This window comes from Pyrus communis, chromosome 9 (assembly GCF_041283825.1).
Source record: "Pyrus communis isolate YQ-2024b chromosome 9, ASM4128382v1, whole genome shotgun sequence".
NCBI lineage: Eukaryota > Viridiplantae > Streptophyta > Magnoliopsida > Rosales > Rosaceae > Pyrus > Pyrus communis.
In genome coordinates this window covers 18,829,740-19,118,097 of record NC_142573.1, presented here as the reverse complement: position 1 = coordinate 19,118,097, position 288,358 = coordinate 18,829,740, and the positions used below count along the sequence as shown (strand labels likewise).

The 288,358-nt window shown below is 38.5% G+C and overlaps 1 protein-coding gene, 1 non-coding gene and 1 pseudogene across 2 annotated transcripts; 1 reads left to right on the top strand and 2 right to left on the bottom strand.

Annotated features, from left to right (window-relative positions):
- Nucleotides 1-72,320: 72,320 nt before the first annotated feature.
- Nucleotides 72,321-126,131, bottom strand: LOC148694369 (uncharacterized). Its single transcript, XM_088700689.1, has 4 exons — nucleotides 126,096-126,131; nucleotides 89,353-89,536; nucleotides 72,461-75,032; nucleotides 72,321-72,351 (listed from the first exon to the last, which is right to left on the bottom strand). Exons 1-4 carry the CDS (start codon nucleotides 126,129-126,131, stop codon nucleotides 72,321-72,323), a joined length of 2,823 nt encoding a protein of 940 aa, XP_088556815.1.
- A 127-nt stretch (nucleotides 126,132-126,258) lies between these two features.
- Nucleotides 126,259-236,884, top strand: LOC148694367 (uncharacterized; annotated as a pseudogene).
- Nucleotides 141,512-141,622, bottom strand: LOC148694368 (small nucleolar RNA R71). Its single transcript, XR_015967087.1, has one exon. It is a non-coding gene; the product is annotated as a small nucleolar RNA R71 (small nucleolar RNA).
- Nucleotides 236,885-288,358: the final 51,474 nt, after the last annotated feature.

Here is a 288,358-nt window from a genome sequence, read left to right as displayed (position 1 = left end):
CCCGGATTGTATGTGTTGGAATATGGATCATTCCTTGGTTGATTGTGGCTTGGAAATCCAATGGCATTTGCACTCTCCTATCCCCCATTCTCAATCAATTGAGGGCATCTTTCCGAAGGATGTCCTTGGATAGAACATACACCACATACAATCGGTTCTTGTATCTTCATTCCTTCGGCCATCTGAGACACAATAGAAGTAAGATTAGCTATCTGAGATTGAATATCGGATTGAGAACTTACCTCATTCAAGTGTTGCCGTGGGGGTCCCTTTGCCCAAGTCCTTCATATTGTTGTGCATTTAGAGCACGGTTTGCGATTAGGGTCTTGGCTGCCATAGGAGTTTTGTCTACCAATGCACCTCCCGCCGAAGCATCGAGCATTTGCCTTTCAATGGGAAGAAGGCCCTCATAGAAATATTGAAGGAGAAGCTCCTCCTTCATTTGATGTTGAGGACATGATGCAACAAGGGCTTTAAAACGCTCGTAGTATGCCGGAAAAGATTCTCCTTGACTTTGTTGGATTCCGCTAATTTTCTTCCTCAAGAGAATGACTCTTGAAGTAGGGAAGAACTTCTCCAAGAACGCTCTCTTCATGCTCTCCCAAGAAGTAACGGTCCCGGGTGCCAATTCATAAAGCCAATCCTTAGCCTTTTCCACAAGAGAGAATGGAAAAGCTTTCATCATTAGAATGTTCCCATCGACATTTATGGGTGTCATGCTCGAACAAACAACCTCGAACTCCTTGAGATGCTTGTTGGGATCTTCCATGGAAAGCCCATGGTATTTCGGAATGTGGTGCAACAAGCTTGACTTCAACTCGAATTCATCGGTCTTGCCTTGGGCAGCCGCGGGGTATTGAATGCATAATGGTGCGGCATTGGCCAACCCCGAGGCCGAAAGCTCTTTAATGGTCCGATTGTCCGCTGCCATTACTTCTTCTTCCACACTTTCAAACTCAGATTCGGCCTCTGAACTTGAACTAGGTTCACTAGGTTCGGGATGCCTCCTCTTTCTTCTCAAATCACGTTCAAAATCGTCGTTAAAGTCCAAGATATGTGCATGCACAGTTTGAGAACTCCGCGTCATGCACTAGTACCTAAACCAAGAAAACAAAACAAAATAAGAAAAATAGGTAAATTATACTAAAAACATACGGCAAAAACACAAGGGATTAGCAATTTTGCTAATCCCCGGCAACGGCGCCAAAATTTGATGCGAAAATAGTTAAGCACACAAATTAACCCTCTTGTTGTCAAATTGTAGTAAGGATGCAAGTAGGGATCGTTCTAGACCGGGGATTAGGAGGGCTTGCTAAAACCTCTAAATTGACTCAAAAACATAAAAACAAAGTTAAAAACGTTCACAAAGACTCAAAGGACTCAAAACAAGTTCAAAAGACTCAAAACTGCCTAAAAACACTAACTAGGCAGTTTCTGACCTTAAACCCAATGTTGGACGAATTTAAGATTATGGCTTGATTCAAAACACTTTAAAACATAAACTAAACAGATTTTAAGCACCAAGGAACAAGAAAGTAAAGGGGGGTTTTGATTTGACGAAAATTGAATTAACAAAACAAGTTAATAAACTAGGCAGGTTGTATAAACGGATTTGAGAAACAAGATGATGGATGGATTAGTTAGAGGTCCATTCTCCACACATGACACATTTATATATGAATCGATTCTCCAATTGTTTTTCATTAACTATGATGCTCAACACCCCAAGTTAACCGTGATGCACTAATTAACTCTCAGATTTTCCTTATGTTATTGAATTGGATGATGCATGCGACAATTCAAATCATTCTCCAATGGTTCTCAACATGAATGCATAGAAGAGATACAATGAGAGATCATTATGCTCTATGAAAATTATAAGTGTTGACGAGGCAATTGTAACTATGAATGCATGATACTTTTGCCAAGAATTCAATTAACGCGGTTGTGACTAGCAACCTTCACTACTCATGTTTATAAACTTGTGACGATTAGGTGAAACTCGTTTATAAACTAGCATCGAGTTTATGCATGAAGACTAAGTATGCATCCCTAATCAACATACAAAAACAAGTTTTTAATAAACATGATAATTGAATTGCAATCACAACTTAACAAATCACAATTGGAAGAAATCAATTCATATTTCAAACATGTTCATGGTTTCAAACTTTCCCCTAACTAATTAGGGGTTTAGCCACTCATGATTACAACAAACTTAGAGAGTAATAACAAAGTAAACATTGAAAACAAGAATCGAAGTACACCTAAAAATTCCAACAACTCAATCTTGAATTGTATGAACGTTTAGGCCTCTTCTCCTCTAGTTGCTGCGGCACAAGGGGTTTTGGTGAGTTTTGGGGGTTATTGATGATGTAGAATGATGTGTTTAGGGTAGGGATGGATGTAGGGGAAGGCAAGGAGTGTTTTTGGGCAGAAAATATGAAGAATGGTGGAGTATGGCTGTGTTAGAGAGAGGGAATGAATTTCTGGCGTGAATGAATGTGAATATGAGATGGTTTTCTGAATATGGCAGAGTGAATGTTTTGTGGCTGCAATGGATGCTTATTTATAGGTGAAAAAGAGGGAATATGACATCTAGGAACTTGGTGGAAAGCTAGAAATGCATGTGGAGTGTGCTGAAATGTGTTGATGTGCAATGATGAATTGGGATGGCTGAAAATCTGGAGTGGGAATTGCATGTGCACGGCAAAGAGGAAGGTTTTGATGTGTGAATGGGAATTTGAATGATTAAGTGGCTGAATTGGATTAAAGAATGGGAGAAGTGCATGTGCTGAAATGATTGGTGTGGAATGATGGAAAGCCACGGCAAGGGATGTATTTTCTGAATGAATGAAGGCAAGTTGTGTGGAAGGGTGATTAGGAATGCATGTGGGTGTTTTGGTGACTGAAATGATGAAGTGGGATGGATATGTGGCTGCAATGATGAAATGGATGGGAGTGCATGTGGCTTGGGTGGAATGAAGTGTGATGCAATCTGAAATGGGAGAGCATGTGGGTGGAAATGCATGTGGGTGAATGTGTGGCTGCATGGTTGAATGATTAAAGGGGCATGTGGGTTGGAAATGCATGTGGAGTGGCTGGAATGAAGTGTGTATAAAAGGCTAGAATCTGATTTACTTGAGAATGGCATTTGTTTTGAACTTTGTTTCCTTATTTTCCACTTCCAAATCAGGTTTTCATTACTTTAAAATATGGCTGAGAGGATGACAAACAAGGTAAGTGTTTAAGGTAAGTTAAATGGCTCAAATCTGATGTAAATGGTATTTCCACATATGGCATGTGTTTTGAGCGTTTTTTTCCTTGTTTTCACAACTTGCAAATCAGGTTTACACCTTCTTGCCTTGTGTAGAACCACCCAATATGGCCGAATTGCACCACTTCCCTTCCACATCTTTTCTTCATTTGCCTTCCAATTGATCCTATTACACACTTGGGTGATAAGTGAATGGTTTGGTCTTCAATTTCGTCCATCTACTTGGCTTTAAGCATATGATATCCATTCCCATCTCTAATTTGCTCCAAAATGCTCCAAAATGCATCTTTTTGCTTCCTTAGCCATATGAACCCAAAAACACACGAAAATGGCTTAAACGACTAAAACAACTATGAATTAACAATATAAATGCACGAAAACAAGCTAAGTAAGTCGCCTAAATATGCTCCTATCAATGACCTGCTAACCTTTCCAACATTTGATCTAGGAACGGCAATGGGAAGTGGTCCTTCCTTGTGGTGGCATTTATCTTCCTATAATCGATGCATACACGCCAGCCGGTTTGGATTCTCATAGGTACAAGCTCATTCTCGGCATTTTCCACAACCGTCACTCCGGATTTCTTAGGCACACATTGGATAGGTGAAACCCAACGACTATCGGAGATAGGATAAATGACTCCACAATCAAGAAGTTTGATTATCTCCTTTTTCACAACTTCCATCATTGGAGGGTTAAGACGGCGTTGAGCCTCTCTAGTTGGTTTGGTCCCCTCCTCAAGAAATATGTGATGCATACAAGTTGTGGGGCTTATACCTTTGATATCGGCCAATGTCCATCCTAGGGCAGATTTGTACTCCTTCAACACATGCATGAGTTTTTCCTCCTCTTGTGCCGTGAGGGATGATGATATGATGGCAGGCAGTGTCTCATTTTTTCCCAAGAAAATGTACTTCAAATGGCTTGGCAAAGGTTTGAGTTCAAGGATAGGTGCCTGAATTATGGATGGAAGCAACTTGTTAGTCGAAATGGGAATGGACTCTTTGTTAGGAAACTTACTATCATGTATTGGTGATGACTCAAGGGCAGCAACTACTTCAAGAAAATCCTCACTAGGAGGCACGGCATAGGATAGTGTATTTGTGTCGTGGGGTTGCATGGATGTTGCTCCCTTGGTTTTGACTTCTACACCACTTGTAATGACTTTTTCAAGCATATCATCATTCAAATCTTCAAGGTATTGATAGGAGCATATTCATGCGACTTAAATGGCTTGTTCTCGTGCATTTACGTTATTTTTCTTTAGTTATTTTAGTACTTTAAGCTATTTTCGTGTGTTTGTAGGTCCAAAGGGTTAAAGGAGCAAAAAGATGCATCTTGGAGACTTTTGGAGCACTTTTGGGCTAAGGATGGATAGCTTATGCTTGGAGCCAAAGTGTTGGACGAAATTGAAGACCTAATTGAAGACCAAAGTGTTGGAACCTTGTTCTCTTTAGTTTTAGGACATTTAAACCTTTCCTAATCCCAATCATTCCATGCATAACACACATCCATTCTAACACATTGTCATTGCACATGCATTTCCTTCATTAGTTAACCCACATGCTCCCATTACTTATCATCACCACCCATTACTTATCATTCACCACTTATACACTTATCATTCACTTATCATATCATACACTTAATTAATTAACCCACATTTACACTTTAATCATTCAACCACATTCACACATCACCCATTCACCTTTGTGCCGTGACTTCCCCTTCTTTCCAACATAATTCACATGCATTTCAGATTGCATTCCCATTCTTTAATTCAACACAACCATGCACTCCACATGCATTTCCAACCTAATCACTCACCCACACAATCTGCCATCACTCACCACAAACAAGTCACATGCATTCATCAACATATCTAGCTGTCATTCACATGCATTTCATTCATCATTTCCACCCCCACATGTCCCTTTAATCATTCAAACATACACTCCCTTTAATTAATTCATCCTAGCTGTCAAAGCACATGCACATTCACCCTAATCATTCACATAGCTTTAATTCACATGCAAACACATTGCATTACCATTCACCACCAGAAAATCACCATCATTGCCGTGAGTTTCATATACTTTCCAGCCATTCCACATGCCATTGTCATTCCACTTCATTTCACCTTGCATTTTCAGATTGTTCCTCCATCATTGCACCACAATGCAGCCACATGCACTTGTTCCTCCAACATTTCAGCCACATGCACTCCCATTCTCTCCCAAAACCGTGCACATGCATTCTCCTTGCATTTCCAGCCATTCCACATGCTATTTCAGCCACATGCACTCATAATCATTCAACCAACTTTGCACATGCATTCATCATCATAACCTAGCTGTCATGTTCCCCCCATTTCACCTATAAATAAGCATCCATTGCATTCATTCTCATTCACACCTCAATTTCAGTCACAAACACTTCCATTCCATTGTACATACCACCAACACTTCCCCCTTTGTGCCGTGAGTTTCCCTTACAATCCAAACACCATCCTTCCATTTACACCACTCCCCAAACCATTCACACCACCAAACCTCACCTTAGACCTTGTGCTACAACAACGAGGAAGAGAAGAGTGCCTAAACGTTCATACAATTCAAGTTTGAGTTGTTGGAATGTTTAGGTGTTTCTTTGATTTCAATGTTTAAATTCAATTCTCTTTGTTTTGTACGTATGAGGAATGGAAGAGAAGAGTGCCTAAACGTTTATACAATTCAAGTTTGAGTTGTTGGAATGTTTAGGTGTTTCTTTGATTTCAAAGTTATGAGGAACTAAACCCCCCTTTGTTAGGGGGTGATTCGAAATATATATTTATGCTTGCATTTTGATTTGATTACTTCTAATTGCGTTTCATAAGTTGTGGTTTCAATTTGTTTAACTGTTTGATTGATAACTTATTTATGTATGTTTAATTGAGAGTGCACGCTTAATTTTCATGCATGAATATGACGCTAGAATATAAGTGAGTTTCACCTAATAGTTACGAACTTATATTCACAAGTAGTGGAGGTTGCTTATAAACAATCGCGTTAAACGAATTCTTGGCATAAGTTTCATGCAATCCATAGTAACGAATGCCTCGTCAACACTTATAATTTTCATAGAGCTTAATGATTCTTGCTTGTATCTCTTCTATGCATTCATGTTGAGGACTTGTGGGGAATGTTTTGAATTGTCGCATGCATCATCCAATTCAATAACGTTAGGAAGATTTGAAGGTTAATTAGTGCATCACGGTTAACTTGGGGTGTTGAGAATTCATGGTTTATTGAAATGCAATTGGAAATCATTTTATTATGCAAGTGTAACATGTATGGAGATGAACCCCTTAGCTAGGTTCCCATCCATTCAATTCCATCAAATTCATCTTTACATTCTGTCTAGTTTATTAACTTGTTTCGTTATTTCAATTTTCGTCAATTTAAAACCCCCCTTTACTTTCTTGTTCTTTAGTGCTTAGAATTTGTCTTAGTTTGTGTTTAAAGTGTTTTGATTCAATTTATTTCCCAAAATTCGTCCAAATTCACCAAAGTGCTCAAAACTGCCCAGAAAGTGATTTTAAGGCACTTTTGAGTGTTTTGGGTGAAGTTTGAGTCTTTTAGTTTGTTTTAGTGTTTTAAAGTTTAGTTTTGCATTCTTTGAGTCTTAGTTTATGTTTCTAAGTGTTTTGAATCAATTTATTTCTTAATTTCGTCCAAATTTGTGTTTGTGCTCAAATCTGCCCAGAAAGTGGTTTTTAGGCAGATTTGAGTGTGTTTGTGATGTTTTGAGTCTTTTGGTTTGTCTTAGTGTTTTAAAAGTTTAGTTTTGCATTCTTTGAGTCTAGTATAGTGTTTTATATTGTGTTTTTACGTTTTTGAGTCAAATCCAAGTGATTAACAATCCCTCCTAATCCCCGGTCTAGAACGATCCCTACTTACATACTTACTACAATTTGACAAAAAGAGGGTTTAATTTATGCGCGTATAATTCTCGCATCAGGTATCCCTGCGCCAAAGAGTCAACAATATCAATAGAGAAACATGAATGATCTTCACTAGGATACTTAATAGAATCGGAAAGATTGAAATTAACAAATTCCCCATCAAATTCCATGGACAAAGTTCCATTAAACACGTCAATCTTAGTCCGGGCCGTTTTCATGAATGGCCTTCCAAGTAGAATGGGCAGCGAGGGTGCATGATCCGATTCATCCATCTCAAGGACATAGAAATCCGCCGGAAAGATCAAATGATTAACCTGCACCAAAACATCTTCCAAAACTCCCTTTGGATAGGCATTAGATCTATCGGCCAATTGTATGATAACACCATCCTTTTTCAATGCTCCTAGGTTCATCGATGCATATATGGAATATGGCATAACATTTATAGAGGCACCTAAGTCAAGCATGGCAGATTCAAATCTAGTGTTACCTATGACACAAGGAATGGTGAAACTACCCGGATCTTTGCATTTGGGAGGTAGTTTGCGTTGCAAGATGGCGGACACATTCTCACCTACTTTTACCACTTCCTTGGTCGACATCCTCTTCCTAGTGGTGCACAACTCCTTCAAAAACTTGGCGTATCTAGGGACTTGCTTGATTGCATCCAACAAGGGTATGTTCACTTGAACTTTCCTAAATGTCTCAAGGATGTCCTTTTCAGCTTCTTCCTTCCTTGTTTGCATAAACCTACTAGGAAAAGGAGCATTCGAAGGAAAAGCATTAGTAGAAACCGAATTTGACACATTCTTACCCTTTTTGGCCGAATTAGACAGTTTTGGGGCACTAGGAACTTGCGGCAAAGACTCTCCCACCTTTGCCGTGGGTTTGCTTGATTCTTCTTCTTCAATTTGCAAGTTTTCATCACCTTTGGGACCTGATTGTGATGGTGTAGGATCTGCCCCAATCTCTTTTCCACTTCTCAAGGTTATGGCCTTTGCACTTTCGAAGCTTCCCTTTGGATTTGGAATGGTGGAACTAGGGAGCTTTCCTTGTTCACGAAACTGCCCCATAAACTCGGCAATTTGCCCCATTTGTTTCTCCAATTGATCCACCCTTTTGTCTTGGTTTTGCATAGCCTTAGCTTGATCGTCCTGCCCATTAGACAACTTAGTTAGTATCTTAAGAAGTGCATCATTGTCAAGAGACGTACCTGAGGTACTTGGGCCGGATTGGGCTTGATTTTGGGGTGGGTCGTAGGTTTTGGGAAAGAACCCAGGGGGTTGTTGCCTAAAGCCTCCTTGGTTTTGAGATTGTTGGGGCTCCCTCCATTTGAAATTTGGGTGGTCTCTCCAACCGGGATTATATGTGTTGGAATAAGGATCGTTCCTTGGTTGGTTTTGGCCTTGAAACCCAATTGCATTGGCGCTTTCCCATCCACCATTTTCAATCAACTGTGGACATTTTTCAGAGGCATGTCCATGCATAGAACATACGCCACATACAATTGGTCCTTGCATCTTCATGCCCTCGGCTAACTGAGACACAATAGAAGTAAGATTAGCCAATTGTGAATTAATGTCGGAAGTAGAACTTACCTCATGAACATGTTGCCGTGGGGGTCCTCTTTGGCCTACTCCTTCGTATTGTTGATCGTTCAACGCTCGATTAGAAATCAAGGTCTTGGCAGCCATAGGTGTTTTGTCCACTAATGCTCCACCTGCCGAGGCATCGAGCATTTGACGTTCTAATGGTAGGAGGCCCTCGTAGAAGTATTGCAAAAGTAGCTCCTCCTTCATCTGATGCTGTGGACAAGAAGCAACAAGTGATTTAAAACGTTCATAGTATGCAGGAAAAGACTCACCTTCATCTTGTTGAATTCCACTTATTTTTTTACGAAGAAGAATGATGCGAGAAGTTGGGAAAAACTTCTCCAAAAATGCTCTTTTCATACTCTCCCATGAAGTGACAGTGCCAGGAGCCAACTCGTATAACCAATCCTTAGCTTTATCCATTAAAGAGAACGGAAAAGCTTTCATCTTCAAAATACTTCCGTCAACATTGACGGGAGTCATGCTTGAACAAACTACTTCAAACTCTTTAAGATGCTTGTTTGGATCTTCCATGGAAAGCCCATGGTATTTAGGAATGTGGTGCAACAAGCTTGACTTCAACTCGAATTCATCGGTCTTGCCTTGGGCAGCCGCGGGGTATTGAATGCATAATGGTGCGGCATTGGCCAACCCTGAGGCCGAAAGCTCTTTAATGGTCCGATTGTCCGCTGCCATAACTTCTTCTTCCACTTCTTCAAACTCAGATTCGGCCTCTGAACTTGAACTAGGTTCACTACGTTCGGGATGCCTCCTCTTTCTTCTCAAATCACGTTCAAAATCATCATTAAAGTCTAAGATATGTGCATGCACAGTTTGAGAACTCCGCGTCATGCACTAGTACCTAAAAAAACAAGAAACAAAAATAGGTCAGAAACTACAACAAAATCAGAAACAAAGTGAAATAAATGAAACAAAAACAATCCAAGGGATTTAGCAAAGTTGCTAATCCCCGGCAACGGCGCCAAAAATTTGATGCGAAATATATTAAGCACACAAATTAAACCCTCTTCTGACAATTGTAGCAAAGTATGTAAGTAGGGATCGTTCAAAACCGGGGATTAGGAGGGATTGCTAAACTCTTGAAAACTGACCTAAGAACTCCAAAACAAAGTTAAAAACACTAATTTGGACTCAAAGAATGAAAAACCAAAGTTAAAACAATAAAACAAAACAAAAACTCAAAACAGCAACTAGAAGACTCAAAACTGCCTAAAAACCACTTTCTGGGCAGTTTTGAGCACCTACACTAATTTGGACGAAATTGGTTGAAAACTTGACTCAAAACACTTAAAAACATGAACCAAAACAATTTCTAACTAAATTGAGACTTCAAAGTAAAGGGGGATTTGATTTGGACGAAATTAAAGTTGAGAAAACAGATTGCAAAGTAAAACTGATTTTGAAACGTTTTTGGGGTTTTTAATGGATGATGGACTAGTTAGGGGTTCTTTCTCCACGCATGACAAGTATGCAAATGACTCGATTTCCAGTTATTCCTTCATAGAATTATGAATGACAATGCCCCAAATTAACCGTGACATCACTAGTTAATTCTCAAGTTTTCCTTGTGTTATTGAATTGGATGACATCATACGACAACCCAAAGCATTCTTCAAAAGTTCCTTACATGACATCATAATAAAGATACAATCAAAGATCATTACGTTCAATGAAAACTATAAGCATTGACAAAGCACTTGTGACTATGACATCATGACACTTATGCTAGGATTTGAACTTAACGCGATTGTGACTAGCAACCTTCACTACTTGTGAATATAAGTGTGTGACAATTATGTGAAACAAACTTATATTCTAGCATCATATTCATGCAAGCCAATTAAGTGTCGACCCCTAATTAACAAACACAAATACGTTATTACTCGCACAGTTAAGCCAATTGCATTCACGATTCAAGAACTCATAACTGGAATTTATCAAATCAACTTGCACACATAGTTATGGCTTCGAAATCACCCCTAACCAATAGGGGTTTAGCCACTCATGTTCATAGCAAAATGAAAGGAAAATAAATTAAACATTGAAATCATAAAACGAATTACACCTAGAATGCACCAACGACGAAGCTTGAGCATCCAAGAGTCTTTCCTTCTTTCTCCTTGCTACGGCACAAAGGTGGATGGGATGGTTGGGATGTGTTTTAGGATCAGGGATTATGGAATTGGATGGAGGATAGGCACGGCAAGGTGTAGTGTTTGGCTGGAATTGTGTTTTTAGGATTTTAGGATGTGTAGAGTGGTGTGGCTAGATGAATGGACGAAAATTGGGTGAATGAGTGATCTCCCTTAGTGCCTTGCTGCAAATCCTTATTTATAGGGCTAGGAAAGGTTTAGAACTTAGTTGAAACCAAAAGGTTTTGTACCAGAAATTAGGCAGAAATTAGGCAGAAGTTAGGCAGAAATTAGGCACAAGTTAGGCACAAGTTAGGCACAAGTTAGGCAGAAATGTAGCCTTCTAGAAATCAGGTTTTTAGGCCCCCTTGCAGCTCCCTAACTGAATTCAAGCCTTTCAAATTCGTCCATCCTCATGCCTCCATGCTTGCACTATCCAATCTTAGCCCAAAAATGCTCTAGAATGCTCCAAATTGCTTCTTTTTGCATACTTTGACAATAAAACCTGAAATTGCACGAAAATAACTTTAAACACTATAATTAACATAGTTTAGCTAATTAAATGCAAGAAAACAAGCTAACTAAGTTGTATAAATATGCTCCTATCAGTGATCTTTGAATGGGAGGTGATACTTGAAATGATCCGGTAATGGTTTAAATTCAAGATTGGGTGCCTGAATCATCAACAACCTGTTAGTATAAAACAAAATTGAAATTGGAGGAGGTGGTGTACCTATGTCCTCCAACAAGAACTGAAGGATAAACACATCTTCTTTGAACGTTTCAGGAACTTTGCACTTGGACAAATTTGGTGTGAGGATTGTTCCTTGTCCTGTGTCATAAAATTCAACATCTTTGGGATTGTTTGTCTCAAGAACGTCCTCTTTGATGAATTCTTGATATTCCTTACTTTGCACCTTTGAAAGGGCTTCCAAGATGTATTTTTCACTTTCTTCTTCCTTAGAAATCATGAACCTGCAAGAAATAGGGACATTGGGTGGAATGGGGTTAGAAATAATTAAATTTGGAACAACCTTACCTATGGTGGACGAATTGGGGTCTTGAGGTGGCTGCGGCAAAGGTGTTTCCACCCTTGCCGTGGCTTTGTCCAACTCCTCTTCCTCAAATTGCAATCTTTCATCTTCCTTGTGATTTGATTTTGATGGTTGCGGGTCCGTTCCAACCTCCTTGCCACTTCTTAACGTGATAACATTGGTGGTTTCAAATCCTCCCTTCGGATTTACAATGGTTGAACTAGGGAGTTTGCCTTGGTCACGAAATTGTCCTACGAACTCCGTTATCTGCCCAATTTGCTTTTCCAAGTGGTCTAACCTTTTGTCTTGATTTTGCATTGCTTTTTCTTGATTTTGCATCACTTTGTTTTGATTCTCTTGCCTCTGAGACACATTGGTGAGTAACTTAATAAGCATATCATTATACAAAGACGTACCTGAATTTGTTTGGGCAGATTGTGGTGGCTGCATAGGTGTTGTATAGAACTCCTCATATGGTTGCCAAAATTCTCTTTGTTGAGCCTCCTTGACTTGATTTTGTGAGCCCTGCACCAACAAAATTAATTCATTAAGAATTTGATTATGATCTATTGACGAACCTGAGTTTGGTTGGGCATATTGAATATGAGGTTGTGGTGGCTGCATAGGTCTTGAATAGAACTCCTCATATGGCTGCCAATATCCTTCTTGTTGAATATGTTGAGGTTCCCACCACATAGAGTTTGAATAATCACTCCAATCTGAATTGTATGTATTGTAAAACACGTCGTTCCTTGATTGATTATGATCAAATGTACCAACTCTTTGCATTTGGGACCTTTCCATAAGCTGTGACAAAAGAGAAGCATTATCAAGTGCCATGTCGTGCTTCTCTAGTACCTGAAATCAAAGAAATAAAACTAAATCAAATATCAAAAGAAAAATAAACAAACAAACAGAGGGATTAGCAATTTACTAATCCCCGGCAACGGCGCCAAAAATTTGATGTGAAATATTCTAACACTCAAATTAAAACCCTCTTTTTGACAATTGTAGTATAGATATAAGTAGGGATCGTTCTAGGCCGGGGATTAGGAGGGATTGCTAATCTATTGAAAACTGACTCAAAGATACAAAAATATGCTTAAAAACACTTAAATAAACTCAAAGACTCTTAACTAAACTTATATGACTCAAAACAAACTCAAAAGACTCAAAACAACACAAAACAATCAAAAAGACTCAAACTAGACTCTAGGACTTACTTTGGACGAAAATTGAATTAGTTTTGACTCAAAACACTTAAAAACACACAATAGCTCAGATTCTAACCTAATTGACACTTAAAACAAAGGGGGGTTTTGGTTTTGACCAATTTGAATTAAAACAAAACAGAAACTAAACTAGACAAAGTTATGAACGAATTTGGGGAATATGGATGGGTGATTAGCTAGCTAGAGGGTTCTTCTCCACACATTACACACTTGCATACAAATTGATTTCCAGTTGCTTTTCGATAAACCATGAACCTCAACACCCCAGATTAACCGTGACATCACTAATTAACCCTCAGATTTTCCTTAAGTTATTGGATTGGATGACATCATACGACAACCCAAAGCATTCTTCAAAAGTCCCCGACATGACATCATAATAGAGATACAATCAAAGATCATTACGTTCTATGAAAATCATAAGTATTGACAAAGCACTTGTAACTATGACATCATGATACTCATGCTAGGAATTTACTTAACATGATTGTGAAAACAACCTTAACTACTTGTGAATATAAGTTTGTAACGATTATGTGAAACTCCCTTATATTCTAGCCCCAAATTCATGCATGCAAACTAAGTGTGCACCCTTAATCAACAAACAAGAATAAGTTATCCATCAAACGGTTAAGTAAATTGCATTCACAATTTATGAAATAACAACTGGAATTAATCAATTCATATTGCAAATATAATCATGGTTTCAAAGTCTCCCCTAGCTAAAACAAGTTTAGCTCCTCATGTTTACAACAAAACAAAGAGAATATAAATTAAACATTGAAAACAAAGATAGAATACACCTAGAAACACTCCAGGTGGCTCCTCCTTCCTTCCTTGCTGCCAACAATGGGGATTTGTGTGAATTTAGGCTCTTGAGGTGTGGTGGATGGTGTGGTGTGAATTTTTGGTAGAGGGTGGTGGTTTTTGAGTGTTGTGGCATCAAGTATTTATAGGGTGAAGGGGAGGCACGAATTTGGGCTGAAAATGAGAGGAATTAGGACTCCAAATCACCAAAGAACAAGGATACTTTCAATTAGATTCCAAGGAGGACAAGGAATGGTCTTTGTGGCAGATTCTAGAACTTCTAGAAGGGTTACATGTGGCATAAACTTAATGCACGAAAATAGGGCTTCTAGAACTTGATATTTAGGTGATTTAATGTGAAAAGGAGTCCTCCTTGAAGTTGGAATTAGGGTAGGAAAAGATTACGATAGGATAAGATAATGTTAGAGTTAGGAAAGGATAAGGTTGGTTAGGATAGGATAAGATAAGGTTGGATAAGGTTCCTTATTTCTTGCTATTTCCTTATCTTCTTTGCATTTGGACTTCTTTCTCCAGATTTGTAGCCTTTCCTAGCCCTTCTTGACTTCAATTTCGTCCATCCTCTTTGCTCCATTGTTAAGCTATCCAATCCATGCCCAAAACTGCTCCAAATAGCCTCAAAATGCACTTTCTTGCTCCTTTTGCCATTAGGACCTAAAAACATACGAAAATAGCTTAAAAGACTAAAATAGATAGTAATTAAGTAACTAAATGCAAGGAAACAATGTAACTAAGTAGCATAAATATGCTCCTATCAAATTCCCCCACACTTAGCTTTTGCTAGTCCTCGAGCAAAACGAAATAAACAAAACACAATCTAGACCTTCCAACATGTACCTCAGGGATTTCCAATGCAACATGACATATTAAAGAACACCACATACTTAGATTTTAATTATCCCTACCCTCGAGCATATACTTAATCATAGTTACCACTCACTAGCTCCCATTTAATCAATTAAAACATGATTTTGAAACTAGTAACATGCCTTAGAGAATTCCTCAATTCCTCACTGGATATACTCTCTATTTTCACACAGATTTTCTGACTACACTCCCTACACTAGGTATATGTGAGAAGATTGATGTAAACATGTAGACTAATACTCACATATATATAATCAAAGAAGGCACTTTCTGGAATTATTAACATGTATATGATCTCATGAATGGAATGCCACTACTTAGACGCGAGAACCAAGGATACCATATGCTCAAACCAATTTTAAACTCCACATATTGAAACACATAACAATCAAGATCGAAGTCTAAGGGTTGTAACGGGGCTAGGGTATTGGCTAACAAAGAAAGGTAAGGATAAACAAAAGTTCTTAAAGCAATAGTAAGCAAAGTAATGAAATAAACACTTAGAATTCACTTTTGAATGCAAAAATCAACTTTGAACACCAAGGGACGATTCACATAAAACTTAGGGTCAAATTCAAACTTTTGGACCCTTTCTTCAACAAGCAACACTTGTGAGTTCATTCTCACTTATTTTCAACTCCTTTTTCTTTCTTTTCCTTCTTTTTCACGTTTTTTTTTTTTTTTTTTTTTTTTTTTTTTTTTTTTTCATGCCCTATTCTTTTCTTTGGCACATAAATCATCCATCCCCCTAGATTCCTACGAAAATCCTTCCCCCACACTTGTTTTTCTGCAAATTGTAGAACAAAAGGAATTCCCTCTAAGTCATGCTTTACTATACTTTAAGAACAAGGGTATGGATAGTCCTATTCTAGGCTAGGTAAGGATAATATGGTTAACAAAGAAAATTAGGCTAACTAAGGCTCAAAGGGGTTAACATACAATACATATGCAAAGGGTAAGGCTTTTTGGCTCTCGTTTTAACTAAACAACTTCATCTTGTTTTATGTTATGCACTCAATTTTATGCTTTGAATGAAATGGGCATGAGTTCTAGTATTTGGAACTATAGTGATGAAACGCATTCTAAGTAGCAACCAAGCAAAGAATAATGAGATCATGCAACGACTTAGAAAACAAGAAATCAAGATTAATAACTCTCCAAAGAATGTTTAGGCTCAAGTCTCTCAGGGTTGTAGCATTAGTTTGAGTTTCTTCCTTCAAGCATGTTACAAAAACTGATTTTTCCTTTGTGAGTATATGTGAATTCGTAAATGTCAACTACAACTAAGCATAAACGAAAGAGTATATCAAACTTCCATCCATGTTTGTAACTTTCTTCAACAGTCATGCAATTAAAAACCAAATCCTCATCATTGTGTTGGAAGGTATCCTAAGACACAAACAAACACAAAAACAAAAACGACTCTAAAAACAACTCTTTTTGGGTTTTTAAAACACTCTTTTTCGATTTTTTCAAATTTGCGGATTTTTTGTTCAAGACACATAAAAACACTTCAAAATACACTAAAAACACTTAAAAACAGTGAAAAACAACTTTAGAAATGATGGGTGATAAAATCCCACGAATTTGCATGAAAAACACTTTGTTTACCCCCCCACACTTAAACCAAACATTGTCCTCAATGTTTTAAGCATAGACTCACAAACAAACAACCAAATAACACAACTAACAAACACGACAAACATGGCAAAATAAAAGCAATAAAGAGTAGGGTTTAGGAACGCAAATCTGGTTATGGAGCCGGAGATTCCTAGGTCTTCTTTATTTGAGTGCATGGGTTGCCTCCCAAGAAGCGCTTGCTTTAACGTCTTCCAGCCGGACGATACCTCCTTTTATGCTCCCCTAGTGCCCACGGCATGGAGGTGATTGATGCGAAATATATTAAGCACACAAATTAAACCCTCTTCTGACAATTGTAGCAAAGTATGTAAGTAGGGATCGTTCAAAACCGGGGATTATGAGGGATTGCTAAACTCTTGAAAACTGACCTAAGAACTCCAAAACAAAGTTAAAAACACTAATTTGGACTCAAAGAATGAAAAACCAAAGTTAAAACAATAAAACAAAACAAAAACTCAAAACAGCAACTAGAAGACTCAAAACTGCCTAAAAACCACTTTCTGGGCAGTTTTGAGCACCTACACTAATTTGGACGAAATTGGTTGAAAACTTGACTCAAAACACTTAAAAACATGAACCAAAACAATTTCTAACTAAATTGAGACTTCAAAGTAAAGGGGGATTTGATTTGGACGAAATTAAAGTTGAGAAAACAGATTGCAAAGTAAAACTGATTTTGAAACGTTTTTGGGGTTTTTAATGGATGATGGACTAGTTAGGGGTTCTTTCTCCACGCATGACAAGTATGCAAATGACTCGATTTCCAGTTATTCCTTCATAGAATTATGAATGACAATGCCCCAAATTAACCGTGACATCACTAGTTAATTCTCAAGTTTTCCTTGTGTTATTGAATTGGATGACATCATACGACAACCCAAAGCATTCTTCAAAAGTTCCTTACATGACATCATAATAAAGATACAATCAAAGATCATTACGTTCAATGAAAACTATAAGCATTGACAAAGCACTTGTGACTATGACATCATGACACTTATGCTAGGATTTGAACTTAACGCGATTGTGACTAGCAACCTTCACTACTTGTGAATATAAGTGTGTGACAATTATGTGAAACAAACTTATATTCTAGCATCATATTCATGCAAGCCAATTAAGTGTCGACCCCTAATTAACAAACACAAATACGTTATTACTCACACAGTTAAGCCAATTGCATTCACGATTCAAGAACTCATAACTGGAATTTATCAAATCAACTTGCACACATAGTTATGGCTTCGAAATCACCCCTAACCAATAGGGGTTTAGCCACTCATGTTCATAGCAAAATGAAAGGAAAATAAATTAAACATTGAAATCATAAAACGAATTACACCTAGAATGCACCAACGACGAAGCTTGAGCATCCAAGAGTCTTTCCTTCTTTCTCCTTGCTACGGCACAAAGGTGGATGGGATGGTTGGGATGTGTTTTAGGATCAGGGATTATGGAATTGAATGGAGGATAGGCACGGCAAGGTGTAGTGTTTGGCTGGAATTGTGTTTTTAGGATTTTAGGATGTGTAGAGTGGTGTGGCTAGATGAATGGACGAAAATTGGGTGAATGAGTGATCCCCCTTAATGCCTTGCTGCAAATCCTTATTTATAGGGCTAGGAAAGGTTTAGAACTTAGTTGAAACCAAAAGGTTTTGCACCAGAAATTAGGCAGAAGTTAGGCAGAAATTAGGCACAAGTTAGGCACAAGTTAGGCAGAAATGTAGCCTTCTAGAAATCAGGTTTTTAGGCCCCCTTGCAGCTCCCTAACTGAATTCAAGCCTTTCAAATTCGTCCATCCTCATGCCTCCATGCTTGCACTATCCAATCTTGGCCCAAAAATGCTCTAGAATGCTCCAAATTGCTTCTTTTTGCATACTTTGACAATAAAACCTGAAATTGCACGAAAATAACTTTAAACACTATAATTAACATAGTTTAGCTAATTAAATGCAAGAAAACAAGCTAACTAAGTTGTATAAATATGCTCCTATCAATTTCCCCCACACTTAGCTTTTGCTAGTCCTCGAGCAAAACAAAACAAACAAAACATAACCTAACCTTCCAACATTTGCTTCAGGGATTTCCAACGATACATAACATGCCAAAGATCATTATTCCCACAGATTTTAGTCATCCCTACTCTTGAGCATATACTTAATCATAGTTACCATTCACTAGCTCACATTTAATCGTTTAAAACAACATTATGGACGTAGTAACATGCCTTAGAGAATCCACTCAATTCCTTACTGGATACACTCTTATTTTCACACAGATTTTCTAACTACACTCCCTATACTAAGTATATGTGAGAAGATTGATGTAAACATGAAAACGAACACTCACACATGTTATAACAAAAGAAGCATTTTTCTGGAATGATTAAGCATTTATAGATATGATCTCATGAATGGAATGCTACTACTTAGATGCGAGAACCAGGGACACCATATGCTCAAACCAATCCCAAACTCCACATATTGAAATACATAACACTCAAGATAGAAGTTAAGGATTGTAACGGGGTTAAGGGGTATTGGTTAACAAAGAAAGGATAGGGAAAACAAATGTTACTTCAAGCATTAGTAAGCAAAGTAATGAAATTAAGACTTAGAATTCACTTAGTTTGCAGAAATTAACTTAAAAACACAAGGGTTAGACTTTAAACCACTTCTTGGGGCCGAATTCAACTTTTTGGACCCTTTCTTCAACAAACAACACCTTGGAACTCTTTTTCTCATGTTGTTCAACTCTTTTCATACTTTTTTTTTTTTTTTTTTTTTACGAATTTTTCTTTTCTTTTCTTTCTACTTCCCCCACACTTGGTTTCTGCCATAAAGGAATTCCATTTGAATCATGCTTACTATATTTTAAGAACGAGGGTATGGATAGTCCTAATCTAGGCTAGGTGAGGGTAATGTGGGTTAACAAAGAAAAGGCTAAACAAGGCTCAATGGGGTTAACACCTAAACATATAATGGAGTAGGGCACACGGCTTTTTGGCTAAAGTGGTGGTCACTACACAACTTCATCTTGAATATGTGTTATGCTAATCAATACCATGCTTTGAATGAAATGGGCATGACTTCTAGTGTTTGGAACTAAATGATGAAACGCCTTCTAAGTAGCAACCAAGCAAAGAATAATGAGATCATGCAACGATTTTAGAAAACAAAGAATGCACAGATTTTAACTCTCCAAATAAACGTTTAGGTTCAAGTCTCACAAGGTTGTAGCGTTAATTTGAGTTCCTTCCTTCAAGCATGTTACAAAAACTGATTTTTTTTTCTTTTTTTTATGATTGCATGTGAATTCATAAGTTATAACCACAACCAAGCATAAACATAGAGTAAATCAAACTTTCATCCATGTTAATCACTCTCTTTAACAGCCATGTATTTAAAAACCAAATCCTCATCATTGTGTTGGAAGGTACCCTAAGACACAAACAAACACACAAAAACAACTCTTTTTTGGGTTTTTTAAAACAAATTTTTTCAAATTTTTCTTTGATTTTCGGATTTTTACTTCAAAACATACTAAAACACACCAAAACTGCTTAAAAACACTTAAAAACAGCAAGGAACAAGTTTTGAAATAATGGGTGATAAAATCCCACGAATTTGCATGAAAAACACTTAGTTACCCCCCCACACTTAAATCAAACATTGTCCTCAATGTTTTAAGCATAGAATCACACAAAGAAACACACAAACAGCAAGTAAAACAACTAAATAGGCAGATTAGAAAGAATCAACAAAGAGAAGGGTTTAGGAACGCAAATCTGGAATTGGAGTGCTTTCTAGGTCTTCCTTTGTTGAATGGCATGGGTTGCCTCCCAAGTAGCGCTTTCTTTAACGTCTTGCAGCCGGACGAAGAACACGTTCAGGCACCATTGGTGCCCACGGCATGGAGTGAGATCTCCACCACAACCTGCCCCACGGCATTCTCATAGTATGGCTTCAATCTATGTCCGTTGACCTTGAATTCCACCCCATTCCTTAAGCTTTGGACTTGAACTGCACCATGTGGAAAAACATTAGTAACAACAAAAGGTCCAATCCATTTAGAACGTAACTTTCCGGGAAATAAACGTAAACGAGAATTAAAAAGTAAAACTTTCTGCCCAATTGTGAAGGTTTTGCCCCTAATCATCTTGTCATGAAACGCCTTCGTCTTTTCCTTGTAAATGCAGGCATTCTCGTAGGCTTCATTCCTTAGTTCCTCAAGCTCATTCAATTGGAGCTTCCGATGCATTCCAGCAGCATCTAAGTCCAAATTGAACGTTTTGATGGCCCAATGTGCCTTATGCTCTAGCTCCACGGGTAAGTGACAAGGTTTTCCATAAACTAGCCGAAATGGAGACATCCCTAGGGGTGTTTTGTAGGCAGTGCGATATGCCCATAGTGCATCGTCTAAACGCATGCTCCAATCCTTCCGGTTAGGCCCCACGGTCTTCTCCAAGATTTGCTTGACCTCTCTATTTGATACTTCGGCTTGGCCACTTGTTTGTGGGTGATAAGGTGTTGAAACCTTATGCTTGACATTGTACTTCTTGAAGAGTGCCTCAATGGTCCTATTGCAGAAATGTGAACCTCCATCACTTATAAATACCCGCGGCATCCCAAATCTAGAGAAAATGTTAGTCTTGATGAAATCTGAAACCACTCTAGAATCGTTAGTACGGGTAGCTTTTGCTTCTACCCATTTAGAAACATAATCAACCGCAAGCAAAATATAAGTGAAACCAAATGAAGAAGGAAAAGGACCCATGAAATCAATACCCCAAACATCAAAGATTTCAACATTGAAGATGGGTGTTTGCGGCATTTGGTCTTTTGCACCAATAGAACCTGTTCTTTGACATCTATCACATGTTAAGCAAAACATTCTAGCATCTTTGAACAATGTAGGCAAATAAAAACCAGATTTTAACACTTTACGAGTTGTCCTTTGGGTACCAAAATGGCCTCCACATGCATAAGAATGACAAAATGCTAGAATTGAGTTAAAATCAGAAGTTGGCACACATCTTCTAATAATCTGATCTGGGCAATATTTCCATAGATATGGATCATCCCACACATAAAATCTTGCATCATGTATCAATTTATCACGTTGGACCTTGCTTAGGGTGTTAGGAACTTGCTTAGTCACCAAGAAATTGACCAAATCGGCATACCAAGGGGTACTTACCTCAATGGACAGAAGTTGTTCATCCGGAAACGTCTCAGAAATGGGGAGGGATTCTTCTTCACGCACCAATCTACTCAAGTGGTCAGCCACCACGTTTTCACAACCTTTCTTGTCCCTAATTTCAATATCGAACTCTTGAAGTAGGAGCATCCAACGAATGAGCCTTGGGTTGGCCTCCTTTTTGGTGAAAAGATACTTCAAGGCTGCATGGTCAGTGAAAACAATTACTTTAGTGCCAATAAGATATGATCTAAACTTATCTAAAGCAAATACAACCGCCAAGAGTTCTTTTTCGGTTGTAGAATAATTCAATTGAGCATCATTTAAAGTGCGGGAAGCATAATAAATAACATGTGACTGTTTATTTTTCCTTTGACCCAAAACAGCCCCAAGTGCATAATCCGAGGCATCACACATCAATTCAAATGGAATGGACCAATCCGGGGGAGTTATGATGGGTGCCGTGGTTAGGAGCTCTTTGAGATGCTTGAATGACTTCTCGCATGCCTCGTTGAACTCAAAAGACACATCTTTTTGGAGGAGGCGGCATAGGGGCTGTGCAATCTTGGAAAAATCCTTGATAAATCGTCTATAGAATCCTGCATGACCAAGAAAAGAACGAACCTCTCTAACCGAAGTAGGAGAGGGTAAGTAGCGTACAAGATCTACTTTAGACTTATCAACTTCAATTCCTTTTTCAGAGATTATATGACCCAAAACAATACCTTGTTTAACCATAAAATGACATTTTTCCCAATTTAAAACAAGGTTTGTTTCAACACAACGTTTCAAGATTAAAGTGAGATTATCCAAGCATTTATCAAAAGAATCACCAAAAACACTAAAGTCATCCATGAATATCTCAATAATCCTTTCAACATAATCAGAAAATATGCTTACCATACACCTTTGAAACGTGGCAGGGGCATTGCACAAACCAAATGGCATGCGTCGATATGCAAATGTTCCAAAGGGACAAGTAAAAGTGGTCTTTTCTTGATCATCCGGGGCAATGACAATTTGATTATAACCTGAATATCCATCAAGAAAGCAATAAAAAGAATGACTGATGCGAAAATAGTTAAGCACACAAATTAACCCTCTTGTTGTCAAATTGTAGTAAGGATGCAAGTAGGGATCGTTCTAGACCGGGGATTAGGAGGGCTTGCTAAAACCTCTAAATTGACTCAAAAACATAAAAACAAAGTTAAAAACGTTCACAAAGACTCAAAGGACTCAAAACAAGTTCAAAAGACTCAAAACTGCCTAAAAACACTAACTAGGCAGTTTCTGACCTTAAACCCAATGTTGGACGAATTTAAGATTATGGCTTGATTCAAAACACTTTAAAACATAAACTAAACAGATTTTAAGCACCAAGGAACAAGAAAGTAAAGGGGGGTTTTGATTTGACGAAAATTGAATTAACAAAACAAGTTAATAAACTAGGCAGGTTGTATAAACGGATTTGAGAAACAAGATGATGGATGGATTAGTTAGAGGTCCATTCTCCACACATGACACATTTATATATGAATCGATTCTCCAATTGTTTTTCATTAACTATGATGCTCAACACCCCAAGTTAACCGTGATGCACTAATTAACTCTCAGATTTTCCTTATGTTATTGAATTGGATGATGCATGCGACAATTCAAATCATTCTCCAATGGTTCTCAACATGAATGCATAGAAGAGATACAATGAGAGATCATTATGCTCTATGAAAATTATAAGTGTTGACGAGGCAATTGTAACTATGAATGCATGATACTTTTGCCAAGAATTCAATTAACGCGGTTGTGACTAGCAACCTTCACTACTCATGTTTATAAACTTGTGACGATTAGGTGAAACTCGTTTATAAACTAGCATCGAGTTTATGCATGAAGACTAAGTATGCATCCCTAATCAACATACAAAAACAAGTTTTTAATAAACATGATAATTGAATTGCAATCACAACTTAACAAATCACAATTGGAAGAAATCAATTCATATTTCAAACATGTTCATGGTTTCAAACTTTCCCCTAACTAATTAGGGGTTTAGCCACTCATGATTACAACAAACTTAGAGAGTAATAACAAAGTAAACATTGAAAACAAGAATCGAAGTACACCTAAAAATTCCAACAACTCAATCTTGAATTGTATGAACGTTTAGGCCTCTTCTCCTCTAGTTGCTGCGGCACAAGGGGTTTTGGTGAGTTTTGGGGGTTATGGTTGATGTAGAATGATGTGTTTAGGGTAGGGATGGATGTAGGGTAAGGCAAGGAGTGTTTTTGGGCAGAAAATATGAAGAATGGTGGAGTATGGCTGTGTTAGAGAGAGGGAATGAATTTCTGGCGTGAATGAATGTGAGTATGAGATGGTTTTCTGAATATGGCAGAGTGAATGTTTTGTGGCTACAATGGATGCTTATTTATAGGTGAAAAAGAGGGAATATGACATCTAGGAACTTGGTGGAAAGCTAGAAATGCATGTGGAGTGTGCTGAAATGTGTTGATGTGCAATGATGAATTGGGATGGCTGAAAATCTGGAGTGGGAATTGCATGTGCACGGCAAAGAGGAAGGTTTTGATGTGTGAATGGGAATTTGAATGATTAAGTGGCTGAATTGGATTAAAGAATGGGAGAAGTGCATGTGCTGAAATGATTGGTGTGGAATGATGGAAAGCCACGGCAAGGGATGTATTTTCTGAATGAATGAAGGCAAGTTGTGTGGAAGGGTGATTAGGAATGCATGTGGGTGTTTTGGTGACTGAAATGATGAAGTGGGATGAATATGTGGCTACAATGATGAAATGGATGGGAGTGCATGTGGCTTGGGTGGAATGAAGTGTGATGCAATCTGAAATGGGAGAGCATGTGGGTGGAAATGCATGTGGGTGAATGTGTGGCTGCATGGTTGAATGATTAAAGGGGCATGTGGGTTGGAAATGCATGTGGAGTGGCTGGAATGAAGTGTGTATAAAAGGCTAGAATCTGATTTACTTGAGAATGGCATTTGTTTTGAACTTTGTTTCCTTATTTTCCACTTCCAAATCAGGTTTTCATTACTTTAAAATATGGCTGAGAGGATGACAAACAAGGTAAGTGTTTAAGGTAAGTTAAATGGCTCAAATCTGATGTAAATGGTATTTCCACATATGGCATGTGTTTTGAGCATTTTTTTCCTTGTTTTCACAACTTGCAAATCAGGTTTACACCTTCTTGCCTTGTGTAGAACCACCCAATATGGCCGAATTGCACCACTTCCCTTCTACATCTTTTCTTCATTTGCCTTCCAATTGATCCTATTACACACTTGGGTGATAAGTGAATGGTTTGGTCTTCAATTTCGTCCATCTACTTGGCTTTAAGCATATGATATCCATTCCCATCTCTAATTTGCTCCAAAATGCTCCAAAATGCATCTTTTTGCTTCCTTAGCCATATGAACCTAAAAACACACGAAAATGGCTTAAACGACTAAAACAACTATGAATTAACAATATAAATGCACGAAAACAAGCTAAGTAAGTCGCCTAAATATGCTCCTATCAAATTCCCCCACACTTAGCTTTTGCTAGTCCTCGAGCAAAACAAAACGAAAGAAACCGAAAACAAAACAAAACACAATCTAAACCTTCCAACATGTATCTCAGGGATTTCAAACGAACATGACATAATATAGAACATCATTCCCACAACATTTAGCTTTCTTTACACTTCAACAAACACTTAATCATAGTTACCATTCACTAGTTCGCATTTAATCAATTAAAACACATTTGGAATGTAGTAACATGCCTTAGAGAATTTCCTCAATTCCTCACTAGAATGCACTCTATTTTCACACAGATTTTCTAACTTCACACCCTACACTAGGTATATGTGAGAAGATTGATGTAAATATGAATTCTAACACTCACATATGTTATATCAAAGAAAGCATTTTCTGGGTTTACGATAATGACATGAATATGATCTCATGAATGGAATGCTACTACTTAGAAGGAGAACCAATGATTCCATATGCTCATACCAAATTCAAACTCCACATATTGAATATATAACATCAAGATAGAAGTTGAGGGTTGTAACGGGGCTAAGGGTAATGGCTAACAAGGAAAAGCAAAGGACAAACAAAGGTTCTTAAAGCAATAGGAAGCAAAGTAATGAAATTGACACTTAAACTCACTTTTAATGGCAGAAGTCAACTTTTAAACATAAGGGAAGATTCATGCACAATTAGGGTCAAATTCACTATTTTGGACCCTTCCTTCAATAACCAACACTTGTGAGAGCATTCTCACATATTTTTCAACTCTTTTTCTTTCTTTTCAACACTTTTCTACTTTCTTTTTATTATTATTATTATTATTATTTTTTTTTTATTTCATTCTTTGGCCGTGCCCTATTATCTTCCCCCACACTCATTTTCTGCAATATATTGATCAAAAGGAGTTCATTCTAAATCATGCTTCACTATCCTTTAAGAACAAGGGTATGGGAAGTCCTAATCTAGGCTAGGTAAGGATAATGTGGCTAACAAAGAAAATAAGCTTGAAAAGGCTCAAAAAGGGGTAATCCTACAATACATGTGAAAAGGGATAGGCTTTTTGGCTTTGGCTTGACTAACAACTTCATCTTATTGTATGTTATGCAATCAATATCATGCTTTGAATGAAATGGGCATGAGTTCTAGTATTTGGAACTATAATGAAATGCATTCCAAGTAGCAACCAAGCAAAGAATGATGAGATCATGCAACGACTTTAGAAAACAAGAAATCACAGATTTATACTCTCCAAAGAACGTTATAGGCTCAAGTCTCACAAGGATGTAGCTTTAGTTTGAGTTTCTTCCTTCAAGCATGTTACAAAAACTGATTTTCTCTTTTTGTGATTACATGTGAATTCATAAGCTATAACCATAACCAAGCATAAACCAAAGCACAAATCAACTTCTAGCCATGTTTACAACATTCTTTAATAGTCATGCAATTAAAACCAAATCCTCATCATTGTGTTGGAAGGTACCCTAAGACACAAAAACAACTCTTTTTGGGTTTTTTTGAAACAATTTTTCAAATTTTTATGGGATTTTCGAATTTTTAAGTCAAAACACACTAAAACAGTTTAAAAACACTTAAAAACAGCAAGAAACAACATTAGAAGTTATGGTGGATAAAACCCTACGAATTTGCATCACAACACTTTGGTTACCCCCCCACACTTAAATCAAACATTGTCCTCAATGTTTCAAGCATAGACTCACACAATTAACAAACAAACAAACAAAACAACAACTAAACAACCTAACATGGCAAAAACAAAATAGCAACAAAGAGAAGAGTTTAGGAATGCAAATCTGGAATTGGAGTGCTTTCTAGGTCTTCCTTTGTTGAATGCATGGGTTGCCTCCCAAGTAGCGCTTGCTTTAACGTCGTACAGCCGGACGAAGAACCCAATCACTCCAGATTGGAGCCCACGACACCCAAGGGAAGCTCTTCCACAACATGCTCCACAAAGTTCTCATAGTATGGCTTCAATCTATGTCCGTTCACCTTGAACTCGTGGCCACTTTTTAAGCTTTGGACTTGGACTGCACCATGAGGAAAAACATTAGTAACAACAAGAGGTCCAATCCATTTAGAACGTAACTTACCAGGGAATAACCGAAGTCTTGAATCAAAAAGCAACACTTTCTGCCCCTTGGAGAACGTTTTGGTACGAAGCATCTTATCATGATAAGCCTTCGTCTTGTCCTTGTAGATGCGAGCATTCTCGTAAGCCTCGTTCCTAATCTCCTCAAGTTCATCTAATTGGAGCTTTCTATGAACTCCAGCAGCGTCTATGTCCAAATTGAAGGTTTTCACAGCCCAATGTGCCTTGTGCTCTAACTCAACGGGCAAATGACATGGCTTACCATATATAAGCCGAAAAGGTGACATGCCAAGGGGAGTTTTGTAAGCCGTACGATAGGCCCACAATGCATCGTCCAAGCGCAAACTCCAATCTCTTCTTAAGGGTCCCACGGTTTTCTCTAGGACTTGTTTGATCTCCCTATTTGAAACCTCCGCTTGCCCATTAGTTTGAGGGTGATAAGGTGTGGAAACCTTATGAGTAACGTTGTACTTCTTGAGCAAAGCTTCAATGGTGCGGTTACGAAAGTGAGAACCCCCATCACTAATTAAAACTCGTGGCATCCCAAACCTAGCAAAAATATTAGAATTCACAAAATTTGCAACAACCTTAGAATCGTTAGTACGGGTGGCTTTGGCTTCCACCCATTTGGAAACATAATTGACAGCTAGCAAGATATAAGTGAAACCAAAAGATGGAGGGAAGGGGCCCATGAAATCAATACCCCAAACATCAAAAATTTCCACAAATGAGAGAGATTGTTGCGGCATTTGGTCCTTAGGCCCTATGTTACCTGTTCTTTGACACTTATCGCATGTTACACAAAACATTTTAGCATCTTTAAAGAGATTAGGCCAATAAAATCCAGATTGTAACACCTTTAGGGCTGTCCTTTGGGTGCCAAAATGTCCCCCACATGCATAAGTATGGCAGAATGTAAGAATGGAATTAAATTCAGATTCGGGCACACATCTACGCACAATCTGATCTGGGCAGAATTTCCATAAATATGGATCATCCCAAACATAAAAACGTGCATCATGAACAAGTTTATCACGTTGGAACTTGTTTAGGGTACTAGGAACTTGCTTAGACACCAAGAAATTGACCAAATCGGCATACCAAGGGGTTCTTACCTCAATGGACAAAAGTTGCTCATCCGGAAACGTTTCTAAAATGGGGGTGGACTCTTCCTCACGCACCATTCTACTTAGGTGGTCAGCCACCACGTTTTCACACCCTTTCTTGTCTCGGATTTCAAGATCGAACTCTTGAAGTAGGAGCATCCAACGAATGAGTCTTGGCTTAGCCTCCTTTTTGGTGAGAAGATACTTCAAGGCTGCATGGTCAGTGAAAACAATTACTTTAGTACCAAGAAGATATGATCTAAATTTATCTAATGCAAATACAATAGCCAAGAGTTCTTTTTCGGTTGTGGAATAATTAAGTTGAGCATCATTCAACGTCCGTGAGGCATAGTAGATGACATGCGGCCTCTTGTCCTTTCTTTGTCCCAAAACAGCCCCTAAAGCATAATCGAACGCATCACACATAAGCTCGAACGAGAGGCTCCAATCCGGGGGAACAATAATGGGTGCCATGGTCAACAACTCCTTGAGTTGGTTGAATGATGTCGTGCATTCCTTAGTGAATTCAAACGCCACTTCTTTTTGTAGGAGACGGCATAATGGTTGTGCAATCTTAGAAAAATCCTTGATAAATCGCCTATAGAATCCTGCATGGCCAAGAAAAGAACGGACCTCTCTAACCGAAGTAGGAGAGGGTAAGTGACGTACAAGATCTATTTTAGACTTATCAACTTCAATTCCTTTTTCAAAGATGATATGACCCAAAACTATACCTTGTTTAACCATAAAATGACATTTTTCCCAATTCAAAACAAGGTTAGTTTCCATGCATCTTTTCAAGATTAAAGTGAGATTATGCAAACAAGCATCAAATGAGTCTCCAAACACACTAAAATCGTCCATAAATACTTCAATTATCTTTTCAACATAATCAGAGAAGATACTTACCATGCATCGTTGGAAAGTGGCCGGTGCATTGCATAAACCAAATGGCATACGACGATATGCAAAAGTACCAAATGGACAAGTAAAGGTGGTCTTTTCTTGATCATCCGGCGTTATGACAATTTGATTATAACCCGAATAACCATCAAGAAAGCAATAAAAAGAATGACCGGCTAACCTTTCAAGCATTTGATCAATGAATGGCAAAGGGAAGTGATCTTTCCTTGTTGCGGCATTTAGCTTCCTATAGTCAATGCACACCCTCCAACCGGTTTGAATGCGTGTAGGCACAAGTTCATCTTCTTCATTCTTCACCACAGTCACTCCGGATTTCTTTGGCACAACTTGAACCGGTGAAACCCAACGGCTATCCGAGATAGGATAGATCACCCCACAATCTAGAAGCTTGATAATCTCCTTTTTCACAACTTCCATCATTGGAGGGTTGAGCCGGCGTTGAGCCTCTCTAGTTGGTTTAGCCCCCTCCTCTAAAAGTATGTGATGCATGCAAGTTGTAGGACTAATACCCTTTATGTCGGCCAAGGTCCATCCTATGGCCGTCTTGTGCTCTTTCAACACCCGAATCAATTTCTCCTCCTCCATTGCTGTGAGGGATAAGGAAACTATGACGGGCAACGTCTCATTGTCTCCCAAATAGACATACTTCAAATGATCCGGCAATGGTTTAAGCTCAAGAATGGGTGCCTGAATCACTGAAGGTAACAACTTGTTAGTCGAAACAGGAATTGGACTCGGGTTTGGAGGCTTACCAAAGTGTTGTGGCAATGACTCAAGTGCAGCAACCATCTCGGCCTCATCTTCACTTCTAGGCACGGCAAAACCAGATTTTTGCCCAATTCCTTGTGCAATTGTTGTTTCAAGTGTATCCCTCTCCAAAGAATCGAGAAATTCCTGCGCCAAATAATCAATTATATCAATAGAAAAGCAAGAATGATCGTCCTTAGGAAATTTAATACTTTCAGAAAGATTGAAATCAATGACTTCCCCATCAAATTCCATCGTTAAAGTTCCTTTAAACACATCTATCTTGGTGCGGGCTGTTTTCATGAAGGGCCTCCCTAATACAATCGGTAATGGGGTGGAATGGGCTGAATCCTCCATGTGAAGCACGTAGAAATCCGCTGGAAAAATCAAGTTATCAACCTGTACCAAAACATCTTCCAAAACACCCTTTGATTATGCATTAGAACGATCGGCTAATTGAATTATCACACCATCATTTTTAAGCTCACCTAAGTTCATAGATGCATAAATAGAGTATGGCATAACATTAATCGAAGCCCCTAAGTCTAACATGCATTGTTCAAACTTAGTATTACCAATAACGCACGGAATTGTAAAACTACCCGGATCTTTGCATTTAGGGGGTAATTTCCTTTGTAACACAGCAGAGACATTTTCACTTACCTGGACCACCTCCTTGTTTGAAATCCTCTTCCTCGTTGTGCAAAGCTCTTTTAAGAACTTGGCATACTTAGGGACTTGCTTGATTGCATCAAGGAGCGGAATGTTGACTTGAACTTTCCTAAAGGTTTCCAAAATGTCCTTTTCACTCTCCTCCTTCTTTGATTGCCTAAACCTGCTAGGAAAGGGCACGTTTAGTGGAATAGAACTTGACAAAGTCGAATTTGGACTTACCTTAGGCATGTTGGACGGTTTTGGAACAATAGGGGGCTGCGGCAAAGATTCTTTCACCCTTGCCGTGGCCTTTATTCCTTGTTCCTCCTCTTCTTGCAGCAACACGTCCTCTTCTTGACTTGTTTTGGACGTGCTTGGGGTGGTTCCGACCTCCTTACCACTTCTCAACATGATTGCCTTGGCAGATTCGAATCCTCCCTTTGGATTGACAATGGTTGAGCTAGGGAGCTTGCCTTTGTCTCGGAATTGTCCTACAAACTCCGCAATCTGCCCAATTTGTTTCTCCAAGTGATCCACCCTTTTGTCTTGGTTTTGCATGGCTTTAGTTTGATTCTCTTGCCCCTGAGACAAATTGGTAAGTAATTTAAGAAGTGTTTCATTGTCCAACGACGTACCTTGATTGTTTTGGGCAGGTTGTGCTTGGTTTGGATTGGGGCCGAATGGCTTGGTGTAGAACCCCGGGGGTTGTTGTCTAAAGCCAACTTGTTGTTGAGGTTGTTGAGGCTCCCTCCACTTGAAGTTTGGATGGTCTCTCCAACCCGGATTGTATGTGTTGGAATATGGATCATTCCTTGGTTGATTGTGGCTTGGAAATCCAATGGCATTTGCACTCTCCTATCCCCCATTCTCAATCAATTGAGGGCATCTTTCCGAAGGATGTCCTTGGATAGAACATACACCACATACAATCGGTTCTTGTATCTTCATTCCTTCGGCCATCTGAGACACAATAGAAGTAAGATTAGCTATCTGAGATTGAATATCGGATTGAGAACTTACCTCATTCAAGTGTTGCCGTGGGGGTCCCTTTGCCCAAGTCCTTCATATTGTTGTGCATTTAGAGCACGGTTTGCGATTAGGGTCTTGGCTGCCATAGGAGTTTTGTCTACCAATGCACCTCCCGCCGAAGCATCGAGCATTTGCCTTTCAATGGGAAGAAGGCCCTCATAGAAATATTGAAGGAGAAGCTCCTCCTTCATTTGATGTTGAGGACATGATGCAACAAGGGCTTTAAAACGCTCGTAGTATGCCGGAAAAGATTCTCCTTGACTTTGTTGGATTCCGCTAATTTTCTTCCTCAAGAGAATGACTCTTGAAGTAGGGAAGAACTTCTCCAAGAACGCTCTCTTCATGCTCTCCCAAGAAGTAACGGTCCCGGGTGCCAATTCATAAAGCCAATCCTTAGCCTTTTCCACAAGAGAGAATGGAAAAGCTTTCATCATTAGAATGTTCCCATCGACATTTATGGGTGTCATGCTCGAACAAACAACCTCGAACTCCTTGAGATGCTTGTTGGGATCTTCCATGGAAAGCCCATGGTATTTCGGAATGTGGTGCAACAAGCTTGACTTCAACTCGAATTCATCGGTCTTGCCTTGGGCAGCCGCGGGGTATTGAATGCATAATGGTGCGGCATTGGCCAACCCCGAGGCCGAAAGCTCTTTAATGGTCCGATTGTCCGCTGCCATTACTTCTTCTTCCACACTTTCAAACTCAGATTCGGCCTCTGAACTTGAACTAGGTTCACTAGGTTCGGGATGCCTCCTCTTTCTTCTCAAATCACGTTCAAAATCGTCGTTAAAGTCCAAGATATGTGCATGCACAGTTTGAGAACTCCGCGTCATGCACTAGTACCTAAACCAAGAAAACAAAACAAAATAAGAAAAATAGGTAAATTATACTAAAAACATACGGCAAAAACACAAGGGATTAGCAATTTTGCTAATCCCCGGCAACGGCGCCAAAATTTGATGCGAAAATAGTTAAGCACACAAATTAACCCTCTTGTTGTCAAATTGTAGTAAGGATGCAAGTAGGGATCGTTCTAGACCGGGGATTAGGAGGGCTTGCTAAAACCTCTAAATTGACTCAAAAACATAAAAACAAAGTTAAAAACGTTCACAAAGACTCAAAGGACTCAAAACAAGTTCAAAAGACTCAAAACTGCCTAAAAACACTAACTAGGCAGTTTCTGACCTTAAACCCAATGTTGGACGAATTTAAGATTATGGCTTGATTCAAAACACTTTAAAACATAAACTAAACAGATTTTAAGCACCAAGGAACAAGAAAGTAAAGGGGGGTTTTGATTTGACGAAAATTGAATTAACAAAACAAGTTAATAAACTAGGCAGGTTGTATAAACGGATTTGAGAAACAAGATGATGGATGGATTAGTTAGAGGTCCATTCTCCACACATGACACATTTATATATGAATCGATTCTCCAATTGTTTTTCATTAACTATGATGCTCAACACCCCAAGTTAACCGTGATGCACTAATTAACTCTCAGATTTTCCTTATGTTATTGAATTGGATGATGCATGCGACAATTCAAATCATTCTCCAATGGTTCTCAACATGAATGCATAGAAGAGATACAATGAGAGATCATTATGCTCTATGAAAATTATAAGTGTTGACGAGGCAATTGTAACTATGAATGCATGATACTTTTGCCAAGAATTCAATTAACGCGGTTGTGACTAGCAACCTTCACTACTCATGTTTATAAACTTGTGACGATTAGGTGAAACTCGTTTATAAACTAGCATCGAGTTTATGCATGAAGACTAAGTATGCATCCCTAATCAACATACAAAAACAAGTTTTTAATAAACATGATAATTGAATTGCAATCACAACTTAACAAATCACAATTGGAAGAAATCAATTCATATTTCAAACATGTTCATGGTTTCAAACTTTCCCCTAACTAATTAGGGGTTTAGCCACTCATGATTACAACAAACTTAGAGAGTAATAACAAAGTAAACATTGAAAACAAGAATCGAAGTACACCTAAAAATTCCAACAACTCAATCTTGAATTGTATGAACGTTTAGGCCTCTTCTCCTCTAGTTGCTGCGGCACAAGGGGTTTTGGTGAGTTTTGGGGGTTATTGATGATGTAGAATGATGTGTTTAGGGTAGGGATGGATGTAGGGGAAGGCAAGGAGTGTTTTTGGGCAGAAAATATGAAGAATGGTGGAGTATGGCTGTGTTAGAGAGAGGGAATGAATTTCTGGCGTGAATGAATGTGAATATGAGATGGTTTTCTGAATATGGCAGAGTGAATGTTTTGTGGCTGCAATGGATGCTTATTTATAGGTGAAAAAGAGGGAATATGACATCTAGGAACTTGGTGGAAAGCTAGAAATGCATGTGGAGTGTGCTGAAATGTGTTGATGTGCAATGATGAATTGGGATGGCTGAAAATCTGGAGTGGGAATTGCATGTGCACGGCAAAGAGGAAGGTTTTGATGTGTGAATGGGAATTTGAATGATTAAGTGGCTGAATTGGATTAAAGAATGGGAGAAGTGCATGTGCTGAAATGATTGGTGTGGAATGATGGAAAGCCACGGCAAGGGATGTATTTTCTGAATGAATGAAGGCAAGTTGTGTGGAAGGGTGATTAGGAATGCATGTGGGTGTTTTGGTGACTGAAATGATGAAGTGGGATGGATATGTGGCTGCAATGATGAAATGGATGGGAGTGCATGTGGCTTGGGTGGAATGAAGTGTGATGCAATCTGAAATGGGAGAGCATGTGGGTGGAAATGCATGTGGGTGAATGTGTGGCTGCATGGTTGAATGATTAAAGGGGCATGTGGGTTGGAAATGCATGTGGAGTGGCTGGAATGAAGTGTGTATAAAAGGCTAGAATCTGATTTACTTGAGAATGGCATTTGTTTTGAACTTTGTTTCCTTATTTTCCACTTCCAAATCAGGTTTTCATTACTTTAAAATATGGCTGAGAGGATGACAAACAAGGTAAGTGTTTAAGGTAAGTTAAATGGCTCAAATCTGATGTAAATGGTATTTCCACATATGGCATGTGTTTTGAGCGTTTTTTTCCTTGTTTTCACAACTTGCAAATCAGGTTTACACCTTCTTGCCTTGTGTAGAACCACCCAATATGGCCGAATTGCACCACTTCCCTTCCACATCTTTTCTTCATTTGCCTTCCAATTGATCCTATTACACACTTGGGTGATAAGTGAATGGTTTGGTCTTCAATTTCGTCCATCTACTTGGCTTTAAGCATATGATATCCATTCCCATCTCTAATTTGCTCCAAAATGCTCCAAAATGCATCTTTTTGCTTCCTTAGCCATATGAACCCAAAAACACACGAAAATGGCTTAAACGACTAAAACAACTATGAATTAACAATATAAATGCACGAAAACAAGCTAAGTAAGTCGCCTAAATATGCTCCTATCAATGACCTGCTAACCTTTCCAACATTTGATCTAGGAACGGCAATGGGAAGTGGTCCTTCCTTGTGGTGGCATTTATCTTCCTATAATCGATGCATACACGCCAGCCGGTTTGGATTCTCATAGGTACAAGCTCATTCTCGGCATTTTCCACAACCGTCACTCCGGATTTCTTAGGCACACATTGGATAGGTGAAACCCAACGACTATCGGAGATAGGATAAATGACTCCACAATCAAGAAGTTTGATTATCTCCTTTTTCACAACTTCCATCATTGGAGGGTTAAGACGGCGTTGAGCCTCTCTAGTTGGTTTGGTCCCCTCCTCAAGAAATATGTGATGCATACAAGTTGTGGGGCTTATACCTTTGATATCGGCCAATGTCCATCCTAGGGCAGATTTGTACTCCTTCAACACATGCATGAGTTTTTCCTCCTCTTGTGCCGTGAGGGATGATGATATGATGGCAGGCAGTGTCTCATTTTTTCCCAAGAAAATGTACTTCAAATGGCTTGGCAAAGGTTTGAGTTCAAGGATAGGTGCCTGAATTATGGATGGAAGCAACTTGTTAGTCGAAATGGGAATGGACTCTTTGTTAGGAAACTTACTATCATGTATTGGTGATGACTCAAGGGCAGCAACTACTTCAAGAAAATCCTCACTAGGAGGCACGGCATAGGATAGTGTATTTGTGTCGTGGGGTTGCATGGATGTTGCTCCCTTGGTTTTGACTTCTACACCACTTGTAATGACTTTTTCAAGCATATCATCATTCAAATCTTCAAGGTATTGATAGGAGCATATTCATGCGACTTAAATGGCTTGTTCTCGTGCATTTACGTTATTTTTCTTTAGTTATTTTAGTACTTTAAGCTATTTTCGTGTGTTTGTAGGTCCAAAGGGTTAAAGGAGCAAAAAGATGCATCTTGGAGACTTTTGGAGCACTTTTGGGCTAAGGATGGATAGCTTATGCTTGGAGCCAAAGTGTTGGACGAAATTGAAGACCTAATTGAAGACCAAAGTGTTGGAACCTTGTTCTCTTTAGTTTTAGGACATTTAAACCTTTCCTAATCCCAATCATTCCATGCATAACACACATCCATTCTAACACATTGTCATTGCACATGCATTTCCTTCATTAGTTAACCCACATGCTCCCATTACTTATCATCACCACCCATTACTTATCATTCACCACTTATACACTTATCATTCACTTATCATATCATACACTTAATTAATTAACCCACATTTACACTTTAATCATTCAACCACATTCACACATCACCCATTCACCTTTGTGCCGTGACTTCCCCTTCTTTCCAACATAATTCACATGCATTTCAGATTGCATTCCCATTCTTTAATTCAACACAACCATGCACTCCACATGCATTTCCAACCTAATCACTCACCCACACAATCTGCCATCACTCACCACAAACAAGTCACATGCATTCATCAACATATCTAGCTGTCATTCACATGCATTTCATTCATCATTTCCACCCCCACATGTCCCTTTAATCATTCAAACATACACTCCCTTTAATTAATTCATCCTAGCTGTCAAAGCACATGCACATTCACCCTAATCATTCACATAGCTTTAATTCACATGCAAACACATTGCATTACCATTCACCACCAGAAAATCACCATCATTGCCGTGAGTTTCATATACTTTCCAGCCATTCCACATGCCATTGTCATTCCACTTCATTTCACCTTGCATTTTCAGATTGTTCCTCCATCATTGCACCACAATGCAGCCACATGCACTTGTTCCTCCAACATTTCAGCCACATGCACTCCCATTCTCTCCCAAAACCGTGCACATGCATTCTCCTTGCATTTCCAGCCATTCCACATGCTATTTCAGCCACATGCACTCATAATCATTCAACCAACTTTGCACATGCATTCATCATCATAACCTAGCTGTCATGTTCCCCCCATTTCACCTATAAATAAGCATCCATTGCATTCATTCTCATTCACACCTCAATTTCAGTCACAAACACTTCCATTCCATTGTACATACCACCAACACTTCCCCCTTTGTGCCGTGAGTTTCCCTTACAATCCAAACACCATCCTTCCATTTACACCACTCCCCAAACCATTCACACCACCAAACCTCACCTTAGACCTTGTGCTACAACAACGAGGAAGAGAAGAGTGCCTAAACGTTCATACAATTCAAGTTTGAGTTGTTGGAATGTTTAGGTGTTTCTTTGATTTCAATGTTTAAATTCAATTCTCTTTGTTTTGTACGTATGAGGAATGGAAGAGAAGAGTGCCTAAACGTTTATACAATTCAAGTTTGAGTTGTTGGAATGTTTAGGTGTTTCTTTGATTTCAAAGTTATGAGGAACTAAACCCCCCTTTGTTAGGGGGTGATTCGAAATATATATTTATGCTTGCATTTTGATTTGATTACTTCTAATTGCGTTTCATAAGTTGTGGTTTCAATTTGTTTAACTGTTTGATTGATAACTTATTTATGTATGTTTAATTGAGAGTGCACGCTTAATTTTCATGCATGAATATGACGCTAGAATATAAGTGAGTTTCACCTAATAGTTACGAACTTATATTCACAAGTAGTGGAGGTTGCTTATAAACAATCGCGTTAAACGAATTCTTGGCATAAGTTTCATGCAATCCATAGTAACGAATGCCTCGTCAACACTTATAATTTTCATAGAGCTTAATGATTCTTGCTTGTATCTCTTCTATGCATTCATGTTGAGGACTTGTGGGGAATGTTTTGAATTGTCGCATGCATCATCCAATTCAATAACGTTAGGAAGATTTGAAGGTTAATTAGTGCATCACGGTTAACTTGGGGTGTTGAGAATTCATGGTTTATTGAAATGCAATTGGAAATCATTTTATTATGCAAGTGTAACATGTATGGAGATGAACCCCTTAGCTAGGTTCCCATCCATTCAATTCCATCAAATTCATCTTTACATTCTGTCTAGTTTATTAACTTATTTCGTTATTTCAATTTTCGTCAATTTAAAACCCCCCTTTACTTTCTTGTTCTTTAGTGCTTAGAATTTGTCTTAGTTTGTGTTTAAAGTGTTTTGATTCAATTTATTTCCCAAAATTCGTCCAAATTCACCAAAGTGCTCAAAACTGCCCAGAAAGTGATTTTAAGGCACTTTTGAGTGTTTTGGGTGAAGTTTGAGTCTTTTAGTTTGTTTTAGTGTTTTAAAGTTTAGTTTTGCATTCTTTGAGTCTTAGTTTATGTTTCTAAGTGTTTTGAATCAATTTATTTCTTAATTTCGTCCAAATTTGTGTTTGTGCTCAAATCTGCCCAGAAAGTGGTTTTTAGGCAGATTTGAGTGTGTTTGTGATGTTTTGAGTCTTTTGGTTTGTCTTAGTGTTTTAAAAGTTTAGTTTTGCATTCTTTGAGTCTAGTATAGTGTTTTATATTGTGTTTTTACGTTTTTGAGTCAAATCCAAGTGATTAACAATCCCTCCTAATCCCCGGTCTAGAACGATCCCTACTTACATACTTACTACAATTTGACAAAAAGAGGGTTTAATTTATGCGCGTATAATTCTCGCATCAGGTATCCCTGCGCCAAAGAGTCAACAATATCAATAGAGAAACATGAATGATCTTCACTAGGATACTTAATAGAATCGGAAAGATTGAAATTAACAAATTCCCCATCAAATTCCATGGACAAAGTTCCATTAAACACGTCAATCTTAGTCCGGGCCGTTTTCATGAATGGCCTTCCAAGTAGAATGGGCAGCGAGGGTGCATGATCCGATTCATCCATCTCAAGGACATAGAAATCCGCCGGAAAGATCAAATGATTAACCTGCACCAAAACATCTTCCAAAACTCCCTTTGGATAGGCATTAGATCTATCGGCCAATTGTATGATAACACCATCCTTTTTCAATGCTCCTAGGTTCATAGATGCATATATGGAATATGGCATAACATTTATAGAGGCACCTAAGTCAAGCATGGCAGATTCAAATCTAGTGTTACCTATGACACAAGGAATGGTGAAACTACCCGGATCTTTGCATTTGGGAGGTAGTTTGCGTTGCAAGATGGCGGACACATTCTCACCTACTTTTACCACTTCCTTGGTCGACATCCTCTTCCTAGTGGTGCACAACTCCTTCAAAAACTTGGCGTATCTAGGGACTTGCTTGATTGCATCCAACAAGGGTATGTTCACTTGAACTTTCCTAAATGTCTCAAGGATGTCCTTTTCAGCTTCTTCCTTCCTTGTTTGCATAAACCTACTAGGAAAAGGAGCATTCGAAGGAAAAGCATTAGTAGAAACCGAATTTGACACATTCTTACCCTTTTTGGCCGAATTAGACAGTTTTGGGGCACTAGGAACTTGCGGCAAAGACTCTCCCACCTTTGCTGTGGGTTTGCTTGATTCTTCTTCTTCAATTTGCAAGTTTTCATCACCTTTGGGACCTGATTGTGATGGTGTAGGATCTGCCCCAATCTCTTTTCCACTTCTCAAGGTTATGGCCTTTGCACTTTCGAAGCTTCCCTTTGGATTTGGAATGGTGGAACTAGGGAGCTTTCCTTGTTCACGAAACTGCCCCATAAACTCGGCAATTTGCCCCATTTGTTTCTCCAATTGATCCACCCTTTTGTCTTGGTTTTGCATAGCCTTAGCTTGATCGTCCTGCCCATTAGACAACTTAGTTAGTATCTTAAGAAGTGCATCATTGTCAAGAGACGTACCTGAGGTACTTGGGCCGGATTGGGCTTGATTTTGGGGTGGGTCGTAGGTTTTGGGAAAGAACCCAGGGGGTTGTTGCCTAAAGCCTCCTTGGTTTTGAGATTGTTGGGGCTCCCTCCATTTGAAATTTGGGTGGTCTCTCCAACCGGGATTATATGTGTTGGAATAAGGATCGTTCCTTGGTTGGTTTTGGCCTTGAAACCCAATTGCATTGGCGCTTTCCCATCCACCATTTTCAATCAACTGTGGACATTTTTCAGAGGCATGTCCATGCATAGAACATACGCCACATACAATTGGTCCTTGCATCTTCATGCCCTCGGCTAACTGAGACACAATAGAAGTAAGATTAGCCAATTGTGAATTAATGTCGGAAGTAGAACTTACCTCATGAACATGTTGCCGTGGGGGTCCTCTTTGGCCTACTCCTTCGTATTGTTGATCGTTCAACGCTCGATTAGAAATCAAGGTCTTGGCAGCCATAGGTGTTTTGTCCACTAATGCTCCACCTGCCGAGGCATCGAGCATTTGACGTTCTAATGGTAGGAGGCCCTCGTAGAAGTATTGCAAAAGTAGCTCCTCCTTCATCTGATGCTGTGGACAAGAAGCAACAAGTGATTTAAAACGTTCATAGTATGCAGGAAAAGACTCACCTTCATCTTGTTGAATTCCACTTATTTTTTTACGAAGAAGAATGATGCGAGAAGTTGGGAAAAACTTCTCCAAAAATGCTCTTTTCATACTCTCCCATGAAGTGACAGTGCCAGGAGCCAACTCGTATAACCAATCCTTAGCTTTATCCATTAAAGAGAACGGAAAAGCTTTCATCTTCAAAATACTTCCGTCAACATTGACGGGAGTCATGCTTGAACAAACTACTTCAAACTCTTTAAGATGCTTGTTTGGATCTTCCATGGAAAGCCCATGGTATTTAGGAATGTGGTGCAACAAGCTTGACTTCAACTCGAATTCATCGGTCTTGCCTTGGGCAGCCGCGGGGTATTGAATGCATAATGGTGCGGCATTGGCCAACCCTGAGGCCGAAAGCTCTTTAATGGTCCGATTGTCCGCTGCCATAACTTCTTCTTCCACTTCTTCAAACTCAGATTCGGCCTCTGAACTTGAACTAGGTTCACTACGTTCGGGATGCCTCCTCTTTCTTCTCAAATCACGTTCAAAATCATCATTAAAGTCTAAGATATGTGCATGCACAGTTTGAGAACTCCGCGTCATGCACTAGTACCTAAAAAAACAAGAAACAAAAATAGGTCAGAAACTACAACAAAATCAGAAACAAAGTGAAATAAATGAAACAAAAACAATCCAAGGGATTTAGCAAAGTTGCTAATCCCCGGCAACGGCGCCAAAAATTTGATGCGAAATATATTAAGCACACAAATTAAACCCTCTTCTGACAATTGTAGCAAAGTATGTAAGTAGGGATCGTTCAAAACCGGGGATTAGGAGGGATTGCTAAACTCTTGAAAACTGACCTAAGAACTCCAAAACAAAGTTAAAAACACTAATTTGGACTCAAAGAATGAAAAACCAAAGTTAAAACAATAAAACAAAACAAAAACTCAAAACAGCAACTAGAAGACTCAAAACTGCCTAAAAACCACTTTCTGGGCAGTTTTGAGCACCTACACTAATTTGGACGAAATTGGTTGAAAACTTGACTCAAAACACTTAAAAACATGAACCAAAACAATTTCTAACTAAATTGAGACTTCAAAGTAAAGGGGGATTTGATTTGGACGAAATTAAAGTTGAGAAAACAGATTGCAAAGTAAAACTGATTTTGAAACGTTTTTGGGGTTTTTAATGGATGATGGACTAGTTAGGGGTTCTTTCTCCACGCATGACAAGTATGCAAATGACTCGATTTCCAGTTATTCCTTCATAGAATTATGAATGACAATGCCCCAAATTAACCGTGACATCACTAGTTAATTCTCAAGTTTTCCTTGTGTTATTGAATTGGATGACATCATACGACAACCCAAAGCATTCTTCAAAAGTTCCTTACATGACATCATAATAAAGATACAATCAAAGATCATTACGTTCAATGAAAACTATAAGCATTGACAAAGCACTTGTGACTATGACATCATGACACTTATGCTAGGATTTGAACTTAACGCGATTGTGACTAGCAACCTTCACTACTTGTGAATATAAGTGTGTGACAATTATGTGAAACAAACTTATATTCTAGCATCATATTCATGCAAGCCAATTAAGTGTCGACCCCTAATTAACAAACACAAATACGTTATTACTCGCACAGTTAAGCCAATTGCATTCACGATTCAAGAACTCATAACTGGAATTTATCAAATCAACTTGCACACATAGTTATGGCTTCGAAATCACCCCTAACCAATAGGGGTTTAGCCACTCATGTTCATAGCAAAATGAAAGGAAAATAAATTAAACATTGAAATCATAAAACGAATTACACCTAGAATGCACCAACGACGAAGCTTGAGCATCCAAGAGTCTTTCCTTCTTTCTCCTTGCTACGGCACAAAGGTGGATGGGATGGTTGGGATGTGTTTTAGGATCAGGGATTATGGAATTGGATGGAGGATAGGCACGGCAAGGTGTAGTGTTTGGCTGGAATTGTGTTTTTAGGATTTTAGGATGTGTAGAGTGGTGTGGCTAGATGAATGGACGAAAATTGGGTGAATGAGTGATCTCCCTTAGTGCCTTGCTGCAAATCCTTATTTATAGGGCTAGGAAAGGTTTAGAACTTAGTTGAAACCAAAAGGTTTTGTACCAGAAATTAGGCAGAAATTAGGCAGAAGTTAGGCAGAAATTAGGCACAAGTTAGGCACAAGTTAGGCACAAGTTAGGCAGAAATGTAGCCTTCTAGAAATCAGGTTTTTAGGCCCCCTTGCAGCTCCCTAACTGAATTCAAGCCTTTCAAATTCGTCCATCCTCATGCCTCCATGCTTGCACTATCCAATCTTAGCCCAAAAATGCTCTAGAATGCTCCAAATTGCTTCTTTTTGCATACTTTGACAATAAAACCTGAAATTGCACGAAAATAACTTTAAACACTATAATTAACATAGTTTAGCTAATTAAATGCAAGAAAACAAGCTAACTAAGTTGTATAAATATGCTCCTATCAGTGATCTTTGAATGGGAGGTGATACTTGAAATGATCCGGTAATGGTTTAAATTCAAGATTGGGTGCCTGAATCATCAACAACCTGTTAGTATAAAACAAAATTGAAATTGGAGGAGGTGGTGTACCTATGTCCTCCAACAAGAACTGAAGGATAAACACATCTTCTTTGAACGTTTCAGGAACTTTGCACTTGGACAAATTTGGTGTGAGGATTGTTCCTTGTCCTGTGTCATAAAATTCAACATCTTTGGGATTGTTTGTCTCAAGAACGTCCTCTTTGATGAATTCTTGATATTCCTTACTTTGCACCTTTGAAAGGGCTTCCAAGATGTATTTTTCACTTTCTTCTTCCTTAGAAATCATGAACCTGCAAGAAATAGGGACATTGGGTGGAATGGGGTTAGAAATAATTAAATTTGGAACAACCTTACCTATGGTGGACGAATTGGGGTCTTGAGGTGGCTGCGGCAAAGGTGTTTCCACCCTTGCCGTGGCTTTGTCCAACTCCTCTTCCTCAAATTGCAATCTTTCATCTTCCTTGTGATTTGATTTTGATGGTTGCGGGTCCGTTCCAACCTCCTTGCCACTTCTTAACGTGATAACATTGGTGGTTTCAAATCCTCCCTTCGGATTTACAATGGTTGAACTAGGGAGTTTGCCTTGGTCACGAAATTGTCCTACGAACTCCGTTATCTGCCCAATTTGCTTTTCCAAGTGGTCTAACCTTTTGTCTTGATTTTGCATTGCTTTTTCTTGATTTTGCATCACTTTGTTTTGATTCTCTTGCCTCTGAGACACATTGGTGAGTAACTTAATAAGCATATCATTATACAAAGACGTACCTGAATTTGTTTGGGCAGATTGTGGTGGCTGCATAGGTGTTGTATAGAACTCCTCATATGGTTGCCAAAATTCTCTTTGTTGAGCCTCCTTGACTTGATTTTGTGAGCCCTGCACCAACAAAATTAATTCATTAAGAATTTGATTATGATCTATTGACGAACCTGAGTTTGGTTGGGCATATTGAATATGAGGTTGTGGTGGCTGCATAGGTCTTGAATAGAACTCCTCATATGGCTGCCAATATCCTTCTTGTTGAATATGTTGAGGTTCCCACCACATAGAGTTTGAATAATCACTCCAATCTGAATTGTATGTATTGTAAAACACGTCGTTCCTTGATTGATTATGATCAAATGTACCAACTCTTTGCATTTGGGACCTTTCCATAAGCTGTGACAAAAGAGAAGCATTATCAAGTGCCATGTCGTGCTTCTCTAGTACCTGAAATCAAAGAAATAAAACTAAATCAAATATCAAAAGAAAAATAAACAAACAAACAGAGGGATTAGCAATTTACTAATCCCCGGCAACGGCGCCAAAAATTTGATGTGAAATATTCTAACACTCAAATTAAAACCCTCTTTTTGACAATTGTAGTATAGATATAAGTAGGGATCGTTCTAGGCCGGGGATTAGGAGGGATTGCTAATCTATTGAAAACTGACTCAAAGATACAAAAATATGCTTAAAAACACTTAAATAAACTCAAAGACTCTTAACTAAACTTATATGACTCAAAACAAACTCAAAAGACTCAAAACAACACAAAACAATAAAAAAGACTCAAACTAGACTCTAGGACTTACTTTGGACGAAAATTGAATTAGTTTTGACTCAAAACACTTAAAAACACACAATAGCTCAGATTCTAACCTAATTGACACTTAAAACAAAGGGGGGTTTTGGTTTTGACGAATTTGAATTAAAACAAAACAGAAACTAAACTAGACAAAGTTATGAACGAATTTGGGGAATATGGATGGGTGATTAGCTAGCTAGAGGGTTCTTCTCCACACATTACACACTTGCATACAAATTGATTTCCAGTTGCTTTTCGATAAACCATGAACCTCAACACCCCAGATTAACCGTGACATCACTAATTAACCCTCAGATTTTCCTTAAGTTATTGGATTGGATGACATCATACGACAACCCAAAGCATTCTTCAAAAGTCCCCGACATGACATCATAATAGAGATACAATCAAAGATCATTACGTTCTATGAAAATCATAAGTATTGACAAAGCACTTGTAACTATGACATCATGATACTCATGCTAGGAATTTACTTAACATGATTGTGAAAACAACCTTAACTACTTGTGAATATAAGTTTGTAACGATTATGTGAAACTCCCTTATATTCTAGCCCCAAATTCATGCATGCAAACTAAGTGTGCACCCTTAATCAACAAACAAGAATAAGTTATCCATCAAACGGTTAAGTAAATTGCATTCACAATTTATGAAATAACAACTGGAATTAATCAATTCATATTGCAAATATAATCATGGTTTCAAAGTCTCCCCTAGCTAAAACAAGTTTAGCTCCTCATGTTTACAACAAAACAAAGAGAATATAAATTAAACATTGAAAACAAAGATAGAATACACCTAGAAACACTCCAGGTGGCTCCTCCTTCCTTCCTTGCTGCCAACAATGGGGATTTGTGTGAATTTAGGCTCTTGAGGTGTGGTGGATGGTGTGGTGTGAATTTTTGGTAGAGGGTGGTGGTTTTTGAGTGTTGTGGCATCAAGTATTTATAGGGTGAAGGGGAGGCACGAATTTGGGCTGAAAATGAGAGGAATTAGGACTCCAAATCACCAAAGAACAAGGATACTTTCAATTAGATTCCAAGGAGGACAAGGAATGGTCTTTGTGGCAGATTCTAGAACTTCTAGAAGGGTTACATGTGGCATAAACTTAATGCACGAAAATAGGGCTTCTAGAACTTGATATTTAGGTGATTTAATGTGAAAAGGAGTCCTCCTTGAAGTTGGAATTAGGGTAGGAAAAGATTACGATAGGATAAGATAATGTTAGAGTTAGGAAAGGATAAGGTTGGTTAGGATAGGATAAGATAAGGTTGGATAAGGTTCCTTATTTCTTGCTATTTCCTTATCTTCTTTGCATTTGGACTTCTTTCTCCAGATTTGTAGCCTTTCCTAGCCCTTCTTGACTTCAATTTCGTCCATCCTCTTTGCTCCATTGTTAAGCTATCCAATCCATGCCCAAAACTGCTCCAAATAGCCTCAAAATGCACTTTCTTGGTCCTTTTGCCATTAGGACCTAAAAACATACGAAAATAGCTTAAAAGACTAAAATAGATAGTAATTAAGTAACTAAATGCAAGGAAACAATGTAACTAAGTAGCATAAATATGCTCCTATCATGATGTAGAATGATAGGTTTTGTGGAATGGTGAAGGAAGCGATGGTGGAAGGCACGGCACAAAGTGGTTTGTGTTTGTGCCGTGTGTTGTGTGATGAAATGGATGGAATGGTGGAGTGAAATGGATGATTTTCTGTGGTGAATGGAATGGTTTTCTGAAATGGAAGAGTGTATGAATTGTGGCTGCAATGGATGCTTATTTATAGGTGAAATGGGGGGAACATGACAGCTAGGTTATGATGATGAATGCATGTGCAATGTTTTGGGAGAAAGAGGTGAATGGTGGCTGCAATGGATTAAAGAATGGGAGTGCATGTGCTTTGACAGCTAGGTTAAGTGAATGCATGTGCAAATGCATGTGGAATGTGGCTGCAATGAAGGTGATTAAAGGGTGCATGTGGGTGAATGTGTGGCTGATTTGTGGTGCAATGATGAATGCATGTGCAAAGTTGGTTGAATGATTATGAGTGCATGTGGCTGATTTATTTGAAGGGAATGCATGTGTTTAAAGGCTAGGAAAAGTTGTGGAATGGCTGGAATGAATGTGTTTGCATGTGAATTAAAGCTAGGGTGAATGATGATAAATGCATGTGGATTAAGTTGGAAATGCATGTGGAGTGGCTGATTAGAATCTAGGGTGCATGTGGGTTGGAAATGATTAAAGAGTGGGAAGTGCATGTGCATGTGCACGGCAAAGAGGGGGAGAAATGGGTGATGGGTGCATGTGTTGATGGTTTATGGAAAGGTTTAAATGTCCTAGAACTAAAGGGAACAAGGTTCCAACACTTTGGTCTTCAATTAGGTCGTCAATTTCGTCCAACAATTTGGCTCCAAGCATAAGCTATCCATCCTTAGCCCAAAAGTGCTCCAAAAGTCTCCAAAATGCATCTTTTTGCTCCTTTAGCCCTTTGGACCTACAAACACACGAAAATAGCTTAAAGTACTAAAATAACTAAACAACCATAACGTAAATGCACGAGAACAAGCCATTTAAGTCGCATGAATATGCTCCTATCAAGGATCCGAACAAGCACCTGAAGGAATTTGAGGTGGTGTGTTCAAGCATGACTCGCATCAACGTCGATGGAAGTATTCTGAAGATGAAGGCTTTTCCATTCTCTTTAATGGACAAAGCCAAGGATTGGTTGTTTGACTTAGCTCCCAGAACCGTCACATCATGGGAGAGCATGAAGAGGGCATATCTGGAGAAGTTTTTCCCAACTTCTCGAATCATCCTTTTACGAAAAAGGATAAGTGGAATCCAACAAGAAGAAGGTGAGTCATTTCCTACGTATTATGAACGTTTTAAATCCCTTGTTGCTTCTTGTCCACAGCATCAGATGAAGGAGGAGTTACTTCTACAGTACTTCTACGAGGGGCTCCTACCAATCGAACGTCAAATGCTCGATGCCTCGGCCGGTGGAGCAATGATGGACAAGACACCCATGGATGCCAAGGTCTTGATTGCTAACCGAGCGTTGAACGCTCAACAATACGAAGGAGTAGGCCAAAGAGGACCCCCACGGCAGCAAGTAAATGAGGTAAGTTCCACACCCGATCTTCATTCACAATTAGCTAATCTTGCTTCCATTGTGTCTCAGATGGCCGAAGGAATGAGGATGCAAGGACCAATTGTGTGCGGAGTGTGTTCTATCCAAGGACATGCTTCTGAGAAGTGCCCACAACTCATTGAAAATGGTGGATGGGAAAGTCCAAATGCAATTAGATTTCAAGGCCAAAACCAACCAAGGAACGATCCGTATTCTAACACCTATAATCCAGGTTGGAGAGACCACCCGAACTTCAAGTGGAGGGAGCCCCAACAACCACCACAACAAGGAGGCTTTAGACAACAACCCCCGGGTTTCTTCACGAAGCCATACGCACCCACACATGCTCCACACCAATCTGCCCCAAATGCTTCAGGTACGTCCCTAGACAATGATACACTTCTTAAGTTACTAACTAATTTGTCTCAGGGGCAAGAGAATCAAGCCAAGGCAATACAAAATCAAGAAAAAAGGGTGGATCAATTGGAGAAACAAATTGGGCAGATTGCGGAGTTTGTAGGCCAATTCCGAGACCAAGGCAAGCTCCCAAGCTCAACCATTCCAAACCCAAATGGAGGGTTCGAAACGGCCAATGCAATCATCTTGAGAAGTGGAAAAGAAGTTGGGGCAGGTCCTACACCATCACCATCAGGTCCTAACGAGGATGAAAAATTGAGAATTGAAGAAGAGGAAGCAAGCCACCCCACGGCAAAGGTGGAAACACCTTTGCCGCAAGCTTTTATTGATCCAAAAATGTCCAATTCGGCCAAAAAGGGTAAGAATGTGTCAAATTCGGTTCCTACTAATGTTTTTCCTTTGAATGTGCCTTTTCCTAGTAGGTTCATGCAAACAAAGAAGGAGGAGCAGGAGAAAGACATTCTTGAGACGTTTAGGAAAGTCCAAGTAAACATTCCTTTAATTGATGCCATTAAGCAAGTGCCCAGGTATGCAAAGTTTTTAAAAGAGTTATGCACAACTAGGAAAAGAATTGCAAACAAAGAAGTTGTGAAAGTAAGTGAAAATGTATCCGCGGTTTTGCAACGAAAGTTGCCTCCAAAATGTAAGGATCCAGGGAGCTTTACTACCCCATGCATAATTGGAAACACTAAATTTGAACAATGCATGTTAGATTTAGGTGCTTCTATTAATGTCATGCCATATTCCATTTATGCATCTATGAACCTTGCTGAGTTAAAACAAGATGGCGTGGTAATTCAATTGGCCGATCGTTCTAATGTTTATCCCAAGGGAGTCCTTGAGGATGTAAGTAGGGATCGTTCATTCAATTGGTAATTCAATTGGCCGATCCTCCATTTATGCATCTATCCCAAGGGAGTCCTTGAATTATTCTAACACTCAAATTAAAACCCTCTTTTTGACAATTGTAGTATAGATATAAGTAGGGATCGTTCTAGGCCGGGGATTAGGAGGGATTGCTAATCTATTGAAAACTGACTCAAAGATACAAAAATATGCTTAAAAACACTTAAATAAACTCAAAGACTCTTAACTAAACTTATATGACTCAAAACAAACTCAAAAGACTCAAAACAACACAAAACAATAAAAAAGACTCAAACTAGACTCTAGGACTTACTTTGGACGAAAATTGAATTAGTTTTGACTCAAAACACTTAAAAACACACAATAGCTCAGATTCTAACCTAATTGACACTTAAAACAAAGGGGGGTGTTGGTTTTGACGAATTTGAATTAAAACAAAACAGAAACTAAACTAGACAAAGTTATGAACGAATTTGGGGAATATGGATGGGTGATTAGCTAGCTAGAAGGTTCTTCTCCACACATGACACACTTGCATACAAATTGATTTCCAGTTGCTTTTCGATAAACCATGAACCTCAACACCCCAGATTAACCGTGACATCACTAATTAACCCTCAGATTTTCCTTAAGTTATTGGATTGGATGACATCATACGACAACCCAAAGCATTCTTCAAAAGTCCCCGACATGACATCATAATAGAGATACAATCAAAGATCATTACGTTCTATGAAAATCATAAGTATTGACAAAGCACTTGTAACTATGACATCATGATACTCATGCTAGGAATTTACTTAACATGATTGTGAAAACAACCTTAACTACTTGTGAATATAAGTTTGTAACGATTATGTGAAACTCCCTTATATTCTAGCCCCAAATTCATGCATGCAAACTAAGTGTGCACCCTTAATCAACAAACAAGAATAAGTTATCCATCAAACGGTTAAGTAAATTGCATTCACAATTTATGAAATAACAACTGGAATTAATCAATTCATATTGCAAATATAATCATGGTTTCAAAGTCTCCCCTAGCTAAAACAAGTTTAGCTCCTCATGTTTACAACAAAACAAAGAGAATATAAATTAAACATTGAAAACAAAGATAGAATACACCTAGAAACACTCCAGGTGGCTCCTCCTTCCTTCCTTGCTGCCAACAATGGGGATTTGTGTGAATTTAGGCTCTTGAGGTGTGGTGGATGGTGTGGTGTGAATTTTTGGTAGAGGGTGGTGGTTTTTGAGTGTTGTGGCATCAAGTATTTATAGGGTGAAGGGGAGGCACGAATTTGGGCTGAAAATGAGAGGAATTAGGACTCCAAATCACCAAAGAACAAGGATACTTTCAATTAGATTCCAAGGAGGACAAGGAATGGTCTTTGTGGCAGATTCTAGAACTTCTAGAAGGGTTACATGTGGCATAAACTTAATGCACGAAAATAGGGCTTCTAGAACTTGATATTTAGGTGATTTAATGTGAAAAGGAGTCCTCCTTGAAGTTGGAATTAGGGTAGGAAAAGATTACGATAGGATAAGATAATGTTAGAGTTAGGAAAGGATAAGGTTGGTTAGGATAGGATAAGATAAGGTTGGATAAGGTTCCTTATTTCTTGCTATTTCCTTATCTTCTTTGCATTTGGACTTCTTTCTCCAGATTTGTAGCCTTTCCTAGCCCTTCTTGACTTCAATTTCGTCCATCCTCTTTGCTCCATTGTTAAGCTATCCAATCCATGCCCAAAACTGCTCCAAATAGCCTCAAAATGCACTTTCTTGCTCCTTTTGCCATTAGGACCTAAAAACATACGAAAATAGCTTAAAAGACTAAAATAGATAGTAATTAAGTAACTAAATGCAAGGAAACAATGTAACTAAGTAGCATAAATATGCTCCTATCAAATTCCCCCACACTTAGCTTTTGCTAGTCCTCGAGCAAAACGAAATAAACAAAACACAATCTAGACCTTCCAACATGTACCTCAGGGATTTCCAATGCAACATGACATATTAAAGAACACCACATACTTAGATTTTAATTATCCCTACCCTCGAGCATATACTTAATCATAGTTACCACTCACTAGCTCCCATTTAATCAATTAAAACATGATTTTGAAACTAGTAACATGCCTTAGAGAATTCCTCAATTCCTCACTGGATATACTCTCTATTTTCACACAGATTTTCTGACTACACTCCCTACACTAGGTATATGTGAGAAGATTGATGTAAACATGTAGACTAATACTCACATATATATAATCAAAGAAGGCACTTTCTGGAATTATTAACATGTATATGATCTCATGAATGGAATGCCACTACTTAGACACGAGAACCAAGGATACCATATGCTCAAACCAATTTTAAACTCCACATATTGAAACACATAACAATCAAGATCGAAGTCTAAGGGTTGTAACGGGGCTAGGGTATTGGCTAACAAAGAAAGGTAAGGATAAACAAAAGTTCTTAAAGCAATAGTAAGCAAAGTAATGAAATAAACACTTAGAATTCACTTTTGAATGCAAAAATCAACTTTGAACACCAAGGGACGATTCACATAAAACTTAGGGTCAAATTCAAACTTTTGGACCCTTTCTTCAACAAGCAACACTTGTGAGTTCATTCTCACTTATTTTCAACTCCTTTTTCTTTCTTTTCCTTCTTTTTCACGTTTTTTTTTTTTTTTTTTTTTTTTTTTTTTTTTTTTTCATGCCCTATTCTTTTCTTTGGCACATAAATCATCCATCCCCCTAGATTCCTACGAAAATCCTTCCCCCACACTTGTTTTTCTGCAAATTGTAGAACAAAAGGAATTCCCTCTAAGTCATGCTTTACTATACTTTAAGAACAAGGGTATGGATAGTCCTATTCTAGGCTAGGTAAGGATAATATGGTTAACAAAGAAAATTAGGCTAACTAAGGCTCAAAGGGGTTAACATACAATACATATGCAAAGGGTAAGGCTTTTTGGCTCTCGTTTTAACTAAACAACTTCATCTTGTTTTATGTTATGCACTCAATTTTATGCTTTGAATGAAATGGGCATGAGTTCTAGTATTTGGAACTATAGTGATGAAACGCATTCTAAGTAGCAACCAAGCAAAGAATAATGAGATCATGCAACGACTTAGAAAACAAGAAATCAAGATTAATAACTCTCCAAAGAATGTTTAGGCTCAAGTCTCTCAGGGTTGTAGCATTAGTTTGAGTTTCTTCCTTCAAGCATGTTACAAAAACTGATTTTTCCTTTGTGAGTATATGTGAATTCGTAAATGTCAACTACAACTAAGCATAAACGAAAGAGTATATCAAACTTCCATCCATGTTTGTAACTTTCTTCAACAGTCATGCAATTAAAAACCAAATCCTCATCATTGTGTTGGAAGGTATCCTAAGACACAAACAAACACAAAAACAAAAACGACTCTAAAAACAACTCTTTTTGGGTTTTTAAAACACTCTTTTTCGATTTTTTCAAATTTGCGGATTTTTTGTTCAAGACACATAAAAACACTTCAAAATACACTAAAAACACTTAAAAACAGTGAAAAACAACTTTAGAAATGATGGGTGATAAAATCCCACGAATTTGCATGAAAAACACTTTGTTTACCCCCCCACACTTAAACCAAACATTGTCCTCAATGTTTTAAGCATAGACTCACAAACAAACAACCAAATAACACAACTAACAAACACGACAAACATGGCAAAATAAAAGCAATAAAGAGTAGGGTTTAGGAACGCAAATCTGGTTATGGAGCCGGAGATTCCTAGGTCTTCTTTATTTGAGTGCATGGGTTGCCTCCCAAGAAGCGCTTGCTTTAACGTCTTCCAGCCGGACGATACCTCCTTTTATGCTCCCCTAGTGCCCACGGCATGGAGGTGATTGATGCGAAATATATTAAGCACACAAATTAAACCCTCTTCTGACAATTGTAGCAAAGTATGTAAGTAGGGATCGTTCAAAACCGGGGATTATGAGGGATTGCTAAACTCTTGAAAACTGACCTAAGAACTCCAAAACAAAGTTAAAAACACTAATTTGGACTCAAAGAATGAAAAACCAAAGTTAAAACAATAAAACAAAACAAAAACTCAAAACAGCAACTAGAAGACTCAAAACTGCCTAAAAACCACTTTCTGGGCAGTTTTGAGCACCTACACTAATTTGGACGAAATTGGTTGAAAACTTGACTCAAAACACTTAAAAACATGAACCAAAACAATTTCTAACTAAATTGAGACTTCAAAGTAAAGGGGGATTTGATTTGGACGAAATTAAAGTTGAGAAAACAGATTGCAAAGTAAAACTGATTTTGAAACGTTTTTGGGGTTTTTAATGGATGATGGACTAGTTAGGGGTTCTTTCTCCACGCATGACAAGTATGCAAATGACTCGATTTCCAGTTATTCCTTCATAGAATTATGAATGACAATGCCCCAAATTAACCGTGACATCACTAGTTAATTCTCAAGTTTTCCTTGTGTTATTGAATTGGATGACATCATACGACAACCCAAAGCATTCTTCAAAAGTTCCTTACATGACATCATAATAAAGATACAATCAAAGATCATTACGTTCAATGAAAACTATAAGCATTGACAAAGCACTTGTGACTATGACATCATGACACTTATGCTAGGATTTGAACTTAACGCGATTGTGACTAGCAACCTTCACTACTTGTGAATATAAGTGTGTGACAATTATGTGAAACAAACTTATATTCTAGCATCATATTCATGCAAGCCAATTAAGTGTCGACCCCTAATTAACAAACACAAATACGTTATTACTCACACAGTTAAGCCAATTGCATTCACGATTCAAGAACTCATAACTGGAATTTATCAAATCAACTTGCACACATAGTTATGGCTTCGAAATCACCCCTAACCAATAGGGGTTTAGCCACTCATGTTCATAGCAAAATGAAAGGAAAATAAATTAAACATTGAAATCATAAAACGAATTACACCTAGAATGCACCAACGACGAAGCTTGAGCATCCAAGAGTCTTTCCTTCTTTCTCCTTGCTACGGCACAAAGGTGGATGGGATGGTTGGGATGTGTTTTAGGATCAGGGATTATGGAATTGAATGGAGGATAGGCACGGCAAGGTGTAGTGTTTGGCTGGAATTGTGTTTTTAGGATTTTAGGATGTGTAGAGTGGTGTGGCTAGATGAATGGACGAAAATTGGGTGAATGAGTGATCCCCCTTAATGCCTTGCTGCAAATCCTTATTTATAGGGCTAGGAAAGGTTTAGAACTTAGTTGAAACCAAAAGGTTTTGCACCAGAAATTAGGCAGAAGTTAGGCAGAAATTAGGCACAAGTTAGGCACAAGTTAGGCAGAAATGTAGCCTTCTAGAAATCAGGTTTTTAGGCCCCCTTGCAGCTCCCTAACTGAATTCAAGCCTTTCAAATTCGTCCATCCTCATGCCTCCATGCTTGCACTATCCAATCTTGGCCCAAAAATGCTCTAGAATGCTCCAAATTGCTTCTTTTTACATACTTTGACAATAAAACCTGAAATTGCACGAAAATAACTTTAAACACTATAATTAACATAGTTTAGCTAATTAAATGCAAGAAAACAAGCTAACTAAGTTGTATAAATATGCTCCTATCAATTTCCCCCACACTTAGCTTTTGCTAGTCCTCGAGCAAAACAAAACAAACAAAACATAACCTAACCTTCCAACATTTGCTTCAGGGATTTCCAACGATACATAACATGCCAAAGATCATTATTCCCACAGATTTTAGTCATCCCTACTCTTGAGCATATACTTAATCATAGTTACCATTCACTAGCTCACATTTAATCGTTTAAAACAACATTATGGACGTAGTAACATGCCTTAGAGAATCCACTCAATTCCTTACTGGATACACTCTTATTTTCACACAGATTTTCTAACTACACTCCCTATACTAAGTATATGTGAGAAGATTGATGTAAACATGAAAACGAACACTCACACATGTTATAACAAAAGAAGCATTTTTCTGGAATGATTAAGCATTTATATATATGATCTCATGAATGGAATGCTACTACTTAGATGCGAGAACCAGGGACACCATATGCTCAAACCAATCCCAAACTCCACATATTGAAATACATAACACTCAAGATAGAAGTTAAGGATTGTAACGGGGTTAAGGGGTATTGGTTAACAAAGAAAGGATAGGGAAAACAAATGTTACTTCAAGCATTAGTAAGCAAAGTAATGAAATTAAGACTTAGAATTCACTTAGTTTGCAGAAATTAACTTAAAAACACAAGGGTTAGACTTTAAACCACTTCTTGGGGCCGAATTCAACTTTTTGGACCCTTTCTTCAACAAACAACACCTTGGAACTCTTTTTCTCATGTTGTTCAACTCTTTTCATACTTTTTTTTTTTTTTTTTTTTTACGAATTTTTCTTTTCTTTTCTTTCTACTTCCCCCACACTTGGTTTCTGCCATAAAGGAATTCCATTTGAATCATGCTTACTATATTTTAAGAACGAGGGTATGGATAGTCCTAATCTAGGCTAGGTGAGGGTAATGTGGGTTAACAAAGAAAAGGCTAAACAAGGCTCAATGGGGTTAACACCTAAACATATAATGGAGTAGGGCACACGGCTTTTTGGCTAAAGTGGTGGTCACTACACAACTTCATCTTGAATATGTGTTATGCTAATCAATACCATGCTTTGAATGAAATGGGCATGACTTCTAGTGTTTGGAACTAAATGATGAAACGCCTTCTAAGTAGCAACCAAGCAAAGAATAATGAGATCATGCAACGATTTTAGAAAACAAAGAATGCACAGATTTTAACTCTCCAAATAAACGTTTAGGTTCAAGTCTCACAAGGTTGTAGCGTTAATTTGAGTTCCTTCCTTCAAGCATGTTACAAAAACTGATTTTTTTTTCTTTTTTTTATGATTGCATGTGAATTCATAAGTTATAACCACAACCAAGCATAAACATAGAGTAAATCAAACTTTCATCCATGTTAATCACTCTCTTTAACAGCCATGTATTTAAAAACCAAATCCTCATCATTGTGTTGGAAGGTACCCTAAGACACAAACAAACACACAAAAACAACTCTTTTTTGGGTTTTTTAAAACAAATTTTTTCAAATTTTTCTTTGATTTTCGGATTTTTACTTCAAAACATACTAAAACACACCAAAACTGCTTAAAAACACTTAAAAACAGCAAGGAACAAGTTTTGAAATAATGGGTGATAAAATCCCACGAATTTGCATGAAAAACACTTAGTTACCCCCCCACACTTAAATCAAACATTGTCCTCAATGTTTTAAGCATAGAATCACACAAAGAAACACACAAACAGCAAGTAAAACAACTAAATAGGCAGATTAGAAAGAATCAACAAAGAGAAGGGTTTAGGAACGCAAATCTGGAATTGGAGTGCTTTCTAGGTCTTCCTTTGTTGAATGGCATGGGTTGCCTCCCAAGTAGCGCTTTCTTTAACGTCTTGCAGCCGGACGAAGAACACGTTCAGGCACCATTGGTGCCCACGGCATGGAGTGAGATCTCCACCACAACCTGCCCCACGGCATTCTCATAGTATGGCTTCAATCTATGTCCGTTGACCTTGAATTCCACCCCATTCCTTAAGCTTTGGACTTGAACTGCACCATGTGGAAAAACATTAGTAACAACAAAAGGTCCAATCCATTTAGAACGTAACTTTCCGGGAAATAAACGTAAACGAGAATTAAAAAGTAAAACTTTCTGCCCAATTGTGAAGGTTTTGCCCCTAATCATCTTGTCATGAAACGCCTTCGTCTTTTCCTTGTAAATGCAGGCATTCTCGTAGGCTTCATTCCTTAGTTCCTCAAGCTCATTCAATTGGAGCTTCCGATGCATTCCAGCAGCATCTAAGTCCAAATTGAACGTTTTGATGGCCCAATGTGCCTTATGCTCTAGCTCCACGGGTAAGTGACAAGGTTTTCCATAAACTAGCCGAAATGGAGACATCCCTAGGGGTGTTTTGTAGGCAGTGCGATATGCCCATAGTGCATCGTCTAAACGCATGCTCCAATCCTTCCGGTTAGGCCCCACGGTCTTCTCCAAGATTTGCTTGACCTCTCTATTTGATACTTCGGCTTGGCCACTTGTTTGTGGGTGATAAGGTGTTGAAACCTTATGCTTGACATTGTACTTCTTGAAGAGTGCCTCAATGGTCCTATTGCAAAAATGTGAACCTCCATCACTTATAAATACCCGCGGCATCCCAAATCTAGAGAAAATGTTAGTCTTGATGAAATCTGAAACCACTCTAGAATCGTTAGTACGGGTAGCTTTTGCTTCTACCCATTTAGAAACATAATCAACCGCAAGCAAAATATAAGTGAAACCAAATGAAGAAGGAAAAGGACCCATGAAATCAATACCCCAAACATCAAAGATTTCAACATTGAAGATGGGTGTTTGCGGCATTTGGTCTTTTGCACCAATAGAACCTGTTCTTTGACATCTATCACATGTTAAGCAAAACATTCTAGCATCTTTGAACAATGTAGGCAAATAAAAACCAGATTGTAACACTTTACGAGCTGTCCTTTGGGTACCAAAATGGCCTCCACATGCATAAGAATGACAAAATGCTAGAATTGAGTTAAAATCAGAAGTTGGCACACATCTTCTAATAATCTGATCTGGGCAATATTTCCATAGATATGGATCATCCCACACATAAAATCTTGCATCATGTATCAATTTATCACGTTGGACTTGAATGGATGGGAAGCTAGCTAAGGGGTTCATCTCCATACATGTTATACTTGCATAATAAAACGATTTCCAATTGCATTTCAATTAAACCATGAATTCTCAACACCCCAAGTTAACCCTGATGCACTAATTAACCTTCAAATCTTCCTAACGTTATTGAATTGGATGATGCATGCGACAATTCAAAACATTCCCCACAAGTCCTCAACATGAATGCATAGAAGAGGTACAAGCAAGAATCATTACGCTCTATGAAAATTATAAGTGTTGACGAGGCATTCGTTACTATGATTGCATGAAACTTATGCCAAGAATTCGTTTAACGCGATTGTTTATAAGCAACCTCCACTACTTGTGAATATAAGTTCGTAACTATTAGGTGAAACTCACGTATATTCTAGCGTCATATTCATGCATGAAAATTAAGCGTGCACTCTCAATAAACATACATAAATAAGTTATCAATCAAACGGTTAAACAAATTGAATCCACAACTTATGAAACACAATTAGAAGTAATCAAATCAAAATGCAAGCATAAACATATATTTCGAATCACCCCCTAGCTAAAGGGGGTTTAGTTCCTCATGATTACAAAACAAAGAGAATTGAAATTAAACATTGAAATCAAAGAAACACCTAAACATTCCAACAACTCAAACTTGAATTGTATGAACGTTTAGGCACTCTTCTCTTTCTCTTCGTTGTGGCACAAGGTCTAAGGATAGTTTGATGGATTATGGATGATGTGATGTGAATTATTCTAACACTCAAATTAAAACCCTCTTTTTGACAATTGTAGTATAGATATAAGTAGGGATCGTTCTAGGCCGGGGATTAGGAGGGATTGCTAATCTATTGAAAACTGACTCAAAGATACAAAAATATGCTTAAAAACACTTAAATAAACTCAAAGACTCTTAACTAAACTTATATGACTCAAAACAAACTCAAAAGACTCAAAACAACACAAAACAATAAAAAAGACTCAAACTAGACTCTAGGACTTACTTTGGACGAAAATTGAATTAGTTTTGACTCAAAACACTTAAAAACACACAATAGCTCAGATTCTAACCTAATTGACACTTAAAACAAAGGGGGGTTTTGGTTTTGACGAATTTGAATTAAAACAAAACAGAAACTAAACTAGACAAAGTTATGAACGAATTTGGGGAATATGGATGGGTGATTAGCTAGCTAGAAGGTTCTTCTCCACACATGACACACTTGCATACAAATTGATTTCCAGTTGCTTTTCGATAAACCATGAACCTCAACACCCCAGATTAACCGTGACATCACTAATTAACCCTCAGATTTTCCTTAAGTTATTGGATTGGATGACATCATACGACAACCCAAAGCATTCTTCAAAAGTCCCCGACATGACATCATAATAGAGATACAATCAAAGATCATTACGTTCTATGAAAATCATAAGTATTGACAAAGCACTTGTAACTATGACATCATGATACTCATGCTAGGAATTTACTTAACATGATTGTGAAAACAACCTTAACTACTTGTGAATATAAGTTTGTAACGATTATGTGAAACTCCCTTATATTCTAGCCCCAAATTCATGCATGCAAACTAAGTGTGCACCCTTAATCAACAAACAAGAATAAGTTATCCATCAAACGGTTAAGTAAATTGCATTCACAATTTATGAAATAACAACTGGAATTAATCAATTCATATTGCAAATATAATCATGGTTTCAAAGTCTCCCCTAGCTAAAACAAGTTTAGCTCCTCATGTTTACAACAAAACAAAGAGAATATAAATTAAACATTGAAAACAAAGATAGAATACACCTAGAAACACTCCAGGTGGCTCCTCCTTCCTTCCTTGCTGCCAACAATGGGGATTTGTGTGAATTTAGGCTCTTGAGGTGTGGTGGATGGTGTGGTGTGAATTTTTGGTAGAGGGTGGTGGTTTTTGAGTGTTGTGGCATCAAGTATTTATAGGGTGAAGGGGAGGCACGAATTTGGGCTGAAAATGAGAGGAATTAGGACTCCAAATCACCAAAGAACAAGGATACTTTCAATTAGATTCCAAGGAGGACAAGGAATGGTCTTTGTGGCAGATTCTAGAACTTCTAGAAGGGTTACATGTGGCATAAACTTAATGCACGAAAATAGGGCTTCTAGAACTTGATATTTAGGTGATTTAATGTGAAAAGGAGTCCTCCTTGAAGTTGGAATTAGGGTAGGAAAAGATTACGATAGGATAAGATAATGTTAGAGTTAGGAAAGGATAAGGTTGGTTAGGATAGGATAAGATAAGGTTGGATAAGGTTCCTTATTTCTTGCTATTTCCTTATCTTCTTTGCATTTGGACTTCTTTCTCCAGATTTGTAGCCTTTCCTAGCCCTTCTTGACTTCAATTTCGTCCATCCTCTTTGCTCCATTGTTAAGCTATCCAATCCATGCCCAAAACTGCTCCAAATAGCCTCAAAATGCACTTTCTTGGTCCTTTTGCCATTAGGACCTAAAAACATACGAAAATAGCTTAAAAGACTAAAATAGATAGTAATTAAGTAACTAAATGCAAGGAAACAATGTAACTAAGTAGCATAAATATGCTCCTATCATGATGTAGAATGATAGGTTTTGTGGAATGGTGAAGGAAGCGATGGTGGAAGGCACGGCACAAAGTGGTTTGTGTTTGTGCCGTGTGTTGTGTGATGAAATGGATGGAATGGTGGAGTGAAATGGATGATTTTCTGTGGTGAATGGAATGGTTTTCTGAAATGGAAGAGTGTATGAATTGTGGCTGCAATGGATGCTTATTTATAGGTGAAATGGGGGGAACATGACAGCTAGGTTATGATGATGAATGCATGTGCAATGTTTTGGGAGAAAGAGGTGAATGGTGGCTGCAATGGATTAAAGAATGGGAGTGCATGTGCTTTGACAGCTAGGTTAAGTGAATGCATGTGCAAATGCATGTGGAATGTGGCTGCAATGAAGGTGATTAAAGGGTGCATGTGGGTGAATGTGTGGCTGATTTGTGGTGCAATGATGAATGCATGTGCAAAGTTGGTTGAATGATTATGAGTGCATGTGGCTGATTTATTTGAAGGGAATGCATGTGTTTAAAGGCTAGGAAAAGTTGTGGAATGGCTGGAATGAATGTGTTTGCATGTGAATTAAAGCTAGGGTGAATGATGATAAATGCATGTGGATTAAGTTGGAAATGCATGTGGAGTGGCTGATTAGAATCTAGGGTGCATGTGGGTTGGAAATGATTAAAGAGTGGGAAGTGCATGTGCATGTGCACGGCAAAGAGGGGGAGAAATGGGTGATGGGTGCATGTGTTGATGGTTTATGGAAAGGTTTAAATGTCCTAGAACTAAAGGGAACAAGGTTCCAACACTTTGGTCTTCAATTAGGTCGTCAATTTCGTCCAACAATTTGGCTCCAAGCATAAGCTATCCATCCTTAGCCCAAAAGTGCTCCAAAAGTCTCCAAAATGCATCTTTTTGCTCCTTTAGCCCTTTGGACCTACAAACACACGAAAATAGCTTAAAGTACTAAAATAACTAAACAACCATAACGTAAATGCACGAGAACAAGCCATTTAAGTCGCATGAATATGCTCCTATCAAGGATCCGAACAAGCACCTGAAGGAATTTGAGGTGGTGTGTTCAAGCATGACTCGCATCAACGTCGATGGAAGTATTCTGAAGATGAAGGCTTTTCCATTCTCTTTAATGGACAAAGCCAAGGATTGGTTGTTTGACTTAGCTCCCAGAACCGTCACATCATGGGAGAGCATGAAGAGGGCATATCTGGAGAAGTTTTTCCCAACTTCTCGAATCATCCTTTTACGAAAAAGGATAAGTGGAATCCAACAAGAAGAAGGTGAGTCATTTCCTACGTATTATGAACGTTTTAAATCCCTTGTTGCTTCTTGTCCACAGCATCAGATGAAGGAGGAGTTACTTCTACAGTACTTCTACGAGGGGCTCCTACCAATCGAACGTCAAATGCTCGATGCCTCGGCCGGTGGAGCAATGATGGACAAGACACCCATGGATGCCAAGGTCTTGATTGCTAACCGAGCGTTGAACGCTCAACAATACGAAGGAGTAGGCCAAAGAGGACCCCCACGGCAGCAAGTAAATGAGGTAAGTTCCACACCCGATCTTCATTCACAATTAGCTAATCTTGCTTCCATTGTGTCTCAGATGGCCGAAGGAATGAGGATGCAAGGACCAATTGTGTGCGGAGTGTGTTCTATCCAAGGACATGCTTCTGAGAAGTGCCCACAACTCATTGAAAATGGTGGATGGGAAAGTCCAAATGCAATTAGATTTCAAGGCCAAAACCAACCAAGGAACGATCCGTATTCTAACACCTATAATCCAGGTTGGAGAGACCACCCGAACTTCAAGTGGAGGGAGCCCCAACAACCACCACAACAAGGAGGCTTTAGACAACAACCCCCGGGTTTCTTCACGAAGCCATACGCACCCACACATGCTCCACACCAATCTGCCCCAAATGCTTCAGGTACGTCCCTAGACAATGATACACTTCTTAAGTTACTAACTAATTTGTCTCAGGGGCAAGAGAATCAAGCCAAGGCAATACAAAATCAAGAAAAAAGGGTGGATCAATTGGAGAAACAAATTGGGCAGATTGCGGAGTTTGTAGGCCAATTCCGAGACCAAGGCAAGCTCCCAAGCTCAACCATTCCAAACCCAAATGGAGGGTTCGAAACGGCCAATGCAATCATCTTGAGAAGTGGAAAAGAAGTTGGGGCAGGTCCTACACCATCACCATCAGGTCCTAACGAGGATGAAAAATTGAGAATTGAAGAAGAGGAAGCAAGCCACCCCACGGCAAAGGTGGAAACACCTTTGCCGCAAGCTTTTATTGATCCAAAAATGTCCAATTCGGCCAAAAAGGGTAAGAATGTGTCAAATTCGGTTCCTACTAATGTTTTTCCTTTGAATGTGCCTTTTCCTAGTAGGTTCATGCAAACAAAGAAGGAGGAGCAGGAGAAAGACATTCTTGAGACGTTTAGGAAAGTCCAAGTAAACATTCCTTTAATTGATGCCATTAAGCAAGTGCCCAGGTATGCAAAGTTTTTAAAAGAGTTATGCACAACTAGGAAAAGAATTGCAAACAAAGAAGTTGTGAAAGTAAGTGAAAATGTATCCGCGGTTTTGCAACGAAAGTTGCCTCCAAAATGTAAGGATCCAGGGAGCTTTACTACCCCATGCATAATTGGAAACACTAAATTTGAACAATGCATGTTAGATTTAGGTGCTTCTATTAATGTCATGCCATATTCCATTTATGCATCTATGAACCTTGCTGAGTTAAAACAAGATGGCGTGGTAATTCAATTGGCCGATCGTTCTAATGTTTATCCCAAGGGAGTCCTTGAGGATGTTTTAGTGCAGGTCAATCATGTCATCTTCCCTGCAGATTTCTATGTCTTAGAAATGGAGGATTCGAGCCATGCTCCATCATTGCCACTCTTGCTAGGCCGTCCGTTCATGAAAACAGCCCAAACAAAGATTGATGTGGCCAAAGGAGCACTAACAATGGAGTTTGGTGGCGATGTAATTAAATTCAATGTTTATGACTGATATGAGAATTATACGCACACAAATTAAACCCTCTTTTTATCAATTGTAGTGAAGAATGTAAGTAGGGATCGTTCTGGACCGGGGATTAGGAGGGATTGTTAATCACTTGGATTTGACTCAAAAACGTAAAAACACGATATAAAACACTATACTAGACTCAAAGAATGCAAAACTAAACTTTAAAACACCAAAACAAACCAAAAGACTCAAAACAGCAAGAAAACACTCAAAACTGCCTTAAAAACACAATCTGGGCAGTTTTGAACACTAGACACAACTTTGGACGAAAATTGGTTTTAACTTGACCTAAGACACTCAAAACTACAAACTAAAGTGATTTCTAACTACTATGACTCAACAAAGTAAAGGGGGATTGGTTTTGGACGAAATTAAAAACAAAACAAACTTTTTAAATTAGAACAGATTGTAAAAACGAATTTGATGGAATTGAATGGATGGGAAGCTAGCTAAGGGGTTCATCTCCACACATGTTATACTTGCATATAAAACAATTTCCAATTGCTTTTCAATAACCCATGAATTCTCAACGCCCCAAGTTAATTAGGTTCGCTTAAATTAACCTTCAGATTTTCCTAACGTTATTGAATTGGATGATTGCATACGACAACCCAAAACATTCCCCACAAGTCCCCTACATGATTGCATAATAGAGATACAAGCAAGAATCATTAAGTTCTTTGAAAACCATAAGCATTGACGAAGCACTCGTTACTATGAATTGCATGAAACTTATGCCAAGAATTTACTTAACGCAATTGAGATCATCAACTTTTACTACTTGTGAATATAATTCCATAACGATTAGGTGAAATTTCCTTATATCCTAGCATCCAATTTATGCATGATAATTAAGCGTGTACTATCAACCAACACACACAAATCAATTTAATTCAAATAGATAAGTAAATTGATCTCACAACTTATGAAACGCAATTAGAGGTAATCAAATCATATAGCAAGCATAAACATGTATTTCGAATCCCCCCCTAGCCAAGGGGGGGGGGGTTTAGTTCCTCATACGCACAAAACAAAGAGAATTGAAATTAAACATTGAAATCAAAGGAAAAGAAACACCTACAAATTCCAGCGACGCGAACTCGAATTGCATGAACTTCCGAGCTTCCTTCTCCTCCTCCTTGGTGCGGCAAAGGTCTAGGGACAGGTTTAGGGCCTTAGGTGTATGGATGCATGGTCATGGAGGGATGTAGTAGTGTTTAGGGGAAGGGGATGGTGCGGCAAGGGTTAAAACTAAGGAGAAAAGTGTTTGGTGGCTGCGGCAAAGGTGTGGAGAGGGTTGGACGAATTTCTGGAATGAATGAATGTGTATGAGAGGTGGTGATCTGATCTAGGGGTTAATATGAGTATATATAGGCACTTAAAACCCTAGTGTAATCAGATATGGACTTGAATAACCCAAATCCACAAGGAAATAGGCTTAGAAATCAGAAATAAAAAGGGATAATGCTTCCTAGGTGCGGCAGGTAAGGAGATGAGGTGATAAGGCTTCTAGAATGCCTTGCAAGGCAAGGGAAATCAGCTTTCTAGAAGGGATAGGTGCGGCACTAAAGGATAGGGCAGATTAGGGCTTCTAGAAACCCTCTAATGCAAGGAAAACTCACGGCAAGGATGGATAAGGTTTCTAGAACAAGGATAAGGTATCCTAAATGGATAAAGTGCACTAAATGGATAAGGACTCCTCATTGCACTTGGAAACTTTGCCTATTAGGATTAGGAAAGCTAATCCTTCTTCATCTTGGAATTCTTTTCCTTCTTGGACTTGGAAAACTTCTTTGTTGCTTCACTTGAGGCCATTGGGTTTTAACTTTCCTACTTCAAGTAGGAAACCTTGTTTTGGTAGGAAACTTTGTTCTTCTAGGAATCCTAATTCAACTAGGAAACCCACTTTAACTAGGAATCCTAATTCAACTAGGAAACCATCTTCCATTAGGGACTTTCTGATAGGAGCATATTCATGCGACTTAAATGGCTTGTTCTCGTGCATTTACGTTATGTTTCTTTAGTTATTTTAGTACTTTAAGCTATTTTCGTGTGTTTGTAGGTCCAAAGGGCTAAAGGAGCAAAAAGATGCATTTTGGAGACTTTCGGAGCACTTTTGGGCTAAGGATGGATAGCTTATGCTTGGAGCCAAAGTGTTGGACGAAATTGAAGACCTAATTGAAGACCAAAGTGTTGAAACCTTGTTCCCTTTAGTTTTAGGACATTTAAAACCATTCATATTCTCCCATAGCCGTGACTTCCCCTTCTTTCCAACATAATTCACATGCATTTCAGATTGCATTCCCATTCTTTAATTCAACCAACACAACCATGCACTCCACATGCATTTCCACCCTTACAAGACCCTAATCATTCATCCACACAATCTGCCATCATTCACACAAACACCATCATTTCCATGCATCCCATTCCATCTCCCATTTCAGATTGCATTTCATTCATTCCAACCAAGCCACATGCACTCCCTTTAAATATATTCAACCTAGCTGTCATTCCACTTCAGCACATGCATCTCCCATTCCCATCAGATTTCCATCATATTCACATGCATTCCATCCTTTAAAACATTGCACATGCACTCCCTTTAATTAATTAAGCCACATGCATTCCCATCCATTTCATCATTGCAGCCAACACATGCTTTCACATGCATTTTCAGATTGTCCCCTTGCACATGCAGCCACATATTCATTGCACATGCATTTCCAACCCACATGCATCCTTTAATCATTCAAACATGCAGCCACATTCCCTCCTAGCTGTCATGTTCCCCCCATTTCACCTATAAATAAGCATCCATTCTCATTCATACACATTCATTCACGCCAGAAATTCATTCCCTCTCTCTAACACAGCCATACTTCACCATTCTTCATATTTTCTGCCCAAAAACACTCCTTGCCTTCCCTATTAATCCAAACACCACTCCCCAAACCATTCACACCACCAAACCTCACCTTAGACCTTGTGCTACAACAACGAGGAAGAGAAGAGTGCCTAAACGTTCATACAATTCAAGTTTGAGTTGTTGGAATGTTTAGGTGTTTCTTTGATTTCAAAGTTATGAGGAACTAAACCCCCCTTGGTTAGGGGGTGATTCGAAATATATGTTTATGCTTGCATTTTGATGTTGATTACTTCTAATTACGTTTCATAAGTTGTGATTTCAATTTGTTTAACCGTTTGATTGATAACTTATTTATGTATGTTTATTGAGAGTGCACGCTTAATTTTCATGCATGAATATGACGCTAGAATATAAGTGAGTTTCACCTAATAGTTACGAACTTATATTCACAAGTAGTGGAGGTTGCTTATAAACAATCGCGTTAAACGAATTCTTGGCATAAGTTTCATGCAATCCATAGTAACGAATGCCTCGTCAACACTTATAATTTTCATAGAGCGTAATGATTCTTGCTTGTATCTCTTCTATGCATTCATGTTGAGGACTTGTGGGGAATGTTTTGAATTGTGTATGCGCTAACCCATCCAATTCAATAACGTTAGGAAGATTTGAAGGTTAATTAGTGCATCACGGTTAACTTGGGGTGTTGAGCATTCATGGTTTATTGAAATGTAATTGGAAATCATTTTATTATGCAAGTGTAACATGTATGGAGATGAACCCCTTAGCTAGGTTCCCATCCATTCAATTCCATCACATTCATCTTTACTTTCTGTTTTTACTTACAATCTGTTCATTTTATTTAATTTCGTCAAAACCTATTTCCCCCTTTACTTTAATGTCCAATTTAGTTAGAAAGTGTTTTAGTTTGTGTTTATAAGTGTTGTGATTCAATTTGTTACATAAATTCGTCCAAATTCACCAAAGTGCTCAAAACTGCCCAGAAAGTGATTTTAAGGCAGTTTTGAGTGTTTTGGGTGATGTTTGAGTCTTTTGGTTTGTTTTAGTGTTTTAAAGTGTTAGATTAGTTAGAAATACATTTAGTTTGTGTTTTTAAGAGTCTTGAGTCAAGTTACAACTTAGTTTCGTCCAAATTTGTGTTTGTGCTCAAATCTGCCCAGAAAGTGGTTTTTAGGCAGATTTGAGTGTGTTTGTGTTGTTTTGAGTCTTTTGGTTTGTTTTAGTGTTTTAAAGTTTTAGTTTCGCATTCTTTGAGTCTAGTATAGTGTTTCATATTGTTATTTTACGTTTTTGAGTCAAATCCAAGTGGTTAACAATCCCTCCTAATCCCCGGTCTAGAACGATCCCTACTTATACTTATACTACAATTTGACGAAAATAGGGTTTAATTTGTGTGCGTATAATTCTCGCACCACTTTCCTACTTCAACTAGGAAACCTTGCTCAAGTAGGAATCATCATCTTCAACTCTTCAATTTCGTCCATCATCTTGGCTCCAAGCATATGATGTCCATTCCAAGCTCTAATTTGCTCCAAAAGGCTCCAAAATGCATCCTTTTGCATACTTTGCCCTTAAAACCTGAAAATACATAAAACTAGCTTAAAAGACTACTTTACTAAGGAAAAACACTATAAATGCACAAGAACAAGCTAAACTAAGGTGCATAAATATGCCCCTATCAAATTCCCCCACACTTAGCTTTTGCTAGTCCTCGAGCAAAACAAAATGAAACAAAGTAAATAAACGAAGTAAAACGAGTAAAACACAACCTACACCTTCCAACAATCGCCTCAGGGATTTCCAATGCACATGACATGTTAAAAATCATCATTCCCACAGATTTTAGCCATCTTTACGCATAAGCATTTACTTAATCATGGTCACTACTCATTAGTTCACAAATAACCAATTAAAACATGATTTTGAATGTAGTAACATGCCTTAGAGAATTTCCTCAATTCCTTACTAGATATGCACTCAATTTTCACACAGATTTTCTGACTACACACCCTATACTAGTTATATGTGAGAAGATAGATGTAAATATGAAAACGAATGCTCACATATATGTATGACAAAGAAAGCACTTTTCTGGAGTTAAAAACATGTTTAGATATGATCTCATGAATGGAACACTACTACTTAGATGCGAGAACCAGTGACACCATATGCTCAAACCAAATTCAAACTCCACAAATTGAAACACACAACTCTCAAGATTAAAGTCAAGGGTTGTAACGGGGCTTGGGGAGTTGGCTAACAACGAAAGGATAGGGAAAACAAACGTTCTTTAAAGCAATAGTAAGCAACATAATGAAATTGAACTTAGAATTCCCCTTAAAATGTCGAAATCAACTTTTAAACTCAAAGGGAAGGTTCAAGCAATCAATTAGGGCCGAATTCAATGTTTTGGACCCTTCCTTCAACAAACAACACTTGAGAACCCTTTTTCACATCTTTTCAACTCCTTTTTCATTCTTTTCACAACTTTTCTTTTTTTCTTCTTTTTTTCCACGAAAAAATTTTTTTTTTTTTTTTTTTTTTTTTCTTTTCTTTTCTTTTCTTTGCCGTGCCTCATTCAAGACTTTGGCACACCTATTTATCAAGAATCCTTCCCCCACACTTGTTTTCTGCAATGCAATGATCAAAAGGAATTCATCTTGAGTTATGCTTTTACTATGCTTCGAGAACAAAGGTATGGGTGGTCCTACTCTAGGCTAGGTGAGGATAATTGTGGGTTAACAAAGAAAGTAGGCTACACAAGGCTCAACGGGGTTAAATCCTACAAAACAAATGAAATAGGGAAATATGGCAATTTGGCTATGGTGGTCACTACACAACTTCATCTTGAATATGTGTTATGCAAATCAATAACATGCTTTGAATGAATTAGGCATGAGTTCTAGTGTTTGGAACTAAATGATGAAACGCCTACTAAGTAGAAACCAAGCAAAGAATAATGAGATCATGCAACGACTTTTAGAAAACAACAATGCACAGATTTTAACTCTCCAAATAAACGTTTAGGCTCAAGTCTCACAAGGTTGTAGCGTTAGTTTGAGTTCCTTCCTTCAAGCATGTTACAAAAACTGATTTTTTTTTTTTCTTTTTGATTACATGTGAAGTCATAAGTTATAACCACGACCAAGCATAAACAAAGAGTAAATCAAACTTTCATCCATGTTAATCATTCTCTTTAACAGTCATGCAATTACAAACCGAATCCTCATCATTGTGTTGGAAGGTACCCTAAGACACAAACAAACACACAAAAACAACTTAAAAACAACTTTTTTTTTTGGGTTTTCAAAACAATATTTTTTCAATTTTTTCTGTGATTTTCGGATTTTTAGAACAACAACTACTAAAACACACCAAAACAGCCTAAAAACACCTAAAAACAGCAAGAAACAACATTTGAAATTATGGGTGATAAAACCCTACGAATTTGCATCAAAACACTTTGGTTACCCCCCCACACTTAAATCAAACATTGTCCTCAATGTTTCAAGCATAGACTCACACAAATAACAAACAAACAAACAAAACAACATCTAACAACCTAACATGGCAGAAACAAAATCAACAACAAAGAGAAGAGTTTAGGAACGCAAATCTGGAATTGGAGTGCTTTCTAGGTCTTCCTTTGTTGAATGCATGGGTTGCCTCCCAAGAAGCGCTTGCTTTAACGTCGTACAGCCGGACGAAGACCTCATTCACTCCTTACTAAGGCCCACGGCTTCCAAGGGTATGTCGTCCACGGCATGCTCCACAAAGGTGTCATAATAGGGCTTCAAACGATGCCCGTTCACCTTGAATTCTTGTCCCATTTTCAAGCTTTGGATTTGGACTGCACCATGAACAAAAACATTAGTAATAACAAATGGTCCAATCCACTTAGAACGTAACTTACCAGGAAACAAACGTAAACGGGAATTGAACAATAGCACTTTCTGCCCAATTGAGAATGATTTCCCATGAATCGTGTTGTCATGGAAAGCTTTGGTCTTTTGCTTGTAAATGCTTGCATTATCGTACGCCTCGTGCCGTATTTCATCAAGCTCATTCAATTGGAATTTCCTAAGACTTCCCGCTTCATCTAAGTGCATGTTGAACTTCTTGACGGCCCAAAGAGCTTTATGCTCCAACTCCACGGGAAGATTGCACGCCTTGCCATAGACAAGTCGAAAGGGGGACATCCCAATGGGGGTTTTGTACGCCGTACGATATGCCCAAAGTGCATCATCTAACCGTACGCTCCAATCCTTCCTTGTTGGCCCAACGGTCTTCTCAAGTATTTGCTTGATCTCTCGGTTGGAAACCTCGGCTTGGCCATTCGTTTGAGGATGGTAAGGTGTAGAAACCTTATGGGTGACATGGTATTTCCTCAATAACGCTTCAATGGTCCGATTGCAAAAGTGTGACCCTCCATCACTAATGATCACTCGTGGCATTCCAAACCTTGCAAAAATGTTAGTTCTAATAAAATCTGCAACCACTTTAGAATCATTAGTCCGGGTGGCCTTGGCCTCCACCCACTTTGACACATAATCAACCGCAAGCAAAATATACATGAAACCATACGATGAAGGGAAGGGACCCATAAAATCAATACCCCAAACATCAAAAATTTCAACATTTAGGATAGAAACCTGCGGCATTTGGTCCTTTGCACTAATACCACCCATTCTTTGGCATTTATCACATGTTAAGCAAAACGTTCTAGCATCCTTAAAAATACTAGGCCAATAAAATCCACATTGTAACACTTTGAGGGCCGTGCGTTGTGTGCCAAAGTGCCCTCCACATGCATATGTATGACAAAAACTCAAAATTGAATGACATTCAGAATCATGCACACAACGACGTATAATCTGATCGGGGCAAAATTTCCATAAGTACGGATCATCCCACACATAAAACCGTGCATCATGCCTAAGTTTATCACGTTGGTGCCTAGTGAACTCACTTGGAATACGTTTTGACACCAAAAAATTAACAATATCGGCATACCAAGGTGCACTAACCTTAATGGACAGCAATTGTTCATCGGGGAATGTCTCGGCAATGGGTAGGGCCTCTTCATTGTGCACCATTCGGCTTAGGTGGTCAGCCACCACGTTTTCACTTCCCTTCTTGTCCCGAATCTCTATGTCGAACTCTTGAAGTAGCAACATCCATCGAATTAGCCGTGGCTTGGCCTCCTTTTTAGTGAGCAAGTACTTCAGAGCTGCATGATCAGTGAAAACAATTACTTTAGTACCAATTAGATATGATCGAAACTTATCTAAAGCAAAGACAACGGCAAGAAGTTCTTTTTCCGTAGTGGAGTAGTTCAATTGTGCATCGTTCAATGTCCGTGAGGCGTAGTAGATGACATGCGGCCTCTTGTCCTTTCTTTGTCCTAAAACTGCTCCTAAAGCATAGTCGGACGCATCACACATGAGCTCAAAAGGTAGACTCCAATCCGGTGGAACAATGATAGGTGCCGTGGTCAACAACTCCTTAAGTTGGTTGAATGATGCCGTGCACTCCTTGGTGAATTCAAATGTCATGTCTTTTTGTAGGAGACGGCAAAGAGGTTGTGCAACCTTCGAGAAATCCTTGATAAACCTACGATAGAATCCTGCATGGCCAAGAAAAGAACGAACCTCTCTAACCGAAGTTGGAGAGGGTAAGTGACGTACAAGATCTATTTTCGACTTATCAACCTCAATACCGTTTTCAGAGACTATATGACCTAAAACTATGCCTTGTTTAACCATGAAATGGCATTTCTGCCAATTAAGAACAAGGTTAGTTTCAACACAACGTTTTAAGATTAAACTAAGATTATGCAAGCAACCATCAAAAGAATCACCAAACACGCTAAAATCATCCATAAACACTTCAATGATTTTCTCAACATAATCAGAAAATATGCTCCTCATGCATCGTTGAAATGTAGCAGGTGCATTACATAAACCAAAAGGCATGCGACGATATGCAAAAGTACCGAAGGGGCATGTAAAAGTGGTTTTTTCTTGATCTTCGGGTGTTATGACAATTTGATTATAACCAGAATAACCATCAAGAAAACAATAGAAAGCATAACCGGCTAACCTCTCAAGCATTTGGTCGATGAACGGCAATGGGAAGTGATCCTTCCTTGTTGCGGCGTTTAGCTTCCTATAATCGATGCACACCCTCCAACCGATTTGAATGCGTTGAGGAACAAGTTCATTCTCGGCATTTTCAACCACAGTCACTCCAGATTTCTTCGGAACGCATTGAACGGGTGAGACCCACTTACTATCCGAGATGGGATAGATTACTCCACAATCCAAAAGCTTGATTACCTCCTTCTTCACAACTTCCATCATTGGAGGGTTGAGACGGCGTTGAGCCTCTCGGGATGTTTTGGACCCCTCCTCTAGAAGTATGCGATGCATGCATGTAGTAGGGCTAATTCCCTTGATGTCAGCCAAGGTCCATCCAATTGCTGTTTTGTACTCCTTAAGGACTCGCACCAATTTGCTCTCTTCTTGTGTCGTGAGTGAGGATGAAATAATGACGGGCAACGTGTCATCCTCGCCCAAGAAAACGTACTTCAAATGACTAGGCAACGGCTTAAGTTCAAGTGTAGGTGGCTGCACAACTGAGGGAAGCATTTTATTAGCCGAAACTGAACTTAAAATAGGGTCCGAATACTTACCCGATTGTGATGGCAATGACTCGAGGGCAGCCACCATCTCAATGACCTCATCATTAGGGGGCACGGCAAAAGAATGATCATGCATGCCGTAGGTTCCCATGGTTGTGGCTTCAATGTTTTTCTTGTCCATGCCTTGTGCAATGACCAATTCAAGTGCATCGTTGTTCAATTTGTCAAAATAGTCCTGCGACAAAGAGTCAATTACATCAATAGCAAAACATGAATGATTCTCACTAGGGTACTTCATAGAATCAGAAAGATTAAAATTAATAACTTCCCTATCAAATTCCATCGTCAACGTGCCATTATAGACGTCAATCTTCGTCCGAGCAGTTTTCATGAATGGCCTTCCAAGGAGAATGGGTAATGACGGGGCATGGTCAGATTCATCCATCTCATGTACGTAGAAGTCCGCCGGAAAGATCAAATGATTAACCTGCACTAAAACATCTTCCAAAACTCCCTTTGGATAGGCATTAGATCTATCGGCCAATTGTATCATAACACCATCATTTTTCAATGCTCCTAGGTTCATAGATGCATAAATTGAATATGGCATGACATTTATGGATGCACCTAGGTCTAACATGGCAGATTCAAACCTAGAATTACCAATAACACACGGAATTGTAAAACTACCCGGATCTTTGCATTTTGGGGGCAGCTTGCGTTGTAAGATGGCTAAGACGTTTTCACCCATTTTTACAACCTCCTTGGTCGAAATCTTCCTCCTATTGGTGCAAAGTTCCTTCAAGAACTTGGCGTACCTCGGGACTTGCTTGATTGCATCCAAAAGGGGGATATTGACTTGAACTTTCCGAAACGTCTCCAACATGTCTTTTTCCGCTTCTTCTTTCTTTGTTTGCTTAAACCTACTAGGAAAAGGAACATTCGCAGGAAAATCATTAGTAGGAACTGAACTTGACACGTTTTTACCTTTATTGGATGAATTGGACGACTTGGGATCACTTGGAACTTGCGGCACATTTGGTTCCACCTTGGCCGTGAATGGCCTTTGCTCCTCCTCTTCAATTCTCAACTCGTCCTCCTCGTTGGAACGTGATTTGGATGGTTTGAGGTCAGATCCGACTTGCTTTCCACTTCGCAAATGCATAGCTTTTGTAGATTCGAATCCACCTTTTGGATTGACCACCGTTGAGCTAGGCAACCTTCCTTGCTCACGAAATTGCCCCATGAACTCGGCAATTTGTCCCACTTGTTTCTCCAAGTTGTCCACCCTCTTGTCTTGGATTTGCCTCTCTTTGTTTTGAGTTTGGACTTCCTGCGTCAAAGTAGTAAGTAATTGAAAAATCTTATCATTATCACTTGAATTACCTACATTGCTTTGGGCAGGTTGTGCTTGGGCTTGTGGTGGTGCCAACGGCTTTTGATAGAAACCCGGGGGTTGTTGCCTAAATCCGCTTTGTTGTTGACCTTGTTGGGGGTCTCGCCATTTGAAATTCGGATGATCACGCCAACCGGGATTGTAAGTATTAGAGAACGAATCACCACGTGTTTGGTATTGGTTGCCATATCCCACGGCATTGAGTGTCTCCCACCCTCCATTCTCGATCAATTGTGGGCACTTGTCCGTAGGGTGTCCTTGCATGGAGCATACGCCACAAGAAGCTACGGTTTTGACTTTTGGACCTTCCACCACCTGAGAAAGCAACGTAGTAAGGTTAGCCATTTGATTTTGAAGTTCGGTTATGGCACTTACCTCATTGACTTGGTGTTGCCGTGGGGTACTCCTCTGTCCAATGCCTTCGTATTGTTGAGCGTTCAATGCTCGATTAGTGATGCGAGAATTATACGCGCATAAATTAAACCCTCTTTTTGTCAAATTGTAGTAAGTATGTAAGTAGGGATCGTTCTAGACCGGGGATTAGGAGGGATTGTTAATCACTTGGATTTGACTCAAAAACGTAAAAACACAATATAAAACACTATACTAGACTCAAAGAATGCAAAACTAAACTTTTAAAACACTAAGACAAACCAAAAGACTCAAAACATCACAAACACACTCAAATCTGCCTAAAAACCACTTTCTGGGCAGATTTGAGCACAAACACAAATTTGGACGAAATTAAGAAATAAATTGATTCAAAACACTTAGAAACATAAACTAAGACTCAAAGAATGCAAAACTAAACTTTAAAACACTAAAACAAACTAAAAGACTCAAACATCACCCAAAACACTCAAAACTGCCTTAAAATCACTTTCTGGGCAGTTTTGAGCACTAAAACTAACGTTATTAAAACACTAAAACTAACGTTATTGAATTGGATGATGCATGCGACAATTCAAAACATTCCCCACAAGTCCTCAACATGAATGCATAGAAGAGATACAAGCAAGAATCATTAAGCTCTATGAAAATTATAAGTGTTGACGAGGCATTCGTTACTATGGATTGCATGAAACTTATGCCAAGAATTCGTTTAACGCGATTGTTTATAAGCAACCTCCACTACTTGTGAATATAAGTTCGTAACTATTAGGTGAAACTCACTTATATTCTAGCGTCATATTCATGCATGAAAATTAAGCGTGCACTCTCAATAAACATACATAAATAAGTTATCAATCAAACGGTTAAACAAATTGAATCCACAACTTATGAAACGCAATTAGAAGTAATCAAATCAAAATGCAAGCATAAACATATATTTTGAATCCCCCCCTAACCAAGGGGGGTTTAGTTCCTCATAACTTTGAAATCAAAGAAACACCTAAACATTCCAACAACTCAAACTTGAATTGTATGAACGTTTAGGCACTCTTCTCTTCCATTCCTCATACGTACAAAACAAAGAGAATTGAATTTAAACATTGAAATCAAAGAAACACCTAAACATTCCAACAACTCAAACTTGAATTGTATGAACGTTTAGGCACTCTTTTCTTCCTCGTTGTTGTAGCACAAGGTCTAAGGTGAGGTTTGGTGGTGTGAATGGTTTGGGGAGTGGTGTAAATGGAAGGATGGTGTTTGGATTGTAAGGGAAACTCACGGCACAAAGGGGGAAGTGTTGGTGGTATGTACAATGGAATGGAAGTGTTTGTGACTGAAATTGAGGTGTATGAATGAGAATGTATGCAATGGATGCTTATTTATAGGTGAAATGGGGGGAACATGACAGCTAGGTTATGATGATGAATGCATGTGCAAAGTTGGTTGAATGATTATGAGTGCATGTGGCTGAAATAGCATGTGGAATGGCTGGAAATGCAAGGAGAATGCATGTGCACAGTTTTGGGAGAGAATGGGAGTGCATGTGGCTGAAATGTTGGAGGAACAAGTGCATGTGGCTGCATTGTGGTGCAATGATGGAGGAACAATCTGAAAATGCAAGGTGAAATGAAGTGGAATGGCTGGAAAGTGTATGAAACTCACGGCAATGATGGTGATTTTCTGGTGGTGAATGGTAATGCAATGTGTTTGCATGTGAATTAAAGCTATGTGAATGATTAGGGTGAATGTGCATGTGCTTTGACAGCTAGGATGAATTAATTAAAGGGAGTGTATGTTTGAATGATTAAAGGAACATGTGGGGGTGGAAATGATGAATGAAATGGATGTGAATGACAGCTAGATATGTTGATGAATGCATGTGACTTGTTTGTGGTGAGTGATGGCAGATTGTGTGGGTGAGTGATTAGGTTGGAAATGCATGTGGAGTGCAGGGTTGTGTTGAATTAAAGAATGGGAATGCAATCTGAAATGCATGTGAATTATGTTGGAAAGAAGGGGAAGTCACGGCACAAAGGTGAATGGGTGATGTGTGAATGTGGTTGAATGATTAAAGTGTAAATGTGGGTTAATTAATTAAGTGTATGATATGATAAGTGAATGATATGATAAGTGATAAGGGTGCGGCATTGGCCAATCCCGAAGCGGAAAGCTCCTTGATTGTTCGGTTGTCCGCTGCCATGGTTGGTACTTCCTCTTCAAAGCTTGTCGTGGGCTCCTCTTCAACCTCAACTTCTTGCTCTTCTAATTCAGGTTCGGGACTAGGAGGATTAGACTCTTGCACTTTCCTTTTTCTTCTCAAAGTCCTCTCGAAATCGCCGTCAAAGTCGAAGATATGCTCACGAACAGGTTGTGAGCTACGGGTCATAAACTAGTACCTGCACACAAGAGCAAACAAGATAAGTAACCAACTTAATCGACTCGGCACAAGTAAGAAAATAAAGTGCCTATACACGGCACAAAAACAAAACACACACACACACACGGTGCAAAAATTAAAATAAAACAGAAACTAAACAATTTAAAAAAAAGACTCAAGACAAGGGATTAGCAACTTTGCTAATCCCCGGCAACGGCGCCAAAATTTGATGCGTTACGAATGTGACACACAAATTAAACCCTATTTGTGACAATTGTAGTAATGATGTAAGTAGGGATCGTTCTAACCGGGGATTAACTAGGGGTGCTAAACACTTTAAACTGACTCAAATAAATAAAACTAACCTTTAAAACACTTAACTCACTGAAAGAAAACTCAAAACAAGTTCACAAGACTCAAAATGAGCTAAAAACACTCAAAACTGCCTAAAAACACAAACTGGGCAGTTTTGAGCCTAAACACAAACTTGGACGAAAATTGGTTCTAACTTGACTCAAAACTCTTAAAAACACAATCTAAAACATAATTGAACCAATTAGACACTCTAAGACAATTGGGGATTTGGTTTTGGACGAAAATCAAACAAACAAAACAAGAAAGTAAACTAGGCAGATTTGGACGAATTTAAAGGTGTTTGTGACTCCAAATACTTAAAAACCAAAATATGACAGATTATAATGACTAAGACTTAACAAAATATGGGGGGATTGTGTTTGGACGAAATTAAATTAAATGGACAGATTATAAAGAAAACAGATTGTAAAACAAATTGTGATGAATCAATGGATGATGGAATAGCTAAGGGGTTCTTCTCCACACATGAAATATATGCAACGTAAGTCAATTTCCAGTTATCAATTCAATAAGTTATTGATAGGAGCATATTCATGCGACTTAATTAGCTTGTTCTCGTGCATTTATGTTGTGTTTCCTTAGCTATTTTAGTGTTTAAAGTCACTTTTGTGCATTTTCAGATTATAAGGCCAAAGTGTGCAAGAAGATGCAAATTGGAGCTTTTTGGAGCAAAAGAGGAATGAATGAGTTGAAGACTTGAAGAAACGATGAATTCCTACTCCAACGATGAATTCCTACCAAAACGAGGATTCCTACTCAAACAAGGTTTCCTACTTGAAGTAGGAAAGTTAACCCTAAGTTTCCCGTTTTGGTAACCTTTCCTAATCTAAACGTCCGTATTTTCTAGCCACTTTGTAGGCCTTGTATGCACTTTAGTACACAAGACCAAGGCCCTAGCCCAATTTCCAACCCATGCCGTGCCTTTAGCCCAATTCCCTTCCCTTGCCGTGCAAGGGGGGGTAGTTTTGTCTCAGTTTATGCACTTAAACCCTAAACCCTAATCACCCTAGTTCTACAACATTGCAGCCGCACCCTAATTCATATTGATTCACCTCTCATTCCATATTCATTCAGCCACCTTCACACCCTAATTCCTTCTAAGCCACACACTTCCATACTCCCCCTTTAATCCGTAGCCATCCATTCATTCTATTCAGCCACAATTATATCCTAGCCGTCACTCCCATCATCATTCACTTTTCATTCAACCATTCAGCCACATATTCACCCTAAGCTCTCAGCCGCAAAGATCCATTCCATTCTCCCCCTTAAATCCGCAGCCACCATACCAAAAACCTTCTCTGCCGTGCCTTCCCCCTCCATTGCAGCCATTTCCCAACCTTGCCGCAGCCTTTCTCCACCCTTCCAGCCACCATCCAACCTTCATACACCTTCCACAACCCCTTGCCGCACCACCAAATCCCCATAAACCCATCTACAACCCAGAAATCATCCCAAACCACTCACACCATCTCTGCCGCAGCAAGGAGAAGAAGAAAGATGACCTTAAACGTGCAGAAATTCAAGTGGATTCCTTGGGCGTTTTAGGTGTAATCCATCCTTTGTTCGATATGTTTAAATTCAATTTTATTTCTCTTTCTGTGAACATGAGAGGCTAAACCCCTATTTAGCTAGGGGGTGATTCGAAACCATGTTTATGCTTGCAATATGAATTGATTACCTTTGGTTGGAATTTCATGAATGGTGAATTCAATTTGTTTAACTACTTGATCGATAACTTATTTGTGTATGTTTGTTGAGCTTAATTTTCATGCATGAATATGACGCTAGAATATAAGTGAGTTTCACCTAATAGTTATGAACTTATATTCACAAGTAGTGGAGATTGCTTATAAACAATCGCGTTAAATGAATTCTTGGCACTAGTTTCATGCTCATCATAGTAACGAATGCCTCGTCAACACTTATAGTTTTCATGATGCTTAATGATCTTTGATTGTATCTTTATTGTGCTTTTCACGTAAAGGACTTTTGGAGAATGTTTTGAATTGCGTTGCGCTAACCCATCCAATTCATTAACTTAAGGAGAACTTGACGGTTAATTTAAGCGGACCTAATTAACCCGGGGTGTTGAGTTTCATAATTCATCGAAAGACCAACTGAAAATCATCTTGTATGCAAGTGTGACATGGGTGGAGAAGAACCTTCTAGCTAGCATTCATCCATATTTTCATCACATTCATATTTACATTCTGCCTTTAAATTACAATCTGTGCATTTAGTTTAATTTCGTCAAAACCTCAATCCCCCTTTACTTTAGTGTCCAATTTAGTTAGAAAGTGTCTTAGTTTGTGTTTTTAAGTGTTTTGATTCAAGTTATTACCCAAATTCGTCCAAATTCACCAAAGTGCTCAAAACTGCCCAGAAAGTGTTTTTAAGGCAGTTTTGAGTCTTTTGATTTGTTTTAGTGTTTTGATTGTTTAGTTTTGCATTCTTTGAGTCTAGTTTAGTGTTTTAACCTTTGTTTTACGTTTTTGAGTCAGTTTCCAAGTGATTTTGCAATCCCTCCTAATCCCCGGTTAAGAACGATCCCTACTTATACTTATACTACAATTGTCACAAGAGGGTTTTAATTTGTGTGCTTATTTAGTTCGCATCAGTTATGAACCTCGACACTCCAAGTTAATTAGGTCCGCTTAAATTAACCTTCAGATTTCCCTAGAATCATTGAATTGGATGAATATGCATCGCAAACAAATTATTCCTAACAAGTTCTCTATATGAACAGCATGATAAAGATACAAGTTAGAATCATTACGTTCTTTGGAAATCATAAGCATCGACAAGGCATTTGTAACTATGAAAAGCATGATACTCCTGCCAGGAATCTGCTTAACATGATCGTGACTAGCGACCTTCAGTACTTGTGAATATAAATTCATAACGATTAGGTGAAACAAACTTATATCCTAGCACCAAATTCAAGCATGCAAATTAAGCGTGCACTCTCAATCAACATACAAGAATAAGTTCTAAATCAAACGGTTAAGCAAATTGTATTCACGACTTATGTAACGATAACTGGAAGTAATCAACTTATTTCACATATATAATCATGGTTTCGAATACACCCTTAGCCAAAACAAATTTAGCCAATCATTCTCCAAGCAAAACAAAGATTACATGAATTAGACATTGAAATATAAGAGAGAATACACCTAAAATTGTTCAACAACTCAGAATGAAGAGCCAAACAATTGAGTGAATCTGTCTCCTTTCCCTTGCTTGCGGCAGATTGGATGGTGGTGGTTTCTGGGCTGTTTTGATGATGTTGAATGGATTTTGGGGTGGTTAGAGGCACGGCAAGGGGTGTAGGTTGAGTGTGGATGAGTGTTTGATGGTTGGAAGGTGGTGGAGAACTCGGCAAAGAGGGTGGAAGAAGGTGGTGCGGCTGGTTGTGTTTCTGGAGTGCAGATTTTGTGTTTTGGGAAGAATGGATGTGTGTGGGAGTGAATGGACGAATTGCTGTGGTGAATGATACTCTAGGGTTTGGCCAAAGGCTGATTATATGTGTTTTAGGAAGTTAATAACATACCTAATTAAATTTTGATTCAGATTTCCTAGTCTAAATAGAAAAGGTAAGTGAATAAAGTCCAAATAAAATCAGAAAAAGGGGATGCACGAATTTAAACAAATAAGGAATGTCCTTGCCTTGCAAGGAATCAGAAATTAAACCCCTTGCACAGCAAGGAAAGGGGATTTAAGGTAAGAAACGAAATTGGTGCAAAAGAAGGAAGGAAAAGTCAATTCCTTGCAAGAAATCAGAAGTTAGGACTTTAGGGAAAGTTTTAGAACTAGGAAAGTGAATTAAACTAGGAAATAAGAGTTTGAAATCAGGAAACATAAGGGGAGGTGCGGCATAAGGTTTAAGGAAAGGTAAGGCATTAAACAAGAGGTGTTAGAATAAGGGAAAGGTCCTAACACATATGAAAAATAGGGAAGTTTGCACAAAGAAAGGGAAACCACCTTCTTTGCACGGCAAGGAAGGGAAAATTTGCAAAGAACCTTTGTTTGTTGTCCAAGGGTGCTCGGGAGCCATCTTAAGTGCTAAAACTTAGAGCGTTCTTGATTTAGGAAAGGTCAACCAAAATAGGAAACTTTGGCTTAACTTTCCTACTTCAAGTAGGAATCCTTGTGTGATTAGGAATCCTCATGTGAGTGGGAAACCTCCTTCAATTTGGAAACCTTCTCGTAATTGGAATCCTCATCGTAGTAGGAATCCTTGTCGTAGTAGGAATCCTTGCGACATCAACTCTTCAATTTCGTCCATTCCTTTTGCTCCAAGCATAAGCTATCCAATTTGTGCCCAAAAGTGCTCCAAAAGGCTCCAAAATGCATCCTTTCGCCAAATACGTCTTATGAACCTGAAAACACACAAAAGAAGCTTAAAGAACTAAAATAACTAAGAACTAATAACATAAATGTACGAAAACAAGCAAACTAAGTCGCATAAATATGCTCCTATCAAATTCCCCCACACTTAGCTTTTGCTAGTCCTCGAGCAAAACGGAAAAACAAAACAAAACCTAAACCTTCCAACAATGGTCTCAGGGATTCTTAATGCACATGACATGTTCAAGATCATTACTGATGCGAAAATAGTTAAGCACACAAATTAACCCCCTTTTGTCAAATTGTAGTAAGGATGCAAGTAGGGATCGTTCTGGACCGGGGATTAGGAGGGCTTGCTAAAACCTCTAAACTGACTCAAAAACATAAAAACAAAGCTAAAAACGTTCACAAATACTCAAAGGACTCAAAACAGGTTCAAAAGACTCAAAACTGCCTAAAAACACTAACTAGGCAGTTTCTGACCTTAAACACAATTTTGGACGAATTTAAGATTATGGTTTGACTCAAAACACTTTAAAACACAAACTAAACAGATTCTAAACAATATAGAACAAGAAAGTGAAGGGGGCTTTTGATTTGACGAAAATTGAAATAACAAAACAAATTATAAAACTAGGCAGATTGTAAAACGAATTTGTGAAACAAGATGATGGATGGATTAGTTAGAGGTCCATTCTCCACACATGACACATTTATATATATGAATCGATTTTCCAATTGCTTTTCATTAAGTATGATGCTCAACACCCCAAGTTAGCCGTGGACAGCACTTTTCTAACGTTCAAGTTTTCCTTAAGTTATTGAATTGGATGGGAATGCCCATACAACAACTCAAAACATTCTCTAAAAGTCCCTTACGTGAAAAGCACAATAAAGGTACAATCAAAGATCATTAAGTTTAATGAAAACTATAAGTATTGACGAGGCAATTGTTACTATGAAAAGCATGAAACTCTTGCCAAGAATTCAATTAACGCGGTTGTGACTAGCAACCTTCACTACTCATGTTTATAAACTTGTGACGATTAGGTGAAACTCGTTTATAAACTAGCATCGAGTTTATGCATGAAGCCTAAGTATGCATCCCTAATCAACATACAAAAACAAGTTTTTAATAAACAGATAATTGAATTGCAATCACAACTTAACAAATCACAATTGGAAGAAATCAATTCATATTTCAAACATGTTCATGGCTTCAAACTTTCCCCTAACTAATTAGGGGTTTAGCCACTCATGATTACAACAAGCTTAGAAAGTAATGCAAAGTAAACATTGAAAACAAGAACGAAGTACACCTAAAACGCTCCAATCTGCAAGCATGAACCGTTTTAAGCTTCCTTCCTCTCCTAGTTGCTGCGGCACAAGGGGTTATGTTGAGTTTTGGGGATTATGAATGATGTCGAATGATAGGTCTAAGATTGGGATGGATGTAGGGGACGGCAAGGGATGTTTTTGGGCAGAAAATATGAAGAATGGTGAAGTATGGATGTGTTAGAGGGAGGGGATGAATTTCTGGCGTGAATGGTGAATGAATGAATATTTTGTGGCTGCAACAAGAAGGTTTATTAATAGGATTTCAGGAAATAAAACCCTAAGTTATTTAGGTAATCAGAAATTAAGTCAAAAGCTCTAGGAATAGGAAAGAATCCTCCCCCTTGCACGTCAAGGAAGAGGAATGGTCCAAGGAAGTGCACGGCAAGGTTTTCTCAGAAATAGGTAAGTGTTTAATTCCCTAAATCAATTCTAAGAATCAGGAATTAAGTTAAATCCCTTTAGAATAGGTAATTGAAATCAGGAATTAAGGGAAAAAGGCTAAGTCTTGCGGCACAAGGGAGGAAAAGAAAGGGAAAGTGCAAAATTTGCAGATTTTGGGAGAGAAGAGGAAGGTAAGGTGCGGCACATGTCTAGGGCTTCTAGAACATGTGATTTAGGCAACCACATTATTTAGAAACTTGCATAATTGGAAACCCTTCAAGAATAGAAACTCCCCATAATGGAAACTGGTTTCCAATTCTTGATTCCTCCTTCTTCCTTTGATTCTAGGCTCACTTGGTCTTCAATTTCGTCCAACACGTTGGCTCCAAGCACAAGCTATCCATCCTTAGCCCAAAAATGCTCCAAAAGGCTCCAAAATGCACTTCTTTGCTCCTTTAGCCCTTAGAACCTGAAAACATACGAAAATGGCTTAAAAGACTTAAAGAACTAAGAAATAACAACGTAAATGCACAAGAACAAGCCAACTAAGTCGCCTAAATATGCTCCTATCAAATTCCCCCACACTTAGCTTTTGCTAGTCCTCGAGCAAAACAAACAAACAAAACGAAACGAAACGAACAAAAGACACTCTTAACCTTCCAACGTTGCCTCAGGGATTTCCAATGCACATGACATGTTAAAAATCATCATTCCCACAGATTTTGGTCCTCTTTACACTTAAGTACATCCTTACTCATAGTCACCACATACTAGTTCACAATTAAGCATTTAAAACCATGTTTTGAATGTAGTAACATGCCTTAGAGAATTTGCTCAATTCCTTACAAGATATGCACTCAATTTTCTCTCAGATTTTCTAACTACACCCCCTAATCTAGTTATATGTGAGAAGATTGATGTAAACATGAAAACGAACACTCACATATATGTATCACAAGGAAAGCAATTTCTGGAGTTAATAAGCATGTTTAGATATGATCTCATGAATGGAATGCTACTTACTTAGATGCGAGAACCAGTGACACCATATGCTCATACCAAGTTCAAACTCCACAAATTGAAACACATAACACTCAAGATTGAAGTCACAGGTTGTAATGGGGCTTGGGGTGTTTGGCTAACAAAGAAAGGATATGGAAAACAAAGGTTCTTAAAGAAATAGTGAGCAAAGCATTTGAATCAACTTAGAATTCACTTTCGAATGCAAACTCAACTTTTGAACAAAAGGGGAGAATGTAGACAATTTAGGGCCAGATTTGGTGTTTTGGACCCTTTCTTCAACATTCAACACTTAATCACTCATTCTTTCATCTTTTCAAGCTCTTTTTCCTTCTTTCTTTCTTTTCTTTTCTGTTTTTCTTTTTCATACGTTTTTCACAACTTTTTCTTTTCTTTTGAATCTCAAAACATACATATACACTTAAGAACAACCATTCTCTCCCCCACACTCATTTCCTTGCATAATGTAACTCAAAAGGAATTCATTTAAGTCATGCTCACTATCTTTTAAGAACAAGGGTGTGGACTGTCCTAAACTAGGCTAGGTGAGGATAATGTGGGTTAACAAAGAATAAAGGCTAAACAAGGCTCAACGGGGTTAACTTAAACATATAATGAAGTAGGATACACGGCAATTTGGCTTTGGTGGTGGTGACTACACAACTTCTTCTTGAATATGTGTTATGCAAATCAATAACATGCTTTGAATGAAATGGGCATGAGTTCTAGCATTTGGAACTATATGATGAAACGCCTTCTAAGTAGTAACCAAGCAAAGAATAATAAGATCATGCAACGACTTTAGAAAACAATAATGCACAGATTTTAACTCTCCAAATAACGTTTAGGCTCAAGTCTCACAAGGTTGTAGCGTTTGTTTGAGTTCCTTCCTTCAAGCATGTTACAAAAACGAATTTTTCTTTTATGATTGCATGTGAAGTCATACATTATAACCATAACCAAGCATATACCAAGAGTAAATCAAACTTTTCTCCATGTTTATAACTCTTTTTAACAGCCATGCAATTACAAACCAAATCCTCATCATTGTGTTGGAAGGTACCCTAAGACACAAACACACAAAAACGACTCAAAACACTCTTTTTAGGCTTTTCAAAACATGTTTTTCAAATTTTTATGTGATTTTCGGAGTTATAAAACAAAACACACTAAAACACTCTAAAACAGCTTAAAAACACTTAAAAACAGCAAGGAACAACACTTGAAGTTATGGGTGATAAAATCCCACGAATTTGCATCAAATATACTTAGTTACCCCCCACACTTAAATCAAACATTGTCCTCAATGTTTTAAACATAAATTCACACAAAACACAAGTAAACACACAAACAGCAACTAAACAACAAATCATGGCAGATTAGAAACAACAACAAAGAGAAGGGTTTTAGGAACGCAAATCTGGAATTTGGGGGATTCCTAGGCCTTCCTTTGTTGAATGGATGGGTTGCCTCCCACATAGCGCTTGCTTTAGCGTCGTACAGCCGGACGAAGAACACGTTCACTCTAAGTTGGAACCCACGGCATGCAAGGGAAGTTCTTCCACAACATGCTCCACAAAGTTCTCATAATAAATAGGGCTTCAATCTATGTCCGTTCACCTTGAATTCGTGCCCTGTTCCCAAACTCTTAATTTGGACTGCACCATGCACAAAAAGATTAGTAATAACAAAAGGACCAATCCACTTGGAACGTAACTTACCAGGGAAAACACGAAGACGGGAGTTGAACAACAACACTTTCTGCCCTATTGTAAAAGTCTTGCCTCGAATCATCTTATCATGGAATGCTTTGGTCTTTTCTTTGTAAATTCTAGCATTCTCATAAGCTTCATGTCGTATTTCATCAAGTTCACATAATTGAAGCTTCCTATGAATTCCAGCTTGGTCCACATTCAAATTGAATGTTTTGATAGCCCAATGAGCTCTATGTTCTAATTCCACAGGGAGATGACATGGTTTACCATAAACAAGACGAAAAGGAGACATACCAAGGGGGGTTTTGTACGCTGTCCTATATGCCCAAAGAGCATCGTCCAAACGTAAACTCCAATCTTTTCTATTTGGCCCAACGGTCTTCTCCAAAATCTGTTTGATCTCTCTATTGGACACCTCGGCTTGGCCCTTGGTTTGAGGATGGTAAGGTGTGGAAACCTTATGCGTCACATGGTACTTCTTGAGTAAGGCTTCAATGGTACGGTTACAAAAATGAGACCCCCCATCACTGATTAGCACCCTAGGCATTCCAAATCTTGAAAAGATATTAGTTTTCACAAAATCTGCCACAACTTTAGAATCATTAGTTCGAGTGGCTTTCGCTTCCACCCACTTTGAAACATAATCAACGGCAAGCAGTATGTAATTGAAACCAAAAGATGAAGGAAACGGACCCATAAAATCAATTCCCCACACATCAAAAATTTCAACAACACAAATGGGAACCTGCGGCAATTGGTCTCTTTGGCCTATATTACCTGTCCTTTGGCATCGATCACAAGCTAAACAAAAGGTTCTTGCATCTTTAAACAAAGTAGGCCAATAAAAACCACATTCAAGAACTTTTAAAGCTGTCCTTTGGGTGCCAAAATGACCCCCACTAGCATATGTGTGACAAAAACTTAAAATTGAATGAAAAGCTGATTCATGCACACATCTCCTTATAATCTAATCTGGGCAATGTTTCCACAAGTATGGGTCATCCCAAACATAAAATCTAGCATCCTTTTTAAGTTTATCACGTTGGAATTTGTTTAGGGTGCTAGGAACTTGTCTAGAGACCAAATAATTGACCAAATCGGCATACCAAGGGGTACTTACCTGAATGCACAGAAGTTGCTCATCGGGAAACGTCTCTAAAATGGGAATGGGCTCTTCCTCACGCACCATTCTACTTAGGTGGTCAGCCACCACGTTTTCACACCCTTTCTTGTCTCGAATTTCAAGATCGAACTCTTGAAGTAGGAGCATCCATCGAATGAGTCTTGGCTTGGCCTCCTTTTTCGTGAAAAGATACCTCAAGGCTGCATGGTCAGTGAAAACAATGACTTTAGTACCAAGAAGATATGATCTAAACTTATCTAATGCAAATACAATAGCCAAGAGTTCTTTTTCGGTTGTAGAATAATTTAGTTGTGCATCATTCAACGTCCGTGAGGCATAGTAGATGACATGCGGCCTCTTGTCTTTTCTTTGCCCTAAAACAGCCCCTAGAGCATAATCAGAGGCGTTACACATCAACTCAAAAGGCAGATTCCAATCCGGGGGAACAATGATTGGTGCCGTGGTCAACAACTCCTTGAGTTGATTGAATGAAACCGTGCACTCCTTGGTGAATTCAAACGCCACTTCTTTTTGTAGGAGACGGCAAAGAGGTTGTGCAACTTTTGAGAAGTCTTTGATAAACCTACGATAGAATCCTGCATGGCCAAGAAAAGAACGAACCTCTCTAACCGAAGTTGGAGAGGGTAAGTGACGTACAAGATCTATTTTAGATTTGTCTACTTCAATGCCATTTTCAGAGATGTTGTGACCTAAAACTATGCCTTGTTTAACCATGAAATGACACTTTTCCCAATTAAGAACAAGGTTAGTTTCAACACAATGTTTTAGAATCAAACTAAGATTATGCAAGCAACCATCAAAAGAATGACCAAAGACGCTAAAATCATCCATAAAAACTTCAATGATTTTCTCAACATAATCAGAAAATATACTCATCATGCATCTTTGAAATGTAGCAGGTGCATTACATAAACCAAAAGGCATGCGACGATATGCAAATGTACCAAAAGGGCATGTGAAAGTGGTTTTTTCTTGGTCCTCGGGTGCTATGACAATTTAATTATAACCAGAGTAACCATCAAGAAAACAATAAAAAGCATGACCCGCTAACCTTTCATGCATTTGGTCAATGAACGGCAATGGGAAGTGGTCCTTCCTTGTGGTGGCATTTAGCTTCCTATAGTCGATGCACACCCTCCAACCAGTTTGAATGCGCATAGGAACAAGCTCATTCTCGGCATTTTCCACAACCGTCACACTGGATTTCTTAGGCACACATTGGATAGGTGAAACCCACTTACTATCCGAGATTGGATAGATGACTCCACAATCTAGAAGTTTGATTATCTCCTTTTTCACAACTTCCATCATCGGAGGTTTAAGACGGCGTTGAGCCTCTCTAGTTGGTTTGGCCCCCTCCTCAAGAAAGATGTGATGCATGCACGTTGTAGGACTTATACCTTTGATATCGGCCAATGTCCATCCTAGGGCAGATTTGTATTCTTTCAAAACGTGGACTAGTTTCTCCTCTTCTTGGGCCGTGAGGGATGAAGAGATGATGGCAGGTAGGGTCTCATTTTCTCCCAAGAAAATGTACTTCAAGTGGCTTGGTAATGGTTTTAGTTCGAGGACGGGTGCCTGAATGATGGACGGAAGCAACTTGTTAGTCGAAATAGGAATTGACTCACGATTAGGACACTTACCATCATGCGTAGGCAACAACTCAAGGGCAGCAACCATCGCCCTCACTTCCTCACTAGGAGGCACGGCATAGTGTGCTCTAGGTGTGCCGTGGGTTAACCTAGGTGTTCCCTCCTCGTTGTTGGATTCCATGCCTCTTGTAATGGCTTTTTCAAGCGCATCGTCATTCAAATCATCAAGATATCCCTGCGCCAAAGAATCAATTATATCAATAGAGAAACATGAATGGTCCTCACTAGGGTACTTAATAGAATCAGAAAGATTGAAATTAATAACTTCCCCATCAAATTCCATGGACAAAGTTCCATTAAACACGTCAATCTTGGTTCGGGCCGTTTTCATGAATGGCCTTCCAAGGAGGATGGGTAAGGAAGTGGCATAATCTGATTCATCCATGTCAAGAACATAGAAATCCGCCGGGAAGATTAAATGATTAACCTGCACTAAAACATCTTCCAAAACTCCCTTTGGATAGGCGTTAGATCTATCGGCCAATTGTATGATTACCCCATCATTTTTTAACACTCCTAAATTCATAGATGCATAAATTGAATATGGCATAACATTTATAGAGGCACCTAAGTCTAGCATGGCAGATTCAAAGCGAGTATTACCAATGGCACAAGGAATTGTAAAACTACCTGGATCTTTGCATTTTGGGGGTAGTTTTCGTTGCAAGATGGCGGAGACATTTTCACTTACCTTGACAACCTCCTTGGTCGAAATCCTCTTCCTAGTGGTGCACAACTCCTTCAAAAACTTGGCATAGCGTGGAACTTGCTTGATTGCATCCAAAAGGGGTATGTTAACTTGGACTTTCCTAAATGTCTCAAGAATGTCTTTTTCAGCTTCCTCCTTCTTCGTTTGCATGAACCTACTAGGAAAAGGAACATTCGAAGGAAAAACATTAGTAGGAATTGAACTTAACACGTTTTTACCTTTATTGGACAGATTGGGTGATTTAGGGCCACTAGAAGCTTGCGGCAAAGGGGGATCCTCCTTTGCCGTGGGTTTGGTTGTTTCCCCTTCTTCAAAATGCAGTGTTTCATCCTCTTTGTGACCTGTTTTTGATGAAGAACCTGCCCCAACTTCTTTTCCGCTTCTCAACACTATGGCCTTGGCAGATTCGAATCCACCTTTCGGATTCACTTGCGTTGAACTTGGTAACTTACCTTGTTCTCTACTAAATTGCCCCATGAATTCAGCCATTTGTCCCACTTGTTTCTTCAAATCCGTCATTTCTCGAGCTTGATTTTGTACCTCATTGGCGTAATTTTGCATGTCCTTGGCTTGTTTTTCTTGCCCCTGCGCCAATGTAGTTAGTAATTGAATAACTTGAGAATTATCAAAAGACGAACCTGAGTTGTTTTGGGATGATGGTTGTTGGTTAGATTGGTATGGCCGTGGGAACCCAGGGGGGTTTTGTTGAAATCCCCTTTGTGGTGTAGATTGTTGGGGCTCTCTCCACTTGAAATTAGGGTGATCTCTCCATCCGGGGTTGTAGGTGTTGGAGTATGGATCATGTTTGGGTTGGTTTTGGCCTTGGAAACCAATGGCATTGGCAGATTCCCATCCTCCATTTTCTATCAACGAGGGCATGTCTCGGATGGATGCCCTTGTATTGAACACACGCCACACACTTGGTTTTCTTGTGGTTTTGACCCCTTGACAACCTGAGACACAAGAGAAGTAAGATTAGCCAATTATGATTGAATATCAGAAATTGCACTTACCTCATTCACACTTTGTTGCCGTGGCCCCTCTCTTTGTCCAACACCCTCATATTGTTGAGCGTTGTGTGCTCGGTTGGCAATTAGAGCTTTGGCATCCAACAGAGTCTTATCCACTAATGCACCACCCGCCGAAGCATCTAGCATTTGACGTTCCATGGGAAGGAGTCCCTCGTAGAAATATTGAATGAGCAGCTCCTCCTTCATTTGGTGCTGTGGACATGAAGCAACAAGTGATTTAAAACGTTCATAATAAGATGGAAACGACTCACCTTGATTTTGTTGGATGCCACTAATTCGTTTCCTTAAGAGAATGATCTTGGCAGTGGGAAAGAATTTCTCTAAGAATGCACGGTTCATACTTTCCCAAGAATTGACAGTTCCAGGAGACAATTCAAACAACCAATCTTTGGCCTTCTCCATAAGTGAGAATGGAAAGGCCTTCATGATGCGCGAATTTATACGCACACAAATTAAACCCTTTTTTTGTCAATTGTAGTAAGTATGTAAGTAGGGATCGTTCTAGACCGGGGATTAGGAGGGATTGTTAATCACTTGGATTTGACTCAAAAACGTAAAAACACAATATAAAACACTATACTAGACTCAAAGAATGCAAAACTAAACTTTAAAACACTAAGACAAACCAAAAGACTCAAAACAACACAAACACACTTAAATCTGCCTAAAAACCACTTTCTGGGCAGATTTGAGCACAAACACAAATTTGGACGAAACTAAGTTGTAACTTGACTCAAGACTCTTAAAAACACAAAATAAATGTATTTCTAACTAATCTAACACTTTAAAACACTAAGACAAACCAAAAGACTCAAACATCACCCAAAACACTCAAAACTGCCTTAAAATCACTTTCTGGGCAGTTTTGAGCACTTTGGTGAATTTGGACGAATTTGGGAAATAAATTGAATCAAAACTCTTATAAACACAAACTAAGACACTTTCTAACTAAATTAGACAATAAAGTAAAGGGGGATTGAGTTTTGGACGAAATTAACTAAATGCACAGATTGTAAGTAAAAACAGATAGTAAAGATGTAATTGATGGAATTGAATGGATGGGAACCTAGCTAAGGGGTTCATCTCCATACATGTTACACTTGCATAATAAAATGATTTCCAATTACATTTCAATAAACCATGATGCTCAACACCCCAAGTTAACCGTGATGCACTAATTAACCTTCAAATCTTCCTAACGTTATTGAATTGGATGATGCATGCGACAATTCAAAACATTCCCCACAAGTCCTCAACATGAATGCATAGAAGAGGTACAAGCAAGAATCATTACGCTCTATGAAAAATATAAGTGTTGACGAGGCATTCGTTACTATGATTACATGAAACTTATGCCAAGAATTCGTTTAACGCGATTGTTTATAAGCAACCTCCACTACTTGTGAATATAAGTTCGTAACTATTAGGTGAAACTCACTTATATTCTAGCGTCATATTCATGCATGAAAATTAAGCGTGCACTCTCAATAAACATACATAAATAAGTTATCAATCAAACGGTTAAACAAATTGAATCCACAACTTATGAAACGCAATTAGATGTAATCAAATCAAAAATGCAAGCATAAACATATATTTCGAATTCCCCCCTAACCAAGGGGGTTTAGTTCCTCATAACTTTGAAATCAAAGAAACACCTAAACATTCCCACAACTCAAACTTGAATTGTATGAACGTTTAGGCACTCTTCTCTTCCATTCCTCATACGTACAAAACAAAGAGAATTGAATTTAAACATTGAAATCAAAGAAACACCTAAACATTCCAACAACTCAAACTTGAATTGTATGAACGTTTAGGCACTCTTCTATTCCTTGTTGTTGTAGCACAAGGTCTAAGGTGAGGTTTGGTGGTGTGAATGGTTTGGGGAGTGGTGTTTGGATTAATAGGGAAGGCAAGGAGTGTTTTTGGGCAGAAAATATGAAGAATGGTGAAGTATGGCTGTGTTAGAGAGAGGGAATGAATTTCTGGCGTGAATGAATGTGTATGGAAGAGTGTATTGTGTTGTGAATGGAATGAATGAATTGTGGCTGCAATGGATGCTTATTTATAGGTGAAATGGGGGGAACATGACAGCTAGGAACTTGGTGGAAATCTGGAATGGTGATGGGAGATGCATGTGGCTGATTTATGCATGTGATTAAAGGGTGGAAATGCATGTGCAATGAATATGTGGCTGCATGTGCAAGGGGACAATCTGGAAATGAAGGTGAATGTGCTGATTTGTGGTGCAATGATGAAAGGCAAAGTGCATGTGCAGAAATGATAAAGGGGGAAATGCATGTGGCTGCAATGGTAAAGGATGGGAGTGCATGTGCAATGTTTTAATGTATTGGGAAAGCATGTGCAAAAGGGGAATGCATGTGGCTGCAAGGTGTGAATGATTATGAGTATGATAAGTGATAAGTGTATGGTTATGATAAGTGATAAGTGGTTATGATAAGTGATATGATATGTGGTGATGATAAGTGATAAGTGATAAGTGTATGATAAGTGATAAGTGAGAAATGTATGATATGTGGTGATGATAAGTAATGGGAAAGCATGTGGATTAGGTTGTGAAAGCATGTGAATGCATGTGTTGATGAATGGGATTGTGGAGATGCACGGCATAAGGGAATTGGAAAGGTTTAAATGTCCTAAAACTAAAGGGAACAAGGTTCCAACACTTTGGTCTTCAATTAGGTCTTCAATTTCGTCCAACACTTTGGCTCCAAGCATAAGCTATCCATCCTTAGCCCAAAAGTGCTCCAAAAGTCTCCAAAATGCATCTTTTTGCTCCTTTAGCCCTTTGGACCTACAAACACACGAAAATAGCTTAAAGTACTAAAATAACTAAAGAAACATAACGTAAATGCACGAGAACAAGCCATTTAAGTCGCATGAATATGCTCCTATCACTTCATCTTCAAAATACTCCCATCCACGTTGATGGGTGTCATACTTGAGCAAACTACTTCAAATTCCTTAAGATGTTTGTTAGGATCTTCCATGGACAGCCAATGGAATTTAGGAATATGATGTAATAAACTAGACTTAAGTTCAAATTCGTCCGTCTTACCTTGAGCTGCCGTGGGGTATTGTATGTATAAAGGAACGGCATTGCCCATACCTGAGGCAGAGAGCTCTTTGATGGTTCGATTGTCCATGGCCATGGTTTGTACTTCCTCCACAAACTGTGCCGTGGACTCTCCTTCCTCACCTAATTCGTCAAACTTGGATGTAGAGCTAGAAGACGATGGATTAGGGTTTTGTTGATGCTTTTTCTTCCTTAAGGTCCGCTCAAAATCGTCGTCGAAGTCAAGGATATGCTCACTAACAGGTTTTGAACTCCTAGTCATAAACTAGGACCCTAGAAACAAAAACAAAAACAAGGTCAGTAACTAAAATACAAAACAAACGAAAAATAAATAAAAAGAAATAACGAGGGATTAGCAAAGTTGCTAATCCCCGGCAACGGCGCCAAAATTTGATGCGAAAATAGTTAAGCACACAAATTAACCCTCTTTTGTCAAATTGTAGTAAGGATGCAAGTAGGGATCGTTCTGGACCGGGGATTAGGAGGGCTTGCTAAAACCTCTAAACTGACTCAAAAACATAAAAACAAAGTTAAAAACGTTCACAAATACTCAAAGGACTCAAAACAGGTTCAAAAGACTCAAAACTGCCTAAAAACACTAACTAGGCAGTTTCTGACCTTAAACACAATTTTGGACGAATTTAAGATTATGGTTTGACTCAAAACACTTTAAAACACAAACTAAACAGATTCTAAACAATATAGAACAAGAAAGTGAAGGGGGGTTTTGATTTGACGAAAATTGAAATAACAAAACAAATTATAAAACTAGGCAGATTGTAAAACGAATTTATGAAACAAGATGATGGATGGATTAGTTAGAGGTCCATTCTCCACACATGACACATTTATATATATGAATCGATTTTCCAATTGCTTTTCATTAAGTATGATGCTCAACACCCCAAGTTAGCCGTGGACAGCACTTTTCTAACTTTCAAGTTTTCCTTAAGTTATTGAATTGGATGGGAATGCGCATACAACAACTCAAAACATTCTCTAAAAGTCCCTTACGTGAAAAGCACAATAAAGGTACAATCAAAGATCATTAAGTTAATGAAAACTATAAGTATTGACGAGGCAATTGTTACTATGAAAAGCATGAAACTCTTGCCAAGAATTCAATTAACGCGGTTGTGACTAGCAACCTTCACTACTCATGTTTATAAACTTGTGACGATTAGGTGAAACTCGTTTAGAAACTAGCATCGAGTTTATGCATGAAGGCTAAGTATGCATCCCTAATCAACATACAAAAACAAGTTTTTAATAAACAGATAATTGAATTGCAATCACAACTTAACAAATCACAATTGGAAGAAATCAATTCATATTTCAAACATGTTCATGGCTTCAAACTTTCCCCTAACTAATTAGGGGTTTAGCCACTCATGATTACAGCAAACTGAGAAAGTAATAGCAAAGTAAACATTGAAAACAAGAACGAAGTACACCTAAAACGCTCCAATCTGCAAGCATGAACCGTTTTAAGCTTCCTTCCTCTCCTAGTTGCTGCGGCACAAGGGGTTATGGTGAGTTTTGGGGATTATGAATGATGTCGAATGATAGGTCTAAGATTGGGATGGATGTAGGGGACGGCAAGGGATGTTTTTGGAAAGAAAATATGAAGAATGGTGAAGTATGGATGTGTTAGAGGGAGGGGATGAATTTCTGGCGTGAATGGTGAATGAATGAATATTTTGTGGCTGCAACAAGGAGGTTTATTAATAGGATTTCAGGAAATAAAACCCTAGGTTATTTAGGTAATCAGAAATTAAGTCAAAAGCTCTAGGAATAGGAAAGAATCCTCCCCCTTGCACGGCAAGGAAGAGGAATGGTCCAAGGAAGTGCACGGCAAGGTTTTCTCAGAAATAGGTAAGTGTTTAATTCCCTAAATCAATTCTAAGAATCAGGAATTAAGTTAAATCCCTTTAGAATAGGTAATTGAAATCAGGAATTAAGGGAAAAAGGCTAAGTCTTGCGGCACAAGGGAGGAAAAGAAAGGGAAAGTGCAAAACTTGCAGATTTTGGGAGAGAAGAGGAAGGTAAGGTGCGGCACATGTCTAGGGCTTCTAGAACATGTGATTTAGGCAACCACATTATTTAGAAACTTGCATAATTGGAAACCCTTCAAGAATAGAAACTCCCCATAATGGAAACTGGTTTCCAATTCTTGATTCCTCCTTCTTCCTTTGATTTTAGGCTCACTTGGTCTTCAATTTCGTCCAACACGTTGGCTCCAAGCACAAGCTATCCATCCTTAGCCCAAAAATGCTCCAAAAGGCTCCAAAATGCACTTCTTTGCTCCTTTAGCCCTTAGAACCTGAAAACATACGAAAATGGCTTAAAAGACTTAAAGAACTAAGAAATAACAACGTAAATGCACAAGAACAAGCCAACTAAGTCGCCTAAATATGCTCCTATCAATTACTCACATAGATTTTAGTCATCCTTACGCTTAGGCACATACGTAATCATAATCACTACTTACTAGTTCTTATTTAATCAATTTAAAACAACATTTGAATGTAGTAACATGCCTTAGAGAAATCACTTAATTCCTTACAAGATACTCTCTTATTTTCACACAGAATTTCTGATTACACACCCTACACTAAGTATATGTGAGAAGATTGATGTAAATATGAAACTAAACACTCACATATGTTTATAACAAGGAAAGCACTTTTCTGGAATGTATATGAATATGATCTCATGAAAGGAATGCTACTAATTAGATGCGAGAACCAGGGACACCATATGCTTACATCAATTCCAAACTCCACTTTATTGAAAACATAATGATCAAGATTGAAGCATAAGGGTTATAACGGGTTAAGGGTGATTGGCTAACAATGAAAGGTAAGGATAACAAACGTTCTTTAGGCAATAGCAAGCAAAGTAATGAAATTTGACACTTAGAATCACTCATGATTGCAGAAACTCACTTAGACACACAAGGGGAAAATTCACACAACTCTTAGGGCCATATTCAACGTTTTGGACCCTTTCTTCAACTACCACAAACATGTGAGCTTATTTTCACTTATTTCATACTCTTTTTCTTTCTTTTCACAACTTTTTCTTTTCTTTTTCTTTTTCCACGAATTTTTCTTTTTCTTTTTATTTTCACTCATGCCTTATTTCTTTTTGTGGCATATCAACACACACACACAAATTCCCCCACACTTGTTGTTTTGCATAAACGAAAGGATTCCCTCTAAGTCATGCTTACTATGCTTCAAGAACAAGGGTATGGGTGATCCTAATCTAGGCTAGGTAGGGATGATATGGGTAAACAAAGAACAAAGGCTAACAATGGCTCAAGGGGGGTATGACCTACAATATATAGTGCATGGGTTGGCTGTTTGGTTGATGGCTTCACTACACACTTCATCTTGATATATATTATGCAATCATACTTTGAATGGAATGGATGCAAGTTCTAGCATTTGGAACTAAGTGATGAAACGCCTTCTACTTAGCAACCAAGCAAGAATAATGAGATCATGCAACGAGTTTGAAAACAAGAATCACAGATTAATACTCTCCAAAGAATGTTTAAAGCTCAAGTCTCTCAGGGTTGTAATGTTATTCTAAGTTCCTTCCTTCAAGCATATTACAAAAACTTAATTTTTTTTTTTTTTTTGGGATTAAACATGAATTCATAAACAACAACTATAACCAAGTATAAACCAAGAATATATCAAACTTCCATCCATGTTTATATCTCTCTTTCACAGCCATGCACATAAAAATCAAATCCTCATCATTGTGTTGAAAGGTATTGATAGGAGCATATTCATGCGACTTAAATGGCTTGTTCTCGTGCATTTACGTTATGTTTCTTTAGTTATTTTAGTCCTTTAAGCTATTTTCGTGTGTTTGTAGGTCCAAAGGGCTAAAGGAGCAAAAAGATGCATTTTGGAGACTTTTGGAGCACTTTTGGGCTAAGGATGGATAGCTTATGCTTGGCGCCAAAGTGTTGGACGAAATTGAAGACCTAATTGAAGACCAAAGTGTTGGAACCTTGTTCCCTTTAGTTTTAGGACATTTAAACCTTTCCAATTTCCTTAGCCGTGCATAACATTCCAACATTCCACTCGTTCATTTCAGCCACACTCCCACATATCATTACTTATCATCACCACTCATTACTTATCATCACCACTTATCACATATCATAACCACATATCATATCACTTATTATAATCACTTATCACTTATCATCATCACTTATCATATCACTTATCATAATCACTTATCACTTATCATCATCACTTATCACTTATCACTTAACATGCAGCCACATTCCACATGCATTTGCACATGCATTCACTTAACCTAGCTGTCAAAGCACATGCACTCCCATTCTTTAATCCATTGCAGCCACCATTCACCTCTTTCTCCCAAAACATTGCACATGCATTCATCATCATAACCTAGCTGTCATGTTCCCCCCATTTCACCTATAAATAAGCATCCATTGCAGCCACAATTCATACACTCTTCGATATTCAGAAAACCATTCCATTCACCACAGAAAATCATCCATTTCACTCCACCATTCCATCCATTTCATCACACAACACACGGCACAAACACAATCCACTTTGTGCCGTGCCTTCCTTCACCACTCCCCAAACCATTCACACCATCAAACTATCCTTAGACCTTGTGCTACAACGAAGAGGAAGAGAAGAGGGCCTAAACGTTCATACAATTCAAGTTTGAGTTGTTGGAATGTTTAGGTGTTTATTTGATTTCAATGTTTAATTTCAATACTCTTTGTTTTGTACGAATGAGGAATGGAAGAGAAGAGGACCTAAACGTTCATACAATTCAAGTTTGAGTTGTTGGAATGTTTAGGTGTTTCTTTGATTCTCTTTGTTTTGTACGCATGAGGAACTAAAACCCCCTTGGCTAGGGGGGAATTCGAAATATATGTTTATGCTTGCATTTTGATTTGATTACATCTAATTGCGTTTCATAAGTTGTGGATTCAATTTGTTTAACCGTTTGATTGATAACTTATTTATGTATGTTTATTGAGAGTGCACGCTTAATTTTCATGCATGAATATGACGCTAGAATATAAGTGAGTTTCACCTAATAGTTACGAACTTATATTCACAAGTAGTGGAGGTTGCTTATAAACAATCGCGTTAAACAAATTCTTGGCATAAGTTTCATGCAATCATAGTAACGAATGCCTCGTCAACACTTATAATTTTCATAGAGCGTAATGATTCTTGCTTGTACCTCTTCTATGCATTCATGTTGAGGACTTGTGGGGAATGTTTTGAATTGTCGCATGCATCATCCAATTCAATAACGTTAGGAAGATTTGAAGGTTAATTAGTGCATCACGGTTAACTTGGGGTGTTGAGAATTCATGGTTTATTGAAATGCAATTGGAAATCGTTTTATTATGCAAGTATAACATGTGTGGAGAAGAACCCCTTGGCTATTCCATCATCCATTCAATTCCATCAAATTCATATTTACATTCTGTCTAGTTTATTAACTTGTTTCGTTATTTCAATTTTCGTCAATTTAAAACCCCCCTTTACTTTCTTGTTCTTTAGTGCTTAGAATTTGTTTAGTTTATGTTTTAAAGTGTTTTGATTCAATTTATTTCCCAAAATTCGTCCAAAGTAGTCAAAGTGCTCAAAACTGCCCAGATTGTGTTTTTAAGGCAGTTTTGAGTGTTTTGGTTTGTTTTAATGTTTTAAGTGTTTAGTTTTACATTCTTTGAGTTAGTTTAGTGTTTTAAACTTTATTTTACGTTTTTGAGTCAGTTTCCAAGTGATTTGCAATCCCTCCTAATCCCCGGTCTAGAACGATCCCTACTTACATACTTACTACAATTGACAAAAAGAGGGTTTAATTTGTGCGCGTATAATTCTCGCATCAAATTTTGGCGCCGTTGCCGGGGATTAGCAAAGTTGCTAATCTCTTGGATTGTTCGTTTTTGTTATGTATTTTAGTTTTAGTTTTTGATTTGTGTTTTGTTTGTTGAATTCAAGTACTAGAGAAGCACAACATGGCACTTGATAATGCTTCTCTTTTGTCACAGCTCATGGAAAGGTCCCAAATGCAAAGCGTTGGTACATTTGACCTTCAATCAAGGAATAACATGTTTTCCAATACTTACAATTCGGATTGGAGTGATCATTCAAACTCTATGTGGTGGGAACCTCAACATGTTCAACAAGAAGGATATTGGCAGCCATATGAGGAGTTCTATTCAACGCCTATGCAGCCACCACTACCTCATATTCAATATGCCCAACCAAACTCAAGTTCGTCAATAGATTATAATCAAAAGCTTAATGAATTAATTTGTTTGGTGCAGGGCTCACAAAATCAAGTCAAGGAGGCTCAACAAGGAGGATATTGGCCGCCATATGAGGAGTTCTATTCAACGGCTATGCAGCCACCACAACCTGCCCGAAGCAATGTAGGTAATTCAAGTGATAATGATAAGATTTTTCAATTACTTACTACTTTGACGCAGGGAGTCCAAACCCAAAACAAAGAGAGCCAAAATCAAGACAAAAGGTTGGACCACTTGGAAAAGCAAATTGGGCAGATCGCGGAGTTCGTAGGACAGTTTCGAGACCAAGGGGAACTCCCTAGTTCAACCATTGCAATTCCGAAGGGAGGATTTGAAACCACCAATGCTATCATGTTAAGAAGTGGCAAGGAGGTTGGAACGGACCCTCAACCATCAAAATCAAATCACAAGGAATATGAAAGATTGCAATTTGAGGAAGAGGAATACACCCAACCCACGGAAAGGGTGGAAACACCTTTGCCGGAGGCACCTATTGCTCCTACGCCATCTAATTCAAGTAAGGTTGTTCCAAATTTAATTATTTCCAACCTCATTCCACCTAATATCCCTATTCCTTGCAGGTTCATGAATTCCAAGGAAGAAGAAAGTAAAACAGACACCTTGGAAGCCCTTCCAAAGGTGAACAGTAGGGAATATCATGAATGCATCAAAGAGGACGTTCTTTATGACATAGGACAAGGAAGAATCCTCATACCAAATCTGTCCAAGGGCAAAGTGATAGGAGCATATTTATGCACCTTAGTTTAGCTTGTTTTTGTGCATTTATAGTGTTTTTCCTTAGTAAAGTAGTCTTTTAAGCTAGTTTTATGTGTTTTCAGGTTTTAAGGGCAAAGTATGCAAAAGGATGCATTTTGGAGCCTTTTGGAGCAAATTAGAGCTTGGAATGGACATCATATGCTTGGAGCCAAGATGATGGACGAAATTGAAGATTTGAAGATGATGATTCCTACTTGAGCAAGGTTTCCTAGTTGAAGTAGGAAAGTCCCTAAATGGAAAATAGGTTTCCTAGTTGAATTAGGATTCCTAGAAGAATGAAGATTCTTACTCAAATAAGGTTTCCTACTTGATGAAGGAAAGTCAAAATCCAAATGGTCTCAAGTGAAGCAACAAAGAAGTTTTCCAAGTCCAAAAAGGAAAAGGAGTCCAAGATGAAGAAGGAATGACAAAGACAAGGTTTCCTAATCCTAATAGGCAAAGTTTCCATGTGCAATGAGGAGTCCTTATCCATTTAGGAAACCTTATCCTTGTTCTAGAAACCTTATCCTTGTTCTAGAACCCTTATCCATCCTTGCCGTGAGTTTTCCTTGCATTAGAGGGTTTCTAGAAGCCCTAATCTGCCCTATCCTTTAGTGCCGCACCTATCCCTTCTAGGAAGCTGATTTCCCTTGCCTTGCAAGGCATTCTAGAAGCCTTATCACCTTATCTCCTTACCTGCCGCACCTAGGAAGCATTATCCCTTTCTATTTCTGATTTCTAAGCCTATTTCCTTGTGGATTTGGGTTATTCAAGTCCATATCTGATTACCCTAGGGTTTTAAGTGCCTATATATACTCATATTAACCCCTAGATCAGATCACCACCTCTGATACACATTCATTAATTCCAGAAATTCGTCCAACCCTCTCCACACCTTTGCCGCAGCCACCAAACACTTTTCTCCTTAGTTTTAACCTTTGCCGCACCATCCCCTTCCCCTAAACACTACTATATCCCTCCATGACCATGCATCCATACACCTAAGGCCCTAAACCTGTCCCTAGACTTTTGCCGCACCAAGGAGGAGGAGAAGGAAGCTCGGAGGTTCATGCAATTCGAGTTCGCGTCGCTGGAATTTCTAGGTGTTTCTTTTCCTTTGATTTCAATGTTTAATTTCAATTCTCTTTGTGTTATGCGTATGAGGAACTAAACCCCCCCTTTGACTAGGGGGGGATTCGAAATACATGTTTATGTTTGCTATATGATTTGATTACCTCTAATTGCGTTTCATAAGTTGTGAATTCAATTTACTTATCTATTTGAATTAAACTGAATTGTGTGTGTTGGTTGAGAGTGCACGCTTAATTATCATGCATAAATCTAATGCTAGGATATAAGGAAGTTTCACCTAATCGTTACAAACTTATATTCACAAGTAGTAAAAGTTGATGATCTCAATTGCGTTAAGTAAATTCTTGGCATAAGTTTCATGCAATTCATAGTAACGAGTGCTTCGTCAATGCTTATGGTTTTCATAGAACTTAATGATTCTTGCTTGTATCTCTATTATGCAATCATGTAGGGGACTTGTGGGGAATATTTTGGGTTGTCGTATGCAATCATCCAATTCAATAACGTTAGGAAAATCTGAAGGTTAATTTAAGCGAACCTAATTAACTTGGGGCGTTGAGAATTCATGGGTTATTGAAAAGCAATTGGAAATCGTTTTATATGCAAGTATAACATGTGTGGAGATGAACCCCTTAGCTAGCTTCCCATCCATTCAATTCCATCAAATTCGTTTTTACAATCTGTTCTAATTTTAAAAGTTTGTTTTGTTTTTAAATTCGTCCAAAACCAATCCCCATTTACTTTGTTGAGTCATAGTAGTTAGAAATCACTTTAGTTTGTAGTTTTGAGTGTCTTAGGTCAAGTTAAAACCAATTTTCGTCCAAAGTTGTGTCTAGTGTTCAAAACTGCCCAGATTGTGTTTTTAAGGCAGTTTTGAGTGTTTTCTTGCTGTTTTGAGTCTTTTGGTTTGTTTTGGTGTTTTAAAGTTTAGTTTTGCATTCTTTGAGTCTAGTATAGTGTTTTATATTGTGTTTTTACGTTTTTGAGTCAAATCCAAGTGATTAACAATCCCTCCTAATCCCCGGTCCAGAACGATCCCTACTTACATTATTCACTACAATTGATAAAAAGAGGGTTTAATTTGTGTGCGTATAACTCTCATATCACAAAGATCCTGAAACGTTCAAGGAAGATGTGTTTATCCTTGAGTTCTTATTGGAGCACACAGGTAAGCCGCCTCCCCGAATTTCAATTTTCTTTTATACTAATATGTTGTTAATGATTCAGGCACCCAATCTTGAATTTAAACTATTACTGGATCATTTCAAGTATCACCTTCCATTCAAAGATAAATTCCATGCCGTGAAATAATAAAAAATAAAAAAAATAAAAAAAATAAAAAAATAAAAAAATAAAAAGAAAAGAAAAAAAAAACATGGCAGAATGATGGAGCCTTCAAAAAGGTTGTTTACGTGAACCCCCACTACGAGGCATCGGAGCGGAAGGCATCGGAGCAGAAGACATCGGAGCGGAAGGCATCGGAGCGGGAGGCATCAAAGAAGAGGCCTCAATACTTGGTGGAACGCTAGATGAGCCAAGAAAAATGTGCCTCTGGAAGAAAGCCGCAAGCCTTTGACGGTCACTTTGCATTCGACCATTGGATTCTTGCAGCTCATCAAGTTTCTTCTTCATGCCCGTCGAATAGTTATTTGCAAGCACATGCAAACTTCTATTCTCGTACTTAAGCTGCCTTTCCACCTCCGCCATCAAGGATTCAACCTGACGGGAGCGAGCCAGTAGGCGTTGGCCCATGTTGGACACAGAGCCCGCACACTGAACGCTGAGAGCGAGGGACTCTTGAACGGCCAACTCATCGGACCGTTCTGAAAGCAGCCTACTATCTTTTGGAGTGAGGAGGTTCCTCGCTACTATCGTAGCTGTTTGTGCGTCCTTCATCATGGAGTCTTCACCTGTAAGAGGACCGTTAGAAGATAAGAAAGAAGGGCGCCATACATTACCTTGACGGGGCGCAACCGGATCGCTGCTGAGACTCAAATCTAAGCAAAGGTTCGATGAGTTAGCCATTTTTTTTTTTCAAAGGTGTTCAAAGAGAAGGGGTGAATGGAGTTAAATCTCAAAGGGCCGGAGTCGATTTTCAAAAATGAGCAATCTTCAGAGTGTGTATGTTGGGGGTGATCGATACCTCTATAAAAAGCCAGGGCGACACGACCACTGATTCAAAAATCCAGATTTTCCTGCGTAAAGTTCCGCGACGCTTTCCCTGCTTTTCAGAAAACGCGTTCAACTTTGTCAAAAGTTCACGTGGAGGTCATCATCGCAGCTACACTTTTGCCGACAAGCGTAAATTTCGGCGACGCTTTCTCTGCTTTTCAGAAAACGCGTGCGACTTTGTCAAAAAGTCTCTGACAGAGCCCCATCCGCACTACGACGTGTCGTTCAGAAAGCGAAGGGGCGCCTGCTCAGAAATCGAAGAGGCGTCGTTCAGAAATCGAAGGGGCGCCTGCTCAGAAATCGAAGAGACGTTTGTCGACAAGGGTAAAAGAACAGTACCACCACTTGCTATTAAGAAATCCCTATATATGTCGACCTTCGTCTCTTATGGCAAGGCAGACCTGAAGAAAATGTCCAACTCTTTCTCACCTCTGAGGGCGCACTCCCAGCGAAGCCTCTTGAAATACTTAAGTTTTTCTCCCCCAAAGAAGATACCAGATACCTGGAGTACAGATATGGCAGAAGGAAACGGTAGATCGAAGCATATGGAGACAGCCACAACAAATACATGTGCTGATTCATTCGCCGTTTCTTCAAAAGCAAAGGTATCTCATATCATCAAGGTCAAAAGCAAGAGTATCTCATATCATGCTCTTTCCCTGTCTTTTCCTTTGTCCGTGTTATTACTCACATGGCAAAGTAAACGAGAGCAATCAGAGGCACTTGAAGTTAGCCTTCCGATCTGCAACCGACTACCGGGAATCTATTCCTGGTTGCTTACCTAGTATTGCTCTCGAGTAGTCATCTTCAACGGTTGATACACTGCCAGAGAAGGGACGGCTAAGACGGGTGACAATGAAACATCAATCTTTCCAATTCGTATTCATGACGAATTGGAAAGATTGAACAAAGAAGCAGGGGAGAGACAAAAGGATCCTGCTGCCCAGTTCAAGAGTAGCACAAAGGAAAATCAACGAGTGGAGGAGACCAAAAGAATCCTCCAGCCCAGTTCAAGAGTAAGCCTGTGGAATCACCAACATCAAGCCTCAATACAATCAACAAGGAGAAGATGGAATTTACATTCCACAACCAGATTTGCGTCTCTAAACTCTTCTCTTTGTTATTTACATTCTGCCATGTTTAGTATGTATAAATGCTTTTTGTGTGCTTACTTATGTTTTGTGTGAATCTATGCTTAAAACATTGAGGACAATGTTTGATTTAAGTGTAGGGGGGTAACTAATGTTCTTAATGCAAATTCGTGGGATTTTATCACCCATAACTTCAAGTGTTGTTCCTTGCTGTTTTAAGGTGTTTTTAAGATGTTTTAGAGTGTTTTAGTATGTTTTGTTTTTATAAATCCGAAAATCACATAAAAATTTGAAAAACATGTTTTGAAAAACCTAAAAAGAGTGTTTTGAGTCGTTTTTGTGTGTTTGTGTCTTAGGGTACCTTCCAACACAATAATAAGGATTTGGTTTGTAATTGCATGACTGTTAAAAAGAGTTATAAACATAGAGAAAAGTTTGATTTACTCTTGGTATATGCTTGGTTATGGTTATAATGGATGACTTCACATGCAATCATAAAAGAAAAATTCGTTTTTGTAACATGCTTGAAGGAAGGAACTCAAACAAACGCTACGACCCTGTGAGACTCGAGCCATTACCTTCTTTGGAGAGTTATTTTCTGTGATTCTTTGTTTTCTAAAGTTGTTGCATGATCTCATTATTCCTTGCTTGGTTGCTACTTAAAATGCAATTGTATCATGATAGAACTAAATGCTAGAACTTATATCCGTTTCATTCAAAGCATGACATTGAATTGCATAACATATATCAAGATGAAGTTGTGTAGTTGCCACCATAGCCAAATAGCCTTACTTCCCATATTTCGTATTTGTTGTAAGTTTTAACCCCTTTGAGCCTTATTCAGCCTATTTTCTTTGTTAACCACATCACCCCTTACCTAGCCTAGAGTAGGATTTTCCTATACCCTTGTTCTTGAAGTATAGTGAGCATGACTTAAATGAATTCCTTTTGAGTTACATTATGCAAGAAAATGAGTGTGGGGGAGTAAAAGTTTGTTCTTACGTTTATATGTATGTTTGAGATTCAAAAGAAAAAGAAGAAGAAGAGAAAAGAAAAGGAGTGAAAATAAGTAAGAATGAACTCACGAGTGTTGATGGTTGAAGAAAGGGTCCAAAAAGTTGAATATGGCCCTAAGTTTTGTGTGATTCCCCCTTGAGTGATCAAAGTTGACTTCTGCGTTCTAAAGGGAATTCTAAGTGCCTAATTCAATACTTTGCTCACTATTGCTTTAAGAACCTTTGTTTTCCATATTCTTTCTTTGGTAAACCATTACCCTTAGCCCCGTTACAACCTTTGACTTCTATCTTGATCGTTATGTGTTCAATAATGTGGAGTTTGGAACTCATCGGACTGTCCTGACAGCAGCCTACTATCTTTTGGAGTGAGGAGGTTCCTAGCTACTATTGTAGCTGTTGTGGCGTCCTGCATCACGGAGTCTTCACCTGTAAGAGGACCGTTAGAAGATAAGAAACAAGGGCGCCATACATTACCTTGACGCGGCGCGCCCGTATCACTGCTGAGACTCAATTCTAAGCTAAGGTTCGATGAGTTTGCCATTTTTCAAAAGTGTTCAAAGAGAAGGGGTGGATGGAGTTAAATTTCAAAGGGCGGGAGACGATGTTCAAGAATGGGAAATCTTCAGAGTGTGTATGTTGGCGGTGATCGATACCTCTATAAAAAGCCAAGGCGACGCGTCCACCGATTCAAAAAGCCAGAATTTCCGGCGTAATTTAGGCGACGCTTTCTCGGCTTTTCAGAAGACATGTTCAACTTTGTCAAAAGATTTCTTCTTTTCAGAAAACACGTGGAGGCCATCATCGCAACAACACATCTTTAGCCGACAAGCGCAAAGTTCGGTGACGCTTTCTCTGCTTTTCAGAAAACGCGTGCAGCTTTGTCAAAAGGAGCTGCATCCGCACTACTACGTGTCGTTCAGAAAGCAAAAGGGGCGTCATTCAGAAATCGAAGGGGCGTCGTTCAGAAATCGAAGAGGCGCCACTATTTCAAAAAGCCGGATTTGCGGGATCAAAACGTTTGTCGACAATGGTAAAAGAACAGTACCACCACTTGATATTATCTCTATATATGTCGACCTTCGTCTTTTATGGCAAGGAAAACCTGAAGAAAATGCCCAACTCTCCCTCACCTCTGAGGGCGCACTCCCAGCAAAGCCTTTCGAAATACTCAATTCTTTCTTCTTCCCCAAAGATGATACCAGATGCCTGGAGTACAGATGACCCAGGAGGAAACGGCGGATTGAAGTGTGCTGATTCATTCACCGCTTCTTCCAAAGCAAAGGTATCTCATATCATCAAGGTCAAAAGCAAAAGTATCTTTTATCATGCTCTTTCCCTGTCTTTTTCTTTGTCCTTGTTCTTACTCGCATGGCAAAGTTAAAAAAGCAATCAGCTGGCACTTGGAGTCAGTCTTCCGTTCTGGAGCCAACTGCCTGGAATCTATTCCTGATTGCTTACCTAGCGTTGCTCTCGAGTAGTCATCTTCAACGGTTGATACACTTCCAGAGAATGGACCACTTCTGCAAAGGGGAGCGAGTAAGGCAAGTGAGAATGATACATTGAAGCATGTAGAGACAAGCAACAACTGCATATGCTGAGCTATCCTCTAACCCTCTTCAATACGAATTGGAAAGATTGAACAAAGAAACAGATAAAAGGAGGAAGCTCAGACCTTCGGGGAAGACCAAAAGAATCTTGCTGCCCAGTTCAAGAGTAGCACAAAGGAAAATCAACGATGGGCGGAAACCAGTTCAAGAGTAAGCCTGTGGAATCACCAAGATCATGCCTCAATACCATCACCAAGGAGAAGAGGGAATTTACACTCATAACCAGATTTGCGTCCCTAAACTCTTCTCTTTGTTAAGTTACATTCTGCCATGTTTAGTATGTTTAGTTGTTGTTTGTGTGTTTACTTATGTTTTGTGTGAATCTATGCTTAAAACATTGAGGACAATGTTTGATTTAAGTGTGGGGGGGTAACTAAGTATATTTGATGCAAATTCGTGGGATTTTATCACCCATAACTTCAAATGTTGTTCCTTGCTGTTTTAAGGTGTTTTTAAATTGTTTTAGAGTGTTTTAGTGTGTTTTGTTTTATAAACTCCGAAAATCACATAAAAATTAAAAAAAAAAAAAAAAAATGTTTTGAAAAGCCTAAAAAGAGTGTTTTGAGTCGTTTTTGTGTGTTTGTGTCTTAGGGTACCTTCCAACACAATGATAAGGATTTGGTTTGTAATTGCATGACGGTTAAAGAAAGTTATAAACATGGATGAAAGTTTGATTTACTCTTGGTATATGCTTAGGTTATGGTTATAATGTATGACTTCACATGCAATCATAAAAGAAAAATTCGTTTTTGTAACATGCTTGAAGGAAGGAACTCAAACAAACGCTACGACCCTGTGAGAATCGAGCCATTACCTTCTTTGGAGAGTTATTTTCTGTGATTCTTTGTTTTCTAAAGTTGTTGCATGATCTCATTATTCCTTGCTTGGTTGCTATTTAGAATGCAATTGTATCATGATAGAACTAAATGCTAGAACTTATATCCGTTTCACTCAAAGCATGACATTGAATTGCATAACATATATCAAGATGAAGTTGTGTAGTTGCCACCATAGCCAAATATCCTTAATTCCAATATTTCTTATTTGTTGTAAGTTTTAACCCTTTTGAGCCTTTTCAAGCTTATTTTCTTTGTTAAACACATTATCCTCACCTAGCCTAGATTAGGACTTTCCATACCCTTGTTCTTAAAGGATAGTGAAGCATGACTTAGAATGAACTCCTTTTGATCAATATATTGCAGAAAATAAGTGTGGGGGAAGATAATAGGGCACGGCCAAAGAATGAAATAAAAAAAAAAAACAAAAAAAATTGTTGAAAAGAAAGAAAAAGAGTTGAAAAATAAGTGAGAATGATCTCAAAAGCATTGGTTGTTGCATGAATCTTCCCTTGTGTTTAAAAGATGATTTCTGCCATTAAAAGTGAGTTTAAGTGTCAATTTCAATACTTTGCTCACTATTGCTTTAAGAATGTTTGTTTTCCATATCCCTTTTTTGTTAGCCAAACACCTTTAGCCCCGTTACAACCCTTTGACTTCTATCTTGAGTGTTATGTGTTTCAATGTGGAGTTTGGAATTGATATGAGCTTATGGAATCACTGGTTCTCATTCTAAGTAGTAGCATTCCATTCATGAGATCATATTCATGTCATTATCGTAAATCCAGAAAATGCTTTCTTTGTTATAACATATGTGAGATACTAGTCTTTCATGTTTACATCAATCTCTCACATATAACTAGTGTAGGGTGTGTAGTCAGAAAATCTGTGTGAAAATTGAATGCATATCTAGTAAGGAATTGAGGAAATTCTCTAAAGCATGTTACTACATTCAAATCATGTGTTTTAAATGCTTAATTGTGAACTAGTATGTGGTGACTATGATTAAGAATGTACTTAAGTATAAAGATGGCTAAAATCTGTGGGAATAATGATTTTTAACTTGTCATGTGCATTGGAAATTCCTGAGACGATTGTTGGAAGGTTTAGGTTGTGTTTTGTTCGTTTTGTTTTTGGTTTCTTTTGTTTTGTTTTGCTCGAGGACTAGCAAAAGCTAAGTGTGGGGGTATTTGATAGGAGCATATTCATGCGACTTAAATGGCTTGTTCTCGTGCATTTACGTTATGTTTCTCTAGTTATTTTAGTCCTTTATGCTTCTTTTGTGTGTTTTCAGGTTCTAAGGGCTTAGGGAGCAAGAAAGTGCATTTTGAGGCTATTTGGAGCATTTTTGGGCATGGATTGGATAGCTTAATCATGGTGCAAAGAGGATGGACGAAATTGAAGCCTTGTATGCTCTTTGGGACATAAAACAAAGGGCCTAGCCCAATCAAACAAATCCTTTGAGCCATGGAAAACCTCTAGCCCAATCAAACAATCCATCAAAGCCATGCAAAACCACCAACACATGCACCCATCACCAAACACTTCCCTCATTGCCGTGAGCTCCCATTCCCTTATGCCATTTTCAGATTTCCACCCACTAACCTAGTTGTCACTCACATGCATTCATCATAATTCACCCTAGCTACCACCATTCACACACACATGCACTCACATGCATTCACACACACTTCACACAAACAAACAACTCAATGCCGTGCCTTCCTCAACCATTTCAGCCACATTCTTCCACTTCCCACTTCATCATTGCACCACATATTCCATCCTTTAATTCACCCACATGCCCCTTTAAATCATTCAATCACACCATCACACATTCATTCTCCAACATTGCACATGCACTTTGCCTTTCATCATTGCACCACAAATCAACCACATTCACACATCAACCATTTCCTTTGCCGTGCATCACTCCCATTCTTTAATCCAATTCAGCCATTTAATCATTCAACCATGCTTTCCCATTTCATTACTCATTGCACATGCATTCACACCCCTTTAATCCACATGCTTTCACAACCTAATTCACATGCACATTCAATCAAACACAATCAATGCCGTGAGTTCCCACTCCCATTTCCAACTTTTCACAACCAATTCCAGCACATCCTTTCATTCTTTAAACACTAAGCCACATGCAACTCTTCATCATTCATCCACCATCCTTTTTTCCCATCATTACCGTGCACTCCCATCCCATTCCTAGCTGTTTTTCCATCATTATTTCAGCCACATATTCTCCCATTCCCCCTATAAAAACCCATGCATTCATACACAAAAACACATCTCATTTTCATACACAACACACCACAAACACATCCATTCTTCCTTGCCGTGAGCTCCCATTCCCTTATAATCCAAACACCACTCCTCATCCATTTCCATAATTCCCCAATCCATTCAACACACCAACAACATCCCTTAGACCTTATGCTACAACGAAGAGGAGGAGAAGAGTGCCTAAACGTTCATACAATTCAAGTTTGAGTTGTTGGAATGTTTAGGTGTTTCTTTTCCATGAGGAACTAAACCCCCCTTGGCTAGGGGGGTGATTCGAAACTATGTTTATACTTGCATTTTGAATTGATTACCTTTGGTTGGAATTTCATAAGTTGTGGATTCAATTTGTTTAACCGTTTGATTGATAACTTATTTATGTATGTTTATTGAGAGTGCACGCTTAATTTTCATGCATGAATATGACGCTAGAATATAAGTGAGTTTCACCTAATAGTTATGAACTTATATTCACAAGTAGTGGAGGTTGCTTATAAACAATCGCGTTAAATGAATTCTTGGCAAGAGTATCATGCTTTTCATAGTTACAAATGCCTCGTCGATGCTTATGATTTCCAAAGAACGTAATGATTCTAACTTGTATCTTTATCATGTTGTTCATATAGAGAACTTGTTAGGAATAATTTGATTGCGATGCATATTCATCCAATTCAATGATTCTAGGGAAATCTGAAGGTTAATTTAAGCGGACCTAATTAACTTGGAGCGTTGAGTTTCATAATTTATCGAAAGACCAACTGAGAATCGATCTTGTATTGCAAGTGTAACATGTGTGGAGAAGAACTCCCTTAGCTATTCCATCATCCATATTTTCATCACATTCATCTTTACTATCTGTTTTAAATTAGAATCTGTGCATTTTATTTAATCTCGTCCAAAAACTCAATCCCCCCATATTCTGTTAAGAGTCTTTAAGTTTAGTTTTTGTGTTTTTGAGTCAATTCAAAGTGATTAACAATCCCTCCTAATCCCCGGTCCAGAACGATCCCTACTTACATCATTACTACAATTGTCAAAAAGAGGGTTTAATTTGTATGCGTATAATTCGCGCATCACATACCTGGGCACTTGCTTAATGGCATCAAGTAAAGGAATGTTTACTTGGACTTTTCGAAAGGTATCCAAAATGTCCTTTTAGCTTTCTTCCTTCTTCGATTGTGCAAATCTACGAGGGAAAGGAACATTTGGGACAACATTACCTGAGATGGACGGATGGGAGGGCTTAGATGGCTGCGGCATGGGTGGTGCTACCCTTGCCGTGAGGTAGGATTGTTCATCTTCTTCAATTTGTATCTTCTCATCTTCCTTGTTTTGGGCAGATTCATGTGCTTTGCTTCCCACTTCTTTTCCACTTCTTAGGGTGATAGCTTTTGCAGATTCGAAACCACCCTTGGGATTGACCACCGTAGTGCTTGGTAACTTACCATTTTCACGAAATTGTCCCAAAAATTCGGCCATTTGGCCCATTTGCTTCTTTAGCTCATTAATCTCCATTGCTTGGTTCTGCATTCCCTGTGCCATTGTGGTTAATAATTGATATGTTTTATCATCATTCATAGACGTACCTGAGTTGGTTTGGGATGATTGTGCTTGAGGAGGTGGTTGTGGTGCCATTAGCCTTGGAAAGAAACCCGAGGGTTGTCGGAATCCACCTTGTTGGGCAGATTGTGGTGCATCTCTCCATCTGAAATTTGGGTGGTCACGCCATCCTTGATTGTATGTATTAGAGAAAGGATCACCCCTTGGTTGGTTTGGATTCCCATAACCCACGGCATTGGCAGATTCCCACCCTCCATTCTCAATTAATTAAGGGCATTGATCAGATTGGTGTCCGTGAATGGAGCATACACCACAGATTGTAGTTCCTTGCATTTTGGGGCCTTCAACAAACTGCGATAGCATAGACGTAAGGTTAGCCATTTGGGATTGTAACTCAGAAATAGAACTTACCTCATTTACATGATGTGGCCGTGGGGTGTCTCTCTGCCCAACACCTTCATATTGTTGTGCGTTGAGTGCTCGATTAGCAATGAGAGTTTTGGCATCCATAGGTGTCTTGTCCACTAGAGCTCCTCCCGCGGATGCATCCAACATTTGACGTTCAATTGGTAAGAGACCTTCGTAGAAATATTGAAGAAGAAGCTCCTCCTTCATTTGGTGCTGTGGACATGAAGCAACAAGGGTTTTAAAACGTTCATAATAAGTTGGAAAAGATTCACCTTGGCTTTGCTAAATTCCACTAATTTTCTTGCGAAGAAGAATGACTCGTGATGTCGGAAAGAACTTCTCTAAGAAGGCTCGCTTCATACTCTCCCATGATGTGACAGTTCCGGGAGCTAACTCATACAACCAATCCTTGGCCTTCTCCAACAAAGAAAAAGGAAAAGCCTTCATCTTCAATATGTTGCTGTCCACGTTCACCGGTGTCATACTTGAGCATACCACTTCGAACTCCTTTAAATGCTTATTGGGGTCCTCCATTGATAACCCATGGAACTTGGGTATATGGTGTAGCAAACTGGACTTCAACTCAAATTCATCGGTCTTCTCAGGGGCTACCCTTGGGTATTGGATGCAAAGAGGGGCTGCATTGTCCAAACCCGAGGCAAAAAGCTCCTTGATGGTTCGATTGTCCGCTGCCATGGTTGGTACTTCCTCTTCAAAGCTTGCCGTGGGCTCCTCTTCAACCTCAACTTCTTGCTCTTCTAATTCAGCTTTGGGACTAGGAGGATTAGACTCTTGCACTTTCCTTTTTCTTCTCAAAGTCCTCTCGAAATCGCCGTCAAAGTCGAAGATATTCTCATGAACAGGTTGTGAGCTACGGGTCATAAACTAGTACCTGCACACAAGAGGAAACAAGATAAGTAACCAACTTAATAGACTCGGCATAAGTAAGAAAATAAAGTGCCTATACACGGCACAAAAACAAAACACACACACACACACGGTGCAAAAATTAAAACAAAACAAAAACTAAACAATTTAAAAAAAAAGACTCAAGACAAGGGATTAGCAACTTTGCTAATCCCCGGCAACGGCGCCAAAATTTGATGCGTTACGAATGTGACACACAAATTAAACCCTATTTGTGACAATTGTAGTAATGATGTAAGTAGGGATCGTTCTAACCGGGGATTAACTAGGGGTGCTATGATAGGAGCATATTTATGCTACTTAGTTATGTTGTTTCCTTGCATTTAGTGAGTTAATTACTATTTATTTCAGTCTTTTAAGTTATTTTCGTATGTTTTTAGGTCCTAATGGCAAAAGGAGCAAGAAAGTGCATTTTGAGGCTATTTGGAGCAGTTTTGGGCATGGATTGGATAGCTTAACTATGGAGCAATGTGGATGGACGAAATTGAAGTCAAGAGAGGCTAGGAAAGGCTACAAATCTGGAGAAAGAAGTCCAAATGCAAAGAAGATAAGGAAATAGCAAGAAATAAGGAACCTTATCCAACCTTATCTTATCCTATCCTAACCAACCTTATCCTTTCCTAACTCTAACATTATCTTATCTTATCCTGTCCTAATCTTTTCCTACCTTAATTCCAACTTCAAAGAGGACTCCTTTTCACATTAAATCACCTAAATATCAAGTTCTAGAAGCCCTATTTTCGTGCATTAAGTTTATGCCACATGTAACCCTTCTAGAAGTTCTAGAATCTGCCACAAAGACCATTCCTTGTCCTCCTTGGAATCTAATTGAAAGTATCCTTGTTCTTTGGTGATTTGGAGTCCTAATTCTTCTCATTTTCAGCCCAAAATTCGTGCCTCCCCTTCACCCTATAAATACTTGATGCCACAACACTCAAAAACCACCACCCTCTACCACAAATTCACACCACACCATCCACCACACCTCAAGAGCCTAAATTCACACAAATCCCCATTGTTGGCAGCAAGGAAGGAAGGAGGAGCCACCTGGAGTGTTTCTAGGTGTATTCCATCTTTGTTTTCAATGTTTAATTTATATTCTCTTTGTTTTGTTGTAAACATGAGGAGCTAAACTTGTTTTAGCTAGGGGAGACTTTGAAACCATGATTATATTTGCAATATGAATTGATTAATTCTAGTTGTGATTTCATAAATTGTGAATGCAATTTACTTAACCGTTTGATGGATAACTTATTCTTGTTTGTTGATTAAGGGTGCACACTTAGTTTGCATGCATGAATTTGGGGCTAGAATATAAGGGAGTTTCACATAATCGTTACAAACTTATATTCACAAGTAGTTAAGGTTGTTTTCACAATCATGTTAAGTAAATTCCTAGCATGAGTATCATGATGTCATAGTTACAAGTGCTTTGTCAATACTTATGATTTTCATAGAACGTAATGATCTTTGATTGTATCTCTATTATGATGTCATGTAGGGAACTTTTGAAGAATGCTTTGGGTTGTCGTATGATGTCATCCAATCCAATAACTTAAGAAAAATCTGAGGGTTAATTAGTGATGTCACGGTTAATCTGGGGTGTTGAGGTTCATGGTTTATCGAAAAGCAACTGGAAATCAATTTGTATGCAAGTGTGTCATGTGTGGAGAAAGACCCTCTAGCTATCTAATCATCCATAGTTTTTCCTAAATTCGTCCAAATCTCATTTAAGTCTTTTAGTTACTTGTTTTTACATTAATTTCGTCCAAAACCCAATCCCCTTTATTTAGTTGTGTCAAATCTGTCCTAAAGTGTGTTTTTGAGTCTTTTGAGTCAAAACCAATTCTATTTTCGTCCAAATTGAGTCCTAGAGTCTAGTTTGAGTCTTTTTTATTGTTTTGTGTTGTTTTGAGTCATATAAGTTTAGTTAAGAGTCTTTTGAGTTTGTTTAAGTGTTTTTAAGCATATTTTTGTATCTTTGAGTCAGTTTTCATTAGATTAGCAATCCCTCCTAATCCCCGGCCTAGAACGATCCCTACTTATATCTATACTACAATTGTCAAAAAGAGGGTTTAATTTGTGTGCTATTATATATCACATCATGCTAAACACTTTAAACTGACTCAAATAAATAAAACTAACCTTTAAAACACTTAACTCACTTAAAGAAAACTCAAAACAAGTTCACAAGACTCAAAATGAGCTAAAAACACAAACTGGGCAGTTTTGAGCCTAAACATAAACTTGGACGAAAATTGGTTCTAACTTGACTCAAAACTCTTAAAAACACAATCTAAAACATAATTGAACCAATTAGACACTCTAAGACAATTGGGGATTTGGTTTTGGACGAAAATCAAACAAACAAAACAAGAAAGTAAACTAGGCAGATTTGGACGAATTTAAAGGTGTTTGTGACTCCAAATACTTAAAAACCAAAATATGACAGATTATAATGACTAAGACTTAACAAAATATGGGGGGATTGTGTTTGGATGAAATTAAATTAAATGGACTGATTATAAAGAAAACAGATTGTAAAACAAATTGTGATGAATCAATGGATGATGGAATAGCTAAGGGGTTCTTCTCCACACATGAAATATATGCAACGTAAGTCAATTTCCAGTTATCAATTCAATAAGTTATGAACCTCGACACTCCAAGTTAATTAGGTCCGCTTAAATTAACCTTCAGATTTCCCTAGAATCATTGAATTGGATGAATATGCATCGCAAACAAATTATTCCTAACAAGTTCTGTATATGAACAGCATGATAAAGATACAAGTTAGAATCATTACGTTCTTTGGAAATCATAAGCATCGACAAGGCATTTGTAACTATGAAAAGCATGATACTCCTGCCAGGAATCTACTTAACACGATCGTGACTAGCGACCTTCACTACTTGTGAATATAAATTCATAACGATTAGGTGAAACAAACTTATATCCTAGCACCAAATTCAAGCATGCAAATTAAACGGTTAAGCAAATTGTATTCACGACTTATGTAACGATAACTGGAAGTAATCAACTTATTTCACATATATAATCATGGTTTCGAATACACCCTTAGCCAAAACGAATTTAGCCAATCATTCTCCAAGCAAAACAAAGATTACATGAATTAGACATTGAAATATAAGAGAGAATACACCTAAAATTGTTCAACAACTCAGAATGAAGAGCCAAACAATTGAGTGAATCTGTCTCTTTTCCCTTGCTTGCGGCAGATTGGATGGTGGTGGTTTCTGGGCTGTTTTGATGATGTTGAATGGATTTTGGGGTGGTTAGAGGCACGGCAAGGGGTGTAGGTTGAGTGTGGATGAGTGTTTGATGGTTGGAAGGTGGTGGAGAACTCGGCAAAGAGGGTGGAAGAAGGTGGTGCGGCTGGTTGTGTTTCTGGAGTGCAGATTTTGTGTTTTGGGAAGAATGGATGTGTGTGGGAGTGAATGGACGAATTTCTGTGGTGAATGATACTCTAGGGTTTGGCCAAAGTCTGATTATATGTGTTTTAGGAAGTTAATAACATACCTAATTAAGTTTTGATTCAGATTTCCTAGTCTAAATAGAAAAGGTAAGTGAATAAAGTCCAAATAAAATCAGAAAAAGGGGATGCACGAATTTAAACAAATAAGGAATGTCCTTGCCTTGCAAGGAATCAGAAATTAAACCCCTTGCACAGCAAGGAAAGGGGATTTAAGGTAAGAAACGAAATTGGTGCAAAAGAAGGAAGGAAAAGTCAATTCCTTGCAAGAAATCAGAAGTTAGGACTTTAGGGAAAGTTTTAGAACTAGGAAAGTGAATTAAACTAGGAAATAAGAGTTTGAAATCAGGAAACATAAGGGGAGGTGCGGCATAAGGTTTAAGGAAAGGTAAGGCATTAAACAAGAGGTGTTAGAATAAGGGAAAGGTCCTAACACATATGAAAAATAGGGAAGTTTGCACAAAGAAAGGGAAACCACCTTCTTTGCACGGCAAGGAAGGGAAAATTTGCAAAGAACCTTTGTTTGTTGTCCAAGGGTGCTCGGGAGCCATCTTAAGTGCTAAAACTTAGAGCGTTCTTGATTTAGGAAAGGTCAACCAAAATAGGAAACTTTGGCTTAACTTTCCTACTTCAAGTAGGAATCCTTGTGTGATTAGGAATCCTCATGTGAGTGGGAAACCTCCTTCAATTTGGAAACCTTCTCGTAATTGGAATCCTCATCGTAGTAGGAATCCTTGTCGTAGTAGGAATCCTTGCGACATCAACTCTTCAATTTCGTCCATTCCTTTTGCTCCAAGCATAAGCTATCCAATTTGTGCCCAAAAGTGCTCCAAAAGGCTCCAAAATGCATCCTTTCGCCAAATACGTCTTATGAACCTGAAAACACACAAAAGAAGCTTAAAGAACTAAAATAACTAAGAACTAATAACATAAATGTACGAAAACAAGCAAACTAAGTCGCATAAATATGCTCCTATCAGACGTTTGATATACTCTTTGGTTTATGCTTGGTTGTAGTTATAGTTTACGAATTCACATGTAGTCACAAAGAAAAAAAATTAGTTTTTGTAACATGCTTGAAGGAAGGAACTTAAACAAACGCTACATCCCTGTGAGACTTGAGCCTAAACGTTATTTGGAGAGTTAAAATTTGTGCATTATTGTTTTCTAAAGTTGTTGCATGATCTCATTATTCTTTGATTGGTTACTACTTAGAAGGCGTTTCATCACTTAGTTCCAAATGCTAGAACTCATGCCCATTTCATTCAAAGCATGTTATTGATTTTCATAACACATATTCAAGATGAAGTTGTGTAGTGACCACCACAAAAGCCAAATAGCCGTGTGCCCTTCACTCATTTTGTGTTTAAGTTTAACCCCATTGAGCCGTGTTAGTCATGTTCTTTGTTAACCCATATCATCCTCACCTAGCCTAGATTAGGACCATCCGTACCCTTGTTCTTGAAGCATAGTAAGCATGAATGAATTCCTTTTGATTAATGTGTTGCAGAAAATAAGTGTGGGGGAAGAATTATTGATGTGAGTTATGTGCCATAGGCACGGCTAGAAAAAAAAAAAGAAAAAAAAAGAAAAAACAAAAGAAAAGAAAAGAAAAAAAAAAGAAGTGAAAAAGAGTTGAAAAGAGGTAAAAAAAAGTTCCAAAGTATTGGTTGTTGAAGTAAGGGTCCAAAACAATGAATTAGGCCCTAAGAGTTGTTTGAATCTCCCCTATTTGTCTAAAAGTTGATTTCTGCATTCTAAGTGAATTCTAAGTCTTAATTCATTACTTTGCTTGCTCTTGCTTAAAGAACTTTTGTTTATCCCTATCTTTCCTTGTTAGCCAATACCCTAAGCCCCGTTACAACCCTTGACTTCCATCTTGAGTGTTGTGCATTTCAATTTGTGGAGTTTGAATTTGGTATGAGCATATGGTGTCACTGGTTCTCGCATCTAAGCAGTAGCATCCCATTCATGAGATCATATCTAAACATGTTTAATTACTCCAGAAATTGCGTTCTTTGTTATAACATATGTGAGTACTAGTCTTTCATGTTTACATCAATCTTCTCACATATAACTAGTGTAGGGTGTGTAGTCAGAAAATCTGAGTGAAAATTGAGTGCATAACTAGTGAGGAATTGAGGGAATTCTCTAAGGCATGTTACTACATTCAAAATGTGTTTTAATTGATTAAATGCGAACTAGTGAATGGTGACTATGATTAAGTATGTGCTCGAGGGGAAGGAAGACTAAAAGCTATGTGAGTAATGATCTTTGACATGTCATGTTTCATTGGAAATCCCTGAGGCAAACGTTGGAAGGTTTAGGTTTTGTTTTGTTTGTTTTGCTTCGTCTTGTTATTTTAGTTGTTTTGTTTTGCTCGAGGACTAGCAAAAGTTAAGTGTGGGGGAATTTGATAGGAGCATATTCATGCGACTTAATTAGCTTGTTCTCGTGCATTTATGTTGTGTTTCCTTAGCTATTTTAGTGTTTAAAGTCACTTTTGTGCATTTTCAGATTATAAGGCCAAAGTGTGCAAGAAGATGCAAATTGGAGCTTTTTGGAGCAAAAGAGGAATGAATGAGTTGAAGACTTGAAGAAACGATGAATTCTTACTCCAACGATGAATTCCTACTCCAACGATGAATTCCTACCAAAACGAGGATTCCTACTCAAACAAGGATTCCTACTTGAAGTAGGAAAGTTAACCCTAAGTTTCCCGTTTTGGTAACCTTTCCTAATCTTAAACGTCCATATTTTCTAGCCACTTTGAAGGCCTTGTAGGCACTTTAGGACACAAAACGAAGGCCCTAGGGCCCTTAAAACCCTTTGCCGTGCCCAATCCCTTTCTTTCCTTCCCTTGCCGTGCAAGGGGGGGTATTTAGGTCCAATGTCATTCACTTAAACCCTATTTCCCTCTCCTAACCTAACCCTAGCCGCACCTTGCAGCCGTCCCGTTTAATTTCTGATTTTATTTCCTAATTCTAGGAGCTTTTAACTTAATTTTAATTAACCAAAAATAAATTAGGTTTTAAATTTCAGAAAACCCTAGGTCTTACCACTTTAGCCGCACCCTAGGGGGATTATTATTTTCCATTCATTCATCATTCCATATCAGCCGCAAATCCCATCCCTTTTCTCTCATCATTCAACCACCATAAACTTAATTCCCCCTAAGCCGCACCTATTTCTCTAACCCTAGGGCCTTTCTCATTCATTATTCATTCCATCATTCGTGCATTCACTGAATTCTCTCCCTAAGCCGTCACCCTAACCTATCAGCCACAAAACCTATCAAGCCGCAGCCATCATTCATTTTATTCTCCATCAGCCGCACTTTTTCCCCTCCATTGCAGCCACCATCCAACCTTGCCGCAACCTTCCTCCATCATTCCAGCCACCATACAAACCTTCCTCCATCACTCCACCACCTTGCCGCACCACCATATCACCATAAATCCATCCCTAAACCAGAAAATCATCCAAAAACACCATTTACCCTCACTGCCGCAACAAGAAGAAAGGATAAAGAGGAGCTTAAACGCGCAGAAATTCAAGTGGATTCGTTGGGCGTTCTAGGTGTAATCGATCTTTTAATCTTTATGTTTAAATTCAATTTTATTTCTCTTTCTGTGAACATGAGAGGCTAAACCCCTATTTAGCTAGGGGGTGATTCGAAACCATGTTTATTCTTGCAACATGATTTGATTACCTTTGGTTAGAATTTCATGTATTGTGGATTCAATTTGTTTAACTGCTTGATTGATAACTTATTTGTGCATGTTTATTGAGAGTGCACGCTTAATTTTCATGCATGAATATGACGCTAGAATATAAGTGAATTTCACCTAATAGTTATGAACTTATATTCACAAGTAGTGGAGGTTGCTTATAAACAATCGCGTTAAATGAATTCTTGGCACTAGTTTCATGCTCATCATAGTAACGAATGCCTCGTCAACACTTATGATTCTAACTTGTGTCTTTATCATGCTGTTCATATAGAGAACTTGTTAGGAATAATTTGTTTGCGATGCATATTCATCCAATTCAATGATTCTAGGGAAATCTGAAGGTTAATTTAAGCGGACCTAATTAACCCGGGGTGTTGAGTTTCATAATTCATCGAAAGTCCAACTGAAAATCATTTTGTATGCAAGTGTGACATGTGTGGAGAAGAACCTTCTAGCTAGCATTCCATCCATATTTTCATTCAATTCATCTTTACAATCTGCCCTTAATTACAATCTGTGCATTTTATTTAATTTCGTCAAAAATTCAATCCCCCTTTACTTTAGTGTCCAATTTAGTTAGAAAGTGTCTTAGTTTGTTTTTCTAAGTGTTTTGAATCAATTTATTACCCAAATTCGTCCAAAGTAGTCAAAGTGCTCAAAACTGCCCAGAAAGTGTTTTTAAGGCAGTTTTGAGTGTTTTGGTGCTGTTTTGAGTCTTTTGGTTTGTTTTAGTGTTTTTATTGTTTAGTTTTGCATTCTTTGAGTCTAGTTTAGTGTTTTAACCTTTGTTTTACGTTTTTGAGTCAGTTTCCAAGTGATTTAGCAATCCCTCCTAATCCCCGGTTTAGAACGATCCCTACTTGCATCTTTACTACAATTGTCAAAAGAAGGTTTTAATTTGTGTGCTTATTTAGTTCGCATCAGTTACACTTAGCAGATTTATTGGATTAGGGCCCTAGGGTTCGGCACAAGTGAGTTAAATCCACTTAGGAGAGGGTTTGGCCCAATTAGTTTCATAAAAGGATTTGTGGAACCCAAATCCACATGGAATGAGGCCCTATAAATCAGAATCCAAAAGGAAAAAGGTTTAGGAAATTCGTCCAAAATTGGGCCTTCTAGAAACTAGGAATTTTGTGGCTGATTTTGGGTTTTCTAGAAGAGATAAAAGGGGGAAGGGTGCAACACCCTTTTAGGGTTAGATAAGGCTTCTAGAAATCATGTTTTTAGGTCCCCTTGCAGCTAAGATTAAGGTGGAACAAGATTAGGTTAGGATAGGATAAAATAAGATAAGGTTTTGGATAATGTTGGATAAGGTTTTGGATAATGTTTCCTCTTTTGAGCTAATTCCTTATCCACTTCAAATTTTGGCGCCGTTGTCGGGGATTAGCAACTTTGCTAATCCCTTGTTATTTCTATTTGTTTATTTTCGTGTGTTTTTTGGTTTAGATGCTGGCCTTGTTTTGTTTTCTTGTTTTTAGGTACTAGTTTATGACTCGGAGTTCTCAACTGGTTCGTAAGAATATCTTAGACTTTGACGATGATTTTGAGCGAACTTTGAGAGGGAAGAAGAATCAACAAGAGCCCCAACCACCTCAACCTGCACCAGATCTTGAAGAAGATGAAGTACAAGTGAAAGAGGAGGCCACGGCTCAGATTTTTGAGGTAAACAAGCTATGGCAGCTGACAATCGAACAATCAAGGAGCTTTCCGCTTCGGGATTGGACAATGCCATGCCTCTATGCATTCAATATCCAAGGGCAGCCCCGGACAAGACCGACGAGTTCGAACTAAAGTCTAGCTTATTGCACCATATTCCTAAGTTCCATGGGTTGTCCATGGAAGATCCTAATAAGCACTTGAAGGAGTTTGAGGTTGTTTGCTCAAGTATGACCCCGGTGAATGTTGATGGGAGCATTTTGAAGATGAAGGCTTTTCCCTTTTCTCTCTTGAAAAAGGCTAAAAGATTGGTTGTATGAACTAGCCCCCGGAACTGTCACATCATGGGAGAGTATGAAACGGGCGTTTTTGGAGAAGTTTTTCCCAACTTCTCGAGTCATTCTTTTACACAAAAGAATTAGTGGCATTCAGCAAAACCAAGGTGAATCATTTCCAACTTATTATGAACGTTTTAAAACTCTTGTTGCTTCATGTCCACAGCACCAAATGAAGGAGGAGCTTCTTCTTCAATATTTCTACGAAGGCCTTCTGATGTGAGAATTATACGCACACAAATTAAACCCTTTTTTTATCAATTGTAGTGAAGAATGTAAGTAGGGATCGTTCTGGACCGGGGATTAGGAGGGATTGTTAATCACTTGGATTTGACTCAAAAACGTAAAAACACAATATAAAACACCAAACTAGACCCAAAGAATGCAAAACTAAAGTTTAAAACACTAAGACAAACCAAAAGACTCAAAACAGCAAGAAAACACTCAAAACTGCCTTAAAACTACTTTCTGAGCAGTTTTGAGCACTAGAGAAGAATTTGGACGAAAATAGGTTTTAACTTGACCTAAGACACTTAAAAACACAAACTAAAGTGATTTCTAACTACTATGACTCAACAAGGTAAAGGGGGATTGGTTTTGGACGAATTTAAAAACGAAACAAACTTCTTAAATTAGAACAGATTGTAAAAAGGAATTTGATGGAATTGAATGGATGTGAAGCTAGCTAAGGGGTTCATCTCCACACATGTTATACTTGCATATAAAACGATTTCCAATTGCTTTTCAATAACCCATGAATTCTCAACGCCCCAAATTAACCGTGAATTGCACTAATTAACCCTCAGATTTTCCTAACGTAATTGAATTGGATGATTGCATACGACAACCCAAAGCATTCCCCACAAGTTCCCTACATGAATTGCATAATAGAGATACAAGCAAGAATCATTAAGTTCTTTGAAAACCATAAGCATTGACGAAACACTCGTTACTTTGAATTGCATGAAACTTATGCCAAGAATTTACTTAACGCAATTGAGATCATCAACTTTTACTACTTGTGAATATAAGTTTGTAACGATTAGGTGAAACTTCCTTATATCCTAGCATCCAATTTATGCATGATAATTAAGCGTGCACTCTCAACCAACACACACAAATCAATGTAATTCACATAGATAAGTAAATTGAATTCACAACTTATGAAACGCAATTAGAAGTAATCAAATCATATCGCAAGCATAAACATGTATTTCGAATCCCCCCCAGCCAAGGGGGGGGTTTAGTTCCTCATACGCACAAAACAAAGAAAAGTAAATTTAAACATTGAAATTAAGGAGAGGAAACACCTAAAAATTCCAGCACTCGAACTTGAATTGCATGAACGTCCAAGCCCTCTTCTCCTCCTCTTTGTTGCGGCACAAGGTCTAAGGAAAGGTTTTGGGTGGTATTTGTATGGAGGAATGGATGTGTGATGGTAGGGTAGTGTTAGGAGGGATGGGGAGTGTGGCAAGGTGGGAAAATATGGAGAATGGTGAAGGATGGCTGCGGCCAGGGTTGGGAATGTATTTATGGCGAATTTCTGAATGTGGAGGAGTGAATGATTCAATTGGTGCAGCAAGGGGGTCTATTTATAGTGCAAAATCCCTCTCAATTAGCAAGGAAAAAGGACTAAGTATTTGAAGATGACAAGGAAATCAAAACCCATCAGGAATAGGCCATCTAGAAGGTAGGAAACCCCAAAGGAAAAGGAATAGAGGCGCCAGATTTTTAGGGTTCTAGAAACAAAGTGTTTTGTGGCAGAAATTGGCACTTCTAGAAGGATTTGGGGCGCCACCTTTGTAGGAGATAAGATAAGGTTTCTAGAATCATGATTTAAGTGCCATATTTGTAGGGAAAAAGGGATAAGGGTGCTGCACCTTCTTAGGGATAATGTTAGGGCTTCTAGAAAGCCTAAAAACTAAGGGGAGATGGATAAAACCCACGGCAAAGCTAGGATAGGGCATCTAAGGCTTCTAGAAACCCTCCAAGATAAGGTAAAGTGCATGGCATCCCTATAAGATTAGGATAAGGTGTCCTAAAGTGTTTAGGACTCCTCTTTGTGGCTGAAAACCTTGTGCATTAGGATTAGGAAAGCTAATCCTTCTTCATCTTGGAATTCTTCTCCTTCTTGGACTTGGAAAACTTCTTTGTTGCTGCAACTTGAGGCCATTGAGATTTAACTTTCCTACTTCCACTAGGAAACCTTGTTTGAGTAGGAAACTTTGTTCTTCTAGGAATCCTAATTCAACTAGGAAACCCATTTTAACTAGGAATCCTAATTCAATTAGGAAACCTTGCTCAAGTAGGAATCATCATCTTCAAGTCTTCAATTTCGTCCATCCTCTTGGCTCGAAGCATATGATATCCATTCCAAGCTCTAATTTGCTCCAAAAGGCTCCAAAATGCATCCTTTTGCATACTTTGCCCTTAAATCCTGAAAATACATAAAACTAGCTTAAAAGACTACTTTACTAAGGAAAAACACTATAAATGCAAAAGAACAAGCTAAACTAAGGTGCATAAATATGCCCCTATCACCTTCTACCAATTGAACGCCAAATGCTATATGCCTCAGCAGGAGGAGCTTTAGTGGACAAAACGCCCATGGCCGCGAAGACTCTCATTGCCAACCGAGCTTTAAATGCTCAACAATATGAAGGCGTTGGTCAAAGAGACATACCACGGCAGCAACAAGTTAATGAGGTAAGTGCTATTTCCGAACTTCAAAATCAAATGGCTAATCTTACTTCTCTTCTTTCGCAGGTGGTTGAAATACGAAAGATACAAAGGGTGGCTGTTTATGGTGTTTGCTCCATGAATGGACATCTCACGGATAAGTGCCCGCAATTGATCGAGAACGGAGGGTGGGACTTTGCCAATGCCATGGGTTATGGGGGCCAAAACCAACCAAGGAGTGATCCTTTCTCTAACACATATAACCCCGGTTGGAAATATCATCCAAATTTCAAATGGAGGGAGCCCCAACACCAAAGCGCATTTAGGCAGCAACCTCCGGGATTCTACCAAAGGCCATATGCGCCCACACAACCCCAAGCACAACCTTCCCAATCCAAATCAGGTTCGTCCATAGATAATAATCAAAATTTTCAATTACTAACTTCTATGGCGCAGGGAATGCAAAATAGGGACAAAAGGGTTGATGAATTAGAGAAACAAGTAGGTGATGTGATATTTAGTAGCACACAAATTAAACCCTCTTTTTGACAATTGTAGTATAGATATAAGTAGGGATCGTTCTAGGCCGGGGATTAGGAGGGATTGCTAATCTAATGAAAACTGACTCAAAGATACAAAAATATGCTTAAAAACACTTAAATAAACTCAAAGACTCTTAACTAAACTTATATGACTCAAAACAAACTCAAAAGACTCAAAACAACACAAAACAATGAAAAAGACTCAAACTAGACTCTAGGACTTACTTTGGACTAAAATAGGTTTGGTTTTGACTCAAAATACTCAAAAACACTAATTAGGACAGATTCTAACCTAATTGACACTTAAAACAAAGGGGGGTTTTGGTTTTGACGAATTTGAATTAAAACAAAATAGAAACTAAACTAGACAAAGTTTTGAACGAATTTGGGGAATATGGATGGGTGATTAGCTAGCTAGAGGGTCCTTCTCCACACATGACACACTTGCATACAAATTGATTTCCAATTGCTTTTCGATAAACCATGAACCTCAACACCCCAGATTAACCGTGACATCACTAATTAACGGTCAGATTTTCCTTAAGTTATTGGATTGGATGACATCAGACGACAACCCAAAGCATTCTTCAAAAGTTCCCTACATGACATCATAATAGAGATACAATCAAAGATCATTACGTTCAATGAAAATCATAAGCATTGACAAAGGACTTGTAACTATGACATCATGATACTCATGCTAGGAATTTACTTAACATGATTGTGAAAACAACCTTAACTACTTGTGAATATAAGTTTGTAACGATTATGTGAAACTCCCTTATATTCTAGCCCCAAATTCATGCATGCAAACTAAGTGTGCACCCTTAATCAACAAACAAGAATAAGTTATCCATCAAACGGTTAAGTAAATTGCATTCACAATTTATGAAATCACAACTGGAATTAATCAATTCATATTGCAAATATAATCATGGTTTCAAAGTCTCCCCTAGCTAAAACAAGTTTAGCTCCTCATGTTTACAACAAAACAAAGAGAATATAAATTAAACATTGAAAACAAAGATTGAATACACCTAGAAACGCTCCAACAATCCAAGCTTGAATGGCCAAAACGTCCAAGTCTTCTCCTCTCTTCTTTCTCCTTCTTTGTTGCGGCACAAGGGTGTTTGGGTATGAATTATGGTGATGGATGGATAGGTTGGATGGTGGTAGGGGGTGGATGATGGCTGAATGAATGGGGAGAATGAGAGAAAATTCGTATGGATGTGTATGGCTGTCTAGAATCTCCCATAAGTGCGGCAGATTGTGTTTATATAGAAGGAGAAAGGTTAAGGCAATAAGTTATTAATTTGGGAAGGTTTTTAGCTCCAAATCCTCAAGGAAAAAGGGTAACAAATCAGAATTCTAAGAGGAAAAGGAAAGGAAAATTGAGGCATTGATGAGAATAAAAGGGGAAAGAAGATATATGGCAGATTTTGGAAGAAAAGGGTAAGAAAGGTGCGGCATAGACTAGGATAGTGCAAGGAATCTTTGGTTTGTGTCCTAAAATGCATAAAATACCTTCAAAGTTGCTGGAACTTAGGGATATTTAGGATTAGGAAAGGTCAAACAAAAATAGGAAACCGTGGCTTAACTTTCCTACTTCAAGTAGGAAACCTTCTTTGACTAGGAATCCTTCTTTGATTAGGAATCCTTCTTAGATTAGGAATCCTCTTTTGATTAGGAATCCTTCTTAGATTAGGAATCCTAACACCTTTAGGTCTTCAATTTCGTCCATTCCTTTTGCTCCAAGCATAAGCTATCCATTCCAAGCCCAATTTTGCTCCAAAATGCACCTTTTTGCTTCCTTAGCCATATGAACCTAAAAACACACGAAAATAGCTTAAACTACTAAAATAACTATGAACTAACAACATAAATGTAAGAAAACAAGCCAACTAAGTCGCCTAAATATGCTCCTATCAGTAGGGCAGATTACGGAGTTCATGGGCCAATTCAGAGAACAAGGCAAGTTGCCTAGTTCAACCGTTGTCAACCCAAAAGGAGGATTCAAATCTGCCAAAGCAATCATGTTGCAAAATGGAAAGGAAGTTGGAACAGCCTCACAATATTCGAGGAGGAGGAACAAGAGCAAGCCACGGCAAGGGTAGCACCACCTATGCCGCAACCACCCAAACAAGCCATTCGTCTTCCAAAGGTAAGGAGGTTCCAAATTCGATTATTTCTAAAGTTATTCCCCCAAATGTACCCTTTCCTCGTAGATTCATGCAATCGAAGAAGGAGGAGGCTGAAAAGGACATTCTGGAGACATTTAGAAAAGTACAAGTCAATATACCACTTTTGGATGCAATTAAGCAAGTTCCCACGTATGCCAAGTTTTTAAAAGAACTTTGCACCACTAGGAAGAGAATTTCAAACAAGGAGGTTGTCAAGGTAAGTGAAAATGTCTCAACCATCCTACAACGTAAAATGCCCCCTAAATGCAAAGATCCGGGTAGTTTTACAATTCCTTGTGTTATTCGCAATAATCGTTTTGAACATGCCATGCTAGACTTAGGTGCATCTATTAATGTCATGCCTTACTCAATTTATGCATCTATGAACCTAGGTGAGTTAAAAAATGATGGTGTGATTGTTCAATTGGCCGATAGATTAGCCTATCCAAAGGGTGTTTTGGAAGATGATTTAGTGCAGGTCAATCATTTAATCTTTTCGGCGGATTTCTACGTGCTTGAAATGGAAGACTCAGTTCATTCTCCACCCTTGCCACTCCTACTTGGAAGACCATTCATGAAAACAGCTCAAACAAATATTGATGTGGTCAAGGGAGTATTAACAATGGGGTTTGGTGGTGATATAATTAAATTCAATGTTTATGACTCTATTAAGAAGCCTAATGATGTTCGTTCTTGTTTTTCCATTGATGTGCATAAGGATATAGGGCAGGAACAATCCACACCTATCAAGAAGGATGCATCAAGAACCACCACTGAAGAGGGAATTGGAGTTGTTGCCCTAAAACTACCCAATCTGGCCGAGAGTAGCCATAGTGACATTGTTGATAGGGCTGCCACTTTTGAGCCTCCATCACAATATGTTTGTAAGTCTCCAACCCCAATTCCAATTCCCATTTCAACTAATAGGTTGTTACCTTCTTTGGTGCAGGTACCCAATCGATTTCAAGGTGATGGGAGCATTTACATGGACTTTAGGAACCAAAACACCACAATCAGGGAGGATCACTATCCCTTCCCATTCATTGATCCATACTATGAGCATTTTGAGAAGCATGCCGTGGAGGACATACCCCTCCATGTCGTGACCCTTATTGAAGATTAAATGGAGGTATCGTCCGGCTGGAAGACGTTAAAGCAAGCGCTTCTTAGGAGGCAACCCATGCATTCAACAAGGCGAAGATAGAACGTCCACTCCAAACCCAGATTTGCATTTCTAAACCCTTCTCCTTGCTGTTTTATTTTATCATGCTTAGTTGTTTGTTATTTGTTTGCTTTTGTGTGAGTCTTTGTGTGAAACATTGAGGACAATGTTTGATTTAAGTGTGGGGGGGGGTAAACAAGTGTTTTTATGCAAGTTCATGGGATTCTATCACCTATCACTTCTAATGTTGTTTCTCACTGTTTTTAAGTGTTTTTAGTGCATTTTGAGCTGTTTTGGTGTGTTTTGAAGTAAAAATTCGAAAATTTGAAAAAAATTGAAAAAAGTGCTTTGAAAAAGCCAAAAAGAGTTGTTTTTGTGTGTTTGTTTGTGTCATAGGGTACCTTCCAACACAATGATGAGGATTTGGTTTTTAATGCATGACTGTTAAAGAGAGCTACAAACATGGATGGAAGTTTGATTTACTTCTTTGGTTTATGCTTGGTTGTAGTTATAGTTTACAAATTCACATGTAATCACAAAGGATAAAATCAGTTTTTGTAACATGCTTGAAGGAAGAAACTCAACTAATGCTACATCCCTGAGAGACTTGAGCCTAAACGTTCTTTGGAGAGTTATAAATCTGTGATTTCTTGTTTTCTAAAGTCATTGCATGATATCATTATTCTTTGCTTGGTTGCTACTTAGAATGCGTTTCATCACTATAGTTCCAAATACTAGAACTCATACCCGTTTCATTCAAAGCATGAAATTGATTAGCATAACAAATAACAAATAACAAGATGAAGTTGTGTAGTAGTCACCATCATAGCCGAATAGCCGAATCCACCCTTGTCATTTGTATTGTAGGTTTAAACCCCGTTGAACCTTGTTTAGCCTATTTTCTTTGTTAACCACATCACCCTTACCTAGCCTAGAATAGGACTTTCCATACCCTTGTTCTTGAAGTATAGTGGAGCATGACTTAGAAGGAATTCCTTTTGAGTGACATTATTGCAGAAAACAAGTGTAGGGGAAGGGAATTTTGTGTGTGTGTGGGTGCCAAAGTCTTAAAAACGGCACGGACAGAAAAGATAAAGAAAAGATAAAAAAAAAAAAAAAAAAAAAGAAAAAAAAAAAAGAAATATGTATAGAAAAGAAAGAAAAAGAGTTGCAAATAAGTGAGAATGAACTCACATGTATTGATTGTTGAAGAAAGGGTCCAAAAGTTGAATCTGACCCTAGGTGTTGCATGGATCTTCCCTTGTGTTTCAAAGGTAGTTTTCTGCATTCTAAGGTGAATTCTAAGTGCCTAATTCATTACTTTGCTCACTATTGCTTTAAGAACGTTTGTTTGCTCTTACCTGTCTTTGTTAGCCAATAACCTAGCCCCGTTACAACCCTTTGACTTCTATCTTGATTGTTATGTGTTTCAATATGTGGAGTTTAAAATTGGTTTGAGCATATGGTATCCCTAGTTCTCGCGTCTAAGTAGTAGCATTCCATTCATGAGATCATATATATACATGTTAATAATTCCAGAAAGTGCTTTCTTTCATTATACATATGTGAGTGGCTCGTCTACATGTTTACATCAATCTTCTCACATATACCTAGTGTAGGGAGTGTAGTCAGAAAATCTGAGTGAAAATAGAGAGTATATCCGGTGAGGAATTGAGGGAATTCTCTAAGGCATGTTACTACATTCAAAATGTTGTTTTAATTGATTAAATGTGAGCTAGGGAATGGTGACTATGATTAAGTATGCTCGAGGGTAAGGATTGCTTAAATCTATGTGAGTGGTGATCTTTGACATGTTATGTTTCATTGGAAATCCCTGAGGCAAACGTTGGAAGGTTTAGATTGTATGTGTTGTTTCTTTCGTTTGTTTGTTTTGCTCGAGGACTAGCAAAAGCTAAGTGTGGGGGAATTTGATAGGAGCATATTTGTGCAACTTAGTTAGCTAGTTCTTGTGCATTTGTGTTGTTATTTCTTAGTTAATGTAGTATATGTGAGAAAATTGATGTAAATATGCAGATTAGCACTCACATATGTATAATCAAAGAAGGCACCTTCTGGAACTATTAATACGTATATGATCTCATGAACGGAATGCCACTACTTAGACACGAGAACCAAGGATACCATATGCTCATACCAGTTTTAAACTCCATATATTGAAACACATAACAATCAAGATAGAAGTCTAAGGGTTGTAACGGGGCTAAGGTATTGGCAAACAAAGAAAGGTAAGATAAACAAAAGTTCTTAAAGCAATAGTAAGCAAAGTAATGAAGTAGACACTTAGAATTCACTTTTGAATGTAGAAATCAACTTTAAACACCCATGGGAGATTCACACAACACTTAGGGCTAGATTCAAACTTTTGGACCCTTTCTTCAACAACCAATACTTGTGAGTTCATTCTCACTTATTTCTCAACTCTTTTTCTTTCTTTTTCAACTTTTTCTTCTTTTTCTTTTTTTCTTCACGTTTTTGTTTTTTTTTTTTCAGGTGCCTTTTTCTTTCTTTGGCACACTAAACGTACAACCTCATAGAATTCCAACAAAAAACCTTCCCCCACTAAGTCATGCTTCACTATCCTTTAAGAACAAGGGTATGGATAGTCCTATTCTAGGCTAGGTAAGGATAATTGATAGAAGCATATTTAGGCGACTTAGCTAGCTTATTCTTGTGCATTTGTGTTACTATTTCTTAGTTAATGTAGTATTTCAAGTCATTTTCGTGTGTTTGTAGGTCCAAAGGGTTAAAGTACCAAGAAAGTGCATTTTGGTGCATTTTGGAGCAATTTTGGGCACTAAGTAGATAGCTTGTATATGGATGGACGAATTTGGAGTTCAAAAGGCTAGAAATCTGACAAGAAGATGAAGAAATTAAACTCAAGACAAAGTGGATAACGAATTAGCTCAAAAGAGGAAACATTATCCAAAACCTTATCTTATTTTATCCTATCCTAACCTAATCTTGTTCCACCTTAATCCTAGCTGCAAGTGGACCTAAAAACATGATTTCTAGAAGCCTTATCTAACCCTAAAAGGGTGCTGCACCCTTCCCCCTTTTATCTCTTCGAGAAAACCAAAAATCAGCCACAAAACACCTAGTTTCTAGAAGGCCCAATTTTGGACGAATTTCCTAAACCTTTTTCCTTTTGGATTCTGATTTATAGGGCCTCATTCCTTGTGGATTTGGGTTACACAAATCCTTTTATGAAACTAATTGGGCCAAACCCTCTCCTAAGTGGATTTAACTCACTTGTGCCGAACCCTAGGGCTCTAATCCAATAAATCTGCTAAGTGTAACCCTAATCTAATTAACCCTAGGACTATATAAACATATTTTCAGCCACAAATTCGTAGGAACCCCTTATGCCATTCAGAAAATCCTTGCCGCAAGCCCTAGCCTCCATTCTCCATCATTCATTCACTCCATACACCTCCACATACAACCTGCCGCACTCTACCACCATAATCAGCCATCATTCATCATCCCAAGCAAGAATACATCATTCATAACCCCCAAAACCACCACCCACATCTTGTGCCGCAGCAAGGAAGAAGGAGGAGAGCCCTAGCAGTGCATGCCATTCGACTTGGAATTGCTGGAACGTTTTAGGTGTAATCTTTCTTGTGTTTTTTTCAATGTTTAATTTCAAGAATCTTTGCTTTGTGAGTATGAGGAACTAATCCCCTTTTGGCTAGGGGGAATTTCGAAACCATGGCTATATTTGCATTATGATTTGATTACTTCCAGTTGTGATTTCATGAATGGTGAATTCAATTTACTTATCTATTTGAATTAAAACTTGTTTGTGTATGTGGGTTGAGAGTGCACACTTAAATTGCATGCATAAATTTGATGCTAGGATATAAGGAAACTTCACCTAATCGTTGGGAACTTATATTCATAAATAGTAAAGGTTGTTAGTCACAATCATGTTAAGTAAATTGAGAGGCATTGAATTCAAATTGAGAGGCAAAAAGAGTTGCTTTGGTTGAGAGGCAAATGCTAGATGCTTCAGCGGGAGGTGCTTTGGTTGACAAAATATCGGTGGCTGCCAAGGTCTTAATTGCAAACCAAGCATTGAATGCACAACAATATAAAGGTGTTGGACAAAGATATACCCCACGGCAACAACAAGTGAATGAGGTAAGTGCAATTTCTAAAATTCAATCTCAATTAGCTAACCTCACTATGCTTATGTCTTAGGTTGTTGATGGATCCAAGGTGCCAGGTGCGGCCATATGTGGAGTGTGCTCCATGCAAGGGCATCTCAATGATCAATGTCCTCAATTGATAGAGAATGGAGGATGGGAAAGTGCCAATGCCATAGGTTATCAAGGCCAAAATCAGCAAAGGAATGATCCATACTCAAATATATACAATCCGGGTTGGAGAGATCATCCAAACTTCAAGTGGAGGGAGCCTCAACAACCTCAACAACAAGGAGGATATAGACAGCCACCTCCTGGGCTCTATCAAAGGCCATACGTACCACCACAACTTCTACCACAATCTGCCCAATTAAATTCAGGTTCGTCTTTGGACAATGATAAAATGCTTCAAATACTATCCTCTTTGACTCAGGGATTATAAAATCAAGCCAAAGAGATGAGGGAAGTGAAGAAACAAATTGGGCAGATGGCAGAGTTCATGGGGCATTTTAGAGAAGAAGGCAAACTACCTAGCTCGACCATTGTTAATCCAAAAGGGTGTTTTGAAACCGCCAAGGCTATCACCTTGAGAAGTGGCAAGGAAGTTGGAACTAGCCCCAAACCAACCAAATCAAGTCAAAAAGAGGACGAAAAGCTGCTGCTCGAAGAGGAGGAATTGGACAAAGCCATGGCAAGGGTGGAACAAACCTCGTCACAACCTCCTATTGGCCCAAAACCTTCCCACACCACCAAGGTAAGTCCAAAAGCGAATTTTTCTAGTTCTATTCCACTAAATGTGCCCTTTCCTAGTAGGTTTAGGCAATCAAAGAAGGAGGAGAATGAAAAGGACATTTTGGAAACCTTTAGGAAAGTTCAAGTCAATATCCCGCTCCTTGATGCAATCAAGCAAGTTCCTAAGTACGCCAAATTTTTAAAAGAGCTTTGCATAACAAGGAAGAGGATTTCAAACAAGGAGGTGGTCCATGATAGGAGCTTATTTAGGCGACTTAGCTAGCTTATTCTTGTGCATTTGTGCTACTATTTCTTAGTTAATGTCGTATTTCAACTCAATTTCGTGTGTTTGTACGTCCAAAGGGTTAAAGTACCAAGAAAGTGCACTTTGGTGCATTTTGGAGCAATTTTGGGCACTAAATGGATAACTTGTATATGGGCAAACATGGATGGACGAATTTGGAGTTCAAAAGGCAAGAAATCTGATGAGAAGATGAAGGAACTAAACTCAAGACAAAGTGGATAAGGAATTAGTTCAAAAGAGGAAACCTTATCCAAAACCTTATCTTGTCTTATCCTATCCTAACCTTATCATGCCTTAATCCTAGTTGCAAGGGGACCTAAATAGATATTTCTAGAACCTATTTCTAGATGCATTCTCTTCTAGAAGCCCCAAATCAGCCACAAAGCTCATTCTTTCTAGAAACCCTACAAAGGTGGCACCTATTCCCTTCTAGAAGGCCTTGCCTTGCTTTGCAAGCCATTCCCTCATTCCCTCCAATATGTGCCGCACCCTCTAGGGCCTATCCCTGATTGAATCTGATTTTTAGGGCCTCATTCCTTATGGATTTGGGTTACACAAATCCTTTTATGAAACTAAGTGGGCCAAACTCCCTCCTAAGTGCATTTAATCACCTATTGCTGAACCATAGGGCCCTAATCCACTAAATCTGCTAAGTGTAACCCTAATCTAATTAACCCTAGGACTATATAAACATAATTTCAGCCACAATTTCGTAACACCCCCTTATGCTATTCAGAAACTTGTGCCGCAACACTCTAGCCTCCATTCTTCATCCTTCATCCACTCCATACACCTCCATACACAACCTGCCGCACCCTACCGCCATAATCAGCCCTCATTCATCATCCTAAACAAGAACACACCATTCAAAACCCCCAAAACCACCACCCACAACTTGTGCCGCAGCAAGGAAGAGGAAGGGAAGCCCAGCCGTGCATGCCATTCAACCTAGAATTGCTGAAACATTTAGGTGTAATCTTTCTTGTGTTTTCAATGTTTAATTTCAAGAATCTTTGCTTTGCGAGTATAAGGAACTAATCCCCTTTTGGCTAGGGGGAATTTCGAAACCATGGCTATATTTGCATTATGATTTGATTACTTCCAGTTGTGATTTCATGAATGGTGAATTAAATTTACTTATCTATTTGAATTAAAACTTGTTTGTGTATATGAATTGAGAGTGCACACTTAATTTGCATGCATAAATCTGATGCTAGGGTATAAGGAAACTTCACCTAATCGTTGGGAACTTATATTCATGAGTAGTTAAGGTTGTTAGTCACAATCATGTTAAGTAAATTTGTGGCATAAGTATCATGCGCTTTCATAGTTACGAATGCCTCGTCAACACTTATGATTTTCATAGAAATTAATGATCTTTGATTGCTTCCCTATTATGCGCTTTCATGTAGAGAACTTTTGAGGAATAATTTGATTGCAATGCGCTAATTCCATTCAACTCAATGACCTAAGGAAAATCTGAGAGTTAATTTAAGCGTACCTAATTAACTTGGGTTGTTGAGGTTCATGATTCATTGAATAAGCAACTGGAGATTGTTTTGTATGCAAGTATGCCATGTGTGGAGAAAGACCTCCTAGCTAGCCTACCATCCACTTAATTCTACCAATTTCGTGCAAAATCTGCCTAGTTAAACTTCTTGCTTTGGTTGTTTTATTTTCGTCCAAAACCAAATCCCCATTTATTCTAGAGTGTCTAACTAGTTAGAATATGGTTTAGATTGTGTTTTCAAGAGTTTTGAGCCAAGTTAGTGATAAGTCTCATTTTGCATGCATTTATATATTCCTTATTTGGCGTCTTTGGGATGTTTTTGGATTGAACTAGTTGCATTTTACATTATTTGGTGTTAGTGTGCAGTCAAGTGTGTATTTGGATCAAAGGGAAGGAAAATGAAGTAAAAATCATGCCTTTTGGTAGCTGAGCATTATTCCAAACGTGGAGAGGATTCTAGGGAGTTAAATTGAAGTCCAAATGAAGATCCTAGGAAACTTTTGGACTGCTGGAATTTCAGGAAATGATGTGGAAGTGTTAAGTGGTGCAATTCGGCCATATTGGGTGATTCTAAACAACACCAAAACATGCATTCACATGCATGATTCATAACCTGGCCGTGCACTTCCATGTGATTCCAAGTCAGATTATGCACTTCTAAAACATCAAAACATGCATTCACATGCATGTCCACAACCTGACCGTGCATTCCACTCCTTTCAGCCATCATTTCAGAAATCCATTTCATCCCATCATTCCATGTGATTCTAGTCCCCTTTGTCCATGCGTGTGCTTTCTTCTCCTTTCCAGATTTGTACAAACAATTTCAAATGGCCAATTCACCTTTGCAGGTTCCACTCACTTGTTGAAGCAAGGGCACATGCTTCTTTGAATACATTAACACATACTTGCAGATCTTGTCCAGGCCATGCATTTCCAACTCATTCATGTCCATCCCGTGCACTTCCATTCCCATTTCCAGATTATTATAACCAGTTTCAGATTGTCCACTCCCTTGTGGCAGATGTTGCACATGTATCTTGGATTAAATAACCACATACCTGCAGATCATGTCCATACTTTGCATCCATCACTCCAGAAATCCATTCATCCCACCATTTGATGCGATTCCAGCTCCTTCTTGTCTAGGCCGTGCATTCTTACACCTTTTCAGTTTTCCTTTCACATGCATGTTGTCAGCTTTCACATGCATTCCTATTGTCTTCCCATCATTAACCACATTCAGAAATTCAAAAGGGACGACTAATTCTTCCTCTCCATTCCATTGCATTCGACATTCTCCCCCTTTCACAGAAACTGTTCTGGATTCTTTCCATTTTCACACACATATGTTAAGTCACATTTTGCATGCATTTATATCTTCTTTATTTGGCATCTTTGTGATTGTTTTGGAGTAAACTAGTTGCGTTTTACATTGTTTTGTGTTAGTGTGCAGCCAAGTGTGTAATAATATCAATCGGAAGGCAAATGATGAAATGTGGTGCAATTCGACCACATTGGATGGTTCTAAACAGAAAGTGATGCATTGGAGTCACTTTGGGTGGTTCTAAACAAGGCAAAAACATGCAATCACATGCATGTCCACAACCTGCCCGTGCACTCCCATTTGGTTCCAAATCAGATTATGCACCTCTAAAACATCAAAACATGCATTCACATGCATGTCACAACCTTGTGCCGTGTATTCCCTTGCTTTGTCCAACTCCCATTACTTAAACCATTCAGCAATATTTACACCAAAACATGCATTCACATGCATGTTCAAACACTTTGCCGAACTCACATGCAATTCCATTTCCCTTTTGCATTCATCTTTACAGAAATTCACATGCATTGTGATTAAACAAGTAATTCCTTGCATCCTTTATTCCAGAAATTCCATTTCATGCCATCATTTCAGAAATCCAACCCATTCCTTTGTCCATGCCGTGTGTTCTTCCCATTTTTAGACTTGTATAAACATTTTCTGGTGCTCCAATTGACCTTTGCAGGTTCCACTCCCTTGTGGCAGACTTTGCACATGCATTTTGATTAAACAAAACACATCCTTGCAGATCTTGTCCATGCCATGCGTCCACTATCTCAGAAACACAATCATTCCATCACTTATGCACTGCCATCTGAGTTAAACAAAGCCAAGATCCAATCTGATTGTCTCCCCATCATTAGACTCATTCAGAAATGCACCAAGACTTAGGGATTTTCGGACTGAGATCAGGGGGGATCACACACAGCCTATTACACTCCATTTTCTGTCCATAACACTCACTAATCTCCATCTCGGATCCATTCCATTACATACACCATTTTGCTCCAATTTCTGTCCATCATTCACTCTCATTCCCCCTCTCCATTCCATTGCATTCGACACTCTCACACTTTCACAGAAACTGTCCATTTCTCTCCATTTATGCACCACTCACAGAAACCATTCGACATTAGTTTCTCCACCCTCATTTACAATCACATTTGGGAGCTCCAACACCGAAGGCACTCTTCAAGGAATTCAACATCAGTTTTGCTTCAAGGGTTCCTTCTACTTCATTCTATGTTCATTCATGTTGTGTATGTTTATGTTAAATCTTGTGTAAACATGAATTGTAACTAATCCTCCTCTAGGGATTCGATGTAACCTTGCAAAGTTTGCCATGTAATTAAGTTAGAATGCTCATTTTGTCCATCTATTTCTTGTTTCATTTTCTGTTTTAATGGTGACTTAGTATGTTGATTTTAATGTTTGATCATCCTTTGAATTAATCACTAAGTTGTGTAGCCAAGATTAAAGCACACATCATGCATAACCTTGGTAGATATGTGAATGAATGAAGGGAGTGTTTAGCACACATCCTGCCGAGTTACTCCCTTTGGTTTTATGAAAGTTTCTTGTACATTACATAATCTCTAATCATGAACCAAAGTTGCACATCACAATTAGGTTCACGATTAGAGACATTTGATCAAATCCACACATCATATGGCTGATCATATCTAAGTGAAACAAACTCAAGAAATAGGTAGATGAATGAGTATAAACTAACTTGACAAACATGGATTTAATTGAGCAATGGTGAAATCGAATCCCTAGTTTCATTTCCATTGATACTATCCTATTATATTGGTTGTTGATTCATTGATTTGTGTTTATTTCATTCTCTTATGCTTTCAAGTTAAAACAACAAAATCTGCATAGTTTGATTAGTTTGATTCAAATCTGCCTATTTAGACTAGTTTGATTTATTTCTTAGATTTCTTGCAAACAAGTAGTTACAAAGGTCCAATTAGTCCCTGTGGATTCGACACCCTTACTTATGCCATTATACTAAATATATTCTAGCATTAGGAAGGAAATAATACATCAACAAAAATGGCGCCGTTGCCGGGGACTGATTTCAGTCCCTTGTAATTGCTTGTTTGCTTGTTTGCTATTTTGATTAGTGTCTAGGTTCATAACTTGGCAAATTGATAATTGGAAGTTGATTTAAGTTGCATACATTTCATATATGGAAAAGAATCATTTAGCCATTCCATTATCCATTGGTTTACATCAACTTGCTTTACAATCTGTGTTTGTTATAATCTGTCCATTTAATTGCATTTCGTCCAAATACAATTTCTCCCCATAGTTTGTTAAGTCTTAAGCTTAGAATCTGTCTTATCTTGTGTTTTGAAGCATTTGGAGTCAAGCTCAAACCTAATTTTCGTCCAAAATTGAGTTTAGTGTCAAAACTGCCCAGTTTGTGTTTTTAGGCAGTTTTGAGAGTTTTTAGCTTGTTTTGAGTTTTGTGAATCTGTTTTGAGTCCTTTGAGTCTTTGTTTTGTCCAAATTAGTTAGAAAGTGTTTTGATTTGTGTTTATAAGTGTTTTGATTCAAGTTTCCATCCAATTTCGTCCAAATTAGTGTAGGTGCTCAAAACTGCCCAAAAAGTGGTTTTTAGGCGATTTTGAGTCTTCTAGTTGCTGTTTTGGGTTTTAGGATTGTTTAAGTGTTCTAAGCGTTTAGTTCCACATCCCTTGAATCTTTTCAAACGTTTTTAAGTTTATTTTTGTTCATTTCATTGTTGTTTGCTAGTTAAACTTTGTTCTTTTCATTATAAGCAGATTCTTGATTTTCATTCAAATTTGTGTTACTTTGTTTCAGGTAGTATATGTCAAATAGACTTGTTGAGTTAGGCCAAAGAATTGAACGGTTGAAGGGCCACACTTTGGACAACTTTGTGCCATCAAGTTCATCCCTAATCCGTGAGGAAGAGGAAGGGAATTCACCTAGTTCAACAAGTAAAGAATCTGAGCAATTTGATTGGGCAAGAGAGGAAGAGATGGCGGGCAACGAAGATGAACTTCGAGCTTTGGAGGACTTTGCTCAACCAATCATACCAAATTCACCTTCATGCATCTTGCTGCCCACAGAAGCTAGAAACTATGATCTCAAATCTTCACATTTCCATATGTTTCCTTCATTTTATGGCTTACCTAATGAAGACCCTTTAGCTCATATTAAAGAGTTTTACAATGTTGTGAGTGGTTTACCTTTGCAGGGAGTAAGTGAAGCAAATTTGAGGATGAGAGTGTTTCCTTACACCTTGAAAGATAGGGCCAAGAGTTGGTTGATGACTCTAACACCAGGTTCCCTCACCACATGGGATGCCGTGGCTAAGAAGTTCTTGGAGAAGTTCTTTTCCACTCAAAAGACAGCCACATTACGGGGACAAATCTTCAACTTCAAACAAGATGATGGTGAACCTTTCAATGAGTGTTGGGAGCGTTTTAAAGGCCTCTTGATACAATGTCCACACCATGGGTTACCTTTTCACTTACAAATGCAAATTTTCTATGATGGACTAACCCAAAATTGTCAATCAACTGTTGATAATGCAGCAGGTGGAGCATTGAAGAAAAAGAATGCTCAAGAGTCATATAACATTTATGAGATGTTGGGGTCTAATGCTCAACACAAAGATTTAAGGGGTAAGAAAGTTGGAGTCTATGAAACAAGTTCTAATCATGAGCTTTTATTGCAGGTAGCTAACCTAGAAAGGAAGCTTGAATCCGTGCTCAACATGGTGCCAAAAGCAAATGAAGTGTGTGCCATTTGCAACATACCAAGCCATCCTACTCACCAATGTCCATCTAGGGAAGCTTACCCCGAGTATGTTCAAGAGCAAGTGAACCTCATGAATTCTTACAATCAAAGACCAAGGAATGATATGTATTCCAATACATATAACCCGAGTTGGAGAGATCATCCCAATTTTTCATGGAAGAACAACAATCCAATCCAAAATTTCCAACCAAAACCTGCCACTACCCCTAGTCTAGAGGATACGGTTAAGTTGTTAGCCCAAAACACTTTGCAATTCCAACATTCCACAAATAGCACTCTCCAACAACATTCAGCAGCCCTAACCAAAATGGAGACACAATTGGGGCAGATTGCAGATGCCTTGAACCAAAGAGAGGTTGGGAAGTTTCCAAGCCAACCCGTGATACTCCAAAGGAACCAAGAGCAAGCCAAAGCAATCACTACACTTAGAAGTGGTAAGGTTATTGATAATAGAGTTGGCAATGAAGTTACTAATGAATATGATCATGTGAATGCAGGTGTCACTCAAGGAGACAATGGGAAATCAATTGAGGAACCGAGCCATGCCACTTCCTCATTGGAAGCACCAAATCTTCACAAGGCCGAGAAACCATACACTCCACCAATACCATTCCCTGGAAGACTTGCCAAGAGCAAGCAGGATAAGTCATTTAAGGAGATTTTTGATATACTGAGCAAAGTGAATGTTAACTTACCTTTGCTTGATGTCATTAGGAACATGCCGGCATATGGGAAGTTCTTCAAGGAGTTAAACAGCTACAAAAGGAAGTATGGACCACATGAGAAGGTAGTAGTGTCTGAGAATGTTAGTGCAGTTTTGCAAAGAAAACTTCCACCAAAGCTCAAGGATCCAGGAAGTTTCTCTATCAACATCACCATAGGGGACAAGAAAGTAGAGAAAGCGATGCTTGATTTGGGTGCTAGCATCAACTTAATGCCTTATTCAGTGTACCTTCAACTAGGTTTGGGAGATTTGAAAGCCACCACCATTTCATTACAACTTGCAGACAGATCAGTTAAATATCCAAGAGGTATAGTAGAAGATATTCTAGTTCAAGTTGATAAACTAATCTTGCCTGCAGATTTTGTAGTGTTGGACATGGAAGAAGCTCCTATACATGATCGTGAGTTGCCAATATTGCTTGGGAGACCCTTCATGGCCACAGCCAAGACCATCATTGATGTGCAAAATGGACTCCTCACTATGACAGTGTTAGGAGAGACAGTTCAATTCAAAGTGTTTGAATCTCTTGCTCATCCTTCTTCATCTCTTGATTGTTATGCCATTGATGTGCTTGATTCACTTGTATTCTCTAAGTTCTTGCAGGCACAATCGAATGAACCCTTACAAACTGTTTTGAGTCAATCTCAAGATGAGTTTGATGAAGAAGATGCACTCATGGAAGAAGTAGCTGCCTTGGAAGCATTGGCATTGTATCCTTTGAATGTTTCACCTCGTTTTGAGCCTTTAGAATCATCAATATCACATCTAACTCCTTCCACTGTTAAGGCACCAAAACTTGAACTTAAGCCACTTCCACCACATCTAAAATATGCATATCTAGCTGAATTTGAAACTCTTCCAGTTATCATAGCTTCTGATCTCACCCCAATTGAAGAAGATAAACTAATTAGGGTGTTAAAAGAGTTTAAATCAGCTTTTGGTTGGTCTATTGCAGATATCAAGGGAATAAGCCCTACCATGTGCATGCATAGGATCCTTTTGGAGGAAGGAGCAAAAACAAGCCGTGAACCACAAAGAAGGCTCAATCCACACATGAAGGAAGTTGTTAGGAATGAGGTGTTGAAATTGTTAGATGTGGGGATCATATATCCCATATCTGATAGCAAGTGGGTGAGTGCCATTCAAGTGGTGCCTAAGAAGGTGGGAATCACGGTGATGAGAAATGAAAACAATGAGCTTGTGCCCACAAAGCCCACGACCAGTTGGCGTGTTTGCACCGATTACAGGAAGTTGAATTCTAGCACTAGAAAAGATTACTTTCCTATGCCTTTCATAGATCAAATGCTTGAGAGATTGGCGGGTTACTCACACTATTGTTTTCTTGATGGTTACTCAGGTTACAATCAAATTGCAATCGCTCCGGAGGATCAAGAGAAAACAACCTTTACTTGCCCCTTTGGCACATTTGCATACAGGAGAATGCCTTTTGGACTTTGCAATGCTCCAGCAACATTCCAAAGATGTATGTTGGCCATCTTCTCTGACATGGTAGAAAGGTTCATTGAGGTATTTATGGATGACTTCTCAGTGTTTGGTTCCTCTTTTGATGAATGTCTTAACCATCTCTCTTTAGTACTTCAAAGATGCCAGGAAACAAATTTGGTTCTCAATTGGGAAAAGTGCCAATTCATGGTGAAACAAGGAATTGTGTTGGGACATGTAATCTCTAGCAAAGGAATGGAGGTAGACAAAGCCAAAATTGACGTCATCACCAATATGGTAGCCCCCACCACTGTGAAGGGAGTAAGAAGTTTTTTGGGCCATGCGGGTTTTTATCGTCGTTTCATTAAGAACTTTTCAATGATCACCCGTCCATTATGCAATCTGTTAGCTAAAGATGTTGTATTTCATTTTGATAAGGCTTGTATGGATGCATTCAATACTTTGAAAAATGAACTAACCTCGGCTCCTATTATTATGGCACCAGATTGGTCTTTACCTTTTGAATTGATGTGTGATGCCTCTGACTATGCTATTGGTGCAGTTTTAGGGCAAAGGGTGAACAAGCTTCCACATGTGATCTACTATGCAAGCCGGACTCTGCATGATGCTCAACTTAACTATTCCACAACTGAAAAGGAGTTGCTTGCTGTTGTTTTTGCCTTAGAAAAGTTTAGGTCATATCTTGTGGGATCTAAAGTTATTGTGTTTTCTGATCATGCAGCCATTAGGTATTTGATGACAAAGAAAGATGCTAAACCACGCTTGATTAGATGGATACTCTTACTACAAGAGTTTGACTTGGAAATTCGAGATAAGAAGGGCAGTGATAATGTTGTGGCTGACCATTTGTCCAGGCTTAATGTAAACCAGGGAGTTGGAAAACCTTTGCCCCTAAATGAATCATTTCCAGATGAACAACTCCTTGTTGTTCAAGAAAAAGAACCATGGTATGCAGATTTTGTTAATTATCTTGCTTGTGGTATAATGAGAAATGACCTTTCTTTTCAGGAAAGAAAGAAGTTCCTTGCCATGGCGAAGCACTACGTTTGGGACGAACCATATTTGTTTAAATATTGCCCTGATCAAATCATTAGGAGATGTGTCCCAGAGAGTGAGCAACAAAGCATCCTAACATTTAGCCACACATTGGCATGTGGAGGCCATTTTGGTGCCAAAAAGACATCTCTAAAGGTTTTACAATCTGGTTTCTTTTGGCCTACTTTATTCAAAGATGCGTTTGATTTTTGCTCTAAGTGTGATAGGTGCCAGAAGATGGGGAACATTAGTCGAAGAAATGAAATGCCATTGAACAACATTTTGGTGGTGGAACTCTTTGATGTTTGGGGAATCGATTTCATGGGACCATTTCCATCCTCTTTTGGCTACTTATACATATTGGTGGCAGTGGATTACGTATCCAAATGGGTTGAAGCCATTGCTACAAGAACTAATGATCATAAGGTTGTGTTGAATTTTCTTAAAGATGTGATTTTTTGTAGGTTTGGAACCCCAAGAGCTATTATTAGTGATGGTGGCAGCCATTTCTGCAACAAACCTTTTGAATCCTTGATGAAGAAGTACAACATCAACCACAAAGTGGCAACCCCGTACCATCCTCAAACTTCAGGACAAGTGGAGATTAGCAATAGGGAGATCAAGAACATTTTGATGAAGACTGTGAGCCCTACAAGGAAGGATTGGTCACTAAGGTTAAATGATGCACTATGGGCATATAGAACAGCATACAAGACCCCCATTGGCATGAGTCCTTATCGCCTTGTGTTTGGGAAAGCTTGTCATTTGCCAATGGAGCTTGAACACCGTGCATTTTGGGCCATCAAGAAGTTCAACTTTGATTACAAGGATGCTGGAGTAGCAAGGAAGCTCCAACTTAATGAGTTGGAAGAGCTTAGAAATGAGGCATATGAGAATGCCAAAATCTACAAGGAACGGACTAAGCTCTATCATGACAAGGCCATCCTAAGGAAGGAGTTTCACCAAGGTATGAAAGTACTTTTGTTTGACTCACGTTTGAGACTTTTTCCAGGAAAACTGAAGTCTAGGTGGGTGGGACCATTCAAAGTCTTGCAAACATTTCCCCATGGAGCTGTGGAGATAGAGAACATGAAGAATGGCACTTCTTTTAAAGTCAACGGGCAGCGATTGAAACCATACTTGGATAAAGTGGATGAAGAGCAAGTGTATCAAGTCGTGGATGTTCTTGAATTTTCAACACCATGACCAAGCTACCATGTCTTGCCTAGACATTAAATAAAGCGCTTGCTAGGAGGCAACCTAGTGTGGTTTGTGCTCTTTCTTTATGTTGTGTTTATTTTGTTACCATTCTATTTTCTTTGCCTACTTACATTGCATACAAGTTTAAACATCGAGGACAATGTTTAGATTAGGTTTGGGGGTGGTTTGGAAGTTTTGTTTTGTGTTTGTTGTTTTGTGTTTGTGCCTATTTGAGGTGTTAGTTTTGGTTAAAAGTGTTTTTGCATGCTAATACGAATGTATATGAGGATTATGTTTGAAAACAAACGATTGGGTTGCTATGGAAAAGAGTTGCATCTTGTTGTCATTTATAAAGCTATAACTCTTGAAATTATGATGATAGAGGTACCATACTCAAATTCTGGAAGAAGAATAGTGGAGACTACCCTAGTGAGTTATTTTGAGCCTAATTGCTTATTTGAGAGGGTTTAAAGTGTTTCTACTCCTATCTTTTTCTTTCATTTTCACTTTAAATGATCTCATTATTTCTATTTCGTTTGGATGCTAAGAATCATTTTCCTTTGCAGATATCATGTATTTAGTATCATTCATGAATGAACTCAATGAGATGATGTTAGGCTACGCATGTTTAACTACTAAAAGGCTTAAATCCTACCCATTTGTGTGCTCCATTCACCCTCGTTGCAGCCAAACACTTTAGCCCAATTCTTTCATCACCCACACCATAATCTACCCATTCTAGCCCATTACAAGCCATACCTTATAGTTTGGGGAATACCAAGGTGATGAAGACTAAAGGTAAATTGAGCTTAGAACAAGATTTAGGCATGTACCGAGGGCACCTATGTTGAAGATGCTTCTAAAAAAAAAAGGGGTTATAAAAAAAAAGAAAAAAGAAAAGAAGAGAATTAAAATGGATACAAGTTCCAAATCTCCTCATTATAAGACATAGGGCCTGGATGCCAAAAACAAAGAAGAAAGAAAACAAATGCAAGTGAAGAGCATGATCCTCAAGAACACTTTGGTATGCCCCAAGCTCTAGTACTTCATATCACTTCTCTCGTAACCTATAACCTAAGCCTTACATTACAATCTTGAGAAAGACCTAGCTGATCATTGAGGATGTATTCATGGGTGATGGTAAGTGTTTGTGTTATCTATATTCTTAGCATCTGATTCATTTCATGAGATCTACTCAGAAACTGTGCTTCCATTTCAGATTTCATATGTGAGAATTTTGATTTCCTTTACATAATTTCACTCATATATGTTGTTGAGAGACTAAACCTTAAGATCTGAGTGAAAACTTGAGTGGATTCTGTGAGGAGTAGAGTTGAGGCGAATTCTATCTGAAGCATTTGGGTATGGTGACCTTGAAGTCGTAAGACATGGAGAAATATCTTTATACGTTACAATTGATACGATTCTTTGAAGTGGCAATCTTTTGTGTTGAATGAATGACATAATCTTCATTGGTTCTTATTAGTTTGTTTAAAGCATGTTTTAACCAAGTTGTTTGCAGATTTTGTAGATGTTTGTGGGTGTCATCACTGTAAACCCTCAGGAGACACAACTCCTCCAACTAGGGACACCTAGGGGTTCAAAGGCTTGTTGCACATGCTCAGTGCAATCGTTTGGCCAGCGAAAGTGGTTTAGTTAGATGTTTGTATTTTGTGTGTTTTAGTTTTAAGTTTGCTCGAGGACTAGCAAAAACCAGGTTTGGGGGTATTTGTTAAGTCACATTTTGCATGCATTTATATCTTCTTTATTTGGCATCTTTGTGATTGTTTTGGAGTAAACTAGTTGCGTTTTACATTGTTTTGTGTTAGTGTGCAGCCAAGTGTGTAATAATATCAATCGGAAGGCAAATGATGAAATGTGGTGCAATTCGACCACATTGGATGGTTCTAAACAGAAAGTGATGCATTGGAGTCACTTTGGGTGGTTCTAAACAAGGCAAAAACATGCAATCACATGCATGTCCACAACCTGCCCGTGCACTCCCATTTGGTTCCAAATCAGATTATGCACCTCTAAAACATCAAAACATGCATTCACATGCATGTCACAACCTTGTGCCGTGTATTCCCTTGCTTTGTCCAACTCCCATTACTTAAACCATTCAGCAATATTTACACCAAAACATGCATTCACATGCATGTTCAAACACTTTGCCGAACTCACATGCAATTCCATTTCCCTTTTGCATTCATCTTTACAGAAATTCACATGCATTGTGATTAAACAAGTAATTCCTTGCATCCTTTATTCCAGAAATTCCATTTCATGCCATCATTTCAGAAATCCAACCCATTCCTTTGTCCATGCCGTGTGTTCTTCCCATTTTTAGACTTGTATAAACATTTTCTGGTGCTCCAATTGACCTTTGCAGGTTCCACTCCCTTGTGGCAGACTTTGCACATGCATTTTGATTAAACAAAACACATCCTTGCAGATCTTGTCCATGCCATGCGTCCACTATCTCAGAAACACAATCATTCCATCACTTATGCACTGCCATCTGAGTTAAACAAAGCCAAGATCCAATCTGATTGTCTCCCCATCATTAGACTCATTCAGAAATGCACCAAGACTTAGGGATTTTCGGACTGAGATCAGGGGGGATCACACACAGCCTATTACACTCCATTTTCTGTCCATAACACTCACTAATCTCCATCTCGGATCCATTCCATTACATACACCATTTTGCTCCAATTTCTGTCCATCATTCACTCTCATTCCCCCTCTCCATTCCATTGCATTCGACACTCTCACACTTTCACAGAAACTGTCCATTTCTCTCCATTTATGCACCACTCACAGAAACCATTCGACATTAGTTTCTCCACCCTCATTTACAATCACATTTGGGAGCTCCAACACCGAAGGCACTCTTCAAGGAATTCAACATCAGTTTTGCTTCAAGGGTTCCTTCTACTTCATTCTATGTTCATTCATGTTGTGTATGTTTATGTTAAATCTTGTGTAAACATGAATTGTAACTAATCCTCCTCTAGGGATTCGATGTAACCTTGCAAAGTTTGCCATGTAATTAAGTTAGAATGCTCATTTTGTCCATCTATTTCTTGTTTCATTTTCTGTTTTAATGGTGACTTAGTATGTTGATTTTAATGTTTGATCATCCTTTGAATTAATCACTAAGTTGTGTAGCCAAGATTAAAGCACACATCATGCATAACCTTGGTAGATATGTGAATGAATGAAGGGAGTGTTTAGCACACATCCTGCCGAGTTACTCCCTTTGGTTTTATGAAAGTTTCTTGTACATTACATAATCTCTAATCATGAACCAAAGTTGCACATCACAATTAGGTTCACGATTAGAGACATTTGATCAAATCCACACATCATATGGCTGATCATATCTAAGTGAAACAAACTCAAGAAATAGGTAGATGAATGAGTATAAACTAACTTGACAAACATGGATTTAATTGAGCAATGGTGAAATCGAATCCCTAGTTTCATTTCCATTGATACTATCCTATTATATTGGTTGTTGATTCATTGATTTGTGTTTATTTCATTCTCTTATGCTTTCAAGTTAAAACAACAAAATCTGCATAGTTTGATTAGTTTGATTCAAATCTGCCTATTTAGACTAGTTTGATTTATTTCTTAGATTTCTTGCAAACAAGTAGTTACAAAGGTCCAATTAGTCCCTGTGGATTCGACACCCTTACTTATGCCATTATACTAAATATATTCTAGCATTAGGAAGGAAATAATACATCAACAACATATCCGCTCCATTTCATTTCATCTCTGTCCATTTTCTGTCCCAAGGGCAGAAACCATTCAACTATAACCAATCTACCTTCATCCGCACCACATTTGGAGAACCAACACCGAAGACACTCTTCAAGGAATTCAACATCAGTTTTGCTTCAAGGGTTTCTTCTTATTAATTCTATGTTCATTCATGTTTTATATTTTTATGTTAAATCTTTTGTAAACATGAATTGTAACTAATCCTCCTCTAGGGATTCGATGTAACCTTGCAAAGTTTGCCATGTAATTAAGTTAGAATGCTCAGTTTGTCCATCTATTTCTTGTTTCATTCTCTGATTTAATGGTGACTTAGTGTGTTGATTTTAATGTTTGATCATCATTTGAATTAATCACTAAGTTGAGTAGCCAAGATTAAAACACACATCAAGCATAATCTTGGTAGATATGTGAATGAATGAAGGGAAAGTTTAGCAAACATCCTGTCGAGTTATTCCCTTTGGTTTTATGAAAGTTTCTTGTGCATTACATACTCTTGATTATGAACCAAAGTTGCACATCACAATTAGGTTCATGATTAGAGACATTTGATCAAATCCACACATCATATGGTTGATCATGTCCAAGTGAAACAAACTCAAGAAATAGGTAGATGAATGAGTGTAAACTAACTTAACAAACATGGACTTGGTTTAGCAATGGTGAAACCGAAACCCTAGCTTCATCTCCATTGGTACTATCTCATTCTATTAGTTGTTGAGTCATTTATTTGTGTTACTTCACTTTCTTATACTTTCAAGTTACAACAACAAATCTGCCTTTTCTGTTTAGTTTGATTCATTTCATAGAGTTCTTGCAAAACAAGTAATTACATAGGTCCAATTAGTCCCTGTGGATTCGACACCCTTGCTTGTGCCATTATACTAAATATATTCTAGCATTAGGAAGGAATAATACTTCAACAGTTAGAACCAAATTTCGTCCAATTTTGTGTTTAGAGTCAAATATGCCCAGTTTGTGTTTTTTAGGCAGTTTTGAGTGTTTTCAGCTCATTGTGAGTCTTGTGAACTTGTTTTAAGTCTTTTGAGTTAAGGGTTTAAAAGCTTTGTTTTATTTATTTGAGTCAGTTTAAAGTGTTTAGCAATCCCTCCTAATCCCCGGTTTAAGAACGATCCCTACTTACTTATATGCTACAATTGTCAAAAGAGGGTTAATTTGTGCGTTAAGTTAACAGTCGCATCAGTCCAGGTAGGTGAGTGATAGGAGCATATTTATGCTACTTAGTTATGTTGGTTCCTTGCATTTAGTGAGTTAATTACTATGTATTTCAGTCTTTTAAGTTCTTTTCGTATGTTTTTAGGTCCTAATGGCAAAAGGAGCAAGAAAGTGCATTTTGAGGCTATTTGGAGCATTTTTGGGCATGGATTGGATAGCTTAACCATGGAGTAAAGAGGATGGACGAAATTGAAGTCAAGAAGGGCTAGGAAAGGCTACAAATCTGATGGAAGAAGTCCTAATGCAATGAAGATAAGGAAGAAGCAAGAAACAAGGAACCTTATCCAACCTTATCTTATCCTATCCTAACCAACCTTATCCTTTCCTAACTCTAACATTATCTTATCCTATCCTATCCAAATCAGGTTAGGACTTAAACCTAGCTAATTAGAGGGGATTAATTACATAGTTGAACACCTATTTCAGTTTCTAGAAGCCTTATCCAAGTGTATGTCGCATGAACACCATTCCTTGTAGGTTTAGGAATTGCAATCCTTCTCCTACACTTATATCACATGTTCTTGTCCCTTTAGGTTTAGGAATCTGCCATAAACACTCCTTCTAGAACACCTTATCCTCTCCCTACATGTGTGCCGCACCTAACCTTCTAGAATTCCCTAAATCCATGCCGTGCACTACCTATCCCAATCCCCTTTGGTTTCTTCCTTGGATTAACCCTTTTTCAATGGGATTGTGCAATCCTTCTCCTTCACTAAGTGTGCCAAATTAGCCTATATAAACAGCCCTATGCCTCACCATTTAATCACCACCCTTCCACACAACATTCATTCATTCATTCAGAAATCTATCCTTTGCCGCAACCTTACCCGGAAATAGATGAAGACGAGAATTAAACAACAACACTTTCTATCCAACAGAGAAGGACTTGGCGCGAATCATCTTGTCATGAAATGCCTTTGTCTTTTCCTTGTAAATGCGGGCATTCTCGTAAGCTTCATTCCGTATTTCCTCAAGTTCATAAAATTGAAGCTTACGATGAATTCCTGCCTCATCTACATCCATGTTGAACTTCCTCACGGCCCAATGAGCCTTGTGCTCCAACTCCACAGGTAAGTGACATTGTTTGCCATAAACAAGCCGAAAGGGGGACATTCCTACGGGTGTTTTGTAGGCGGTCCTATAAGCCCACAATGCATCCTCTAACCTCAAGCTCCAATTGATAGAAGCATATTCATGCGACTTAAATGGCTTGTTCTCGTGCATTTACGTTATGTTTCTTTAGTTATTTTAGTACTTTAAGCTATTTTCGTGTGTTTGTAGGTCCAAAGGGCTAAAGGAGCAAAAAGATGCATTTTGGAGACTTTTGGAGCACTTTTGGGCTAAGGATGGATAGCTTATGCTTGGAGCCAAAGTGTTGGATGAAATTGAAGACCTAATTGAAGACCAAAGTGTTGGAACCTTGTTCCCTTTAGTTTTAGGACATTTAAACCTTTCCTAATCCCAATCATGCCATGCATAACACACATCCATTCTAACACATTGTCATTGCACATGCATTTCCTTCATTAATTAACCCACATGCTCCCATTACTTATCATCACCACTTATCACTTATCATCACCACATAACATATCATATCATAACCACATATCACTTATCACTTATCACTTATCACTTATCATCATCACTTATCACTTATCACTTAACATGCACCCATCACCTAACACAACACCTTTAATTCACATGCATACCTATTAATTAAATCAGCACATGCATTTCCACCCACATGCTCTCCCATTTCAGATTGCATTTCCATTCACACACCAACACATCCCTTTGTGCCGTGCAATAATCATTCAATTCAGCCATTCCACATGTTATTGCAGCCACATGCATTTCCCTTTTCATTTCCAGATTGTCCCCTTGCACATGCACTTCCCACTCTTTAATTCATTTCAGCCACATGCATTTCCACCCACATGCACTTTAATCATTCAAACACATGCACCCATCACCCAACATTCCCCTTTGTGCCGTGCATCCACCCTCCCAGAAATCCACCCATTTCATCATCATTAGCCTTAGCTTTAATTCACATGCATACACACTTCATTCCAGCAATTAAACCCATCCTTGCCGTGCATTAATCCTTGCATTTGCAGCCATTCCACATGCTATTTCAGCCACATGCACTCATAATCATTGAACCAACTTTGCACATGCATTCATCATCATAAGCTAGCTGTCATGTTCCCTCTTATTTACCTATAAATAAGCATGCATTTCATTCATTCTCATACACTCTTCAAATTACACACTATTCCACCACAGAAATTGGTCCCTTGGGGCCGTGCCCATCACAACCATAATACACCATTCCATTCCAGAAATTCACTCATCCATACATTCAGAAATTCACCAAGCAACAAACCCCTTGTTGCCGTGCCTTCCCTATTAATCCAAACACCACTCCCCAAACCATTCACACCATCAAACTATCCTTAGACCTTGTGCTACAACAACGAGGAAGAGAAGAGTGTCTAAACGTTCATACAATTCAAGTTTGAGTTGTTGGAATGTTTAGGTGTTTCTTTGATTTCAAAGTTTAAATTCAATTCTCTTTGTTTTGTACGTATGAGGAATGGAAGAGAAGAGTGCCTAAACGTTCATACAATTCAAGTTTGAGTTGTTGGAATGTTTAGGTGTTTCTTTGATTTCAAAGTTTAAATTCAATTCTCTTTGTTTTGTACGTATGATGAATGGAAGAGAAGAGTGCCTAAACGCTCATACAATTCAAGTTTGAGTTGTTGGAATGTTTAGGTGTTTCTTTGATTTCAAAGTTATAAGAAACTAAACCCCCCTTTAGCTAGGGATTAGGAAAGGTTTAAATGCCCTAAAACTAAAGGGAACAAGGTTCCAACACTTTGGTCTTCAATTAGGTCTTCAATTTCGTCCAACACTTTGGCTCCAAGCATAAGCTATCCATCCTTAGCCCAAAAGTGCTCCAAAAGTCTCCAAAATGCATCTTTTTGCTCCTTTAGCCCTTTGGACCTACAAACACACGAAAATAGCTTAAAGTACTAAAATAACTAAAGAAACATAACGTAAATGCACGAGAACGAGCCATTTAAGTCGCATGAATATGCTCCTATCACCAATCTTTTCTTGTTGGCCCAACCGTCTTCTCAAGAATCTGTTTTATCTCCCGAATCGACACCTCGGCTTGCCCGCTTGTTTGAGGATGATAAGGTGTCGAAACCCTATGTGTAACGTTGTACTTCTTGAGCAGTGCCTCGATTGTGCGATTACAAAAATGTGAACCACCATCACTTATGAGGACTCGAGGCATTCCGAACCAAGCAAAAATGTTAGACTTCACAAAATCTGCAACCACCTTGGAATCGTTAGTACGGGTGGCCTTTGCTTTCACCCATTTGGAAACATAATCCACCGCCAACACGATATAGAGAAAACCATGTGATGAAGGAAAAGGACCCATAAAATCAATGCCCCACACATCAAATATTTCAACAGAAAGTATAGGGTTTTGTGGCATTTGATTCTTAACACTTATATTACCCATTCTTTGACAATGATCACATGTAAGGCAAAATGTCCTAGCATCCCTAAAAATGGTTGGCCAATAAAACCCACATTCTAAGACTTTAAGGGCAGTGTGTTGGGTGCCAAAATGTCCCCCACATGCATATGAATGACAGAATGTTAAAATAGATTGAAACTCAAATTCATTCACACAACGTCGTACAATCTGATCGGGACAAAATTTCCAGAGGTAGGGGTCATCCCAAACATAAAACCTAGCATCCTTTTTAAGCTTATCACGTTGATTCCTATTAAGTGTGCTAGGGGTATGTTTAGACACCAAACAGTTCACCAAATCTGCATACCAAGGCTCACTTACCTGGATAGACATTAATTGTTCATCGGGGAAGGTTTCAGAAATTGGCAATGCTTCCTCATGCACCATTCGACTTAGGTGGTCAGCCACCACATTCTCCACGCCCTTCTTATCCCGAATCTCAATGTCAAACTCTTGTAGAAGCAACATCCATCGAATTAGTCTAGGCTTGGCCTCCTTTTTCGTGAGCAAATACTTGAGAGCTGCATGATCAGTAAAAATAATAACTTTAGTACCAAGTAAGTATGATCGGAACTTATCTAATACAAATACCACAACAAGTAATTCTTTTTCAGTGGTTGAGTAATTTAATTGAGCATCATTTAGTGTCCTAGATGCATAATAAATAACATGAGGTTGTTTGTTCTTTCGCTGCCCCAAAACAGCACCAATCGCATAGTCCGAAGCATCACACATCAACTCGAATGGAAGGCTTGATAGGGGCATATTTATGCACCTTAGTTTAGCTCGTTCTTGTGCATTTATAGTGTTTTTCCTTAGTAAAGTAGTCTTTTAAGCTAGTTTTATGTATTTTCAGGATTTAAGGGCAAAGTATGCAAAAGGATGCATTTTGGAGCCTTTTGGAGCAAATTAGAGCTTGGAATGGATATCATATGCTTCGAGCCAAGAGGATGGACGAAATTGAAGACTTGAAGATGATGATTCCTACTTGAGCAAGGTTTCCTACTTGAAGTAGGAAAGTTAAATCCCAATGGCCTCAAGTTGCAGCAACAAAGAAGTTTTCCAAGTCCAAGAAGGAGAAGAATTCCTAGAAGAACAAAGTTTCCTACTCAAACAAGGTTTCCTACTTGAAGTAGGAAAGTTAAATCCCAATGGCCTCAAGTTGCAGCAACAAAGAAGAATTCCAAGGTGAAGAAGGATTAGCTTTCCTAATCCTAATGCACAAGGTTTTCAGCCACAAAGAGGAGTCCTAAACACTTTAGGACACCTTATCCTAATCCTATAGGGATGCCATGCACTTTACCTTATCTTGGAGGGTTTCTAGAAGCCTTAGATGCCCTATCCTATCTTTGCCGTGGGTTTTATCCAAATCCCCTTAGTTTTTAGGCTTTCTAGAAGCCCTAACATTATCCCTACAAAGGTGCCGCACCCTTATCTCTTTTTCCCTACAAATTTGGCCCTTAAAACATGATTCTAGGAACCTTATCTTATCTCCTACAAAGGTGGCGCCCCAAATCCTTCTAGAAGTGCCAATTTCTGTCACAAAACACTTTGTTTCTAGAACCCTAAAAATCTGGCGCCTCTATTCCTTTTCCTTTGGGGTTTCCTACCTTCTAGATGGCCTATTCCTGATGGGTTTTGATTTCCTTGTCATCTTCAAATACTTAGTCCTTTTTCCTTGCTGATTTAGAGGGATTTTGCACTATAAATAGACCCCCTTGCCGTGCCATTTAATCACCACCACCCCTTCACACAACATTCATACATTCCTCCAGAAATCAACCCTTTGCCGTGACCTTGCAACCACCCATCCATCATTCCCCTACTTCCACAACCTCCATACACCACCATCAACACTTGCCGCACTCCCCATCTCTCCTAAACACTACCCTACCATCACACATCCCTTCCCCCATACAAATACCACCCAAAACCTGTCCTTAGACCTTGTGCCGCAACAAAGAGGAGGACAAGAGGGCTTGGAAGTTCATGCAATTCAAGTTCGAGTGGCTGGAGTATTTAGGTGTTTCCTCTCCTTTGATTTCAATGTTTAAATTTATTTCTCTTTGTCTTGTACGTATGAGGAACTAAACCCCCCCTTTGGCTAGGGGGGGATTCGAAACCATGAACATGCTTGCTATATGATTTGATTACCTCTAATTGCGTTTCATAAGTTGTGAATTCAATTTACTTATCTATTTGAATTAAACTGATTTGTGTGTTGGTTGAGAGTGCACGCTTAATTATCATGCGTAAATCTAATGCTAGGATATAAGGAAGTTTCACCTAATCGTTACAAACTTATGTTCACAAGTAGTAAAAGTTGATGATCTCAATTGCGTTAAGTAAATTCTTGGCATAAGTTTCATGCAATTCATAGTAACAAGTGCTTCGTCAATGCTTATGGTTTTCAAAGAACTTAATGATTCTTGCTTGTATCTCTATCATGCAATTCATGTAGGGAACTTGTGGGGAATGCTTTGGGTTGTCGTATGCAATCATCCAATTCAATAACGTTAGGAAAATCTGAGGGTTAATTAGTGCAATTCACGGTTAATCTGGGGCGTTGAGAATTCAATGATTTATTGAAAAGCAATTAGAAATCGTTTTGTGTGCAAGTATGGCATGTGTGGAGATGAACCCCTTAGCTAGCCTTCATTCCATTCATTAAATCCAAATTCGTTTATGAATCCGTTCGTTTTACAAAGTTTTAAGTTTTGTTTTCAAATTCGTCAAAACCTCAATCCCCCTTTACTTTAGTGTCCAATTTAGTTAGAAAGTGTCTTAGTTTGTGTTTATAAGTGTTTTGAATCAATTTATTACCCAATTTGGTCCAAAGTAGTCAAAGTGCTCAAAACTGCCCAGATTGTGTTTTTAAGGCAGTTTTGAGTGTTTTGGTGCTGTTTTGAGTGTTTTGGTTTGTCTTAGTGTTTTAAACTTTAGTTTTGCATTCTTTGGGTCTAGTTTGGTGTTTTATATTGTGTTTTTACGTTTTTGAGTCAAATCCAAGTGATTAACAATCCCTCCTAATCCCCGGTCCAGAACGATCCCTACTTACATTCTTCACTACAATTGATAAAAAGAGGGTTTAATTTGAGTGCTATCTTTTATCACATCAAATTTTGGCGCCGTTGCCGGGGATTAGCAACTTTGCTAATCCCTTGGATTGTTTTATTTTCGTTTGTTTTATTTTATTCCAGATTCTTAATCTTGTTTTGTTTCTTGTTTTAGGTACTAGTTTATGACTCGGAGTTCTCATCCGATTCGTGAACATATCTTGGACTTTGACGACGATTTCGAGCGAGAGTTGAGACGAAAGAGAAAGAACCCAGAACCTAGCGAATCAAGTGAAAGTTCCGAGTCCGTTTCTGAATTTGAAGAAGAGGAACCCACGGCAAGAGTGGGTGAAGTAGACATGGCAGCGGACAACCGAACAATCAAGGAGCTTTCCGCCTCGGTATTGGCCAATGCCACACCCTTGTGCATCCAATACCCAAGGGCGGCTCAAGACAAGACCGACGAATTTGAATTGAAGTCAAGCTTGTTGCACCACATAAATCCATTCCCAACCCAGAAAATCATCCAAACTCACCCTAAAACCCTCTCTGCCGCAGCAAGAAGAAAGAAAGAAAAAGGAGCTTGAAACGTGCAGAAATTCAAAGTGGATTCGTTGGGCGTTCTAGGTGTAATCAATCTTTTGTTCTTTATGTTTAATTTCAATTTTGTTTCTCTTTCTGTGAACATGAGAGGCTAAATCCCTAGTTAGCTAGGGGGTGATTCAAAACCATGCTTATACTTGCAATATGAATTGATTACCTTTGGTTGGAATTTCATGAGTTGTGAATTCAATTTGTTTAACTGCTTGATTGATAACTTATTTGTGTATGTTTATTGCACGCTTAGTTTTCATGCATGAATATGATGCTAGAATATAAGTGTGTTTCACCTAATAGTTACAAATTTATATTCACAAGTAGTGGAGGTCGCTTATAAACGATCGCGTTAAATGAATTCTTGGCACTAGTTTCATGCTCATCATAGTAACGAATGCCTCGTCAACACTTATAGTTTTCATGTTGCTTAATGATCTTTGATTGTATCTTTATTGTGCTTTTCACGTAAAGGACTTTTGGAGAATGTTTTGAATTGTGTATGCGCTGTCCCATCCAATTCATTAACTTAAGGAGAACTTGAAGGTTAATTTAAGCGAACCTAATTAACCCGGGGTGTTGAGTTTCATGATTCATCGAAAGACCAACTAAAAATCATCTTGTATGCAAGTGTGACATGTGTGGAGAAGAACATTCTAGCTAGCATTCCATCCATATTTTCATCAAATTCGTATTTACAATCTGTTTTATTACAATCTGTGCATTTTGTTTAATTACGTCAAAAACTAAATCCCCCTTTACTTTAGTGTTTAATTTAGTTAGAAAGTGTCTTAGTTTGTGTTTCTAAGTGTTTTGATTCAATTTATCACCCAAATTCGTCCAAATTAGTGTAAGTGCTCAAAACTGCCCAGATTGTGTTTTTAAGGCAATTTTGAGTGTTTTGTTGCTGTTTTGAGTCTTTTGGTTTGTTTTAGTGTTCTAGTGTTTAGTTTTACATTCTTTGAGTCTAGTTTAGTGTTTTAACCTTTGTTTTACGTTTTTGAGTGGTGTTTTAGCTACCCCTCCTAATCCCCGGTTTAGAACGATCCCTACTTATACATATACTACAATTGTCAAAAGAGGGTTTTAATTTGTGTGTTTATATATTTCGCATCATTGCTTATTGGCATCAAGTAAAGGAATGTTTACTTGGACTTTTCGAAAGGTATCCAAAATGTCCTTTTCACTTTCTTCCTTCTTCGATTGTGCAAATTGGCGAGGGAAAGGAGCATTGGGCAGATTAGTGTTCGACATCACAACATTTGGGACAACATTACCTGAGATGGATGGATGGGAGGGCTTAGATGGCTGCGGCATGGGTGGTGCTACCCTTGCCGTGGGGTAGGATTGCTCATCTTCTTCAATTTGTATCTTCTCATCTTCCTTGTTTTGGGCAGATTCATGTGTTGTGCTTCCCACTTCTTTTCCACTTCTTAGGGTGATAGCGTTTGCAGATTTGAAACCACCCTTGGGATTGACCACCGTAGTGCTTGGTAACTTAGCAATTTCATGAAATTGTCCCAAAAATTCGGCCATTTGGCCCATTTGCTTCTTTAGCTCATTAACCACCTTTGCTTGGTTCTACATTCTGATAGGAGCATATTCATGCGACTTAAATGGCTTGTTCTCGTGCATTTACGTTATGTTTCTTTAGTTATTTTAGTACTTTAAGCTATTTTCGTGTGTTTATAGGTCCAAAGGGCTAAAGGAGCAAAAAGATGCATTTTGGAGACTTTTGGAGCACTTTTGGGCTAAGGATGGATAGCTTATGCTTGGAGCCAAAGTGTTGGACGAAATTGAAGACCTAATTGAAGACCAAAGTGTTGGAACCTTGTTCTCTTTAGTTTTAGGACATTTAAAACCTTTCCTAATCCCAATCATGCCATGCATAACACACATCCATTCTAACACATTGTCATTGCACATGCATTTCCTTCATTAGTTAATTCACTTGCTCCATACTTATCATCACCACTCATTACTTATCACATATCATCACCACTTATCACTTATCATTCACCACTTATCATATCATACATTCATTTATCACTTATCATAATCATTCACTTATCACTTAACATATCATACACTTATCACTTATCACTCATAATCACCTACAACATCCACCTACTTCACCTACAACATCCACCTACTTCACCTACAACATCCACCTACTTCACCTACAAATGACATAGCCATATGTTCCCTCCACTACTCCTATAAATACCCTTGCATTCATTCATTCAATTAACATCTCATTTCATACACAACACACCACAAACACTTCCATTCCTTCTCTTTGCCGTGAGTTCCCTTGTAATCCAAACACCATTTTTCCATTTCCCTATTAATCCAAACACCACTCCCCAAACCATTCACACCATCAAACTATCCTTAGACCTTGTGCTACAACAACGAGGAAGAGAAGAGTGCCTAAACGTTCATACAATTCAAGTTTGAGTTGTTGGAATGTTTAGGTGTTTCTTTGATTTCAATGTTTAAATTCAATTCTCTTTGTTTGTACGTATGAGGAATGGAAGAGAAGAGTGCCTAAACGTTCATACAATTCAAGTTTGAGTTGTTGGAATGTTTAGGTATTTCTTTGATTTCAAAGTTATAATAAACTAAACCCCCTTTAGCTAGGGGGTGATTCGAAATATATGTTTATGCTTGCATTTTGATTTGATTAATTCTAATTGCGTTTCATAAGTTGTGGTTCAATTTGTTTAACCGTTTGATTGATAACTTATTTATGAATGTTTATTAAGAATGCGCGCTTAATTTTCATGCATCAATATGACGCTAGAATATAAGTGAGTTTCACCTAATAGTTACGAACTTATATTCACAAGTAGTGGAGGTTGCTTATAAACAATCGCGTTAAATAAATTCTTGGCATAAGTTTCATGCGTATTCCATAGTAACGAATGCCTCGTCAACACTTAAAGTTTTCATGATGCTTAATGATCTTTGATTGTATCTTTATTGTGCTTTTCACGTAAAGGACTTTTGGAGAATGTTGTGAATTGCGTTGCGCTAACCCATCCAATTCATTAACTTAAGGAAAACTTGACGGTTAATTTAAGCGGACCTAATTGACCCGGGGCGTTGAGAATTAATGATTTGTTGAAATGCAATTGGAAATCGTTTTATTATGCAAGTATAACATATGTGGAGATGAACCCCGTAGCTAACTTTCCATCCATTTGTTCTTTCTTTTCTTGTTTCTGTTTTCATGTTTAATTTAACTTGTTATTCAATTATGTTAAACATGCGAAACTAATTTCTTTTTAGTTAGAGGCGAATTTGAAGCCATGGACATATGTTGGTTATGATTTGATTTACTCCAGTTATGAACTCATGAACTTTAGATGTGGGTTACTTTTCTGTTTTGATTAAGAACTTGTTTATGTATGTGGGTTGAGGGTCGACACTTAATTTGCATGCCTAAGACTTGATGCTAGGATATAAGGGAATTTCACCTAATCGTTATGAACTTATATTCATGAGTAGTAAAAATCGCTAGTCACGATTGTGTTTAGTAAACCCTAGGCTGGATTAACATGCGTATTCCATAGTTATGAATGCCTAGTCAATGTTTATGATTTCCGTTGAACTTAATGATCTTTGTTGAATGTCTCTATCATGCGTATTCCATGTGAGAGACTTTGATTAGGAATAATTTGGTTGTAATGCGTATCCCATTCAATCCAATGAATCTAGGGAAATCTGAAGGTTAATTTAAGCGGACCTAATTAACTTGGAGCATTGTCATTCATCGTTTGTTGAAGTCATAACTGGGAGTCAAATTATATGCTTATGTTCATGTGTGGATAAGGAACCCTCTAACTAGTTTTTCTTCATTCTATTCCATCAATTTCGTTTGTACAATCTGTTTTGTTTCCAAGTTTCTATTTTAGTTTAATTTCGTCCAAAACCAATCCCCCATTTATTTTAAAGTGTTAGATTAGTTAGAAATACATTTATTTTGTGTTTTTACGTTTTTTTTAGTCAAATCCAAGTGATTAACAATCCCTCCTAATCCCCGGTCCAGAACGATCCCTACTTATACATATACTACAATTTGACGAAAAGAGGGTTTAATTTGTGTGCGTATAAATCTCGCATCAAATTTTGGCGCCGTTGCCGGGGATTAGAAAATTTGCTAATCTCTTGGATTGTTTTATTTTCGTTTGTTTTTATTTTATTCCAGATTCTTAATCTTGTTTTGTTTCTTGTTTTAGGTACTAGTTTATGACTCGGAGTTCTCGTCCGATTCGTGAACATATCCTGGAGTGATTGGGTTCTTCGTCCGGCTGCAAGACGTAAAAGAAAGCGCTACTTGGGAGGCAACCCAATGCACTGAAAAAAAAAAAAAAAAAAAAAAAAAAAAATTTCATTTATTAAATAAAATACTAAACATGGAGAAAGGTGGTGCTTCACAAAGGTTGTTTACGTGAAGCCCCACTACGAGGCGTCGAAGCAGAAGGCTTTGAAGCAGAAGGCATTGGAGCGGAAGGCATTGGAGCGGAAGGCATCGGAGCGGGAGGCATCGGAGCGGGAGGCATCGGAGCTAGAGCATTCCAGGCCTCAATACTTGGCCAAGCGCTGGATGAGCCAGGAAAAAGGTGCCTCTGGAGGAAAGACGAAAACCTTTGACGGTCACTGTGAATCCGACCTTCAGACTCTTGCAGCTCATCAAGCTTCCTCTTCATGCCCGTCGAATAGTTGTTGGCAAGCACGTGCAAACTTCTATTCTCATGCTTAAGCAGTTTGATCTCCTGCTTAAGACTTTCCACCTCTGCCATCAATGATTCCACCTGACGGGAGCGGGCAAGCAGGCGTTGGCCCATGTTGGACACAGAACTCGCACACTGAACACTAAGTGCGAGGGACTCTTGAACGGCCAACTCATCGGACCGTCCTGACAGCAGCCTACTATCTTTTGGAGTGAGGAGGTTCCTAGCTACTATTGTAGCTGTTGTGGCGTCCTGCATCACGGAGTCTTCACCTGTAAGAAGACCGTTAGAAGATAAGAAAGAAGGGCGCCATACGTTACCTTGACGCGGCGCGCCCGTATCACTGCTAAGGCTCAATTCCAAGCTAAGGTTCGATGAGTTTGCCATTTTTCAAAAGTGTTCAAAGAAAAGGGATGAAGTTAAATTTCAAAGGGCCGGAGTCGATCTTCAAGAATGGGAAATCTTCAGAGAGTGTTTGTTGTGGTGATCGATAGCTCAATAAAAAAGCCAAGGCGACGCGTCCACCGATTCAAAAAGCCAGAATTTCCGGCGTAATTTTGGCGACACTTTCTCGGCTTTTCAGAAGACGCGTTCAACTTTGTCAAAAGATTTCTTCTTTTCAGACAACACGTGGAGGCCATCACCGCAACTACATTTCTTTAGCCGACAAGCGCAAAGTTCGGCGACGCTTTCTCTGCTTTTCAGAAGACGCGTGCAGCTTTGTCAAAAGGAGCCGCATCTGCACTACCACGTGTCGTTCAGAAATCGAAGGGGCGCCTGCTCAGAAATCGAAGAGGCGTATTCAAAGATCGAAGAGGCGCCACTATTTCAAAGAGCCGGATTTGCGGGATCAAAACGTTTGTCGACAAGGGTAAAAAGTACCACCACTTGATATTATCTCTATATATGTCGACCTTCGTCTTTTATGGCAGGGCAAACCTGAAGAAAATGCCCAACTCTCCCTCACCTCTGAGGGCGCACTCCCAGCAAAGCCTCTTGAAATACTCAATTTTTTCTCCCCCAAAGAAGATACCAGAAACCTGGAGTACAAATGAGGCAGAAGGAAACGGTCGATCGAAGCATGTGGAGACAACCACAACAAATACATATGCTGCTTCATTCGCCGTTTCTTCAAAAGCAAAGGTATCTCATATCAAAAAGGTCTAAAGCAAAAGTATCTCATATCATGCTCTTTCCCTGTCCTTTTCTTTGTCCTTGTTCTTACTCGCATGGCAAAGTGAAAGAAGCAATCAGCCGGCACTTGGAGTCAGTCTTCCGATCTGGAGCCAACTGCCTGGAATCTGTTCCTGATTGCTTACCTAGCGTTGCTCTCGAGTAGTCATCTTCAACGGTTGATACACTTCCAGAGAAGGGACCACTTCTGCAAAAGGGAGCGAGTAAGGCAAGTGAAAATGATACATTGAAGCATGTGGAGACAAACTTAGGCTGAGTTATCCTCCAACCCTTTTCAATACGAATTGGAAAGATTGAACAAAGAAACAGACCAAAGGAGTAAGCTCAGACCTTCGGGGAAGACCAAAAGAATCCTGCTGCCCAGATCAAGAGTAGCACAAAGGAAAATCAACGATGGGCGGCAACCAGTTCGAGAGTAAGCCTATGGAATCATCCAGATCAAGCCTCAATGCAATCAACAAAGAGAAGACGGAATTTACACTCCATAACCAGATTTGCGTCCCTAAACTCTTCTCTTTGTTAATTACATTCTGCCATGTTTAGTATGTTTAAATGTTTTTTGTGTGTTTACTTATGTTTTGTGTGAATCTATGCTTAAAACATTGAGGACAATGTTTGATTTAAGTGTGGGGGGGGGTAACTAAGTATATTTAATGCAAATTCGTGGGATTTTATCACCCATAACTTCAAATGTTGTTCCTTGCTGTTTTAAGGTGTTTTTAAGTTGTTTTAGAGTGTTTTAGTATGTTTTGTTTTTATAACTCCGAAAATCACATAAAAAATTGAAAAACGTGTTTTAAAAAGCCTAAAAAGAGTGTTTTGAGTCGTTTTTGTGTGTTTGTGTCTTAGGATACCTTCCAACACAATGATAAGGATTTGGTTTGTAATTGCATGACTGTTAAAAAGAGTTATAAACATAGAGAAAAGTTTGATTTACTCTTGGTATATGCTTGGTTATGGTTATAATGTATGACTTCACATGCAATCATAAAAGAAAAAAAATTCGTTTTTGTAACATGCTTGAAGGAAGGAACTCAAACAAACGCTACAACCCTGAGAGACTTGAACCTATAACGTTCTTTGGAGAGTATAATCTGTGATTTCTTGTTTTCTAAAGTCGTTGCATGATCTCATTATTCTTTGCTTGGTTACTACTTAGAAGGCGTTTCATCATATAGTTCCAAATGCTAGAACTCATGCCCTTTTCATTCAAAGCATGTTATTGATTTGCATAACACATATTCAAGAAGAAGTTGTGTAGTGACCACCACCATAGCCAAATAAACTTACTTCCCATACTTCGTATTTGTTGTAAGTTTTAACCCCGTTGAGCCTTGTTTAGCTTTTATTCTTTGTTTTCCCACATTTCCCTTACCTAGCTTAGTGTAGGACTTTCCTATACCCTTGTTCTTAAAGTATAGTGAGCATGACTTAAATGAATTCCTTTTGAGTTACATTATGCAAGAAAATGAGTGTGGGGGAGTAAAAGTTTGTTCTTACGTTTATATGTATGTTTCGAGATTCAAAAGAAAAAGAAGAAGAAAAGAAAAAGAAAAAAAAAAAAAAAAAAAAAAGGAGTGAAAATAAGTAAGAATGAACTCACGAGCGTTGATGGTTGAAGAAAGGGTCCAAAAAGTTGAATATGGCCCTAAGTTTTGTGTGACTTTCCCTTGGGTGTTCAAAGTTGATTTTTGCGTTCTAAAGGGAATTCTAAGTGCCTAATTCAAATACTTTGCTCACTATTGCTTTAAGAATGTTTGTTTATCCTTCACCTTTCTTTGTTAGCCAAACACCTTTAGCCCCGTTACAACCCTTGACTTCTATCTTGAGTGTTATGTATTTCAATTGTGGAGTTTGAACTTGGTATGAGCTTATGGTGTCACTGGTTCTCGCGTCTAAGTAGTAGCATTCCATTCATGAGATCATATCTAAACATGCTTATTAACTCCAGAAAATGCTTTCCTTATTATAACATATGTGAGTGTTCGTCTACATGTTTACATCAATCTCTCACATATAACTAGTGTAGGGTGTGTAGTCAGAAAATCTGTGTGAAAATAGAGTGCATTCTAGTAAGGAATTGAGGAAATTCTCTAAAGGCATGTTACTACTTTCGAAATGTGTTTTAAATGCTTAATTGTGAACTAGTATGTGGTGACTATGATTAAGAATGTACTTAACTGTAAAGATGGCTAAAAATCTATGGGACTAATGATTTTTAACTTGTCATGTGCATTGGAAATCTGAGACGATTGTTGGAAGGTGTAGGTTGTGTTTTGTTCGTTTTGTTTTGTTTTTGGTTTCTTTTGTTTTGTTTTGCTCGAGGACTAGCAAAAGCTAAGTGTGGGGGTATTTGATAGGAGCATATTCATGCGACTTAAATGGCTTGTTCTCGTGCATTTACGTTATGTTTCTTTAGTTATTTTAGTACTTTAAGCTATTTTCGTGTGTTTATAGGTCCAAAGGGCTAAAGGAGCAAAAAGATGCATTTTGGAGACTTTTGGAGCACTTTTGGGCTAAGGATGGATAGCTTATGCTTGGAGCCAAAGTGTTGGACGAAATTGAAGACCTAATTGAAGACCAAAGTGTTGGAACCTTGTTCTCTTTAGTTTTAGGACATTTAAAACCTTTCCTAATCCCAATCATGCCATGCATAACACACATCCATTCTAACACATTGTCATTGCACATGCATTTCCTTCATTAGTTAATTCACTTGCTCCATACTTATCATCACCACTCATTACTTATCACATATCATCACCACTTATCACTTATCATTCACCACTTATCATATCATACATTCATTTATCACTTATCATAATCATTCACTTATCACTTAACATATCATACACTTATCACTTATCACTCATAATCACCTACAACATCCACCTACTTCACCTACAACATCCACCTACTTCACCTACAACATCCACCTACTTCACCTACAAATGACATAGCCATATGTTCCCTCCACTACTCCTATAAATACCCTTGCATTCATTCATTCAATTAACATCTCATTTCATACACAACACACCACAAACACTTCCATTCCTTCTCTTTGCCGTGAGTTCCCTTGTAATCCAAACACCATTTTTCCATTTCCCTATTAATCCAAACACCACTCCCCAAACCATTCACACCATCAAACTATCCTTAGACCTTGTGCTACAACAACGAGGAAGAGAAGAGTGCCTAAACGTTCATACAATTCAAGTTTGAGTTGTTGGAATGTTTAGGTGTTTCTTTGATTTCAATGTTTAAATTCAATTCTCTTTGTTTGTACGTATGAGGAATGGAAGAGAAGAGTGCCTAAACGTTCATACAATTCAAGTTTGAGTTGTTGGAATGTTTAGGTATTTCTTTGATTTCAAAGTTATAATAAACTAAACCCCCTTTAGCTAGGGGGTGATTCGAAATATATGTTTATGCTTGCATTTTGATTTGATTAATTCTAATTGCGTTTCATAAGTTGTGGTTCAATTTGTTTAACCGTTTGATTGATAACTTATTTATGAATGTTTATTAAGAATGCGCGCTTAATTTTCATGCATCAATATGACGCTAGAATATAAGTGAGTTTCACCTAATAGTTACGAACTTATATTCACAAGTAGTGGAGGTTGCTTATAAACAATCGCGTTAAATAAATTCTTGGCATAAGTTTCATGCGTATTCCATAGTAACGAATGCCTCGTCAACACTTAAAGTTTTCATGATGCTTAATGATCTTTGATTGTATCTTTATTGTGCTTTTCACGTAAAGGACTTTTGGAGAATGTTGTGAATTGCGTTGCGCTAACCCATCCAATTCATTAACTTAAGGAAAACTTGACGGTTAATTTAAGCGGACCTAATTGACCCGGGGCGTTGAGAATTAATGATTTGTTGAAATGCAATTGGAAATCGTTTTATTATGCAAGTATAACATATGTGGAGATGAACCCCGTAGCTAACTTTCCATCCATTTGTTCTTTCTTTTCTTGTTTCTGTTTTCATGTTTAATTTAACTTGTTATTCAATTATGTTAAACATGCGAAACTAATTTCTTTTTAGTTAGAGGCGAATTTGAAGCCATGGACATATGTTGGTTATGATTTGATTTACTCCAGTTATGAACTCATGAACTTTAGATGTGGGTTACTTTTCTGTTTTGATTAAGAACTTGTTTATGTATGTGGGTTGAGGGTCGACACTTAATTTGCATGCCTAAGACTTGATGCTAGGATATAAGGGAATTTCACCTAATCGTTATGAACTTATATTCATGAGTAGTAAAAATCGCTAGTCACGATTGTGTTTAGTAAACCCTAGGCTGGATTAACATGCGTATTCCATAGTTATGAATGCCTAGTCAATGTTTATGATTTCCGTTGAACTTAATGATCTTTGTTGAATGTCTCTATCATGCGTATTCCATGTGAGAGACTTTGATTAGGAATAATTTGGTTGTAATGCGTATCCCATTCAATCCAATGAATCTAGGGAAATCTGAAGGTTAATTTAAGCGGACCTAATTAACTTGGAGCATTGTCATTCATCGTTTGTTGAAGTCATAACTGGGAGTCAAATTATATGCTTATGTTCATGTGTGGATAAGGAACCCTCTAACTAGTTTTTCTTCATTCTATTCCATCAATTTCGTTTGTACAATCTGTTTTGTTTCCAAGTTTCTATTTTAGTTTAATTTCGTCCAAAACCAATCCCCCATTTATTTTAAAGTGTTAGATTAGTTAGAAATACATTTATTTTGTGTTTTTACGTTTTTTTTAGTCAAATCCAAGTGATTAACAATCCCTCCTAATCCCCGGTCCAGAACGATCCCTACTTATACATATACTACAATTTGACGAAAAGAGGGTTTAATTTGTGTGCGTATAAATCTCGCATCACATTCCCTGTGCCATTGTGGTTAATAATTGATATGTTTTATCATCATTCATAGACGTACCTGAGTTGGTTTGGGATGATTGTGCTTGACGAGGTGGTTGTGGTGCCATTGGCCTTGGAAAGAAACCCCGGAGGTTGTCGGAATCCACCTTGTTGGGCAGATTGTGGGGCATCTCTCCATCTGAAATTGGGGTGGTCACGCCATCCTTGATTGTATGTATTAGAGAAAGGATCATGATAGGAGCATATTTATGCGACTTAATTGGCTTGTTCTCGTGCATTTAGGTTGTGTTTCCTTAGTTATTTTAGTGTTTAAAGTCACTTTTGTGTGTTTTCAGGTTATAAAGCCAAAGTGTGCAAGAAGTTGCAAATTGGAGTCTTTTTGGAGCAAAAAGAGGAATGAATGAGTTGAAGACTTGAAGAAATATGAATTCCTAATCGAAGATGGAGTCCTACTCACATGAGGATTCCTAGAACAACAAGGATTCCTACTCCAACAAGGATTCCTACTTGAAGTAGGAAAGTTAACCCTAGGTTTCCCATTTTGGTAACCTTTCCTAATCTTAAACGTCCGTATTTTCCAGCCACTTTGACGTTCAATTGGTAGGAGCCCCTCGTAGAAGTATTGTAGAAGTAACTCCTCCTTCATCTGATGCTGTGGACTGATAGGAGCATATTTACGCACCTTAGTTTAGCTTGTTTTTGTGCATTTATAGTGTTTTTCCTTAGTAAAGTAGTCTTTTAAGCTAGTTCTATGTGTTTTCAGGTTTTAAGGGCAAAGTATGCAAAAGGATGCATTTTGGAGCCTTTTGGAGCAAATTAGAGCTTGGAATGGACATCATATGCTTGGAGCCAATATGATGGACGAAATTGAAGATTTGAAGATGATGTTTCCTACTTGAACAAGGTTTCCTAGTCGAAATAGGAAAGCGCCTAATTAAAAGATGAAATCCTAGTCAACAAAGGATTCTTAATTGAAGAAGGATTCCTATCAACGAGGGATTCCTAGTTGAAGATGGATTCCTAGAAGAATGAAGATTCCTACTCAAATAAGGTTTCCTACTTGATGAAGGAAAGTCAAAATCCAAATGGTCTCAAGTGAAGCAACAAAGAAGTTTTCCAAGTCCAAAAAGGAAAAGGAGTCCAAGATGAAGAAGGAATGACGAAGACAAGGTTTCCTAATCCTAATAGGCAAAGTTTCCAAGTGCAATGAGGAGTCCTTATCCATTTGGGGCACTTTATCCATTTAGGATACCTTATCCTTGTTCTAGAAACCTTATCCATCCTTGCCGTGAGTTTTCCTTGCATTAGAGGGTTTCTAGAAGCCCTAATCTGCCCTATCCTTTAGTGCCGCACCTATCCCTTCTAGAAAGCTACTTTCCCTTGCCTTGCAAGGCATTCTAGAAGCCTTATCACCTCATCTCCTTACCTGCCGCACCTAGGAAGCATTATCCCTTTTTATTTCTGATTTCTAAGCCTATTTCCTTGTGGATTTGGGTTATTCAAGTCCATATCTGATTACCCTAGGGTTTTAAGTGCCTATATATGATGCGATAATTATACGCACACAAACTAAACCCTATTTGTGACAATTGTAGTAATGATGTAAGTAGGGATCGTTCTAACCGGGGATTAACTAGGGATGCTAAACACTTAACTCAAATAAATAAAACTAACTTTTAAAACACTAAAACAAACTAAAAGACTCAAAACAAGTTCAAAAGACTCCAAATACTTAAAAACATAAAATAAAAACAAATCAAATGATTAAGACTTAACAAAATAAGGGGGGGGGGAAATGTGGTTGGACGAGATTAAATTAAACGGACAGATTATAATTTAAAACAGATAGTAAAGATGAATGTGATGAAAATATGGATGATGGAATAGCTAAGGGGTTCTTTTCCACACATGTTACACTTGCATACAAGATTGATTTTCGGTTGGTCTTTCGATAAATTATGAAACTCAATGCTCCAAGTTAATTAGGTCCGCTTAAATTAACCTTCAGATTTCCCTAGAATCATTGAATTGGATGAATATGCATCGCTATCAAATTATTCCCAACAAGTTCTCTATATGAACAGCATGATAAAGATACAAGTTAGAATCATTACGTTCTTTGGAAATCATAAGCATCGACGAGGCATTTGTAACTATGAAAAGCATGATACTCTTGCCAAGAATTCATTTAACGCGATTGTTTATAAGCAACCTCCACTACTTGTGAATATAAGTTCATAACTATTAGGTGGAACTCACTTATATTCTAGCGTCATATTCATGCATGAAAATTAAGCGTGCACTCTCAATAAACATACATAAATAAGTTATCAATCAAACGGTTAAACAAATTGAATCCACAACTTATGAAATTCCAACCAAAAGTAATCAATTCATATTGCAAGTATAAACATAGTTTCGAATCACCCCCTAGCTAAAGGGGGTTTAGTTCCTCATACGTACAAGAAAAAGGGAATTGAATTTAAACATTGAAATCAAAGAAACACCTAAACATTCCAACAACTCAAACTTGAATTGTATGAACGTTTAGGCCCTCTTATCTTCCTCGTTGATGTAGCACAAGGTCTAAGGAGATGTTTAGGGATTATGTGAAGTGTTTTGGAGGGATGGGAAGTGGTTGGATAGTGGCTGCAATGGAGGAGAAAAACTGCACAGAAATGGAAGGTGATGCACGGCAAAGGATGTGTGTTTGTGTTGTGTTTTATGTTGTGAATGGAATGCTGGAAATGCATGTGAATGTAGGCCACGGCAAAGGGTGTTGTTTGTGGAATGATGGCAGGTTGTGTATGTGTTTGGGAAGAGAATAAATGTATGATGGTGGCTGAATGATTAAAGGGAATGAATGGGAGTGACACTAAGTTGATTATGCATGTGGAATGTGGCTGAATTGTTGGTGAAATGATGAATGGGAAAGCTGGAATTTCAAAGGGGGAGCCACGGCATTGAGTATGTTTGAGTGTTGTGGCTGCAATGTTTGTTGGTTAAAGATGCATGTGGATGTATTATACAATGGGAGAGTATGTGATTGAATTAAAGGATGCAAAGTGAATGAATCATGAATGCATGTGGATGAAAGGTGGAAGTGCATGTGTGATGTTGTGGAATGGATTTACACGGCTAAGAATGGCTGTTTTGATTGTGATGATGAATGCATGTTGAATTGGTGATGAATGTGCATGGAATGGAATGGATTTGGCTGCAATGATGTGTAATTGGGCTAGGTTTTAAGTGCATGAAATGGACCCAAATTGCTCCCCCTTGCATGGCAAGGAATGGTGTTTGTGTTAAGCCCATGGCAAGGTGTTATGTAATTGGGTTAGGGCCATTGTTTTGTGTCCTCAAGTGCATACAAAGCCTTCAATTTCATCCAACACTTGGGCTCCAAGCATAAGCTATCCATCCTTAGCCCAATAGTGCTCAAAAAAGCCCCAAAACGCTCCATAATGCCTCCTTTCGTCAAACACATCTTATTATCCTGAAAACACACAAAAGAAGCATAAATGACTAAAATAACTAAAGAAACATAACGTAAATGTACGAGAACAAGCCATTTAAGTCGCATGAATATGCTCCTATCAATATATACTCATATTAACCCCTAGATCAGGGGACCACCCCTTCACAAATCATTCACTCCTCCACATTCAGAAATTCGCCAGAAATACATTCCCAACCCTTTGCCGCAGCCATCCTTCACCATTCTCCATATTTTCCCACCTTGCCACACTCCCCATCCCTCCTAAACACTACCCTACCATTACACATCCATTCCTCCATACAAATACCACCCAAAACCTGTCCTTAGACCTTGTGCCGCAACAAAGAGGACGAGAAGAGGGCTTTGACGTTCATGCAATTCAAGTTCGAGTTGCTGGAATTTTTAGGTGTTTCCTCTCCTTTAATTTCAATGGTTAAATTTACTTTTCTTTGTCTTGTACGTATGAGGAACTAAACCCCCCCTTGGCTAGGGGGGGATTCGAAACCATGATCATGCTTGCTATATGATTTGATTACCTCTAATTGCGTTTCATAAGTTGTGAATTCAATTTACTTATCTATTTGAATTAAACTGAATTGTGTGTGTTAGTTGAGAGTGCACGCTTAATTATCATGCATAAATTGGATGCTAGGATATAAGGAAATTTCACCTAATCGTTATGGAATTATATTCACAAGTAGTAAAAGTTGATGATCTCAATTGCGTTAAGTAAATTCTTGGCATAAGTTTCATGCAATTCATAGTAACGAGTGCTTCGTCAATGCTTATGGTTTTCAAAGAACTTAATGATTCTTGCTTGTATCTCTATTATGCAATTCATGTAGGGAACTTGTGGGGAATGCTTTGGGTTGTCGTATGCAATCATCCAATTCAATAACGTTAGGAAAATCTGAGGGTTAATTAGTGCAATTCACGGTTAATCTGGGGCGTTGAGAATTCATGGGTTATTGAAAAGCAATTGGAAATCGTTTTATATGCAAGTATAACATGTGTGGAGATGAACCCCTTAGCTAGCTTCCCATCCATTCAATTCCATCAAATTCGTTTTTACAATCTGTTCTAATTTAAAAAGTTTGTTTTGTTTTTAAATTCGTCCAAAACCAATCCCCCTTTACTTTGTTGAGTCATAGTAGTTAGAAATCACTTTAGTTTGTGTTTTTAAGTGTCTTAGGTCAAGTTAAAACCAATTTTCGTCCAAAGTTGTGTCTAGTGTTCAAAACTGCTCAGATTGTGTTTTTAAGGCAGTTTTGAGTGTTTTGGGTGCTGTTTTGAGTCTTTTGGTTTGTTTTGGTGTTTTAAAGTTTAGTTTTGCATTCTTTGAGTCTAGTATAGTGTTTTTAAACTTGTTTTTACGTATTTGAGTCAGTTTTCAAGTGATTTTGCAATCCCTCCTAATCCCCGGCCTAGAACGATCCCTACTTACATACTTACTACAATTGATAAAAAGAGGGTTAATTTGTGTGCTTATAAATCTCGCATCATGGACAAGAAGCAACAAGTGATTTAAAACGTTCATAATATGTAGGAAAAGACTCACCTTCTTCTTGCTGAATTCCACTTATCCTTTTACGTAAAAGGATGATTCGAGAAGTTGGGAAAAACTTCTCCAGAAATGCCCTCTTCATACTCTCCCATGATGTGACGGTTCCGGGAGCTAATTCATACAACCAATCTTTGGCTTTGTCCATGAAAGAGAATGGAAGAGCCTTCATCTTCAAAATACTTCCATCGACGTTGACGGGAGTCATGCTTGAACACACCACCTCGAATTCTTTCAGATGCTTGTTCGGATCCTCCATGGACAACCCATGGTATTTTGGAATGTGGTGGAGCAAACTTGACTTCAACTCAAACTCTTCGGTCTTACCTTGGGCAGGTGGGGGATATTGGATACACAAAGGTGCGGCATTATCCAATCCCGAAGCAGAAAGCTCCTTGAGTGTCCGGTTGTCCATGGCCATGCCTTGTGGTTCTTCAAAAATCCTTGCCGTGGCCTCCTCTTCCTCTTCTAGGACGTGTTCTTCAAGGTCAGGTTCCGGGCTTGGTGGATTTGATTCGTGTTGCTTCCTCTTTCGTCTCAAAGTCCTCTCAAAATCGATGTCAAAGTCCAAGATATGCTCACGAATCGGTTGAGAACTCCGAGTCATACACTAGTACCTAAAACAAGAAAAACAAAACAAGGTCAGAAACTTTAACAAACTAAACTAAACAGAAAGTAACAATCCAAGGGATTAGCAACCAAAAATTTGATGCGAAATATATAAGCACACAAATTAAAACCCTCTTTTAACAATTGTAGTATATGAATAAGTAAGGATCGTTCTAGACCGGGGATTAGGAGGGATTGCTAAATCACTTGAAAACTGACTCAAAAACGTAAAACAAAGGTTAAAACACTAAACTAGACTCAAAGAATGCAAAACTAAACAATAAAACACTAAAACAAACCAAAAGACTCAAAACAGCACCAAAACACTCAAAACTGCCTTAAAAACACAATCTGGGCAGTTTTGAACACCTAAACTAATTTCGACGAATTTGGGTTATAACTTGAATCAAAACACTTAGAAACACAAACTAAGACACTTTCTAACTAAATTGAACACTAAAGTAAAGGGGGATTTAGTTTTTGACGAAATTAAAACAAAGAGCACAGATTGTAATTAAAACAGAGTGTAAATACGAATTTGATGAAAATATGGATGGAATGCTAGCTAGAAGGTTCTTCTCCACACATGTCACACTTGCATATAAGATGATTTTTAGTTGGTCTTTCGATGAATCATGAAACTCAACACCCCGGGTTAATTAGGTTCGCTTAAATTAACCTTCAAGTTCTCCTTAAGTTAATGAATTGGATGGGACAGCGCATACACAATTCAAAACATTCTCCGAAAGTCCTTTACATGAAAAGCACAATAAAGATACGATCAAGATCATTAAGCAACATGAAAACTATAAGTGTTGACGAGGCATTCGTTACTATGATGAGCATGAAACTAGTGCCAAGAATTCATTTAACGCGATCGTTTATAAGCGACCTCCACTACTTCTGAATATAAGGTTGTAACTATTAGGTGAAACTCACTTATATTCTAGCGTCATATACATGCATGAAAACTAAGCGTGCACTCTCAATAAACATACACGAATAAGTTATCAATCAAGCAGTTAAACAAATTGAATCCACAACTCATGAAATTCCAACCAAAGGTAATCAATTTATATTGCAAGCATAAACATGGTTTTGAATCACCCCCTAGCTAACTAGGGATTTAGCCTCTCATGTTCACAGAAAGAGAAACGAAATTGAAATTAAACATAGAGAACAAAAGATTGATTACACCTAAAACGCCCAATGATTCCACTTGAATTTCTGCACGTTTAACTCCTATTTCTTCTTCTCCTTGCTGCGGCAGAGAGGGTTTAGTATGATTTGGGATGTTATTTTGGTTTAGGAATGGATTTAGGGAGGTGAAGGGTTGCGGCAAGTGGTGTGAGTGGTGTAGGGAGGTTGGGAATGGTGTCTGGAATGGATGGGAGGCTACGACAGAGAAGGGAAGGTTGCTGGAATGGATGGAGAAGTGGCGGATTGAAGGGATTTTTGGGTGATGGTGGCTGCGGCTGAGAAGGTTTAGGGTGAATGATGAAAGAATGATTAAAAGAGTGAATGCTAAGGTGCGGCTAAGCTTTAGAATATATAGGGTTTCAGAAAATAAAACCCTAGCTTATTTTTATTAACTAAAATTAAGTCAAAGGCTGCTAGAATTAGGAAATTAAATCAGAAATTAAAAAGGGAATTGGCTGCAAGGTGCGGCTAGGGTTTTATTTAGGAAGGAGCATGTGTTTAAATGCATAAACTAGGACAAAAATGCCCCCCCTTGCACGGCAAGGGAAGGAGAGAAAGGGAAAGCCACAGCAAAGGGGTTTAAGGGGGCTAGGGCCTTTGTTTTGTGTCCTAAAGTGCCTACAAGGCCTTCAAAGTGGCTGGAAAATAAGGATTTTTAAGATTAGGAAAGGTTACCAAAATGGGAAACCTAGGCTTAACTTTCCTACTTCAAGTAGGAATCCTTGTTGAAGTAGGAATCCTCGTTGAAGTAGGAATCCATCTTTCTTCAAGTCTTCAATTCATTCATTCCTCTTTTGCTCCAAAAGACTCCAATTTGCATCTTCTTGCACACTTTGGCTTTATAATCTGAAAATACACAAAAGTGACTTTAAACACTAAAATAACTAAGGAAACACAACATAAATGCACGAGAACAAGCCAATTAAGTCGCATGAATATGCTCCTATCATGTTCTTATATATTTCGCATCAAATTTTTGGCGCCGTTGCCGGGGATTAGCAACTTTGCTAATCCCTTGGATTGTTTACTTTCTGTTTATTTTATTTTGTTAAAGTTTCTGACCTTGTTTTGTTTTTCTTGTTTTAGGTACTAGTTTATGACTCGGAGTTCTCAACCGATTCGTGAGCATATCTTGGACTTTGACAGCGATTTCGAGAGGACTTTGAGACGAAAGAGGAATCAACACGAATCAAATCCACCAAGCCCGGAACCTGACCTTGAAGAACAAGTCCTAGAAGAGGAAGAAGAGGCTACAAATCAGATTTTTGAAGAAACACAAGGCATGGCCGTGGACAACCAGACACTCAAGGAGCTTTCTGCTTCGGGATTGGATAATGCCACACCTTTGTGTATCCAATATCCCACACCTGCCCAAGGTAAGACCGAAGAGTTCGAGTTGAAGTCAAGTTTGCTCCACCATATTCCAAAATACCATGGGTTGTCCATGGAGGATCCGAGCAAGCATTTGAAAGAATTCGAAGTGATGTGTTCAAGCATGACTCCTGTCAACGTCGATGGAAGTATTTTGAAGATGAAGGCTTTTCCATTCTCTTTAATGGACAAAGCCAAAGATTGGTTGTATGAATTAGCTCCCGGAACCGTCACATCATGGGAGAGTATGAAGAGGGCATTTCTGGAGAAGTTTTTCCCAACTTCTCGAATCATCCTTCTACGTAAAAGGATAAGTGGAATTCAGCAAGATGAAGGTGAGTCTTTTCCTACATATTATGAACGTTTTAAATCACTTGTTGCTTCTTGTCCACAACATTAGATGAAGGAGGAGTTACTTCTACAATACTTCTACGAGGGGCTCCTACCAATTGAACGTCAAATGCTCGATGCCTCGGCGGGTGGAGCATTGGTGGACAAGACACCCATGGCTGCCAAGATTTTAATTGCTAATCGAGCGTTGAACGCTCAACAATACGAAGGAGTAGGCCAAAGAGGACCCCTACGGCAGCAAGTTCATGAGGTAAGTTCCACACCCGACATTCATTCACAATTAGCTAATCTTACTTCCATTGTGTCTCAGATGGCCGAAGGAATGAGGATGCAAGGACCAATTGTATGTGGATTGTGTTCTATCCAAGGATATGCTTCTGAGAAGTGCCCACAACTAATTGAAAATGGTGGATGGGACAGCGCAAATGCAATTGGATTTCAAGGCCAAAACCAACCAAGGAACGATCCATATTCTAACACATATAATCCAGGTTGGAGAGACCACCCAAACTTCAAGTGGAGGGAGCCCCAACAACCATCACAACAAGGAGGCTTTAGACAACAACCCCCGGGTTTCTTCACTAAGCCATAAGCACCCACACATGCTCCACAACAATCTGCCTCAAATGCTTCAGGTACATCCCTAGACAATGATACACTTCTTAAGTTACTAACTAATTTGTCTCAGGGGCAAAAGAATCAAGCCAAAGCCATGCAAAACCAAGACAAGAGGGTGGATCAATTGGAGAAACAAATTGGGCAGATTGCAGATTTTGTAGGGAAGTTTCGTGACCAAGGCCAACTTCCTAGTTCTACCATTCCAAACCCAAAGGGAGGCTTCGAAAGTGCAAAGGCCATACTCTTGAGAAGTGGAAAAGAAGTTGGGGCAGGTCCTACACCATCACCATTAGGTCCCAAAGAGGATGAAAAACTGAAAATTGAAGAGGAGGAAGCAAGCCAACCCACGGCAAAGGTGGAAACACCTTTGCCACAAGTTTCTAGTGATCCCAAATTGTCCAATTTGTCCAAAAAGGGTAAGAATGTGTCAAATTCGGTTCCTACTAATGTTTTTCCTTCGAATGTGCCTTTTCCTAGTAGGTTCATGCAAACAAAGAAAGAAGAAGCCGAGAAGGACATCCTTGAGACATTTAGGAAAGTTCAAGTTAACATACCCCTCTTGGATGCAATCAAGCAAGTCCCGAGATATGCCAAGTTTTTAAAGGAGCTTTGCACCACTAGGAAGAGGATGTCGACCAAAGAGGTGGTAAAGGTAGGTGAAAATGTCTTCGCCATCTTGTAACGCAAACTACCCCCCAAATGCAAAGATCCGGGTAGTTTTACCATTCCTTGTGTCATAGGTAACACTCGTTTTGAATCTGCCATGCTAGACCTAAGTGCCTCTATAAATGTCATGTCATATTCAATTTATGCATCTATGAACCTAGGAGTATTGAAAAATGATGGTGTGATCATACAATTGGCCGATAGATCTAATGCCTATCCAAAGGGAGTTTTGGAAGATGTGTTAGTGCAGGTCAATCATTTAATCTTTTCGGCGGATTTCTATGTGCTCGAGATGGATGAATCTGATCATGCCCCTTCGTTGCCAATCCTTCTTGGACGGCCATTCATGAAGACGGCTCGGACGAAGATTGATGTGTTTAATGGAACTTTGTCCATGGAATTTGATGGGGAAGTTGTTAATTTTAATCTCTCTGATTCTATGAAGTATCCTAGTGAGGATCATTCATGTTTCTCCATTGATATAGTTGACTCTTTGGTGCAGGGATACCTTGAAGAGTTGAACGCCGATGCACTTGAAAATGTCATTACAAGAAGCATGGAACTCAAAACCAAGGGAGGGGAACTTTTGCTAACCCACGGAACACATGCTCTATCCCATGCCGTGCCTCCTAGTGAGGAATTCATTGAGTTGGTTGCTGCCCTTGAGTCATTGCCCAAGCACGATGGTAAGTCTTCTAACTTTGATTCAATTCCCATTTCGACTAACAAGTTGCTTCCATCCATAATTCAGGCACCTATCCTTCATCTCAAACCACTACCTAGCCATTTGAAGTACATTTTCTTGGGGGAAAAGGAGACCTTACCTGCCATTATTTCTTCATCACTCACGGCTGACGCGAAAATTATACGCACACAAATTAAACCCTCTTTTTGACAATTGTAGTATAGATATAAGTAAGGATCGTTCTTAACCGGGGATTAGGAGGGATTGCAAATCACTTGGAAACTGACTCAAAAACGTAAAATAAAGTTTAAAACACTAAACTAGACTCAAAGAATGCGAAACTAAACGCATAAAACACTAAAACAAACCAAAAGACTCAAACATCACCCAAAACACTCAAAACTGCCTTAAAAACACTTTCTGGGCAGTTTTGAGCACTTTGGTGAATTTGGACGAATTTGTGTAATAAATTGAATCAAAACACTTAGAAACATAAACTAAGACACTTTCTAACTAAATTGGACAATAAAGTAAAGGGGGATTGAGTTTTGGACGAAATTAAACTAAATGAACAGATTGTAAATTAAAGCATAATGTAAATATGAATGTGATGGAATTGAATGGATGGGAAGCTAGCTAAGGGGTTCATCTCCATACATGTTATACTTGCATAATAAAATGATTTCCAATTGCATTTCAATAAACCATGAATTCTCAACACCCCAAGTTAACCGTGATGCACTAATTAACCTTCAAATCTTCCTAACGTTATTGAATTGGATGATGCATGCGACAATTCAAAACATTCCCCACAAGTCCTCAACATGAATGCATAGAAGAGGTACAAGCAAGAATCATTACGCTCTATGAAAATTATAAGTGTTGACGAGGCATTCGTTACTATGATTGCATGAAACTCATGCCAAGAATTTGTTTAACGCGATTGTTTATAAGCAACCTCCACTACTTGTGAATATAAGTTCGTAACTATTAGGTGAAACTCACTTATATTCTAGCGTCATATTCATGCATGAAAATTAAGCGTGCACTCTCAATAAACATACATAAATAAGTTATCAATCAAACAGTTAAACAAATTGAATCCACAACTTATGAAACACAATTAGAAGTAATCAAATCAAAATGCAAGCATAAACATATATTTCGAATCTCCCCCTAGCCAAGGGGGGTTTAGTTCCTCATACGTACAAAACAAAGAGAATCAAAGAAACACCTAAACATTCCAACAACTCAAACTTGAATTGTATGAACGTTTAGGCCCTCTTCTCTTCTATTCCTCATTCGTACAAAACAAAGAGTATTGAAATTAAACATTGAAATCAAAGAAACACCTAAACATTCCAACAACTCAAACTTGAATTGTATGAACGTTTAGGCCCTCTTATCTTCCTCTTCGTTGTAGCACAAGGTTTAAGGATAGTTTGATGGTGTGAATGGTTTGGGGAGTGGTGTTTGGATTAATAGGGAAAGGCACGGCAACAAGGGGTTTGTTGCTGGAATATGAATGTGCACGGCACTTTGGATTCTAAGGGGATGTTGTTGGTGTGTATGGATGATTTTCGGAATATGGAAGAGTGAATTGTGTTGTGAATGGAATCGTTGAATTGTGGCTGCAATGGATGCTTATTTATAGGTGAAATGGGGGGAACATGACAGCTAGGAGGGAATGTGGCTGCATGTTTGAATGATTAAAGGATGCATGTGGGTTGGAAATGCATGTGCAATGAATATGTGGGTGCATGTGCAAGGGGACAATCTGGAAATGAAAAGGGAAATGCATGTGGCTGCAATAGCATGTGGAATGGCTGGAAATGCAAGGAGTAATGCACGGCAAGGATGGGTTTAGTGATTGAGTGTGCATGTGGCTGATTTATGAATGTGTTTGCATGTGCAATGACAGCTAGATTATGATGATGAATGCATATGCAAAGTTGAATGGGATGCACGGCTGATAGGAGCATATTCATGCGACTTAAATGGCTTGTTCTCGTGCATTTACGTTATGTTTCTTTAGTTATTTTAGTACTTTAAGCTATTTTCGTGTGTTTGTAGGTCCAAAGGGCTAAAGGAGCAAAAAGATGCATTTTGGAGACTTTTGGAGCACTTTTGGGCTAAGGATGGATATCTTATGCTTGGAGCCAAAGTGTTGGATGAAATTGAAGACCTAATTGAAGACCAAAGTGTTGGAACCTTGTCCCTTTAGTTTTAGGACATTTAAACCTTTCCTATATCCTTAGCCGTGCATAACATTCCAACATTCCACTCCTTCATTTCAGCCACACTCCCACATATCATTACCTATCATCACCACTTATCACATATTAATTACCACATATCATTCACCACTTATCATTCACCACATATCATAACCACATATCATATCACTTATCACTTATCATCACCACTTATCACTTATCATAAACCACATATCCATACACTTATCACTTATCATAACCATACACTTATCACTTATCTCTCCCATTTCAGATTGCATTCCCTTGCATTCCAACCAAAACCGTGCACATGCACTTGTTCCTCCATTAAATCAGCCACATGCATTCATCATCACAACCTAGCTGTCATTCCACTTTAACCCACATGCATTTCCACCCACATGCTCTCCCATTTCAGATTGCATTCCCATTCACACACCAACAACACAAAACAGCCCATCCTTGCACATGCATTCCTTTAATTCATCATTGCACCACAAATCATCAACACATGCACCCTTTAATTCATTTTCAGCAGAAAAACACCATCATTGCCGTGGCTTTCCCATCACAATTCCAGCCATTCCACATGCTAAAACAAGCCACATGCACTCATAATCATTCAACCAACTTTGCACATGCATTCATCATCATAACCTAGCTGTCATGTTCCCCCCATTTCACCTATAAATAAGCATCCATTGCAGCCACAATTCAACACACTCTTCCATACACATTTCAGTCACAAACACCTCAATTCATTCCCTCATCCATTGCAGAAATGTAGACCATCAAACCACCATTGCCGTGCCTCTCCCTTACAATCCAAACCCCATCCTTCCATTTTCACCACTCCCCAAACCATTCACACCACCAAACCTCACCTTAGACCTTGTGCTACAATAACGAGGAAGAGAAGAGTGCCTAAACGTTCATACAATTCAAGTTTGAGTTGTTGGAATGTTTAGGTGTTTCTTTGATTTCAATGTTTAAATTCAATTCTCTTTGTTTTGTACGTATGAGGAATGGAAGAGAAGAGCGCCTAAACGTTCATACAATTCAAGTTTGAGTTGTTGGAATGTTTAGGTGTTTCTTTGATTTCAAAGTTATGAGGAACTAAACCCCCCTTGGTTAGGGGGTGATTCGAAATATATGTTTATGCTTGCATTTTAATTTGATTACTTCTAATTGCGTTTCATAAGTTTTGGATTCAATTTGTTTAACCGTTTGATTGATAACTTATTTATGTATGTTTATTGAGAATGGGCGCTTAATTTTCATGCATGAATATGACGCTAGAATATAAGTGAGTTTCACCTAATAGTTACGAACTTATATTCACAAGTAGTGGAGGTTGCTTATAAACAATCGCGTTAAACGAACTCTTGGCATAAGTTTCATGCAATCATAGTAACGAATGATTCTTGCTTGTATCTCTATTATGCAATCATGTAGGAGACTTGTGGGGAATGTTTTGAATTGTGTATGCGCTAACCCATCCAATTCAATAACGTTAGGAAGATTTGAAGGTTAATTAGTGCATCACGGTTAACTTGGGGTGTTGAGAATTCATAATTTATTGAAAAGCAATTGGAAATCGTTTTATTATGCAAGTGTAACATGTATGGAGATGAACCCCTTAGCTATTCCATCATCCATGAGTTCTTTCTTCTTTTGTTTTTGTTTTCATTAATTTCTTTTTAGTTAGAGGCGAATTTGAAGCCATGTACATATGTTGGTTATGATTTGATTTACTCCAGTTATGAATTCAAGAACTTTAGATGTGGTTTACTTTTATGTTTTGATTAAGAACTTGTTTATGTATGTGGGTTCAGGGTCGACACTTAATTTGCATGCCTAAACTTGATGCTAGGATATAAGGGAATTTCACCTAATCGTTATGAACTTATATTCATGAGTAGTAAAAATCGCTAGTCACGATTGTGTTTAGTAAACCCTAGGTTGGATTATCATGCGTATTCCATAGTTATGAATGCCTAGTCGATGTTTACGATTTCCGTTGAACTTAATGATCTTTGTTGAATGTCTCTATCATGCGTATTCCATGGTTAGGGACTTTGATTAGGAATAATTTGGTTGTAATGCGTATTCCATTCAATCCAATGAATCTAGGGAAATCTGAAAGTTAATTTAAGAGGACCTAATTAACTTGGAGCATTGTCATTCATCGTTTGTTGAAGTCATAACTGGGAATCAAATTATATACATATGTTCATGTGTGGATAAGGAACTCTCTAACTAGCTTTCTCATCATTCTATTCATCAATTTCGTTTTTACATTCTGTCTAGTTTATTAACTTGTTTCGTTAATTCAATTTGCGTCCAAAACTCAATCCCCCTTTACTTTATTGTTCAATTTAGTTAGAAATCAATTTAGTTTGTTTTTTTAAAGCATTTTGAGTCTTTGGTTTATCTTAGTGTTTTAAAGTTTAGTTTTGCATTCTTTGAGTCTAGTATAGTCTTTTATTTTGTGTTTTTACGTTTTTGAGTCAAATCCAAGTGATTAACAATCCCTCCTAATCCCCGGTCCAGAACGATCCCTACTTATACTTATACTACAATTGACAAAAAGAGGGTTTAATTTGTGCGCGTATAAATCGCGCATCAAATTTTGGCGCCGTTGCCGGGGATTAGCAACTTTGCTAATCCCTTGGATTGTTTTATTTTCGTTTGTTTTTATTTTATTCCAGATTCTTAATCTTGTTTTATTTATTGTTCTAGGTACTAGTTTATGACTCGGAGTTCTCATCCGATTCGTGAACATATCCTGTTGTGATTTGGTTCTTCGTCCGGCTGCAAGACGTAAAAGAAAGCGCTACTTGGGAGGCAACCCAATACACTAAATAAAACAAAGCATGTTGAAAAAAAAAAAAAAAAAAAAAAAAAAAAAAAAAAAAAAATGGCAGAATGTAACTTTCACAAAGGTTGTTTGCTTGAAGCCCCACTACTGGGCAAAACTCTAGGAGCACGAGGCATCGGAGCGGAAGGCTGGTAACTAATGTTGTTAATGCAAATTCGTGGGATTTTATCACCCATTACTTCAAATGTTGTTCCTTGCTGTTTTAAGGTGTTTTTAAGTTGTTTTAGAGTGTTTTAGTATGTTTTGTTCTTATAACTCCGAAAATCACATAAAAATTTGAAAAATATGTTTTGAAAAGCCTAAAAAGAGTGTTTTGAGTCATTTTTGTGTGTTTGTGTCTTAGGGTACCTTCCAACACAATGATAAGGATTTGGTTTGTAATTGCATGACTGTTAAAAAGAGTTATAAACATAGAGAAAAGTTTGATTTACTCTTGGTATATGCTTGGTTATGGTTATAATATATGACTTCATGATGCGCGAATTATACGCACACAAATTAAACCCTCTTTTTGTCAATTGTAGTATAAGTATAAGTAGGGATCGTTCTGGACCGGGGATTAGGAGGGATTGTTAATCACTTGGATTTGACTCAAAAACGTAAAAACAAAGTTAAAAACGTTCACAAAGACTCAAAGGACTCAAAACAAGTTCAAAAGACTCAAAACTGCCTAAAAACACTAACTAGGCAGTTTCTGACCTTAAACCCAATGTTGGACGAATTTAAGATTATGGTTTGATTCAAACGTAAAAACACAATATAAAACACTATACTAGACTCAAAGAATGCAAAACTAAACTTTAAAACACTAAAACAAACCAAAAGACTCAAACATCACCCAAAACACTCAAAACTGCCTTAAAATCACTTTCTGGGCAGTTTTGAGCACTTTGGTGAATTTGGACGAATTTGTGTAACAAATTGAATCAAAACTCTTATAAACACAAACTAAGACACTTTCTAACTAAATTAGACAATAAAGTAAAGGGGGATTGAGTTTTGGACGAAATTAAATTAAATGTACAGATTCAAATTAAAACAGATAGTAAAGATGAAATTGATGGAATTGAATGGATGGGAACCTAGCTAAGGGGTTCATCTCCATACATGTTATACTTAGATAATAAAATGATTTCCAATTGCATTTCAATAAACCATGAATTCTCAACACCCCAAGTTAACCGTGATGCACTAATTAACCTTCAAATCTTCCTAACGTTATTGAATTGGATGATGCATGCGTCATATTCATGCATGAAAATTAAGCGCCCATTCTCAATAAACATACATAAATAAGTTATCAATCAAACGGTTAAACAAATTGAATCCACAACTTATGAAACGCAATTAGAAGTAATCAAATCAAAATGCAAGCATAAACATATATTTCGAATCACCCCCTAACCAAGGGGGGTTTAGTTCCTCATAACTTTGAAATCAAAGAAACACCTAAACATTCCAACAACTCAAACTTGAATTGTATGAACGTTTAGGCACTCTTCTCTTCCTCGTTGTTGTGGCACAAGGTCTAAGGATAGTTTGATGGTGTGAATGGTTTGGGGAGTGGTGTTTGGATTAATAGGGAAGGCAAGGAGTGTTTTTGGGCAGAAAATATGAAGAATGGTGAAGTATGGCTGTGTTAGAGAGAGGGAATGAATTTCTGGCGTGAATGAATGTGTATGGAAGAGTGTATATATGAAATGTGGCTGCAATGGATGCTTATTTATAGGTGAAAAAGAGGGAACATGACAGCTAGGAGGGAATGTGGCTGCATGTTTGAATGATTAAAGGATGCATGTGGGTTAGAAATGCATGTGGGTTAGAAATGCATGTGCAATGAATATGTGGCTGCATGTGCAAGGGGACAATCTGGAAATGAAAAGGGAAATGCATGTGGCTGCAATAGCATGTGGAATGGCTGAATTGAATGATTATTGGATGCATGTGGGTTAGAAATGCATGTGCAATGAATATGTGGCTGCATGTGCAAGGGGACAATCTGGAAATGAAAAGGGAAATGCATGTGGCTGCAATAGCATGTGGAATGGCTGAATTGAATGATTATTGCATGGCACAAAGGGATGTGTTGGTGTGTGAATGGAAATGCAATCTGAAATGGGAGAGCATGATGCGAGAATTAAACACACACAAATTAAACCCTCTTGTGACAATTGTAGTATAGATATATAAGTAGGGATCGTTCTAGACCGGGGATTAGGAGGGATTGTTAATCACTTGGATTTGACTAAAAAACGTAAAAACACAATATAAAACACTATACTAGACTCAAAGAATGCAAAACTAAACTTTTAAAACACTAAGACAAACCAAAAGACTCAAAACATCACAAACACACTCAAATCTGCCTAAAAACCACTTTCTGGGCAGATTTGAGCACAACACAAATTTGGACGAAATTAAGTAATAACTTGACTCAAGAACGTAAAAACACAATATAAAACACTAAACTAACTCAAAGAATGTAAAACTAAACACTTAAAACATTAAAACAAACCAAAAGACTCAAACATCACCCAAAACACTCAAAACTGCCTTAAAATCACTTTCTGGGCAGTTTTGAGCACTTTGGTGAATTTGGACGAAATTGGGAAATAAAATGAATCAAAACACTTAAAAGCACAAACTAAATTGATTTCTAACTAAATTAGACATTAAAGTAAAGGGGGATTTAGATTTATACGAAAATTGAAATAACAAAACAAGTTAATAAACTAAACAGATTGTAAAACGAATTTGATGGAATGGAATGAATGGATGATATAATGGCTAAGGGGTTCATCTCCATACATGTTATACTTGCATAATAAAATGATTTCCAATTGCATTTCAATAAACCATGAAACTCAACACCCCGGGTTAACCGTGATGCACTAAGTAACCTTCAAATCTTCCTAACGTTATTGAATTGGATGGGTTAGCGCATACAACAATTCAAAACATTCCCCACAAGTCCTCAACATGAATGCATAGAAGAGATACAAGCAAGAATCATTACGCTCTATGAAAATTATAAGTGTTGACGAGGCATTCGTTACTATGGATTGCATGAAACTTATGCCAAGAATTCATTTAATGCGATTGTTTATAAGCAACCTCCACTACTTGTGAATATAAGTTCATAACGATTAGGTGAAACTCACTTATATTCTAGCGTCATATTCATGCATGAAAATTAAGTGTGCACTCTCAATGAACATACATAAATAAGTTATCAATCAAACAGTTAAACGAATTGAATCCACAACTTATGAAATGCAATTAGAAGTATTCAAATCAAAATGCAAGCATAAACATATATTCGAATCACCCCCTAACCAAGGGGGGTTTAGTTCCTCATGGTACAAAACAAAGAGAATCAAAGAAACACCTAAACATTCCAACAACTCAAACTTGAATTGTATGAACGTTTAGGCCCTCTTATCTTCCATTCCTCATTCGTACAAAACAAAGAGTATTGAAATTAAACGTTGAAATCAAAGAAACACCTAAACATTCCAACAACTCAAACTTGAATTGTATGAACGTTTAGGCACTCTTCTCTTCCTCTTCGTTGTAGCACAAGGTCTAGGGATAGTTTGATGGTGTGAATGGTTTGGGGAGTGGTGGAAATGGAAGGATGGTGTTTGGATTGTAAGGGAGAGCACGGCACAAGGGAGTTTGATGGTCTACATTTCTGCAATGGATGAGTGTTTATGAATGGAATGGATGGACTTTGTGAAGGGCACGCCCCCAAGGGACCAATTTCTGTTGTGAAATGAATGTGTATGAATGAGTGTGAATGAATGAGTATTTATAGGTGAAATGGGGGGAACATGACAGCTAGGTTGCATGTGCTAATGCTGGAATGGTATGGTGAGTGAATGTGCACGGCAATGAGTGTTGTTGGTGCTAAAAATGCATGTGTGTGCATGTGAAATCTGCCAAGATGCATGTGAAAGTGTATGAATGTGCACGACATGGGTTGTTTGTGGAGTGGATTGTGCATGTGGGTTGCTGGAACAAAGATGGAATGCATGTGATTAAAGGGTGGAATGAATGGAATGAAATCTAAAATGCATGTGAATTAAAACTAAAGTGATGATGATGAATGCATGTGCAAAGGAAGTGGATTTTCTGCAAATGCAAGGTGAATGTGCATGGCTGAAAATGCATGTGAAAGCATGTGAATTAAATGGATGTGGGTGGAAATGTGGCTGCAATGATGAAGTGAATGCATGTGGAATGGATGCAAAGGGAATTAGGCTCGGCAATGATGGTGTTTTTCTGTGGTGAATGGTAATGCAATGTGTTTGCATGTGAATTAAAGCTATGTGAATGATTAGGGTGAGTGTGCATGTGCTTTGACAGCTAGGATGAATTAATTAAAGGAAGTGCATGTGATTGCAAAATGTGAATGATTATGAGTGTATGTGAGTGAATTAAAGGATGGAATGCATGTGAAATGAATGAAATGCAAAGGGGATGCACGGCATGGTTATGATGAATGCATGTGACTAATGATGAAGGGAGAAAGGTGGATGAATGATTAGGGTCTTGTAAGGGTGGAAATGCATGTGGAGTGCATGGTTGAATGATTATGTGTGAGGTGTGGCTGAGATGAAGGAGTGAAGTCACGGCACAAAGGTGAATGGGTGATGTGTGAATGTGTTGATGGTTTATGGAGATGCATGTGCAAAGGATAAAGGAAAGGTTTAAATGTCCTAGAACTAAAGGGAACAAGGTTCCAACACTTTGGTCTTCAATTAGGTCTTCAATTTCGTCCAACACTTTGGCTCCAAGCATAGGCTATCCATCCTTAGCCCAAAAGTGCTCCAAAAGTCTCCAAAATGCATCTTTTTGCTCCTTTAGCCCTTTGGACCTACAAACACACGAAAATAGCTTAAAGTACTAAAATAACTAAAGAAACATAACGTAAATGCACGAGAACAAGCTATTTAAGTCGCATGAATATGCTCCTATCAAATACCCCCACACTTATCTTTTGCTAGTCCTCGAGCAAAACAAAACAAAAGAAACCAAAAACAAAACGACACTAAACAAGAAAAACTCAACCTAAACCTTCCAACAATCGTTTCAGGGATTTCCAATGCACATGACAAGTTAAAAATCATTAGTCCCATAGATTTTTTTCATCTTCACACTTAAGTACATTCTTACTCATAGTCACCACATATTATTTCACAATTAAGCATTTAAAACCATGTTTTGAATGTAGTAACATGCCTTAGAGAATTTCCTCAATTCCTTACTAGAATGCACTCTATTTTCACACAAATTTTCTGACTACACACCCTACACTAGTTATATGTGAGAGATTGATGTAAACATAAAAGACTAGTATCTCACATATGTTATAACAAAGAAAGCATTTTCTGGAGTTAATAAGCATGTTTAGATATGATCTCAAGAATGGAATGCTCCTACTTAGATGCGAGAACCAGTGACACCATAAGCTCATATCAATTCCAAACTCCACATTATTGAACACATAACGATCAAGATAGAAGCATAAGGGTTGAAACGGGGCTAAAGGTGTTTGGCTAACAAAGAAAGGATAGGGAAAACAAACGTTCTTTAAGCAATAGTGAGCAAAGTATTGAATTAGGCACTTAGAATTCCCTTTAGAACGCAGAAGTCAACTTTGAACACCCAAGGGGAAGTCACACAAAACTTAGGGCCATATTCAAACTTTTTGGGCCCTTTCTTCAACAATCACACTTGTGAGTCCATTCTCACTTATTTTCACTCTTTTTCTTTCTTTTCTTCTTCTTTTTCTCACATTTTTTTTTTTCTTTTTCCCGTGCCTCCTTTAAGACTTAGGCACATACATACACACAAAAAATCCCTTCCCCCACACTTATTTTCTGCAACATATTAATCAAAAGGAATTCATTTAAGTCATGCTCACTATACTTCAAGAACAAGGGTATAGGAAAGGGGTGATGTGGTTAGCAAAGAAAATAGGCTAAACGAGGCTCAACGGGGTTAAAACTAATATATACGAAATATGGGAAGTAAGGCTATTTGGCTATGGTGGCAACAACTTCATCTTGATATATATTATGCAATTCAATGTCATGCTTTGAATGAAACGGATATAAGTTCTAGCATTTAGTTCTATCATGATACAATTGCATTCTAAGTAGTAACCAAGCAAGGAATAATGAGATCATGCAACAACTTTAGAAAACAAAGAATCACAGAAAATAACTCTCCAAAGAAAGTAATGGCTCGAGTCTCACAGGGATGTAGCGTTTGTTTGAGTTCCTTCCTTCAAGCATGTTACAAAAATGAATTTTTCTTTTATGATTGCATGTGAAGTCATACATTATAACCATAACCAAGCATATACCAAGAGTAAATCAAACTTTTCTCTATGTTCATAACTCTTTTTAACAGTCATGCAATTACAAACCCAATCCTTATCATTGTGTTGGAAGGTACCCTAAGACACACAAAAACAACTTAAAAACAACTCTTTTTGGGTTTTCAAAACAATTTTTTTCAATTTTTATGGGTTTTTCGGATTTTTAAGTCAACACACTCTAAAACACTCTAAAACAGCCTAAAAACACCTTAAAACAGCAAGGAACAACATTTGAAGTTATGGGTGATAAAATCCCACGAATTTGCATTAACAACATTAGTTACCCCCCCACACTTAAATCAAACATTGTCCTCAATGTTTTAAGCATAGATTCATACAAAGCATAAGTAAACACACAAAAAGCACTTAAACATACTAAACATGGCAGAATGTAATTAACAAAGAGAAGAGTTTAGAGACGCAAATCTGGTTGTGGAATGTAAATTCCATCTTCTCCTTGGTGATTGCATTGAGGCTTGATGTTGTTGATTCCATAGGGGTTCCTCCCATCGTTGATTTTCCTTTGTGCTACTCTTGAACTGGGCAGCAGGATTCTTTTGGTCTCCCCCGAAGGTCTGAGCTTACTCCTTTGGTCTGTTTCTTTGTTCAATCTTTCCAATTCGTATTGAAAAGGGTTGGAGGATAACTCAGCCTATGTTTGTCTCCACATGCTTCAATGTATCATTTTCCTTTGCCTTGCTTGCTCCCCTTGCAGAAGTGGTCCCTTCTCTGGAAGTGTGTCAACCGTTGAAGATGACTACTCGAGAGCAACGCTAGGTAAGCAATCAGGAATGGATTCCAGGCAGTTGGTTCCAGAACAGAAGACTGACTCCAAGTGCCTCTGATTGCTTTCGTTTACTTTGCCATGCGAGTAATAACAAGGACAAAGGAAAGGACAGGGAAAGAGCATGATATGAGATACTTTTGCTTTAGACCTTGATGATATGAGATACCTTTGCTTTTGAAGAAACGGCGAATGAAGCGGCACATGTATTTGTTGTGGTTGTCTCCACATGCTTCGATCGACCGTTTCCTTCTGCCTTATTTGTACTCCAGGTTTCTGGTATCTTCTTTGGGGGAGAAAAAATTGAGTATTTCAAAAGGCGTTGCTGGGAGAGCGCCCTCAGAGGTGCGGAAGAGTTGGACATTTTCTTCAGGTTTGCCTTGCCATAAAAGACGAAGGTCGACATATATAGAGATAATATCAAGTGGTGGTACTGTTCTTTTACCCTTGTCGACAAACGTCTCTTCAATTTCTGAGCAAACGGCTCATCGATTTCTGAACGGACGCCCCTTCGATTTCTGCACAGGCGCCCCTTCGCTTTCTGAACGACACGTGGTAGTGCGGATGCGGCTCTGTCAGAGCTCTTTTGACAAAGTCGCACGCGTTTTCTGAAAAGCAGAGAAAGCGTCGCCTAAATTTACGCTTGTCGGCAAAAGTGTAGCTGCGATGATGACCTCCACGTGAACTTTTGACAAAGTTGAACGCGTTTTCTGAAAAGCAGAGAAAGCGTCGCCGAACTTCCGCCGGAAATTCCGGCGTTTTGAATCGGTGGACGCGTCGCCTTGGCTTCTTATAGAGGTATCGATCATCGCCAACAAACACACTCTGAAGATTGCCCATTCTTGAAAATCGACTCCGGCCCTTTGAGAATTAACTCCATCCACCCCATCTCTTTGAACACTTTTGAAAAATGGCAAACCCATCGAACCTTAGCTTAGAATTGAGTCTCAGCAGTGATACGGGCGCGCCGCGTCAAGGTAACGTATGGCGCCCTTCTTTCTTATCTTCTAACGGTCCTCTCACAGGTGAAGACTCCGTGATGCAGGACGCCACAACAGCTACAATAGTAGCTAGGAACCTCCTCACTCCAAAAGATAGTAGGCTGCTGTCAGGACGGTCCGATGAGTTGGCCGTTCAAGAGTCCCTCGCACTTAGTGTTCAGTGTGCGAGTTCTGTGTCCAACATGGGCCAACGCCTGCTTGCCCGCTCCCGTCAGGTGGAATCATTGATGGCGGAGGTGGAAAGTCTTAAGCAAGAGATCAAACTGCTTAAGTACGAGAATAGAAGTTTGCATGTGCTTGCAAATAACTATTCATCGGGCATGAAGAGGAAGCTTGATGAGCTGCAAGAATCCAATGGTCGAATGCAAAGTGACCGTCAAAGGCTTGCAGCTTTCTTCCAGAGGCACATTTTTCCTGGGTCATCCAGCGCTTGGCCAAGTATTGAGGCCTGGAATGCTCTAGCTCCGATGCCTTCCGCTCCGATGCCTTCCGCTCCGATGCCTTCCGCTCCGATGCCTCCCGCTTCTATGCCTCCTAGTGGGGCTTCACGTAAACAACCTTTGTGAAGCTCCATCTTTCTCCATGTTTAGTATCTTTTTTTTTTTTTTTTTTTTTTTTTTTTTTTACTGAACATGCTTTGTTTTATTCAGTGCATTGGGTTGCCTCCCAAGTAGCGCTTTCTTTTACGTCTTGCAGCCAGACGAAGAACCCAATCACTCCAGCATATGTTCACGAATCGGATGAGAACTCCGAGTCATAAACTAGTACCTAGAACAAAAAAAAACAAAACAAGATTAAGAATCTAGAATAAAATAAAAACAAACGAAAATAAAACAATCCAATGAATTAGCAAATTTACTAATCCCCGGCAACGGCGCCAAAATTTGATGCGAGAATTAAACACACACAAATTAAACCCTCTTGTGACAATTGTAGTATAGATATATAAGTAGGGATCGTTCTAGACCGGGGATTAGGAGGGATTGTTAATCACTTGGATTTGACTAAAAAACGTAAAAACACAATATAAAACACTATACTAGACTCAAAGAATGCAAAACTAAACTTTTAAAACACTAAGACAAACCAAAAGACTCAAAACATCACAAACACACTCAAATCTGCCTAAAAACCACTTTCTGGGCAGATTTGAGCACAACACAAATTTGGACGAAATTAAGTAATAACTTGACTCAAGAACGTAAAAACACAATATAAAACACTAAACTAACTCAAAGAATGTAAAACTAAACACTTAAAACATTAAAACAAACCAAAAGACTCAAACATCACCCAAAACACTCAAAACTGCCTTAAAATCACTTTCTGGGCAGTTTTGAGCACTTTGGTGAATTTGGACGAAATTGGGAAATAAAATGAATCAAAACACTTAAAAGCACAAACTAAATTGATTTCTAACTAAATTAGACATTAAAGTAAAGGGGGATTTAGATTTATACGAAAATTGAAATAACAAAACAAGTTAATAAACTAAACAGATTGTAAAACGAATTTGATGGAATGGAATGAATGGATGATATAATGGCTAAGGGGTTCATCTCCATACATGTTATACTTGCATAATAAAATGATTTCCAATTGCATTTCAATAAACCATGAAACTCAACACCCCGGGTTAACCGTGATGCACTAATTAACCTTCAAATCTTCCTAATGTTATTGAATTGGATGGGTTAGCGCATACAACAATTCAAAACATTCCCCACAAGTACTCAACATGAATGCATAGAAGAGATACAAGCAAGAATCATTACGCTCTATGAAAATTATAAGTGTTGACGAGGCATTCGTTACTATGGATTGCATGAAACTTATGCCAAGAATTCATTTAACGCGATTGTTTATAAGCAACCTCCACTACTTGTGAATATAAGTTCATAACGATTAGGTGAAACTCACTTATATTCTAGCGTCATATTCATGCATGAAAATTAAGTGTGCACTCTCAATGAACATACATAAATAAGTTATCAATCAAACAGTTAAACGAATTGAATCCACAACTTATGAAACGCAATTAGAAGTATTCAAATCAAAATGCAAGCATAAACATATATTCGAATCACCCCCTAACCAAGGGGGGTTTAGTTCCTCATGGTACAAAACAAAGAGAATCAAAGAAACACCTAAACATTCCAACAACTCAAACTTGAATTGTATGAACGTTTAGGCCCTCTTATCTTCCATTCCTCATTCGTACAAAACAAAGAGTATTGAAATTAAACGTTGAAATCAAAGAAACACCTAAACATTCCAACAACTCAAACTTGAATTGTATGAACGTTTAGGCACTCTTCTCTTCCTCTTCGTTGTAGCACAAGGTCTAGGGATAGTTTGATGGTGTGAATGGTTTGGGGAGTGGTGGAAATGGAAGGATGGTGTTTGGATTGTAAGGGAGAGCACGGCACAAGGGAGTTTGATGGTCTACATTTCTGCAATGGATGAGTGTTTATGAATGAGTATGGATGGACTTTGTGAAGGGCACGGCCCCAAGGGACCAATTTCTGTTGTGAAATGAATGTGTATGAATGAGTGTGAATGAATGAGTATTTATAGGTGAAATGGGGGGAACATGACAGCTAGGTTGCATGTGCTAATGCTGGAATGGTATGGTGAGTGAATGTGCACGGCAATGAGTGTTGTTGGTGCTGAAAATGCATGTGTGTGCATGTGAAATCTGCCAAGATGCATGTGAAAGTGTATGAATGTGCACGACATGGGTTGTTTGTGGAGTGGATTGTGCATGTGGGTTGCTGGAACAAAGATGGAATGCATGTGATTAAAGGGTGGAATGAATGGAATGAAATCTAAAATGCATGTGAATTAAAACTAAAGTGATGATGATGAATGCATGTGCAAAGGAAGTGGATTTTCTGCAAATGCAAGGTGAATGTGCATGGCTGAAAATGCATGTGAAAGCATGTGAATTAAATGGATGTGGGTGGAAATGTGGCTGCAATGATGAAGTGAATGCATGTGGAATGGATGCAAAGGGAATTAGGCTCGGCAATGATGGTGTTTTTCTGTGGTGAATGGTAATGCAATGTGTTTGCATGTGAATTAAAGCTATGTGAATGATTAGGGTGAGTGTGCATGTGCTTTGACAGCTAGGATGAATTAATTAAAGGAAGTGCATGTGATTGCAAAATGTGAATGATTATGAGTGTATGTGAGTGAATTAAAGGATGGCATGCATGTGAAATGAATGAAATGCAAAGGGGATGCACGGCATGGTTATGATGAATGCATGTGACTAATGATGAAGGGAGAAAGGTAGATGAATGATTAGGGTCTTGTAAGGGTGGAAATGCATGTGGAGTGCATGGTTGAATGATTATGTGTGAGGTGTGGCTGAGATGAAGGAGTGAAGTCACGGCACAAAGGTGAATGGGTGATGTGTGAATGTGTTGATGGTTTATGGAGATGCATGTGCAAAGGATAAAGGAAAGGTTTAAATGTCCTAGAACTAAAGGGAATAAGGTTCCAACACTTTGGTCTTCAATTAGGTCTTCAATTTCGTCCAACACTTTGGCGCCAAGCATAAGCTATCCATCCTTAGCCCAAAAGTGCTCCAAAAGTCTCCAAAATGCATCTTTTTGCTCCTTTAGCCCTTTGGACCTACAAACACACGAAAATAGCTTAAAGTACTAAAATAACTAAAGAAACATAACGTAAATGCACGAGAACAAGCCATTTAAGTTGCATGAATATGCTCCTATCACTTCACATGCAATCATAAAAGAAAAATTCGTTTTTGTAACATGCTTGAAGGAAGGAACTCATACAAACACTACAACCCTGTGAAACTCGAGCCATTACCTTCTTTGGAGAGTTATTTTCTGTGATTTCTTGTTTTCTAAAGTCGTTGCATGATCTTATCATTCTTTGCTTGGTTGCTACTTGGAATGCATTTCATTATAGTTCCAAATACTAGAACTCATGCCCAATTCATTCAAAGCATGATATTGTTTGCATAACATACAATAAGATGAAGTTGTTAGTCAAGCCAAAGCCAAAAAGCCTATCCCTTTTCATATTTCTTATTTGTTGTAAGTTTTAACCCTTTTGAGCCTTTTCAAGCTTATTTTCTTTGTTAACCCCTTGTTCTTAAAGGATAGTGAAGCATGACTTAGAATGAACTCCTTTTGATCAATATACTGCAGAAAATAAGTGTGGGGGAAGATAATAGGGCACGGCCAAAGAATGAAATAAAGAAAAAAATTGTTGAAAAGAAAGAAAAAAAAGAGTTGAAAAATAAGTGAGAATGATCTCACAAGCATTGGTTATTGAAGGAAAGGTCCAAAAGAGTGAATTTGACCCTAGTTGTTGCATGAATCTTCCCTTGTGTTTAAAAGTTGATTTCTGCCATTAAAAGTGAGTTTAAGTGTCAATTTCATTACTTCGCTTCCTATTACTTTAAGAACCTTTGTTTTACTTTACCTTTCTTTGTTAAACCATTACCCTTAGCCCCGTTACAACCCTCAACTTCTATCTTGATGTTATGTATTCAATATGTGGAGTTTGGAATTGATATGAGCTTATGGAATCACTGGTTCTCATTTTAAGTAGTAGCATTCCATTCATGAGATCATATTCATGTCATTATCGTAAATCCAGAAAATGCTTTCTTTGTTATAACATATGTGAGATACTAGTCTTTCATATTTACATCAATCTCTCACATATAACTAGTGTAGGGTGTGTAGTCAGAAAATCTGTGTGAAAATAGAGTGCATTCTAGTAAGGAATTGAGGAAATTCTCTAAGGCATGTTACTACATTCGAAATGTGTTTTAAATGCTTAATTGTGAACTAGTATGTGGTGACTATGATTAAGAATGTATTTAAGTGTAAAGATGGCTAAAATCTATGGGAATAATGATTTTTAACTTGTCATGTGCATTGGAAATCCGTAAGACGATTGTTGGAAGGTGTAGGTGGTGTTTTGTTCGTTTTGTCTAGTTTCGTGTTCTTTTGTTGTTTTGTTTTGCTCGAGGACTAGCAAAAGATAAGTGTGGGGGTATTTGATAGGAGCATATTCATGCGACTTAAATGGCTTGTTCTCGTGCATTTACGTTATGTTTCTTTAGTTATTTTAGTACTTTAAGCTATTTTCGTGTGTTTGTAGGTCCAAAGGGCTAAAGGAGCAAAAAGATGCATTTTGGAGACTTTTGGAGCACTTTTGGGCTAAGGATGGATAGCTTATGCTTGGAGCCAAAGTGTTGGACGAAATTGAAGACCTAATTGAAGACCAAAGTGTTGGAACCTTGTCCCTTTAGTTTTAGGACATTTAAACCTTTCCTATATCCTTAGCCGTGCATAACATTCCAACATTCCACTCCTTCATTTCAGCCACACTCCCACATATCATTACTTATCATCACCACTTATCACATATCATTCACCACATATCATTCACCACTTATCATTCACCACATATCATAACCACATATCATATCACTTATCACTTATCACTTATCACTTATCATCACCACTTATCACTTATCATAAACCACATATCCATACACTTATCACTTATCTCTCCCATTTCAGATTGCATTCCCTTGCATTCCAACCAAAACCGTGCACATGCACTTGTTCCTCCATTAAATCAGCCACATGCATTCATCATCACAACCTAGCTGTCATTCCACTTTAACCCACATGCATTTCCACCCACATGCTCTCCCATTTCAGATTGCATTCCCATTCACACACCAACAACACAAAACAGCCCATCCTTGCACATGCATTCCTTTAATTCATCATTGCACCACAAATCATCAACACATGCACCCTTTAATTCATTTTCAGCAGAAAAACACCATCATTGCCGTGGCTTTCCCATCACAATTCCAGCCATTCCACATGCTAAAACAAGCCACATGCACTCATAATCATTCAACCAACTTTGCACATGCATTCATCATCATAACCTAGCTGTCATGTTCCCCCCATTTCACCTATAAATAAGCATCCATTGCAGCCACAATTCAACACACTCTTCCATACACATTTCAGTCATAAACACCTCAATTCATTCACTCATCCATTGCAGAAATGTAGACCATCAAACCACCATTGTCGTGCCTCTCCCTTACAATCCAAACACCATCCTTCCATTTTCACCACTCCCCAAACCATTCACACCACCAAACCTCACCTTAGACCTTGTGCTACAATAACGAGGAAGAGAAGAGTGCCTAAACGTTCATACAATTCAAGTTTGAGTTGTTGGAATGTTTAGGTGTTTCTTTGATTTCAATGTTTAAATTCAATTCTCTTTGTTTTGTACGTATGAGGAATGGAAGAGAAGAGTGCCTAAACGTTCATACAATTCAAGTTTGAGTTGTTGGAATGTTTAGGTGTTTCTTTGATTTCAAAGTTATGAGGAAATAAACCCCCCTTGGTTAGGGGGTGATTCGAAATATATGTTTATGCTTGCATTTTAATTTGATTACTTCTAATTGCGTTTCATAAGTTTTGGATTCAATTTGTTTAACCGTTTGATTGATAACTTATTTATGTATGTTTATTGAGAATGCGCGCTTAATTTTCATGCATGAATATGACGCTAGAATATAAGTGAGTTTCACCTAATAGTTACGAACTTATATTCACAAGTAGTGGAGGTTGCTTATAAACAATCGCGTTAAACGAACTCTTGGCATAAGTTTCATGCAATCATAGTAACGAATGCCTCGTCAACACTTATAATTTTCATAGAGCGTAATGATTCTTGCTTGTATCTCTATTATGCAATCATGTAGGAGACTTGTGGGGAATGTTTTGAATTGTGTATGCGCTAACCCATCCAATTCAATAACGTTAGGAAGATTTGAAGGTTAATTAGTGCATCACGGTTAACTTGGGGTGTTGAGAATTCATAATTTATTGAAAAGCAATTGGAAATCGTTTTATTATGCAAGTGTAACATGTATGGAGATGAACCCCTTAGCTATTCCATCATCCATGAGTTCTTTCTTCTTTTGTTTTTGTTTTCATTAATTTCTTTTTAGTTAGAGGCGAATTTGAAGCCATGTACATATGTTGGTTATGATTTGATTTACTCCAGTTATGAATTCATGAACTTTAGATGTGGTTTACTTTTATGTTTTGATTAAGAACTTGTTTATGTATGTGGGTTGAGGGTCGACACTTAATTTGCATGCCTAAACTTGATGCTAGGATATAAGGGAATTTCACCTAATCGTTATGAACTTATATTCATGAGTAGTAAAAATCGCTAGTCACGATTGTGTTTAGTAAACCCTAGGTTGGATTATCATGCGTATTCCATAGTTATGAATGCCTAGTCGATGTTTACGATTTCCGTTGAACTTAATGATCTTTGTTGAATGTCTCTATCATGCGTATTCCATGGTTAGGGACTTTGATTAGGAATAATTTGGTTGTAATGCGTATTCCATTCAATCCAATGAATCTAGGGAAATCTGAAAGTTAATTTAAGAGGACCTAATTAACTTGGAGCATTGTCATTCATCGTTTGTTGAAGTCATAACTGGGAATCAAATTATATACATATGTTCATGTGTGGATAAGGAACTCTCTAACTAGCTTTCTCATCATTCTATTCATCAATTTCGTTTTTACATTCTGTCTAGTTTATTAACTTGTTTCGTTAATTCAATTTTCGTCCAAAACTCAATCCCCCTTTACTTTATTGTTCAATTTAGTTAGAAATCAATTTAGTTTGTTTTTTTAAAGCATTTTGAGTCTTTGGTTTATCTTAGTGTTTTAAAGTTTAGTTTTGCATTCTTTGAGTCTAGTATAGTGTTTTATTTTGTGTTTTTACGTTTTTGAGTCAAATCCAAGTGATTAACAATCCCTCCTAATCCCCGGTCCAGAACGATCCCTACTTATACTTATACTACAATTGACAAAAAGAGGGTTTAATTTGTGCGCGTATAAATCGCGCATCAAATTTTGGCGCCGTTGCCGGGGATTAGCAACTTTGCTAATCCCTTGGATTGTTTTATTTTCGTTTGTTTTTATTTTATTCCAGATTCTTAATCTTGTTTTATTTATTGTTCTAGGTACTAGTTTATGACTCGGAGTTCTCATCCGATTCGTGAACATATCCTGTTGTGATTTGGTTCTTCGTCCGGCTGCAAGACGTAAAAGAAAGCGCTACTTGGGAGGCAACCCAATACACTAAATAAAACAAAGCATGTTGAAAAAAAAAAAAAAAAAAAAAAAAAAAAAAAAAAAAAAAATGGCAGAATGTAACTTTCACAAAGGTTGTTTGCTTGAAGCCCCACTACTGGGCAAAACTCTAGGAGCACGAGGCATCGGAGCGGAAGGCTGGTAACTAATGTTGTTAATGCAAATTCGTGGGATTTTATCACCCATTACTTCAAATGTTGTTCCTTGCTGTTTTAAGGTGTTTTTAAGTTGTTTTAGAGTGTTTTAGTATGTTTTGTTCTTATAACTCCGAAAATCACATAAAAATTTGAAAAATATGTTTTGAAAAGCCTAAAAAGAGTGTTTTGAGTCATTTTTGTGTGTTTGTGTCTTAGGGTACCTTCCAACACAATGATAAGGATTTGGTTTGTAATTGCATGACTGTTAAAAAGAGTTATAAACATAGAGAAAAGTTTGATTTACTCTTGGTATATGCTTGGTTATGGTTATAATATATGACTTCATGATGCGCGAATTATACGCACATAAATTAAACCCTCTTTTTGTCAATTGTAGTATAAGTATAAGTAGGGATCGTTCTGGACCGGGGATTAGGAGGGATTGTTAATCACTTGGATTTGACTCAAAAACGTAAAAACAAAGTTAAAAACGTTCACAAAGACTCAAAGGACTCAAAACAAGTTCAAAAGACTCAAAACTGCCTAAAAACACTAACTAGGCAGTTTCTGACCTTAAACCCAATGTTGGACGAATTTAAGATTATGGTTTGATTCAAACGTAAAAACACAATATAAAACACTATACTAGACTCAAAGAATGCAAAACTAAACTTTAAAACACTAAAACAAACCAAAAGACTCAAACATCACCCAAAACACTCAAAACTGCCTTAAAATCACTTTCTGGGCAGTTTTGAGCACTTTGGTGAATTTGGACGAATTTGTGTAACAAATTGAATCAAAACTCTTATAAACACAAACTAAGACACTTTCTAACTAAATTAGACAATAAAGTAAAGGGGGATTGAGTTTTGGACGAAATTAAATTAAATGTACAGATTCAAATTAAAACAGATAGTAAAGATGAAATTGATGGAATTGAATGGATGGGAACCTAGCTAAGGGGTTCATCTCCATACATGTTATACTTACATAATAAAATGATTTCCAATTGCATTTCAATAAACCATGAATTCTCAACACCCCAAGTTAACCGTGATGCACTAATTAACCTTCAAATCTTCCTAACGTTATTGAATTGGATGATGCATGCGACAATTCAAAACATTCCTCACAAGTCCTCAACATGAATGCATAGAAGAGGTACAAGCAAGAATCATTACGCTCTATGAAAATTATAAGTGTTGACGAGGCATTCGTTACTATGAATGCATGAAACTCTTGCCAAGAATTCGTTTAACGCGATTGTTTATAAGCAACCTCCACTACTTGTGAATATAAGTTCGTAACTATTAGGTGAAACTCACTTATATTCTAGCGTCATATTCATGCATGAAAATTAAGCGTGCACTCTCAATAAACATACATAAATAAGTTATCAATCAAACGGTTAAACAAATTGAATCCACAACTTATGAAACGCAATTAGAAGTAATCAAATCAAAATGCAAGCATAAACATATATTTCGAAGCACCCCCTAACCAATGGGATGATTTCTGGTGGTGAATGTGCACGGCACTTTGGATTCTAAGGGGATGTTGTTGGTGTGTATGGTTGATTTTCTGAATATGGAAGAGTGTATGTGAATGAATGCAATGGCTGCTTATTTATAGGTGAAGAAGAGGGAACATGACAGCTAGGAACTTGGTGGAAATCTGAAATGGTGATGGGAGATGCATGTGGCTGATTTGACAGAAATGAAAGGAGAATGTGCACGGCATGGGAGAATTTCTGGAATGTTGAATGTGCATGTGAATTAAAGCTAGAGTGATGATGATGAATGCATGTGGAATGGCTGAAATGCAAGGAGAATGTGCATGTTGTGTATGTGAATGATTAGGGTGAATGTGCATGTGCTTTGACAGCTAGGATGAATTAATTAAAGGGAGTGCATGTGGCTTGGCTGGAATGAATGATTATGGAAGCATGTGCAATGTTTTAAAGGATGGAATGCATGTGGAATGTTTGTGGTGAGTGAATGTGCACGGCAATGAGTGATTTCTGGTGGTGAATGGGTGATGCAATTGCATGTGGATTAGGTTGTGAAAGCATGTGAAAGCTGGAAATGGGATGGGTAGCCACGACATTGGCTTTGTTTGGGAATGATTGAATGGCTGCATGATGAAGAGTTAATAAATAATGCATGTAGGTGGCTGCAATGATGAAGAGTGTATGCATGGTGGAAGAAAGGTGGAAGGTTGCAGCAAAGGCTTAAGTGTTTGTGAAAGATGGCAGATTGTATGGATCAATGATTAGGGTCCTGTAAGGGTGGAAATGCATGTGGAGTGCATGATTGTTTATGATGATGTGCACGGCACAAAGGGAAATGGTTTTGGTGAATGGCTGATTAGAATCTAGGGTGAATGGCGTGTACGGTTTTTGGGAGAGAAAGTGTGTTGGATGATTTATGGAGATGCATGTGGATTAAAGGAATGCATGTGCAATGGATATAGGAAAGGTTTAAATGTCCTAGAACTAAAGGGAACAAGGTTCCAACACTTTGGTCTTCAATTAGGTCTTCAATTTCGTCCAACACTTTGGCTCCAAGCATAAGCTATCCATCCTTAGCCCAAAAGTGCTCCAAAAGTCTCCAAAATGCATCTTTTTGCTCCTTTAGCCCTTTGGACCTACAAACACACGAAAATAGCTTAAAGTACTAAAATAACTAAAGAAACATAACGTAAATGCACGAGAACAAGCCATTTAAGTCGCATGAATATGCTCCTATCAAATACCCCCACACTTATCTTTTGCTAGTCCTCGAGCAAAACAAAACAACAAAAGAACACGAAACTAGACAAAACGAACAAAACACCACCTACACCTTCCAACAATCGTCTTACGGATTTCCAATGCACATGACAAGTTAAAAATCATTATTCCCACAGATTTTAGCCATCTTTACACTTAAATACATTCTTAATCATAGTCACCACATACTAGTTCACAATTAAGCATTTAAAACACATTTCGAATGTAGTAACATGCCTTAGAGAATTTCCTCAATTCCTTACTAGAATGCACTCTATTTTCACACAGATTTTCTGACTACACACCCTACACTAGTTATATGTGAGAGATTGATGTAAACATGAAAGACTAGCATCTCACATATGTTATAACAAAGAAAGCATTTTCTGGATTTACGATAATGACATGAATATGATCTCATGAATGGAATGCTACTACTTAGAATGAGAACCAGTGATTCCATAAGCTCATATCAATTCCAAACTCCACATATTGAATACATAACATCAAGATAGAAGTTGAGGGTTGTAACTGGGCTAAGGGTAATGGTTTAACAAAGAAAGGTAAAGTAAAACAAAGGTTCTTAAAGTAATAGGAAGCGAAGTAATGAAATTGACACTTAAACTCACTTTTAATGGCAGAAATCAACTTTTAAACACAAGGGAAGATTCATGCAACAACTAGGGTCAAATTCACTCTTTTGGACCCTTCCTTCAATAACCAATGCTTGTGAGATCATTCTCACTTATTTTTCAACTCTTTTTCTTTCTTTTCAACACTTTTCTATTTTCTTTTTATTTTTCCACGAAATTTTTTTTTTTCTTTATTTCATTCTTTGGCCGTGCCCTATTATCTTCCCCCACACTTATTTTCTGCAATATATTGATCAAAAGGAGTTCATTCTAAGTCATGCTTCACTATACTTCAAGAACAAGGGTATGGGAAAGTCCTACTCTAAGCTAGGTAAGGGGTGATGTGGTTAACAAAGAAAATAGGCTGAAAAGGCTAAAAAGGGTTAAAACTTACAACAGATAAGAAATATGAAAAGGGATAGGCTTTTTGGCTTTGGCTTGACTAACAACTTCATCTTATTGTATGTTATGCAAACAATATCATGCTTTGAATGAAACGGATATAAGTTCTAGCATTTAGTTCTATTATGATACAATTGCATTCTAAGTAGCAACCAAGCAAGGAATAATGAGATCATGCAACAACTTTAGAAAACAAAGAATCACAGAAAATAACTCTCCAAGGAAGGTAATGGCTCGAGTCTCACAGGGTTGTAGCGTTTGTTTGAGTTCCTTCCTTCAAGCATGTTACAAAAACGAATTTTTCTTTTATGATTGCATGTGAAGTCATATATTATAACCATAACCAAGCATATACCAAGAGTAAATCAAACTTTTCTCTATGTTTATAACTCTTTTTAACAGTCATGCAATTACAAACCAAATCCTCATTATTGTGTTGGAAGGTACCCTAAGACACAAACACACAAAAACACAAACACACAAAAACGACTCAAAACACTCTTTTTAGGTTTTTCAAAACATTTTTTTCAAATTTTTATGTGATTTTCGGTGTTATAAAAACAAAACATAATAAAACACTCTAAAACAACTTAAAAACACCTTAAAACAGCAAGGAACAACATTTGAAGTAATGGGTGATAAAATCCCACGAATTTGCATTAACAACATTAGTTACCCCCCCACACTTAAATCAAACATTGTCCTCAATGTTTTAAGCATATATTCACACAAAACATAAGTAAACACATAAAAAGCAACTAAACATACTAAACATGGCAGAATGTAACTAACAAAGAGAAGAGTTTAGGGACGCAAATTTGGTTATGGAGTGTAAATTCCATCTTCTCCTTGTTGAATGCATGGGTTGATCTTGGTGATTCCACAGGCTTACTCTTGAACTGGGTTTTCTCCCATCGTTGATTTTCCTTTGTGCTACTCTTGAACTGGGCAGCAGGATTCTTTTGGTCTCCCCCGAAGGTCTGAGCTTACCACTTTTATCTGTTTCTTTGTTCAATCTTTGCAGGAGTGGTCCCTTCTCTGGAAGTGTATCAACCGTTGAAGATGACTACTCGAGAGCAACGCTAGGTAAGCAACCAGGAATAAATTCCAGGCAGTCGGATCCAGATCGGAAGACTGACTCCAAGTGCCGGCTGATTGCTTCTTTCACTTTGCCATGCGAGTAATATCAAGGGCAAAGGAAAAGATAGGGAAAGAGCATGATATGAGATATTTTTACTTTAGACCTTGATGATATGAGATACCTTTGCTTTTGAAGAAGCGGTGAATGAATCAGCACATGCTTCAATTTATCGTTTCCTCCTGGGTCATCTGTACTCCAGGCATCTAGTATCATCTTTGGGGAAGAAGAGAAAAAAAATGAGTATTTCGAAAGGCTTTGCTGGGAGTGCGCCCTCAGAGGTGAGGAAGAGTTGGGCATTTTCTTCAGGTCTGCCTTGCCATAAAAGATGAAGGTCGACATATATAGAGATAATATCAAGTGGTGGTACTGTTCTTTTACCCTTGTCGACAAACGTTTTGATCCCGCAAATCCGGCTTTTTGAAATAGTGGCGCCTTTTCGATTTCTGAACGACGCCCCTTCGATTTCTGAACGACACGTAGTAGTGTGGATGCGGCTCCGTTTGACAAAGCTGCACGCATTTTCTGAAAAGCAGAGAAAGCGTCGCCGAACTTTGCGCTTGTCGGCTAAAGATGTGTAGTTGCGATGATGGCCTCCACGTGTTTTCTGAAAAGAAGAAATCTTTTGACAAAGTTGAACGCGTCTTCTGAAAAGCCGAGAAAGCGTCGCCTAACTTACGCCGGAAATTCCGGCTTTTTGAATCGATGGACGCGTCGCCTTGGCTTTTTATAGAGGTATCGATCACCGCCAACATACACACTCTGAAGATTGCCCATTCTTAAAAATCGTCTCCGGCCCTTTGAAATTTAACTGCATCCACCCCTTCTCTTTGAATACCTTTGAAAAATGACTAACCTATTGAACCTTAGCTTAGATTTGAGTCTCAGCAGCGATCCGGTTGCGCCCCGTCAAGGTAATGTATGGCGTCCTTCTTTTTTATCTTCTAACGGTCCTCTTACAGGTGAAGACTCCATGATGACGGATGCAACAACAGCTACGATAGTAGTGAGGAACCTCCTCACTCCTAAAGATAGTAGGCTGCTTTCAGGACGGTCCGATGAGTTGGCCATTCAAGAGTCCTTAGCTCTCAGCGTTCAGTGTGCGGGCTCTGTGTCCAACATGGGCCAACGCCTACTGGCTCGCTCCCGTCAGGTTGAATCCTTGATGGCTGATAGGAGCATATTCATGCGACTTAAATGGCTTGTTCTCGTGCATTTACGTTATGTTTCTCTAGTTATTTTAGTCCTTTATGCTTCTTTTGTGTGTTTTCAGGTTCTAAGGGCTTAGGGAGCAAGAAAGTGCATTTTGAGGCTATTTGGGGCACTTTTGGGCATGGATTGGATAGCTTAATCATGGAGCAAAGAGGATGGACGAAATTGAAGCCTTGTATGCTCTTTGGGGACATAAAACAAAGGGCCTAGCCCAATCAAACAAATCCTTTGAGCCATGGAAAACCTCTAGCCCAAATCAAACATTCTATGCCATGCAAACCAACCTATTTTAGGCCCATTCTATGTACTTAAACCCTAGCCCTTTAAACTAGCCATATTATGATTTATTCACTTCCATACTCTTCTTTATTCCACATGCATTCACACACATGCACATCATTCACTCACATTTCCTAGCCATGCATCACTTTAACCCACATTTTCACCCATTTACACACACATGCACTCACATGCATTCACATGCATTTCAAGCACAAAACACCTTCAATGTCGTGACTTCCCCTTCATTCCATCCATTCCACATGCAATTCCAACCTAACCCACATGCAACTCTTCATCATTGCACCACAAATCAGCCACTCACATGCATTCACACACACTTCACACAAACAACAAGTCTTTGCCGTGCCTTCCACACCAATTCCAGCTTTTCTTCATCATTGCAGCCACTTTGCCCTTTTATTTATGCATTAAACCTATTTCCTTTCCCTAAATTGCAGCCACAATCCACACGTTTCCAACCTAGCTGCACCCTACATACATTAATTAGTCATTCTTTTCATATTGCACTCACATGCATTCACATGCATTTCAAGAAGCAAAACAACATTGTGCCGTGAGCTTCCCTTGCATTTTCAGCTTTCCTCCTTGCATTCACATGCATTTCCAACCTAACATTCCATTCTTTAATCATTCCTAGCTGCCATTCACATGTTCTCCCATCCATTCTCTCCCTATAAAACCATGCATTGCATTCATACAATTCATTCATTCACTCCCCATACACTCTTCCATTTCTGTGCAGTTTTTCTCCTCCATTGCAGCCACTATCCAACCACTTCCCATCCCTCCAAAACACTTCACATAATCCCCAAAGCTCACCTTAGACCTTGTGCTACAACAACGAGGAAGAGAAGAGTGCCTAAACGTTCATACAATTCAAGTTTGAGTTGTTGGAATGTTTAGGTGTTTCTTTGATTTCAATGTTTAAATTCAATTTTCTTTGTTTTGTAATGGAAGAGAAGAGTGCCTAAACGTTCATACAATTCAAGTTTGAGTTGTTGGAATGTTTAGGTGTTTCTTTGATTTCAAAGTTATGAGGAACTAAACCCCCCTTTAGCTAGGGGGTGATTCGAAACTATGTTTATACTTGCAATATGAATTGATTACTTTTGGTTGGAATTTCATAAGTTGTGGATTCAATTCGTTTAACCGTTTGATTGATAACTTATTTATGTACGTTTATTAAGAATGCGCGCTTAATTTTCATGCATGAATATGACGCTAGAATATAAGTGAGTTTCACCTAATAGTTACGAACTTATATTCACAAGTAGTGGAGGTTGCTTATAAACAATCGCGTTAAACGAATTCTTGGCATAAGTTTCATGCGTATTCCATAGTAACGAATGCCTCGTCAACACTTATAATTTTCATTGAACTTAATGATCTTGGTTGAATGTCTCTATCATGCGTATTCCATAGTTAGGGACTTTGATTAAGAATAATTTGGTTGTAATGCGTATTCCATTCAATCCAATGAATCTAGGGAAATCTGAAAGTTAATTTAAGCGAACCTAATTAACTTGGAGCATTGAGTTTCATAATTTATCGAAAGACCAACCGAAAATCAATCTTGTATTGCAAGTGTAACATGTGTGGAGAAGAACCCCTTGGCTATTCCATCATCCATATTTTCATCACATTCATATTTACGTTTATTCGTTTTACAATTTGCTTAGTTTATTAACTTGTTTTGTTATTTCAATTTTCGTCAAATCAAACTTCCCCCCCCTTATTTTGTTAAGTCTTAATCATTTGATTTGTCTTATTTTATGTTTTTAAGTATTTGGAGTCTTTTGAACTTGTTTTGAGTCTTTTAAGTTTGTCTTAGTGTTTTAAAAGTTAGTTTTATTTATTTAAGTCAAGTGTTTAGCATCCCTAGTTAATCCCCGGTTGGAACGATCCCTACTTACATCATTACTACAATTGTCACAAATAGGGTTTAGTTTGTGTGCGTATAAATCGCGCATCAATGGCGGAGGTGGAGAGACTTAAGCAGGAGATCAAACAGCTTAAGTACGAGAATAGAAGTTTGCATGTGCTTGCAAATAACTATTCGACGGGCATGAAGAGGAAACTTGATGAGCTGCAAGAATCCAATGGTCGAATGCAAAGTGACCGTCAAAGGCTTGCGGCTTTCTTCCAGAGGCACATTTTTCCTGGCTCATCTAGCGTTCCACCAAGTATTGAGGCCTCTTCTTTGATGCCTCCCGCTCCGATGCCTTCCGCTCCGATGTCTTCTGCTCCGATGCCTTCCGCTCCGATGCCTCGTAGTGGGGGTTCACGTAAACAACCTTTTTGAAGGCTCTATCCTTCTGCCATGTTTTTTTTTTTTCTTTTCTTTTTTTTTTTTTTTTTTTTTTATTTTATTTTTTTTTATTATTATTTCACGGCATGGAATTTATCTTTGAATGGAAGGTGATACTTGAAATGATCCGGTAATAGTTTAAATTCAAGATTGGGTGCCTGAATCATTAACAACATATTAGTATAAAAGAAAATTGAAATTCGGGGAGGTGGCTTACCTGTGTGCTCCAATAAGAACTCAAGGATAAACACATCTTCCTTGAACGTTTCAGGATCTTTGCCCTCGGACAGATTTGGTATGAGGATTCTTCCTTGTCCATAAAATTCAACTTCCTTGGGGTTGTTTGTCTCAAGAACGTCCTCTTTGATGAATTCATGATATTCCATACTTTGCACCTTTGGAAGGGCTTCCAAGATGTCTTTTTCACTTTCTTCCTTGGAATTCATGAACCTGCAAGGAATAGGGATATTTGTTGGAACGGGGTTAGAAATAATGAAATTTTACCTGAATTGGACGAATTAGGGTCTTGAGGTGGCTGCGGCAAAGGTGTTTCCATCCTTTCCGTGGCTTTGTCCAACTCCTCTTCCTCAAATTGCAATCTTTCATCTTCCTTGTGATTTGAATTTGATGGTTGAGGATCCGTTCCAACCTCCTTGCCACTTTTCAAGATGATTTCCTTGGCAGTTTCAAATCCTCCCTTCGGATTTGTAATGGTTGAACTAGGGAGTTCGCCTTGGTCTCGAAACTGTCCTACGAACTCCGCGATCTGCCCAATTTGCTTTTCCAAGTGGTCCAACCTTTTGTCTTGATTTTGGCTCTCTTTGTTTTGAGTTTGGACTCCCTGCGTCAAAGTAGTAAGTAATTGAAAAATCTTATCATTATCACTTGAATTACCTACATTGCTTTGGGCAGGTTGTGGTGGCTGCATAGGCGTTGAATAGAACTCCTCATATGGCGGCCAATATCCTCCTTGTTGAGCCTCCTTGACTTGATTTTGTGAGCCCTGCACCAAACAAATTAATTCATTAAGCTTTTGATTATAATCTATTGACGAACTTGAGTTTGGTTGGGCATATTGAATATTAGGTTGTGGTGAATAGAACTCCTCATATGGTTGCCAATATTCTTCTTGTTGAACATGTTGAGGTTCCCACCACATAGAGTTTGAATGATCACTCCAATCCGAATTGTAAGTATTGGAAAACACGTTATTCCTTGATTGAAGATCAAATGTACCAACGCTTTGCATTTGGGACCTTTCCATGAGCTGTGACAAAAGAGAAGCATTATCAAGTGCCATGTTGTGCTTCTCTTTTACCTAAAATCAATAAACAAAACACAAATAAAAAACTAAAACTAAAATACATAACAGAAACGAACAATCCAAGAGATTAGCAAAGTTGCTAATCCCCGGCAACGGCGCCAAAATTTGATGCGAGAATTATACGCGCACAAATTAAACCCTCTTTTTGTCAATTGTAGTATAAGTATGTAAGTAGGGATCGTTCTGGACCGGGGATTAGGAGGGATGGTTAATCACTTGGATTTGACTCAAAAACGTAAAAACACAAAATAAAATACTATACTAGACTCAAAGAATTGCAAAACTAAACTTTAAAACACTCAAACAAACCAAAAGACTCAAACAGTACCCAAAGCACTTATAAACACAAACTAAATGTATTAACACTTTAAAATAAATGGGGGATTGGTTTTGGATGAATTTAAACTAAAACAGAAACTTGGAATTAAAACAAATTCTAAAAACGAAATTAATGAAATAGAATGATGAAAAACTAGTTAGAGGGTTCCTTATCCACACATGAACATAAGCATATAATTTGACTCCCAGTTATGACTTCAACAAACGATGAATGACAATGTTCCAAGTTAATTAGGTCTGCTTAAACTAACTTTCAGATTTCCCTAGATTCATTGGATTGAATGGGATACGCATTACAACCAAATTATTCTTAATCAAAGTCCCTAACTATGGAATACGCATGATAGAGACATTCAACAAAGATCATTAAGTTCAACGGAAATCATAAACATCGACTAGGCATTCATAACTATGGAATACGCATGTTAATCCCGCCTAGGGTTTACTAAACACAATCGTGACTAGCGATCTTTACTACTCATGAATATAAGTTCATAACGATTAGGTGAAACTCCCTTATATCCTAGCATCAAGTTTTAGGCATGCAAATTAAGTGTCGACCCTCAACCCACATACATAAACAAGTTCTTAATCAAAACAGAAAAGTAACCCACATCTAAAGTTCATGAATTCATAACTGGAGTAAATCAAATCATAACCAACATATGTCCATGGCTTCAAATTCGCCTCTAACTAAAAAGAAATTAGTTTCACATGTCTAACATAATTGAACAACAAGTTAAATTAAACATGAAAACATAAACAAGTTAATAAACTAGACAGAATGTAAATATGAAATTGAAATAGAATGAATGGAATTGAAATGAATGAATGCTAGCTAAGGGGTTCATCTTCACATATGTTACACTTGCATAATAAAATGATTTCCAATTGCATTTCAATAAACCATGAAACTCAACGCCCCGGGTCAATTAGGTCCGCTTAAATTAACCGTCAAGTTTTCCTTAAGTTAATGAATTGGATGGGTTAGCGCAACGCAATTCACAACATTCTCCAAGAGTCCTTTACGTGAAAAGCACAATAAAGATACAATCAAAGATCATTAAGAATCATGAAAACTATAAGTGTTGACGAGGCATTCGTTACTATGGAATACGCATGAAACTTATGCCAAGAATTCATTTAACGCGATTGTTTATAAGCAACCTCCACTACTTGTGAATATAAGTTCATAACGATTAGGTGAAACTCACTTATATTCTAGCGTCATATTCATGCATGAAAATTAAGCGCGCATTCTTAATAAACGTACATAAATAAGTTATCAATCAAACGGTTAAACGAATTGAATCCACAACTTATGAAACGCAATTGGAAGTAATCAAATCAAAATACAAGCATAAACATATATTTAGAATCCCCCCCTAACCAAGGGGGGTTTAGTTCCTCATGGTACAAAACAAAGAGAATCAAAGAAACACCTAAACATTCCAACAACTCAAACTTGAATTGTATGAACGTTTAGGCCCTCTTATCTTCCATTCCTCATTCGTACAAAACAAAGAGTATTGAAATTAAACCTTGAAATCAAAGAAACACCTAAACATTCCAACAACTCAAACTTGAATTGTATGAGTGTTTAGGCACTCTTCTCTTCCTCTTCGTTGTAGCACAAGGTCTAGGGATAGTTTGATGGTGTGAATGGTTTGGGGAGTGGTGGAAATGGATGAGGAGTGGTGGAGAAGTGGAAGGGGAATGGAAAAATGGTTTTTGGATTACAAGGGAACTCACGGCAAAGAGAAGGAATGGAAGTGTTTGTGGTGTGTTGTGTATGAAATGAGATGTTTTTGAATGATGGGAATGCAAGGGTATTTATAGGAGGAGTGGAGGTGTATATGGCTGTTTGTTTAAGGTGTTTGTGTGGAGGAATGATGGAAAAACAGCTAGGACAACATGTGAAAGCTGGAATTGCATGTGAAAGCTGGAAATGGGAATGAAGGCCACGACATGGGATGTTTTTTTCTGGAATGATGGCAGGTTGTGTATGTGTTTGGGAAGAGAATAAATGTATGATGGTGGCTGAATGATTAAAGGGAATGAATGGGAGTGACACTAGGTTGGTTATGCATGTGGAATGTGGCTGAATTGTTGGTGAAATGATGAATGGGAAAGCTGGAATTTCAAGGGGGAGTCACGGCAATGATGTTGGTGTTGTGTAAATGCATGTGTTTGCTGTTTTGGTTGTTGGTTAAAGTTTGTGTTTGCATGTGAATGTTGTTTGTGTGAAGTGTGTGTGAATGCATGTGAAATAAAGAGTGAATGGGGGCTGAATTAATGATGGAAAACAGTATGGAATGCATGTGAAATGTAAAGGGAAAAGTTGGAAATGGCTAGGAAGGTCACGGCATGGGTGTTTTGGTGCAATGATGAAAGGCAAAGTGCATGTGTTGATTTGTGGTGCAATGATAATGTTTTGTGGCTGAATTGGTGGTGGAATTATGATGGGAGTGCATGTGGGTGAATGTGAAGGGAATGCATGTGTTGATGACTAGGTTAGTGGGTGGAAATCTGAAAATGGCATAAGGGAATGGGAGCTCACGGTTTTGGCTAGTGTTTGAATGTGTAAAGTGTGTGTGAATGCATGTGAAGATGCTAATAAATAATGCATGTAGGGTTAGGAAATAAAATCATAACTTAAAGGGGGATGATTAAAGGGTGTTGAAAGGTTTTGCATGGCTTTGAAGTGATTGTGGATTGGGCTAGAGTTTAAGTACATGAAATGGACCCAAATTGCTCCTCCTTGCATGGCAAGGAATGGTGTTTGTGTTAAGCCCAAGGCAAGGTGAATGTAATTGGGTTAGGGCCATTGTTTTGTGTCCTCAAGTGCTTACAAGGCCTTCAATTTCATCCAACACTTGGGCTCCAAGCATAAGCTATCCATCCTTAGCCCAATAGTGCTTCAAAACACTCCACAATGCATCATTTCGTCAAACACGTCTTATTATCCTGAAAACACACAAAAGAAGCATAAAGGACTAAACTAACTAAAGAAACATAACGTAAATGCACGAGAACAAGCCATTTAAGTCGCATGAATATGCTCCTATCAATCACCGCCAACATACACACTCTGAAGATTGCCCATTCTTAAAAATCGTCTCCGGCCCTTTGAAATTTAACTCCATCCACCCCTTCTCTTTGAATACCTTTGAAAAATGACTAACCCATCGAACCTTAGCTTAGATTTGAGTCTCAGCAGCGATCCGGTTGCGCCCCGTCAAGGTAATGTATGGCGTCCTTCTTTTTTATCTTCTAACGGTCCTCTTACAGGTGAAGACTCCATGATGACGGATGCAACAACAGCTACGATAGTAGCGAGGAACCTCCTCACTCCTAAAGATAGTAGGCTGCTTTCAGGACGGTCCGATGAGTTGGCCGTTTGATGCGAGATTTATGCGCACACAAATTAAACCCTCTTTTCGTCAAATTGTAGTATATGTATAAGTAGGGATCGTTCTGGACCGGGGATTAGGAGGGATTGTTAATCACTTGGATTTGACTCAAAAACGTAAAATAACAATATGAAACACTATACTAGACTCAAAGAATTGCAAAACTAAACTTTAAAACACTCAAACAAACCAAAAGACTCAACAGTACCCAAAGCACTTATAAACACAAACTAAATGTATTTCTAACTAATCTAACACTTTAAAATAAATGGGGGATTGGTTTTGGATGAAATTAAACTAAAATAGAAACTTGGAAACAAAACAGATTGTACAAACGAAATTGATGGAATAGAATGATGAAAAACTAGTTAGAGGGTTCCTTATCCACACATGAACATAAGCATATAATTTGACTCCCAGTTATGACTTCAACAAACGATGAATGACAATGCTCCAAGTTAATTAGGTCCGCTTAAACTAACTTTCAGATTTCCCTAGATTCATTGGATTGAATGGGATACGCATTACAACCAAATTATTCTTAATCAAAGTCCCTAACCATGGAATACGCATGATAGAGACATTCAACAAAGATCATTAAGTTCAACGGAAATCATAAACATCGACTAGGCATTCATAACTATGGAATACGCATGTTAATCCCGCCTAGGGTTTACTAAACACAATCGTGACTAGCGATCTTTACTACTCATGAATATAAGTTCATAACGATTAGGTGAAATTCCCTTATATCCTAGCATCAAGTTTAGGCATGCAAATTAAGTGTCGACCCTCAACCCACATACATAAACAAGTTCTTAATCAAAACAGAAAAGTAAACCACATCTAAAGTTCATGAATTCATAACTGGAGTAAATCAAATCATAACCAACATATATACATGGCTTCAAATTCGCCTCTAACTAAAAAGAAATTAGTTTCACATGTCTAACATAATTGAACAACAAGTTAAATTAAACATGAAAATATAAACAAGTTAATAAACTAGACAGAATGTAAATATGAAATTGAAATAGAATGAATGGAATTGAAATGAATGAATGCTAGCTAAGGGGTTCATCTTCACATATGTTACACTTGCATAATAAAACGATTTCCAATTGCATTTCAATAAACCATGAAACTCAATGCCCCGGGTCAATTAGGTCCGCTTAAATTAACCGTCAAGTTTTCCTTAAGTTAATGAATTGGATGGGTTAGCGCAACGCAATTCACAACATTCTCCAAAAGTCCTTTACGTGAAAAGCACAATAAAGATACAATCAAAGATCATTAAGCATCATGAAAACTATAAGTGTTGACGAGGCATTCGTTACTATGATGAGCATGAAACTCGTGCCAAGAATTCATTTAACGCGATTGTTTATAAGCAACCTCCACTACGTGTGAATATAAGTTCGTAACTATTAGGTGAAACTCACTTATATTCTAGCGTCATATTCATGCATGAAAATTAAGCGCGCATTCTTAATAAACGTACATAAATAAGTTATCAATCAAACGGTTAAACGAATTGAATCCACAACTTATGAAACGCAATTGGAAGTAATCAAATCAAAATACAAGCATAAACATATATTTAGAATCCCCCCCTAGCCAAGGGGGGGTTTAGTTCCTCATACAAAACAAAGAGAATTAAAATTAAACATTGAAATCAAAGAAACACCTAAACATTCCAACAACTCAAACTTGAATTGTATGAACGTTTAGGCCCTCTTCTCTTCCTCTTTATTCTAGCATAAGGTCTAAGGGATGTTGTTGGTGTGTTGAATGGATTGGGGAATGATTGAAATGGAAGAGGAATGGTGTTTGGATTATAAGGGAGAGATGGGAAGCTCACGGCTAGGGAAGGGAGAATGTGTTTGTAATGTGTTGTGTATGAAATGAGATGATGCTTGAATGAATGAATGCAAGGGTATTTATAGGAGTAGTGGAGGGATATATGGCTGTTTGTTTAAGGTGTTTGTGTGGAGGAATGATGGAAAAACAGCTAGGACAACATGTGAAAGCTGGAAATGGAATGAATGCCACGGCAAAGACAGTTTTGTGAATGATGGCAGGTTATGTGATGGTTTTGTTGTTGGTTAAAGCTTGTGAAAGCATGTGCAATGTGTGGTGGATGAATGAGATTGCATGTGGCTTTATGGTTGAATGATTAAAGGGTGCATGTGGGTGGATATGTGGCTGAAAATGATGAATTAGACAACCTGGAAATGGCAAGGGAAATGCACGGATTAGACTTGTTGTTTGTGTGAAGTGTGTGTGAATGCATGTGAGTGGCTGATTTGTGTGTTGGGAAATCATGTGAATGAAAGGGATGAAGGTGGGTTATGCATGGCATGGGTAGGAGTGGAATGATAGCTAGGTTATTGTGATGAATGCATGTGGAATTGCAAGGAGGAAAGGTGCAGAAAATGGAAGGGGATGCACGGCATTGGGTAGTGTTGTGTGATTTGTTTTGTGGTTAATGGGAATGTGGTTGAATGATTAAATGGACATGTGGGGTGTAATTGCAAAGGGAATGCAAAGTGAATGAATAATGAATGCATGTGCACTGCTTTTGGGAGAAAGGTGGCTGAATGTGCATGTGAATTAGGTTGTGAAAACATGTGGAATGTGGCTGGAATTGATGAGTAATGCACGGCTTTGTTGTTGGTTCTTTGGTGATGAATGCAATGATGAAATGGATGGGAGTGCATGTGGATTAGGTGGTGTAATGATGAAGTGGGAAGTGGAAGAATGTGGTTGGAAATGGCTAAGGGGATGCACGGCTAGGAAGAAGAATGAATGATGTGCATGTGAGTTGAAATGCATATGTTTAAATGGTTGAAATGTGTAGATGATTATGAGTATGATAAGGGATAAGTGAATGATATGTTAAGTGATAAATGAATGATATGTGGTGAGTGATAAGTGAATGGAAGTGATAAGTGATAAGTGAATGGAAGTGATAAGTGAATGGTTTGATAAGTGATAAGTGAGTGGAAGTGATAAGTGATAAATGAATGATATGTTAAGTGATAAATGAATGATATGTGGTGAGTGATAAGTGAATGCTTATAATAAGTGAATGATATGATAAGTGAATGATATGATAAGTGAATGCTTTAAGTGTTTAAAATAGGGAACAAAGCCCTTCCTTGCATGGCAAGGAAGGGAGACACAAGGAAACACACGACAATGTCCTAAGGTTGCAAGGAATGTTGTTTTTGTGTTCTAAAATGCGTAGGAGTCTTCAATGATGCTTAAACATGAGGTCTTTTAGGATTTAACTTTCCTACTTCAAGTCTTTAATTTCGTCCATCCTCTTGGCTCCAAGCATATGATATCCATTCCAATCTCTAAATTGCTCCAAAAGGCTCCAAAAGGCATCCTTTTGCATACCTTGCCCTTAGAACCTGAAAACACACAAAAGAAGCATAAAGGACTAAAATAACTAGAGAAACATAACGTAAATGCACGAGAACAAGCCATTTAAGTCGCATGAATATACTCCTATCAAATACCCCCACACTTATCTTTTGCTAGTCCTCGAGCAAAACAGAAAGAAAAACAAAACAAAACCAAACGAAACAAAACAAGTAAAACACAACCTAAACCTTCCGACAACCGTCTTAGGGATTTCCAATGCACATGACACGTTAAAAATCATTATTCCCACAGATTTTAGCCATCTTTATACTTAAGTACATTCTTACTCATAGTCACCACATACTAGTTCACAATTAAGCATTTAAAACACATTTCAAATGTAGTAACATGCCTTAGAGAATTTCCTCAATTCCTTACTAGAATGCACTCTATTTTCACACAGATTTTCTGACTACACACCCTACACTAGTTATATGTGAGAGAATGATGTAAACATGAAAGACTAGTATCTCACATATGTTATAACAAAGAAAGCATTTTCTGGATTTACGACAATGACATGAATATGATCTCATGAATGGAAAGCTACTACTTAGAATGAGAACCAGTGATTCCATATGCTCATACCAAATTCAAACTCCACATATTGAATACATAACATCAAGATAGAAGTTGAGGGTTGTAACGGGGCTAAGGGTAATGGTTTTAACAAAGAAAGGTAAAGTAAAACAAAGGTTCTTAAAGTAATAGGAAGCGAAGTAATGAAATTGACACTTAAACTCACTTTTAATGGCAGAAATCAACTTTTAAACACAAGGGAAGATTCATGCAACAACTAGGGTCAAATTCACTCTTTTGGACCCTTCCTTCAATAACCAATGGTTGTGAGATCATTCTCACTTATTTTTCAACTCTTTTTTTTCTTTCTTTTCATTCTTTGGCCGTGCCCTATTATCTTCCCCCACACTTATTTTCTGCAGTATATTGATCAAAAGGAGTTCATTCTAAGTCATGCTTCACTATCCTTTAAGAACAATGGGTTAACAAAGAAAATAAGCTTGAAAAGGCTCAAAAGGGTTAAAACTTACAACAAATAGGAAATATGAAAAGGGATAGGCTTTTTGGCTTTGGCTTGACTAACAACTTCATCTTATTGTATGTTATGCAAACAATATCATGCTTTGAATGAATTGGGCATGAGTTCTAGTATTTGGAACTATAATGAAATGCATTCCAAATAGCAACCAAGCAAAGAATGATGAGATCATGCAACGACTTTAGAAAACAAGAAATCACAGAATATAACTCTCCAAGGAACGTTTAGGCTCAAGTCTCACAAGGTTGTAGCGTTTGTTTGAGTTCCTTCCTTCAAGCATGTTACAAAAACGAATTTTTCTTTTATGATTGCATGTGAAGTCATACATTATAACCATAACCAAGCATATACCAAGAGTAATTCAAACTTTTCTCTATGTTCATAACTCTTTTTAACAGTCATGCAATTACAAACCAAATCCTTATCATTTTGTTGGAAGGTACCCTAAGACACAAACACACAAAAATGACTCAAAACACTCTTTTTAGGCTTTTCAAAACATTTTTTTTTTCAAATTTTTATGTGATTTTCGGAGTTATAAAACAAAACACACTAAAACATTCTAAAACAATTTAAAAACACCTTAAAACAGCAAGGAACAACATTTGAAGTTATGGGTGATAAAATCCCACGAATTTGCATAAATATACTTAGTTACCCCCACACTTAAAACAAACATTGTCCTCGATGTTTTAAGCATAGATTCACACAAAACATAAGTACACACACAAAAAGCAACTAAACATACTAAACATGGCAGAATGTAATTAACAAAGAGAAGAGTTTAGAGACGCAAATCTGGTTATAGAGTGTAAATTCCATCTTCTCCTTGGTAATTGCATTGAGGCTTTGATCTTTGTGATTCCACAGGCTTCCTCTTGAACTGCGCTGCTCCCATCGTTGATTTTCCTTTGTGCTACTCTTGAACTGGGCAGCAGGCTTCTTTTGGTCTCCCCTGAAGGTCTGAGCTTACTCCTTTGGTCTGTTTCTTTGTTCAATCTTTCCAATTCGTATTGAAAAGGGTTGGAGGATAACTCAGCCTACCTTTGTCTCCACATGCTTCAATGTATCATTTTCCCTTGCCTTACTTGCTCCCTTTTGCAGAAGTGGTCCCTTCTCTGGAAGTGTATCAACCGTTGAAGATGACTACTCGAGAGCAACGCTAGGTAAGCAATCAGGAATGGATTCCAGGCAGTCGGTTCCAGAACAGAAGACTGACTCCAAGTGCCGGCTGATTGCTTCTTTCACTTTGCTATGCGAGTAATAACAAAGACAAAGGAAAAAACAGGGAAAGAGCATGATATGAGATACTTTTGCTTTTGACCTTGATGATATGAGATACCTTTGCTTTTGAAGAAGCGGTGAATGAATCAGCACAAGTATTTGTTGTGTTGTTTCCTCTTGGGTCATATGTATTCCAGGCATCTGGTATCCTCATTGGGGAAGAAGAAAGAATTGAGTATTTCGAAAGGCTTTGCTGGGAGTGCGCCCTCAGAGGTGAGGAAGAGTTGGGCATTTTCTTCAGGTTTTCCTTGCCATAAAAGACGAAGGTCGACATATATAGAGATAATATCAAGTGGTGGTACTGTTCTTTTACCCTTGTCGACAAAAGTTTTGATCCCGCAAATCCGGCGTTTTGAAATAGTGGTGCCTCTTCGATTTCTGAACACGCCTCTTCGATTTCTGAGCAGGCGCCCCTTCGATTTCTGAACGACACGTGGTAGTGCAGATGCGGCTCCTTTTGACAAAGCTGCACGCGTTTTCTGAAAAGCAGAGAAAGCGTCGCCGGACTTTGCGCTTGTCGGCTAAAGATGTGTGGTTGCGATGATGGCCTCCACGTGTTGTCTGAAAAGAAGAAATCTTTTGACAAAGTTGAACAGGTCTTTTGAAAAACCGAGAACGCGTCGCCTAACTTACGCCGGAAATTCTGACTTTTTGAATCAGTGGACGCGTCGCCTTGGCTTTTTATAGAGCTATCGATCACCACAACAAACACACTCTGAAGATTGCCCATTCTTGAAAATCGACTCTGGCCCTTTGCGAATTAACTCCATCCACCCCATCTTTTTGAACACTTTTGAAAAAATGGCAAACCCATCGAACCTTAGCTTAGACTTGAGTCTCAGCAGTGATACGGGCGCGCCGCGTCAAGGTAATGTATGGCACCCTTCTTTCTTATCTTCTAACGGTCCTCTCACAGGTGAAGACTCCGTGATGCAGGACGCCACAACAGCTACAATAGTAGCTAGGAACCTCCTCACTCCAAAAGATAGTAGGCTGCTGTCAGGACGGTCCGATGAGTTGGCCGTTCAAGAGTCCCTCGCACTTAGTGTTCAGTGTGCGAGTTCTGTGTCCAACATGGGCCAACGCCTGCTTGCCCGCTCCCGTCAGGTGGAATCATTGATGGCGGAGGTGGAAAGTCTTAAGCAAGAGATCAAACTGCTTAAGTACGAGAATAGAAGTTTGCATGTGCTTGCAAACAACTATTCGACGGGCATGAAGAGGAAGCTTGATGAGCTGCAAGAATCCAATGGTCGTATGCAAAGTGACCGTCAAAGGCTTGCGGCTTACTTCCAGAGGCATATTTTTCCTGGGTCATCCAGCGCTTGGCCAAGTATTGAGGCCTGGAATGCTCTAGCTCCGATGCCTTCCGCTCCGATGGCTTCTGCTCCGATGCCTCCCGCTTCTATGCCTTCCGCTCCTATGCCTTCCGCTCCGACGCCTCGTAGTGGGGCTTCACGTAAACAACCTTTGTGAAGCTCCATCTTTCTCCATGTTTAGTATCCTTTTTTTTTTTTTTTTTTTTTATTTTTTTTATTTTTTATGAAATGCTTTGTTTTATTTAGTGCATTGGGTTGCCTCCCAAGTAGCGCTTTCTTTTACGTCTTGCAGCCGGACGAAGAACCCAATCACTCCAGGATATGTTCACGAATCGGATGAGAACTCCGAGTCATAAACTAGTACCTAGAACAATAAACAAAACACAAATCAGAAATTAAAACTAAAATACATAATAAAAACGAACAATCCAAGGAATTAGCAAATTTTCTAATCCCCGGCAACAGCGCCAAAATTTGATGCGAGATTTATGCGCACACAAATTAAACCCTCTTTTCGTCAAATTGTAGTATATGTATAAGTAGGGATCGTTCTGGACCGGGGATTAGGAGGGATTGTTAATCACTTGGATTTGACTCAAAAACGTAAAATAACAATATGAAACACTATACTAGACTCAAAGAATTACAAAACTAAACTTTAAAACACTCAAGCAAACCAAAAGACTTTGCCACTTTTCAAGGTGATTTCCTTGGCAGTTTCAAATCCTCCCTTCGGATTTGCAATGGTTGAACTAGAGAGTTCGCCTTGGTCTCGAAACTGTCCTACGAACTCCACGATCTGCCCAATTTGCTTTTCCAAGTGGTCCAACCTTTTGTCTTGATTTTGGCTCTCTTTGTTTTGAGTTTGGACTCCCTGCGTCAAAGTAGTAAGTAATTGAAAAATCTTATCATTATCACTTGAATTACCTACATTGCTTTGGGCGGGTTGTGGTGGCTGCATAGGCGTTGAATAGAACTCCTCATATGGCGGCCAATATCCTCCTTGTTGAGCCTCCTTGACTTGATTTTGTGAGCCCTGCACCAAACAAATTAATTCATTAAGCTTTTGATTATAATCTATTGACGAACTTGAGTTTGGTTGGGCATATTGAATATTAGGTTGTGGTGAATAGAACTCCTCATATGGCTGCCAATATTCTTCTTGTTGAACATGTTGAGGTTCCCACCACATAGAGTTTGAATGATCACTCCAATCCGAATTGTAAGTATTGGAAAACACGTTATTCCTTGATTGAAGATCAAATGTACCAACGCTTTGCATTTGGGACCTTTCCATGAGCTGTGACAAAAGAGAAGCATTATCAAGTGTCATGTTGTGCTTCTCTTTTACCTAAAATCAATAAACAAAACACAAATAAAAAACTAAAACTAAAATACATAACAGAAACGAACAATCCAAGAGATTAGCAAAGTTGCTAATCCCCGGCAACGGCGCCAAAATTTGATGCGAGAATTATACGCGCACAAATTAAACCCTCTTTTTGTCAATTGTAGTATAAGTATAAGTAGGGATCGTTCTGGACCGGGGATTAGGAGGGATTGTTAATCACTTGGACATGACTCAAAAACGTAAAAACACAATATAAAACACTATACTAGACTCAAAGAATGCAAAACTAAACTTTAAAACACTAAAACAAACCGAAAGACTCAAACAACACCCAAAACACTCAAAACTGCCTTAAAAACACTTTCTGGGCAGTTTTGAGCACCTTGAGTACTTTGGAAGAATTTTGGGAAATAAATTGATTCAAAACACTTAGAAATACAAACTAAGACACTTTCTAACTAAATTGAACAATAAAGTAAAGGGGGATTTAGGTTTTGACGAATTTGAAATTAAAACAGATTGTAAGTAAAAACAGATAGTAAATATGAAATTGATGGAATTGAATGGATGGGAACCTAGCTAAGGGGTTCATCTCCATACATGTTATACTTGCATAATAAAATGATTTCCAATTACATTTCAATAAACCATGAATTCTCAACACCCCAAGTTAACCGTGATGCACTAATTAACCTTCAAATCTTCCTAACGTTATTGAATTGGATGATGCATGCGACAATTCAAAACATTCCCCACAAGTCCTCAACATGAATGCATAGAAGAGGTACAAGCAAGAATCATTACGCTCTATGAAAATTATAAGTGTTGACGAGGCATTCGTTACTATGATTGCATGAAACTTATGCCAAGAATTCGTTTAACGCGATTGTTTATAAGCAACCTCCACTACTTGTGAATATAAGTTCGTAACTATTAGGTGAAACTCACTTATATTCTAGCGTCATATTCATGCATGAAAATTAAGCGCGCATTCTCAATAAACATACATAAATAAGTTATCAATCAAACGGTTAAACAAATTGAATCCACAACTTATGAAACGCAATTAGAAGTAATCAAATCAAAATGCAAGCATAAACATATATTTCGAATCCCCCCCTAGCCAAGGGGGTTTAGTTCCTCATAACTTTGAAATCAAAGAAACACCTAAACATTCCAACAACTCAAACTTGAATTGTATGAACGTTTAGGCACTCTTCTCTTCCATTCCTCATGCGTACAAAACAAAGAGAATTGAATTTAAACATTGAAATCAAAGAAACACCTAAACATTCCAACAACTCAAAATTGAATTGTATGAATGTTTAGGCACTCTTATCTTCCTCTTCGTTGTGGCACAAGGTCTAAGGATAGTTTGATGGTGTAGAATGATTTGGGGAGTGGTGAAAAATGGAAGGGGGAGGCCACGGCAATGGGATGATTTCTGGTGGTGAATGTGCACGGCACTTTGGATTCTAAGGGGATGTTGTTGGTGTGTATGGATGATTTTCTGAATATGGAAGAGTGTATGTGAATGAATGCAATGGAAGCTTATTTATAGGTGAAGAAGAGGGAACATGACAGCTAGGAACTTGGTGGAAATCTGAAATGGTGATGGGAGATGCATGTGGCTAATTTATGCATGTGATTAAAGGGTGGGAGTGCATGTGCTTTGACAGAAATGAAAGGAGAATGTGCACGGCATGGGAGAATTTCTGGAATGTTGAATGTGCATGTGAATTAAAGCTAGAGTGATGATGATGAATGCATGTGGAATGGCTGAAATGCAAGGAGAATGTGCATGTTGTGTATGTGAATGATTAGGGTGAATGTGCATGTGCTTTGACAACTAGGATGAATTAGTTAAAGGGAGTGCATGTGGCTTGGCTGGAATGAATGATTATGGAAGCATGTGCAATGTTTTAAAGGATGGAATGCATGTGGAATGTTTGTGGTGAGTGAATGTGCACGGCAATGAGTGATTTCTGGTGGTGAATGGGTGATGCAATTGCATGTGGATTAGGTTGTGAAAGCATGTGAAAGCTGGAAATGGGATGGGTAGCCACGGCATTGGCTTTGTTTGGGAATGATTGAATGGCTGCATGATGAAGAGTTAATAAATAATGCATGTAGGTGGCTGCAATGATGAAGAGTGTATGCATGGTGGAAGAAAGGTGGAAGGTTGCAGCAAATGCTTAAGTGTTTGTGAAAGATGGCAGATTGTATGGATGAATGATTAGGGTCTTGTAAGGGTGGAAATGCATGTGGAGTGCATGATTGTTTATGATGATGTGCACGGCACAAAGGGAAATGGTTTTGGTGAATGGCTAATTAGAATCTAGGGTGAATGGTGTGTACGGTTTTTGGGAGAAAAAGTGTGTTGGATGATTTATGGAGATGCATGTGGATTAAAGGAATGCATGTGCAATGGATATAGGAAAGGTTTAAATGTCCTAGAACTAAAGGGAACAAGGTTCCAACACTTTGGTCTTCAATTAGGTCTTCAATTTCGTCCAACACTTTGGCTCCAAGCATAAGCTATCCATCCTTAGCCCAAAAGTGCTCCAAAAGTCTCCAAAATGCATCTTTTTGCTCCTTTAGCCCTTTGGACCTACAAACACACGAAAATAGCTTAAAGTACTAAAATAACTAAAGAAACATAACGTAAATGCACGAGAACAAGCCATTTAAGTCGCATGAATATGCTCCTATCAACGGCAATGATGGTGATTTTCTGGAATGGTTGCAATGATGAAATGGATGGGAAAGATATGTGAATGTGGCTGAATGAATTAGGTTCTTGGGTTATGGGAGTGACGGTTTAGAGAATGTTTTGATTGAATGTGCATGTGGCTGAATGGATTAAAGAATGGGAGTGCATGTGTTGAATGATTAAAGTGCATGTGGGTGGAAATGCATGTGGGTTGAAATGCATGTGAAATGGCTGAAATGTGTTGATAGTAATGCACGGCAAAGAGGGGGAGAAATGGGCTGGAATGTGTGGTGGATGATTAAGAATGCATGTGGGTGTTTGGTGGCTGAAATGATGAAGGATGGGAGTGCATGTGCTGAAATGGTAAAGGATGGGAGTGCATGAAAGCCATGGCAAGGGATATAATGAATGTGTGATGGTGTGATTGAATGATTAAAGTGCATGTGGGTGAATATATGGCTGCAAGGTGTAGATGATTATGGGTATGATAAGTGATAAGTGTATGGTTATGATAAGTGATAAGTGGTTATGATAAGTGATATGATATGTGGTTATGATAAGTGATAAGTGGTGATGATAAGTAATGGGAGCATGTGAGGGAATGAATAATGAATGCATGTGTATGGTTTTGGGAGAAAGGTGGAGATGCACGACATTGATGGGTTAAGTTGATAGGAGCATATTTACGCACCTTAGTTTAGCTTGTTTTTGTGCATTTATAGTGTTTTTCCTTAGTAAAGTAGTCTTTTAAGCTAGTTTTATGTATTTTCAGGATTTAAGGGCAAAGTATGCAAAATGATGCATTTTGGAGCCTTTTGGAGCAAATTAGAGCTTGGAATGGATATCATATGCTTGGAGCCAAGAGGATGGACGAAATTGAAGACTTGAAGATGATGATTCCTACTTGAGCAAGGTTTCCTAGTTGAATTAGGATTCCTAGTTAAAATGGGTTTCCTAGTTGAATTAGGATTCCTAGAAGAACAAAGTTTCCTACTCAAACAAGGTTTCCTAGTTGAAGTAGGAAAGTTAAATCCCAATGGCCTCAAGTTGCAGCAACAAAGAAGTTTTCCAAGTCCAAGAAGGAGAAGAATTCCAAGATGAAGAAGGATTAGCTTTCCTAATCCTAATGCACAAGGTTTTCAGCCACAAAGAGGAGTCCTAAACACTTTAGGACACCTTATCCTAATCCTATAGAGATGCCATGCACTTTACCTTATCTTGGAGGGTTTCTAGAAGCCTTAGATGCCCTATCATATCTTTGCCGTGGGTTTTATCCATCTCCCCTTAGTTTTTAGGCTTTCTAGAAGCCCTAACATTATCCCTAAGAAGGTGCAGCACCCTTATCCCTTTTTCCCTACAAATATGGCACTTAAATCATGATTCTAGAAACCTTATCTTATCTCCTACAAAGGTGGCGCCCCAAATCCTTCTAGAAGTGCCAATTTATGCCACAAAACACTTTGTTTCTAGAACCCTAAAAATCTGGCGCCTCTATTCCTTTTCCTTTGGGGTTTCCTACCTTCTAGATGGCCTATTCCTGATGGGTTTTGAATTCCTTGTCATCTTCAAACACTTAGTCCTTTTCCTTGCTAAATTGAGAGGGATTTTGCACTATAAATAGACCCCCTTGCTGCACCAATTGAACCACCTCTCATACACATTCATTCATTCCAGAAATTCGTCCAACCCTCTCCACACCTTTGCCGCAGCCACCAAACACTTTTCTCCTTAGTTTTAAGCCTTGCCGCACCATCCCCTTCCCCTAAACACTACTATATCCCTCCATGACCATGCATCCATACACCTAAGGCCCTAAACCTGTCCCTAGACCTTTGCCGCACCAAGGAGGAGGAGAAGGAAGCTCGGAAGTTCATGCAATTCGAGTTCGCGTCGCTGGAATTTCTAGGTGTTTCTTTTCCTTTAAATTCAATGTTTAATTTCAATTCTCTTTGTTTTGTGCGTATGAGGAACTAAACCCCCCCTTGGCTAGGGGGGGATTCGAAATACATGTTTATGCTTGCTATATGATTTGATTACCTCTAATTGCATTTCATAAGTTGTGAATTCAATTTACTTATCTATGTGAATTACATTGATTTGTGTGTGTTGGTTGAGAGTGCACGCTTAATTATCATGCATAAATTGGATGCTAGGATATAAGGAAATTTCACCTAATCGTTATGGAATTATATTCACAAGTAGTAAAGGTTGATGATCTCAATCGCGTTAAGTAAATTCTTGGCATAAGTTTCATGCAATCATAGTAACAAGTGCTTCGTCAATGCTTATGGTTTTCATAGAACTTAATGATTCTTTGATGCGGGATTTATACGCGCACAAATTAAACCCTCTTTTTGTCAATTGTAGTATATGTATATAAGTAGGGATCGTTCTAGACCGGGGATTAGGAGGGATTGTTAACCACTTGGATTTGACTCAAAAACGTAAAATAACAATATGAAACACTATGCTAGACTCAAAGAATGCAAAACTAAACTTTAAAACACTAAAACAAACCAAAAGACTCAAACATCACCCAAAACACACAAAACTGCCTTAAAAACACTTTCTGGGCAGTTTTGAGCACTTTGGTGAATTTGGACGAATTTATGTAATAAATTGAATCACAACACTTATAAACACAAACTAAAACACTTTCTAACTAAATTGGACATTAAAGTAAAGGGGGAATTAGATTTGACGAAAATTGAAATAATGAAACAAATTAATAAACTAGACAGAATGTAAAGATGAATGTGATAGAATTGAATGGATGGGAACCTAGCTAAGGGGTTCATCTCCACACATGTTACACTTGCATAATAAAATGATTTCCAATTGCATTTCAATAAACCATGAATTCTCAACACCCCAAGTTAACCGTGATGCACTAATTAACCTTCAAATCTTCCTAACGTTATTGAATTGGATGATGCATGCGACAATTCAAAACATTCCTCACAAGTCCTCAACATGAATGCATAGAAGAGGTACAAGCAAGAATCATTACGCTCTATGAAAATTATAAGTGTTGACGAGGCATTCGTTACTATGGATTGCATGAAACTTATGCCAAGAATTCGTTTAACGCGATTGTTTATAAGCAACCTCCACTACTTGTGAATATAAGTTCGTAACTATTAGGTGAAACTCACTTATATTCTAACGTCATATTCATGCATGAAAATTAAGCGTGCACTCTCAATAAACATACATAAATAAGTTATCAATCAAACAGTTAAACAAATTGAATCCACAACTTATGAAACGCAATTAGAAGTAATCAAATTAAAATGCAAGCATAAACATATATTTCGAATCACCCCCTAACCAAGGGGGGTTTAGTTCCTCATAACTTTGAAATCAAAGAAACACCTAAACATTCCTCATACGTACAAAACAAAGCGTATTGAAATTAAACATTGAAATCAAAGAAACACCTAAACATTCCAACAACTCAAAATTGAATTGTATGAACGTTTAGGCACTCTTATCTTCCTCTTCGTTGTAGCACAAGGTCTAAGGATAGTTTGATGGTGTGAATGGTTTGGGGAGTGGTGAAAATGGAAGGATGGTGGTGTTTGGATTAATAGGGAAGGCACGGCCTTGGAGGTTTGTGGTTGGTGTTTGTGACTGAAATGTGTATGGAAGAGTGTATTGTGTTGTGAATGGAATGAATGAATTGTGGCTGCAATGGATGCTTATTTATAGGTGAAATGGGGGGAACATGACAGCTAGGAACTTGGTGGAAATCTGGAATGGTGATGGGAGATGCATGTGGCTGATTTATGCATGTGATTAAAGGGTGGAAATGCATGTGCAATGAATATGTGGCTGCATGTGCAAGGGGACAATCTGGAAATGAAGGTGAATGTGCTGATTTGTGGTGCAATGATGAAAGGCAAAGTGCATGTGCAGAAATGATAAAGGGGGAAATGCATGTGGCTGCAATGGTAAAGGATGGGAGTGCATGTGCAATGTTTTAATGAATTGGGAAAGCATGTGCAAAAGGGGAATGCATGTGGCTGCAAGGTGTGAATGATTATGAGTATGATAAGTGATAAGTGTATGGTTATGATAAGTGATAAGTGGTTATGATAAGTGATGGGAAAGCATGTGGATTAGGTTGTGAAAGCATGTGAATGCATGTGTTGATGAATGGGATTGTGGAGATGCACGGCATAAGGGAATTGGAAAGGTTTAAATGTCCTAAAACTAAAGGGAACAAGGTTCCAACACTTTGGTCTTCAATTAGGTCTTCAATTTCGTCCAACACTTTGGCTCCAAGCATAAGCTATCCATCCTTAGCCCAAAAGTGCTCCAAAAGTCTCCAAAATGCATCTTTTTGCTCCTTTAGCCCTTTGGACCTACAAACACACGAAAATAGCTTAAAGTACTAAAATAACTAAAGAAACATAACGTAAATGCACGAGAACAAGCCATTTAAGTCGCATGAATATGCTCCTATCAAATACCCCCACACTTATCTTTTGCTAGTCCTCGAGCAAAACAAAACAACAAAAGAACACGAAACTAGACAAAACGAACAAAACAGAACCTACACCTTCCAACAATCGTCTCACGGATTTCCAATGCACATGACAAGTTAAAAATCATTATTCCCATAGATTTTAGCTATCTTTACACTTAAGTACATTCTTACTCATAGTCACCACATACTAGTTCACAATTAAGCATTTAAAATCATGATTGGAATGTAGTAACATGCCTTAGAGAATTTGCTCAAATCCTTACAAGAATGCACTCTATTTTCACACAGATTTTCTGACTACACACCTTACACTAGTTATATGTGAGAAGATTGATGTAAACATGTAGACGACACTCACATATGTTATAACAAGGAAAGCATTTTCTGGATTTACGACAATGACATGAATATGATCTCATGAATGGAAAGCTACTACTTAGAACGAGAACCAGTGATTCCATATGCTCATACCAAATTCAAACTCCACATATTGAATACATAACATCAAGATAGAAGTTGAGGGTTGTAACGGGGCTAAGGGTAATGGTTTAACAAAGAAAGGTAAAGTAAAACCAAGGTTCTTAAAGTAATAGGAAGCGAAGTAATGAAATTGACACTTAAACTCACTTTTAATGGCAGAAATCAACTTTTAAACACAAGGGAAGATTCATGCAACAACTAGGGTCAAATTCACTCTTTTGGACCCTTCCTTCAATAACCAATGCTTGTGAGATCATTCTCACTTATTTTTCAACTCTTTTTCTTTCTTTTCAACAATTTTTTTTTTCTTTAATTCATTCTTTGGCCGTGCCCTATTATCTTCCCCCACACTTATTTTCTGCAATATATTGATCAAAAGGAGTTCATTCTAAGTCATGCTTCACTATACTTCAAGAACAAGGGTATGGGAAAGTGCTACTCTAAGCTAGGTAAGGGGTGATGTGGTTAACAAAGAAAATAGGCTGAAAAAGGCTAAAAAGGGTTAAAACTTACAACAAATAAGAAATATGAAAAGGGATAGGCTTTTTGGCTTTGGTTTGACTAACAACTTCATCTTATTGTATGTTATGCAAACAATATCATGCTTTGAATGAATTGGGCATGAGTTCTAGTATTTGGAACTATAATGAAATGCATTCCAAGTAGCAACCAAGCAAAGAATGATGAGATCATGCAACGACTTTAGAAAACAAGAAATCACAGAGAATAACTCTCCAAAGAAAGTAATGGCTCGAGTCTCACAGGGTTGTAGCGTTTGTTTGAGTTCCTTCCTTCAAGCATGTTACAAAAACGAATTTTTCTTTTATGATTGCATGTGAAGTCATATATTATAACCATAACCAAGCATATACCAAGAGTAAATCAAACTTTTCTCTATGTTTATAACTCTTTTTAACAGTCATGCAATTACAAACCAAATCCTTATCATTGTGTTGGAAGGTACCCTAAGACACAAACACACAAAAATGACTCAAAACACTCTTTTTAGGTTTTTCAAAACATGTTTTTCAAATTTTTATGTGATTTTCGGATTTATAAAAACAAAACATACTAAAACACTCTAAAACAACTTAAAAACACCTTAAAACAGTAAGGAACAACATTTGAAGTTATGGGTGATAAAATCCCACGAATTTGTATTAATGTTAACAACATTAGTTACCCCCCCCCCCCCCCCCCCCCCCCCCCCCCCACACTTAAATCAAACATTGTCCTCAATGTTTTAAGCATAGATTCACACAAAACATAAGAAAACACACAAAAAGCACTTAAACATATTAAACATGGCAGAATGTAATTAATCAAAGAGAAGAGTTTAGAGACGCAAATCTGGTTAGAGACGCAAATCTGGTTATCAAGTGCAAGTTCCGAGTCCGTTTCTAAATTTGAAGAAGAAGTGGAAGACATGGCAGCGGACAACCGAACAATCAAGGAGCTTTCCGCTTCGGGATTGAACAATGTCGCACCCCTATGTATTCAATATCCAAGGGCGGCTCAAGACAAGACTGCCGAGTTCGAATTGAAGTCAAGCCTGTTACATCACATTCCGAAGTACCATGGGCTATCCATGGAAGATCCGAACAAGCACTTGAAGGAGTTTGAAGTCGTTTGCTCAAGCATGACTCCGGTGAACGTGGATGAGAGCATCTTGAAGATGAAGGCCTTTCCCTTTTCTCTCCAAGAGAAAGCGAAAGATTGGTTGTACGAATTGGCTCCCGGAACTGTCACATCATGGGAGAGCATGAAACGAGCTTACTTGGAGAAGTTTTTCCCAACTTCTCGAGTCATCCTCCTACGAAAAAGGATAAGTGGAATTCAACAAGATGAAGGTGAATCCTTTCCTACTTATTATGAACGTTTTAAATCTCTTGTTGCTTCATGTCCACATCATCAAATGAAGGAGGAACTACTTCTACAATACTTTTACGAGGGACTTCTACCTATTGAACGTCAAATGCTAGATGCCTCAGCGGGAGGAGCCTTGGTGGACAAGACCCCCACGGCTGCAAAGTCCTTGATTGCTAATCGAGCATTGAACGCTCAACAATACGAAGGCGTTGGACAGAGGAGTACCCCACGGCAACACCAAGTAAATGAGGTAAGTGCCATAACCGAACTTCAAAATCAAATGGCTAACCTTACTACGTTGCTTTCTCAGGTGGTCGAAGGTCCAAAAATCAAAACCGTAGCTTCTTGTGGCGTATGCTCCATGCAAGAACACCCTACGGACAAGTGCCCACAATTAATCGAGAATGGAGGGTGGGAGACACTCAATGCCGTGGGATATGGCAACCAATACCAATCATGTGGTGATCCGTTCTCTAATACTTACAATCCCGGTTGGCGTGATCATCCGAATTTCAAATGGCGAGACCCCCAACAAGGTCAACAACAAAACGGATTTAGGCAACAACCCCCGGGTTTCTATCAAAAGCCATTGGCACCACCACAAGCCCAAGCACAACCTGCCCAAAGCAATGTAGGTAATTCAAGTGATAATGATAAGATTTTTCAATTACTTACGACTTTGACGCAGGAAGTCCAAACTCAAAACAAAGAGAGGCAAATCCAAGACAAGAGGGTGGACAACTTGGAGAAACAAGTGGGACAAATTGCCGAGTTCATGGGGCAATTTCATGACCAAGGAAGGTTGCCTAGCTCAACGGTGGTCAATCCGAAAGGTGGATTCGAATCTGCAAAAGCTATGCATTTGCGAAGTGGAAAGCAAGTCGGATCTGACCTCAAACCATCCAAATCACGTTCCAAGGAGGAGGACGAGTTAAGAATTGAAGAGGAGGAGCAAAGGCCACTCACGGCCAAGGTGGAACCAAATATGCCGCAAGTTCCAAGTGATCCCAAGTCGTCCAATTCATCCAATAAAGGTAAAAACGTGTCAAGTTCAGTTCCTACTAATGATTTTCCTGCGAATGTTCCTTTTCCTAGTAGGTTTAAGCAAACAAAGAAAGAAGAAGCGGAAAAAGACATTTTGGAGACGTTTCGGAAAGTTCAAGTCAATATCCCCCTTTTGGATGCAATCAAGCAAGTCCCGAGGTACGCCAAGTTCTTGAAGGAACTTTGTACCAATAGGAGGAGGATTTCGACCAAGGAGGTTGTAAAAATGGGTGAAAACGTCTCAGCCATCTTACAACGCAAGCTGCCCCCAAAATGCAAAGATCCGGGTAGTTTTACAATTTCGTGTGTTATTGGTAATTCTAGGTTTGAATCTGCCATGTTAGACCTAGGTGCATCTATAAATGTCATGCCATATTCAATTTATGCATCTATGAACCTAGGAGCGTTGAAAAACGATGGTGTGATCATACAATTAGCCAATAGATCTAATGCCTATCCAAAGGGAGTTTTGGAAGATGTGTTAGTGCAGGTTAATCATTTGATCTTCCCGGCGGACTTCTAAGTACTTGAGATGGATGAATCGGACCATGCCCCGTCATTACCCATTCTCCTTGGAAGGCCATTCATGAAAACTGCTCGGACGAAGATTGACGTCTATAATGGCACGTTGACGATGGAATTTGATGGGGAAGTTATTAATTTTAATCTTTCTAATTCTATGAAGTACCCTAGTGAGAATCATTCATGTTTTGCTATTGATGTAATTGACTCTTTGTCGCAGGACTATTTTGACAAATTGAACAACGATGCACTTGAATTGGTCATTGCACAAGGCATGGACAAGCAAAGCATTGAAGCCACAACCATAGGAACCCACGGCATGCATGATCATTCTTTTGCCGTGCCCCCTAATGATGAGGTCATTGAGATGGTGGCTGCCCTCGAGTCATTGCCATCACAATCGGGTAAGTATTCGGACCCTATTTTAAATTCAGTTTCGGCTAATAAAATGCTTCCCTCAGTTGTGCAGCCACCTACACTTGAACTTAAGCCGTTGCCTAGTCATTTGAAGTACGTTTTCTTGGGTGAGGATGACACGTTGCCCGACATTATTTCATCCTCACTCACGGCACAAGAAGAGAGCAAATTGGTGCGAGTGCTTAAGGAGTACAAAACGGCAATTGGATGGACCTTGGCCGACATCAAGGGAATTAGCCCTACTACATGCATGCATCGCATACTTCTAGAGGAGGGGTCCAAAACATCCCGAGAGGCTCAACGCCGTCTCAACCCTCCAATGATGGAAGTTGTGAAGAAGGAGGTAATCAAGCTTTTGGATTGTGGAGTAATCTATCCAGTCTCGGATAGTAAGTGGGTCTCACCCGTGCAATGTGTTCCGAAGAAATCTGGAGTGACTGTGGTTGCAAATGCCGAGAATGAACTTGTTCCTCAACGCATTCAAACCGGTTGGAGGGTGTGCATCGATTATAGGAAGCTAAACGCCACAACATGGAAGGATCACTTCCCATTGCCGTTCATCGACCAAATGCTTGAGAGGTTAGCCGGTTATGCTTTCTATTGTTTTCTTGATGGTTATTCTGGTTATAATCAAATTGTCATAACACCCGAAGATCAAGAAAAAACCACTTTTACATGCCCCTTTGGTACTTTTGCATATCGTCGCATGCCTTTTGGTTTATGTAATGCACCTGCTACATTCCAACGATGCATGATGAGCATATTTTCTGATTATGTTGAGAAAATCATTGAAGTGTGTATGGATGATTTTAGCGTGTTTGGTGATTCTTTTGATGGTTGCTTGCATAATCTTAGTTTAATCTTAAAACGTTGCGTTGAAACTAACCTTGTTCTTAATTGGGAAAAATGCCATTTCATGGTTAAACAAGGCATAGTTTTAGGTCATATAGTCTCTGAAAACGGTATTGAGGTTGATAAGTCGAAAATAGATCTTGTACGTCACTTACCCTCTCCAACTTCGGTTAGAGAGGTTCGTTCTTTTCTTGGCCATGCAGGATTCTATCGTAGGTTTATCAAGGATTTCTCGAAGGTTGCACAACCTCTTTGCCGTCTCCTACAAAAAGACGTGACGTTTGAATTCACCAAGGAGTGTACGGCATCATTCAACCAACTTAAGGAGTTGTTGACTACGGCACCCATCATTTTTCCACCGGATTGGAGTCTACCTTTCGAGCTCATGTGTGATGCATCCGACTATGCTTTAGGAGCAGTTTTAGGACAAAGAAAAGACAAGAGGCCGCATGTCATCTACTACGCCTCACGGACATTGAACGATGCACAATTGAACTACTCCACTACGGAAAAAGAACTTCTTGCCGTTGTCTTTGCTTTAGATAAATTTCGATCATATCTAATTGGTACTAAAGTAATTGTTTTCACTGATTATGCAGCTCTGAAGTACTTGCTCACTAAAAAGGAGGCCAAGCCACGGCTAATTCGATGGATGTTGCTACTTCAAGAGTTCGACATAGAGATTCGGGACAAGAAGGGAAGTGAAAACGTGGTGGCTGACCACCTAAGCCGAATGGTGCACAATGAAGAGGCCCTACCCATTGCCGAGACATTCCCCGATGAACAATTGCTGTCCATTAAGGTTAGTGCACCTTGGTATGCCGATATTGTTAATTTTTTGGTGTCAAAACGTATTCCAAGTGAGTTCACTAGGCACCAACGTGATAAACTTAGGCATGATGCACGGTTTTATGTGTGGGATGATCCGTACTTATGGAAATTTTGTCCCGATCAGATTATACGTCGTTGTGTGCATGATTCTGAATGTCATTCAATTTTGAGTTTTTGTCATACATATGCATGTGGAGGGCACTTTGGCACACAACGCACGACCCTCAAAGTGTTACAATGTGGATTTTATTGGCCTAGTATTTTTAAGGATGCTAGAACGTTTTGCTTAACATGTAATAAATGCCAAAGAATGGGTGGTATTAGTGCAAAGGTCCAAATGCCGCAGGTTTCTATCCTAAATGTTGAAATTTTTGATGTTTGGGGTATTGACTTTATGGGTCCCTTTCCGTCATCATATGGTTTTATGTATATTTTGCTTGTGGTTGATTATGTGTCGAAGTGGGTGGAAGCAAAGGCCAACCGGACTAATGATTCTAAAGTGGTTGCAGATTTTATTAGAACTCACATTTTTGCAAGGTTTGGAATGCCACGAGTGATCATTAGTGATGGAGGGTCACACTTTTGCAATCGGACCATTGAAGCGTTATTGAGGAAATACCATGTCACCCATAAGGTTTCTACACCTTACCATCCTCAAACGAATGGCCAAGCCGAGGTTTCCAACCGAGAGATCAAGCAAATACTTGAGAAGACCGTTGGGCCAACAAGGAAGGATTGGCGCTTACGGTTAGATGATGCACTTTGGGCATATCGTACGGCGTACAAAACCCCCATTGGGATGTCCCCCTTTCGACTTGTCTATGGCAAGGCGTGCCATCTTCCCGTGGAGTTGGAGCATAAAGCTCTTTGGGCCGTCAAGAAGTTCAACATGCACTTAGATGAAGCGGGAAGTCTTAGGAAATTCCAATTGAATGAGCTTGATGAAATACGGCACGAGGCGTACGAGAATGCAAGCATTTACAAGCAAAAGACCAAAGCTTTCCATGACAACATGATCCGTGGGAAATCCTTCTCCATTGGGCAGAAAGTGCTATTGTTCAGTTCCCGTTTACGTTTGTTTCCCGGTAAGTTACGTTCCAAGTGGATTGGACCATTTGTTATTACTAATGTTTTTGTTCATGGTGCAGTCCAAATCCAAAGCTTGAAAACGGGACAAGAATTCAAGGTGAACGGGCATCGTTTGAAGCCCTATTATGACACCTTTGTGGAGCACACCATGGATGACACCCCCTTGGATGCCGTGGGTTCTAACTTGGAATGAAAGAGTTCTTCGTCCGGCTGTACGATGGTAAAACAAGCGCTACTTGGGAGGCAACCCATGCATTCAACAAAGGAAGACTTAGAAAGCACTCCAATTCCAGATTTGCGTTCCTAAACTCTTCTCTTTGTTGCTATTTCGTTTCTGCCATGTTAGGATGTTTAGTTACTGTTTTGTTTGTTTGTTAATTGTGTGAGTCTATGCTTGAAACATTGAGGACAATGTTTGATTTAAGTGTGGGGGGGGGTAACTAAAGTGTTTTGATGCAAATTCGTAGGGTTTTATCCACCATCACTTCTAATGTTGTTTCTTGCTGTTTTTAAGTGTTTTTAAACTGTTTTAGTATGTTTTGACTTAAAAATTCGAAAATCCCATAAAAATTTGAAAAATTGTTTCAAAAAACCCAAAAAGAGTTGTTCTTGTGTCTTAAGGTACCTTCCAACACAATGATGAGGATTCGGTTTGTAATTGCATGACTATTAAAGAGAGTTGTAAACATGGATGAAAGTTTGATTTACTCTTTGTTCATGCTTGGTTGTGGTTATAACTTATGACTTCACATGTAATCAAAAAGAAAAAAAAATTAGTTTTTGTAACATGCTTGAAGGAAGGAACTCAAACAAATGCTACAACCTTGTGAGACTTGAGCCTAAACGTTTATTTGGAGAGTTAAAATCTGTGCATTCTTGTTTTCTAAAGTCGTTGCATGATCTCATTATTCTTTGCTTGGTTGCTACTTAGAAGGGGTTTCATCATTTAGTTCCAAACACTAGAACTCATGCCCAATTCATTCAAAGCATGTTATTGATTTGCATAACACATATTCAAGATGAAGTTGTGTAGTGACAACCATAGCCAAATTGCCATATTTCCCTATTTCATTTGTTTTGTAGGATTTAACCCCGTTGAGCCTTGTGTAGCCTACTTTCTTTGTTAACCCACAATTATCCTCACCTAGCCTAGAGTAGGACCACCCATACCTTTGTTCTTGAAGCATAGTAAAAGCTTAACTCAAGATGAATTCCTTTTGATCATTGCATTGCAGAAAACAAGTGTGGGGGAAGGATTCTTGATATATGGGTGTGCCAAAGTCTTGAATGAGGCACGGCAAAGAAAAGAAAAGAAAAAAAAAAAAAAAAAAAAAAGAAAAAAAATTTTCGTGGAAAATAAGAAGAAAAAAAGAAAAGTTGTGAAAAGAATGAAAAAGGAGTTGAAAAGATGTGAAAAAGTGTTCTCAAGTGTTGTTTGTTGAAGGAAGGGTCCAAAACATTGAATTCGGCCCTAATTGATTGCTTGAACCGTCCCTTTGAGTTTAAAAGTTGATTTCAGCATTCTAAGGGGAATTCTAAGTTCAATTTCATTATGTTGCTTACTATTGCTTTAAAGAACGTTTGTTTTCCCTATCCTTTTGTTGTTAGCCAACTCCCCAAGCCCCGTTACAACCCTTGACTTTAATCTTGAGTGTTGTGTGTTTCAATTTGTGGAGTTTGAATTTGGTTTAAGCATATGGTGTCACTGGTTCTCGCATCTAAGTAGTAGCGTTCCATTCATGAGATCATATCTAAACATGTTATTAACTCCGGAAAAGTGCTTTCTTTGTCATACATATATGTGAGCATTCGTTTTCATATTTACATCTATCTTCTCACATATAACTAGTATAGGGTGTGTAGTCAGAAAATCTGTGTGAAAATTGAGTGCATATCTAGTAAGGAATTGAGGAAATTCTCTAAGGCATGTTACTACATTCAAAAGCATGTTTTAATTGGTTATTTGTGAACTAATGAGTAGTGACCATGATTAAGTAAATGCTTAAGTGTAAAGATGGCTAAAAATCTGTGGGAATAATGATTTTAACATGTCATGTGCATTGGAAATCCCTGAGGCGATTGTTGGAAGGTGTAGGTTGTGTTTTACTCGTTTTACTTCGTTTATTTACTTTGTTCATTTTGTTTTGCTCGGGGACTAGCAAAAGCTAAGTGTGGGGGAATTTGATAGGAGCATATTTACGCACCTTAGTTTAGCTTGTTTTTGTGCATTTATAGTGTTTTTCCTTAGTAAAGTAGTCTTTTAAGCTAGTTTTATGTATTTTCAGGATTTAAGGGCAAAGTATGCAAAAGGATGCATTTTGGAGCCTTTTGGAGCAAATTAGGGCTTGGAATGGATATCATATGCTTGGAGCCAAGAGGATGGACGAAATTGAAGACTTGAAGATGATGATTCCTACTTGAGCAAGGTTTCCTAGTTGAATTAGGTTTCCTAGTTGAATTAGGATTCCTAGTTGAATTAGGATTCCTAGAATAACAAAGTTTCCTACTCAAACAAGGTTTCCTAGTTGAAGTAGGAAAGTTAAATCCCAATGGCCTCAAGTTGCAGCAACAAAGAAGTTTTCCAAGTCCAAGAAGGAGAAGAATTCCAAGATGAAGAAGGATTAGCTTTCCTAATCCTAATGCACAAGGTTTTCAGCCACAAAGAGGAGTCCTAAACACTTTAGGACACCTTATCCTAATCCTATAGAGATGCCATGCACTTTACCTTATCTTGGAGGGTTTCTAGAAGCCTTAGATGCCCTATCATATCTTTGCCGTGGGTTTTATCCATCTCCCCTTAGTTTTTAGGCTTTCTAGAAGCCCTAACATTATCCCTAAGAAGGTGCAGCACCCTTATCCCTTTTTCCCTACAAATATGGCACTTAAATCATGATTCTAGAAACCTTATCTTATCTCCTACAAAGGTGGCGCCCCAAATCCTTCTAGAAGTGCCAATTTATGCCACAAAACACTTTGTTTCTAGAACCCTAAAAATCTGGCGCCTCTATTCCTTTTCCTTTGGGGTTTCCTACCTTCTAGATGGCCTATTCCTGATGGGTTTTGAATTCCTTGTCATCTTCAAACACTTAGTCCTTTTCCTTGCTAAATTGAGAGGGATTTTGCACTATAAATAGACCCCCTTGCTGCACCAATTGAACCACCTCTCATACACATTCATTCATTCCAGAAATTCGTCCAACCCTCTCCACACCTTTGCCGCAGCCACCAAACACTTTTCTCCTTAGTTTTAAGCCTTGCCGCACCATCCCCTTCCCCTAAACACTACTATATCCCTCCATGACCATGCATCCATACACCTAAGGCCCTAAACCTGTCCCTAGACCTTTGCCGCACCAAGGAGGAGGAGAAGGAAGCTCGGAAGTTCATGCAATTCGAGTTCGCGTCGTTGGAATTTCTAGGTGTTTCTTTTCCTTTAAATTCAATGTTTAATTTCAATTCTCTTTGTTTTGTGCGTATGAGGAACTAAACCCCTCCTTGGCTAGGGGGGGATTCGAAATACATGTTTATGCTTGCTATATGATTTGATTACCTCTAATTGCATTTCATAAGTTGTGAATTCAATTTACTTATCTATGTGAATTACATTGATTTGTGTGTGTTGGTTGAGAGTGCACGCTTAATTATCATGCATAAATTGGATGCTAGGATATAAGGAAATTTCACCGAATCGTTATGGAATTATATTCACAAGTAGTAAAGGTTGATGATCTCAATTGCGTTAAGTAAATTCTTGGCATAAGTTTCATGGAATCATAGTAACAAGTGCTTCGTCAATGCTTATGGTTTTCATAGAACTTAATGATTCTTGCTTGTATCTCTATTATGCAATCATGTAGGGGACTTGTGGGGAATGTTTTGGGTTGTCGTATGCAATCATCCAATTCAATAACGTTAGGAAAATCTGAAGGTTAATTTAAGCGAACCTAATTAACTTGGGGCGTTGAGAATTCATGGGTTATTGAAAAGCAATTGGAAATCGTTTTATATGCAAGTATAACATGTGTGGAGATGAACCCCTTAGCTAGCTTCCCATCCATCCAATTCCATCAAATTCGTTTTTACAATCTGTTCTAATTTAAAAAGTTTGTTTTGTTTTTAATTTCGTCCAAAACCAATCCCCCTTTACTTTGTTGAGTCATAGTAGTTAGAAATCACTTTAGTTTGTGTTTTTAAGTGTCTTAGGTCAAGTTAAAACCAATTTTCGTCCAAAGTTGTGTCTAGTGCTCAAAACTGCCCAGATTGTGTTTTTAAGGCAGTTTTGAGTGTTTTGGGTGCTGTTTTGAGTCTTTTGGTTTGTTTTGGTGTTTTAAAGTTTAGTTTTGCATTCTTTGAGTCTAGTATAGTGTTTTATATTGTGTTTTTACGTTTTTGAGTCAAATCCAAGTGATTAACAATCCCTCCTAATCCCCGGTCCAGAACGATCCCTACTTACATTCTTCACTACAATTGATAAAAAGAGGGTTTAATTTGTGTGCGTATAATTCTCGCATCACTTAGTTCCAAATGCTAGAACTCATGCCCATTTCATTCAAAGCATGTTATTGATTTGCATAACACATATTCAAGATGAAGTTGTGTAGTGACCACCATCAAAGCCAAATAGCCGTGTGCCCTTAATTCATTATGTGTTTATGTTTAACCCCATTGAGCCGTGTTAGCCCATGTTCTTTGTTAACCCATATTATCCTCACCTAGCCTAGATTAGGACCATCCATACCCTTGTTCTTGAAGCATAGTAAGCATGACTAAAAATGAATTCCTTTTGATTAATGTGTTGCAGAAAATAAGTGTGGGGGAAGGATTATTGATGTGAGTTTATGTGCCATAGTGATAGGAGCGTATTTAAGTGATTTAGTTAGCTTGTTTTCTTACATTTATGTTGTTAGTTCTTAGTTATTTTAGTATTTTAAGCTATTTTCGTATGGTTGTAGGTCCAAATGGTTAAAGTGGCAAGAAAGTGCATTTTGGTGCATTTTGGAGCAGTTTTGGGCATTAAATGGATTGCACATGCTTGGAGCAATGTGGATGGACGAAATTGAAGTCCAAAGGAGTCTAGGAATCTGCTAAGAAGATGGAAGAAATTAATTCAAGACTTGGAAGAAAAGGAATCAACTACAAAGAAGGAAACATGAGTCAAACTTCCTTATTTTGACTTAACTTTCCTAATCTCTTCCTACCTAAGTTCCAGCAACTTTGAAGGGTTCCTAATTAATTTAGGACCCTTAAATATATGTCTAGAAAACTTAGTCATACTTCCTAATCCATGCCGCACCTATCTTTTCTAGATTTTCCTTTTTATTGCAGCAAATCACATTCCCATTCTTTAAAACATTATTGCCGCAGCTTTCCCTTTCCCTTTTCCCAATTCCTTGCTGCATATTTTGTTTCCCTTTTTCCTCTTAGAATTCTGATTTGTTACCCTTTTTCCTTGAGGATTTGGAGCTAAAAACCTTCCCAAATTAATTACTTATTGCCTTAACCTTTCTCCCTCTATATATACATAATCTGCTGCACATATGGGGGATTCGAGACAGCCATACACATCCATACGAATTTTCTCTCATTCTCCCCATTCATTCAGCCATCATCCACCCCCTACCACCATCCAACCTATCCATCCAACACCATAATTCATACCCAAACACCCTTGTGCCGCAACAAAGAAGGAGAAAGAAGAGAGGAGAAGCCTTGGACGTTTTGGCCATTCAAGTTTGGATTGTTGGAGCGTTTCTAGGTGTATTCAATCTTTGTTTTCAATGTTTAATTTATATTCTCTTTGTTTTGTTGTAAACATGAGGAGCTAAACTTGTTTTAGCTAGGGGAGACTTTGAAACCATGATTATATTTGCAATATGAATTGATTAATTCCACTTGTGATTTCATAAATTGTGAATGCAATTTACTTAACCGTTTGATGGATAACTTATTCTTGTTTGTTGATTAAGGGTGCACACTTAGTTTGCATGCATGAATTTGGGGCTAGAATATAAGGGAGTTTCACATAATCGTTACAAACTTATATTCACAAGTAGTTAAGGTTGTTTTCACAATCATGTTAAGTAAATTCCTAGCATGAGTATCATGATGTCATAGTTACAAGTGCTTTGTCAATGCTTATGATTTTCATTGAACGTAATGATCTTTGATTGTATCTCTATTATGATGTCTGTAGGGAACTTTTGAAGAATGCTTTGGGTTGTCGTATGATGCGGAATATATAAGCACACAAATTAAAACCCTCTTTTGACAATTGTAGTATATGAATAAGTAGGGATCGTTCTAGACCGGGGATTAGGAGGGATTGCTAAATCACTTGAAAACTGACTCAAAAACGTAAAACACAAGTTAAAACACTAAACTAGACTCAAAGAATGCAAAACTAAACAATAAAACACTAAAACAAACCAAAAGACTCAAAACAGCCCCAAAACACTCAAAACTGCCTTACAAACACAATCTGGGCAGTTTTGAGCACTTACACTATTTTGGACGAATTTGGGTAATAACTTGAATCAAAACACTTAGAAACACAATCTAAGACACTTTCTAACTAAATTGGACACTAAAGTAAAGGGGGATTTAGTTTTTGACGAAATTAAATAAAATGCACAGATTGTAATTAAAACAGATTGTAAAGATGAATTTGATGAAAATATGGATGGAATGCTAGCTAGAAGGTTCTTCTCCACACATGTCACACTTGCATACAAGATGATTTTCAGTTGGTCTTTCGATGAATTATGAAACTCAACACCCCGGGTTAATTAGGTCCGCTTAAATTAACCTTCAAGTTCTCCTGAAGTTAATGAATTGGATGGGACAGCGCATACGCAATTCAAAACATTCTCCAAAAGTCTTTTACGTGACAAGCACAATAAAGATACAATCAAAGATCATTAAGCAACATGAAAACTATAAGTGTTGACAAGGCATTCGTTACTATGATGAGCATGAAACTAGTGCCAAGAATTCATTTAACGCGATTGTTTATAAGCAACCTCCACTACTTGTGAATATAAGTTTGTAACTATTAGGTGAAACTCACTTATATTCTAGCGTCATATTCATGCATGAAAACTAAGCGTGCACTCTCAATAAACATACACAAATAACTATCAATCAAACAGTTAAACGAATTGAATCCACAACTCATGAAATTCCAACCAAAGGTAATCAATTCATATTGCAAGCATAAACATGGTTTCGAATCACCCCCTAGCTAACTAGGGATTTAGCCTCTCATGTTCACAGAAAGAGAAATAAAATTGAAATTAAACATAAAGAACAAAAGATTGATTACACCTAGAACGCCCAACGAATCCACTTGAATTTCTGCGCGTTTAAGCTCCTCTTTCTTCTTCTCCTTGCTACGGCAGAGAGGGTTTGGGGTGTTTTTGGATGATTTTCTGGGTTATAGATGGGTTTAGGGTGGTAAAGGGTTGCGGCAAGGGGTGTGGATGGTGTATGGAGGTGTGGAATGGCGTGGGGAATGGATGGTGGTGCTGCGGCAAGGTTGGATGGTGGCTGGAATTGATGGAGAAGCTACGGATTGAAGGGTTTTGGGTGATGGTGGCTGCGGCAAAGGTGGGAGAGAATGTGGTTGATGAAAATAATGAAAAATGAATGAAGGGAAGAGAGACTAGGGTGCGGCTTAGGGTTTATTTGAAAGGGAAATAGGTTTAAGTTTTCATAAATAAAAGGGAGAGTGGCTGCAAGGAAAAAGGGTTAGGGTTTAGATGCATAATAGGGGACAAAAATGCCCCCCCTTGCACGGCAAAGGAAGGGGAGAAGGGAAAAGCCACGGCTAAGGCTTTAAAGTGGCCTAGGGCCTTTGTTTTGTGTCCTAAAGTGCCTACAAGGCCTTCAAAGTGGCTAGAAAATATGGACGTTTAAGATTAGGAAAGGTTACCAAAACGGGAAACCTAGGGTTTGATAGGAGCATATTTATGCACCTTAGTTTAGCTTGTTTTTGTGCATTTATAGTGTTTTTCCTTAGTAAAGTAGTCTTTTAAGCTAGTTTTATGTATTTTCAGGTTTTAAGGGCAAAGTATGCAAAAGGATGCATTTTGGAGCCTTTTGGAGCAAATTAGAGCTTGGAATGGATATCATATGCTTGGAGCCAAGAGGATGGACGAAATTGAAGACTTGAAGATGATGATTCCTACTTGAGCAAGGTTTCCTAGTTGAAGTAGGAAAGTCCCTAATGGAAGATGGTTTCCTAGTTGAATTAGGATTCCTAGTTAAAATGGGTTTCCTAGTTGAATTAGGATTCCTAGTTAAAATGGGTTTCCTAGTTGAATTAGGATTCCTAGAAGAACAAAGTTTCCTACTCAAACAAGGTTTCCTACTTGAAGTAGGAAAGTTAAATCCCAATGGCCTCAAGTTGCAGCAACAAAGAAGTTTTCCAAGTCCAAGAAGGAAAAGGAGTCCAAGATGAAGAAGGAATGACAAAGACAAGCTTTCCTAATCCTAATAGGCAAAGTTTCCAAGTGCAATGAGAAGTCCTTATCCATTTGGGGCACCTTATCCATTTAGGGCACCTTATCCATTTAGGATACCTTATCCTTGTTCTAGAAACCTTATCCATCCTTGCCGTGAGTTTTCCTTGCATTAGAGGGTTTCTAGAAGCCCTAATCTGCCCTATCCTTTAGTGCCGCACCTATCCCTTCTAGAAAGCTGCTTTCCCTTGCCTTGCAAGGCATTCTAGAAGCCTTATCACCTCATCTCCTTACCTGCCGCACCTAGGAAGCATTATCCCTTTTTATTTCTGATTTCTAACCCTATTTCCTTGTGGATTTGGGTTATTCAAGTCCATATCTGATTACCCTAGGGTTTTAAGTGCCTATATATACTCATATTAACCCCTAGATCAAATACCACCTCTCATACACATTCATTCATTCCAGAAATTCGTCCAACCCTCTCCACACCTTTGCCGCAGCCACCAAACACTTTTCTCCTTAGTTTTAACCTTTGCCGCACCATCCCCTTCCCCTAAACACTACTATATCCCTCCATGACCATGCATCCATACACCTAAGGCCCTAAACCTGTCCCTAGACCTTTGCCGCACCAAGGAGGAGGAGAAGGAAGCTCGGAAGTTCATGCAATTCAAGTTCGCGTCGCTGGAATTTCTAGGTGTTTCTTTTCCTTTGATTTCAATGTTTAATTTCAATTCTCTTTGTTTTGTGCGTATGAGGAACTAAACCCCCCCCTTGGCTAGGGGGGATTCGAAATACATGTTTATGCTTGCAATATGATTTGATTACTTCTAATTGCGTTTCATAAGTTGTGAATTCAATTTACTTATCTATGTGAATTACATTGATTTGTGTGTGTTGGTTGAGAGTGCACGCTTAATTATCATGCATAAATTGGATGCTAGGATACAAGGAAATTTCACCTAATCGTTATGGAATTATATTCACAAGTAGTAAAAGTTGATGATCTCAATTGCGTTAAGTAAATTCTTGGCATAAGTTTCATGCAATTCATAGTAACGAGTGCTTCGTCAATGCTTATGGTTTTCAAAGAACTTAATGATTCTTGCTTGTATCTCTATTATGCAATCATGTAGGGCACTTGTGGGGAATGTTTTGGGTTGTCGTATGCAATCATCCAATTCAATAACGTTAGGAAAATCTGAAGGTTAATTTAAGCGAACCTAATTAACTTGGGGCGTTGAGAATTCATGGGTTATTGAAAAGCAATTGGAAATCGTTTTATATGCAAGTATAACATGTGTGGAGATGAACCCCTTAGCTAGCTTCTGATAGGAGCATATTTACGCACCTTAGTTTAGCCTGTTTTTGTGCATTTATAGTGTTTTTCCTTAGTAAAGTAGTCTTTTAAGCTAGTTTTATGTATTTTCAGGTTTTAAGGGCAAAGTATGCAAAAGGATGCATTTTGGAGCCTTTTGGAGCAAATTAGAGCTTGGAATGGATATCATATGCTTGGAGCCAAGAGGATGGACGAAATTGAAGACTTGAAGATGATGATTCCTACTTGAGCAAGGTTTCCTAGTTGAATTAGGATTCCTAGAAGAACAAAGTTTCCTACTCAAACAAGGTTTCCTAGTTGAAGTAGGAAAGTTAAATCCCAATGGCCTCAAGTTGCAGCAACAAAGAAGTTTTCCAAGTCCAAGAAGGAGAAGAATTCCAAGATGAAGAAGGATTAGCTTTCCTAATCCTAATGCACAAGGTTTTCAGCCACAAAGAGGAGTCCTAAACACTTTAGGACACCTTATCCTAATCCTATAGAGATGCCATGCACTTTACCTTATCTTGGAGGGTTTCTAGAAGCCTTAGATGCCCTATCATATCTTTGCCGTGGGTTTTATCCGTCTCCCCTTAGTTTTTAGGCTTTCTAGAAGCCCTAACATTATCCCTAAGAAGGTGCAGCACCCTTATCCCTTTTTCCCTACAAATATGGCACTTAAATCATGATTCTAGAAACCTTATCTTATCTCCTACAAAGGTGGCGCCCCAAATCCTTCTAGAAGTGCCAATTTCTGCCACAAAACACTTTGTTTCTAGAACCCTAAAAATCTGGCGCCTCTATTCCTTTTCCTTTGGGGTTTCCTACCTTCTAGATGGCCTATTCCTGATGGGTTTTGTTTTCCTTGTCATCTTCAAACACTTAGTCCTTTTCCTTGCCTAATTGAGAGGGATTTTGCACTATAAATAGACCCCCTTGCTGCACCAATTGAATCATTCACTCCACCACCTCTCATACACATTCATTAATTCCAGAAATTCGTCCAACCCTCTCCACACCTTTGCCGCAGCCACCAAACACCTTTCTCCTTAGTTTTAAGCTTTGCCGCACCATCCCCTTCCCCTAAATACTACTACATCCCTCCATGGCCATGCATCCATACACCTAAGGCCCTAAACCTGTCCCTAGACCTTTGCCGCACCAAGGAGGAGGAGAAGGAAGCTCGGAAGTTCATGCAATTCGAGTTCGCGTCGCTGGAATTTCTAGGTGTTTCTTTTCCTTTGAATTCAATGTTTAATTTCAATTCTCTTTGTTTTGTGCGTATGAGGAACTAAACCCCCCCCTTGGCTAGGGGGGGATTCGAAATACATGTTTATGCTTGAGATTTGATTTGATTACTTCTAATTGCGTTTCATAAGTTGTGAATTCAATTTACTTATCTATGTGAATTACATTGATTTGTGTGTGTTGGTTGAGAGTGCACACTTAATTATCATGCATAAATTGGATGCTAGGATAGAAGGAAATTTCACCTAATCGTTATGGAATTATATTCACAAGTAGTAAAAGTTGATGATCTCAATTGCGTTAAGTAAATTCTTGGCATAAGTTTCATGCAATTCATAGTAACGAGTGCTTCGTCAATGCTTATGGTTTTCAAAGAACTTAATGATTCTTGCTTGTATCTCTATTATGCAATTCATGTAGGGAACTTGTGGGGAATGCTTTGGGTTGTCGTATGCAATCATCCAATTCAATAACGTTAGGAAAATCTGAAGGTTAATTTAAGCGAACCTAATTAACTTGGGGCGTTGAGAATTCATGGGTTATTAAAAAGCAATTGGAAATCGTTTTATATGCAAGTATAACATGTGTGGAGATGAACCCCTTAGCTAGCTTCCCATCCATCCAATTCCATCAAATTCGTTTTTACAATCTGTTCTAATTTAAAAAGTTTGTTTTGTTTTTAATTTCGTCCAAAACCAATCCCCCTTTACTTTGTTGAGTCATAGTAGTTAGAAATCACTTTAGTTTGTGTTTTTAAGTGTCTTAGGTCAAGTTAAAACCAATTTTCGTCCAAAGTTGTGTCTAGTGCTCAAAACTGCCCAGATTGTGTTTTTAAGGCAGTTTTGAGTGTTTTGGGTGCTGTTTTGAGTCTTTTGGTTTGTTTTGGTGTTTTAAAGTTTAGTTTTGCATTCTTTGAGTCTAGTATAGTGTTTTCTATTGTGTTTTTACGTTTTTGAGTCAAATCCAAGTGATTAACAATCCCTCCTAATCCCCGGTCCAGAACGATCCCTACTTACATTCTTCACTACAATTGATAAAAAGAGGGTTTAATTTGTGTGCGTATAATTCTCATACCAAATTTTGGCGCCGTTGCCGGGGATTAGCAACTTTGCTAATCCCTTGGATTGTTATTTTCGTTTTCTTATTAGATCAGATTCTTATGTTATTTTGTTTCTTGTTTTAGGTACTTGTTTATGACTCGGAGTTCTAATCCGGTTCACGAACATATTTTAGACTTTGACGATGATTTTGAGCGTGAGTTGAGACGTAAGAGGAAGAACCCGGAACCTAGTGAATCAAGTGCAAGTTCCGAGTCCGTTTCTGAATTTGAAGAAGAAGTGGAAGACATGGCAGCGGACAACCGAACAATCAAGGAGCTTTCCGCTTCGGGATTGGCCAATGCCACACCTTTGTGCATCCAATACCCAAGGGCGGCTCAAGACAAGACTGCCCAGTTCGAATTGAAGTCAAGCCTGTTACATCACATTCCGAAGTACCATGGGCTATCCATGGAAGATTCGAACAAGCACTTGAAGGAGTTTGAAGTCGTTTGCTCAAGCATGACTATGGTGAACGTGGATGAGAGCATCTTGAAGATGAAGGCCTTTCCCTTTTCTCTCCAAGAGAAAGCGAAATATTGGTTGTACGAATTGGCTCCCGGAACTGTCACATCATGGGAGAGCATGAAACGAGCTTACTTGGAGAAGTTTTTCCCAACTTCTCGAGTCATCCTCCTACGAAAAAGGATAAGTGGAATTCAACAAGATGAAGGTGAATCCTTTCCTACTTATTATGAACGTTTTAAATCTCTTGTTGCTTCATGTCCACAACATCAAATGAAGGAGGAACTACTTCTACAATACTTTTACGAGGGACTTCTACCTATTGAACGTCAAATGCTAGATGCCTCAGCGGGAGGAGCATTGGTGGACAAGACCCCTACGGCTGCAAAGATGTTGATTGCTAATCGAGCGTTGAACGCTCAACAATACGAAGGTGTTGGACAAAGGAGCATGCCACGGCAACATCAAGTCAATGAGGTAAGTGCCATAACCGAACTTCAAAATCAAATGGCTAACCTTACTATGTTGCTTTCTCAGGTGGTGGAAGGTCCAAAAGTCAAAACGGTAGCTTCTTGTGGCGTATGCTCCATGCAAGAACACCCTACGGACAAGTGCCCACAATTAATCGAGAATGGAGGGTGGGAGACACTCAATGCCGTGGGATATGGCAACCAATACCAATCACGTGGTGATCCGTTCTCTAATACTTACAATCCCGGTTGGCGTGATCATCCGAATTTCAAATGGCGAGACCCCCAACAAGGTCAACAACAAAACGGATTTAGGCAACAACCCCCGGGTTTCAATCAAAAGCCGTTGGCACCACCACAAACCCAAGCACAACCTGCCCAAAGCAATGTAGGTAATTCAAGTGATAATGATAAGATTTTTCAATTACTTACTACTTTGACGCAGGAAGTCCAAACTCAAAACAAAGAGAGGCAAATCCAAGACAAGAGGGTGGACAACTGATAGGAGCATATCCATGCGACTTAAATGGCTTGTTCTCGTGCATTTACGTTATGTTTCTTTAGTTATTTTAGTACTTTAAGCTATTTTCGTGTGTTTGTAGGTTCTAAGGGCAAAGTATGCAAAAGGATGCCTTTTGGAGCCTTTTGGAGCAAATTAGAGATTGGAATGGATATCATATGCTTGGAGCCAAGAGGATGGACGAAATTGAAGGATTTCTAATCCATTGCAGCCACATGCACATTCAATCATTCACACCAAAACCTTGCACATGCTTTCCCATTTCATTATTCATTCACTTTGCAGCCACCATTCCCCCTTTAATCCACATGCTCTCCCATTTCAGATTGCATTTTCACTCACCACAAACAAGTCACATGCATTCATCAACATATCTAGCTGTCATTCACATGCATTTCATTCATCATTTCCACCCCCACATGTCCCTTTAATCATTCAAACATGCAGCCACACCTTCACCCACATGCACCATTCAAACATACACCCAAACACCACCAGAAATCATCATTGCCATTGTTCCTCCATCATTGCACCACAATGCAGCCACATGCACTTGTTCCTCTAACATTTCAGCCACTTGCACTCCCATTCTCTCCCAAAACCGTGCACATGCATTCCCCTTGCATTTCTAGCCATTCCACATGCTATTTCAGCCACATGCACTCATAATCATTCAACCAACTTTGCACATGCATAATCTAGCTGTCATGTTCCCCCCATTTCACCTATAAATAAGCATCCATTGCATTCATTCTCATTCACATCCATTCACCACAGAAATAAGGCCTTTGTGCCAGAAATTCACCCATTCTCATACACACCTCAATTTCAGTCACAAACACTTCCATTCCATTGTACATACCACCAACACTTCCCCCTTTGTGCCGTGAGTTCCCTTACAATCCAAACACCATCCTTCCATTTACACCACTCCCCAAACCATTCACACCACCAAACCTCACCTTAGACCTTGTGCTACAACAACGAGGAAGAGAAGAGTGCCTAAACGTTCATACAATTCAAGTTTGAGTTGTTGGAATGTTTAGGTGTTTCTTTGATTTCAATGTTTAAATTCAATTCTCTTTGTTTTGTACGTATGAGGAATGGAAGAGAAGAGTGCCTAAACGTTCATACAATTCAAGTTTGAGTTGTTGGAATGTTTAGGTGTTTCTTTGATTTCAAAGTTATGAGGAACTAAACCCCCCTTTGTTAGGGGGTGATTCGAAATATATATTTATGCTTGCATTTTGATTTGATTACTTCTAATTGCGTTTCATAAGTTGTGGTTTCAATTTGTTTAACTGTTTGATTGATAACTTATTTATGTATGTTTAATTGAGAGTGCACGCTTAATTTTCATGCATGAATATGACGCTAGAATATAAGTGAGTTTCACCTAATAGTTACGAACTTATATTCACAAGTAGTGGAGGTTGCTTATAAACAATCGCGTTAAACGAATTCTTGGCATAAGTTTCATGCAATTCATAGTAACGAATGCCTCGTCAACACTTATAATTTTCATAGAGCGTAATGATTCTTGCTTGTACCTCTTCTATGCATTCATGTTGAGGACTTGTGGGGAATGTTTTGAATTGTCGCATGCATCATCCAATTCAATAACGTTAGGAAGATTTGAAGGTTAATTAGTGCATCACGGTTAACTTGGGGTGTTGAGAATTCATGGCTTATTGAAATGCAATTGGAAATCATTTTATTATGTAAGTATAACATGTATGGAGATGAACCCCTTAGCTAGGTTCCCATCCATTCAATTCCATCAATTTCATCTTTACTTTCTGTTTTTACTTACAATCTGTGCATTTATTTAATTTCGTCAAAACCTAATTCCCCCTTTACTTTAATGTCCAATTTAGTTAGAAAGTGTTTTAGTTTGTGTTTATAAGTGTTTTGATTCATTTTGTTACACAAATTCGTCCAAATTCACCAAAGTGCTCAAAACTGCCCAGAAAGTGATTTTAAGGCAGTTTTGAGTGTTTTGGGTGATGTTTGAGTCTTTTGGTTTGTTTTAGTGTTTTAAAGTTTAGTTTTACATTCTTTGAGTTAGTTTAGTGTTTTATATTGTGTTTTTACGTTCTTGAGTCAAGTTATTACTTAATTTCGTCCAAATTTGTGTTTGTGCTCAAATCTGCCCAGAAAGTGGTTTTTAGGCAGATTTGAGTGTGTTTGTGTTGTTTTGAGTCTTTTGGTTTGTTTTAGTGTTTTAAAGTTTAGTTTTGCATTCTTTGAGTCTAGTATAGTGTTTCATATTGTTATTTTACGTTTTTGAGTCAAATCCAAGTGGTTAACAATCCCTCCTAATCCCCGGTCTAGAACGATCCCTACTTATACTTATACTACAATTGACAAAAAGAGGGTTTAATTTATGTGCGTATAATTCTCGCATCAAATTTTGGCGCCGTTGCCGGGGATTAGTAAATTTGCTAATTCCTTGGATTGTTTTATTTTCGTTTGTTTTTATTTTATTCTAGATTCTTAATCTTGTTTTGTTTTTTTTTGTTCTAGGTACTAGTTTATGACTCGGAGTTCTCATCCGATTTGTGAACATATCCTGGAGTGATTGGGTTCTTCGTCCGGCTGCAAGACGTAAAAGAAAGCGCTACTTGGGAGGCAACCCAATGCACTAAATAAAACAAAGCATGTTCAAAAAAAAAAAAAAAAAAAAAAAAAAAATGATACTAAACATGGAGAAAGATGGAGCTTCACAAAGGTTGTTTACGTGAAGCCCCACTACGAGGCGTCGGAGCGGAAGGCATAGGAGCGGAAGGCATAGAAGCGGGAGGCATAGAAGCGGGAGGCATCGGAGCGGAAGCCATCGGAGCGGAAGGCATCGGAGCTAGAGCATTCCAGGCCTCAATACTTGGCCAAGCGCTGGATGACCCAGGAAAAATGTGCCTCTGGAAGAAAGCTGCAAGCCTTTGACGGTCACTTTGCATTCGACCATTGGATTCTTGCAGCTCATCAAGCTTCCTCTTCATGCCCGATGAATAGTTATTTGCAAGCACATGCAAACTTCTATTCTCGTACTTAAGCAGTTTGATCTCTTGCTTAAGACTTTCCACCTCCGCCATCAATGATTGCACCTGACGGGAGCGGGCAAGCAGGCGTTGGCCCATGTTGGACACAGAACTCGCACACTGAACACTAAGTGCGAGGGACTCTTGAACGGCCAACTCATCGGACCGTCCTGACAGCAGCCTACTAACTTTTGGAATGAGGAGGTTCCTAGCTACAATTGTAGCTGTTGTGGCGTCCTGCATCACGGAGTCTTCACCTGTGAGAGGACCGTTAGAAGATAAGAAAGAAGGGCGCCATACATTACCTTGACGCGGCGCGCCCGTATCACTGCTGAGACTCAATTCTAAGCTAAGGTTCGATGGGTTTGCCATTTTTTCAAAAGTGTTCAAAGAGATGGGGTGGATGGAGTTAAAATTTCAAAGGGCCGGAGACGATGTTCAAGAATGGGAAATCTTCAGAGTGTGTTTGTTGGCGATGATCGATACCTCTATAAGAAGCCAAGGCGACGCGTCCACCGATTCAAAACGCCGGAATTTCCGGCGGAAGTTCGGCGACGCTTTCTCTGCTTTTCAGAAAACGCGTTCAACTTTGTCAAAAGTTCACGTGGAGGTCATCATCGCAGCTACACTTTTGCCGACAAGCGTAAATTTCGGCGACGCTTTCTCTGCTTTTCAGAAAACGCGTGCGACTTTGTCAAAAGAGCTCTGACAGAGCCGCATCCGCACTACCACGTGTCGTTCAGAAAGCGAAGGGGCGCCTGTGCAGAAATCGAAGGGGCGTCCGTTCAGAAATCGAAGAGCCGTTTGCTCAGAAATTGAAGAGACGTTTGTCGACAAGGGTAAAAGAACAGTACCACCACTTGATATTATCTCTATATATGTCGACCTTCGTCTTTTATGGCAAGGCAAACCTGAAGAAAATGTCCAACTCTTCCGCACCTCTGAGGGCGCTCTCCCAGCAACGCCTTTTGAAATACTCAATTTTTTCTCCCCCAAAGAAGATACCAGAAACCTGGAGTACAAATAAGGCAGAAGGAAACGGTCGATCGAAGCATGTGGAGACAACCACAACAAATACATGTGCTGCTTCATTCGCCGTTTCTTCAAAAGCAAAGGTATCTCATATCATCAAGGTCTAAAGCAAAAGTATCTCATATCATGCTCTTTCCCTGTCCTTTCCTTTGTCCTTGTTATTACTCGCATGGCAAAGTAAACGAAAGCAATCAGAGGCACTTGGAGTCACTCTTCTGTTCTGGAACCAACTGCCTGGAATCCATTCCTGATTGCTTACCTAGCATTGCTCTCGAGTAGTCATCTTCAACGGTTGACACACTTCCAGAGAAGGGACCACTTCTGCAAGGGGAGCAAGCAAGGCAAAGGAAAATGATACATTGAAGCATGTGGAGACAAACATAGGCTGAGTTATCCTCCAACCCTTTTCAATACGAATTGGAAAGATTGAACAAAGAAACAGACCAAAGGAGTAAGCTCAGACCTTCGGGGGAGACCAAAAGAATCCTGCTGCCCAGTTCAAGAGTAGCACAAAGGAAAATCAACGATGGGAGGAACCCCTGTGGAATCAACAACATCAAGCCTCAACGCAATCACCAAGGAGAAGATGGAATTTACATTCCACAACCAGATTTGCGTCTCTAAACTCTTCTCTTTGTTAATTACATTCTGCCATGTTTAGTATGTTTAAGTGCTTTTTGTGTGTTTACTTATGCTTTGTATGAATCTATGCTTAAAACATTGAGGACAATGTTTGATTTAAGTGTGGGGGGGTAACTAATGTTGTTAATGCAAATTCGTGGGATTTTATCACCCATAACTTCAAATGTTGTTCCTTGCTGTTTTAAGGTGTTTTTAGGCTGTTTTAGAGTGTTTTAGAGTGTGTTGACTTAAAAATCCGAAAAACCCATAAAAATTGAAAAAATTGTTTTGAAAACCCAAAAAGAGTTGTTTTTAAGTTGTTTTTGTGTGTCTTAGGGTACCTTCCAACACAATGATAAGGATTGGGTTTGTAATTGCATGACTGTTAAAAAGAGTTATGAACATAGAGAAAAGTTTGATTTACTCTTGGTATATGCTTGGTTATGGTTATAATGTATGACTTCACATGCAATCATAAAAGAAAAATTCGTTTTTGTAACATGCTTGAAGGAAGGAACTCAAACAAACGCTACATCCCTGTGAGACTCGAGCCATTACTTTCTTTGGAGAGTTGTTTTCTAAAGTTGTTGCATGATCTCATTATTCCTTGCTTGGTTACTACTTAGAATGCAATTGTATCATGATAGAACTAAATGCTAGAACTTATATCCGTTTCATTCAAAGCATGACATTGAATTGCATAATATATATCAAGATGAAGTTGTCGCCACCATAGCCAAATAGCCTTACTTCCCATATTTCGTATATATTAGTTTTAACCCCGTTGAGCCTCGTTTAGCCTATTTTCTTTGCTAACCACATCACCCCTTACCTAACTGATGCGAGCATTATACGCATACAAATTAAACCCTATTTGTGACAATTGTAGTAATGATGTAAGTAGGGATCGTTCTAACCGGGGATTAACTAGGGATGCTAAACACTTGACTTAAATAAATAAAACTAACTTTTAAAACACTAAGACAAACTTAAAAGATTCAAAACAAGTTCAAAAGACTCCAAATACTTTAAAAACATAAAATAAGACAAATCAAATGATTAAGACTTAACAAAATAGGGGGGGAAGTTTGATTTGACGAAAATTGAAATAACAAAACAAGTTAATAAACTAAGCAAATTGTAAAACGAATAAACGTAAATATGAATGTGATGAAAATATGGATGATGGAATAGCCAAGGGGTTCTTCTCCACACATGGTACACTTGCAATACAAGATTGATTTTCGGTTGGTCTTTCGATAAATTATGAAACTCAATGCTCCAAGTTAATTAGGTTCGCTTAAATTAACTTTCAGATTTCCCTAGATTCATTGGATTGAATGGAATACGCATTACAACCAAATTATTCTTAATCAAAGTCCCTAACTATGGAATACGCATGATAGAGACATTCAACAAAAATCATTAAGTTCAACGGAAATCATAAACATCGACGAGGCATTCGTTACTATGGAATACGCATGAAACTTATGCCAAGAATTCGTTTAACGCGATTGTTTATAAGCAACCTCCACTACTTGTGAATATAAGTTCATAACGATTAGGTGAAACTCACTTATATTCTAGCGTCATATTCATGCATGAAAATTAAGCTTGCAATCTTAATGAACATACATAAATAATTTATCAATCAAACAGTTAAACGAATTGAATCCACAACTTATGAAATACCAACCAAAAGTAATCAATTCATATTGCAAATATAAACATAGTTTCGAATCACCCCCTAGCTAAAGGGGGTTTAGTTCCTCATAACTTTGAAATCAAAGAAACCCCTAAACATTCCAACAACTCAAACTTGAATTGTATGAACGTTTAGGCACTCTTCTCTTCCATTCTCATACGTACAAAACAAAGAGAATTAAATTTAAACTTTGAAATCAAAGAAACACCTAAAAATTCCAACAACTCAAACTTGAATTGTATGAACGTTTAGGCACTCTTTTCTTCCTCGTTGTTGTAGCACAAGGTCTAAGTGAGCTTTGGGGATTATGTGAAGTGTTTTGGAGGGATGGGAAGTGGTTGGATAGTGGCTGCAATGAAGGAGAAAAACTGCACAGAAAATGGAATGGGACTCACGGCAATGGAATGGTATTTGTGTTGTGTGAAGTGTTGTGAATGGAAATATGAGATATGAATTGAATGGGGATGCATGTGAGTGAATGTGAAGGGAATGCATGTGAGAATGCTGGAAATGCAATGGAACTCACGGCACAAAGGTTCTTTGGTGATGAATGTGGTTGATTTAATGGAGGAACAAGTGCATGTGTTGAATTAGTGGTGCATGTGATTAAAGATGGAGAAGGTGGTGTAATGATGAAGTGGAATGGCTGAAAATGCAAGGGGGAGTGAAGGCCACGGCAAAGGTGTTTTGGTGCATGTGTTGGCTGTTTTGTTTGTTGGTTAAAGCTTGTGTTTGCATGTGAATGTTGTTTGTGTTTTAAAGAATGAATGGTGGTGTAATAATGAAGTGTGATGAGTGATAAGTGTATGATATGTTGAGTGATAAGATAAGTGGTTATTGATATGTAGATGAATGAATGATATGATAAGTAATAAATATATGATATGTGGTGAGTGATAAGTGAATGGTTTGATAAGTGATAAATGAACTAGTTTAAAGGGCTAGGGTTTAAGTACATAGAATGGGCCTAAAATAGGTTGGTTTGTATGGCATAATGTGTTGTTTCTTCAAGTGCATACAAGGCCTTCAAATTCGTCCATCCTCTTGGCTCCATGGATAAGCTATCCAATCCATGCCCAAAAATGCTCCAAATGGCCTCAAAATGCACTTTCTTGCTCCCTAGGCCCTTAGAACCTGAAAACACACAAAAGAAGCATAAAGGACTAAAATAACGAGAGAAACATAACGTAAATGCACGAGAACAAGCCATTTAAGTCGCATGAATATGCTCCTATCAAATACCCCCACACTTAGCTTTTGCTAGTCCTCGAGCAAAACAGAATAAAAACAAATAAACAAAACGACACTAAACACGTAAAACACAACCTAAACCTTCCAACAACCGTCTTAGGGATTTCCAATGCACATGACATGTTAAAAATCATCATTCTCACAGATTTTAGTCATCTTCACACTTAAGTACATTCTTAATCATAGTCACCACATACTATTTCACAATTAAGCATTTAAAACCATGTTTTGAATGTAGTAACATGCCTTAGAGAATTTGCTCAAATCCTTACAAGATATGCACTCGTTTTTCACACAGATTTTCTGACTACACTCCCTACACTAGGTATATGTGAGAAGATTGATGTAAACATGAAAGACTAGTATCTCACATATGTTATAACAAAGAAAGCATTTTCTGGATTTACGATAATGACATGAATATGATCTCATGAATGGAATGCTACTACTTAGAATGAGAACCAGTTATTCCATAAGCTCATATCAATTTCAAACTCCGCAAATTGAAACACATAACACTCAAGATAGAAGTTGAGGGATGTAACGGGGCTAAGGGTAATGGTTTAACAAAGAAAGGTAGAGTACACAAACGTTCTTAAAGCAATAGTGAGCAAAGTATTGAATTAGGCACTTAGAATTCCCTTTAGAACGCAGAAGTTAACTTTGAACACCCAAGGGGAAGTCACAAAACTTAGGGCTATATTCAAACTTTTTGGGCCCTTTCATCAACAATCACACTTGTGAGTCCATTCTCACTTATTTTCACTTTTCTTTTTTTTTTTTTTTTTTTTTTTTTTTTTTTTTTTTTTTTTTTTTTTTTTTTTTTTTTTTTTCGTGCCTCCTTTAAGACTTAGGCACATACATACACACAAAAATCCCTTCCCCCACAATTATTTTCTGCAACATATTAATAAAAAGGAATTCAATTAAGTCATGCTCACTATCTTTCAAGAACAAAGGGTACGGATGGTCCTATTCTAGGCTAGGTAAGGGGTGATGTGGTTAGCAAAGAAAATAGGCTAAACGCGGCTCAACGGGGTTAAAACTTACAACAAATACGAAATATGGGAAGTAAGGCTATTTGGTTATGGTGGCAACTACACAACTTCATCTTGATATATGTTATGCAATTCAATGTCATGCTTTGAATGAAACGGATATAAGTTCTGGCATTTAGTTCTATCATGATACAATTGCATCCTAAGTAGCAACCAAGCAAGGAATAATGAGATCATGCAACAACTTTAGAAAACACAGAATCACAGAAAATAACTCTCCAAAGAAGGTAATGGCTCGAGTCTCACAGGGTTGTAGCGTTTGTTTGAATTCCTTCCTTCAAGCATGTTACAAAAACGAATTTTTCTTTTATGATTGCATGTGAAGTCATACATTATAACCATAACCAAGCATATACCAAGAGTAAATCAAACTTTTCTCTATGTTAATAACTCTTTTTAACCGTCATGCAATTACAAACCAAATCCTTATCATTGTGTTGGAAGGTACCCTAAGACACAAACTCAAAAAAAACGACTCAAAACACTCTTTTTAGGTTTTTCAAAACAATTTTTCAAATTTTTATGTGCTTTTCGGAGTTATAAAAACAAAACATACTAAAACACTCTAAAACAACTTAAAAACACCTTAAAACAGCAAGGAACAATATTTGAAGTTATGGGTGATAAAATCCCACGAATTTGCATTAACAACATTAGTTACCCCCCCACACTTAAATCAAACATTGTCCTCAATGTTTTAAGCATAGATTCACACAAAACATAAGTAAATACACAAAAAAAAACACTTAAACATACTAAACATGGCAGAATGTAATTAACAAAGAGAAGAGTTTAGAGACGCAAATCTGGTTATAGAGTGTAAATTCCATCTTCTCCTTGGTAATTGCATTGAGGCTTTTGATCTTTGTGATTCCACATGCTTACTCTTGAACTGGTTTCTGCCCATCGTTGATTTTCCTTTGTGCTACTTCTTGAACTGGGCAGCATGATGGTTCTTTTGGTCTTCCCCGAAGGTCTGAGCTTTCCCCCTTTATCTGTTTCTTTGTTCAATCTTTGCAGGAGTGGTCCCTTCTCTGGAAGTGTATCAACCGTTGAAGATGACTACTTGAGAGCAACGCTAGGTAAGCAATCAGGAATAGGTTCCAGGCAGTTGGCTCCAGATCGGAAGACTGACTCCAAGTGCCGGCTGATTGCTTCTTTCACTTTGCCATGCGAGTAAGAACAAGGACAAAGAAAAAGACAGGGAAAGAGCATGATATGAGATACTTTTGCTTTTGACCTTTATGATATGAGATACCTTTGCTTTTGAAGAAGCGGTGCATGAATCAGCACATGCATTTCCTCCTGGGTCATCTTTACTCCAGGCGTCTGGTATCATCTTTGGGGAAGAAGAAAATTTTGAGTAATTCAAAAGGCTTTGCTGGGAGTGCGCCCTCAGAGGTGAGAGAGAGTTGGTGGGCATTTTCTTCAAGTCTGCCTTGCCATAAGAGATGAAGGTCGACAAATATAGGGATTTTCTGAATAGAAAGTGGTGGTACTGCTCTTTTACCCTTTGTCGACAGACGTCTCTTCGATTTCTGAACGAACGGCTCTTCGATTTCTGCATGGCAAAAGTAGTCACGGGTGCGGCTCTTTTGACAAAGCTGCACGCGTTTTCTGAAAAGCAGAGAAAGCGTCGCCGAACTTTGCGCTTGTCGGCTAAAGACGTGTAATTGAGATGATGGCCTCCACGTGTTATCAGCTTTGTCAGATATCTTTTGACAAAGCTGAGCGCGTTTTCTGCAAAGCCGCGAAAGCGTCGTCGAAATTTGCGGAGGAAAATCCGGATCTCTGAATCGGTGGACGCGTCGCCATGGCTTTTTATGGAGCTATCGATCACCCCAACAAATACACTCTGAAGAAATCCCATTCTTGAAAAATCGACTCCGGCCCTTTGAGAATCAATTCCATCCACCCCTTGAACACTTTTGAAAAATGGCAAACTCATCGAACCTTAGCTTGGAATTAAACCTTAGCAGTGATGCGGGCGCGCCGCGTCAAGGTAACGTATGGCGCCCTTCTTTCTTTTCTTCTAACGGTCCTCTCACAGGTGAAGACTGATAGGAGCATATTCATGCGACTTAAATGGCTTGTTCTCGTGCATTTACGTTATGTTTCTCTAGTTATTTTAGTCCTTTATGCTTCTTTTGTGTGTTTTCAGGTTCTAAGGGCAAGGTATGCAAAAGGATGCCTTTTGGAGCCTTTTGGAGCAAATTAGAGATTGGAATGGATATCATATGCTTGGAGCCAAGAGGATGGACGAAATTAAAGACTTGAAGTAGGAAAGTTAAATCCTAAAAGACCTCATGTTTAAGCATCATTGAAGACTCCTACGCATTTTAGAACACAAAAACAACATTCCTTGCAACCTTAGGACATTGTCGTGTGTTTCCTTGTGTCCCCCTTCCTTGCCATGCAAGGAAGGGCTTTGTTCCCTATTTTAAACACTTAAAGCATTCACTTATCATATCATGCATTTATCACTTAACATATCATTCATTTATCACTTATCACTTCCACTCACTTATCACTTATCAAACCATTCACTTATCACTTCCATTCACTTATCACTTATCACTTCCATTCACTTATCACTCACCACATATCATTCATTTATCACTTAACATATCATACACTTATCATAATCATTCACTTATCACTTATCATAATCATTCACTTATTCTTTCATCATTCAACCACCAATTCAACACATGCATTTCAAACCTTTCAACACCCTCTAATCATCTCCCTTTAAGTTATGATTTTATTTCCTAACCCTACATGCATTATTTATTAGCATCTCATTTCATACACAACACACCACAAACACTTCCATTCCTTCCCTAGCCGTGAGTTTCTTTCCATTTTGCATCTTTTCCTCCATCTCCAACCACTTCCCATCCCTCCAAAACACTTCACATAATCCCCAAAGCTCACCTTAGACCTTGTGCTACAACAACGAGGAAGAGAAGAGTGCCTAAACGTTCATACAATTCAAGTTAGAGTTGTTGGAATGTTTAGGTGTTTCTTTGATTTCAAAGTTTAAATTTAATTCTCTTTGTTTTGTACGTATGAGAGTGGAAGAGAAGAGTGCCTAAACGTTCATACAATTCAAGTTAGAGTTGTTGGAATGTTTAGGGGTTTCTTTGATTTCAAACTTATGAGGAACTAAACCCCCTTTAGCTAGGGGGTGATTCAAAACTATGTTTATATTTGCAATATGAATTGATTAACTTTCGTTGGAATTTCATAAGTTGTGGATTCAATTTGTTTAACCGTTTGATTGATAATTTATTTATGAATGTTTATTAAGAATGCGCGCTTAATTTTCATGCATGAATATGACGCTAGAATATAAGTGAATTTCATCTAATCGTTATGAACTTATATTCACAAGTAGTGGAGGTTGCTTATAAACAATCGCGTTAAACGAATTCTTGGCATAAGTTTCATGCGTATTCCATAGTAACGAATGCCTCGTCAATGTTTATGATTTCCGTTGAACTTAATGATCTTTGTTGAATGTCTCTATCATGCGTATTCCATAGTTAGGGACTTTGATTAAGAATAATTTGGTTGTAATGCGTATTCCATTCAATCCAACGAATCTAGGGAAATCTGAAAGTTAATTTAAGCGGACCTAATTAACTTGGAGCATTGAGTTTCACAACTTATCGAAAGACCAACTGAGAATCAATTTTGTATGCAAGTATAACATGTGTGGAGAAGAACCCCTTGGCTATTCCATCATCCATATTTTTATTCATATTTACATTTTGCCTTTAATTATATTCTGTCTTTTTAATTTAATATCGTCCAACCACAATTCCCCCCCCCTATTTTGTTAAGTCTTAATCATTCGTTTATGTTTGTATCTTTAAGCTTTTGGAGTCATAAATAAATGCAAATTCATCTAAATCAAGTTCTAGCTTCCATTTGAGTCAATTTGATTGTTTTAGACAATTTGAGTTTTTCAAAGCCATTCTGAGTCATAGTAGTCTTGTTAAGAGTATTTTAATTTAGTTTTTATGTTTTTAAGTCAATTTAGAAGGTTTTAGCAAGCCCTCCTAATCCCCGGTCTAGAACGATCCCTCACTTATCCATTCTACTACAATTGTCAAACGAGGGTTTAATTTGAGTGTCAAGTAATTCTCGCATCAAATTTTGGCGCCGTTGCCGGGGATTAGCAAAGTTGCTAATCCCTTGTCTTTATTTTTATATTTTGTTTTTCGTGCATTCTTATTTCAGATTCTTAGTTTGTTTGTTTCCTTGTTTTTTAGGTACTGTGTATGACTCGTAGCTCTCGTCCTATTATAGAGAACATCTCCGACTTTGACGGTGATTTTGAACGCACTTTGAGGAGAACGAGGAGTCAACAAGAGCCACCACAACCTCTACCACAACCTGGGCTTGAAGAAGACGAAGTAGGTGAAGAAGAAAAGCCCACGGATCAGATTTTTGAAGAAGAACAAGCCATGGCAGCAGATAATAGAACCATCAAGGAGCTTTCGGCCTCGGGTTTGGCCAATGCAGACCCTCTTTGCATTCAATACCCCGCGGCTGCCCAAGGCAAGACCGATGAATTTGAGCTCAAATCCAGTTTGTTACACCATATTCCGAAGTTCCATGGCTTGTCTATGGAAGACCCCAACAAACACTTGAAGGAGTTCGAGGTGGTTTGTTCGAGCATGACCCCCGTCAATGTGGATGGGAGTATATTGAAGATGAAGGCCTTTCCATTTTCACTTATGGACAAGGCCAAAGATTGGCTCTACGAACTAGCCCCGGGAACTGTGACTTCGTGGGAGAGTATGAAGTGTGCTTTCTTGGAGAAATTCTTCCCTACTTCGAGAGTGATTCTCCTACGGAAGAAAATTAGTGGTATTCAACAGAATCATGGTGAGACATTCCCGGCTTATTATGAGCGCTTCAAGGGCCTTGTAGCTTCATGTCCTCAACATCAAATGAAGGAGGAACTTCTCCTTCAATATTTCTATGAGGGCCTTCTTCCTATCGAACGTCAAATGCTTGATGCATCAGCGGGAGGAGCATTGGTGGACAAAACACCAAGGGATGCCAAGATTCTCATAGCCAATCGAGCGCTCAACGCCCAACAATATGAAGGAATGGGCCAAAGGGAAGCACCACGGCAACAAAGTGTAAATGAGGTGAGTGCTATTTCTGAAATTCAATCACAACTTGCTAATCTTACTTCTCTTGTTTCTCAGGTTGTGATTGGTCCAAAAGCACAAGAACACCAAGTTTGTGGCGTGTGCTCAATTCAAGGGCATCCATCCGACAAGTGCCCTCAACTAATCGAGAATGGTGGGTGGGAATCTGCCAATGCCATGGGCTATGGGAATCAAAACCAACCAAGGAACGATCCATATTCTAACACATATAATCCAGGTTGGAGAGACCATCCAAACTTCAAATGGAGGGAGCCACAACAAGCTGCCCAACAAGGAGGATTTAGGCCAAACCCCCCTGGTTTTTATTCCAAGCCGTATGCACCCCAACAATCCCAACAACCTTCGGCATCATCTCATTCAGGTACGTCCTTGGAAAGTGATCAAGCTATGCAATTACTAACCTCTATTTCGCAGGGGTTGCAAAATCAAAACAACCGGATAGCAAATAACGAGAAGGAGATGACGGATATGAAGAAACAAATAGGGCAGATTTCTGAGTTCCTTGGACAGATTAGAGAGCAAGGAAAGCTTCCTAGCTCAACCACAGTCAATCCAAAGGGAGGATTCGAATCCGCCAAGGCCATCACCCTAAGGGGTGGAAAAGAAGTTGGGACCGAGCCAAACAATCCCAAATCTACCCAGAAAGTAGATGAAGAGACGACACAACCTGAGGCAGATCACCCTAACTCGGCCAAATCAGGTAATTTAAGTTCAAATTCATGTACTTCACGTCCTAATCTGCCCAATGTACCTTTTCCTCTCAGGTTCATGCAAGAAAAAAAGGAAGAAAGCGAGAAGGACATTCTTGAAACGTTCCGGAAGGTGCAAGTGAACATACCGCTTCTCGATGCAATCAAACAGGTTCCAAAGTATGCTAAATTCCTCAAGGACCTATGCAATACAAAGAGAAGAAGGGCAAACAAAGAGGTAGTGAAGGTAAGCGAGAATGTGTCCGCTGTTTTGCAACGAAAACTGCCTACCAAGTGCAAAGACCCCGGTAGTTTCACGATTCCTTGTGTGATTGGACATAATCGTTTTGAACATGCCATGCTTGATTTAGGTGCATCCATAAATGTCATGCCTTATTCTATTTATGCATCTATGAATTTGGGTGAATTAAAACAAGATGGTGTAATTATACAATTGGCCGATCGTTCTAACGCGTATCCAAAAGGAGTTTTGGAAGATGTGCTTGTGCAGGTGAACCATTTAATTTTTCCGGCTGATTTCTACGTCCTAGACATGGAGGATTCAGCCCATTCTACATCTTTGCCGATTCTCCTTGGTAGGCCATTCATGAAGACGGCCCGAACGAAGATTGATGTATACAAAGGCACCTTGACAATGGAATTCGATGGGGAAGTGATTGATTTTAATATTTCTGAAACTATGAGATATCCCGTTGATGACCATTCTTGTTTTTCCATTGATGTTATCGATTCTTTGGCGCAGGTATACCTTGAAGAATTGAACGAGGACGCCCTGGAAACAACCATCACTAAGGCCATAGAGCGCAAAAATGAAGGATTTGGGCCAATGCAAGGCCACGGCAAGGAGGAGGAATTCTTTGCAATGGGTTATAGTGAAGAAATAATTGAGGTTGTGGCAGCCCTTGAGTCATTGCCACAACAATATGGTAAGATTCCACTCTCACTTTCAAATTCAGTTTCCACTAAGATGCTACCTTCTGTTGTTCAGGCACCATCGCTTGAACTTAAGCCGTTGCCGGACCATTTGAAGTATGTGTTTTTGGGAGAAGGCGAAACATTGCCCGTCATCATTTCATCAAGTCTCACGGCAATGGAGGAGGAGAAGCTTATGAGGGTGCTGCGAGAGCACAAAACGGCCATAGGGTGGACTTTGGCCGACATTAAAGGAATAAGCCCTACCACATGCATGCACCGTATACTTCTTGAGGAGGGGACTAAGCCATCCCGAGAGGCTCAACGCCGTCTCAACCCTCCGATGATGGAAGTGGTGAAGAAGGAAATAATCAAGCTTTTGGATTGCGGAGTGATCTACCCTATCTCTGATAGCCGTTGGGTCTCTCCAGTTCAAGTCGTTCCCAAGAAGTCCGGAGTAACTGTTATCAAGAATGATGAGAATGAGCTCGTGCCTACACGCATTCAGACTGGATGGCGAGTATGTATCGATTACCGGAAGCTAAATGCCATGACTAGGAAAGATCACTTTCCTTTGCCATTCATCGACCAGATGCTCGAAAGGTTAGCCGGTCATGCTTTTTACTGTTTTCTTGATGGATACTCTGGATATAACCAAATTGTGATAGCTCCGGATGATCAAGAGAAGACCACATTCACATGTCCCTTTGGAACATTTGCTTATCGTCGCATGCCATTTGGCTTATGCAACGCACCGGCCACTTTCCAAAGGTGTATGGTAAGTATATTTTCCGATTTTGTTGAAAAGATCATTGAGGTTTTCATGGATGATTTCAGTGTATTTGGGAGTTCATTTGATAATTGCTTGGATAATCTGACCTTAATTTTGAAACGATGTGTTGAAACTAACCTTGTCTTGAATTGGGAGAAATGTCACTTTATGGTGAAACAAGGTATAGTTTTAGGACATATTATTTCAGAAAAAGGAATTGAAGTTGATAAATCGAAAATAGACCTTGTACGTCATTTACCCTCTCCTACTTCGGTTAGAGAGGTACGTTCGTTTCTTGGCCATGCAGGGTTCTATAGGCGTTTTATCAAGGACTTCTCCAAGATGTCCAACCCTCTTTGCCGATTGCTTCAAAAAGATGTGCCATTCAAGTTTGATGAAGAGTGTAATTCGGCATTTAACCAACTCAAGGAGAAGCTAGTCTCGGCCCCCATTATTGTACCTCCAGATTGGAGCCTTCCGTTCGAGCTCATGTGCGATGCATCCGACTATGCATTAGGAGCTGTTCTAGGACAAAGAAGAGACAAGCGGCCGCATGTCATATACTATGCCTCTCGGACTCTCAATGATGCCCAATTGAACTACTCCACGACGGAAAAAGAACTTCTAGCTGTGGTTTTTGCTTTAGATAAATTCCGTTCATATTTAATTGGTACTAAAGTAATCGTTTATTCTGATCATGCAGCTTTGAGGTACTTGCTCACGAAAAAGGAAGCAAAGCCGAGGCTTATCCGTTGGATTCTTCTTCTTCAAGAATTTGATATTGAAATCCGGGATAAGAAAGGAAGCGAGAATGTAGTGGCTGACCATTTAAGCCGAATGATCCACGAGGAGCATGAACATGCCGTACCTATCCCTGAAACTTTTCCCGATGAGCAGCTGCTATCCATTGAGGTAAGTGAACCATGGTATGCAGATTTAGTGAATTACTTGGTGGCTAAACAAATTCCAAATGAACTAAACAAGCACCAACGTGATAAGCTTAAAAATGATGCACGTTTCTATGTTTGGGATGACCCTTATTTGTGGAAGTATTGCTCAGATCAAATTGTACGTAGATGTGTGCATGATTCTGAATTTCACTCAATTCTAAGCTTTTGTCACACATATGCATGTGGTGGTCATTTTGGCACACAACGCACTGCCCTCAAGGTTCTAGAGTGTGGTTTTTATTGGCCGACTATATTTAGGGATGCTAGAACCTTTTGTATGTCTTGTGATCGTTGCCAACGAATGAGTAACATAGGTACCAAGGACCAAATGCCGCAAACCCCTGTCTTTAATGTTGAAATTTTTGATGTTTGGGGCATTGATTTCATGGGCCCTTTCCCTCCATCTTATGGTTTCACTTATATCTTGCTAGCCGTTGATTATGTTTCTAAATGGGTGGAAGCAAAAGCCACCCGTACTAACGATTCTAAGGTGGTTGCAGATTTCGTGAAAACTAACATTTTTGCTAGGTTTGGAATGCCGAGAGTAATCATAAGTGATGGAGGGTCTCACTTTTGCAATCGGACCATTGAGGCGTTGCTAAGAAAGTACCATGTCAACCATAAGGTCTCCACACCTTACCATCCTCAAACAAATGGCCAAGCCGAGGTGTCTAACCGAGAAATCAAACAAATTTTGGAGAAGACCGTTGGACCAACAAGGAGGGATTGGAGCTTACGTTTAGATGATGCACTGTGGGCATATCGTACGGCATACAAAACACCCATTGGGATGTCACCTTTTCGGCTCGTCTATGGTAAGCCATGTCATTTGCCCGTAGAGTTAGAGCACAAGGCACATTGGGCCGTGAAGATTTTCAACATGGACATAGATGCAGCGGGAGTTCATAGGAAGCTCCAATTGAATGAACTTGAGGAGATTCGGAATGAAGCCTATGAGAATGCCCGGATGTACAAAGCCAAGACCAAAGCATTCCATGATAAAATGATTCGAACCAAGACCTTCACAGTTGGGCAGAAAGTGTTACTTTTTAACTCTCGCCTACGTTTGTTTCCTGGTAAGTTGCGTTCTAAATGGATTGGCCCGTTTGTTGTTACTAATGTTTTCCCTCATGGTGCAGTGCAAATCAAAAGTTCAAGGACGCAGCAAGAATTCAAAGTGAATGGGCATCGATTGAAGCCCTATTACGAGATGTTTGAGGAGCATGTCGTGGAGGAGGTACCCCTCCATGCCGTGGAACCTAGTCAAGCTTAAACGGAGGTACCGTCCGGCTGCAAGACGTAAAAGAAAGCGCTTCGTGGGAGGCAACCCATGCATCCGAATAGAGAAGAACTTGGAAACCCCTTTAAGAGACTTATTTTTATTCCTTTCTTTTTCTTTACTGCCTTTACTTTGCTTTCTTTCTCGTATTTGTTTATTTGCTTGCTCTGTTGTGACTTTCTGCTTAAAACATTGAGGACAAAGTTTGATTTAAGTGTGGGGGGGTAAACAATTTGTATTTGCATGAATTTCGTGGGATTTATTCACCTATCACTTAGAATGTTGTTTCTTGCTGTTTTAAGCGTTTTTAGAGTGTTTTAGTGTGTTTTATAGTGTCTTGGTATAAAACTCCGAAAATTTAAAAAAAAAAAAAATAAATAAATAAAAAAAAATAAATAAATAAATAAATTATTAAAATTCTTTTCTTTGTTGCTATTTCGTTTTTGACTTGTTAGGTTGTTTAGTTGTTATTGTTTGTTTGTTTATTAATTCTGTGAGTCTATGATTGTAACATTAAGAAAATGTTTTGTTTATTGATAGGCACTGCTAAACAAAGAAAGATGGAGCCTTCACAAAGGGCGTTTACTTGAAGCCCCACTACTGGGCAAAACTCTCGGAGCAGGAGGCATCGGAGCAGAAGACATCGGAGCAGAAGGCATCGGAGCGGAAGGCATCGGAGCGGGAGCATTCCAGGCCCCAATACTTGGCCAAACGCTGGACGAGCCAGGAAAAATGTGCCTCTGGAAGTAAGCCGAAAGCCTTTGACGGTCACTTTGACGGTCACTTTGCATTCGAACATTGGATTCTTGCAGCTCATCAAGCTTCCTCTTCATGCCCGTTGAATAGTTGTTTGCAAGCACATGCAAACTTCTATTCTCATACTTCAGCTGCTTGATCTCTTGCTTGAGACTTTCCACCTCTGCCATCAATGATTCCACCTGACGGGAGCGGGCAAGCAGGCGTTGGCCCATATTGGACACAGAGCTCGCACACTGAACACTAAGTGCGAGGGACTCTTGAACGGCCAACTCATCGGACCGTCCTGACAGCAGCCTACTATCTTTTGGAGTGAGGAGGTTCTTAGCTACTATTGTAGCTGTTGTGGCGTCCTGCATCACGGAGTCTTCACCTGTGAGAGGACCGTTAGAAGAAAAGAAAGAAGGGCGCCATACGTTACCTTGACGCGGCGCGCCCGTATCACTGCTAAGGCTCAATTCCAAGCTAAGGTTCGATGAGTTTGCCATTTTTCAAAAGTGTTCAAAGAGAAGGGATGGAGTTAAATTTCAAAGGGTCGGAGTCGATTTTCAAGAATGGGATGTCTTCAGAGTGTGTTTGTTGTGGTGATCGATAGCTCTATAAAAAGCCAAGGCGACGCGTCCACCGATTCAAGAAGCCGGAATTTCCGGCGTAATTTAGGCGTTGCTTTCTCGGCTTTTCAGAAGACGCACGTGGAGGCCATCATCGCAACTACACCTCTTTAGCCGACAAGCGCAAAGTTCGGCGACGCTTTCTCTGCTTTTCAGAAAACGCGTGCAGCTTTGTCAAAAGGAGCCGCATCTGCACTACTACGTGTCTTTCAGAAATCGAAGGGGCGTCGTTCAGAAATCGAAGGGGCGCCTGCTCAGAAATCGAAGAGGCGTATTCAAAGATCGAAGAGGCGCCACTATTTCAAAAAGACGGATTTGCGGGATCAAAACGTTTGTCGACAAGGGTAAAAAGTACCACCACTTGCTATTATCTCTATATATGTCGACCTTCATTTTGTTTTTGGCAAGGTAAAACCTGAAGAAAATGCCCAACTCTCTCTCACCTCTGAGGGCGCACTCCCAGCAAAGCCTTTTGAATTACTCAAAATTTTCTTCTTCCCCAAAGATGATACCAGACGCCTGGAGTAAAGATGACCCAGGAGGAAATGCATGTGCTGATTCATGCACCGCTTCTTCAAAAGCAAAGGTATCTCATATCATAAAGGTCAAAAGCAAAAGTATCTCATATCATGCTCTTTCCCTGTCTTTTTCTTTGTCCTTGTTCTTACTCGCATGGCAAAGTAAAAGAAGCAATCAGCCGGCACTTGGAGTCAATCTTCCGATCTGGAGCCAACTGCCTGGAACCTATTCCTGATTGCTTACCTAGCGTTGCTCTCGAGTAGTCATCTTCAACGGTTGATACACTTCCGGAGAAGGGACCACTTCTGCAAAGGGGAGCGAGTAAGGCAAGTGAAAATGATACATTGAAGCATGTGGAGACAAACATAGGCTGAGTTATCCTCCAACCCTTTTCAATACGAATTGGAAAGATTGAACAAAGAAACAGACCAAAGGAGTAAGCTCAGACCTTCGAGGAAGACCAAATGAACCATCATGCTGCCCAGTTCAAGAAGTAGCACAAAGGAAAATCAACGATGGGCAGAAACCAGTTCAAGAGTAAGCCTGTGGAATCACAAAGATCAAAAGCCTCAATGCAATTACCAAGGAGAAGATGGAATTTACACTCTATAACCAGATTTGCGTCTCTAAACTCTTCTCTTTGTTAATTACATTCTGCCATGTTTAGTATGTTTAAGTGCTTTTTGTGTATTTACTTATGCTTTGTGTGAATCTATGCTTAAAACATTGAGGACAATGTTTGATTTAAGTGTGGGGGGGTAACTAAGTATATTTAATGCAAATTCGTTGGATTTTATCACCCATTACTTCAAATGTTGTTCCTTGCTGTTTTAAGGTGCTTTTAAGATGTTTTAGAGTGTTTTTAGTGTGTTTTGTTTTATAACTCCGAAAATCACATAAAAATTTGAAAAAAATGTTTTGAAAAGCCTAAAAAGAGTGTTTTGAGTCGTTTTTGTGTGTTTGTGTCTTAGGGTACCTTCCAACACAATGATAAGGATTTGGTTTGTAATTGCATGACTGTTAAAGAGAGTTATAAACATGGATGAAAGTTTGATTTACTCTTGGTATATGCTTGGTTATGGTTATAATGTATGACTTCACATGCAATCATAAAAGAAAAATTCGTTTTTGTAACATGCTTGAAGGAAGGAACTCATAATAACGCTACATCCCTGTGAGACTCGAGCCATTACCTTCTTTGGAGAGTTATTATCTGTGATTTCTTGTTTTCTAAAAGTCGTTGCATGATCTCATTATTCTTTGCTTGGTTACTACTTAGAATGCAATTGTATCATGATAGAACTAAATGCTAGAACTTATATCCGTTTCATTCAAAGCATGATATTGATTGCATAATATATATCAAGATGAAGTTGTTGCCACCATAGCCAAATAGCCTTACTTCCCATATTTCGTATATATTAGTTTTAACCCCGTTGAGCCTCGTTTAGCCTATTTTCTTTGCTAACCACATCACCCCTTACCTAACCTAGAGTAGGACTTTCCTATACCCTTGTTCTTGAAGTATAGTGAGCATGACTTAAAAGAATTCCTTTTGATTAATATGTTGCAGAAAATAAGTGTGGGGGAAGGGATTTTTGTGTGTATGTATGTGCCTAAGTCTTAAAGGAGGCACGGAAAAAAAAGAAAAAAAAATGTGAGAAAAAGAAGAAGAAAAGAAAGAAAAAGAGTGAAAATAAGTGAGAATGGACTCACAAGTGTGATTGTTGAAGAAAGGGCCCAAAAAGTTTGAATATGGCCCTAAGTTTTGTGTGACTTCCCCTTGGGTGTTCAAAGTTGACTTCTGCGTTCTAAAGGGAATTCTAAGTGCCTAATTCAATACTTTGCTCACTATTGCTTAAAGAACGTTTGTTTTCCCTATCCTTTCTTTGTTAGCCAAACACTTTTTAGCCCCGTTACACCCCTTTGACTTCTATCTTGATCGTTATGTGTTTAATAATGTGGAGTTTGGAATTGATATGAGCTTATGGTGTCACTGGTTCTCATTCTAAGTAGTAGCTTTCCATTCATGAGATCATATTCATGTCATTATCGTAAATCTAGAAAATGCTTTCCTTGTTATAACATATGTGAGTGTTCGTCTACATGTTTACATCAATCTTCTCACATATAACTAGTGTAGGGTGTGTAGTCAGAAAATCTGTGTGAAAAACGAGTGCATATCTTGTAAGGATTTGAGCAATTTCTCTAAGGCATGTTACTGCATTCGAAATGTGTTTTAAATGTTTAATTGTGAACTAGTATGTGGTGACTATGATTAAGAATGTACTTAAGTGTAATGATGGCTAAAATCTGTGGGAATAATAATTTTTAACTTGTCATGTGCTTTGGAAATCCCTGAGACGTTTGTTGGAAGGTTTAGGTTGTGTTTTACTTGTTCGTTTTGTTTTGTTTCTGGTTTCTTTTGTTTTGTTTTGCTCGAGGACTAGCAAAAGATAAGTGTGGGGGTATTTGATAGGAGCATATTCATGCGACTTAAATGGCTTGTTCTCGTGCATTTACGTTATGTTTCTCTAGTTATTTTAGTCCTTTATGCTTCTTTTGTGTGTTTTCAGGTTCTAAGGGCAAGGTATGCAAAAGGATGCCTTTTGGAGCCTTTTGGAGCAAATTAGAGATTGGAATGGATATCATATGCTTGGAGCCAAGAGGATGGACGAAATTAAAGACTTGAAGTAGGAAAGTTAAATCCTAAAAGACCTCATGTTTAAGCATCATTGAAGACTCCTACGCATTTTAGAACACAAAAACAACATTCCTTGCAACCTTAGGACATTGTCGTGTGTTTCCTTGTGTCCCCCTTCCTTGCCATGCAAGGAAGGGCTTTGTTCCCTATTTTAAACACTTAAAGCATTCACTTATCATATCATGCATTTATCACTTAACATATCATTCATTTATCACTTATCACTTCCACTCACTTATCACTTATCAAACCATTCACTTATCACTTCCATTCACTTATCACTTATCACTTCCATTCACTTATCACTCACCACATATCATTCATTTATCACTTAACATATCATTCATTTATCACTTAACATATCATACACTTATCATAATCATTCACTTATCACTTATCATAATCATTCACTTATTCTTTCATCATTCAACCACCAATTCAACACATGCATTTCAAACCTTTCAACACCCTCTAATCATCTCCCTTTAAGTTATGATTTTATTTCCTAACCCTACATGCATTATTTATTAGCATCTCATTTCATACACAACACACCACAAACACTTCCATTCCTTCCCTAGCCGTGAGTTTCTTTCCATTTTGCATCTTTTCCTCCATCTCCAACCACTTCCCATCCCTCCAAAACACTTCACATAATCCCCAAAGCTCACCTTAGACCTTGTGCTACAACAACGAGGAAGAGAAGAGTGCCTAAACGTTCATACAATTCAAGTTAGAGTTGTTGGAATGTTTAGGTGTTTCTTTGATTTCAAAGTTTAAATTTAATTCTCTTTGTTTTGTACGTATGAGAGTGGAAGAGAAGAGTGCCTAAACGTTCATACAATTCAAGTTAGAGTTGTTGGAATGTTTAGGGGTTTCTTTGATTTCAAACTTATGAGGAACTAAACCCCCTTTAGCTAGGGGGTGATTCAAAACTATGTTTATATTTGCAATATGAATTGATTAACTTTCGTTGGAATTTCATAAGTTGTGGATTCAATTTGTTTAACCGTTTGATTGATAATTTATTTATGAATGTTTATTAAGAATGCGCGCTTAATTTTCATGCATGAATATGACGCTAGAATATAAGTGAATTTCATCTAATCGTTATGAACTTATATTCACAAGTAGTGGAGGTTGCTTATAAACAATCGCGTTAAACGAATTCTTGGCATAAGTTTCATGCGTATTCCATAGTAACGAATGCCTCGTCAATGTTTATGATTTCCGTTGAACTTAATGATCTTTGTTGAATGTCTCTATCATGCGTATTCCATAGTTAGGGACTTTGATTAAGAATAATTTGGTTGTAATGCGTATTCCATTCAATCCAACGAATCTAGGGAAATCTGAAAGTTAATTTAAGCGGACCTAATTAACTTGGAGCATTGAGTTTCACAACTTATCGAAAGACCAACTGAGAATCAATTTTGTATGCAAGTATAACATGTGTGGAGAAGAACCCCTTGGCTATTCCATCATCCATATTTTTATTCATATTTACATTTTGCCTTTAATTATATTCTGTCTTTTTAATTTAATATCGTCCAACCACAATTCCCCCCCCCTATTTTGTTAAGTCTTAATCATTCGTTTATGTTTGTATCTTTAAGCTTTTGGAGTCATAAATAAATGCAAATTCATCTAAATCAAGTTCTAGCTTCCATTTGAGTCAATTTGATTGTTTTAGACAATTTGAGTTTTTCAAAGCCATTCTGAGTCATAGTAGTCTTGTTAAGAGTATTTTAATTTAGTTTTTATGTTTTTAAGTCAATTTAGAAGGTTTTAGCAAGCCCTCCTAATCCCCGGTCTAGAACGATCCCTCACTTATCCATTCTACTACAATTGTCAAACGAGGGTTTAATTTGAGTGTCAAGTAATTCTCGCATCAAAGACTCCGTGATGCAGGACGCCACAACAGCTACAATAGTAGCTAGGAACCTCCTCACTCCGAAAGATAGTAGGCTGCTGTCAGGACGGTCCGATGAGTTGGCCGTTCAAGAGTCCCTCGCACTTAGTGTTCAGTGTGCGAGTTCTGTGTCCAACATGGGCCAACGCCTGCTTGCCCGCTCCCGTCAGGTGGAATCATTGATGGCAGAGGTGGAAAGTCTCAAGCAGGAGATCCAGCAGCTGAAGTATGAGAATAGAAGTTTGCACGTGCTTGCAAACAACTATTCGACGGGCATGAAGAGGAAGCTTGATGAGCTGCAAGAGTCTGAAGGTCGGATTCACAGTGACCGTCAAAGGTTCTCGTCTTTCCTCCAGAGGCACCTTTTTCCTGGCTCATCCAGCGCTTGGCCAAGTATTGAGGCCTGGAATGCTCTATCTTCGATGCCTCCCGCTCCGATGCCTTCTGTTCCTACGCCTTCCGCTCCGATGCCTTCTGTTCCTACGCCTTCCGCTTCAAGAGTAAAGCCACGTAGTGGGGCCTCAAGCAAACAACCTTTGTGAAGCACCATCTTTCTTTGTTTAGCAGTGCCTATCAATAAATCAAACAATTTCTCAATGTTACAATCATAAACTCACACAATTAATAAACAAACAAACAATAACAACTAAACAACCTAACAAGGCAGAAACGAAATAGCAACAAAATGACTCAAATGACTCTAAAAACACATATTTTTGGGTTTTTTCAAAAGAATTTTTTTTTTTTTTTTTTTTTTTTTTTAAATTTTCGGAGTTTTATACCAAGACACTATAAAACACACTAAAACACTCTAAAAATGCTTAAAACAGCAAGAAACAACATTCTAAGTGAAAGGTGAATAAATCCCACGAAATTCATGCAAATACAAATTGTTTACCCCCCCACACTTAAATCAAACTTTGTCCTCAATGTTTTAAGCAGAAAGTCACAACAGAGCAAGCAAATAAACAAATACGAGAAAGAAAGCAAAGTAAAGGCAGTAAAGAAAAAGAAAGGAATAAAAATAAGTCTCTTAAAGGGGTTTCCAAGTTCTTCTCTATTCGGATGCATGGGTTGCCTCCCACGAAGTGCTTTCTTTTACGTCTTGCAGCCGGACGGTACCTCCGTTTAAGCTTGACTAGGTTCCACGGCATGGAAGGGTACCTCCTCCACGACATGCTCCTCAAACATCTCGTAATAGGGCTTCAATCGATGCCCATTCACTTTGAATTCTTGCTGCGTCCTTGAACTTTTGATTTGCATTGCACCATGAGGGAAAATATTAGTAACAACAAACGGGCCAATCCATTTAGAACGCAACTTACCAGGAAACAAACGTAGGCGAGAGTTAAAAAGTAACACTTTCTGCCCAACTGTGAAGGTCTTGGTTCGAATCATTTTATCATGGAATGCTTTGGTCTTGGCTTTGTACATCCGGGCATTCTCATAGGCTTCATTCCGAATCTCCTCAAGTTCATTCAATTGGAGCTTCCTATGAACTCCCGCTGCATCTATGTCCATGTTGAAAATCTTCACGGCCCAATGTGCCTTGTGCTCTAACTCTACGGGCAAATGACATGGCTTACCATAGACGAGCCGAAAAGGTGACATCCCAATGGGTGTTTTGTATGCCGTACGATATGCCCACAGTGCATCATCTAAACGTAAGCTCCAATCCCTCCTTGTTGGTCCAACGGTCTTCTCCAAAATTTGTTTGATTTCTCGGTTAGACACCTCGGCTTGGCCATTTGTTTGAGGATGGTAAGGTGTGGAGACCTTATGGTTGACATGGTACTTTCTTAGCAACGCCTCAATGGTCCGATTGCAAAAGTGAGACCCTCCATCACTTATGATTACTCTCGGCATTCCAAACCTAGCAAAAATGTTAGTTTTCACGAAATCTGCAACCACCTTAGAATCGTTAGTACGGGTGGCTTTTGCTTCCACCCATTTAGAAACATAATCAACGGCAAGCAAGATATAAGTGAAACCATAAGATGGAGGGAAAGGGCCCATGAAATCAATTCCCCAAACATCAAAAATTTCAACATTAAAGACAGGGGTTTGCGGCATTTGGTCCTTGGTACCTATGTTACCCATTCGTTGGCAACGATCACAAGACATACAAAAGGTTCTAGCATCCCTAAATATAGTCGGCCAATAAAAACCACACTCTAAAACCTTGAGGGCAGTGCGTTGTGTGCCAAAATGACCACCACATGCATATGTGTGACAAAAGCTTAGAATTGAGTGAAATTCAGAATCATGCACACATCTACGTATAATTTGATCTGAGCAATACTTCCACAAATAAGGGTCATCCCAAACATAGAAACGTGCATCATTTTTAAGCTTATCACGTTGGTGCTTGTTTAGTTCATTTGGAATTTGTTTAGCCACCAAGTAATTCACTAAATCTGCATACCATGGTTCACTTACCTCAATGGAAAGCAGCTGCTCATCGGGAAAAGTTTCAGGGATAGGTACGGCATGTTCATGCTCCTCGTGGATCATTCGGCTTAAATGGTCAGCCACTACATTCTCGCTTCCTTTCTTATCCCGGATTTCAATATCAAATTCTTGAAGAAGAAGAATCCAACGGATAAGCCTCGGCTTTGCTTCCTTTTTCGTGAGCAAGTACCTCAAAGCTGCATGATCAGAATAAACGATTACTTTAGTACCAATTAAATATGAACGGAATTTATCTAAAGCAAAAACCACAGCTAGAAGTTCTTTTTCCGTCGTGGAGTAATTCAATTGGGCATCATTGAGAGTCCGAGAGACATAGTATATGACATGCGGCCGCTTGTCTCTTCTTTGTCCTAGAACAGCTCCTAATGCATAGTCGGATGCATCGCACATGAGCTCGAACGGAAGGCTCCAATCTGGAGGTACAATAATGGGGGCCGAGACTAGCTTCTCCTTGAGTTGGTTAAATGCCGAATTACACTCTTCATCAAACTTGAATGGCACATCTTTTTGAAGCAATCGGCAAAGAGGGTTGGACATCTTGGAGAAGTCCTTGATAAAACGCCTATAGAACCCTGCATGGCCAAGAAACGAACGTACCTCTCTAACCGAAGTAGGAGAGGGTAAGTGACGTACAATGTCTATTTTCGATTTATCTACTTCAATTCCTTTTTCTGAAACAATATGTCCTAAAACTATACCTTGTTTCACCATAAAGTGACATTTCTCCCAATTCAAGACAAGGTTAGTTTCAACACATCGTTTCAAAATTAAGATCAGATTATCCAAGCAATTATCAAATGAACTCCCAAATACACTGAAATCATCCATGAAAACCTCAATGATCTTTTCAACAAAATCGGAAAATATACTTACCATACACCTTTGGAAAGTGGCCGGTGCGTTGCATAAGCCAAATGACATACGACGATAAGCAAATGTTCCAAAGGGACATGTGAATGTGGTCTTCTCTTGATCATCCGGTGCTATCACAATTTGGTTATATCCAGAGTATCCATCAAGAAAACAGTAAAAAGCATGACCGGCTAACCTTTCGAGCATCTGGTCGATGAATGGCAAAGGAAAGTGATCTTTCCTAGTCATGGCATTTAGCTTCCGGTAATCGATACATACTCGCCATCCAGTCTGAATGCGTGTAGGCACGAGCTCATTCTCATCATTCTTGATAACAGTTACTCCGGACTTCTTGGGAACGACTTGAACTGGAGAGACCCAACGGCTATCGGAGATAGGGTAGATCACTCCGCAATCCAAAAGCTTGATTATTTCCTTCTTCACCACTTCCATCATCGGAGGGTTGAGACGGCGTTGAGCCTCTCGGGATGGCTTAGTCCCCTCCTCAAGAAGTATACGGTGCATGCATGTGGTAGGGCTTATTCCTTTAATGTCGGCCAAAGTCCACCCGATGGCCGTTTTGTGCTCTCGCAGCACCCTCACAAGCTTCTCCTCCTCCATTGCCGTGAGACTTGATGAAATGATGACGGGCAATGTTTCGCCTTCCCCCAAAAACACATACTTCAAATGGTCCGGCAACGGCTTAAGTTCAAGCGAAGGTGCCTGAACAACAGAAGGTAGCATCTTAGTGGAAACTGAATTTGAAAGTGAGAGTGGAACCTTACCATATTGTTGTGGCAATGACTCAAGGGCTGCCACAACCTCAATTATTTCTTCTCTAGAACCCATTGCAAAGAATTCCTCCTCCTTGCCGTGGCCTTGCATTGGCCCAAATCCTTCATTTTTGCGCTCTATGGCCTTAGTGATGGTTGTTTCTAGGGCGTCCTCGTTCAATTCTTCAAGGTATACCTGCGCCAAAGAATCGATAACATCAATGGAAAAACAAGAATGGTCATCCACGGGATATCTCATAGTTTCAGAAATATTAAAATCAATCACTTCCCCATCGAATTCCATTGTCAAGGTGCCTTTGTATACATCAATCTTCGTTCGGGCCGTCTTCATGAATGGCCTACCAAGGAGAATCGGCAAAGATGTAGAATGGGCTGAATCCTCCATGTCTAGGATGTAGAAATCAGCCGGAAAAATTAAATGGTTCACCTGCACAAGCACATCTTCCAAAACTCCTTTTGGATACGCGTTAGAACGGTCGGCCAATTGTATAATTACACCATCTTGTTTTAATTCACCCAAATTCATAGATGCATAAATAGAATAAGGCATGACATTTATGGATGCACCTAAATCAAGCATGGCATGTTCAAAACGATTATGTCCAATCACACAAGGAATCGTGAAACTACCGGGGTCTTTGCACTTGGTAGGCAGTTTACGTTGCAAAACAGCGGACACATTCTCGCTTACCTTCACTACCTCTTTGTTTGCCCTTCTTCTCCTTGTATTGCATAGGTCCTTGAGGAATTTAGCATACTTTGGAATCTGTTTGATTGCATCGAGAAGCGGTATGTTCACTTGCACCTTCCGGAACGTTTCAAGAATGTCCTTCTCGCTTTCTTCCTTTTTTTCTTGCATGAACCTGCGAGGAAAAGGTACATTGGGCAGATTAGAACTTGAAGTACATGAATTTGAACTTAAATTACCTGATTTGGCCGAGTTAGGGTGATTGGGGGCTTGCGGCATTGGGTTTTTCACCCTTACCGTGGGTGAGCTAGATACTTCCTCAGGTTGTGTCGTATCTTCATCTACTTTCTGGGCAGATTTGGGATTGTTTGGCTCGGTCCCAACTTCTTTTCCACCCCTTAGGGTGATGGCCTTGGCGGATTCGAATCCTCCCTTTGGATTGACTGTGGTTGAGCTAGGAAGCTTTCCTTGCTCTCTAATCCCCGGCAACGGCGCCAAAATTTGATGCGAGCATTATACGCATACAAATTAAACCCTATTTGTGACAATTGTAGTAATGATGTAAGTAGGGATCGTTCTAACCGGGGATTAACTAGGGATGCTAAACACTTGACTTAAATAAATAAAACTAACTTTTAAAACACTAAGACAAACTTAAAAGATTCAAAACAAGTTCAAAAGACTCCAAATACTTTAAAAACATAAAATAAGACAAATCAAATGATTAAGACTTAACAAAATAGGGGGGGAAGTTTGATTTGACGAAAATTGAAATAACAAAACAAGTTAATAAACTAAGCAAATTGTAAAACGAATAAACGTAAATATGAATGTGATGAAAATATGGATGATGGAATAGCCAAGGGGTTCTTCTCCACACATGGTACACTTGCAATACAAGATTGATTTTCGGTTGGTCTTTCGATAAATTATGAAACTCAATGCTCCAAGTTAATTAGGTTCGCTTAAATTAACTTTCAGATTTCCCTAGATTCATTGGATTGAATGGAATACGCATTACAACCAAATTATTCTTAATCAAAGTCCCTAACTATGGAATACGCATGATAGAGACATTCAACAAAAATCATTAAGTTCAACGGAAATCATAAACATCGACGAGGCATTCGTTACTATGGAATACGCATGAAACTTATGCCAAGAATTCGTTTAACGCGATTGTTTATAAGCAACCTCCACTACTTGTGAATATAAGTTCATAACGATTAGGTGAAACTCACTTATATTCTAGCGTCATATTCATGCATGAAAATTAAGCTTGCAATCTTAATGAACATACATAAATAATTTATCAATCAAACAGTTAAACGAATTGAATCCACAACTTATGAAATACCAACCAAAAGTAATCAATTCATATTGCAAATATAAACATAGTTTCGAATCACCCCCTAGCTAAAGGGGGTTTAGTTCCTCATAACTTTGAAATCAAAGAAACCCCTAAACATTCCAACAACTCAAACTTGAATTGTATGAACGTTTAGGCACTCTTCTCTTCCATTCTCATACGTACAAAACAAAGAGAATTAAATTTAAACTTTGAAATCAAAGAAACACCTAAAAATTCCAACAACTCAAACTTGAATTGTATGAACGTTTAGGCACTCTTTTCTTCCTCGTTGTTGTAGCACAAGGTCTAAGTGAGCTTTGGGGATTATGTGAAGTGTTTTGGAGGGATGGGAAGTGGTTGGATAGTGGCTGCAATGAAGGAGAAAAACTGCACAGAAAATGGAATGGGACTCACGGCAATGGAATGGTATTTGTGTTGTGTGAAGTGTTGTGAATGGAAATATGAGATATGAATTGAATGGGGATGCATGTGAGTGAATGTGAAGGGAATGCATGTGAGAATGCTGGAAATGCAATGGAACTCACGGCACAAAGGTTCTTTGGTGATGAATGTGGTTGATTTAATGGAGGAACAAGTGCATGTGTTGAATTAGTGGTGCATGTGATTAAAGATGGAGAAGGTGGTGTAATGATGAAGTGGAATGGCTGAAAATGCAAGGGGGAGTGAAGGCCACGGCAAAGGTGTTTTGGTGCATGTGTTGGCTGTTTTGTTTGTTGGTTAAAGCTTGTGTTTGCATGTGAATGTTGTTTGTGTTTTAAAGAATGAATGGTGGTGTAATAATGAAGTGTGATGAGTGATAAGTGTATGATATGTTGAGTGATAAGATAAGTGGTTATTGATATGTAGATGAATGAATGATATGATAAGTAATAAATATATGATATGTGGTGAGTGATAAGTGAATGGTTTGATAAGTGATAAATGAACTAGTTTAAAGGGCTAGGGTTTAAGTACATAGAATGGGCCTAAAATAGGTTGGTTTGTATGGCATAATGTGTTGTTTCTTCAAGTGCATACAAGGCCTTCAAATTCGTCCATCCTCTTGGCTCCATGGATAAGCTATCCAATCCATGCCCAAAAATGCTCCAAATGGCCTCAAAATGCACTTTCTTGCTCCCTAGGCCCTTAGAACCTGAAAACACACAAAAGAAGCATAAAGGACTAAAATAACGAGAGAAACATAACGTAAATGCACGAGAACAAGCCATTTAAGTCGCATGAATATGCTCCTATCACTAACCTAGAGTAGGACTTTCCTATACCCTTGTTCTTGAAGTATAGTGAGCATGACTTAAATGAATTCCTTTTGATTAATATGTTGCAGAAAATAAGTGTGGGGGAAGGGATTTTTGTGTGTATGTATGTGCCTAAGTCTTAAAGGAGGCACGGGAAAAAGAAAAAAAAAATGTTAGAAAAAGAAGAAGAAAAGAAAGAAAAAGAGTGAAAATAAGTGAGAATGGACTCACAAGTGTGATTGTTGAAGAAAGGGCCCAAAAAGTTTGAATATGGCCCTAAGTTTTGTGTGACTTCCCCTTGGGTGTTCAAAGTTGACTTCTGTGTTCTAAAGGGAATTCTAAGTGCCTAATTCAATACTTTGCTCACTATTGCTTAAAGAACGTTTGTTTTCCCTATCCTTTCATTGTTAGCCAACTCCCCAAGCCCCGTTACAACCTTTGACTTCTATCTTGATCGTTATGTGTTCAATAATGTGGAGTTTGGAATTGATTTGAGCTATGGTGTCACTGGTTCTCGCATCTAAGTAGGAGCATTCCATTCTTGAGATCATATCTAAACATGCTTATTAACTCCAGAAAATGCTTTCTTTGTTATAACATATGTGAGATACTAGTCTTTTATGTTTACATCAATCTCTCACATATAACTAGTGTAGGGTGTGTAGTCAGAAAATCTGTGTGAAAATAGAGTGCATTCTAGTAAGGAATTGAGGAAATTCTCTAAGGCATGTTACTACATTCAAAACATGGTTTTAAATGCTTAATTGTGAAATATTATGTGGTGACTATGAGTAAGAATGTACTTAAGTGTGAAGATGACAAAAATCTATGGGACTAATGATTTTTAACTTGTCATGTGCATTGGAAATCCCTGAAACGATTGTTGGAAGGTTTAGGTTGAGTTTTTCTTGTTTAGTGTCGTTTTGTTTTTGGTTTCTTTTGTTTTGTTTTGCTCGAGGACTAGCAAAAGATAAGCGTGGGGGTATTTGATAGGAGCATATCCATGCGACTTAAATGGCTTGTTCTCGTGCATTTACGTTATGTTTCTTTAGTTATTTTAGTACTTTAAGCTATTTTCGTGTGTTTGTAGGTTCTAAGGGCAAAGTATGCAAAAGGATGCCTTTTGGAGCCTTTTGGAGCAAATTAGAGATTGGAATGGATATCATATGCTTGGAGCCAAGAGGATGGACGAAATTGAAGGATTTCTAATCCATTGCAGCCACATGCACATTCAATCATTCACACCAAAACCTTGCACATGCTTTCCCATTTCATTATTCATTCACTTTGCAGCCACCATTCCCCCTTTAATCCACATGCTCTCCCATTTCAGATTGCATTTTCACTCACCACAAACAAGTCACATGCATTCATCAACATATCTAGCTGTCATTCACATGCATTTCATTCATCATTTCCACCCCCACATGTCCCTTTAATCATTCAAACATGCAGCCACACCTTCACCCACATGCACCATTCAAACATACACCCAAACACCACCAGAAATCATCATTGCCATTGTTCCTCCATCATTGCACCACAATGCAGCCACATGCACTTGTTCCTCTAACATTTCAGCCACTTGCACTCCCATTCTCTCCCAAAACCGTGCACATGCATTCCCCTTGCATTTCTAGCCATTCCACATGCTATTTCAGCCACATGCACTCATAATCATTCAACCAACTTTGCACATGCATAATCTAGCTGTCATGTTCCCCCCATTTCACCTATAAATAAGCATCCATTGCATTCATTCTCATTCACATCCATTCACCACAGAAATAAGGCCTTTGTGCCAGAAATTCACCCATTCTCATACACACCTCAATTTCAGTCACAAACACTTCCATTCCATTGTACATACCACCAACACTTCCCCCTTTGTGCCGTGAGTTCCCTTACAATCCAAACACCATCCTTCCATTTACACCACTCCCCAAACCATTCACACCACCAAACCTCACCTTAGACCTTGTGCTACAACAACGAGGAAGAGAAGAGTGCCTAAACGTTCATACAATTCAAGTTTGAGTTGTTGGAATGTTTAGGTGTTTCTTTGATTTCAATGTTTAAATTCAATTCTCTTTGTTTTGTACGTATGAGGAATGGAAGAGAAGAGTGCCTAAACGTTCATACAATTCAAGTTTGAGTTGTTGGAATGTTTAGGTGTTTCTTTGATTTCAAAGTTATGAGGAACTAAACCCCCCTTTGTTAGGGGGTGATTCGAAATATATATTTATGCTTGCATTTTGATTTGATTACTTCTAATTGCGTTTCATAAGTTGTGGTTTCAATTTGTTTAACTGTTTGATTGATAACTTATTTATGTATGTTTAATTGAGAGTGCACGCTTAATTTTCATGCATGAATATGACGCTAGAATATAAGTGAGTTTCACCTAATAGTTACGAACTTATATTCACAAGTAGTGGAGGTTGCTTATAAACAATCGCGTTAAACGAATTCTTGGCATAAGTTTCATGCAATTCATAGTAACGAATGCCTCGTCAACACTTATAATTTTCATAGAGCGTAATGATTCTTGCTTGTACCTCTTCTATGCATTCATGTTGAGGACTTGTGGGGAATGTTTTGAATTGTCGCATGCATCATCCAATTCAATAACGTTAGGAAGATTTGAAGGTTAATTAGTGCATCACGGTTAACTTGGGGTGTTGAGAATTCATGGTTTATTGAAATGCAATTGGAAATCATTTTATTATGTAAGTATAACATGTATGGAGATGAACCCCTTAGCTAGGTTCCCATCCATTCAATTCCATCAATTTCATCTTTACTTTCTGTTTTTACTTACAATCTGTGCATTTATTTAATTTCGTCAAAACCTAATTCCCCCTTTACTTTAATGTCCAATTTAGTTAGAAAGTGTTTTAGTTTGTGTTTATAAGTGTTTTGATTCATTTTGTTACACAAATTCGTCCAAATTCACCAAAGTGCTCAAAACTGCCCAGAAAGTGATTTTAAGGCAGTTTTGAGTGTTTTGGGTGATGTTTGAGTCTTTTGGTTTGTTTTAGTGTTTTAAAGTTTAGTTTTACATTCTTTGAGTTAGTTTAGTGTTTTATATTGTGTTTTTACGTTCTTGAGTCAAGTTATTACTTAATTTCGTCCAAATTTGTGTTTGTGCTCAAATCTGCCCAGAAAGTGGTTTTTAGGCAGATTTGAGTGTGTTTGTGTTGTTTTGAGTCTTTTGGTTTGTTTTAGTGTTTTAAAGTTTAGTTTTGCATTCTTTGAGTCTAGTATAGTGTTTCATATTGTTATTTTACGTTTTTGAGTCAAATCCAAGTGGTTAACAATCCCTCCTAATCCCCGGTCTAGAACGATCCCTACTTATACTTATACTACAATTGACAAAAAGAGGGTTTAATTTATGTGCGTATAATTCTCGCATCAACAACTTGGAGAAACAAGTGGGACAAATTGCCGAGTTCATGGGGCAATTTCGTGAGCAAGGAAGGTTGCCTAGCTCAACGGTGGTCAATCCGAAAGGTGGATTCGAATCTGCAAAAGCTATGCATTGCGAAGTGGAAAGCAAGTCGGATCTGACCTCAAACCATCCAAATCACGTTCCAACGAGGAGGACGAGTTGAGAATTGAAGAGGAGGAGCAAAGGCCACTCACGGCCAAGGTGGAACCAAATGTGCCGCAAGTTCCAAGTGATCCCAAGTCGTCCAATTCATCCAATAAAGGTAAAAACGTGTCAAGTTCGGTTCCTACTAATGATTTTCCTGCGAATGTTCCTTTTCCTAGTAGGTTTAAGCAAACAAAGAAAGAAGAAGCAGAAAAGGACATTTTGGAGACGTTTCGGAAAGTTCAAGTCAATATCCCCCTTTTGGATGCAATCAAGCAAGTCCCGAGGTACGCCAAGTTCTTGAAAGAACTTTGCACCAATAGGAGGAGGATTTCGACCAAGGAGGTAGTCAAAGTAGGTGAAAACGTCTCAGCCATCTTACAACGCAAGCTGCCCCCAAAATGCAAAGATCCGGGTAGTTTTACAATTCCGTGTGTTATTGGTAATTCTAGGTTTGAATCTGCCATGTTAGACCTTGGTGCATCTATAAATGTCATGCCATATTCAATTTATGCATCTATGAACCTAGGAGCATTGAAAAACGATGGTGTG

Excerpts from the sequence above, each read along its gene's own strand:
- LOC148694369 (XM_088700689.1), bottom strand. The coding sequence starts at position 126,131 with ATGGGCGTTTTGTCCACTAAAGCTCCTCCTGCTGAG. Across the intron at positions 89,537-126,095 it reads CTAAAGCTCCTCCTGCTGAG|GGATATCTTGATGATTTGAA; the intron begins GCATATAGCATT and ends TCTTTGGCGCAG. Across the intron at positions 75,033-89,352 it reads GTTGTTGCCTACGCATGATG|GCATTGGACAGAGGAGTACC; the intron begins GTAAGTGTCCTA and ends AACAATACGAAG.